At 37.5% G+C, this 247796-nt stretch overlaps 1 protein-coding gene across 6 annotated transcripts; it reads left to right on the top strand.

Moving 5' to 3' along the window:
• The first annotated feature begins 14179 nt into the window (after positions 1–14179).
• LOC150080432 (alanine aminotransferase 1-like) lies at positions 14180–193727 on the top strand. 6 transcript variants are annotated; one of them, XM_090382132.1, is made up of 14 exons: positions 14180–14388; positions 28753–28917; positions 32896–32985; positions 44649–44757; positions 51557–51687; positions 69594–69707; positions 81425–81554; positions 83547–83626; positions 95450–95580; positions 113524–113632; positions 119920–119985; positions 141419–141574; positions 165766–165878; positions 193061–193727. In XM_090382132.1, the coding sequence occupies exons 2-14, from the start codon at positions 28804–28806 to the stop codon at positions 193149–193151; spliced, it is 1434 nt and encodes a 477-aa protein (XP_090238258.1). In that variant the 5' UTR covers positions 14180–14388; positions 28753–28803; the 3' UTR covers positions 193152–193727. The 6 variants fall into 6 exon arrangements, with proteins under 6 accessions (XP_090238258.1, XP_090238259.1, XP_090238257.1 ...); XM_090382133.1 differs by having other exon boundaries at positions 28748–28917; XM_090382131.1 differs by having other exon boundaries at positions 14180–14465.
• Positions 193728–247796: the final 54069 nt, after the last annotated feature.

Below are 247796 nucleotides of genomic sequence, written 5' to 3'. Positions count from 1 at the left end.
CATCTCTAATGTATACTGCCCTATAGTAATAATTTTTTTATATAATTTAACACCGATTACATTTTGGCTATCACCCAACACAGAAGAAAATCCTTCAAAATGACATCACAAGAACTTATTTTATCTAGCAAAGCTTTGAAGTTCCCCCCCCCCTTGACAAAGGAGAAATCCTTTAAATTTCTCTACAGATGCGGTGGGCCTCCTACCAAGTATGACCTGTTATTATTATAATTATATTAGCCAACGTTGCAAGGAAGCCTGCACCAACCATAACAAAAAAATTTCTGAACTACCCTGAGAGAGAGAGAGAGAGAGAGAGAGAGAGAGAGAGAGAGAGAGAGAGAGAGAGAGAGAGAGAGAGAGAGAAGTAGATAGGAATCACCAAGAAAGAGAAGAATGATGATATCCAGCTCAGGACCCTGGGTTTGCAAAGCCCATTCTCACCAAATGTGAGCCCCTGGGATTGGTTAGCATGCTCCATCATAATAACAAGCACGCCAGTTCTCACTCTGAAAACGAGCATCATCCTTCTCCAGACTTCACCAAACTGGTAAAATATATATATATATATATATACCAATATTAATTCCCATACTACCTAAAGACAATGGTATCTGCAAATATCCCACACACCTGGACGTGGACATGTATTGTAGCTTACATAGGGCGACTCCTAAACGTCAGTTCAATTCCACTGTGATATTTTGATAATACAGAACATTGTAAACGGCCATAATGAATGTAGTTCTATGTTTGTGCAGGCTGTGTTGTTTAGTTGTTGCTGACCACTTTACTACTAGGAAGTAGGAAATACTCAAGGATGCTTCCCAGTACCCGTCCATTCCAGAGGAGCAGACCACAACTATGTATGAACCACAGATTAATACAGATAGTCTACTACTACAGAGAACCATGGTAGTACTAAAATGATAGCAGCATCGCCACCAGTTATCTAGGTAAATGGGTTACTATAGGATATATTTCGGCTAAGTACTGTAGCCACCACAGACATTGCCACAGTGCAGTTTGTGATGACTACGTGGTGGAAGTATCGTTGTGCAACATGGTAAACTAAACGTATTTAGCCAAATTCCGTTTATTTTCATTTCATACTTTAGCCAATTTCTGCAACATAACAGTATCAAGTGTTATTACATTAACGTTAGGTTACCGAAATTTGCATAAGGAGAAACCAGTAATTCAGAAAGTCACCATGCAGTCATCGCAGTGCTCCACAGACAATGCCACAAGGCTGTTTTCAGTGGCTGCACATAGAATGCATCGAGAGTGAACTGCAGACTGCCGTGGCGCAGTTTGTTTTTCTTCTTGTTGTACTTAGCCGATCTTTCACTCCCACCACATCAGTTGGCCAGCTATTCCAGAAATATCACTCCCTTGAACTGTACGAAGGACAATTCTAGACTACTCCCAGACAAACCTGCTGAAATTGACAACTACTGATTTGGACATCGCCAACTACACTGAGAACATCATCAGCAAGAATACTGATAATGTCCTGACTGGACATTATCAGCAAGAATACCGCAGCTAAGAGTTCTTGGCAAACTCGCACTAGGCTCCCTTGGCTAGTGTCCTTTAATCACCCCACCGTCACCTTTTCTTATTATATTTTTTTTATTTCTATTTATTTTTTAAAATTTTTATGTTATTTCTATTTATTTTTTTATTTTTATGTTATTTCTATTTATTTTTTAAAATTTTTATGTTATTTCTATTTATTTTTTTATTTTTATGTTATTTCTATTTATTTTTTAAAATTTTTATGTTATTTCTATTTATTTTTTTATTTTTATGTTATTTCTATTTTTTTATTTTATTTCTATTTATTATTTTTATTTTTATGTTATTTCTATTTATTTATTTTTATTTTATTATTTTATTTCTATTTATTTATTTTTTATTTTTATTTTTAAAATTTTTGATCTCTGTCAAGAAACTCATGCCACAGAGTAGTGGCTCTGGCGACCCTGGCAGAGATCAGCCAGATTATGACGGGCAGCCTGGCTCAGCTCCCTGTGGTGGTGGCGGGCAACGTAGGTTTCCACTAGGCAGGGTCGCTGTGACCCTATGTACCGCCAGTAAGCAAAATCAAATTTGCCATTTGGATTAAAAAATAAGAATGAGGCATAAATAATAATTATTAATATATTGAAAAATAAAAGAATTACAACATATCTCACATGTAACAACAAACAAAAATAACAAAATCATTAAATTCTAAATCACAGTAATCGTACCCACAATAATAAAATAAAAGGAAAATTATGTTAAAAAAATTGTGCAAATTTATGTTTCCTTGCTTTAAGAGATGTGCGAATTTATTAATTACTGTATTTCATTAATGTTTATTTGTTTCAAACGATCACTTTGCATTGAAATTATTACCAAATTAGAGAGTCGTTGTTGACACATTGACAATCGTAAATAATTTTGATTCATTTTAAAAAACTCCGTTCACCTGAGGCAATGAAACTGGTAAAGTTAGAAAAATTCTTAATACAACCGCTATATTTGGAAAAGTATCTGTAAAATCGAATTTAAAAATATATTGTAAAAATTCAAATGCCATGATATTGTCTTTAATATAAATTTCAGGTACTCAAGTTCACATAATGCTAAACCAATATCGGATTCATTACGATCAACGTCACTTAACTTTATATATATGTGATTTAATAAATCGTCATCTGGCCATTTTTTAAAATTCTGAAATGTTATAAAATATTTTAAATATTTCTTTCATATTTGTAAATCGTTCAGTTAACGAGAAAATTGTTGTGTCCATATTTTGAAAGAAAAAAATTATTTTGAAATTTCGTTGCGGATCCAAAATGTCCAAGTTTGCAGATGATACAAAGGTTCGCAGGGTTGTTAATGGCAGTATGCTACTGCAACAGGTTTTAGAAAAGTTACGTAGATAGGCTGAGAAGTGGCAACTGAAGTTTAACATTGACCAAATGCAGGGTACTGCATACGGTTAGAAGTAACCCCAGAGAAACGTACCAACTGTGAAAGAATCTGCAGATAAAGGAACCACTAGGTGGCAGTGATCACAGTGCATTGAAGTGGGATTTACTCAAAGAGGTAACTACCATCAGTGGTAAAGGGAGGGTTTTTGCTTTCGTAAAGGCGACTACGATGTAGTCGCCTTTACCATCAGGGGTAAAGGGAAGGGTTTTTGCTTTCGTAAAGGCGACTACGATGTAGTCGCCAGTATTTAAATTCTATACAGTGGGACCAACTGATGATGTTACCAACAGCAAATTCAAAATGGGAAGTATTCAAAGAATTTATCTTGGAAGCTACTAGGCTTTACATACCAACTAAGAAATATTGTTCGAGGTTTAGGCTTAATGGATGTCATATGAACTAATGAGACATATGGCAGAGAAGAAAAATGCATGGGATACATATAAATTAATGGGTGACATGGAAGCCTATGATAGATATAAGCTGGTCTGTAATCAAGTCACAACGGAGATTAAGCAGATTATGGGAAATCCTTGGCAAAGGATGCAAAGAAAAACAGAAAAAAGTTCTTTACCTATGCAAACTCTAGATAGAAAGGGATGAATCAGATTGATCCACTGGATATTGAAGGTTCAACTGTTGATGATCCTGCTCAGGTGGCTAACAAACTAAATGAGTATTTTGCATCGACATTCACACACGAGGAGTTATTCAGGAAGGGGAATGCCAGGGGTGAAGTAAATTTTGGCAGTAAGCTAGATGATTTTGTAATAACTGAGAGGAAAGTGGAGGAGAAATTTTTGAGGATAAACATAAAAAAGGCATCCCGGGGAGGATGGGATTTTTCCAGTTATATTTAAGGAGGCAGCAAAGGAAGTAAGCAAACACTTAGCCATAATTATGAGAGCTTCTTTGGACTCAGGGGAGGTACCCCTAGACTGGAGATGTGCAAATGCGACCCAAATTCACAAAGGACGATCAAAAGCTGACAAGCAATTATAGACCTGTGAGTTTAACTTCTGTTCGAGGAAAATTAATGGAGGCACTGGTTAAAGAAGCACTGCAGGATCATCTAGACAAGACATCAGTTACAGCTCGGACACAGCATGATTTTGTTAAGGGAAAGTTTTGGCTGACCAATTTGACTGGATACTATAATGCAGTCACAAAAGAACGGGATGCAGGGAATAACTTTGATATTATATATTTGGATTTTAGAAAGGCTTTTAATACTGTTGCACATGGAAGACTGCTGCACAAATTGGAGCAGTGTGGCATTGGAAGTAAATTGCTGCTATGGATAAAGGGATGGTTGAGGGGGACAAGACAGAGAGTGGTAATCAATGGACACTGCTCATTGTGGATTAATGTTATTAATTAAGTCTCTCAGGGTTCAATGTTGGGTCGATTGTTGTTTTCTGTATTTATAAATGATATTGATGATGGTGTATTAAGCTTAATGTCCAAGTTTGCAGATGATACAAAGGTTGGCAGGGTTGTTAAGGACACTACTGACGCTATGCTGCTGCAACAGGATCTGTAAAGGTTGAGCATTTTCCACCTCTCAGCCACTGATGGGCTGAGAGGTGGAAAATGAAGTTTAACATTGACAAATGTAAAGTACTATATATGGAAAACAGTAACCCCAGAGCAACGTATCAACTCTGTGGTACTACACTGACAGTGGTAGAGAATGAAAAGGACTTGGGAGTAATTTTGCAGGTAGATATGACGTTTTCTGAGCAGTGCAGACGGGCTGTAAATGTAGCTCATGGTGTCTTGTCAATGATATACAAGAATTTTTCTAGCAGGGATAAGGAGGTGATTATTCCCTTTTATAAGGCAATGATCAAGCCACACCTTGAGTACTGTATACAGGTCTGGAGGCCTCATATCAATAAGGATGTAAAGCTGCTGGAACGAGTACAGAGAAGGGGAACAAGATTAGTGAATGGAACAAAGGGTTGTTCTTACCAAGAAAGGCTTAAATTTTGCAAATTACAGTGTCTGGAGACTAGGCACCGGCGTGGTGATCTGATAAAGGTGTATAAAGCCTTGAATGGTTTTAGCATGCTCAATACTGATGGGATTCTTCCTCTTGGTGAGAATAATCCCCTGAGAGGGCTTAAATTCAAATTGAGGAAAGACAGATGTGCGGAAATTTGCCTTTAGCCAGTAGGTAGTTGGTTGGTGGAACAGACTTCCATCCTTTGTTGTGGAAGTTGATAGCCTAAATAAATTTAAAGCTCAGCTGGACGGGTATTTCGAACGAACGGAGGGGTGAAATGGGAGTGTTTTTTTTGGCTGATGCTGCCTAAGCTTGCTTTCTTGTATCATATGCCTCTACTAATGCTAACGCTATCTCTGCAGTACTACACTCAAAATAGTAGAGAATGAAAAACAGTTGGGAGTAATTGTGCATTCAGACATGAAGTTTTCTGAGCAGTGTAGACAGGCTGCCAGACCAGCTCATGTGGTTTTGTCAATGATATACAGGAATTTTGCTAGTAGAGAGAAGGAGCTGATTAGTACTTTGAATAAGGCAATGGTCAGGCCACGCCGTGAGTTCTGCGCACAGGTCTAGAGAACAAGTACAAAGAAGGGCAACAAGATTGGTGAGGAGAATGAAGGGATGCTCTTACTAAGAAAGCTTAAATTCTGCAAATTGCGGTATCTGGAGACTAGACACCTGTGAAGTGATCTGATTGAGGTGTATATGGCTTTGAACGGGTTGAGCACGCTGAATTCAGATGGGATTCTTCCTCTTGCTTAGATTACAAACCCCAGTGGGCATAAATTCATATTGAGGAAGGACAGTTGTAGAATGGATCCTCGGAAATTTGCCTTTAGTATTGCTGGAGTAAACTTCCATCTGTCGTTGTGGAGTTGATGGCACAAATCAATAATATAGCAATGGCGTAATTTATCAGTACTCGTCTCTTCTCATGTGGTGAGTACTGATAAATTAAGCCACTGATATATTATTGATTTGAGTGATTAATACGGTACGTTAAAGGTTTACTATAAATTTTTCATTGGAAGTTGATATTTTAAATAAATTCAAGGAAGAACCGAACAAACTTTTAGAGCAAATGATTTTGTTAAATTGAAAAAAGTTTTTTTTGGCGGATGCTGTGTAAGCTTTCTTACATCATGTGCCTCTACTAATGCAGATGCTTCATCTCTACTTTCACTATTGAAATGACTTTTTTTGTATCTTTTTCCTTACAGATCTTACTTCTGGAAACGAAGCTTCTTCAATGCCAGTGACAGCAGCGATATTATTAGCCGAATCGAGAAATTTTTGGACTGCTTTCTTTAAAATATTCCGTGATATTTTGCAGCCATCCAAGAGCTTTGTGTATATCAGAATCTTTTTTTTTTTTTTTTTTTTGTAGCATTTTACTTACTGGATTAATTTTATTTTCGTCTTCAGTTATTTTATCAAAATATTTAGCTTCTCTAGTCATTTCTAGTATTTTATCTGCATTATTTTGTGAAAATATTTCAATAATCTAATTGTGTTTGGTCACCCAAATAATGCACGATATTTTTTGATTCGGATTTCTGAATACGGCGAATACTTTGGTTTGGGGGTAGCAGTCCCCAGAACACACAAAAAAAAAAAAAAAAAAAAAGAAGCGTTTCTGTTGAGGTGCAATTCTCATTGTTATTGAACATGAAATCGCCTGTACGGGCTAGAAGAATCAGTGGTTGTATGTGGTGCTAATTTTTGTTAGCTATTTAAAAAAAAAATTGCCGTTTTGCTGTATTTAATTCATTTCAGCTGCGACATATTGTGATGTCATGTGACATTCCCCAGTACCCTGCAGGAGAAGGGATAAATCACTGAGTGGGAGGTGCCTTCATGTCCTGTCACTGCCTTCTTCTTCTCTTTCCGGCCGAAGTACGGGGGGGGGGGGGTTATACCCAAGTTCTGGAGTATAACACTGCGAAATATAGATAGGAAACTCAGATCCAGATAATCAGCAAATTAATGCAAGTCTTCAATTTCGTGTACTGTATTTATTTCAAATGAATTATTTGCTTTCCACGGTAAACGTTAACCATTCAAAAGACCAGTGCGACTAATGAGTATGTGGGACAGGCGGTTGGATAGGTTTTATGAGTACCTGAGTTGCAGGATGGTAAGCCCTTTGACTCTTAATTCGTGCTTAGTAGCAGGCACTAATTGCCTTGGTGAGAACAGTGCGTTCCCAGTTGTCTCTCGTAATCCGTTCGTTATATGGAAATTTTCTTCGATCTACGGAAGCTATATTAAATGTATTACCAAGGGGAATTCAAAAATTATTGCTAAATAGAAAGTTTCGCTATAAAAAAGTTTCTTAAACAGAGGTTCGACTTGTATGTCAAAAAGTTTTTTGGCGCCCTCCTGAACTGCCGCCCGTAAGCGACGCTTACCTCGCCTACCCATTTGCGGCGGCCCTGCTACTAGGGGCCCTGTGGCTAAACAGCCAGAGACATAGCAACAGAACAAAACACAATACTACATAAACCAGACACGACACTTTTTCTTGCTTTTCCAGTAGTTCTGCATACCATCGGAGAGCACATACGGCTCAGAAATGGGACACCACCATGAGCCCTGACGGTAAATACTATGCCTTCTTTCGAAAATACTCGATATAACTTATTCATATTCGGAAAATGTACGACCGTCCTTTAAGTACACAGAAGCAATGAGCATTTTGTCAAGTTGTCGAGCGAAGCGCTGCAAGCACTTTGTGGAAGTCCACTATCTGTATTTGCTGTTCTGTGGTATGAACCCACCCCACGGGAAGGCAGAGGTCGGACATACACAATATCGCATTTCCGAAGTGGTGGGCCATATACAAATGTTCTCACAGAATTTTACGCTTACTACTTAAATAAAAAAAAAAAAAATAAACTTTGCTGTACGCTGGCATTAGCATTAGCATTAGCATTAGGAGAGGCATTTGATGCAAGAAAGCAAGCTTATGCAGCATCAGCCAAAAAATAAAAATATATAAATAAAAAATAACCACTTCTATTTCACCCCTCTGTCCAGCTGAGCCTTAAACTTATTTAGGCTATCAACTTCCACGACAAGGGATGGAAGTCTGTTCCACCAACCAACCACCCGCTGGCTAAAGGCAAATTTCCTCACGTCTATCTTACATCTGTCTTTTCTCAATTTGAATTTATACCCTCTCAGGTGATTATTCTGAGCAAGAGGAAGAATCCCATCAGCACTGAGCATGCTAAAACCATTCAAGGCTTTATACACCTCTATCAGATCACCTTGCCGGTTCCTAGTCTCCAGACACTGTAATTTGCAAAAATTAAGCCTTTCTTCGTAAGAGCACCCCTTTGTTCCATTCACCAATCTTGTTGCCCTTCTCTGTACTCGTTCCAGCATCTCTACATCCTTCTTGAAATGAGGCCTCCAGACCTGTATACAGTACTCTAGGTGTGGCTTGACCATTGCCTTATACAAGGGAATAATCACCTCCTTATCCCTGCTAGAAAAATTCCTATATATCATCGACAATACACCATGAGATACTCTTGCAGCCCGTCTGCACTGTCAGCAAACTTCATATCTGCCTGCACAACCGCTCCCAGGTCCCTTTCATTCTGTACCACTGTCAGTGTAGTACCACAGAGTTGATACGTTGCTCTGGGGTTTCTGTTTCCCATATGTAGTACTTTACATTTGTCAATGTTAAACTTCATTTGCCACCTCTCAGCCCATCTGCTCAACCTTTCCAGATTCTTTTGCAGCAGCATAGTGTCAGTAGTGTCTTTGACAACCCTGCCATCCTTCGTATCGTCTGTAAACTTGGACATTAAGCTTGATATACCATCATCAATATCATTTATAAATACAGAAAACAATAATGGACCCAATACTGAACCCTGAGGGACTCCACTAATAACATTAGTCCACGATGAGCAGTATCCATTGATTACCACTCTCTGTCTTCCCCCCGTCAACCACCCCTTTATCCAAAGCAGCAGTTTGCCTCCAATGCCACACTGCTCCAATTTGTGCAGCAGTCTTCCATGTGCAACAGTATCAAAAGCCTTTCTAAGATCCAAGTATATAATATCAAAGTTATTCCCTGCATCCAGTTCTTTTGTGACTGCATCATAGTATCCAATCAAATTGGTCAGGCAAGACTTCCCCTTAACAAAACTATGCTGTGTCTGAGCTATAACTGAAGTCTTGTCTAGATGATCCTGCAGTGCGTCTTTAACCAGTGCCTCCATTAATTTTCCGGGAACAGAAGTTAAACTAACAGGTTTATAATTACTTGTGTCGCCCTTTGATCCTCCTTTGTGAATTGGGGTCACATTTGCACATCTCCAGTCCATTCCATGGGTACTTCCCCTGAGTCCAAGGAAGCTCTCATAATTATGGCTAAGGGTTTGTTAATTTCCTTTGCTGCCTCCTTTAATATAACTGGATAGATCCCATCCACCACAGGTGCCTTTCTTGTATTTATCTTCAACAATTTTCTCCTCCACTTTACTCTCCGTTATTACAAGATTCTCTAGCTTACTGCCAGAGTTGAATACACTTCTGGCATTCGTCTCGCTGAATAACTGCTCGTGTGTGAATGTCGATGCTCCTGAGCAGGATCATCAACAGTTGAACCATCAATATCAAGTGGACCAATCTGATTCATCCCCTTCCTTCTAGAGTTTACATAAGTAAAGAACTCTTTGCTGTTTTTCTTTGCATCCCTTGCCAAAGTTTTCTCGTAATCTGCCTTCGCCTGCCTAACCTCCTTTGTAACTTGGTTACAGATCAACTTGTATCTATCATAGACTTCTGTGTCACGTTTTAATATTTATGTATCCCATGCATTTTTCTTCTCTGCCATATGTCTCATTAGTTCATCTGACATCAACTTAGGCCTAAACCTTGAACAATATTTCTTAGTTGGTATATAAAGCCTAGTAGCTTCTAAGATAAGTTCTTTGAATGCTTCCCATTTTGAATTTGCTGTTGGTAACATCATCAGTTGGTCCCACTGTATAGAATTTAAATACTGTCTTAGTCCATCGTAGTCGCCTTTACGAAAGCAATAATCCTTCCCTTTACCCCTAATGGTAGTTACCTCTTTGAGTAAATCCCACTTCAGCACACTTTGATCACTGCCACCTAGTGGTTCATTTACCTGCAGATTCTTAATGCATGAAGAATCACTACAGATAATCAAATCAAGAGTATTACTCCCTCTAGTTGCCTCCCGAACATGCTGATGTAGAAAACAATCATCCAATAAATCCACAAAAGCCTTGCTAGTGTGTGAGTGACCAGCCCCCAAATTCCAGTCAATATCTGGGAAATTAAAATCCCCCATTATAAGACTCTCTGATTTACTGGCCCACTCTATTTCCCTGTACATTTTCTTATTATACTCATCAGAGTCATTAAGCCTATAGCACACTCCTACTCTTAATTTTGATCTCCCAATGCTTATATCACACCAAACTGACTCGACACTGCTCTGTCCAGCAATGTCTACTGGCTTCACTTCCTTGGATTGTATGTATTTCTTAACTAATAGCATAACCCCTCCTCCCTTCCTATCCTGTCTATCCCTTCTGTAGACATTGTACTCCCCAAATTCCAGTTCTGCATTCCTTATATCTATGTGACACCACGTCTCTGAAATCACCACAATATCTGCCTTTGATATTTTGCGGAATACCTCAAATTCATCAAATTTATTTACTAAACTCCTAGCATTGGTGTACACGCAAGTATACATGCACCTGTTCTTTTTCTTTTTCTTAGCTACCCTAACTATAAAAAGACTATAAAAATGCTAGACTATAAAAAGTCTTACAACCATCAGTGGTTGTACAATATCAGTGAGTACCTGCATATCTCGGGGCAATGGTGACCTCCTCCATTGGCGCTGTAAGCAAGTAGGGCTTGTAGCAACACAAAGCTAGCTGGAGTTGGCATAAAAGTCAGATAAAGGAATTCCATGACGAAGAAGAAACAGAAGCGGCAAAATATTTTTACTGATTATAAGACCAGTTTCGTTTTCAGGAAAAACAGTTAGTGACTTGAGGGGATAAAGCATGTCGATATTCAAGGTATAGCAGACAGGTGTATACTTATATAAAGAAGTAAGAAAACAAGACAGTAAGCCAATGCTAAACCTGAGCAATGCACGGATGTTAAAAATGAGAGAGAGAAAGATAAACTGTGAAAAAGAGAGAGAAAAATATGGCATACACGGTGATTCACTACCAGTGCGACAAACTTGCAGGAGGTGTAGGGGGCACAAAGACGAATCGGAATCACATAACATTGCAGGGTCAGAAATGCCTTCGGCATGCGGTAGAGAACGTTGAACGGGAGGTCGCGTGAACAGCGATCCCGCTGGAAGTCAGCATTTGTGAACCGTTTCTGTTGAAGAAACCAAGTAGCAAAAGTCCCCCAGAGTGGATAATCCGCAGGCTCCAATGATTGGACGCGTTGCAGATGGTATGAACTCATTTGGTTTGTTGACAGTATCCTTCATACAGTGGATTTGGAAATACCCAATCGTTGGCCTATCGCTCGAGTACTCGTACTCGGATTGCCTTCTGCAAGACATAGGACATTCTACTCATTGTCTGGCGTCCTCGTCGTTCGCTCTCGATTCATGGTACCTCTCGTGAAACAACCAGTCTCACGTAACCTTCTGTGCACACGTGCGAAAATCGTATGATGAGGAGCACGCCTGTGCTGGAAACGTTCCTGGTACAAGCGCAGAGCAGCGCGCCCGTTACAGTCCGCAGCTCCATACTCGAGGTGCATGTTGGCCAGTTCAATGTTTGAATACACGTCCATCCTACTGCCTCGGGAACCGGTTCGCAAATGCTGAGTTCCAGCGGGATCGCAGTTCACGCGACCTCCCGTTAAACGTCCTCTACCGCATGACGAAGACATTTAGGACCCTGCAATGCTATGTGATGCAGATTCGTCTTTGTGCCCCGTACGCCTGCTGCAAGTTTGTCGCACTGGTAGTGAATCACCATGTAGATAAAGTTACCCTAGAGACATTCGGAATATTAATTCAACTACCCTAAAAAAAAAAAAAAAAAAAAAATTTATACATATATATATATATATATATATACAGGGTGTCTCAAAAATATTGGTACAAACGTTTAGGGGAGGTAGGTAACATCTAAAGGAATGTGAATCGCATAGGAACCCATAACCGGAAACGTCACGGGAAAGTAGTAGCAAAGGCACAAGAAGCAGAAATGACACAAGACAGTAATTAGCGGCAAATATTTATTTGACATAATATTAACAATGGAGTACGAGATGGATGCATTGAATGATGTTCCACCATGAGACGCGATGCATGCGTGACACCTACGCAGCGTGGATTGGCGGACACGGTCGAACACACCCGGAGTTTCTTTGACAGTAGCAGCAGCGCAGACGAGTCTCGCCACGAGATCCATTTCCGTCTCCACAGGCGATTTATACACGATAGATTCGAGGGCCCCCCACAGAAAGAAATCAAGGCTCCATAAATCAGGTGATCGTGGGGGGGGCGAGGCAACGGGTCCACCACGGCCAATCCATCGACGCCCAAAACTCCTGTTCAAATGGTCACGAACACACCTTCCATAATGGGCAGGCGCCCTGTCATGTTGAAACCAAATGTTGCGTCTCACATTTGCTGGAACATCGTCAAGTAACTCTGGTAGAACTTGTTCAAGAAAGATCCGATATTTAGCGGAGTTCATGCGGGATGGTAACCGGTATGGGACAACTAAGCAGTCACCGACCATACCTGCCCACACATTTATTGGGAAGCGATGTTGTGCCGCATAAGGGCGCACACCGTGTGGGTTGGTCGTGAGCCCACACATGAGCATTGTGCTGATTGAATAAGCCTTCCTGAGTGAAATAAACCTCATCCATGAACAAAACATAGGCTGGAAAATTCAAGTCTTGAACACTTTCTTGGAGAAGCCACTGCGCAAAACCACACGTGCAGGATGATCTTGGGGAAGCAGTAACTGAACCCTTTGGTGGAGATGAAAGAGGTGTAAGGAATCGTCGTTCGAGACGCGCTGTACACTGCAACGAGACACTCCTAAGGCAGAGGCAACGGCACGTGTGCTGGTAGTAGGACTATTCTGGACGGCATTCAACACACTTTCTTCCATGGCGGGAGTTCGCGTCGAACGGGGTCTACCCGCACTACTCCTGTTACCTCTAAATGACCCATAATCGCACAAATTGTGATGCACACGCGCAAACAAACGTTGGTCCGGTACATGTCTGTCTGGGAAGCGTTCTCCATAAATTCGTTGAGCGCCTCGTCCATTGCCCTCTGCTAATCCATACACTAGGTGCATGTCTGCCAGCTCACAGTTCGTATATCGATGCACGCTCTTCGTGCGGCGACTATTGCTTGAATGAGTAAACTAGAAATTTTCCCTCTGTGGAACTGATGAACAGCTCCGTGTACCGACTTATGGTGACGTTTCCGGTTATGGGATCCTATGCGATTCACATTCTTTTAGATGTTACCTACCTCCCCTAAACCTTTGTATGTACCAATATTTTTGAGACACCCTGTATATATATATATATATTTATTTTTTTTGTATGAAAATATATAGTATTCCTTTTTCTTACGATTGTCTTTATTTAATGACAAAAACAACACAATATTTGTATTTAAAGTCTTTTTCGAGAAAAATCACAACCTCGACCTATACGAAACAGTAAGCCTTAATTGGCTAAGGAGAACAATTGGTGTACTTTGGATCACAGGTATTTCTTTTTTTTTTCTTTCTTTTTTTTTGCAATAATCCTTATTAATTTGCTTTTGCTTAAATATTGGCTGTGGAATGAAAGGTTTTTCGTGATTCACACATTGGCATCACTTAATAAAATATTGCATGGGACGTTACTTCTCTTGAAATCGCTTCCTTACGATTACATTTTTCATAGCTTCTGCTCTTAATTCGTAAAGTTGAAATTTTTATTATATTTTATTAAGTTATATTAATATATATTATAATACATTAATGTCATATGATATATTAATTAATATAATGTACATTATACTGAATTAAATTTTATTAAATTCTTTTTTTTTTTTTTTTGTATATTTTTACTTCAGTTGGCTGCAACGGTGTGGCTCTCAAATAGTGCGACGTTGGGATGATGCTGTAACAAGCACAGAGAAGCTAGATATGTGAATACAAGGATGTCACTATTACGACTCCACCTAACGGTGACACTTTCTTCCGAATAAACAACGTAAATAGCAAAATGTTTTGTAAATATTTACGTCGTTCCAGAGCAATGGCACGAGCGTAAAGTTTGGTACGTGAACCACCAACAGATGTAATAGATCTCGCCACACAGAGGTATGTTTTTGAGAACTTTTTAATTTGGAGGAAGGGTTGTCGGTAAAGCTAGGAGTAACCCCAGGAGCTCACATCTGGTGAGTATGGGCTTGGCACACCCAGGGTCCTAAGCTGGATATCATCATTCTTCTTTCTTGGTGATTCCCTTCTACTTCTCTCTCTCTCTCTCTCTCTCTCTCTCTCTCTCTCTCTCTGTCTGGGTAAATTATTATTTTTTTTTTTTTTTTGCTTGTGCAGCAAAAGCTTCGGCTTCCTTGCGTCATATAGCTAATAAAATAATAAGGGGTACGTGGGTGGTAAGTTTACCTGACAATGCCCTTGAGTTATCGAATTAGTAGCGATTACATAGGGCTGAACTTTAAAAAAGGGTGCCCCTTGCGAAAATTTTGTAATTGGTAGTAGAGTTTTTCTCTAGCTGTCTTAATTGAAGAAATGTAGTGTGTTTGATCGAGAGCAGGTAAGCCAGTACGCGTCGAACCCTTTATTTCTGTAAAAATAAAATTTTTTCTTTTAAGGTAGGTAGCGCTATAGAGAAAATTTGCCCGTTCTGTAAAATAAAACAATTCGGAATTTTTATATTTTCCCATGTTTCTGCACACCTAGGAAGAAATATCTTTAATTTGAGACCAAACCAGTAGGCCTGTTGTACGTAATGGCTACAGCTAGCTGTACCAGTTGCGAAAACTTCACAATTGGTAGCAGAGTTTTATTATTATTATTCTTTTTTCGGAACAAAGGACACGATTGGGAATTTTTGGTAACTAGGGAATTTTTTTTTTGCTGTGTAGCATAAGCCTCAGGCTTCCTTGCACCATATGGCTAATAATAATAATAATAATAAACTGTTTAACCACAGAGTAATTAGATACAGTGTCAACTTCTATAGACGATAATGTTAATTCCGGTTACACGTTAAAACGCATAGAAAGTGGCGCCACCAAAATCGGACCTAAACAACAAGCCGAAACATTGCGAAGAGTTCGTGGAATAATTGCAATGGACAATATATCGATTCACCGAATATTAATATAGAATATTCATAATTAATTATTGTAGCTGTAGAAAAAAAGGGCACTATGAAAGTCCGGAAGAATAATGAAATATAAACATAAATAGAGATATCGAATAATCTAAAATAAGTAGTTGATAGCCTGTGGTAACGTTAAAAGAAGCCGTTTTCTTCTTCCTGTGCTCAAATCCCTCTGTTTTTTTTTTTTTTTTTTTTTTCTACACTCCCCCTTCCAATTTTTTATATATTCTTATACTTCAATTTATGAAGTATACACATGGTAATTTTGTTATTTTTTCACATATATATTTTTAAATATATAATTATTATGATATATAATATTTTAATAACTGTTTCTAAATATTTTGAATGGTTTTAATAATATAATGGCTAAAATGCAGCATAAGAGGAGATTAATATGAGTCATTTGTGCCCATTGCAATAAAAAATTAATAAATAAGGAATTTTACTTAAACACTGCTGAGTTCAGGTGAGTAGTAATAATAGGTTTCACTACAGTAAGACCAGTGCACCTGTTGCACTGTACTGAAACCCATCATTGTGTATATAAAATTCTTTATTTATTAATGTTTATTGCAACTGGGACATGACTCATATTAATTTCCTTCTCACCTGCTAATGTCTGCATTATTTTAAATTATTACTTATTTGATCTTATTTAACTCCATAATTCTACATCTGGTCACTTGAACTAATGAACACTATTGTAGTAGTAGTAGTAGTAGTAGTAGTAGTGGCACATGATGCAAGAAAGCAAGTGTAGGAGCTTATGCAGCATCAGCAAAAAAAAAAAAAAAATCATCACACCATTCCCTCCAAATGCCTGTCCAGTTCCTCCTTAAATTTATTTAACCTATCAACTTCCACAACGACAGATGGAAGTTTGTTCCAGCAATTAACCACCCGCTGGCTAAAGGCAAATTTCCGCACATCTATTCTACATCTGTCCTTTCTTAATTTGAACTTATGTCCCCGTAGGTTCGTAATCTGAACAAGTGGAAGGATCCCATCAGAATTCAGCGTGCTCAACCCATTCAAGGCCTTATAGACCTCAATCAGATCACCGCGCAGGTGCCTAGTCTCCAGCCACTGCAATTTGCAGAACTTAAGCCTCTCTTGGTAAGAGAATCCCTTCATTCCCCTGACCAATCGTGTTGCTCTTCTCTGTACACGCTCAAGCAAATCTACATCCTTCCTAAAATGAGGCCTCCAGACCTGTACGCAGTACTCAAGGCGTGGCCTGACCATTGCCTTATACAGAGGGACAATCACCTCCTTTTCCCTGCTAGCAAAATTCCTATATATCATTGACAAAACCCCATGACCTGCCCTAGCAGCCTGTCTGCATTGCTCAGAAAACTTCATATCTGACTGCACAATTACTCCCAGGTCTTTTTCATTTTCTACCACCTTAAGTGTAGTACCACACAGTTGGTACGTTTCTCTGGGGTTACTTCTACCCATATGCAGTACTTTGCATTTGTCAAGGTTGAACTTCAGTTGCCACTTCTTAGCCCATCTGCCCAAATTATCTAGATCCTGTTGCAGTAGCACACTGCCATTACTGTCATTAACAACCCTGCCAACCTTTGTGTCATCTGCAAACTTCGACATTAAGCCTGATATACCTTCATCAATATCATTGATAAATACACAAAACAACAGTGGACCCAACACCGAACCCTGTGGGACTCCACTAATAACATTAGTCCACGAAGAGCAGCACCCATTGATTACCTCCCTCTGTCTTCTCCCACTTAACCATCCTTTTATCCATTGTAGCAACTTACCCTTAATACCATTCTGCTCCAATTTGTACAGTAGTCTTCCATGCGCAACAGTGTCAAAAGCTTTCCTGAAATCCAAGTATATGATATCAAAATTATTTTTCGCATCCAGTTCCTTTGTGACCACATCATAATAACCAATCAAATTTGTCAGACAAGACTTCCCCTTAACAAACCCATGCTGTGTTTGAATTATTGCTGCAGTCTTGTCTAGATGATCCTGCAATGCATCTTTAACCAGTGACTCCATTATTTTACCCGGAACAGAAGTTAAACTAACTGGTCTGTAATTACTCGTGTCACCCTTCGATCCACCTTTGTGAATTGGGGACACATTTGCACATCTCCAGTCCGTGGGAACCTCCCCTGAGTCCAAGGATGCTCTCATAATTATGGCTAAGGGTTTGCTTAGTTGCTTTGCCGCCTCCTTTAAAATAACTGGATAGATCCCATCCGCCCCAGGTGCCTTTCTTATGTTTAACTTCAACAATTTCTCCTCCACTTTGCTCTCAGTTATTACAAAATCATTAAGCACACTGCTACAATTTGATAATCTTCTTCCATTTTCAAACTGTAATAATTCCTCACGTGTGAATGTAGATGCAAAATACTCATTCAGTTTGTTTGCTATCTGAGCAGGATCATCAACAGTCGAACCATCGATGTCAAGTGGACCAATCATATTCATCCCCTTCCTTTTAGAGTTTATATAAGTAAAGAAATCCTTGCTGTTTTTCTTAGCATCCTTTGCCAAAGATTTCTCGTAATCCGCCTTCGCCTGCCGAACCTCCTTTGTGACCTGATTACAGACTAGCTTATATCTGCCACAGGCTTCTGCGTCACCTGATAATTTATATGCATCCCATGCATTTTTCTTCTCTGTCACGAGTCTCATTAGTTCATTTGATAACCATTTAGGCCTAAACCTTGAACGATATTTCTTAATCGGTATATAAAGTCTAGTAGCTTCCACGATTAATTCCTTGAATGCTTCCCACTTAGAATTTACTGTTGGTAACATCGTCAGTTGATCCCACTGTACAGAATTTAAAAACTGTCTGAGACCACTGTACTCCCCTTTACGGAAGCAAAAACCCTTTCCTTTACCCCTGACGGTAGTTACCTCTTTGAGTAAATCCCACTTCAGCACACTGTGATCACTGCCACCTAGTGGTTCCTTTATCTGCAAATTCTTAATGCACGAATGATCACTGCTGATAACCAGATCAAGAGTATTACTTTCTCTGGTTGCCTCTCGAACATGCTGCTGCAGAAAACAATCATCCAATAAATCCACAAAAGTCTGACTGGTGTGTGAGTGACCAACCCACAAGTTCCAGTCAATATCTGGGAAGTTAAAATCCCCCATTATAAGACATTCAGATTTACTGGCCCACTCTATTTCTCTGTACAATTGTTCATTGTACTCATTCAAGTCATTAGGCCTATAACACACTCCTACCCTTATTTTTCCTTTCGCAGTGCTTATCTCGCACCAAACTGACTCAACAGAGCACTGTTCATCTATATTAACTGGGTGCACTTCCTTTGATTTTATGTTTTTCTTAATTTCTTAGTAGTGGCATGTAATGCAAGAAAGCAAGTGTATGAGCGTACGGAGCATCGGCCAAAAAAAAAAAAAAAAAAAAATGCTGGAACGAGTACAGAGATGGACAACAAGATTAGTGAATGGAACAAAGGGGTGCTCTTACGAAGAAAGGCTTAAATTTTGCAAATTACAGTGTCTGGAGACTAGGCACTAGCGAGGTGATCTGGTAGAGGTGTATAAAGCCTCGAATGGTTTGAGCATGCTCAATGCTGATGGGATTCTTCCTCTTGCTCAGAATAATCACCGACCTGAGAGGGCATAAATTCAAATTGAGGAAAGACAGATGTAGGATAGATGTGAGGAAATTTGCCTTTAGCCAGCGGGTAGTTGGTTGGTGGAACAGACTTCCATCCCTTGTTGTGGAAGTTGATAGCTTAAATAAGTTTAAGGCTCAGCTGGACAGGTATTTCGAACGAACAGAGGGGTGAAGTGGAAGTGGTTATTTTTTATTTATTTATTATTATTTTTTTTTGGCTGATGCTGCATAAGCTTGCTTTCTTGCATCAAATGCCTCTACTAATGCTAATGCTAATTCTCTGGTTGTTTTCAGTTACATTTGATTCATTGTGATTGTGGAACATGAGTTTATCTATCAAAGATTATTCTCAAGTCTGTGTACATGTCAGTTTATGGAAATTGCATTCATCAACTTGTTGGATCAAACTATGGTAGTGGTATCTGCTTCAGGGAAAAGACTAACTGTGATGATTCATTTGTATTGATCTGGATGTCAGACTGGCCTAGATATTCATTGCGGAGGTCTCGGATGTCATTAAGATTAGTAGTATTGATTCCCATGATTGAAAATAAAATGCAATAAAGCATACATATTTTATTTGATTTATTTTGATGTTGATTCAACATTCAGCACATTCTGATCATTTTCAGTTGCATTGCTTCAGTGTGATGGTGGCATGTGAGTTTTACTATCAAAGATTATTCCCAAGTGTGTATCATGGCAGTTGTGGGAATTTGTGTTCCTCAACTTACTGGATCAGTCTGTGGTACTGTCTGCTTCAAATTGAAAACTAATTTCTATTTTAATTATTCTATAAGGGCTGGAAGCGCCGCTAAGATGAGTGGTTAATGGCTTTCTGACAATGTGTATTCTTTACCCGAGTCATTCCTTTTTAAACATCAGTATAGCACCTCAGAAGAGTGCTGCCTTCAACAAGAGGTTGCAAGAGTGATGGAAACAGTAGCCCTGAGATGAAACCACCATGCAGAAAGCCTTGTATCAAAAGGCTTTTGATGATCAAAATAATAGGGCAACTTAAACATTGGACAGTGTTTATTTAAGGCTTGACAGTTGCTTTACTCCAGATCTGTATCCCCTTTAACCTTATATTAAGAAAAAAGTATTTTGTGATGATTGTGATGCTACATGGCTACAATCCCCTGGCTTGTAGCCGTGAAGGGTATTGTGTACAAAGTGTGCCTTTTGTATGCAATAAAGAGTTCTTATTCTATTTCTAAAATTAAAAAAATAAAAAAATTGTCATGTCCAGCAAGTCTGGTCTCCCTTGATTATTGCACAAGTCGAGGACTTTGAATTTCCTCTGAAAAGGGTTATGTTACATAAACCTGTGTTCTGCGTTTTCTTGTACTCGTAAAGTTGACCTTTACAAAATTTAAAGTAAGAGGTATTTCTGTACATAATATTATTCACAAGGTAAGATTTTTAAAACAGTGCATGCAAAGTATATAGACATTATAGTTTATAAAGAAACTATCTTTCTGGACTTAATTGGTGGTCATCTTAAAATGAAATGCGAAGTTTATAATAAACTTTCTTACAAGCATTTTGAAAATCACTTAAAACATTTTTATTTCCAAGTTTGAAAGCTGAGTTAGTTTTTCATTTAAATAGTTCCTTCATAGGTTGCAATATTATTTGTTGGTTCAAATTGTGGTAGTTGTATCTGCTTCAGGGAAAAGAATAACTGTGATGACTAACTTCATCTGAAAGAAACTGTCAGTTTCTTTCAGATGAAGAAAAGATTTTGTTTCCCTTCTACATGCTTTGTCTTCGGTGAATGCTAAAGAAATTTATCTTATCTGAGATACTAACATTATGACAGAGAATTTCTCTTTTGATGTGTTCCATTTTTATTTTGCTAGTATCAAAGAGAATTGAATTTACCTTTAAAGGATGCTAGTTTCTTTTTCTGCTTGTCTTAACAGTACGTATTCAGCCTTGAGTGCCAAGAAATTTTCTTGAGTGATATGGAAAGTCATCTTTCTGAGTGATTTAGTTCCGTTTTATTTCTAGTGCCTTTCTCTCTTTGGTATTAATAGAAAGGGTGCAAGAATATTTGCTGATGCTATCGAGGCACTGTTAGGTGGGTCGGAAAACTGCTAGCTTGGGGGGATTCGCAGACTAAAAGATTAACAGTAGCCACAGGTAGAGGCAAAAGCAATTCTTGCACTGCTTCTATTGTAATTAGCAGCAGCCTAGAGAGTAAGTTGCTACGGATTTCAAGAGCTGCTCGGAGTCATCATGGAACAAGTAAATACATGCACTCTGTTAGGGTAACTAAGAGTAAGAACAGATGCATGTATGCTTGTATGTACACCAATGCTAGAAGTATAGCAAATAAATTTGATGAATTTGAAGTGCTGGTCAAGGCATCAAAGGCAGATATTGTTGGGATATCAGAGACATGGTGTCACACAGATATAAGCAGTGCAGAATTGAAATTTGGGGAGTAAAATGTGTACAGAAAGGATAGACAGGGTAGGAAGGGAGGAGGGGTTATGCTGTTAGTTAAGATACACATAAAATCTAAGGAAGTGCATCCAGTTGATGTGGGTGGGCAGCGCAATGTTGAGTCAGTTTGGTGTGACATAAACACTGGCAAAGGGAAATTGAGAGTAGGAATGTGTTATAGGTCTAATGACTCTGTTGAGTACAACGAACAGTTGTGCAGAGAGATAGTTGGTCAGTAAATCTGAATGTCTTGTAATGGTGGATTTTAACTTTCCAGATATTAATTGGAACTTTTGGGTTGGTCACTCACATGCTAGCAAGACTTTTGTGGATTTATTAGAGGACTGTTTTCTACATTGTTGTAGAGCGGATATCATCTTTTAAGGGCACAAAAGGTGATATAGTTGTACACGTTGGCACTAATGATATTAAGAGTAGGAGACCGGCGGAATTACTTAACAAGTACAGGTCACTGATGAAAAAAAGCCGTGAATTAGGGTTGAATTTGAAAGTGTCTGCAATTCTGCCCAGACACGATAGGAGGGAGTATATGATGAGAGCCCTGTCGATCAATTCGGCCCTGGAAAGATTGTGCAGGGCTGAAGGGGTAGAATTTTTTTCAGCCTGGTCTGTACTTGTTAACAGGAGAGACTGCTTCTACAGGGATGGGATACACTAAATAGAAAGGGTGCAAGAATGTTTGCTGATGCTATCGAGGCAGTGTTAGGTGGGTCGGAAAACTGCTAGATTGGGGGGATACAAGGACTAATAGATTAACAGTAGCCACTGGCAGAGGAGAAAGTGATTCTTGCACTGCTTCTATTGGAATGAGCAGCAGCCTGGAAAATAAGATGCAGGATATTATAGAGACTGCTGGGAATCATGGGGGTACAAGTAAACACATGGGTTGTGTTAGGGTGGCTAAGAGGAAGAGCAGGTGCATGTATACTTGCATGTACACCAATGCTAGGAGTTTAGTAAATAAATTTGATGAATTTGAGTTATTGCTCAAAAAAATCAAAGGCAGATATTGTTGGGATTTCAGAGACGTGGTGTCACACAGATATAAGGAATGCAGAACTGGAATTTGGAGAGTACAATGTCTACAGAAAGGATAGACAGGATAGGAAGGGAGGAGGGGTTATGCTATTAGTTAAGAAACATAAAATCCAAGGAAGTGAAGCCAGTCGACATCACTGGACAGTGCAGTGTCGAGTCAGTTTGGTGTGACATAAGCATTGGGAGATCAAAATTGAGAGTAGGAGTGTGCTATAGGCCTAATGACTCTGATGAGTATAATAAGAAACTGTACAGAGAAATAGAGTGGGTCAGTAAATCAGAGAGTCTTATAATGGGGGATTTTAATTTCCCAGATATTGACTGGAATTTGGCCGCTGGTCACTCACACACTAGCAAGGCTTTTGTGGATTTATTGGATGATTGTTTTCTACATCAGCATGTTCGGGAGGCAATTAGAGGGAGTAATACTCTTGATTTGATTATCAGTAGTGATTCTTCATGCATTAAGAATCTGCAGATAAATGAACCACTAGGTGGCAGTGATCACAGTGTTCTGAAGTGGGAGTTACTCAAAGAGGTAACTACCATTAGGGGTAAAGGGAAGGGGTATTGCTTTTGTAAAGGCGACTACGATGGACTGAGACAGTATTTAAATTCTATACAGTGGGATCAACTGATGATGTTACCAACAGCAAATTCAAAATGGGAAGCATTCAAAGAACTTATCTTGGAAGCTACTAGGCTTTACATACCAACTAAGAAATATTGTTCAAGGTTTAGGCCTAAATGGATGTCAGATGAACTAATGAGGCATATGGCAGAGAAGAAAAATGCATGGGATACATACAAATTAACCCGTGACACAGAAGCCTATGATAGATACAAGTTGATCTGTAACCAAGTTACAAAGGAGGTTAGGCAGGCGAAGGCAGATTACGAGAGATCCTTTGCAAGGGATGCGAAGAAAAACAGCAAAGAGTTCTTTACTTATGTAAACTCTAGAAGGAAGGGGATGAATCAGATTGGTCCACTTGATATCGATGGGTCAACTGTTGATGACCCTGCTCAGGTAGCTGACAAACTAAATGAATATTTTGCATCGACATTCACACATGAGGAGTTATTCAGCAAGGGGAATACCAGAGGTGTATTCAACTCTAGCAGTAAGCTAGAGAATCTTGTAATAACTGAGAGTAAAGTGGAGGAGAAATTGTTGAAGATAAACACAAGAAAGGCACCTGGGGTGGATGGGATCTATCCAGTTATATTAAAGGAGGCAGCAAAGGAAGTAAGCAAACTCTTAGCCATAATTAGGAGAGCTTCCTTGGACTCAGGGGAGGTACCCATGGACTGGAGATGTGCAAATGTGACCCCAATTCACAAGGGAGGATCAAAGGCTGACACAAGTAATTATAGACCTGTGAGTTTAACTTCTGTTCCCGGAAAATTAATGGAGGCACTGGTTAAAGAAGCACTGCAGGATCATCTAGACAAGACTTCAGTTATAGCTCGGACACAGCATGGTTTTGTTAAGGGGAAGTCTTGCCTGACCAATTTGATTGGATACTATGATGCAGTCACAAAAGAACTGGATGCAGGGAATAACTTTGATATTATATACTTGGATCTTAGAAAGGCTTTTGATACTGTTGCACATGGAAGACTGCTGCACAAATTGGAGCAGTGTGGCATTGGAGGCAAATTGCTGCTATGGATAAAGAGGTGGTTGAGGGGGAGAAGACAGAGAGTGGTAATCAATGGACACTGCTCATCGTGGACTAATGTTATTAGTGGTGTCCCTCAGGGTTCAGTATTGGGTCCTTTATTGTTCTCTGTATTTATAAATGATATTGATGATGGTGTATCAAGCTTAATGTCCAAGTTTGCAGATGATACGAAGGTTGGCAGGGTTGTCAAGGACACTACTGACACTATGCTGCTGCAACAGGATCTGGAAAGGTTGAGCAGATGGGCTGAGAGGTGGCAAATGAAGTTTAACATTGACAAATGTAAAGTACTACATATGGGAAACAGCAACCCCAGAGCAACGTATCAACTCTGTGGTACTACACTGACAGTGGTAGAGAATGAAAGGGACCTGGGGGTGGTTGTGCAGGCAGATATGAAGTTCTCTGAGCAGTGCAGATGGGCTGCAAGAGTAGCTCATGGTGTATTGTCAATGATATATAGGAATTTTTCTAGCAGGGATAAGGAGGTGATTATTCCCTTGTATAAGGCAATGGTCAGGCCACACCTAGAGTACTGTATACAGGCCTGGAGGCCTCATTTCAAGAAGGATGTAGAGCTGCTGGAACGAGTACAGAGAAGATTAACAAGATTAGTGAATGGAACAAAGGGGTGCTCTTACGAAGAAAGGCTTAAGTTTTGCGAATTACAGTGTCTGGAGACTAGGCACCAGCGAGGTGATCTGATAGAGTTGTACAAAGCCTTGAATGGTTTGAGCATGCTCAATGCTGATGGGATTCTTCGTCTTGCTCAGAATAATCACCTGAGAGGGCATAAGTTCAAATTGAGGAAAGACAGATGTAGGATAGATGTGCGGAAATTTGCCTTTAGCCAGCGGGTGGTTGGTAGGTGGAACAGACTTCCATCCCTTGTCGTGGAAGTTGATAGCCTAAATAAGTTTAAGGCTCAGCTGGACAGGTATTTCGAACAAACAGCTGGGTGAAGTGGAAGTGGTTATTTTTTATTTATTTATTTTACTTTATTTTTTTTTTGGCTGATGCTGCATAAGCTTGCTTTCTTGCATCAAATGCCTCTACTAATGCTAATGCTAATTGCTGGAACAAACTTCCATCTGTCATTGTGGAAGTTGATAGGTTAAATAAATTTAAGGAGGAACTGGACAAACATTTAGAGGGAACTGTTGTGTAATTTTTTTTTTTTTTTTTTGGCTGATGCTGCATAAGCTCATATGTTTGCTTCCTTGCATCACATGCCACCATTACTACTACTACAGCAACATGTTCGAGGGGCAACCAGAGTGGGTAATACTCCTTTATCTGATTATCAGCAGTAATGACTCATACGTTAGGAATTTGCAGGTAAAGGAATCACTAGGTGACAGTGATCACAGTCTACTGATGTGGGATTTACTTAAAGATGTAACTACCATCAAGGGTTAAGGGAAGGGTTTTTTGTTTTTTTAAAGCTGACTACAGTTTTTGAATTCTATACAGTGGGATCAACTGATAATGTTAAAAACAGTGAATTCTAAACGGGAGGCCTTCAGGGAATTAATCTTGGAAGCTATTAGGCTTATCATGCCAACTAAGAAATACTGTTCAAGATTTAGGCCTAAATGGATGCCAGATGAACTAATGAGGCTTGTGGTGGAGAAGAAAAATGTGTGGGATGCATATAAATTAGTAAGTGACACAGACGTCTACGGCAGATATAAGCTAGGCTGTAATCAAGTCACAAAGTAGGTTAGGCAAGTGACGTCTGATTACAAGAAGTCCTTGGCAAAGGATGCAAAGAAAAACAACAAAGACTTCTTTGCTTATGTAAATTCTAGAAGGAAAGGTATGAATCAGATTGGTCCACTTGATGTTCTTGGTTCGACTTTTGATGATCATGCTCAGATAGCTGACAAACTGAATGAGTATTTTGCATCTATATTCACACATGAGGAATTCTGTAAATATTTTTGCAGACAATGGAAATTACATACAGATCTTGAACTTCAGATATCAAACCTTACCATCCCAATCGCCAACATCAGATTTTTGGGATTAATCCTTGAAAGTAAGTTATTAAACTTTGAGCATATTAAATTTGCATTTTTCTACTTGGCTCAAAAAGCTGAACATACTAAGAGTTTTATTTGTCCTGTCTTGGGGATCAGATCATACCTCCTTGCTGCTCTTATATAGAGCATTAATTAGATTCTATTTGTACAGTGCTGTAATGTATGATTTTGCCCAGAGGAGTGTATTATGCTAGTTCTATACAGCACAGTGCTTTGCAGATTGCCCTTGGTGCTTTCAGAACATCTCTGACTCATAGTCTATATATTGAAGCTCACGAGTCCTCTCTATATCTCCAAAGAAAACACTATTACTTAAGTAAGCAGCCAAAATACAAAGTTGCTGTCTGCATCCTATTCAGCAATACCTCTTCAATTCGTCACTACAGAATCTCTATGGAAATAAACCTAGTAGAAGTTGGCTCTCTTGAACAAACACAGAATTGGAGTTTTCCTGTTCTCAGGGTGTTTGAGAGTAATAAATTACTCTCATATACTTGGACTCCCCTCTCTTCCCCAACTGACCTGTGATACTCATTTTCATCAGTGGGAAAATAATCGTCTACCAGCATTCAGTGTGAAACAACTCCATGCAAACCATATTCAGAACTGTTTTGATTTCTTGTCAATATATACCCATGGCTCCAAATCACTAGCGTAGCTACCCTTTTTCAAGCCCGTAGGCAAAGAACATGTTCGGGCCCCCTACTTAATTAATGAAGATTGCAAAAACAGGAGACAGCCAATGATGCTGGGCCCCTAAAGGGCCCGGGCCCGGAGGCAATTGCCTTGCCTGCCTACATGGTAGCTACGCCACTGCTCCAAATGACATTCAACCACTGGAGCAGCAGCAGTGTTTCCCTCTACTATCATTTTGGCTTCCCTTCTGTGTAGGTATAGCAGTTTTTCAGCAGAACAAGAAGTGAATTAAATTAGCTTTAGAAAAGCTGAATCTATACTAATCTTCAAAATATATAGTGTACACCGACTCTCCCAGCTCAATTATGGCAATGCAATCTCTCCAAAAGGTTCACCGTGTTTTAAACCAAATAAGGAGACTGCTATTGCAAATTGAAGAGCATCATCAGTTAGTGACCTTTTGCTGAATCCCAGTATGAACTGGCTGATAAAGCTGCTAAAAATCAGTGAACTTTAGATTTAACTTTTGTCCCTATTCCAGCCTCTTACTATAATCTTATCATACAAGCAGCATTTCTTGTACAGTAGAAAGAGCTATGGCACACACAAACCAATAAGAAACTTTATCAGTTGAAACAGGAACCAAAATTTTGGCACTCTAACATTCAGATGGTGTGACGAGAAGTGGTACTTGCATGGGCAAGAATAAGGCATACTTATCTGCCTTACCTGCATCTGTCCACAGGTGATGGACCTCCTGAATGTCCACACAGTTCAGCACATCTAGCAGTCAAACATATTCTGATTGTTTTTTTAATAACATACACGTATAAGTTATAAATCCAGTTTAATGTAAGAATACAAATATATACTAACAGTAGCTTTCGAGACACGCGTCTCGAAAGCTACTGTTAGTATATATTTGTATTCTTACATTAAACTGTATTTATAATTTATACGTGTATGTTATTAAAAAAACCATGGGCCCCAGTACACCAGGCCCATTCGTTAATATTCTGATTGACTGTCCTCAGTATCAACAGGACAGAACTTCAATCCCTCGTTCTCTGGCTAATCTCCAAGAACTGATGACAAAACAGCATATTATTGGTGACAGGCAACCATTAACCAATTTTTCTGTTTTCTAAAACATATTGGAGTGTATCATCATTTCTGAACACGTTTCTGTAATGAAAATGAAGTGGTTACACTTAGTTATTTTTTAGGACATTCCAGTGAATAGGTGCACTATAGCCACTGCAACTGATGTGCCACTAAACACTCATAGCACATGCACGCACACACACACACTAGTTTCCTTGAATATGGTACAGATATGCTAATTCATTATATAAATTGTTTTCAGAAGTGTATAATTGCAATGTGGTATGGTAGGTCTGATTCATTGTATCACTTTCATTCAGTTTTTTGATAGTTGTTGTTGATGTTTATTTTATGGTAGTTATGATTATTGTCCCATTTGTTGATTATTGAATTAAATTAGTTAATCATTCTAAGTTTTCAAGGTTTATCTAGTCTCTCATTGAGTTATACCTTGGAAATCGGGTACACAGTTATTATGAAGATTACACAATTGTATTAAATCATAATTTTTTATCTTTAATATGGAAAACAAAGTCTTTGCAAAAAAAAAAAAAATTATTCTGTTCTCTTCTTTTGAACGAGAACAGTATGTAAAAGGTGTAACAGATTTTTATATTGAGGAAAATATATTTTTTAAGGTAATGTTTGTACATTCATAGTGTCCTGTTTTTTTTTTTTTTTTTTCTCCAAGTTTAGTTAAAAGAGGTCATTTCAAACATTGAAGGTTCTCATCATTAACAATAAAAAATGACTTCAAAACTGCTAAATGTGGATAATATTAATCAGAACTTTAAAAATGTGACTAGCTTGCCTTCACCTTCTATATTAACAAGATTTCGAATTCTGCAGGATGAATTCAAAGTAAGTATGAGATAATTTTTTTTCTTTTTTATAAGCTCTTCTTGATAACTTTATTTTTGATTCAGATTTTTATGTACTTTTTGTGTGTACTATTGACTATTTCAGAGTAACAAACCAAGGTGAACTAAAACATCCTTACTGAACTATTTTACATGGAAACAAAATCTTATAGAAAATTCTAATTATATTTGGAAAAGACAATTATTGTAAATTTCTCAGCATATGTGGAAGTAAGGTTATTCTTGTGTACAGTGTGTGTGCCTTATGTAGGGCAGCTCCTAAATGTTAGTTCAACTTTGCCCTGGTTCTCTGCGATAATATACAAAACTCAGTAAAGTGTCCAGAAAGCAGTGATCACCAGGAAAGCTGCTTCCCAGTACCTATCCACACCACGAGGAGGCGGGATATATGCAACGATATGCATATATCCTAAATGGACTATATCCAGCACCCATTAGAAGTAGTGCAAGTCCTGTGGGTGTCAACAATCTCCTATCACATACATTGGTCACAATGAATCTCACAACAAGGAAGCTTAAGTCTCGGTATCAGCAGGTGGATAATCCCATCTCTACTAAACTAGAGACCAGCGAATCCTGCCCAGAAGGGGCCATCATATAAAAAAATTAACTTTTAAATTAAAATAAAATTAGAAAAAAAAATAGATTATAATAAAGGGTTAAAACTACCCTATGGAAAAATAAATGAAACCCACGTAAATAAAACTGAACTTCAAGTTAGGTTGTAAAAATATGGAGTCCAGAAGTTGATTTTGTTGTCAGTTGAACAGAACAGCCCAGGAGTGAGTGTAGGTTAGGTCACTAGATACAGATTAGAAGTCATTAATTTCTGCCCAAGTTAGCAATTATGTTAACAGAATAAATTTGATTAGTCCAAGCAAAATAAATGTTAGTAAAAGGGTTTACGTTAGAACTCTAATTTGTAGGTATTTCAGAAAAGGCAGTGTCTAGTAATCCACATAATCTATTAAAAACCTGTATAGAAAATTCCTATAGAGCTGAGAAGGTATTTTGATTTGTAGTGAGTTATTTTCATTTCCAGGAGAAAAATTATGCACGGTAGGTAATATTTGTCTTACATCTTAGCAAACTGGGCAAAAAGAGATTATTTTTTTTTTTTTTTTTTTTTTAGCTGATGTTGTGTAAGCTTGCATCATTTGCCAATACTAATACTAAAAAAACAGGTATATGACATGATTGGCTAGATTGAATTTAAGAAAATGAGCCTTCAAAGAACTATGGCCACTTAAAATGTATACTGTAAGAAGGTTTGGGTAAAGCCAAAGCTGATTATTTTTTGAGGTAGTGAATTTAATATCAGGTATAAAACTCTTAGTCCCTACTCTTTTGGGCAAGGAATTCCATCTCACTTTCCATCTTGTTTGTGGTTCAGTCAAACATTTTGCTTTTTTATTCTTTGGATTGGCAGTGGCATCATAGGACAAATCAGAAAAAGTTAGAGGATACAGTTAGGCCTCACATAATGCAAGTTTGATTAACACATTTTACAGTTACTGCTATTTGAAAAAATTATACTGTTTTTCACTTTACACGATGCAAATTTCCAGTTAATGCGATCTTTTTTATGTGATAGTTGAAAAAGATTTGAATTACTCACTAAGCTTACCGTGCATCAGATGGGCAATAAACAAGCATTTGCCTGCTGTGCTGCCCGCCTCAGTGTGTTCTATTGGAAGCAGATGTGTTACTTGTTTGTCTCCTGCTAATAAAGTCACATGCAGACTTGCATTTAAAAATTCTAATTTTTAAATTCAAAAAAAAAAAAAATTTAATTTTTAAATGAGCTAGATGAAAATGTTACTGCAAAGGAGATAACGGTAAAAGAACTATATGGAATCTTTTGTATCGCAGAGAACCTAAAAAAAAAGGTTTGAGGTTCTCTGCAATATTTATTTTTCCAGGACCTAGAGAAGATTGTTGTCGGTTATTGGAAATTGATTGATGAAAAAAAGAAAGCCAACACTGTTCAAATGACTCTGTTCAAATATTTCCATAACAAATAGTTTTTACGTTGTGTATTTTATGCAATAAACATTTAATTCTATAATTATTTTCATTATCTTTTACATGGTGGTGTACAGTTAAAAAGTTATTTAAAAGGTATTTTTAATATTCTTTATTATAATTTTTATAATATTATAATATTATAATTATAATATTATAATTATAATTTTTCCTATTGATTATTATATTTGATTAACACGTTTCCTTTTTGCACAATGCGCTTGCGGGATGAATTAATGACATTAATCGAGGCCAGCCTGTATTCTTTACAAAGATAATAAACAAAACTTTTGTACATGAGATGCAGATCTAGAGGTAGTAAACCTGAAACTTGTAAATATGTGGTTGAAATTGTTTTACAAGTTCTCTGAAGAGCTAGCAAAAAGGTCCGTTGGACAATGTCTAGTTTGGTTTGAACTATGATAAGCTTGATTTTATGAAACCACATGCTTGCTGCATATGTAATGATTGGAATAAAAACTGTGTACTGTAGAATTCTGAGAGTTCCCTTTTTAAAAGTTTTAACTTTTTTTGGAAAGGTTCTGGATATGTGGTAAGAATAACAGTTTTTCATCCAGAATAATCCCAAGATGAAATTATAATTATTAAGTAAATATTGTGAGACCTGGAATTACCATGTATACTAAGATGGAGAGATTGTTGGCAAAGGAAATCATTTGAACATCAGCAATGTCAGACATAGAAGACAGCCAGTCACCAAGAACAAGGATCTGCACCACGGTACCAAAAATTGAACCTTGGGGATACCCTCTGTTATTTTTTACCATTGTAAACAATGGAAAAAGTTGATATAAACATGTTACCTAGTATGAATAAACAAACACAAACCTCATAAAATTAACATTTTATGAGGTTTGTGTTTGTTTATTTTATTTATTATTTTTTACCATTGAAAACTACATGGCCATATTTTAAAATTCGAAAAGCTATAACTCCATAACCATTTAGAATTTGATAGATGTTTATATACATTTTATTTATTTTTTGCTGTTTTCAGATTGTGAATTGATCCTGAAAGCACAGCTTATGTGGCATTAAACACTTTGTATAGACATCTTGAACACTGAAAAGGTAGTATTATTGCAGAAGATTATTGCTTTTCTGCAATAATTGCTGCTGCTATCATCGTCATACTCTTTCTTTTAGTATTAGTTGATGATGATGCCATCATCATACTCTTCATTTTGGCATTATATAATATCTGCAGTATGTTCACCACATTGTCCCCAAGTGGCAAGCATGCTAAAAGAACAGCTCAGCTGCTCAGTGTCATTCTTGGCAATGCAGGAGGTATATAAAGTAGTAAATAATTGTTACAATGTGTTGTAGCAATAAGTTTTTTATATTTATCTGATTTATCTATGTGCTGTGGTGTAAATATTTATTCTTTTATATTTACACCACAGCACATATTGAATTATAAACTTATATATTATTGAAAAAAAATTGAAAATAAGGTAATTATTAGGTACGTTAATTTTTTATAGATATGTTATCAAAGAGTGCATATAAATGATATACATAAATAAAAATATATTTGTTTTAAGAGTTTTGAGCACTATGTAAGAAAATAATGAATGGATGCTCACTGGCTCACATGTTCGATTCAGATCTATACTTTTCTGCAATAATTGTAGAACCATTGTTATTGGACACCATTGTATTAGCTATTGTAACAATGAAGCTGTATAAAAATTCAAATTATAAATTTTGCATGGTGCAGTGTAGTTGATCAATGAGATGGCATGAAATCTATCCATACCACTACATAAATAAAAAAATAAATTAAAAAAAAATTTGAAAATACGAGATATGTTATATAAATTCATTGTTACAGGAGCTTCATCTCTCCTTTTTATTTCTTAGTGTGTGAATTTTATATTTTTGATTGTTTCTCTCTTTAAATTTAAAGGAAAATAACAAGCCATTTCCACATTTTATTGATGCAAGTGTTGCAGATCCACAACAGATGGAACAAAAGCCAATTACATTTTTTCGTCAGGTTAGTTAGAAAAATTTAAAAGTTATTTTACATCAATATTCTCTTTTTAGTTTTATTAAATCATTAATGTTACATTGAATTAATCACTATAATATACAGTGGTACCTTGGTTTGCGAGCATAATTCGTTCCGGAAACGTGCTCGTAATCCAAAGCACTCGTATATCAAAGCGAATTTCCCCATAAGAAATAATGGAAACTCAGATGATTTGTTCCAAAACTCAAAAATATTCACATACTGTAAAAATGATTAATACAAAATACATACATACCTTTTTATATTTTTAAAAGCAATCGAATTTATTAATTATTGGGTAGAACGACTTTCACTGTCACTAACGGAATCATTACTATCTGTTGACTTTTTCTTTTTGTGCGACTTTAACAAAGAACCTCTCCAATGACACTTGCTTTTGTCTCCTTTTGAGGATTTCGCGGAAATATGACATTGCATTGTCCTTAAACAGATTCATCGCTTGCACTGCCACAGTCTTATTCGGGTGGTGTTTTTCTACAAAATTTTGCACTGTTTCCCACATTTTACACACCTCCCTAATCTCATTTGAAGAGAGGGATGTCTCCATTTTTTCTCCTCCTCCTCAGACGAGATCTCCTCCATCACCCCTTGCTGTTGCTCGCGATGCAGATCCATCAGTTCGTCGGTGGTAAACTCCTGGTCATATTCCTCCACCAGCTCTTGAATGTCGTCCTTATTCACCTCCAGTCCCATGGTCGTCCCCAAGGACACAATTTCATCGACAACTGGCAGCTCCTGTTCATGAGCAAACCCCTCAACGCAATCAGACCACAGTTTTTTCCAAGCAGAATTGAGGGTTCTCTTGGTGACCCCATCCCAGGCTTTATCGATGATTTTGAGGCAGTTTACGATGTGGAAATGATTTTTCCAAAACTCTCGGAGGGTAAGGTTAGTTTCTTCGGTCACCTCGAAGCATCGCTGAAATAGTGCCTTGATGTAAAGCTTTTTAAAGTTCGAAATGACCTGCTGATCCATGGGCTGGAGTAATGGAGTGGTGTTGGGAGGAAGGAACTGGACCTTAATGAATTCAAATTCTTCCAGTAAGTCGTTCTCAAGGTCTGGAGGATGAGCAGGAGCATTATCCATAACCAGCAAGACTTTGAGTGGCAGTTTTTTTTCTAAAAGGTATTTCTTCACTGCAGGACCGAAGACCTCATTGATCCACTCAACGAACAAGATACGGGTGACCCAAGCCTTGCTGTTGGACCTCCACATAACATTTAACTGGCTCTTCTGCACCTTGCATTTCTTGAAGGCTCGTGGATTCTCAGAATGATACACGAGCAGGGGCTTGACTTTGAAATCACCGCTTGCATTAGCGCACAGCAAGAGGGTGAGACGGTCTTTCATGGGCTTGTGACCGAGCATTGCATTCTCTTCTGCTGTAATGTAGGTCCTCTTTGGCATCTTTTTCCAAAAAAGCCCCGTTTCATCGCAATTAAAAACTTGCTGCGGCAGGTAACACTCGGAAACCATGAGCTTCTGGAACTCGGCAACGAACGCCTCAGCTGCCTCAGCGTCCGAACTCGCAGCCTCTCCGTGCCTCACAACACTATGGTTGCCACTTCTCCTCTTAAAGTTATCAAACCATCCCCTGCTCGCCTTGAAGCCTTCTTCGTTTTCTGTAGACGTACCTGGCTGTTTACTGACGAGGTCGGCGTACAAGGCCTTTCCCTTCTCACAGATCAAGTTCTCGGTCACAGTATCACCTGCTAGTTGCTTCTCATTTATCCACACCAAAAGCAACTTTTCAACATCTTCCAGAATACGTGGCCGTTGCTTTGATATTCTCGTGACTCCTTTTGCTACATCTAGTCCCCTTAGTTCTTCTTTCTTCTTTAATATTGTGCAAATTGTTGACGTAGACTTCTTATAAAATCTTGCGATGGCGGCTACTTTCATACCTTGTTCGTGCTTCTCGATGATTTCCTTCTTAATTTCTACCGTAATCATCTCCTTCTTCTTACCGCCTTCCTTTTCAACCCTCTTCTTCATTGGGGCCATTTTCGTAGTGTACAGTTAATAAATAACAGTCACTAAATTTGAACACAAAAAAAAAAAAAATTGCTTTACGCACATACACGTGGTCACAACTCTAGCACGAATGTTCACTACAATGTTGACTGTATACGAATGAGGTATGCCGACTGAGACCGAACATGCGAGACGATTAACCACAATCCCGAGCAGCACGTGATCACGTGACGCTCGGTAGGCAATTTTTAGGAAATAAAGCACAATTACAAAATGAGGAGGCACCTTTGATACACACAAACAAAGCTGCGCCCGTGTAGCAACTGAATAAACAACACCATAAAGGCAGAGATACACTATTAACACCTCACATTTTCCTAAAGCACATTTCAAGGGGTTACTACAATAAAACAATAAAAACAATTTCCAGTTGCGTTTCTGCTAGTGGAATCTGTTATAAACTGGTAATAAACTCTGTCTAATTGCATTTGCGATTACTGTATACCGATAGCTGGAATTGTGTTGGTTTTTACGTTATTATGGTGAAATGTGTTTCCCCTTCACTGATATAAAACACATAAATACAATTTCGGAATCTTCTCTTCATTCCCATCGTGTTGCGTTCATTTGGGGTGATTCTGCGTTCGACTGCCATTTCTTGTAAACACAAAGGCGAATCGTGCATAAGCGAATTCGGTTCGTGTTATATAAGATATCGTTCCCCTATTTATAAATCGTGTATGATCGAATTCGTGTAGTGTAAACACGTGTTATACGAGGACTGACTGTACTCGTATTGCAAGACCTCGCTCGTTTATCAAGTTAAAATTTATTAAAAATTTTTGCTCGTCTTGCAAAACACTCGCAGACCAAGTTACTCGTAATCCAAGGTACCACTGTACTGTAATTTATAATAAATGTATTATAGGAATGTTCTTCTGCAGATAAATAAAGGAATTTATCTGTAGAAGAACATGAAATATGATGACTAAACATCTGTATTATAATTAAATTATATCTGAATTCTCTATCATAATATAAAATACAGACTTACCCAAATTTTTATAATCCAGATGGATTAAATTATTCTTCTTTGTGTAGCATACTTTCAATGTACAAGATGACCTTAAATTTGTATTACTCCAACTTCCTTCCCAATGATAAAATTAATAATGAAAATGAAATTAATATCAAGTTTTTATGTGAGAAAGAATATTCTTCTGATGCAATATATGAAATAGTTGTACAATCTGAGAGGCTTGTTATGCTTACTTTTGCTTTACCCTTTATTGATGGTCTAGTCTAATTTTGCTTAGTATATTCTTTATTTGTGTAAAACTGTGTAGTAATGTCTCTTTTTTGTATTTGTATGAAAGTAATTTATTGATTTAGTGTTTTTTTTTTTTAATGGTCACTTTATGCTGTTTTCTTTTTATTTCTCTGTATGCCCCTTGGGTACATGCTATTCACGACTAGCTATCTTGCTTAGGTATCTTTTTTTCTAAAGCTATTTGCATTCAAGCAGTTTTTTGACCTGTGTACGAGGTGTAACAATAAAGTTTCAAGAATAATTCATTTAAAATTTTTATTTTGAAAATTATACAGATGTGAGGCCATCGCCTTCAAAGTAGTCCCCTTCAGACTATACACACGCATTCCAGTGTAGGATCCATTGATCGTAACATTTCTGGTGCTCACTTTCTGGTATCTGTTTTAATACCCGTGTTACATTACTCTGAATTTCAGAAACTGACTGAAAATGCAAGGAAATAAAAAAAAAAAAAAAAAGTCATAAGGAGACAAATCAAGCAAATATGGAGGGTTCTGCAACATTGTGATCAAGTTTGAAGTTAAAAACTCTTTCACTACAATGGCGGAATGTGTGAGAGCATTGTCATGATGCAAAATCCACGACGAAGCAATTTCAGGTCGAACTTGCTTGCGAAGCCTTTCCAAAACTTCAAGGTAAAATTGTTGATTGACAGTTTCATTAGGTGGAACAAACTCTTTGTGGACGATTCCTTTTCGATCAAAAAAGCAAATTAACATGGTTTTCGTTTTTGACTTTGACATTCTCGCTTTTTTGGGTCTTGGCAAGGAAGTTCCCTCCCATTGTTGACTTTGCCTTTTTGTTTCAGGGTCATAAGCAAATACCCAGCTTTCATCCCCTGTAATCACATGAGAAAGCAAATTTGGAACATCTTCAATGCTCTCCAACTGAATGTCGCAACCAAATTTCTGCTCACGAGAGAGATTTTTCAGTACAAGCTTTGCACACACTTTCCTCATCAACAAATTTTCAGTCAAAATTAATCTAACACTTTCCTGATTAATGTTTAGTTTTTTGAAAATCATTCTTATGGTTAACCGCCTATCACCTCGAACAAGATCACGCACACGAACAATGTTTTCATCATGTTGAGTTGTGGAAGGACTCGACACGAATGCTCAGCATCTTCGACGGATTCACGTCCTTCTCAAAACTGTTTTGCCCAATTGAAAATGCGTGATTTTGACATGGTATCATTTCGATAAACTCTGGTCAACTTTTCATAAATATCTGTTGACGATTCGCCACTTTTCACCAAAAATTTTATCACAACTCTTTGCTCTAAGTTGCGTTCCATTTTTCACAGAACTGAAACATGTCTTTACACGAACCAACCTGTACAATGACTTAAACGACTGACGATGTTTACCCTTTCCATGCAGGTAGAGGGGGGTTCAGGCAACAGTGGGAGGACATAATGGTTTACAGTGTGACCACTTTGATGGAAACAAAATTATTCTCGAAACTTAATTGTCACACCTCGTATGTATCTTTTTGTGTATGTAAACATAAGCAGCTGACCAACCTTGCCCTCATGGGCAGCACAGTTGGCCATCATCTGCCAAAGGACTGGGTGGAAAAGACCAGAGTTCGAGTCCTGTCAATGACGTGAGGAATTTTTATGGGCCTTTTTCAAAATATTGCTTAGTTAGTCATGTTTTTTTTCTCCTGGAAACTCGAGTTTTTTGTTCAGCAAACAGAAAATTGAACCACAGAATACATGCAATTTACAAATATGCATGGAACAATATGATGCTAGTTGCTGATGCTCCTAAAACACTATAACAACAACAATTGATCACCCTTCGACACCTGCTAAATGTATGTATTGAAAGGTGCTAACTGCTCTGTCATGCCATTTCCACTTATTAATTCCTGCATTGATTATTCAATGTTGCACATGCCACAGTGGGGAGGCAGAGAGAGAGAGAGAGAGAGAGATTTACTGTTTACATCCACCCTTTATTGGTGAAGTATTCACAGCAACCTATTGAGGGCCTTTGATATGCTGAAACTGCACTTAGCATTCTTCACTTTTCCAACTGAATTTCAGAATGGAATTTGCTTTAGCAAATTCCAGTCTGCAATTCTGAAGAAAGGAATAGTAGAAGCAACAGGCTATCCTAGAAGAAAAGGACTAACAAACATCTGAAAACTCAGCAGTAGAATATAGCCTGGCCATTTTATTAGAACCACGAAGGTTTAAACTGGATGCAAAAATATATAACTCAAAGATGTGACATGGTGTGTAATGTGATGTGTGCAGGAAAGTGCTCTAAAGCTGTTTGAACCAACTAGTGCCCAAATCAGTCACTAGAAGTGGCGGGGGAGAACAAATGATCTCATGGACTTCTAAAGAGGTATGATTGTGCACATTTAGCAAGTGCTGCAGCAAACAAGATGGCTGCATGCTTTGAATGTTCAAAGAGTATCATTCAAGTCTTTAATGAATGTGAGAATTCCCAAATAGCATCAACGAAGAGATTTAGTTGCAGCCAAAACTTTAAGGTGACTGCATGAGACACTTGAAATCTTGAGTGGATGTCCAAAACAATTAAATGGAGATGTTGAGGAACATGAGGAAGACTTTGAGCATCTGCTGTGACCAACCCAATCCTCAATCTCAATCCCATTGAGTATCTGTGGAGTTAACAGATGTCTATTGATCATCTTTGGAGTAAAGGAAAGGCATATTCTTTAGCACAATCCTTTGCCTGTGTCAATCCAAGAATTAAGACAGTTTTATTACATGAATGGTTCAGTATTCCTCCTATCACTTTTCAATACCTTGTTGACTCTATGTCATGTTACGTTGGAGCAGTGATTTTGACCAATGGCAGTCCAGCATGCTATTAGCTCATGTTTTTAATAAAGTGACCAGGCAGTGTATATGCAATCAAATACTGAAGGCAATGGACTTAGAAACCCCAAAACACTCCACAAAATGTTAACATGCCTGAAGATGTAGTGAAATAATAAATGCAATAAAGAGCATGGTATGTCTTCAGGAAGTTCACAGAAGTGAATCTCATGCTTTAAACAGTCTTAGGCCAAAAAATGTATTATGCAGAACAGCAAGGGTCACACGGAAGTGCACCAACTGGGCTAGCTGGGTGGGTAAAGTGCCTGTCTGGCAACCCAAAGGTCGAGGGTTCGAATCCCACCTCGGGCTTGGATCAGAGTAGAAAATGCAAAAATCTTGGGAGGTGCAATATCGCCACAGAAGCCGATGTGCCAACAACTAACAAAAAAAAAAAAAAAAAACGGAAGTGTTTTGCTTCTATATAAGAACCACAAGAATGCAATGATATATGGACTAAAATTAAAATCAGCGATTTCAAGCACCCATGAATGGCTGTGATGTTAAAAAAACTGAGAAGATAAATACTTTTAACTAAATGTCTATGGAAGTAAAACTTCTGATAAAACTTGCAACAAAAGTTATGTATATATTTAATTTACGTGTATATATTTAATTCCTAATTATAGGGCATTATTGGTGCTACACAGCAAAGTAGTAAAGATAACAGAGTTAACCCCACTACCATTCCCATCTCTTCCGTAATTGCCTTTATTTAGCAATATCATAGTAAAACCGAAATATGGATTTCTGTTTTTTTTTTTTTAAACAAATGCAAATGCTTCTCATATACAGTAAGTCATGTTGTAGTCTGCTGTTATATTGTTATTCATTAATTATGGTGTGAGTAAGTATTTGTTGACTTCTCGAATTTTTATTTAACAAAATCATGTAGAAATTTTTTTTTTTTTTTTTTTTATGAATTTCTGCTTGGTGAAAATCATGTATAGGATGAGAAATTTTGTTCAGGATATTCAAATACATTACTGAAAACAAATTTTGAAAACGTTTTTTACAGTAATATATTTAATATCAGTAACAACAATAGTTATGTTTATATTATTTGGATCTTTTTAACCCCTTCCCAGAACATTTTTTTCCGGAAAATGTTCCGTAACCGATCGACTTTTTTTATTTTACAGATTAAAAGTATGCATCATACAAATACTCATTGTATAGTTTTTTGTGTTTTTTTATTAAACCTCCCGCCACAAGCAGTAATCGCGAACTAACTACATTCTGACACACGGCCGCCACAAGTGGACAGGCGAGGTAAGCATCGCTTATGGGTGGCAGTTCAAGAGGGCGCCGAAATATTTTTCGATATTGTTTTTGTGAATTATTTTCATGGGTTCAGTATTCTGCATTTAGGACGGCAAATTATATTTTGCTTATTGGTGGCACAGGAACGTGCGCTACTGTTCTGACATTGCTGTACAATATAAGTAAAACGAAAGCCAGGCATAAGAAAATCCTGAGAAAATTTTGGATTTACCTGCCTAATGCAAAATTAGCCAGATAAATGCCAGAGAAAATATGTTTCAGTCCTAAATTTGGAGGTATTATTGTTTGCTTCGGGTATTATTGTATCCCGAGATATTTCGTGTAGTTTCAGATAACTTTTAAAACTAAAAACGAGATATCTCGGGATAATCCATGAAGCAGTTGAAGAACTGAAATATTAAATATCCTTTAAACTAAATCTCAAAATAATGAATCTAAATAATATATACACAGTAGAACTTCTATTACTCAAGGTGAAGAGATCCAAGACTATTTCAGACAATGGAAACCTCAGATCGTATTTTCCTCCTTTTTAATAGGGCTTGGGATCTGTTTATTATTGTACAGTATTTATTATTACATAACCACAATAAAAATACATATGTACAAAGCAATTTTAATAAGCTTTTATTAAACAAAATACAGTACCAGTACAGATGTAGTAGGCACTAAATTATAAGTTGTAATTTTACAGTGTCTATAGAATTTAATAAAACTGTTTAAAAGCAAAGTCCTAAATGCATTGTTTGATAAGTTTAATTTTTTAAAATTAAGCAAAAAGGGGAAGAAGGATCCCATCAGTATTGAGCTTGCTCAAACCATTCAAAGCTTTATACACCTCAATCAGATCACCTCACAGGTACATAGTCTCCAGACACTGTAATTTTCTGAACTTGAGCCTTTCTTGATAAGAGCAACCCTTTTTTTCCCAATCTCGTTGCTCTTCTCTGTACTTGTTCCAGCAGCTCTACATCCTTCCTAAAATGAGGCTTCCGGACTGTATGCAGTACTCAAGGTGTGGCCTGACCATTGCCTTACAAAGGGATAATCACCTCCTTGTCCCTGCAAGCAAAATTCCTGTATATCATTGATAAGACACCATGAGCTGATCTGGCAGCTTGTCTGCACTGCTCAGAAAACTTCATATCTGTCTGCAGAATTGCCCCCAGGTCCTTTTTCATTTCCCACTACCCTGAGTGTAGTACCGCATGGTTGGTACATTACTCTGGGAGTTACTGCTATCCATATGCAGTACTTTGCATTTATCAATGTTAAATTTCAACTGCCATTTCTCAGCCCATTGACCAAATTTTTCTAGACCTTGTAGCAGTAGCTCACTCTGATGACAGTCATTAACAACCCTACCAACCTTCGTATTGTCTGAAAACTTGGACATTGGCCTGATATACCTTCATCAATGTCATTGATAAATACAGAAAACAACGAGCCCAACTGAGTCCTCTGGGGGACACCACTAATAACATTAGTCCACGAAGAGTAGTGTCCATTGGTTACCACTCTCTGTCTTCTCTCACTTAACCATCCCTTTATCTGTAGCAGAAACTTGCCCTTAATGCCATACTGCTCCAATTTGTATAGCAGTCTTCCATGTGCAACCGTATCAAAAGCTTTCTTAAAATCTAAGGTATGATATCAAAATTATTTTTTGCATCCAGTTCATTTTTGACCACATTGTTGTATCCAATCAAATCGGTTAAACAAGACTTCCCCTTAACAAACCCATGCAGTGACTTAACTATAACTGCAGTCTTGTCTAGATGATTCTACAGTGGCGCTTTAACCAGTGACTCTATTATTTTCTCCGGAACGGAAGTTAAACTAACAGGTCTGTAATTACTCGTGTCTCCCTTTGATCCCCCTTTGTGAATTGGAGATACTTTTGCACATCTCCAGTCCATAGGTACCTCCCCTGAGTCCAAGGATGTTCCCATAATTATGGCTAAGGGTTTGCTTATTTCCTTTGCTGCCTCGTTTAATATAACTGGATAGATCCCATCCACCCCAGATGCATTTCTTATGTTTAACTTCAACAATTTCTCCTCCACTTTGCTCTCAATTATTACAAAATCATTTAGCTATATTAATATTTATCAGTTAAAATTCTGGTTGAGAGTGACATGTCTCAGACTGTTATTGAATAAACAATTCAGCAGTCAATAAACCATTATTTACCGATGCAAAGTTTTTGCATCAGTCATTATTGATGCAACATCTTTGGATTGGACTTTCAAAATCTTTCATTTCTGGATTAGTCATGCATCCTTTTAACTTCTAATGTTCTTTGTTGTTATTTATTTTTTGGTTTTGGTCAGCTGACTTGGTTGCAGAAACCTTGGTCAATAGAAGTTTGGATAATCAATTTAGATCCTTGATTAAATATGCCAATTAAATATACTTAGTGAAGTTCCTGTGGGATCAGGAGACTGAGCCCTAATATTTTTCTCACCGTCTTCCTAGTCCAGTGGCTCTGGATTATGCTGATAAATGAAATTTTTTTCTGAAAGCTACGCAAATTTTTAGTAGTTGTATTTATAATTTTTTTATGTTATTTTATCATTTCACATTGTCTTTAGCTGCACTTGTATAAAACATCAGTGAAGTCGGTTTTCCTTAATTTCAAATATTTAGCTAGTGAGTATCCCAATAAATATACCTAACAGGAACTATAAAGTATTTAAGGGCAAAGGCCTCATGCTACGAGGTAGAATGACTAATATGTAGGTTAGAGCAAATGCATCATTTTAACATAGCTATCTACCAAAGTAGTTAAATTAATTAATTAAATTGGCATCGTTTTGGTTATATCTCACATTGTGGCTGCATTCACGAGTTGCCATGGTATTGTACTACCTTGAATAAATAACACTTCACCAGTGGAGAAGACTATTGTTATTTATTCTCAGTGGATACCACCACCCAGATGGCACCGTTTCAAAGCTTGTTGGCGTCTCTTCGGTGGGTGGGCAGGTACCCTGGTGTTGCAATAGTGACCACCCACTGAAGAGAAACCAACAAGCTTTGAAATGGTGCCGTCTGGGTGGTGGTATCCGTTGAGAATAAATAACAATAGCCTTCTCCACTAGTGAAGTGTTATTTATTGAGGTAGTACAATACCATGGCTACTCGTTGTGAAGGCAATCACAATATGAGATATAACCAAAACGATGCCAATTTAATTAATTAATTTAACTACTTTGGTAGATAGCTATGTTAAAATGATGCATTTACGTTAACCTACATATTGGTCATTCTACCTCGTAGCATGAGGCCTTTGCCCTTAAATACTTTATAGTCTGTATCACTATGCGCCATCAGGCATCTCTCATATTGTGAAGTTATACTTCATAACTGGGTTGTCACTATTGCAACAACAGGGTACCTGCCCACCCACTGAAGAGAAGCCAACAAGCTTTGAAACGGTGCCGTCTGGGTGGTAGTATCCGCTGAGAATAAATAACAATAGTCTTCTCCACTGGTGAAGTGTTATTTATTCGAGGTAGTACAATACCATGGCAACTCGTTGTGAAGGCAATCACAATATGAGATATAACCAAAACAATGCCAATTTAATTAATTAATTTAATTAAATTGGCATTGTTTTGATTAAATTAAATTAATTAATTAATTTAACTACTTTGGTAGATAGCTATGTTAAAATGATGTATTTGCACTGACCTACCCAGGAACTAAAGTGTAAAGCTTGATTTTTTACCCCAGGATGACCACATAAGATCCTAACAGATACAGTTACTAAAGGACATATGTGGGAGTTGGAGAATTTTCTAAAAAAATGAGGGAAGCATTTTAGCCACATTTAGTGAATATTTAGTTTGTTAATAGTTACAAGATATATGTTTTTAAACTTCTGCCAAGTACTCCAAGCTGCCACAACTTTAGTTGTGGCAGCTTGGATTATAGATGCCACAACTGATGTGGCATCTTGCATTCACAATTATATTACTGTCTTCTCAAAGACCTATGAGCATATTTATATTTGTCTCATGGTGCTTGGGTAGGTCGTACCAACTATCAACAGTGTGGTGTCCGGATATTAATGATAGGGCAGTTTACATGCTTATGAGAAAAAAAAAAATGACTACCAGAAGAACAGTATTATTGATTTAGCAGCATTTCCATTTTTTTCCCCCTTCATCATAGGTCCTTGCACTCACGCTTTATCCAGAATTGTTTAATGATGATAGTTTTCCTTCTGATGCAAAAGAAAGAGCTGCAGCGATTTTGGCAGGATGTAAAGACCATAGTATAGGTATATTTATTTGTTATTTTCGTGCATTTAATTGGTGTGTGTGTGTGATTATTTTTAGTATTTTCATGGCTCTCATCTGACTGTAGAAGATTACTTCAGATATCAAAGCAGCTTGCAAATCTTGCTTTAAGACAAGGTTTGTAAGGTACTTGCCTGCAGCAAACTTTAGAATAGAAATCAACCCCTGTGTGTTTTGAACCTTTTATTCCAAAGGATTTTTTTTTTCCCTGAACCACTGAGTTCTTCTTTTCCCTCCAAGAACATTTCAAAATTTGGTTTAGCAGTAAAAAAAATATTTTTACTTACAGTGAGAATTTGACAAGCTTAATTAAAAGTTGTATTTTAGTTTCTTTTAGAGAAACTACTGATTTACTTTATTGGCAACCTGTGACATAAGAAATTGATGTAAAGTGCCCATCAAGCCTTGCCTGCATATTTGTTTATTTTAAATTGCATGCTCTGGCTGAACACATCTGGAAGAAGTGGTAACTATTTATCTTGTCATATGACACTCTTCCACTAATGTGAATGTGAAACTCAACTCATGGATCAATAGTGGGATCTTGAGCTTGGAGCACACTACTGCATGATCCTTTCGAGAACCATTCTTCCTTATTTGCCTTTTTATTCCATTATAAAAATGTACTGGAGAAGTTTTCATTGGGGAGTGTTATTAAATATTGATGATATTATTTTATAATTTTTTTTTTTAGAAAATAACTACTGCAATTACAAACATGATATTTTAGTTTTACAATGTTTATAATACTCTAGATCAGTGAAATAAAAAATTAAGGGGAAATATTCAGGAGTAGCCAAGTTATAAGCGTTATGAGAGCTATTAGTTTTGTTTAATAAAAACCAACTACTGTTGCTATAAGTATATTTCAAGAATATAAAGTGCATAGAACAATTGACTTTTGAAAATATATTCATAGAAAGATAACATTGCAAAATATATTAACATATTGATAACATGTTATAGGCTTGTAAACATTGTGATGTAAAAATCACTTGAGTCTAAAAATATTTTTTAAAAACATTGCTATTCAAGATATCAAAATTATCAGTTAGATTTAAACTGAATATTGTATTTTTGATGAAAGAAAAATTGTAGAAAATATTCATATTCAGCTGCACTGTGAGCATTTCAATTTTGAATAGAAAACAATCATACATGAGTAATTACGTTAGTATTAGCATTAGCCATAGTGCAACAAAGCCGGACTTCTGCCGCACTGGCTTTTGGACTTGTGTCCAAACTTTTGGATACATAAAAAATAACAATAAAATAAATAATAATGACTAAAAAATAATAAAATAAAATTAAAAAGAATAATAATTAACAATAATAAAAATATAAAGGAAGATATAAAATATATGAAAAGTAGATAAGAAAATAGACTAATTATATGCTTCTCTCTTCATATAGGTAGCATATTCAATTGGCCTTTGATCTTCCAGCTGTCAGCCTCAACTACCCGTGGAGGCAACTTCCCAGCTGAAAGAAAAGTAATAACAATCTAGTCATGCAGTCCTTTATAACAGTGAAAATCCCATCTACATTCATTTTACTCTTCCCTCTCGAAGCCTTATGGACCTCATTCAGGTTCCCTGTAAAATGTCTGGTTGCCACTCTAGCTAGCCCATGTATTCGAAGTCCTTCCTTATATGGTTGTCCTTTTGCTGTTCCTATCATGCAGGTTGCTCATCTTTGAAAAAAAAAAAAAAAAACAAAAAAGACAGAGCTTCTTTTCAAGAAGCTCAGTGTCTTTTTTTAGATCAGATCTCCGTACTTAGACACACTACTCAAAGTGCAGTCCCACAGTTGCCTTACACAGTGGGATTATGATCTCCCTATCTCTACAGTCTATTGTTTGATAAATCACACATAGTATGCTTTGTTTGATAAATCCTATTGATTTATCAAACAAAGTATATTGTTTAATAAATCAATAGGATGCTCTGGTTGCCTGTTTATCTACTCAGAGAACTTCATAACTGACATCGCAATGCTCAGATCCTTTTTTCCTCTACTGGTTTTAATTAAATCTCACCAAGTGTATAAGTTATTTTGTGGTTGCTTGTTTTATGGTTTCCAAGTGTAAGACCCTGCATTTTTTTGTATTAAAACATAACTACCACTTTTTGATGATCATTCTTAAAGCCTGTTCAAATCATCCTGAAGGAGCGCTATTGGCAGTAATTATTAACGACTTTCGTAATCATTACATCATCTGCAAATTTTGACCTCACACCTTCTTTCCCTTCGTCAATGTTATTTATGAAAATGAGAAACAACAGTGGGCCAAGAACCAATCCTTGGGACTCCACTTCTGATGTTACCAATCTGAAAAATATTCATTAATCACAACCTGCAGCCACCCTGTGATTTATCTTGGAACCTTGCCAGTAATCCCAACATGTTGCGGCTTATAACTTCTAACATTTACCTTGTTCAGGATGATAACATCGTTCACAATATATCTTCTATTAGTGAGGATGAAGTCAATTTCATTAGTTGTTAATTCATTTGGGCTCTTCCATTTCCACTTTCTGTTCACCCTTTTCTTGGAAAAAAGTGTTCATTACTGACATTCCTCGAGATTCTGCAAATTCCAGAAGTCTTTCATTTCTTTCCATTCCAAAATTTCCTATAGTTTCCATTTCTGTGCTATTTTGTCTCCTTCCAACCTTAGCATTAAAGTCCCCCATAATGATGGGGTAGTGAGTTTTCTGTTCATCTAGAAGTCTCTCAATTTTGATGTACATTTCTTCAACATTTTCATCATTGTGGCTCGATGTTGGTGCATATATCATTAGATGAAGACCTATAAAGCTTAATGTCTAAGCTTGCAGATGATACAAAGTTTGGCAGGTTGGTTAATGGCAGGAATTAGTATGCAATGTGGCAGAAAAATTAGACAGATGTGCTGAGAAGTATGTTGAGGTTTAACAGTGATAAATACAAGGTACTGCATACTGGTAGCAGTAATTGCAGAATAACATAGCAATTTGGTGGTTACAATATGCAAGGTAGTAGAGAGTAAAGTAGACCTGGGGATATTTTTACAGTCCAATATGAAGTTCTCTAAGCAATGCTGACAGTTGGGTATGGGGTTTTGTTAATGTTTGTTAATGTTTGTTAAAATTTGAAATTTTTCCCTTAGGGATGAAGAAGTGATTATTCCATTATAGAAGGCAGTGGTTAAGCTACATTTGAGTACTGCATACAGATCTGGAAGCCTCATTTTAGAAAAGATGTGAATCTGTTGGAATGGGTTCAGGGAAGTGCAACAAGTTTATTAGGTCACAAGAAAGACTTCAGTTCTGTAAATTGCACAGTCTTAAGTAAACTAAATACCAGCACGCTTACTCTTCCTAGATGAAATACATAAGGGGGACATCAGTTTTAATTGAAAACGGTCAGTTGCAGGATAGGTGTGTGAATATTTGTTTTCAGCCACAGTAATTGATTGTTGGAATAAACTTCCATCTGGTGATGTATTGAATAAATTTAAGGAACAATTTAGATAAATTATTAGGGAGGATGGATAGAAGATGGAGGAAGTGTTTTTTTTTTTTTTTTGCTGTATTTGTGTATGAGCCTTCTTCAAATCATTACTTATTTTCTGTTACTTAATACTAATATTGTGGGTGTATAGAAGATTGCTGAGGATCCCCTGGACGAAGTGGATGACAAATGAACAAGTGTTACATATTATAGAAAATAAGTAAACGGTAAATGATGAACATTGTGAAAAGACGGAAGGCAAAATACTTGGGATACATCGTGAGAGGAAGGAAGTACTAGTTCTTGCAGGTGGCCCTAGAGGGAAGGATGGAGAGGGAAGAGAGAGTTGGACAACAAAAAACCTTGTGGATGGATAACATCAAGAGATGGGTGGGACTGGGATTTGAAGAACTTGTCAGACGGGCTGAAGATACAAAAGAGTTTAAAAAAGTGATCGCCGACCTCTGAACTCAGAGATAGCACTGAAAGAAGAAAATGCTAATAGTGAATCTTTGTTGGTTAATTGTTCTCTGTGTATTGGCACATCCAAGAACTTTGTTTGGGGGTTCATACATTTCATATTCATGGCTTTTACAAGCATTAGCATTAGTAGATGCATACAATGCAAGAAAGCAAGCTTATGCAGCATCAACCAAAAAAAAAAAAAAAAAAAACTTTCCCATTTCATTCCTCCATTTGTTTCAAATGCCTGTCCAGCTCAGCCTTAAATTTATTTAGGCTATTAGCTTCCACAACAAAAAATGGAAGCCTGTTCCACCAATCAACTACCCGCTGGCTAAAGACAAATTTCCACACATCTATTCTTCTACAACTATCTTTCCTCAATTTGAAACTGTTCCCCCTTGGGTTCTTAATCTGAGCAAAAGGAAGAATCCCATCAGCATTCAGCTTGCTTAACCCATTCAAGGCCTTATACACCTCAATCAGATCACCTCGCAGGTGCCTACTCTCCAGATGCTGCAATTTGCAGAACTTAAGCCTTTCTTGGTAAGAGCACCCCTTTGTTCCCCTCACCAACCTTGTTGCCCTTCTTTGTACTCGTTCCAACAACTCTACATCCTTCCTAAAATGAGGCCTCCAGACCTGTACACAGTACTCTAGGTGCGACCTGACCATTGCCTTGTATAACGGGATTATCACCTGCCTGTCCCTGCTAGCAAAATTCCTATATATCATTGACAAGACTCCATGACCTGCCCTGGCAGCCCATCTGCACTGCTCAGCGAACTTCATATTTGACTGCACAATTACTCCCAGGTCTTTTTCACTTTCCACTTCTCTGAATATTCAGAGAAGTGGAAAGTGAAACTTTCCACTTCTTACCATCCAGTTGGTCCAGTTGGTATGTTTCTCTTCGGTTATTGCTACCCATATGCAGTACTTCGCATTTGTCAATGTTAAACTCCAGTTTCCACTTCTCAGCCCATTTTCCCACTTATCTAGATCCAGTTGGAGTAGCATACTGTCATTACTGTCCTTAACAACTCTGCCAACCTTTCTATCATCTGCAAACTTGGATATTAAACCTGATATACTTTCATCAATATCATTGATAAATATACAAAACAACAATGGGCCCAACACCAAACCCTGGGAAACTCCACTAATAACATTTGTCCACGAAAAGCAATGTCCATTGATTACCACTCTCTGTTGTCTCCCACTCAACCATCCCTTTATCCATTGTAGCAGCTTACCCTTAATGCCATACCTCTCCAATTTGTACAGCAGTCTTCCATGTGCAACAGTATTAAAAGCTTTCCTGAAATCCAAGTATATGATATCAAAATTATTTTTGGCATTCAGTTCCTTTATGACCACATCATAGTAAGCAATGAAATTGGTCAGACAAGACTTCCCTTTGACAAACCCATTCTGTGTCTTAACTATTACTGCCATCTTGTCTAGATGATCCTGAAATGCTTCTTTAACCAGTGATTCCATTATTTTCCCCAGAACACAAGTTAAACTAACAGGTCTTTAGTTACTTGTGTCACCTTTTGAATCTCCTTTGTGAATTGGTGATACATTTGCACACCTCTAGTCCATGGGGACCTCCCCTGAGTCCAAGAAAGCTCTCATAATTGTGGCTAAGGGTTTCCTTACTTCCTTTGCTGCCTCCTTTAATATAACTGGATAGATCCATTCCACCCCAGGTACCTTCCTTTTGTTTCTCCTCCACTTTGCTCTCAGTTAGCATTTGATAAACTTCTGGCACTCCCCTCATTGAATAACTCCTTATGTGTGAATGTTGATGCAAAATACTCATTCAGTTTATCAGCTACCTGAGCATGATCATCAATAGTCAACCCATCAATGTTAAGTGGTTCTATCTGATTCATCCTTTTCCTTCTAGAGTTTACATAAGTAAAGAACTCCTTGCTGTTTTCTTTGCATCCTTTGCCAAAGAGTTCTCATAATCTGCCTTCGCCTGCCTAGCCTCCTTTGTGACTTGATTACAGACTAGTTTGTACCTGCCATAGGCTTCTGTATCGCCTGATACTTTATATGCATCCTATACATTCTTCTTCTCTGCCACTAGTCTCATTAATTTGTCTGACATCCATTTAGGCCTAAACAATATTTGTTTAGACCTTGAACAATATTTCTTAGTTGGAATGAAAAGCCTAATAGCCTACAAAATTAAGTCCCTGAAGTGTCAGCATATCACACTACAATTATATATACATAAAACAAAATGTTTGTTGGGGGTGGAACATTATCTCACTTCTATCTCTGATATTCATTTACAAGACACCGTGTTGCAAGTTGTCGTTGGTTCCTGGTTATTTGATAGATGGAGGTTAGAATTGAATATATAATGACTTTCTCAATTTTTTTTTTCTGCATTTGTATACTTTAAAAAAATTAATTTGTCTATAACTGTAATCAGCAATAACAAGTGTGTGTATCTTTATAGCCGAATATGTGTTTGTAATATTTGAAACTCAGAATTATTCATTGTGTGCTAGCCTGTGAAATGTTTCTCACTTCTGTAACATTCATGTTTCATACAAAACACCTTAGACCCCATGAAATAAAGACTCCATTCTAACATGCTGGCATGTTAGAATGGAGCCTTTGTTTCATTTACCTCTTTAATTGATTTAATGTATAAATTTACAATTTTCATGCAGAATGTATGTATCAGGAGCACTGTGGTTTGGTGTTTTTTGTAGCATATTAGAAATACATTTTTTTGCTGTACTCTCAAAAAACAAGGTTCTTAATTAGAATACACGTGAAAAAACTCTTGTTTTTTAGGATCTTATACAGATAGTACTGGGATTGAAGCTGTTAGGAAACAAGTTGCTCATTTTATTGAACAACGTGATGGTGTGCCCTGTAAATATCAAGACATCTTTATTTCAACAGGTTCTACCAATGCAATTAAAGTAAGCCTAATATAAATAAAAGAAGTATCTCATTCACCTTTTTAAAATTTCAGAGAAATTATATATTTTTTTATTTTAGATTTTTTTAACAAATTCCTTTGCAGAATTATAATAGTTGTTCATGTGAAATGTTAGAGCTATTTAAAAGAGAGAAATTAGTTTGGAATAGAAATATTCCCAGTACAAAAGCTGGATATTTTAGTTGGTTGGTTTTAGAGTTTTTTTAGTTCAATTACTTTGGTTATAGTGTGCAAGTTCATATTGCTTGTCATGTATTATGTCTGTACAGGTTGTGTAGTATAGATTGGCTTTCTAGTGAAACTGAACAGTGTTTTTATGTACAAATCACCTCATCCGCATAGTGTAATTTCCATAAGGATTAGTCGGTCATTTAAAGCCATATCTTGTTTCAAAATGTGAACTGGTCATCATTATTGAAAACACTTTAGCATTCGCATTAGTAGAGGCATTTGATGCAAGAAAGCAAGCTTATGCAGCATCAGCCAAAAAAAAAAAAAAAAAATAAAATAAAATAAATAAATAAATAAAAAAAAAAAATAACCACTTCCACTTCACCCCTCTGTTCGTTCGAAATACCTGTCCAGCTGAGCCTTAAACTTATTTAGGCTATCAACTTCCACAACAAGGGATGGAAGTCTGTTCCACCAACCAACCACCCGCTGGCTAAAGGCAAATTTCCTCACATCTATCCTACATCTGTCTTTCCTCAATTTGAATTTATGCCCTCTCAGGTCGGTGATTATTCTGAGCAAGAGGAACAATCCCATCAGCATTGAGCATGCTCAAACCATTCAAGGCTTTATACACCTCTATCAGATCACCTCGCTGGTGCCTAGTCCCCAGACACTGTAATTTGCAAAACTTAAGCCTTTCTTCATAAGAGCACCCCTTTGTTCCATTCACTAATCTTGTTTCCCTTCTCTGTACTCGTTCCAGCATCTCTACATCCTTCTTGAAATGAGGCCTCCAGACCTGTATACAGTACTCTAGGTGTGGCCTGACCACTGCCTTATACAAGGGAATAATCACCTCCTTATCCCCGCTAGAAAAATTCCTATATATCATCGACAATACACCATGAGCTACTCTTGCAGCCCGTCTGTACTGCTCAGAAAACTTCATATCTGCCTGCACAACCACCCCCAGGTCACTGTCATTCTCTACCACTGTCAGTGTAGTACCACAGAGTTGATACGTTGCTCTGGGGTTGCTGTTTCCCATATGTAGTACTTTACATTTGTCAATGTTAAACTTCATTTGCCACCTCTCAGCCCATCTGCTCAACCTTTCCAGATCCTGTTGCAGCAGCATAGTGTCAGTAGTGTCCTTGACAACCCTGCCAACCTTCGTATCGTCTGCAAACTTGGACATTAAACTTGATATACCATCATCAATATCATTTATAAATACAGAAAACAATAATGGACCCAATACTGAACCCTGAGGGACTCCACTAATAACATTAGTGGAGTCCCTCAGGGTTCAGTATTGGGTCCATTAACATTAGGGTTCATTAACATTAGTCAACGATGAGCAGTGTCCATTGATTACCACTCTCTGTCTCCTCCCCCTCAACCACCTCTTTATTCATAGCAGCAATTTGCCTCCAATGCTACTCTGCTTCAATTTGTTCAGCAGTCCTCCATGTGCAACAGTATCAAAAGCCTTTCTAAGATCCAAGTATATAATATCAAAGTTATTCCCTGCATCCAGTTCTTTTGTGACTGCATCATAGTATCCAATCAAATTGGTCAGGCAAGACTTCCCCTTAACAAAACCATGCTGTGTCCGAGCTATAACTGAAGTCTTGTCTAGATGATCCTGCAGTGCTTCTTTAACCAGTGCCTCCATTAATTTTCCGGGAACAGAAGTTAAACTCACAGGTCTATAATTACTTGTGTCAGCCTCTGATCTTTCTTGTGAATTGGGGTCACATTTGCACATCTCCAGTCCATGGGTACCTTCCCTGAGTCCAAGGAAGCTCTCATAATTGTGGCTAAGGGTTTGCTTACTTCCTTTGCTGCCTCCTTTAATATAACTGGATAGATCCCATCCACCCCAGGTGCCTTTCTTGTGTTTATCTTCAACAATTTTTCCTCCACTTTACTCTCAGAGATTACAAGATTCTCTAGCTTACTGCTAGAGTTGAATACACCTCTGGCATTCCCCTCGCTGAATAACTCCTCATGTGTGAATGTCGATGACAAATATTCATTTAGTTTGTTAGCTACCTGAGCAGGATCATCAACAGTTGACCCATCAATATCAAGTCGACCAATCTGATTCATCCCCTTCCTTATAGAGTTTACATTAGTAAAGAACTCTTTGCTGTTTTTCTTTGCATCCCTTGCCAAAGATATCTCGTAATCTGCCTTCGCCTGCCTAACCTCCTTTGTAACTTGGTTACAGATCAACTTGTATCTATCATAGGCTTCTGTGTTATATGTTAATTTGTATGTATCCCATGCATTTTTCTTCTCTGCCATATGTCTCATTAGTTCATCTGACATCCATTTAGGCCTAAAACTTAAACAATATTTCTTAGTTGGTATGTAAAGCCTAGTAACTTCCAAGATAAGTTCTTTGAATGCTTCCCATTTTGAATTTGCTGTTGGTAACATCATCAGTTGGTCCCACTGTATAGAATTTAAATACTGTCTCAGTCCATCGTAGTCGCCTTTACGAAAGAAATAACCCTTCCCTTTACCCCTAATGGTAGTTACATCTTTGAGTAAATCTCACTTCAGCACACTGTGATCACTGCCACCTAGTGGTTCATTTATCTGCAGATTCTTAATGCATGATGAATCACTACTGATAATCAAATCAAGAGTATTACTTCCTCTAGTTGCCTCCCGAACATGCTGATGTAGAAAACAATCATCCAATAAATCCACAAAAGCCTTGCTAGTGTGTGAGTGACCAGTCCCCAAATTCCAGTCAATATCTGGGAAATTAAAATTTACTGGCCCACTCTATTTGCCTGTATAGTTTCTTATTATACTCATCAGAGTCATTAGGCCTATAGCACACTCCTACTCTCAATTTTGATCTCCCAATGCTTATGTCACACCAGACTGACTCGACACTGCACTGTCCAGCGATGTCGACTGGCTTCACTTCCTTGGATTTTATGTATTTCTTAACTAATAGCATAACCCCTCCTCCCTTCCTATCCTGTCTATCCTTTCTGTAGACATTGTACTCCCCAAATTCCAGTTCTGCATTCCTTATATCTGTGTGACACCCCATCTCTGAAATTCCAACAATATCTGCCTTTGATGTTTTGAGCAATACCTCAAATTCATCAAATTTATTTACTAAACTCCTAGCATTGGTGTACACGCAAGTATACATGCACCTGTTCTTTTTCTTAGCTACCCTAACACAACCCATGTGTTTACTTGTACCCCAATGATTCCCAGCAGTCTCTGAAATATCCTGCATCTTATTTTCCAGGCTGCTGCTGCTTATTCCAATAGAAGCAGAAGAAGAATCACTTTCACCTCTGCCAGTGGCTACTGTTAATCTATTAGTCCTTGTATCCCCCCAATCTAGTAGTTTTCCGACCCACCTAACACTGCCTCGATAGCATCAGCGAACATTCTTGCACCCTTTCTATTTAACTGTATCCCATCCCTGTAGAAGCAGTCTCTCCTGTTAACAAGTACAGACCAGGCTGAAAAAAATTCTACCCCTTGAGTCTTGCACAATCTTTCCAGGGCCGAATTGATCGACAGGGCTGTCATCATATACTTCTTCCTATCGTGTCTGGGCAGAATTGCAGACACTTTCAAATTCAACCGTAATTCACGGCTTTTTTTTCAACAGTGACCTGTACTTGTTAAGTAATTCCGCCGGTCTCCTACTCTTAATATCATTAGTGCCAACGTGCACAACTATATCAGCTTTTGTGCTCTTAAAAGATGATATCCGCTCTACAACGTCATCAACCTTTGCCCCTGGCAGACATACCCTGGTCCTGTTCCACCTATCCTTTTTACAAAGCATGTTTTCCGTTTCCCTGACAATTGAGTCACCAACAACTACTAGTTCCTTTGGCACCAGCGCATTCTGCCTTGGGGGCTGCCGCTGTGTTGCGCGATGACCAAGTGCAAACTCTGGCTCAGCTGAGAGCTTGATGGGCCCCTCACTTTTAATCCTTCGAGGGCATCCACCCTGTCCTTCAAGCTCTCATATAGGCCCATAACAATGCTGAGTTGTCGCCTGATTTCCTTACACTTCTTGCATCGCTCACACACAAAGACATCTCCCATGGCAGTATCTTGTCCCGTGCCCGACTGCTCCACAAACATCAAGCAAGTAATGCATTTTAAAAGGCTGTGATTCAGAGGGCAACTGCCCCCCTCAGTTCTCCTCTGAGCCACAGCACTCCCATTAGCTTGAGCCTTTTGCTTTGCTGCTCTGGTTTGAGTCATGATTTTGATTTAATTTCAACAAAATTTCAATTTCAGTACAAAATTAAAACCCTAAACTTGTATCCCAACATAGTTATAATGCTATATTTATGTTTCAGTATCGAGTGTTATCTACGAAATCCCTTTATATAACTTTCGTATCAAGTTAAGTTTTAATTATTTATTTTTCTAATTATTTATGTTACGTAACTTAAGTCGTTATATGTATAGTTAAAAGTACAATTTAATTGACAATGAAGTTCAACAAGATTAATAGATTTTACTGGTTAATTGACAATATTATGTACTATACTATACTGTATTAAGCTTATGCTATCTAGTTCGAGATATTTTGTATCGCGTTACAATTGCGGCAATTTACGAATGGTGAACACGTGGATTTGATACCCTTACCGATACTAAGTAATACCTACAAAATCTCTATCTAAGTTACTTTAAACTAAGTATCGTAAATAAGAATATAAAGCTACTCTAGAAAATAAGTTAATATGCCAATTTAAGCTAATAAAATAGAAAATAAATCAGAAAAAACTTCTCTGTTCCAGGAGCGGCAAAAAGCTACGTCTGCACAGGCTAATCTCGTTCTCAAACTCTGAAACAAACTCCGAAACAAACACTTAAGTTAATAAGAGTAAGTTATTGCTGATTTGTGTATGTTATTTGTTGCTTCATTTGTGACAACTTGGAAAAGTAGTGACATTTGTAGGCCTATGTAATTAGTGGGCATGTTTCATCATTTAAGTCAGTACTGAAGTATAAAAGAATAAACACCTGAATTTGATATCATTGTGAGTTATATTCCTGTGTTTATTGGCCAATCACATAACTGCTGTTATTAATTATATTCAGTTGTAGCATACAATAAGTTTTTAGTGTGACTGATATGTCTCAGTGGTTAGCATACAACTGAGGTTATTTCTGGAAGTATGATGGGAAGCAGCATGATGAGTAAAAGATGATTAGTTTAAAATGTCCCCTCTGAGTAACAGAATGGAGGATCTATAAAACAATAAGAAGTAGAAGAGATTAGAACTGTTATGATTAAATTTTAACAGGTTAATTTTTAAAGTTGATGAATCAATTAGCGCATACAGCAGTTAATGGAGATAATTTTTTTTATGCCATATTTGTTCACATTTAATGCATGATTTTATCTTGAAGTGCAAGTTTTTAAATAGTGTTAATAAAAAGAGATGTATTTGAGTTTTAAAAGCAATTCACATATCTGGTGCTAACATCTATCTATTCAGTAAGGCTCACAGTTTTCCACCTCAGAGTGTTACAGTATTGTATTAAATTCCACCCTTGTCCGGCGCGAGGGCACATGCTTGAAGACGACAGTCTATCGTAAACCTATATGTGCTGGCCAATTTACCAACTTCCGGTCAGCACACGCACGTAGTCATCTTCTTGCCACTGCGCAAACCTTGCTAACTCGCGCCTGGACACACTCTAGCTCTGTAAGTGAGAGGCGCACAGAAATCGCTAGCGTCAAAGCGGACCTTGCGAGGTGTGGCTATCACATCAATACCCTTGACAGGTGTGACCTACAGGCACTCGACCACGTAGCGACCAACAGAAACATCCAAAGTGGTGACTCAACCACGAGCGCCTTTATCCCATACTACCCAAACATATCACTACAGGTCTGTAGGATTTTAAAATCGCATGGGATAAAGTGCCTCCAACTCCCAGGGAGAAAACTACGATCCCTCATTTCCAACGTAAAAACACCTGTCCCCACCCTACTGCAAAGCGGGTTGGTCTACCGCATCTCTTGCCGTGACTGCACTAGCTGCTACTTCGGGGAAACCGGAAGGCGGCTCGAAAAACGCCTTTCCGAACACAAGAGGGCGATCCGTTTGGCAGATGTGGAGCACTCAGCTATTGCTGAGCACGTCTGGGCAATCCACCTTGACATTGACCCACACCGCGATGTCGTGATTGTGGATAAGTCCCGCCATTATCTGCGCCACGTCTGGTTGGAATCGTTAAACATCAAATGCTCCAATACCTTAATGAACAGGAACAGTGGTTGTCAAGTCCACCCTATCACCGAAGCAATAGTCTTGTCCATTGAAAAGCGCTGGCCATGTCCACATACGTCACAGCCACAGACTTCAACCTCAAACAATTAGCCACGCGCTTCACGTACCAGATTGGCAGTACACGCCTCCATTCTAACTGTCATTTTATGTTTTGTTTCAACTGAAGAAGGTTGTCTAACCAACCGAAAGCTTTGTATGTTTATATGTTTATATGTATATTATTAAACCTGTTACAATTCGCTCTGAGAAAGCCGTAATTTTATTTTACCAATATGAATCCAGAGCGCATAGGCCTTTTTAACCAAACTTTATTTTTTTACTTATGCTACTTGCACAGGTAAAAAAAAAGAAAAAAGCAATTTCCTGCATTATTTTGTAGATATTCAAACACCTGTTTTCTATTTCAAAGTTATTAGTCATAATTGCAATTATGACATGAGTTCTCCAGCCTTTGATGGTATTTTAATACACTAAAGGTTTTTTAGGCTGAGGCAACGAAAACATAGCTTCCTTGTATCTTTTGGTCTTTACTAATTCCAAATAGCCTAATTATCATTTTTTAAACATTCTTTTTCAAAGCAAGTTGTCAAAACACTTCCACCTGAAAAATATAGTTCTGTGTGTGTGTTTTAACAGATTTGGCAGAATTGACTGTGCAAGCAATGTAAAGAACTCTATACTGCTAAGTAAAGATAACTTTTGCAGCCAAATCTGCCACAGAATTGCCCGACATTGCTATAAGTATAGTAAAACCTTGTTAACTCAAAGTTCAAGGGATCAAAATGCATCTGCTTTGATTTAAATGTGTTTGAAGTATCTGTGAAAGATCCATGCCGATATTAATAATCACAACAAATCTTTAATAAGATACTCTTATTAATATAATAGTAAATTTGCCTTTAGCCAGCATGTGGTTAATTGCTGGAACAAACTTTCATCTGTCGTTGTGGAAGTTAATAGCTTAAATAAATTCAAGGAGGAACTGGACAAATTTTTAGAAGGAATGGTTGTGTAAAAATTTATTTTTGGCTGATGCTACATAAGCTCATACACTTTCTTTCTTGCATCACATGCCTCTATTACTACTACTACTACTACTACTGCATTGTGCAGAATATTCATAATTTCCATTTAAAATATTAATCATTTAGTTTCATTGTGGCAGACGTTCTTGAATGGAGGTTAATGCATTAATTTGGTCAATATGAAAAAGATCCCAAATGTACTGCAGAGAAATTCAATCAATTTCTTTCACATGATAACATGCTTGCAAAATTTTGTTTTTGCTGTCATTACTATTCATACAGGTTGATGTATACAAGCTGTATATTAATATGTTAAAAATAAGCATCATGTTGTTTCTTATGTACAATTTTATATACCTCTTAAAAGATTATCCACATCTTAGGCTATTATCTGATGTTTAATACTTGTAATCTATGCAAAAAAAAAAAAAAAAAAGTGTTAACATTTCTGTTTTGTGTGATCACTTTCAGTAAACTTGTAACTAAGCTCAAATTGCTCTTGCTAAGTATACTATCATCTAATTACACTACTATGTGAGCAACCATCATAGTATGACTTCACTTTAGAATAGCTGAGAGTGGTAGAGAAAAGAACCCAGTGTCTGAGTACATACAGCTGAAAAACATGAATCTGGAAGGGGGCTGACAATTAAATGGTGCTTCCGTAGCCAGGTGGGCAGAAGCAGCACGCTTCTTGATTAAACCGGGGTTCCAGCCCGTGACCACCAAATACGGAGGCTGCTGAAAGGTCAGGAAATGACCACCGCCTATCCCTGGAGCAATATGGCCTTAGTTGCTAATGCTCCTAAAACCCAAATAACAACAACTGACAATTAAAAAAAAAAAAAAAAAAAAAGTTGCACCAGCTTTTTTTTTTTTTTTTTTTTCAGATTACCAAAATATATGTTAGATTACATTTGCAAAATTTTACCTTAGTTGTATGGAATTTAAGTTGCTGTATACAGAAAAGATTAACCATGAACATGAACAGTTCAATTCAAATGTGGAGTTGTGATAAAATTTTTATATCTTTTGACATGGCTCTGCAAAGTAGTATATATATTGAGTTCCTGAAGTAGCTTCCATTAGTTAATCTCTTCCGTAAATAGTGACCTAATGCACACAAAAAATAAATTTAATTTTACACAACAGAATTTTAAAAATTTAATGAAACATATTTTTTCAGCTTTCCTCTTAGCTGCTATAATTAATACCAAATGATTTCCAGTTCACACATGCTCTCTGACCAGCTTACATAGCTATAATTTACAAGGGTGGTTTGTACTAAATTATGAAGTTCGGTAAATAACTGATAGTGCTAAAAGAGAGAGATATAACCTTTTTTTTAATGTGAATTACAAGTATTAGACAGAAAATAATATCCCAAATTATGGAAATTCTCTCTTTAGAAGGCATGTAAAATTATACATAATAAACAACACAGTGTTTATTTTAATATGCAGCTCATATAGAATTGAAAAGAATTTTGCATACAGTACAGGATGGAATTCCTTGAGAAGAATAGTTTTTTTAAATCATTCAATATGAATGTATATTTTTCTCTGAAGAACATTCATTGTCATTCTCTCTCTCAGATTGAGTGCATATATGTGGTGACTTGAAGTTGGGAAATTATGGGTTTTGTGCCATTAACAATCGGTGTTATTGTAAGAGAGTAATACCGCACATCCAGTGGAAACAGTAACTAAGTGAGTTAAGTTAAGATAATACAAGTGTCTTTCAGGGTTACTTCAGCAAGTAAAAATAAACGCATACAGAATACTAACAAAATATAGATGTTAGAGATAGAATAAAATAAATACTAAATGAGCTGTGCGTGCTAAGATTATGTTGAGAGTGTGCACATGACCGGGAAATTGTGCAAACATTCATTCACTAAATTGCCACTCATTGTTGGTGCACAGACATGTATGGGATTGCCGCCAGCATTCGTCAAGTTTCAAAACTGTTGATTCTAAGATAGAGTGTACCTTGTACCCTTGCAGCGATTTAAGGCTTTTGGACAGCTTGATATATTTAACAATTCTAACCAAAGGCAATGATGGTAGTGTCGGGATTGATCAATCACCTCACAATCGCGTCTGGGGTTATGGTCATGATGAGTTGACAAGAAATGTTCCCCGATTGCGGAGTGTTCAGTGTCACCCAGGCGAATCAATCTATCATGTTCTGCGAGGCGATCCTGAAGGCGTCATGAGCTCCCCCCCCTATATAGCAACTGCTGCAATCATGGCATGTTACGTGGTATACTATTCCACTACGTAAGAGAGGGGCGATGGAAGTTTTTACATTCGAGACCAGAGAACATAAGCTCCTACCAGGGAGTTGTACACATTTCATGCGGTACTCACATAGGATCTTAGAAATCTGGTCTGACATGCCCGGATAGTAAGGGATATAGGTAGTGGGTACACTGTCATGGTGGGGTGATGGCCTTGGGTGAGTCGCAAGTTCTTGTGCTTGTAGCAAGCACCTGTCTAATACAAGGTTTGGGTACCCACAATTGACTAGGTTAGCTTTTACTCTGGAAATCTTGGTGCACCTGGCTTCCTCTGAGCTGGAATGGCTCCAAGCTCTGTGTTATTATTATTTTTTTTTACATCTGCGTAAAAAAAAAATAGACTATTTTCACTGTTAATGTGCATTACAATTACATTAGTATGCAATTCTTGAGGAATTGAATAGAAATTTAAAGGTGCCATATATTGTATGCAGTATTTTGGTAAATTTTTTTTTATAGCTACATTCAGTTCATTTTAATGTTGTTTGCCATTAGTTAGTTTTTGGCAGTATTTTTGAATGATATAAGCATGGGACTCAATTAAGGCTTCAAATTTAATTGTAGCTTTATTTTGAATAATCCTTACTAAAATGCATTTGAAACTCTATATTATTTGTCAGGGAACCGTGGGAACTAGGAACTTCACAGTATATTTGAATTTTAAATACAGGTGACCCATGCTTAATGCTGATAATTTGTTCCGGAAAAACAGAGCGCTAAGTGAATCCGTGCTAAGCGAGCGCCACATTTCCATAAGGTAACATATGTATTTGTGAGTTGCGGTCGGTGCCATAGGATATTTCCTAGTCAATAATAAACGGTAGTGAAAAGATGCACAAATGTCGGTCAAAATATTTAACATTCAAATATTTGTACATATAAAATATTCTGCATTACATACGTATATAATTGTGGTAACTACTTACGTATCAAAATTAAACTTAAAATTCCAGTAAAACCATGAATTTAATTGATCTAAATCGATTTAATTTAATTGATGAATTTAATCATGAAAAATGTGTCAATTTTGGGTTGAGCTTTGGCCTTCTTCCAAATAAACTAAAAGGGGTATTAATTTTAAATCCCCCACATCATTACCACTCAACAATAAAGTCAACCGATCCTTTGCCGCTTTGAAATCGGGCATGTTTTTTTCTTCTTTAAATATGAAACTTCTTTTAGGCATTCATTTCCATAAAAGTCCTGCTTCATCTATGTTAAAAACTTGTTGAGAAGTATAACACATAATACCCTGCTTCGATAATTTTAACAAGTTCTTTTTGGAAAGTTTCGGCTCCTTGATCTGCACTTGTGGCTTCTCCCTGGATTTTAAATCTATTCAAGCAGCCCTTACTAGTTTTAAATGGTTCCAAATTTTTTTTTTTTTTTTTAGGTGAGTTTTCTTCAGATCATCATATCTTTCTCTCTTTTTTTTATTATTATTTTTTTTATAATATTTAACTTAACTGAATTCTGCATTGGATATTATCTTCAATAAAATTAGTTAAAGTCTTTCCATTTCAATCCTAATAGCCGGCGTAGCCCTAGTTTCTTGCAGTGGAACAGCTGTCTTTCCAGCTGCTAAAATTAATTCTTTATTTTTTTATAATTTTTCTTACAGTTAAACTTGCAAGCCCTAAATTATGGCACACATCTGCTTATCTTTGACCGGAATCAATTCGCTTCAAAATGTCTAATTTAATTTTCAAATTCAGTCTTTTTCTTACATTTATAGTCTTTGTACTGTGCCCAGACATTGTTGCTTTTTCATTCTTATCGGCCATTATTAACTCTTCGAAAATGTAACTGCGTTGGTTGCATTAATTATGATACAATGTTCAAGTAAACTGTCCATTATGCACGATGTCTAATATTGTACTGAGTGATGACTAGACTTCGGATAAATGCATATACTTGATCATTTTTTAAAATGTTGATCTCGGAACTACGTAACAAGACACTGTACTGCAATTAAATTAGTGTGCGAGAAATTTCACTGAGTGTGGGAAAATTTCTCAAGTCGGCGTGGGAAACATTTTAACCATATTTTCATATTCATTTTCAAGCTATCGACTCCATCAAATGAAACGATTTCATTAAATATGCCAAAAATGCAACCTGTAAAAGAGCATCATAGTGATCTGTGACAGCGTTATAGTCAGATACGGGTTATAATATAAGAACAGCGTTATAGCGAATCAGCGTAAAGCGAACTGCGTAATCTGATATTGAATTAACAAGGATATACTGTTTAGCATAAGTCAAAACTTATGCAATATATCAAGTGCCATATATCTTGAAGTGTGAACTTGAAGATGGTTTATAAAAGCTGTCTGATGTATTACATGTAATTTTCTGAACATCTTGAAAAATGAGGCTATTTGTTATGTTATATGTTATCAGTAAATTAATAAGAGGAGTTTACCTCAATATAGTACGTAGAACACTTCCGTATGATACCCTCCAGAAATTAAAACGGAAAAAACGAAAAAATCGACAACTTACCGGTACATTAAAGTAAAATATAAATAATTAAATAATCAATTTAACACAATTCAAAATCAATTTAAAACAATTAAAATTCAAATTAACGCAATTAAAAGAATCTAACGAAAATATTCAAAACGATTTTCCTTCCTGAAGCTGACAATGCTTTTCGACCGACTGTCGTGATCACAGGAATGAAAATTACCGAATCAGGCTAAACCTGCAACTTAAATAGTGATTATATGTCTTCGCGCATGCGCGTAAAGGTCCATGCATCGGAGATCAAATATGGCCGCCGAACATTAACAGAATTCTCGTGTAATTTAATTTCAACGGTTTCTGCAATTAATAGTCGCGTATAATTAGTAGTAGTAGTAGTAGTAGTAGTGGCATGTGATGCAAGAAAGCAAATGTATGAGCTTATGCAGCATCAGCCAAAAAAAAAAAAAAAAAAAAAATCACACCATTCCCTCCAAATGCCTGTCCAGTTCCTCCTTAAATTTATTCAACCTATCAACTTCCACAACGACAGATGGAAGTTTGTTCCAGCAATTAACCACCCGCTGGCTAAAGGAAAATTTCCGCACATCTATTCTACGTCTGTCTTTTCTTAATTTGAATTTATGCCCCCTTAGATTCGTAATCTGAACAAGTGGAAGGATCCCTTTAATGGCATGAAAGGCTAATTCTGACGCTGCTGAACGAGAAGCACGAACTGAGGCTTCGTGTTGATTTACATGAATATTAAGAGAAAACCGCGTCGAACCTTGGTAAGACGAGTCGCAATCACCGCAAGAAATGTTGTATACCAGATCATTAATTTGAGTTGCGAACACGGAAAGAACCAAGCGATTGTTCAGTATAGTGTGTAACTTTCGTATAGGCCTAGCTATAATTTTAAATTCGGTATCTTTAAAGAATCTGTTAAGCTGTTTGTGCCACTGTTCAACATTTGGGACAGAAATAAAGTATTTTTTGATATTACTATTGTTGATTGGTGTAGTATTTTGTATCCTATCCTTAGCTTGTACCCTAATTCGATTTATTGTGTTAATGGGATAACCCCTGTTTAAGAATCTGCTAGTTAATATTTGTATTTCTGAGTCCAAAGCAGAATCCGTCGTTGAATATTTATAGGCATTTAGAAATTGATTAAAGATAATCGATCTTTTGTAGGTGAACGGGTGATAGCTATTATAATGTAGAAGCATACCGGTGTCTGTGGGTTTTCGATAGATGCTAAATTGTATTTTGTTCGAGTCCCGGGTAAGCGTGAAATTTAGAAAGTTTAATGACTTTGTATCCGTATCTTCCCTTTCCAATGTAAATTTGAGTCTAGAATGAATATTATTAAACAAATGTAAAATGTCTTGGATAGTACTACTATCGATAATAACTAGAACATCGTCTAAATACCTCCCATAGTATGTGATACGGGGACGAAAAGGTGTCAAATGTATCTGCTCAATTGTTGAGAGATAGATCTCTGACATTAAGCCACTCAGGCTCAAACCCATTGGTAATCCAAAAATTTGTTTGTACACCTTGTCTCGAAAGGTGATGTTTTTTTTTTTTTTTTGTAGTTGTTGGCGCATAGGCTTCTGTGGCCATAATGCACCTCCCAAGGTTTTTGCAGTACTTTGATCCAAGCCCGAGGCGGGAATCGAACCCGCGACCTTTGGGTTGCCAGGCAGGCACTTTACCCACCTGGCTAGCCCGGTTGGTGAAAGGTGATGTAGTTAGCCTCAACTAACAGTTTAATTAAGTGAAAAATTTCCTTAATAGGCAGCTTCGTATAATTAATCGGTATCGAGTTTTTATTTAACATATCCCAAATAATATCTAATGTGTATTCAACGTTTACATTCGTATATATTGAGGTAACATCTAGTGAGAGTAAATTGTCATTGTCGCCGAGTCTACAGTCTTTAAGATTATTAAATAATGTATCGTAATTCTTAATCCCAAATTGTATAATCTGTCTAAAAGGTTTTATAATGTTATATACATGTGTGGCTAAGGCTGAAAATGCAGAGTTCCTGTAGGAAACAATAGGTCGAATAGGAAATCCAGTCTTGTGTAATTTTACCTGACCGAAAAGTGCAGGAATATTGTATGTTCTGGACTTCAATTCCTTCAACTGAACCATAGTAATGTAGTCGTTTTTACGATATGTGGTTAACGTTTTATTGTATTGATTTACCAAATTGGTAAACAGTGCCGGGTCTACCTCACGATAAGTGGAGGTATCAGACACAACTGAATCTAACTTATTAATATAATCATGTTTATCTAGTATTACCACTGTATCTCCTTTATCTGCCCTCATATGATAATGTCCTTATTTTCTCGAAGTTTAAAAATTAATTAGATAGTATGAATCAGAGCTGTAATACTCAATATGTTCTACGTTTCTTTTATGTTATGGTGAATAACATAAAAGAAACGCGACTTCCTAAATTGAATACACATGACAGTTCAGCTTTACGAGAACTTCGAGAAAATAAGGACATTATTATACAGAGGGCAGATAAAGGAGATACAGTGGTAATACTAGATAAACATGATTATATTAATAAGTTAGATTCAGTTGTGTCTGATACCTCCACTTATCGTGAAGTAGACCCGGCACTGTTTACCAATTTGGTAAATCAATACAATAAAACGTTAACTACATATCGTAAAAACGACTACATTACTATGGTTCAGTTGAAGGAATTGAAGTCCAGAACATACAATATTCCTGCACTTTTCGGTCAGGTAAAATTACACAAGACTGGATTTCCTATTCGACCTATTGTTTCCTACAGGAACTCGGCATTTTCAGCCTTAGCCACACATGTATATAACATTATAAAACCTTTTAGACAGATTATACAATTTGGGATTAAGAATTACGATACATTATTTAATAATCTTAAAGACTGTAGACTTGGCGACAATGACAATTTATTCTCACTAGATGTTACCTCATTATATACGAATGTAAACGTTAAATACACATTAGATATTATTTGGGATATGTTAAATAAAAACTCGACACCGATTAATTATACGAAGCTGCCTATTAAGGAAATTTTTCACTTAATTAAACTGTTAGTTGAGGCTAACTACATCACCTTTCGAGACAAGGCGTACAAACAAATTTTTGGATTACCAATGGGTTTGAGCCTGAGTGGCTTAATGTCAGAGATCTATCTCTCAACGATTGAGCAGATACATTTGACACCTTTTCGTCTCCGTATCACATACTATGGGAGGTATTTAGACGATGTTCTAGTTATTACCGATAGTAGTACTATCCAAGACATTTTACATTTGTTTAATAATATTCATTCTAGACTCAAATTTACATTGGAAAGGGAAGATACGGATACAAAGTCATTAAACTTTCTAAATTTCACGCTTACCCGGGACTCGAACAAAATACAATTTAGCATCTATCGAAAACCCACAGACACCGGTATGCTTCTACATTATAATAGCTATCACCCGTTCACCTACAAAAGATCGATTATCTTTAATCAATTTCTAAATGCCTATAAATATTCAACGACGGATTCTGCTTTGGACTCAGAAATACAAATATTAACTAGCAGATTCTTAAACAGGGGTTATCCCATTAACACAATAAATCGAATTAGGGTACAAGCTAAGGATAGGATACAAAATACTACACCAATCAACAATAGTAATATCAAAAAATACTTTATTTCTGTCCCAAATGTTGAACAGTGGCACAAAGAGCTTAACAGATTCTTTAAAGATACCGAATTTAAAATTATAGCTAGGCCTATACGGAAGTTACACACTATACTGAACAATCGCTCGGTTCTTTCCGCATTCGCAACTCAAATTAATGATCTGGTATACAACATTTCTTGCGGTGATTGCGACTCGTCTTACCAAGGTTCGACGCGGTTTTCTCTTAATATTCGTGTAAATCAACACGAAGCCTCAGTTTGTGCTTCTCTTTCAGCAGCGTCAGAATTAGCCTTTCATGCCAGTAACGAAAAACATACTTTTTTATTTAACGAGGCCAAAATACTTAACGTTCAACGTAATTATACGCGACTATTAATTGCAGAAACCGTTGAAATTAAATTACACGAGAATTCTGTTAATGTTCGGCGGCCATATTTGATCTCCGATGCGTGGACCTTTACGCGCATGCGCGAAGACATATAATCACTATTTAAGTTGCAGGTTTAGCCTGATTCGGTAATTTTCATTCCTGTGATCACGACAGTCGGTCGAAAAGCATTGTCAGCTTCAGGAAGGAAAATCGTTTTGAATATTTTCGTTAGATTCTTTTAATTGCGTTAATTTGAATTTTAATTGTTTTAAATTGATTTTGAATTGTGTTAAATTGATTATTTAATTATTTATATTTTACTTTAATGTACCGGTAAGTTGTCGATTTTTTTCGTTTTTTCCGTTTTAATTTCTGGAGGGTATCATACGGAAGTGTTCTACGTACTATATTGAGGTAAACTCCTCTTATTAATTTACTAATATTATTATCAACGTAGAACATATTGAGTATTACAGCTCTGATTCATACTATCTAGTGCCGACCGGGCTAGCCGAGTGGGTAAAGTACCTGCCCGGCAACCCAAAGGTCGCGGGTTCGATTCCCGCCTCGGGCTTGGATCAAAGTACTGCAAAAACCTTGGGAGGTGCAATATGGCCACAGAAGCCGATGCGCCAACAACTACCAAATCAATCAAATCAATCATACTATCTAGTTATATGTTATCAGACTATACAACATCAAAAATTAGAACAGGGTAGTATCTTGTGTGTGTTTTGGAACAGTCTTTAATGAAAGCAGAAGAGTAGACATGGAAGTAAATAATACAATAAATTAAGCAGGAGTGTAGGAATCCAGTTAAATTTGTTTGAAGCAAAAGAGAAATTAGCCAAAGGACAAAATTAGCTGTTTGTAACATACTGTTTTTTTTTTTCTTTTCTTTATAAGGCCTATTTTAACTTGGGAAGTTTGAGAACTGGATAAAAAATAAAAGCATTGATCAAAAATTAGAATCTTCTGAATTTAGAATTTTAAAGAAACTAAATGGAACAGGTGGAAGAAGCAAGAATAGTATTAAAAATGAGGAAATAATATTAAAACTGGATAACAAATTGTATGATTTATCAAACCTAAATGAAGAAAACTTAAGGTGGTATGGACATGTGGATTGGATGGGGGAAGAGAGATTAGGTATGCACATATTTGAAGCAAAAGTGAATGGTAATAGGCTCAGAAGCAGACTAAGAGGAAGGTGAATTAATGGTGTGAAGCAAGCAAAGAGGCAGATGAGGGCTTACTCTGGCTTGAGTTTAAAGGTCTAACAGAAAATAGGTTAGAATAGAAGATAATAGTGAATGGAAAGTTGATAGTACAGGAGGACTGACCTTGTGTTTTATACATTCACTACCACGGTTTCCATGAGTGCTTCTTCCACTCTGTTTTTTTTTTTTTTTTTTTTTTTTAATTTGCAGATTTAAAGAAAACGTACTTGTGCTTATAGTTTTGTAAACAAAGTAACTTGATTTTAATGTTGGTATTTTTCTTTTTCAGTCAATTTTAAGTATCCTGAATTGTCCAGTTGGTGAGAAACTTCCAGGGATTTTGGTACCAGTTCCTCGGAGTACAATTTATACAAACCTTCTGGCTGAATTTAATATGGAACAGGTATGGTTCACTTATTTTATTAATCTTTAATTAATAAATTTTTGTCACAACAAATTTTTATTTATTTATTTGATCTCTCTCTCTCTCTCTCTCTGGGGTGGGGACAACCTAATTGTTACACTATTTGCCTGAAAGTACAGTAGTATACATGCATTTGAGTTGGCAGTGGTTCAAACCTCTCTGACCACCAAATACAGTTAATGATGATATTTTTGTTAAAATCTGCTCTGCTGTTTCCTTTGTGATTGTGGCCAGAGAGGACACTGATTGTCCAACTGAAAAAGTCATAAGGCAGACCTTGTGCCAGCTGCTATCCAATGCCTTTGAAATCTCTACACAAACAGCTTGAGAAAAATCCTTGTCCAAAGATGAATAAGTCAGGAGATTTTGTATACATCAACAAGAATGGTATTAAAGGTAAGTTGCTACAATGGATAAAAGGATGGTTAAGTGCTAGAAGACAGAGGGTGGTAATCAATGGGTGCTGCTTTTTGTGGACTAATGTTATTAGTGGAGTCCCACAGGGTTCGGTGTTGGGTCCACTGCTGTTTTGTATATTTATCAATGATATTGATATATCAGGCTTAATGTCGAAGTTTGCAAATGATACAAAGGTTGGCAGGGTTATTAATGACAGTAATGGCAGTGTGCTACTGCAACAGGATCTAGATAATTTGGGCAGATGGGCTAAGAAGTGGCAACTGAAGTTTAACCTTGACAAATGCAAAGTACTGCATATGGGTAGAAGTAACCCCAGAGAAATGTATCAACTATGTGGTACTACACTTAAGGTGGTAGAAAATGAAAAAGACCTGGGAGTAATTGTGCAGTCAGATATGAAGTTTTCTGAGCAATGCAGACAGGCTGCAAGGGCAGATCATGGGGTTTTGTCAATGATATATAGGAATTTTGCTAGCAGGGAAAAGGAGGTGATTGTCCCTCTGTATAAGGCAATGGTCAGGCCACGCCTTGAGTATTGCGTACAGGTCTGGAGGCCTCATTTTAGGAAGGATGTAGATTTACAGAGAAGGGCAACAAGATTCGTGAGGGGAATGAAGGGATCCTCTTACCAAGAGAGGCTTAAGTTCTGCAAATTGCAGTGGCTGGAGACGAGGCACCTGCATGGTGATCTGATTGAGGTGTATAAGGCCTTGAATGGGTTGAGCACACTGAATTCTGATGGGATCCTTCCACTTGTTCAGATTACGAATCTAAGGAGGCATAAATTCAAATTAAGAAAAGACAGATGTAGAATAGATGTGTGGAAATTTGCCTTTAGCCAGCGGGCGGTTAATTGCTGGAACAAACTTCCATCTGTCATTGTGGAAGTTGATAGGTTGAATAAATTTAAGGAGGAACTGGACAGGCATTTGGAGGTGTGATTTTTTTTTTTTTTGGCTGATGCTGCATAAGCTCATACACTTGCTTTCTTGCATCACATGCCACTACTGCTACTACTACTACTTCTTTTTTTTTTTTTTTTCTTGTTAGTTGTTGGCGCATCAGCTTCTATGGCCATAATGCACCTCCCAAAGTTTTTGCATTTTATTGTGATCCAAGCCCGAGGCGGGAATCGAACCCGCGACCTTTGGGTTGCCAGGCATTCACTTTACCTACCTGGCTAGCCCGGTCAGCACTACCACTACTACTACAATGATTAATTTGTTCTGGTAGTTAACCAGACAGTTTCAAATGGCGATTTTTTTTCATTACTTTTGAGTTCTTGTGGACATGTTTGCTCTGATATTCCTTGTTAGAGAATTTCCTAATTTGGAATCTCTTTTTTATTTATTTCCTCTGGCTTAAAATCTTTGTACCTTATTCTGTCAGTTTTATCTGTTGCTTCTATCGTTCTCCCAACTCCACTACTTACTCTGAACTCTTTGAAACACTACTATCTCGAGTCTAAATTTGCTAACTGTAAGGTAATTTTAGTGATTTTAATGTTTACAACTCCACTTGCTTCACTTTTCTAGTTATGCATACCCAGCTGGTCAAGAGGCTGACTTTTGCAATTTATAATTACCTCAGTCAGCTTGTACATTTACCTACCACAATACCTGACAATCCTAACCCCCCCCCCCACACACACACATACACACACACACACACATGATCTTTTTCTCACAAATAACCCTTAAAAGTACACAGTCAGTTTAGTTGGTACTCTAGATCACAATTTGGTGACAGTCCCTTTTCCAGTAGAGTCTCTTTTTCTTATGGCCATTCTCAGCCTTGTATTTGGCATTACAAGAATGCAAAATGGGATGATTTGTAAGATTTCTATTCTTTTCCTTGGTTGGATTACTGTTTAAATCTTTTGATCACAGTGTTTACTCATACCATGTCAGTGAAGTTATTTTTGTAGGAATGAAATCCTTTATTCCACGCTCCACATCAGAACCTTGTCCTTTATCTAAACCTTGGTTTTTCAGTAAATGTGCATCCTTGGCTAAAGATAAAGCTGACCTACTATCATTCTACTTTTCTTTTAACTCTTATATTAATGATCTTGGTAAACCTTTTCTTACCATACTCTGTACACTCCACTCAATGTCTCCTACGGTTTTCTGACAGAAGGATGTTAGAAGAGTTCTGAACAATCTTGATGCCAAGGAAGCTGCAGAACCTGATGGCATTTCTCCATTTATTTTCAAAATCTGTGCTTCTGTTCTGTGTCATCTTCTTATTTTCTTATTTAAATGGTGATTTTCCTTCTGCTTGGAAATTTGCTCAATATCCAGCCAATTCCTAAAAAGGGCAGCAGATTTCTCCCATCCAGTTATTGCCCTGTTGCATTTAACTCCACTCTTTCCAAAGTAATGGAGAAATCCCATTAACTGCCAACTCTTAGAAAGTGTCTTGAAACCTTCCATCTAATCAGCAATTGTAATTGTAGGTTCCATCTGTGTCAATCAACTGGTTATATATTTTCTTATATGTCCATGTTTTGGACAAATTCAGTGGAACAGTTTGACAAAACTCAAGAAGTTGCTTTTGTCATTTCTAAGGCTTTTGATTATGTTTGGAATAAAGGTCTTCTAAACAAGCTCCCATCTTATGCATTTCCAGCTGTTTTTTTTTTTTTTTTTTTTTTTTAATTGGGTTTCCAGTTTTCTCTCTCTGACTACTTACTGCGAGGGATGGTAGATGTCTCTCTGCCTTCTGACTTCTTCACTAATGCTGGTGTTCTCCAAGGTTTAGTTCTTACTCCCACTCTCTAGTAATAATTATACTATCTTCTAATCTCTCATCAGCAGTGCTTACCCTATCTAGTAAATACACTGTCTTCTAATCTCTCTCTCTTGGCATAAGCACATCACAAATATTGCATCTTCTACATGCAAGAAAACTGGGTTTCCTTTTTTGCTCTTAGAATTACTTTTTCCTAACTACTCACTATGTACAAATTTCAAGTTTGCCCTACCATGGAATATTATTCTCACATCTGGGGTGGTGCCCCCAAAACCTCTCTCAAGCCTCTAAACTCCATTCAAAAGAGCACTCAGGTTAATTAAAACCAATCTCTTGCAAAGTCCATTCACTCTTTGTCTCACAGATATTAAGTTTCAGCTGCGTATCTTTTCTATAGATACTCCAATGAGCACTGTTCTTCTCATTTGGCATCTGTAATTTTCTCATTCTCTTCAAACCAGTCAGAACACATTCTGCAACCATTCAGCATCTATTCACTGCTCAACTCCAAACTCACAGAACCAGCTTTTTCTCTTCCTCATTTATTCCTTCTAATTCTGTTTTCTACAACTTTCCCTCATGTGCATTTTCTAAAAATTACAATCTACAAAAATTGAAGTCTAATGTCATCAGTATCTTTCTGTCAATACAAACCACACAGCACTAAGTACTATAGGTTCTCATACCTTTTGTGTTTGGGGATTTCATTAAAAAAAAGAATAATAAAGGACAGTAAATTGATAATTAGATGATAGATACTTGTATAAAAGAACATGAAACTGAGTTAACTGTGGAGCTAAGGTTTTAAGAACAGTTGTAGAAATGAAGTTATGATTACAGATATTAGAATTAGCATTAGCAGTGGTGAATGATGCAAGAAACTAAGCTTATACAGTATCAGCCAAAAAAAAAAAAAGATACCTCCCTCTTCATCTATTCATTTGCTCCAATAGTTGGTTTAGTTCTTCCTTGAATTTGTTAAGCTATAAGCTTCTACAACAACAGATGGAAGATTTTTCCAGCAATCAACTAAAGGAAAATATCCACACATCTCTTCTGCAACCGTCCTTCCTCAAGTTGAATTTGTGCCCCATCATTATGTTGTCTGAGCAAGAGGCAGAATCCCATCAGCATTGTGCTTACTCACTCCATTCAAAGACTAAACATCTCAATCAGATCACCTTGCAAGTGCCTAGTCTCCAGATGCTGCAATTTACAGAAGTGGTGCCTTTCCTGTATGCAGTACTCAGGATGTGGCCTGACCATTGCCATATACAATGGGATAATCGCCACCTTAAACCTGTTAAAAAAATTCCTGTATATCATTCACAAAACCCCAAGCTGTCCTGGCAGCCTGTCTGCATTCGTCAGAGAACTTCATATCTGACTGACAATCACCCCCCCCCCATATCTTTTTCATTTTCCACTACTCTGAGTGTAGTACTAAACACACACACACACACACACACACACACACACACACACACACACACACACACACACACACACACACACACACACCAAATACGGAGGATGTGGAAAGGTCAGAGAATGACCACCGCATATCCCGGAGCAATATGGCCTTAGTTGCTAATGCTCCTAATAACCAACCAACCAATCGAACACACACACACACACACACACACACACACACACACACACACACACACACACACACACACACACACACACACACACACACACACGAGTTGTTGTGTTACTATAAGGTTACTGCTACCCATATGCAGAACTTTGCATTTATCAATGTTTAACTTCAATTTCCATTTCTCAGCCCATATGCCTAACTTTTCTAGAACCTGTTGCAGTAGCATACTGTCATTCACCACCCTGCCAACCTTTGTATCATCTGCAAACTTGGACATTAAACCTGATATGCTTTCATTAATATCATTGATAATATAGAAAACAACAAGGCCCCCAACTCTGAACCCTGAGGGACTCCACTAATAACATTAGTCCACAAAGAGCAGTGTTCACTGATTACCACTCAACCATCCCTTTATCCATAGCAGCAACTTGCCCTTAATGTCATAATGCTCCAATTTGTACAGCAGTCTTCCCTGTGTAATGTATCAACAGCTTTCCTAAAATCCAAGTATCTTCTTCTTCTTCTTCTGGCATTATAACCCAGGGTGGGTCTTAGCCCTCTCAACGATGTTCCACCAGTAAGCCCTCCCAGAAGTCAAACTTCTCCAACTTCTTATTCTCATGGTCTTTAAGTCCTCTTTTACGTCATCCATCCATCATTTCTGCAGTTTTCCTCTTGCCCTCCTACCGGTAGGTTTCCATTTCGTTACCCTCTTTTCAAAATCCAAGTACAGTAGGCCCTCGATTTAATGGACCCCGATTTAACGGACTTCAGATTTAATGGACAAAAAATTTCTTTTCTAAAGGAAATATTTAGAACCTTTTTTATAAGCCTATGGTAGTTGGTAAGGGAAAAAACCTTGTGCTTTAAAGAATTTAATGAACCAGTTACCAGCGATATATTCCCACTCAAAAAATGCCTGTCTGGTTTACAATGGATGTTTTCTGTGACTGGTTCTTTAACCATTTTATTTCTGATGTATGACGTTATTAGACAGATGTCTGATAACGTCTAAAAATTCCTTCTCATGAAATAAAGACTGTTTTACTGCTAGATAATGCACCTGCTCACCCTAATGCTGAGAGGTTAGTTATCAGGGATGGGAGAATTAAATGTGTTTTTCTGCCTCCTAACACTACTTGACTGATACAGCCTTCACTAATACTTCACTGATCAGGGTGTAATTGTTACATGTAAGAGGTTGTATAAGAAGAAGTTTTTGGAAGAGGTGATGGTTGTTTTGGAAGAAACAGAAGACGATACAAGAGGTACCAGGACACTGCAAAATTTCCATGCATACAACATAAAATCTGCTATCTTCAACTTAGCAGCTGCGTGGAAATATATGAAGATTACTTACTACTTTGGCCAATCCTTGGAAGGCGTTGTATGATGTAGAACCTGAAATGGACTTTGAGGGAGTTGAGGCATCTAATTTTTGGGACCCTCTTCTGAGGGCCAGCAACAAAAAATGCAACTAAGAATGATGTGGAACAGTGGCTCAAAAATGATGAAGGTGGTCCGGGCTATCAAATTTTTTCTGAGGTAGAGATTATGGAAAATGTCCTTCATGGAGAGCAAGAGGACAATGATGACAAAGATGAAGAATCAGTTGCACCTCATCCTAAATTGCCTGTTATAAGACAACATATGGATGACATCATACATTATATTGAATCATCATCAGACCCTGATGTGCTTCCTTATTATGAACATTTTAGAGAATTTCGATCTACAGTAATAAGGAAGCAGCACCACCAAGGTGTAAGGCAACTGAAGCTTGATGATTTCTTCAAGCCCACTTCATCAACTGGACCTGTTTCACAAGAACCCTCTACCAGCAAGGAATTAGTACCTCTTCCTTCATATGACAGTTGTTTCTGACTGAAAATTGTAATTCTTTCAATTAAGTTAATATTAATATTGAATATTATGTATCTTTTTTTAAAGTTTTATTTTGTACGTTTTTTATTCAATGTAGTTTAAGATATTTAAAATATTTTTCCCCTCTAAAATGGATTTAAATGAAAAAATTAATGTTCACATTGAAAACTACTTTGTACGAGCTTTAAGAAAAAAATAAATAAAACGCCATTAGTTACATTGTATAGTTTTACGTGTTTAATTAAAATAAAGTTTGGTTCCTGTCGTAAATTTATTTTTATGTTTTTAACAGATGTTTTAGTGGTGTGTATAAATTACTCAATGTACATTATAATAGTGGAGATGGGAGAAATCCCAGGTGCTGTCCGACACGAACATACCTTATGTACATTATAATAATATTTTATAATTACTTATACGTTATAATAACATTTTAATATATCCTGTACACTGTAAGTTCGTTATTAATATATTTTTTTAAAATACATTCGATTTAATGGACTTTCGGCAATGGTGGACACCCCTTCTCCTCAATTAGTCCGTTAAATTGAGGGCCTACTGTATATGATATCAAAATTATTTTTTGCATCCAGTTCCTTTGTGACCACTCTGTAGTATCTAATCAAATTGGCCAAACAAGAGTTCCCCTTAACAAGCCCATGCTGCTTCTGAAGTATAATTGTGGCTTTGTCTAGATCAGTGGTTCCCAAACTACTGAGATCTATGGAACCCTTCAAAAATGAAAAAAAGTTCACTGACCCCTTGTATATACAAAAAAAAAAAAAAAAAAATATATATATATATATATGCATCTGTTTCTGTGTGTGTGTATATATGTATGAACATTGGGTTTTCTGAAAAGAAAATTCAGTTTTATGTTTAAAATAACTGAACTCTATTCTTATTTTTATATAAATATATAATAGTAACTTTATTTATCATCAGTTTGTTATACATAGAATGAATAATTTGACCAGTTCCAGAGGGTCGTTTCGTGGACCCCTGGAACTGGCATATATGGACCAAGAGAGGTCTGCAGACCCCATTTTGGGAACCACTGGTCTCAATAACCCTGCATTACTTCTTTTATTAGTGATTCCATTATTTTCCTCTGGAACAGAAGTTAAATTAAAGGTCTGTAATTACTTGTGTCAGACTTTGTGAACTGGGGGTGCATTCACACATCCCAGGCAATAGGGACCTCTCCTAAATCCAGATATGCTCTGATAATTATGGCTAAGATTTTGCTTACTTCCTTTGTTGCTTCCCTTAATATAATTTGATAGATCCCATCCACCCCAGTTGCCTTTCTTATGTTAACTTCAACAATTTCTTTTCCACTTTCTCTAAGTTATTACAAAATCATTTAGCTACCTGTTAGAGTTTGAAACTTCTGGCATTCCTTTCCCTAAAGAGTTCCTATGTATGAATGCAGATGCAAAATACTCAGTCAGTTTGTTAAAAACCTGAGCAGGATCATCAACAGTCAAACCATCAATATCGAGTTGACCAATTTGATTCATCAGCTTCTTTCTAATGTTTATATACATAAAGAACTCTTTGCTGTTTTACTTTGTATCCTAGGCCAAAGATTTCTTGTAATTTTTCTTTCACTTGCATAACCTCCTTTGTGACTTGATTACAGACCAGCTTATATCTATCATAGGCTTCCATGTCACCTGTTAATTTATATGTATCCCATGCATTTTTCTTCTGTGCCACCTGTCTCATTAGTTCATCTGACCTCCGTTCAGGCCTAAACCCTGAACAATATTTCTTAGTTGGTTTGAAAAGCCTGGTTGCTTCCAAGATTAATTCTTTGAATGCTTACCATTTAGTATTGGCTGATGATAACAGCACTAGTTTGTTCACTGTATAGAATTTGTAGAATGTATAGAAAAGCCTAGTAGCTTCCAAGATTAATTCTTTGAATGCTTACCATTTAGTATTGGCTGATGGTAACAGCACCAGTTTGTTCCACTGTATAGAATTTTAAAACTGTCTGAGACCACTGGTCACCTTTACAAAAGCAAAAACCCTTCCCTTTACCCCTGATGGTAGTTACATATTTAAGTAAATTCCACATCAGTGCACTGTGATCACTGCCAGTTAGTGGTTCTGTTATCTGCAGATTCTTAATGCATGAATAATCACTGATAATCAGATTAAGAGTATTACTCCCTCTGGTTGCCTCTCGAACATGCTACTGTAGAAAACAGTCATCCAATAAATCCACAAAAGTCTTTCTATTATGTTATTAAGTTAATTTGAGGATCTTTCAACCACTTTCTCTTGAAAAATCAACAGAGGTATTTAATGTGATGTGGTATAGTAAAAGGAGGAGGAAGAGATTTACCAAGATGACAGTTTGGCTGTGCTAGCAAAAAAAAAAAAAGAAAAGCCACCCCCTACTTGTGTGTTTCTCTCTGCCCTTAACTAATCTAGTTAAACTTTTAATTTCTATAGGCCATCAGCTTTGTGGAATATAAAGCTTTTTCCATTGGAATTGTTTCATCTATCCCTGGCACAACATATTACAGTGATTAATAACTTGCTGACTGAAGAAAAGCTCCCTGCATTCCAATTTATAACTCTTCCCATTTAGAATTTAGCCCCTCTAGCCTCATTTAATACCTTGATATTTTGCTATCCCTTCTCTGAGGCTTACAAACCTCAATCAGATCTCCCTTTAAGGTAGCCTAGTTAGAGGCGTGCAGCGCTCGTGTGCACACACACACACACAATGAGAAATTAAATAACACTTGGCTCCTAGATAAATGTAGAAAACCTGACTGAATGAATGTTTTGTGCATTGTCGGATGAGAATAAATTGTTACAAATAAAGCAGATAAATTAAAAAAATGTTAAATGTGAAGGGCTATTTGAAACTTTGGAAAACTTGACAGGAATCCTAGCTGCAAACCAGTGGGCTTTTGATCTGAGAAAGAGTTGCATGTGAGAGTATAAGAATGTTGACTAATATTTACAGTATATTCTTGGTGACTTGTATTTGTTATTTATACAAATGTAGAGTTTATTTTTTTTAAAAGTCTGTGTGTCTTACGGAGATCAGACATTCAGAATATCAGGATTAATTAGAAATATAATTTCATATGTACACACTTTCTAGAGAGCATGTGTTGCCTCTAGACCTTTGTTACTGGGTGGAAAACTAAATTCTTGTTGCTATGACATATGACAATTTCCTAATAGTGCCTATCAGATACCAGTATGATCAGTTTTAAGCAACCAAAATATATAGAATAAGTATAATCTCAATTTAGTCTAATGTACCCCAAAAGATAACTATCAAATACCACTCCTAGAAATTTGACAGACTACAAAATTAGTAGGAACGTAATCAATGTCTGTACTTACTCAAAAGGTGAAGGCATTAAACAAAATGGAAACAAAATAATGAAAAAAATAGATCGGGTAAAGCTCGGCCCATAAGCCAAACCTTACCCAATTTGTTACTGGATATGTGAATGATTTTATTTCCAAATTAAAACACTAACTTCTGTCCTTTCCCTCCTTCCCAATGTTTTCACACCTTCAAATTTTGACATTGTGCCCAAATAATCTTTAGGTGTCATTTAATAAAATCAGAAATGGGAGTGATCCTTGTACTGATCCCCGGAGAACGCCACTTCTAGCCCTCACTCATTATGAAGTAGCCATCCCATAATTCCACATGTTCTAATTTATATAGTAAAATCTTGTACGAGACTGAGTCAGATTTTTTTTCTGAAGTCCAAATAAAGAACAAACAAATATCAAATTTTGCTTTAAACTGGGAAAATCTGCAGCAGAAGCGTACAAAATGTTAAAAACTGTTTATGGTGATGAAATGTTAAGCTGTACAAGTGTGTTTGAATAGTATGAATGGTTCAAGGCCGATATGAGGATTTTCGCGATGACCCAAGAAGTGGGTGTCCATCAACCTCTTGAAATGAGGACAGAGTTGCAAAAGTTCAGGAAATTTTGGAAAAAGATCATTGTTTGACCCTCAGATTGATGGCTGATGAGTTGGATATGAATAAAGAGACGATTAGTCAAATTCTGTATGAAGATTTAGGGAAAAGATTTAGATCTGTGCAAAATTTTTCACAATAAGTGCAGAGTGAGCAGGGCATTGTCACTGGAGATGAGTGTTGGGTGTTTTGAGTACAGAGATGAAGTGTCAGTGCATGCACAAAAGACGATCAGTATCATCAGGGTGCAATTCACAAGGAAAGAGCCAATGCTGCATTCTACATACAGGTTCTTCAAAGACTTTTCAAGTGAATTTCCCTAGTAAAGCTGTAATTTCGAGAGAAAGGCAGCTAGTCCTTGTGCAGAATGACAATGCCCTGCTCATTCTGCACTTATTGTGAAGACATTTCTGACGAAATGTGGTATTGTACAGATCCAACACCCACCCTACTCTCCTGATCTAGCACGCAGACTTCTTCCTCTTTCCCAAGGTGAAAACTATCTTCAAAGGAAAGAGATTTTAGGATGTTGAGAATATAAAGAAAAACATAACTGCTGAACTGAACTGTTCAGTTCAGTTGTTATGAAACTTTTAGAATGGTGTTAAGTTTTTTTCAGAAACTTGTAGAACAGTGTAATAAGTGCATTCAGTCAGGTGGTGATTCCTTTGAATAAAAATAAAACTATTTTTGTGCTCCTTCACTTTGTTCTTTTTTATTGCACCAGTCCAGGAACTTTATTGCCACACCTCATATAGGATTAATTTAAGGTTATGTTCCTCACATATTTATAGTTAGAGTGAGAAAGGATGTTTGACCAATAAAATGTCATCCTAGAAATTGTTATTAGACCCCTCCCATAAGCAATTTCCAGTGTGATTTCCAGAATGACAGGAATAATGTAGGATGCGAAATGTTAGAAATGAAATAATGCTGTGTACTTGTAGGACCATACTATTTTCAAACAAAAAGAAAAACTAATAATCAAAATAAAATAGTTCACTCATTATAAAAATTGTGTGCGAGTAAGTAACCCATTTTGTTTGTTATTATAGGTTAATTATTTCTTGGATGAAGAAAGTAATTGGTCTGTGAGCATTCCAGAACTCAAACTAGCAGTGGTACAAGCAAAAAGTTATTGTAAAGTGCAAGGAATAATTATTTGTAACCCTGGATCCCCAACTGGTTAGTTTCATTAAATATAACCTTAATATTAAATTCTTTAATCAAAATTAGAATTTTTATATGAAGTTTTTATCGACAGGCTGCAGTTTTAAAATATTATTATTATTATTATTATTAGCCATATGGTGCAAGGAAGCCTGAGGCTTATGCTGCACCAGCCAAAAAAAATTTGAGTTACCCTGTGTGTGTGTGTGTGTGTGTGTGTGTGTGTGTGTGTGTGTGTGTGTGTGTGTGTGTGTGTGTGTGTGTGTGTGTGAGAGAGAGAGAGAGAGAGAGAGAGAGAGAGAGAGAGAGAGAGAGAGAGAGAAGTAGAAGGAAATCACCAAGAAAGAGAAGAATGATGATATCCAGCTGGGTACACCCTGGGTGTGCCAAGCCCATACTCACAAAATGTGAGCCCCTGGGGTTATAATTAAAATTTATTGCTGTGTCTATTATTATACAGGGTTAACCAATGAAAACACCCTAGTTTTCAATACAACAAAATTTTAATTAAAAGCAATGACAGAATTTAATTAAAACTCTTACAGAATGTGTTGGAAGTGGTACATCACATTTGTACCACTTATAAATATGTTTATAAGTGGTACAAATGTGATGAATAGTTGTCTTATTTGGTACATGCATTTTGGATATTTATTACTGAATATCTCTTGAAAATAAAAATTATTTAGTGAGTTCTGCTATAACGTGGTACATGTGTTCCTAAAAATCTCCACGTTATGGCATTTCGCATATTAAAAACAACAGGGCTTATGGGAAAAATAGGGATAGGGGCAGAGCACTAAATAAATAAATATTTCAGTAAATATAGCACTGTAATATATACATACTAATTAATATTTCTGTTCACTGACATTTTTTTTTTATTGTAAAATTTAAAACAGTAAAAAAGATAAGCAATGAAGAGAAGATTCTGAAAATTTATTTATTTTTTTTATATGATTGAAGATTTCTTGGAAAGGGAAACATATTTCACTACAATAAAGTAAAAACCCACAGAATTCCAGGTATTGGTATTATCGCAAATGCAATAAGATTGAGTTTACTACCTGATTGCACTAACAGAAAATCCCAGTAAACCGGGAACTGCAAATTGTTTTTATTGTTTTATGGTTGTGACCTCCAGAAGTGTATCCTCTGCTCATGCTATCACGGCTCACGAAATTTCTGTTCAAACTTAAAAATGTGAGCTCCTGAAAACGTGAGTCGGCCTATTCACAATATCTTGTGAATACAATGAATGACAACTATACAACTATAGTAAATGGGAAATATAGCTCTCACACACATTTGGCATTTTTTAAGCTTCGTAAACTTGTATGTATTGCTGTGCAGGTAGGTATGTTCAGCTTGGTGCCAGGTTTTGGATTCACCTGATGTTACTCGCAGACGAAATCATGCATGAGCCAATGCAAAAATCGTGTTATACTCTCATTGTTTCCTAATATAGCAGTCACACTGGAGCAAATTCGCTTTGCCAAAACGAGCGTTATAGCAGAACTGACTGTATTTCAAAATAAATTGTTTCTTTTCAGGTAAAACTTATATTACATAGTATCCTAATTAATGCTATACTGCTCTTTAAATATCACCCAAGTCTGAAACTGCTTTCTTCCTGCCTGTTTCAAAATACCTTTGCATATATCCAATGACATAATGTGCTCTTTTGCCTTGGTTACCTCAGTATGCAGTGTTGAATAATGGACTGTATGATAATGGATTTAATTAGGTGCATTAGCATATATGCATAAAGCGGATATAGTTTAGTTCAAGTTGATTGTAGACAAGTGGTCAGCATCCAAGTTATGTATGCCACTTGTTTGAATCCATAGTATAAATTTGACCTTTATGCACAGTATATTCAATTATTCAGGTCTTTGATAATAATTATTTTGAAAGTATAGTTAAATAAAAAGCAAATTCATTTATCATAATCCTTTGAAATGAAACAAGTTGATATTATTAAAATATGGAGTTTTATTCTTACAGGTTCACTTCTGGGTCTAAATGATATTAAAGATATAATCAGATTTGCGTATGATGAAGGTTTGTTCTTACTTGCAGATGAGGTAATTTTTTCATTTACATATAAATCTTAATTTGCTAAATAAAAATCAATTATCCAACCTGTATGAACAGTTCGACTTGGGAATAAACAACACATTTTTCCAACACAAAGATATCCATAAATATATTTGGTTGCAGGAGACAAGATAAATTAGATCAGTTATAGATTACATTATTTCAAAACAATCAGGGACAAACGTATTGAAAGATGTCAGAGTTTATAGAGGAGCCGAATGCCGGTCTGACCATTTTCTTGTTAAAACAACACTGAGGTGGAATTGGATTAAGAAAATAAGAGTGGACAACCAACTATGCAGGGAAGGAGAAATTCTACAAACAAATCAATTTGACATTGAACTACTTCAGGATGACAGCATTAGAAACAACTTCACCCAGAGATTGGATGCTGCAATTAACATAGAGATATGAATGTAATGCTGAAGACATTACATTCATATCTCTATGAATTTACGAATTTTTACGAATTTACGAATATTTAAAAAATATTGTAAAAAAAAATAGCTCATAAAATTCTAGGTGAAAAGAAGAACCAAGGATTAAAAAAGACCTGGAGTAAGAGCTGCTGTAGAGGAAAATAAACTTGCACATCAGAAAAAAACTGAGTGAAAGAAATGATGCATACAGGAGCATTTATATTGAAAAGAAGAAAATAGCCAATCAGTTGGTAGTAGAAGTGAAAACTGAAGAATGGGAAAGGAAGTGCGTGGCTATTAATAGCTAATTGGTCTTCAAGCGATCAGCAGAATCATGGAAAGGTCCTTAAAGACTTCAGAAAGCAGAATAAACACAATGCTGGTTTGCAATTAATACCTTTGAAAGATTGGATGAAGGACTTTTGAAATAAAACCGGAAAGAGTTCAAGACAGTGGAGGATTTTGCTATGGAAGACTCAGGCTTAAAAGTATCTGTTAGGGAAGTGTAACTCTTACTAAAGGTGGGAAGGAATGGCAAATCACCTGGACCTGGAGGATTTTATATGGAACTTCTGAAATATGGAGGAAGAGGAGTGGCTGTTTTGATACACAAACTGTTAAATGGTATATTGAGAGGAAAAGAAATACCATCATCAGTTTATAAGAAGGGCGATCGGAAAAGCTGTTCAAATTACAGCGGAATATGCATCCTGAACCCACTTTTAAAGGTTCTTGGAAAATGAATCAGGAACCATTTAGAAGCTTGAATCGAGGTGTCAGAAGAACAAAGTGGTTTTTCAGCTGGGAGGTCATGTATAGACCATATCTCAAGATTACGACAGATCCTTGAAAAATATCAATCGAAAGGAAAAGAAATCTTTATGATTTTCATTGATCTTGAAAAGGCATATGACAGTGTTCCAAGAAAACTTATGGGAAGCACTGAAAGAGGTAAGTATTGGTGGAGAATTGCTTAACATTATTAAGACAATTTACAGGAATAATAGATGCAGAATTAAAGTGGATCACCTGAATTCCACACTTCAAAAGGCTTATTACGAGGTGGCTGCATGTCACCAACACTTTTCAAAATTTATATTGACATCTGCCTGAGATCCTGGTCAAAAAAATGCAATAAAATGGGATTGCCAATCAGTAAGAACATCTATATTCACAATTTGCTTTTTTGCAGATGATCAGATGGTGATAGTACAAGACATAGAAGATGCAGACAATGCATGTTGTAAATTGTTTGAGGAATATAAACAATGGGGGGGGGTCTGAATATCAATTTTAGCAAGACTGAAATGTTGTCTTCAGGATCAAGACACATTCTAAATTTTGAAGGTTTTCAAATCAAACAATTTGATAAATTCAAATATTCAGGATGAGTCTTACAAAGTGATGGATCATTCCAAGCAAAGATCAATTAGAGAATTGCAGACAGCAGAAAGGCTATCGGCATGCTGAATTCTGTTCTATGGAGCAGAAATATTCTAAATCAGACAGATAAACTTATATTTCAAACGATTTTACAAAGTTATTGTATGGATCAGAAAAATCTGGACTTTAAATAGGCAAGGGGAAAACAAATTGCTCTCCACAGAAATGGATTTTTGGAGACATTCAGCAAGAACTTCTAGAAGAGACAGAAAACAGAATGAAGACATGAGAGAAAATGGAAGTAAAAAGAATATTATTGCTGCTATCTAAGAAAAGTGTTTAACATGGTATGGAAATGTAAAACGGATGCAAGAAACCAGATATCCAAAGGCTATCTTGGAATGGATACTTCCAGGGAAAAGGGAAAGACCTAGAAGGACATGGATGGATGGATGGAGTTTGGGAGTGCATGACAGCCCGAGATTTAACTGACCACTGCACATTGTGCCGGGTAAAAATTTTAGAGATATTTTATGGTAAAATAAAAGTTGGAACCTGTAGTACTACAGTATTAAGTATGTATCAAAGAGATGGAATATATTTGTTGATATAGGACTTTAATTTTTACAGACATTAATATTAGTATTTAATGTTTAAATGGCTAAATGGAATCAAGACTCTCTTGCGTTTGCTTTAAAAAAAAAGTATAAGCAGAAAAATTATTTTTGCCAATCATTCGTACTACCCTATTACTAAAGTGACAGCACCGAAAAGCTCTTGCCGCTAGTACCAATGAAAAATATTACCTCTTGTGTTAATTTTACTGATTTCCTTCAGGGCCTTATGTACATTAATCAGGCTCCCTTACAATGTCTAGTTGCCAAGCTTTGTATTTCTGCACATTCTAAGCCATTCTTCTTATGGATATTGATTAGCACCTCTAACAAATTTGGTTGCCTTTCTTGAGCCCCACCACCACCACTCTGGGTGTGTATGTCTTGAAGTGTGGCCTCCAGACCTGAACACAATATTATAAATGTGGTCTTACACAATATTATAAATGTGGTCTCACCATTATCTCATATAAAGGAACAACGCCCTCCTATAAATCAAAGGTAGGACTCCATCAGCCTTCTTACCTACATGTTTATTTACAGTGCATCATAAATTTAATATTGTTCCATAACTTCTAAATCATTTTCATCTTTATTAGTAACTTATAAGTAAATCCTATATTTCTGTTCCACAGCTGCAAAACCTTACAAATGAAAGCATTAGATTTCAGACCCACTTTTAAATTGTCAGCAGACTTTGACAATTCACCTTGTACTTTCTTGTCACTGTCACTAAGAGAGGTTAGAAACAGGAGGGACCCCAATACTGATCCCTGAGGAATTTCCATTTAATGCTACTCTTTGTCTCTTGTTTTTTAGCCAGCTCCTCTTATAGCACTAGTAATCCCAGTTTGTTCCAGTTTACATAATAGCATTTTCACAGAGAACAGTATCAAGGGCCTTATTGAAGTAGATAAATAATTCTGATGTTTTTCTTGTATCCAACTATTCTGTGACTTTGTCATAATAATTAACTAGATTGGTCAAGCAAGACTTCCCCTTTACTAACTCATGCTTTATGAACTCATGTGATCCATTAAGGATACCATTCCTATAGAGATGGTCTTGTAATTATCCTTAACTACAGACGCCGTGATCATACTCACCAACTGAAGTTAAACTCATTGGTCTATAGTTGCCCATCGTGTCTTTAACACCTTCTTTTTGGACTAGGATGACATTAGAGCATTTCCGGTTCAAAGGGGTTGTCCTGGAGTCTTAATGGTGATTTCATTAACATCCCCAGTGGACTGATGCACCCTCACACAGATGTTTTTAGTATATCTGGATGTTTAGCATTTAACCCCAGGGGGCTCACATCTTGTGAGTATGGGCTTGGTACACCCAGGATCCTGAGCTGGATATCATCATTCTTCTCTTTCTTGGTGAATCCCTTCTAACTCTGACACACACACACACACACTCTCTCTCTCTCTCTCTCTCTCTCTCTCTCTCTCTCTCTCTCTCTCTCTCTCAGAGTAACTCAGAAATGTTTTTTTTGGCTGGTGCAGCAAAAGCCTCAGGAATCCTTGCACCATATGGCTAATAATAATAATAACTGTCCATGCCTAGAGCTTTACCTTCCCCAAGCCTCTAGCTTTCTGATAGACTCGTCTCTGAGATTGCTGTATCACTCATTTTATAGTAGTTTGACTCCTTGTCACCATTTTCCTATAATTAAAATGGGCTGTCAACAATAAATATTGTTGCAAAGAGTCTATTCAACCTGTCTGAATACTCTTTGCAACAGTACTATGATTCTCTCACTTTGATCAAGTAATGAGCTGATAAGTGCCAAATCGTTCAAAAAGTCATTTTTGAGCTCCTGCAAATGGATAAGTTTTTTGGAAATTTTTACTGTATTCTTGATTAATCAACATATTAAATTGTGTTTTTCAAATAGATCAGATAGCCTTAGTCATTTTCGTAAGCTTATTTTTTAAATTTACTAGTGATTTTGTTACGACTCTATGCGTACTGCTATTTTATCAGTGTTTTGGCACTAATATTATAGCACATAACCAGTAGTGCAGAAGAATAGTAGGGTTTTAATTGTGATAAATAAGTACTTTGAAGGTTCTAATCACTTGTTGGATCTTTTTTGTATTTAGCTAAAGATATAATTAATTTAACATTGTGATCATTATGGTATAGCATAATGTATATCTTGAACTTGATAGCATAAGCTATAACGTAAAACAAGATAGGATAATACATATCACTGCATTAGGTGCAGTATTGTCTATTAATCAATTAAATTTATTAACCTTATTAATTTTAATTGTTAATCAATTAAATTGTATTTAAACAGAAATCATTCCCCAGACAAGAGCAGCAAAGCAACAGACACAAAGTAGAGGGAGTGGCTTGGGGGAGAAGCAAAGGGGGCAATTCTACAATGCATCACAGCCTTAAAAAAAATGTGCAACTTGTGAAATGTTTGCAGACTTTCTGGAACAGGACATGATCTGGCCAAGGAGGATGTCTTTGTGTGTGCTAGGTGCAGAAAGTGTGAGGATGTTAGGTGGCAACTCAGCATTCTGATCGGCATCTATAAAAGTTTGAAGAGGTAGGGTAGATTCCCTTGAACAAATTAAAATGGGGGCTCATCAAGCTCTCAGCTGCCCAGCTCAATGCCAGAGCTCACTCTTGTGCATCAGGCAACACGGCAGCAGTCTTCAAGGCAGAATGTGCTAGTCCCACAGGAGCTAGTTATTGTTGGTAAATCTATTGTCAGGGAAATGGGAAATATATTGTGCAAAAAGGATAGGTGGATTAGGACCAGGGGCAAAAGTTGATGAAGTTGTAGAGCAGATATCATCTTTTAAGGGCACAAAAGATGATATTTTTATACACATTGGCACTAATGACATTAAGAGTAGGAAATATGCAAAATTACTTAATATATACAGGTGAACATTGAAAAAGTCACAAGTTAGAATTAAATTTGAAAGTGTGTGCAATTCTGCCAGACATGATAGGAAGGAGTATGTGATGAGAGCCTTTGTGATGAGAATTTTTCTCAGCTTGGTCTGTGTTTGCTAACGGGAGAGATTGCTAACAGGGATGAGATACACTAAAATAGAAAGGGTGCAAGAATATTTGCTGATGCTATTGAGGTAATGTTAGGTGGGTCAGAAAATAGCTAGCTTGGAGGGATTCACAGACTAATAGATTAACAGTAGCCACAGCAGAGCTGAAAGTGATTCTTGCACCACTTCTATTGGAATGAGCAGCAGCCTGGAAAGCAAGGTTCTGGGGATTTCAAGGACTGCTGGGAGTCATCATGGATCAAGTATAACAAGGCTGGGTTAGGGTAACTAAGAGTAAGAACAGGTGCATGTATACTTGCATGTACACTAATGCTAGGAGTTTAGTGAATAAATTTAATGAATTTGAGTTGCTGGTCAAGACATCAAATGCAGATATTTTTGGGATATCAGAGACATGATGTCACACAGATATAAGGAATGCAGAATTGGAATTTGGGGAGTACAATGTGTACAGAAAGGACAGATGGTATAGGAAGGGAGGAGGGGGTTATGCTGTTAGTTAAGAAACACATAAAATCTAAGGAAGTGCATCCAGTTGACATGGGTGGACAGTGCAATGTTGAGTCAATTTGGTGTGACATAAGCACCGGGAAAGCAAAATTGAGAGTAGAAATGTGTTTTATGCCTAATGACTGATGAATAGAATGAACAATTGTACAGAGCAATAAAGTGAGCCAGTAAATTAGATTGCCTTATAACAAGGGATTTTAACTTCCCAGATATTGAATAGAACTTGTGGGTTAGTCACTTGCACACCAGCAGGGCTTTTGTGGATTTATTGTATGATTCTTTTCTACAGTAGCAGGTTCGAGAGGCAACCAGAGGGAGTAATATGTTTGATCTGATTATCAGCAGTGACTCTTCATGCCTTAAGAATCTGCAGATAAAGGAACTACTAGATGGCAGTGGTCTCAGTGTGCTGACATGGGATTTACTCAAAGAAGTAATGAATGTATGTAACATTGTCTTAAATGTAAAGGAACATGTATATCTAATATTCACAAGGTAGTTTGTAAATCACAAATGTAAGGCTATATGCTGTTGTTGTGATTAATAATAAAAAAAAAAAAGTAACTACCATCAGAGGTAAAGGGAAGGGTTTTGCTTTCGTAAAGGTGGCTACAGTGGTTTTAGACAGTTTTGATGTGAAAACATCTATGGCAGCACTAGAGTAAAATCAATTGGTAACAAAATTTTCTTACGGTAATGGAAATGATGTAATTGATTGTTAAAAAAAATTTTTTACGGAAAAGACAATTGATATCATTTCCTATTAGGTGGCTGTTAGATTTTAAATGATGCAAATGATATCACTTCCTAAATGGTGCTAACGATGCTAACTCAGTCACTAATGTTGATTCAGTAGATAAGTTCACATTAAGATATGGAAATGACGTCACTTCCTAAATGACGCCAACTCATTCACTAACGTTTATTCGGTAGATTAAGCAGTGGGTAGTAATATTATGCAAGAATAAAAATCAGACTTTAATAAAATCTGCTTCTCAAGATTTTGATCGACATCAACCTTCTAAGTAGTGTAAGTTTCGATCAAACCGTTTAAAATTTAAACAGTTTTACTCTAGTGCCACCATAGATATTTTCACATAAAATAAAACATCTTTCATGTGTACAAGGGTACCCACGCTCTATTTTTTAAATTCTGTACAATGGGACCAACTGATGATGTTACCAACAGCAAATTCTAAATGGGAAGCATTCAAGGAAGTAACCTTGGAAGCTACTAGGCTTTTTGTCCCAACTAAAAAATATTAAGAATTAATGAGACTCGTGGCAGAGAAGAAAAATGCATGGGATACATATAAATTATCATGTTACACAGAAGACTATGGTAAATATAAGCTAGTTTGCATTCAAGTCACAAAGGAGGTTAGGCAGGCGAAGGCAGATTATGAGAAATCTTTGGCAAAGGATGCAAAGAGCAACAGCAAAGACTTCTTTATTTATGTAAACTCTAGAAGTAAGGGGATGAATCAGATTGGTCCTCTTGATATCGATGGTTCGACTGTTGGTGATCCAGCTGCGGTGGCTAACAAACTGAATGAGTATTTTGCATTTATATTCAAATGAACAATTCTGAAGGGAAGCAGAGGACAGACGCTTATCAAAATCTAACGGAGCTAAATGATTTTGTAATAACTGAGAGCAAAGTGGAAGAGAAATTGGTGAAGTTAAACATAACAAAGTCACCACTACCACTGGTAGATGGGATCTATCCAGTTATATTAGAGGAGGCAGCAAAGGAAGTAAGAAAACCCCTAGCCATAATTATGAGAGCTTCCTTGGACTCAGGGAAGGTACTCATGGACTGCAGATGTGCAGATGTGACCCCCTATTCACAAAGGAGGATCAAAGAGTGACACGAGTAATTATAGACCTGTTAGTGTAACTTCTGTTCCGGAGAAAATATTGGAATCACAGATTAAAGAAGCATTGCAGGATCATCTAGACAAGACTGCAGTTGTAGTTCAGACACAGTATGTTAAGGAGAAATTCAAATTGGCCTAGTGTGGCCAATTTGATTAGATACTATGATGTGGTCACAAAGGAACATGGATGCAAAAAATAATTTTGATATCATATACAGTCAGTCCTCGTATAACCCGTGTTTACGCTACAAGAATTCGATCATACACGATTTATAAATAGGGGAACGATATTGTATATAACACGAACCGAATTCGCTTATGCATGATTCGCCTTTGTGTTTACAAGAAATGGCAGTCGAACGTAGAATAACCCCAACTGAACGCAACACGATAGGAATGAAGAGAAGATTCTGAAAATGTATTTGTTTTTTATATCAGTGAAGGGGAAACACATTTCACCATAATAACATAAAATTCCAGCTATCGGTATTATCGCAAATGCATTAGATTGAGTTTACTACCCGTTTATAACAGATTCCACTAGCAGGAACGCAACCGGAAATTGTTTTTATTGTTTTATGGTAGTAATCCGCAGAAATGTGTTTTAGTAAAATGTGAGCTAGTTAATAGAGTTGTCTCTGCCTTTACGGTGTTGGTTATTCGGTTTCTACATGCACACAGCTTTGTTTATGTGTATCAAGCATCCCTTTTTGTAATTGAGCTTTATTTCCTAAAAATGAGTAAAATATTTAAAAAGGAAGCATCCTGGTGAAGACACTACAGATTCAGAGAGAAAAAGAAAAGCAATATCGATAAACAGAGGCAGACTGGGTCAAAATTTCTTACCCAGGAAAATTTGTAGTGGTCTCATACTAGCATTTATGGCCAAAATCACACCAGCCTCCGACCCACCGTGGTTTCCCTGATAAGGCTTATGGCCAGTCCGCCTCTGTCGATAGAGAAAAAAATATGAAATTGTGAAACACTTTGAGTGAAATGAAAGACCATGTGATATTGCACATGCTACAGGCCTAAATGAGGCAACACCGAGAATTACAAAGAATGCAGAGAAAATAAAAACTTTCATAGCAGGAACAACTCAAAGTGTAATTAAAATCCATTAGATTAAGACAAAGAATTGGAAGAGATGGAACGGCTGTCATCTGTTTGGATAGAAAATCAAACAAAAAACAAGTTTGCTTACGATAGAAGCAAAAGCATTAGCAATATTTTGTTATGTAACGACTTTTATTACATAAGTATTTTATTATGATTATTTATTGTGCTTGGTAATGTTTTGGTTACATATGTGTGTTCAACCTTGGGTGGTCAGCACCTAACCCTATTTTTCCCATAGGGCCTATTGTTTATATTGCACGATTTTGCATTGCACGAGGGTTTCTAGGAACACAACTAACGTGCTATATGAGGACTGACTGTACTTTGATTTTAGGAAAGCTTTTGATACTGTTGCACATGGAAGACTACTGTACAAATTGGAGTAGTATGGCGTTAAGGGCAAGTTGCTGCTATGGATAAAGGAATGGTTGAGTAGGAGAAGACAGAGAGTGGTAATTAATGGACACTACACTTCGTGGACTAATGTTATTAGTGGAATCCCACAGGGTTCAGTGTTGGGCCCACTGTTGTTTTGTATATTTATCAATGATATTAATGAAGGTATATCAGGCTTAGTGTCGAATTTTTCAGATGATACAAAGGTTGGCAGGGTTGTTAATGACAGTAATGGCAGTGTGCTACTGTAACAGGATCTAGAAATTTTGGCAGATAGGCTGAGAAGGGGAAATTGAAGTTTAACATTGACAAATGCATAGTATTGCATACGATTAGAAGTAACCCCAGAGGAATGTACCAACTGTGCGGTACTTCACTTAGGGTGGTAGAAAATGAAAAAGACCTGGGAGTAATTGTCCAGTCAGATATGAAGTTTTCTGAGCAATGCAGACAGGCTGCAAGAGCAGGTCATGGGGTTTTGTTAATGATATACAGGAATTTTGCTAGCAGGGAAAAGGAAGTGATTGTCCCTTTGTATAAGGCAATAGTCAGGCCTCACCTTGAATACTGCATACAGGTCTGGAGGCCTCATTTTAGGAAGGATGTAGATTTGCTTGAGCGTGTACAGAGAAGGGCAACAAGATTGGTGAGGGGAATGGAGGGATCCTCTTACCAAGAGAGGCTTACGTTCTGCAAATTGCAGCGACTGGAGACTAGGCACCTGTGAGGTGATCTGATTGAGGTGTATTAAGGCCTTGAATGAATTGAGCAGGCTCAGTTCTGATGGGATTCTTCCACTTGCTCAGATTACAAACGTGAGGGGCCATAAATTCAAATTGAAGAAAGACAGTTGTAGAATAGATGTGCAGAAATTTGCCTTTAGCCAGCGGGTGGTTAATTGCTGGAACAAACTTCCGTCTGTCGTTATGGAAGTTGATAGGTTAAATAAATTCAAGGAGGAATTGGACAAACATTTAGAGGGAATGGTCGTGTAAATTTTTTTTTTTTTTTTTTTTGACTGATGCTACATAAGCCAATACGCTTGCTTTCCTTTATCACATGCCACTATTATTATTACAATTACAAGTAGTCTCTGGAAAATAATGTAAAGAATAGCAGAGAAGACTTCTTTACTTATGTTAACAGTGGAAGGAAGTGGTTGTATCATGTTGGTTCACTTTATGTCAGTAATTTAACTCTTGATGATCTTTCCCCAGTTGCTGACAAACTGAATAGGTATTTTGTATCTACATTCACACATGAGGAGTTCTTTATTGAGGGGAATTCCAGTTCATCAGAATTTAACAGGGAGCTATATGATTTTGAGATAACCGAGGACAGTGGAATAGAAATTATTGAAGCTAAACATGAAAGAAAAAAAAAAGGTGCCTGCACTAAGTGATTTACTTACAGAATAAATTAATACTGATAAACTAAATGCTACAAGGTGTAATATGTTATGGATTGGCAAGCAATACACATTAAAAATAACACTGAAATCAGCATAATTTATCTGTAATAAAACTGTGAAAGTAGTATGAATGGCATCAAGAAATAGTCACAATATGAGATACAATTAAATCAGTGCCATTCATTACTACTTTCGTAGTTTTATTACGGATGAATTGTGGTGATTTCATTGCTATTTTTATTGAGAATAAATTAATGTATAATTGCAGTTTCTGCTATTCTTTCTCTTGATTTCTGTGATATCCACTATTCTGATATCATATTGACCTAGTTTAATTCCACTTTGCTATTTAAGTTTCTGACATTGATGATTCACGAGTTTGGTTGCATTATGAGTTTGACACTCCAATTTCTGCATAGTTTAACTAATCTATTTGGAAATCTTGGTAGTTTGCAAAGAGCAGGGTGAAAGGTTTCACCAAGACATCGAGAACATGAAAAAATGTGTTAGGGTAGATAAAATGAGGCAGTCATGGTTGACTGCTCTTGGTGTTTAAAGATGGGTTTGTTTTATGCTTAAAAAAAAAGTGTGAAAGAAGTACATATTTACCAGTATGATGTATTGGAAATATTGATATTTTGTCATATTTTAGTGTTGCTAAATTTAAAAGTTTACTGATTTTTAATAAAAGAGAAAAATTTCTTATGTCATATCAGTGTCTGTTAGACAAGCCAGTTAACTTATTTTTAAATTTAATTAGTTTCTTGCTTTATATGCAAACGTTGGTTTTTTTTTTTTTTTTTTTTTTCAGAATTTTAATATATAAATTTTGGTAGTCTAAAAACAGAAATAGGCTTATTTCTGCCTATTTCAGCATCCAAAAATTAAGAACTGTAATAAATAAATTTATGATTTTTAAAAATAATTAAAACCTTCATTTTTTTTTAATTATAACAATGAAAAATTAAAAATAATAAAAAACTGATTACTGAACTTGAATTTGAATGTGCTTTTTTTTTTTTTAGGTTTACCAATTCAATGTCATTGAGGAGAAAGAATTTATATCTTTTAAAAAGGTTTTAAAAACTATGGGATCTCCATATGACAGAATGGAATTGGCTTCATTTATGTCATCTTCTAAGGGATATCTTGCTGAGTATGTGTATGACTCCTGAGTCTATTTTTATTTATTATTATTTTTTTTTTTTTACTGTGGATACAAAAGTGATGTCAAATGAAGCATTTCTCTGTATAATATGTATTAGGGATGGGGAGCCAAAAGTATATCAAATTAAAGGGAGCAAAATTATTTTGTGATAACTGAGAGGAAGGTGGAAGAGAAATTATTGAAGTCAAATGTAAATAAGACACCTGTGGCAAATGGAATCTGTCCAAATATATTAAGAGAAGCAGCAAAAGAGGTCAGCAAATCTTTAGCCATAATTATGACAGCATTCTTGGACTCATTGGAGGTTCCTATGAAAAGGGTGAAGTGAGTAATTGCAGACCCGTAAGCTTGACTCCTGCTCCAGAAAAAATAATGGAGTCATTGGTGAAAGAAGTAATGCAAGACCATCTAGTGAAGAATGCAGTTATGTGGCAATCACAGTATGGATTAGTTAAGGGGACAATCTTGCTCACCAGTTTGATTGGATACTGTGGCACAGTAACGAGGAACTGGATACAAAAAATAATTTTGACATTGTATACTTAAATTTCAGAAAAAAGTTTAGATACTGTTTCACAAGAAATACTGCTGTACAAATTGGAGCCATGTGGCATTAGGGGGCTAGTTATGATATTGATAAAGGGTTAGCTGAATGAGAAGAGAGAAAGCGTTTTCAGTGGACACCACTTGTCTTTGACTAATTATTAATGGAGCTCCTTGGGGTTCAGTGCTCTGCTCATCGTTCTTTTCAGTATTCATTAATGATACTGATGAAGGCATATAAGGATTAATGTCTAAGTTTCCAGATGATACAAATATTGGCAGGGTAGTTAATGATATTAATTTAGATCTTGCATGTTTCAGGATACCCTGCAACAAGATCTATAAAATTAGACAGATAGGTTCAGAGGTGGCAGTTGAAGCTTAACATTGACAAATGTGAAGTGCTGCATATGGGAAAAACCATACAGTTGGTATGTTATTTGCATAACATACCATCTGTGTGGTACCATGCTGAGGGTAATTGTGCAATGAGACATGAAGTTCTCTGATCATTGGAGACAGGCTGTTTGGACAGCTCATAGAGTTTTGCCACTGATATACAGGAAAATTTCCAGCAGGGATGAGGTGATTATCCTGTCATATAAGGTAATGGTTAGGCCACATCTTGAGTACTGTATACAGTCCTGGAAGCCTCATATTAGGAAAGATGTGGATCTGTTGGAACAGTCATAGAGAAGGGCATTGAGATTAGTAAGGGAAACAAATAGGTATGTTTATGAAGTAAGGCTTCCTTTCTGGAAATTAGCTACTTGCGTGGCGATCTGATTGAGATGATTAAAGCTTTAAACGGATTGAGTAAGCTAATTGCTGATGGCATCCTTCCTCATGCCTCGACAACAAGCACAAAGGGGCATAATTTTAAATGAGGAATGATAGTTATAAGATAGATGTGAAGAAATTTGCTTTCAGCCAGTAGGTAGTTGATTGTTGGAGCAAACTGCCATCTAATATTGTGGAAGTGGGTAGTTTGAATAAATTTAAGAACGGACTGGTAATATTACACTGGCGAACATAATTTTTACCTCCACTAATGTGTCAGCTGCTTCCACTCAGTTTTTATGCATAGATTTAAAAATAATTTCAAAATTATTATGTAAAATTGCACATTACATCAATTTCTACACACATATACAGTTTTTGTATTATTACCCTTAATACATACACTGAGTGATCACTGAATTATGACTACCCCTATGAAAACTAAATGCGACCCATTGACTATGTGAAGTAATAAAGTGCAGAGTTAGTCGACCTACATAGCGTAGATAAGGTGTCAGTGGTTTTGTAGGTAGTAAAATTCCGAGCATGGTGGGTAAAAGGAAGGATTTATCGGACTTTGATAAAGGACAGATTGTTGATGCTCGACGAGCTGATGCCTCTATTTCCCAAACAGCTGAACTGGTGGGATGTTTGAGAGCCGCTGTAGTTAAAGTGTACCAGGACTGGCGTCAAAATGGTCAAACAACAACCTGACGGCAAAACTGCAAAGGTCAGCAAAAGGTTGATGTTAGAGGTGAGTGCCGGGTCCGACGACTCATACAGATACAGCACTATTGAAGAGTTGACTACCCAATGCAACATGGGTCAACCCAGAACAATATCTGGCATGACCATGCGTCACACGCTCGCACGTATGGGCTATACCAGCAGACGACCCCTATGGCATCCTCTCCTAACCAAGGTTCATTGGCGTAAAAGACTCGCCTGGTGCGAAGGGCATGCAAGTTGGACGTTAGAAGACTGGAAGAAGGTGTGCTGGCCAGATGAGTCACGTTTATTCACTCCACACCTTGGATGGACGCGTACGGGTTTGGCCTCAACAACATGAGGCTCTTAATCCATCATGCATGGTATCAAAAGTGCAGGCCAGTGGAGTGGTTGTATGGTATGGGGCTTGTTTCACTGGCAACTTTGACCCTTGGTACATGTGGAACAACATATCAGTGGTCTCTGCTATCATCAATTGCTTGCTGATTGTGTACACCCCACTATGTTACACTTTTTCCCTAATGACGATGATGTCTTCCAAGATGATAATGCGCCGACTCATCGGGCACTTGATGTGCAGAAATGGTTTGAGAAACACAATTCTGGCTTCCAGCATGTCGATTGGCCTCCGAACTCCCTCCTAATATCAATTCCATAGAGCACTTGTTAGACACTATGGAAAGGCAAATCAATCTGGATGCACCAATCACCTCCATACCTGCATTGCCTGCTAACTGCATTACACACAGCTTGGTTGGCCATACCTCCTGAATGTTTCCAACATCTTGTTGAATCAATGCCACGTCGGATAGGTGCTGTACTGAGGGCAAAAGGAGGACCTACAAAGTATTCAGTAGGTTGTCATAATTCAGTGATCACTCAGTGTATACTAACGCAAAGGAAAGAAAGGCTAGCAGTTGTAAATTAATTACATATAAAATTGCAATAAGTACAAAAAAGAATGGAAAAATGTAAACAGCAATCATTTTTCCATTAATGGCTAGACAGTCTAAAGCAGTGGCACACAAACTGTGGTCTGCTGATCAGGGTGTGTATAAAAGTTAATTACTATTCCAGTATGCATATCAGGAAATATGGAAAGGCAATATCAGGCATCTGGTATGCGCCTTTCCATATTTCACCTCCATACCTGCATTGCTGACCGCATTACACACAGCTTGGTTGGCCATACCTCCCAAATGCTTCCAACATCTTGTTGAATCAATGCCACGTCGGATAGCTGCTGTACTGAGGGCAAAAGGAGGACCTATGAATTATTAGGTAGGTGGTCATAATTCAGTGATCACTTGTGTATATCTGACTACAATTTAGGGAAATAGATATGACACTGATTTGTGTCATACCTACTTCCTAAATTTGCTTGTATTACAAGCAAATAATAATGTTTGCATCTGCTCATAGATGGTAGTAATATTGTGGAGGGGTAACATGTTTAGTCTTGTTTGTCTGCATCCAACCTCTCTTTCAGTAGTGAAAAGACAGTTGTAATGTGAGTATGTGTACAGTTTATCTGAATATTTATCTGCTGCATATTGTTTGTTTCTTCTGTATTTTGCTTAGTATTGTGTTGTTAAATTATTTAACCAGAAGCAAAAGAAGTGGCTGAATCACACTGGCAATTTCTGCTACTTCTGTGGATAATTCATAACAAAAACTCAGAGGGAGATGTGCATATTCTTTGTACTTTGGTTGCAAGATTGGTGATCAGGGCAAAACTTGACTCTGCATATGAGGTGTGGCAATGAAGTTCCCAGACTGGTTTAATAAAAATAACACAAAGTGAAGGAGCTCAAAAATGGTTTTATTTTTATTTAAAGTGAACGCCACCTGATTTGAGACAATTATTACACTGTTCTAAAAGTTTCTGAAAGAATCAGCAAAGGCATCCAAAGTGATGATCAGTTAATTGGTTGTGTTTTTCTTTATGTCCTCGACATCCTGAAATCTTTCCTTCGAGGGCAGTTCTCACTTTGGGAAAGAAGTCTGCTGGTGCTAGATGGGACAGTAGTGTGGATGGTTGATCTGTACAATGCCATGTTTCATCAGAAATGTCTTCACAACAAGTGTGGAATGGGCCGGGGGGGGGGGGCTTTGTCGTACAACAAGAACTAGTTGTTTTTCTCTTGAAATTGTGGCTTCACCTGGGAAATGTACATTTTTGAAGCACCTGTATATTGAACACAACATTGATTCTCTCCCTTTCAGATACAAATTCCTCATGTTTTTCAACAAATAGGGTGTGAATCACACCCTGTTTGTTGAAAAATATGATTACCATCTTCTTGACCCTGAATTTCTGTAAATGGAACTTTTTTGGTTTGGTGATAATTTTGCAGTCCACTGCATGATCTGATGCTTCGTCTTTGGGTTGTACTGAAACACCCAATACTCATCTCCAGGGATAATACAGTCGAGGAAATCAGGATTGTCTTGACAAGTCTAGATGAAATCTTCACACGATGAAACTTTGTTGCATTTGCTCATTCCATGAGGCTGTGTGGCACAAATTTTGCATAGACCTTCCTTTTCCCTAAATCTTTGTGCAGAATTTGATGAATCATCGTCTCTTGCCACAATTTCCTGAACTTTTGCAACTCTGTCCTCATTTTGGGAGGTTAATGGATGCCCACTTCTTGGGTCATGTCATCATGAACATCCTCATGTTCATCTTTGAACTACTTATACCATTCAAACATGACTTAATGTTTAATCACCACACTGGTTTTAACATTTCATCTGCTTCTGTTGCAGATCTTCCCAGTTTAAAGCAAAATTTGATATTCGTTTGATGTTCCACTGAAAAATCATGACACAGAAGTTTAATGCTACTAAGAAAACCCTGTTGTTACTTAGATTGTCCCACTGGACAGTCTTTGTACCACAATCTGTTGGAGGAAGTTTGAACTAAACAATACCACCTTCGTGAATTTTAAAACTTTATTTCAAACATTTATTTTCAAATTGAACATGAACACAACAGCATAATTCTGAGAACTTTATTTTTATACCTCGTATGTGCTGTATTACCAGCATCACAAATCTGAAGATGTGGCTAACTGAGAAAATGAAAAGTATGATTTGTTGTTCCTGTGGTGTGGGGAGAACTGCACAACCACATTGAGAGTTGCTATTTCTGCGCAACAAAAATATCAGGATGTCCAGAAAAGCAAGCACAGCATAAAATATCCTAACATGTCATCTGCAGCAAGGCTTGTTCCACATAATGAAGAACTACTGATAATATATCTCTTTAAATTAGTATTAGCAGTGGCAAATGATGCAAGAAAGCAAGGTTATACAGCATCAACAACAAAAAAAAAAAAAAAACGAAACTTCCCATTTCACTCCCTCCAGTAGTTTGTCTGGTTCTTCCATGAATTTATTTTATTTAAGCTATCAACTTCCAAAACAACAGATGGAAGTTTGTGTCAGCAATCAAACACTCACTGGCTAAAGGCAGTCTTCTTCACATCTGTTCTGCAGTCATCCTCAATTTAAATTTATGACTCCCTCACATGTGTAGGCTGAGCAAGGGGAAGAATCCCTTGAGCACTGAGCTTGCTTGGTCCATTCAAAGCCTTAAACAACTCAATCAGATCACCTCGCAGGTGCCCCCTCACTGATAAATGCAAAGTACTACCATATGCAGTACTTTGCATTTTTCAATGTTAAAACTTCAATTGCCATTTCTCAGTACCCATCTGCCTAACTTTTCTAGATCCTGTTGCAGTAGCATACCGTCATTAACCACTCTGCCAACCTTTGTATCATCTGCAAACTTGGACATTAAACCTTGATATTCCTTCATCAATATTACTGATAATTATACAAAACAACTATGGGCCCAACATTGAATTCTGGAGGACTTCATTAATAACATAGTCCACAAAGAGCCAATTAGTCCATTGGTTACCACTCTCTATCTTTTCCCACTTAACTATCTCTTTATCCATAGCAGCAACTTGCCCTTAATACTACACTGCTACAATTTGTACAGCAGTCTTTTATGTGCAACTGTATCAGGAGCTTTCCTAAAATCCAAGTATATATCAAAATTATTTTTTGCATCTAGTTCCTTTGTGACCACATCACTGCACATCAAATTGGTCAGACAAGATTTCCCCTTAACAAACCCATGATTGGTCTGTATATTTGCAGCCTTGTCTAAATGATCCTGCATTACTTATTTTACCCACATTACGTTTTTCTTGTAAATACAAATGGGCCTGTTGTACTAGATTCCATTGATTAAGGAGATTAATATTATATATATCCAGTAATATATTTAATAACAAAATGTAGCTTTCAGGGTAAAATGGACCCCTTCATCATCAGTATACAGATTCTAATGGAATAATGACATTAGAGACAAAATTTAATAGATACAGAGTTGTGCACACTGATGCGTGCATGGGCGCCAGATTGATCATTCAACTACTAGATTGGCGCTCATTGTTGGTGCACGAACTTCTGTGGATCTGCTACCAACGTTTATCCAACTTCAAGATAGTTGTTTCCAAGATAGTCTAGCCTCGTGCCCTTGCAGCAATTCATTGTTCTTGAATTGCATGATACGTTGAGCGACTCTAGTCAGAAGCGGTGGCGGAAGTGCCAGGATTGATCAATCACTTCACAATCATGTTTAGTTCTTGCACCAACAATGAGTGCAAATCTAATAGTTGAATGATCAATCTTGTGTCCATGCATGCATCACAGTGTGCATAACTCTGTATCTATTTAAATTTTATCTCTAACATCATTATTCCATTAGAATCTGTATATTGCTGATGAAGGGGTTCATTTTAGGGGTCCATGTATAGTTAATAAATTCTATAAGCTTGAAGTGCTAGTCAAGACATCAAAGGCAGATATTGTTGCGATATCACAGACGTGGTGTCACACAAATATAAGCAGTGCAGAATTGGAATTTGGGGAGTACAATGTGTACACAAAGGATAGACAGGACAGGAAGGGAGGAGGGGCTATGCTATTAGTTAAGAAACGCATAAAATCTAAGGATGTGCATCCAATTGATGTTGGAGGACAATGCAATGTTGAGTCTGTTTGGTGTGACAAGCACTGGGAAAGGAAAAATGAGAGTAGGGGTTGTGTTATAGGCCTAATGAATCTGATGAGTATAATGAGCAATTGTGCAGAGAAATAGAGTGGGCCAGTAAATTAGAATGTCGTATAATGGAGGTTGGTCACTCACACACTAGCAAGATTTTGTGGATTTATTGGATGACTGTTTTCTACAGCAACATGTTTGAGAGGCAACCAGAGGGAGTAATACTCTTGATCTGATTATCAGCAGTGATTATTCATGCATTAAGAATTTGCAGATAAAGGAACCACTGGGTGAGAGTGATCACAATGTAGTGATGTGGGATTTACTTAAAGATGTTAGTACGTTCAAGGCTAAAGGGAAAGGCTTTTGCTTTTGTAAAGGCGACTACAGGTATCTCAGACAGTTTTAAATTCTGTAGAGTGGGATCAACTGATGATGTTGTCAACGTTAAATTTTAAATGGGAAGCCTTTAGGGACTTAATTTTGGAGGCTACTAGGCTTTTCATTCCAACTAAGAAATACTGTTCAAGGTTTAGGATTAAATGGATGTCAGATGAATTAATGAGGCTCGTGGTAGAGAAGAAAAATGTATGGGATGCATATAAAGTATCAGGTGCCACAGAAGCCTATGGCAGATATAAACTAGTCTGTAATCAAGTCACAAAGGAGGTTAAGCAGGCGAAGGCAGATTACAAGAAATCTTTGGCAAAGGATGCAAAGAAAAACAGCAGAGAGTTCTTTACTTATGTAAACTCTAGAAGGAAAGGGTTGAATCAGATTGGACCACTTAACATAGATGGGTTGACTATTGATGATCATGCTCAAGTAGCTGATAAACTGAATGAGTATTTTGCATCTACATTCACACATGAGGAGTTATTCAATGACAGGAGTTACAGAGGTTTTTCAAACTCTGTAACAGGGAGCTAAGTGATTTTGTCATAACTGAGAGCAAAGTGGAGGAGAAATTGTTGAAGTAAAACATAAAAAAGGCACCTGGGGTGGACGGGACCTATCCAGTTATATTAAAGGAGGTAGCAAAGCAAGTAAGCAAACCCTTAGCCATAATTATGAGAGCTCCTTGGACTCAGGGGAGGTCCCCATGTACTGGAGGTGTGCAAATGTATCACCAATTCACAAAGGGGGTTCAAAAGGTGACATAAGTAACTATAGACCTGTTTAACTTGTGTTCCAGGGAAAATAATGGAATCACTTGTTAAAGAAGCATTGCAGGATCATCTAGACAAGACTGCAGTAATAGTTAAGACACAGCATGAGTTTGTTAAAGGGAGGCCTTGTCTGACCAATTTGATTGGATACTATGATGTGGTCACAAAGGAACTGAATGCCAAAAATAATTTTGATATCATATACTTGAATTTCAGGAAAGCTTATGATACTGTTGCACATGGAAGACTGCTGTACAAATTGGAGAGGTATGGCATTAAGGGTAAGTTGTTACAGTGGATAAAGGGATGGTTGAGTGGGAGACAACAGAGAGTGATAATCAATGGACATTGCTTTTCGTGGACAAATGTTATTAGTGGAGTTCCTCAGGGTTTGGTGTTGGGCCCATTATAGTTTTGTATATTTATCAATGATATTGATGAAGGTATATCAGGTTTAATGTTCAAGTTTGCAGCTGATACAAAAGTTGGCAGGGTTGTTAACGACAGTAAAGACAGTATGCTACTCCAACTGGATCTAGGTAAGTTGGGCAAATGAGCGAGACGTGGCAACTAAAGTTTAACATTGACAAATGTAAAGTACTGCGTATGGGTAGCAATAACCGAAGAGAAATGTACCTACTGTGTGGTGTTACACTCAGGGTACTGGAGAATGAAAAAGATCTGGGAGTAACTGTGCTGTCAGATATGAAGTTTTCTGAGCAGTGCAGACAGGCTGCCAGAGCAGGTCATGGGGTCTTGTCAATGATTTACAGGAATTTTGCTAGCAGGGATAAGGAGGTGATTATTCCTTTGTATAAAGCAATGGTCAGGCCATACCTCAAGTACTGCATACAGGTCTGGAAGCCTCATTTTAGGAAGGATGTCGAGTCTAGAATGAGTACACAGAAGGGCAACAAGGCTGGTGAAGGAAAACAAAGGTGTGCTCTTACAAAGAAAGGTGTCAGTTCTGCAAATTGCAGCATCTGGAGACTAGGCATCTGCGATTGAGGTGTATATGGCCTTGAATGAATTGAGTAGGCTCAATGCTGATTTGATTCTTCCTCTTGTTCAGGTTACAAACCTGAGGGGGAATAAACTGAAATTGAGGAATGACAGTTGTCAAATAAATGTGCAGAAATTTGCCTTTAGCCAGTGGGTAGTTGATTGATGGAACAGACTTCCATCTTTTGTTGTGTAAGTTGATAGCTAAATAAATTTAAAGGCTGAGCTGGATAGGCATTTCGAATGAATAGAGGGGTGAAATGGGAAGGGTTTTTTTTTTTTTTTTGGCTAATGCTGCATAAGCTTGCTTTCTTGCATCGTATGCCTCTATTAATGCTAAATTTTACCCTGAAAGCTACATTTTGTTATTAAATATATTACTGGATATATACAATATTAATCTTCTTTTTTCTGATGTTTTCCTGGAACACAAATTAAACTAAGAAGTCTTTAATTACTTGTTACCCTTTTTGAATTAGGGATATATTTGCACATCTCCAGGGACATTTCCTGAATCCAAGGATGCTCTTGTAATTATGGCTAAGGGTTTGCTTACTTCCTTCGCTGCCTCCCTTAATATAATTGGATAGATCCCATCCACCCCAGGTGCCTTTCTTATATTTAACTTCAAGAATTTCTCTTCAACTTTCCTCTCAGTTATTAGAAAACCATTTAGCTTTGTGTTAGAGTTTGATAAACTTCTGTCATCCCCTTTCATAAAGAATACCTCGTGTGTGAATGTAGATGCAAAGTGCTCATTCAGTTTGTCAGCAACCTGAGCAGGATCATCAACAGTCAAACCATCAATATCAACTGGACCAATCTGATTCATCCCCTTCCTTCTAGAGTTTACATAAGTAAAAAGTCTTTGCATCCTTAGCCAAAGATTTCTCATAATCTGACTTCGCTTGCCTAACCTCCACTGTGACTTGATTAAAGACTACTTTATATCTGCTATGGGCTTCTGTGTGGCCTGATAATTTATATTCATCCTATGCATTTTTATTCTCTGCCAATGGTCTCATCAGTTCATCTGACAACCATTTCAGCCTATACCTTGAAGAGTATTTCTTAGTTGGTGTGAAAAGTCTTAGTAGCATCTATGTTTAATTCCTTGAATGCTTTCATTTAGAATTTGCTGTTGGTAATATCAATTGGTACCATTGTATAGAATGTAAAAATTGTCTTAAACTACTGTAGTCACCTTTATGAAAGAGAAATCCTTTACCTTTGATGGTACTTATATCTCTAAGTAAATCCCAAATCAATATTTTGACTACTTTCACCTTGTGGTTCTTTTATCTGCCGATTCTTAATGCGTGAATAATCACTGCTGATAATCAGATCAAGAGTATTACTCCCTTTTGTTGCCTCTCTAACAGGCTGCTGTAGTAAACAGTCATCCAATAAACCCACAAATGTCTTGCTAGTGTGTGTGTGTGACCAACCACAAGTTCTAGCCAATATCTGGAAAGTTAAAATCCCCCATTATAAGACATTCTGATTTACTGATCCTCTCTATTTTTTTGTACAGCTCTTGTTTTGTACTCATCAGAGTCATTAGGCCTGTAACACACTTCTCTCATTTTTGCTTTCCCAGTGCTTATGTCACACCAGACTGGCTCAACATTGTCTGGCCACTCATATTAACTGAATGTACTGTCTTAGATTTTATCTTCTTCTTGACAAAGAGCATAAACTACCCCTCCTATCCTCTCTGTGTATGTCTCCCATTCTTCTCCTCCCTCTCTGATTCTTCTCTCTTCACCTTCTAAGTGGATGCCTCTTGCTCTCATCCACATCTTTCTCTCTTAGTCCTCCTGTCCACTTTCAAACCCCCATCTTCACCCACTATCTTCTCTCTCTCTCCTTTTCCACAACTTGGGACTTTGTCCCAAATGTCCCAGACAGATCTACAGAACTTGGCATACCTCCACGTGGCATAAGATGGGAGGCAGGAAGCAGCTGTCCTGGTGTTAGCTGTTCCTTACCTGCTAAGATGCCAGACACCAGTCACACAACATACCAACACAACACAACACACCAACACAACACAACTCTTATGCACTTGACACTACATACACATGACTGGCTGAACTCAAGCTACGATTGATGACTCAGTGGCAAATGAGGGGGGGGGACCCTGGATCTGCCACAAGTACAGAAATGATACGTGTCCTCTCTGTATATACTGTGCTCTCCATCAAATTCTGCATCCCTTCTGTCTGAGTGACACCAATTTGCTGATATCTGAATAATATTTGCATTTGATGTCTTGACCTCCACTTCAAATTCATCAAATTTATTTACTATACTCCTGGAATTTGTGTACAGTAATACCCCGAAGTTACGCGATAGGTGGGTCCGACGAAAATCGCGTAAGTCGAATTCGCGTAAGTCGGGGTACAACTTTGCATATAAATACATATAAATTTTGCTTAATTGGGACCAAGGACTAACAAAAACACTAGTTTAGAAGAAAAATATTAATAAAATTGCAGTTCTTTATACATATTAATACAAAATATGTATTAAAAAAACAAATGACTTAAGTTAAAAAGTTATTTCGATGTCGATGGCTTCATAAAATCTAACAAATTCGGCTGACGACACAGCGCGTTCTTTTTTTCACGCAGAATTTCTTCGTAGCAAGCTAATAATTTTTTTTATTCCTTGCTTTGTAGCTATAACGCGTTCTTCGTTCCATGTGCTTTTCGCCGTTGCTTCATTTAGGCCTGTAGCACGTGCAATATCACATGGTCTTTCATTTTGCTCAAAGCGTTTCACAATTTCATACTTTTTCTCTATCGACAGAGGCGGACTGGCCATAAGCCTTACCGGGGAAACCCCGGTGGGCCAGTGTGATTTTGGCCATAAACCATAGTATGAGGCCACTATAAATTTTCCTGGGTAAGAATTTTTGACCCAGTCCGCCTCTGTTTATCGATAATTGCTTTTCTTTTTCTCTCTGAATCTGCAGTGTCTTCACCAGGACGCTTCCTTTTCACACCTTTTAATTAAGTATTTTACTCATTTTTAGGGAATAAAGCACAATTACAAAACGAGGAGGCACGCTTGATACGCATAAACAAAGCTGCGCACATGTAGCAACTGAATAAACAACACCATAAAGGCAGAGATACGCTATTAACACCTCACATTTCTAGGGGTTACTACCATAAAACAATAAAAATCCAGTTGTGTTTCTGCTAGTGAAATCTGTTATAAACTGGTAGTAAACTCGATCTAATTGCATTTGCGATTATACCGATAGCTGGAATTGTGTTGGTTTTTACGTTATTATGGTGAAATGTGTTTCCCCTTCACTGATATAAAAAACATAAAAGCAGCAAAGTTGAATTTTGTTCATCTTTCGCTCTCATTCTCCGCCGTCGCACCGTATATCGATAACATATGAAAAACGACCTTGAAGATAGTGGGCGGCAGCGTTGCCAAACGAAAAAATCAAGAACCGCGTAACTCCGAGTTCGCGTAAGTCAGGGTATTACTGTACATGCAAGTATACATACACTTATTCTCACTCTTAGTTATCCTAACACAGTCCATGTATTTATTTGTTTCATGATGACTTCCAGCAGTCCTTGAAATTCCTGGAACCTTGCTTTCAAGGCTGCTGCTCATTCCAATAGAAGCAGTGCAAGACTCACTTTCACCTCTGCTTGCAGCTATTTTTAATCTATTAGTCTGCATATACCCCCACTCGACTTTAACAAATTTTGACTACCAACCAGAAAATTTAATGTGCCACACTTAAATAAGTAAAAAGAATTGAATGACTTTGTGATTTAAATCTATGTAATAAGCAAACCCTTAGCCATAATTCAATGATTTAGTGTTAAACAACATTAACTACAAAATCATTTTGTAGTTCATGTTTTTGTAATTAACCAAAAAAAAAGTCATTTGACATTTTCTTGGTTTAACAGAAATGTACTTACAGCCTAAGCTAACTTTTAAATTACTAGAGAGATACAGTTCTATGATGCCAAATTGTGCAGGCAGATATGAAGTTTTCTGAGCAATGCAGACAGGCTGCCAGGGCAGGTCATGGGGTTTTGTCAATGATATATAGGAATTTTGCTAGCAGGGAAAAGGAGGTGATTATCCCTCTGTATAAGGCAATGGTCAGGCCACGCCTTGAGTACTGCGTACAGGTCTGGAGGCCTCATTTTAGGAAGGATGTAGATTTACTTGAGCGTGTACAGAGAAGGGCAACAAGATTGGTGAGGGGAATGAAGGGATCCTCTTATCAAGAGAGGCTTAAGTTCTGCAAATTGCAGTGGCTGGAGACTAGGCATCTGTGCGGTGATCTGATTGAGGTGTATAAGGCCTTGAATGGGTTCAGCACGCTGAATTCTGATGGGATCCTTCCACTTGTTCAGATTACGAACCTAAGGGGGCATAAATTCAAATTAAGAAAGCACAGATGTAGAATAGATGTGCGGAAATTTGCCTTTAGCCAGCGGGTGGTTAATTGCTGGAACAAACTTCCATCTGTCGTTGTGGAAGTTGATAGGTTGAATAAATTTAAGGAGGAATTTAAGGAAACTGGACAGGCATTTGGAGGGAATGGTGTGATTTTTTTTTTTTTTTTTGGCTGATGCTGCATAAGCTCATACATTTGCTTTCTTGCATCACATGCCACTACTACTACTACATAATATCATTGTTATTTGTATAAAGTAAAACTACAGTTATCGCAAAAAGAAAATGCAATTTTGTAGTTGTTTGACACTAAACCCTTGAATTATGAGAGCATATTCGGATTCAGGAGAGGTCCCTTTGGTCTGGAGATGTTCAAATGTATCCCCAATTCATAAAGGGAAATCAAAGAGTGACATGAGTAATTACAGACCTGTTAGCTTAACTTCTGTTTTGGAGAAAATAATGGAGTCTCTGATTAAAGAATTAATGCGGGATCATCGAGACAGTAATGCACTTGTACTGCAGTCACAGCATGGATTTGTTAAGGGGTGATCTTGTCAGATCAGTTTTATTCGATATTATAATCACTAATGAAGGAACTGGATGCCAAAAATAATTTTGATATCATACACTATGATTTCAGAAAGCTTTTGATACTGTTTCACCTAAATTGCTCATTACACAGATCATTACATTTTGCATTCCTGTAATGCCAAGTTACAGGAATGTGAAATTTTAGGACTGCATGAAGTTGTGATTTAAGGTACTTAGAGGTACCTTAAATCAAACTAGAGGTACCACAAACATTCACCATGTATTTTGAAAGGTTGTTCGTGAGAAAAAGATCAAGTGGCTTTGTGTTTGGTTAGGATTATCTGGTATTCTGATGTTGACTATGCATGTGCTGGTTTGTGGTAGGAGCAGTGAGTAAGTAGATTAACATGTTCAGAAATTTTCAGGGTGAAACTATTTGTTTAAGTCTCCACACCTGGGCAGAGGCATAAGGATACAATGGTGATAATAGTTATTCCAGACTCTATGAATGGATCAAGTTTTTAAGATGCAGTTGATAGCATTTAGCAATTGGTCGAGGAATATCTAAACTATATATCTTTACAATGATTTAAGACAGTAAGAATTTCCTAAAATTTTTATACAAGGAGCGTTTTTAATACTCTAATTACTAGTTGAAAAGAGAAAAGGAAATATCATCATGTTATTGAATCTGTATTTGCCCTAATATTGTAACAAGTAAATGAGGATAATGCAATCATTTTGTATATTATTTTTAGTTTGATCCTTTTGCAGTATCAAATAACTTGAAATGAGAGAACTTCACCTGTATAGGGTTTAGACTATTTTTACTGATACAGTCTAATCATATGTTTTGCGGATGTTTTCTCTTTCACTTCCAGTGACTGCAAAATTAAAAGTAAGATGATTTACCTATTATTCTTTACTTAAATTATTAATTTTGGTTTTCAGTTACCAAGATACATAAAAATCATCACAAACAGAGTTTTACACTACCCCTCCAGTCATCCAGAATGAAATAAAATATACTTCTCAAACCGTCAGGAACAGTGGGTATTCTAGAAACTTCATAAACAGGACCATCATAATTACAGATGGAAACATTTTTTGTCAACGTCAATACCCGACAACATCAATCACCCCCCTCCCCAAGTAGGAACAACCCAATTTATATACAAGGTGACTTTTTTATTGATAATACTATTTCTTTTCTTTGCTTCAATTTTTTAGGGGTAGGGCATGCTGATTAGGGAGGTACTTATATATTTATAATCTCTTACAATTACAACATTTTCTTATTTTGAGTTTATTTTTCATCCTTTTGAGTTTGTGAACGCATTATGTAGGTGGAATTTTTGAAATCAGAAAAAGGAAAACTGAAATTGTGCTTTAGTGTACATTTGTTTTATAAAGACAGGCAAAATAAAACAAAATTCATTGGAAGTGTCGAAATTACCGAAAAACCAAATGTGCTGCTCGAGTTACTACGGTAGATAACACCATCATTAAAACATGGAAGGAGCACAATCATTGTAGAGATGCAGCAGGAGTTGAGGCAGCACAATTTCTTGATACCATTCGAACTTATGCAGAAACAACAAATAATACGCCTCATAGTATTATTTCAAATGTTTCGAGAATCTGTAGCCAAGCAGCAGCCCCTAAGCTTCCAAGTGTAGATACAATGAAACGAACGATCCGAAATATGAGAAATCGAAATTTTGATGGCTCAATTCTTCCAACGCATCGTAGAGACATAGTTTTTACAGAAGAATATAAAACATCGTGCAATGGAGAATTGTTTCTACAATTTGATTCTGGACCCGAGGACAATCGTACGTTAATTTTCAGTACGAAAAGAAATTTGCAGTTGTTAGCACGAAGTGAACACTGGTATGCCAATGGGACTTTCGAAACTGTTCCCTTACTTTTTTATCAGTTGTATACGGTACATGGATTCAAGGACAAAATATCGCTTTCATTAGTTTATGCATTGTTGCCTAACAAGTCTGAGGAAACGTATGTATCTCTACAACAGCAGCTGAAAATATTGGAACCGGCTACGTCCCCGCAATCAATAACTATAGATTTTGAGAGGGCGATGATGGCCAGAAGAGTTTTTCCTGACGCTTCGCAACGGGGTTGTTTTTTTCCACTTTTCACATTGTATTTTCTGTTCCATTCAGAATACTGGATTCAAACATTATGAAACTGATGCTAATTTTGCTTTAAATATGCGAATTTTGGCAGCAATTGCATTTGTGCCCACTCCAATTGTGATGGTTGTTTTTGAACATTTGTGTGAAAATGGTGTTTTTCCTCCAGAATTGCGAGAAGTTGTTGATTATTTTGAGGATACATGGATTGGACACCCAACCAGACGACATCTTCGTCGACCATCAAAGTATTTCCCATGAAATGTGGAACGTATGCCAGCTTGTTCTTGAAGGATTACCAAGAACGAATAATTCTGTTGAAGGGTAGCATAGAGGATTTGAGGAACAAGTTGCCGCTTATCATCCAACATTTGGAAATTTATCGATTTCATTAAAAAAGAAAGCATTAACGAAATGCGCATTGAACAATATTTAAGTGGAAGTGACCGGGGCAACAAAAAAAAGAAGTATCGCGATTGTGATGAACGAATTAAAAGGCTTGTTAGTGCATACGATGAACGGGGGTGATATTGTTGATTATCAAAGAGGTATAGCGCATAATATTTCTTATTAATAATTTACATACTGTGTTGTAAATATTACAGTTTCTTAGTAATTAATTATCCCAACGTGACTGATTCTGAAGATTGCATAAACATTCATTTTGAATTTTTGCAGTGTACTATGACATACATAATGTTATAATTAGTTTATTTTAAAATTAACCAATTGTGATATTGTTCAAATAATGGATTTTTTACTATTTTTGTGATACATGTAACTATTAAAATACATAATCTACCTATTAAATTACATATTTCCATACATGTGTTTTTTTAATTTCCGTACTATTCCCTCATAGTGCATAGAATTCCAAAAATATGCTAATCATAGCTTAAGGCAGAAACTTAAATAAAAAATAACTTTTTATGATTTGACTAAACACATCTCGTTGCTTCTAGACGGTAAAATGCGATAAACTGATGTGGAGGTAAATTGCTGGCGGTAAATTGTTTATGCGATAAACTGACACGGTGGTAAATTTCTGGCAGTAAATTTTCCGGACCCCATTTCAAATGGTGATTATGTTCCTTATAAGACATTACTTGAAGTTTTTATAAGTCTTTGTGTTTCACTTTCAGATTTTCAGTGATAAACTTTGAATATTTTGGAACCTAACCCTAATTTCAATTATGTAATAGCCTTTCCAAATGTGGATTCCCCATTTATCATGATACTGAGAAATATAACCACTCAACTGGGGAGATTAACCTAATTATAATTTTAGGAACAGATGTACTGTTCTGAATAGTTCTTAATTAATTTCAGTGTTAAAAAATGAAGCTATGGATGTGTTATTTAGATTTCAAATAATAAATAATTTGATAATTTTCTTCATCATGTGAAAGATGTTTTAAAATATATTGTACTTTCTTTTTTCCTGGATTTTAATGATTAATCGATTTGAATCATGCTTAAACAGGAGTGGGCTGCGAGGTGGATGCTGTGAAGTGGTAAATTTGGACCCCGATGTCAAGAAAATGCTTCTGAAATCTCTCACTGCTCAGTTGTGTTCAAATACTTTTGGCCAAGTATGTAATAGTAACCTTTTTTTTAAATGTGCGCAAAGTTTGTTTTCCAGAAGATCTATGTGCCAACTAAATTTACACTAAACAAATGGTTTATAATATGTACATAACATGGATTAGTTCTAGGTACAAATTTCAAAAATTTTAAAACAAATAATTATGTAGAAATATACATAGATTGATGAAAATAATGTTATTTAATTTTTTTTTTTTTTTATGAAAATCCCAAACGAGAGATATTAGAACCTATAGTACTTAGTACCGTGCTTGGGTTGAAGGTTGAGAAGATGAGAGAAGATATTTGTTGATATTAGACTTGAACTTCTGTAGACTGTAATTTTCAGGAAGGTTGTTCCAGAAACCGGGTGTTGAATGAATAAATGAGGAAGATGGAAAGTTGGTTTTGTTAGTATGATGTTGGATGGTAAATGGATATTGGCTGGTGGTGGCGCGTGTTTGGACTGTTTTGAAAGAGAGAGTGGGAATTATAGAAGCCAATTCAGAAGAACAGTGCCCATGGAAGTATCTGTAGAAAAGGCATGCAGCAGAAAGAGTACGTCTATGAGACAGCGAGTGGAGAGAGACTGTTATAGATGAGTCATCAATTAACCTAACTGTCCTCTTCTGAATGGAATCTAGAAGCCTGAGAGAGATTTTGGAGGCACCGCTCCAGATGTGGGAACAATATTCCATAGTAGGGCAGATTTGTGATTTGTACAGAGTGAACAGCTGTTTGTTCACTCTGTACGCTGAGAGTGAAAGAGAAAACCAAGTTTTTTAGATGCAGAGGAAGCAATATTTGTGACATGCTTTTGCCAAGAGAGAGAGATTAGAAGTCAGGGTAATCCCCAAAAGAGATGTATTAACTTGCCTAGAAATTGGAGTGTCACCAAAGATAAGCATAGGAGCAGTACAATCCTTTTTGCGAGAAATAAGACAGGACTGAGTTTTAGAAGGATTTAAACCAACTAAGTTGTCTTTGCCCCACTAGAGAATTACCTGGAGATCGGCATTTAAGAATTGGTAGTGGATATTCAAGAAGTTGAAGCTGATTGATCAAGGCAAGGCTTCTCAAAGTGGAAAGTGGAATGCAATGTGCGATCATCGGCAAAACTATGGATAGGATTTCCAGTCAATGGAAGAAGGTCATTAATATACAACAGAAAAAAAGAGTGGGGGAAAGAACTGAACCTTGGGGGACACCAGCATTAGCAGAAAAGTTAGAGGACAGAGTGCCATCTACCATCAGAGAGAAAAATTGGATAACCAATTACAAAAAAAACAATTGGGAAACCATAAGATGGAAGCTTGTTTAAAAGACCTTTATGCCAAACACGATTGAAAGCCTTTGAGCTGTCAAGAGCAACTGCTTGTGCTTCACTGAACTTCAGTTGCCACTTCTCAGCCCATCTGCCTAATTTTTGTAGATCCTGTTGCAGTAGCATACTGTCTTTACTGTCATTAACAACCCTGCCAACCTTTGTATCATCTTCAAACTTGGACATTAAGCCTGATATACCTTCATCAATATCATTGATAAATACAGAAAACAACGGGCCCATCACCCTGGAGTTTGGTGCTGGGCCCATTGTTGTCTTGTTTATTTAGCAGTGGACTCTACTAATAGCATTAATCCATGTATAGCAGTGTCCATTATTTAACACTCTGCCATCTCCCACTCAACCATTCCTTTATCCATTTCAGTAACTTGCCCTTAATGCCATACTGCTCCAATTTTTGCAGCAATTTTCCATGTGCAACAGTATCAAAAGCTTTACTAAAATCCAAGTATATGATGTCAAAATTATTTTTTTGCATCCAGTTCCTTTGTGACCACATCGTAGTATCCAATCAGATTGGTCAGACAAGACTTCCCCTTAACAAACCCATGCTGTTTGAACTATTACTACAGTCTTGTCTAGGTGATCACCTCTTTAACTAGTGACCCCATTATTTTTCCCAGAACAGAAGTTAAACTAACAGGGCTATAATTATTTTTGATTGTGTCATTCTTTGAGCACCCTTTGTGAATTGGGGATACATTTGCACATCTCCAGTCCATGGGGACCTCCCCGACTCTAAGGATGCTCTCATAATTAGGCTAAGGGTTTGCTTACTTCCCTTGTTGCCTCCTTCATTATAACTGGATAGATTCTATCTGCCCCAGGTGCCTTTTTTTATGTTTAACTTCAACAATTTCTCTCCTCCATTTTGCTCTCAGTTATTACAAAATCACTTAGCTCCCTGTTAGAGTTTGATAAACATCTGACATTCCCCTCCTTGAATAATTCCTCATGTGTGAATGTAGATGCAAAATACTCATTCAGTTTATCAGCTACTTGAGCAGGATCATCAATAGTCAAACCATCTATGTCAAGTGGATTAATCTGATTCATCCCCTTCCTTCTAGAGTTTACATAAGTAAAGAACTTTTTGCTGTTTTTCTTTGCGTCCTTTGCCAAAGATTTCTCATAATCTGCCTTTGCCTGCCAAACCTCCTTTGTGACTTCATTACAGACTAACTTATATCTACGGTAAGCTTCTGTATTGCCTGATAATTTGCATGCATTTTTCTTCTCTGCCACAAGCTTCATTAATTCATCTGACATCCATTTAGGCCTGAACCTTGAACAGTATTTCTTAGTTGGTATGAAAAGCCTAGTAGCCTTCAAGATTAAGACCCTGAAGGCTTCCCATTTAGAATTCACCGTTGGTAACATCATCAGTTGATCCCACTGTATAGAATTTAAAAACTGTCTAAGATCACCTTTACAAAAACCCTTCCCTTTACACTTGATGGTAGTTACATCTTTAAGTAAATCCCACATCACTGTCATCTAGTTGTTCCTCTATCTGCAAGTTCTTAATGCATGAATAATCACTGCTGATAATCAGATCGAGGATATTATTCTCTCTGGTTGCCCCTCAAGTATGTTGCTGTAGAAAACAGTCCTCTAATAAATCCACAAAAGTCCTTCTAGTGTACGTGTGACCAAACCACAAGTTCCAGTCAATATCTGGAAAGTCATAATCCCCCATTACAAGACATTCTGATTTTAGCATTAGCATTAGTAGAGACATATGATGCAAGATACCAAGCTTATGCAGCATCAGCCAAAAAAAAAAAAAAAAAAAAAAAACCACTTCCATTTCATCCCTCCGTTCATTTGAAATATACCTGTCCAGCTGAGCCTTAAATTTATTTAGGCTATCAACTTCTACAACAAGGGATGAAAGTCTGTTCCATCAACCAACTACCTGCTGTCCAAAGGCAAATTTCCACACATCTATCCTACATCTGTCTTTTCTCAATTTGAATTTATGCCCTCTCTGGTGATTATTCTGAGCAAGAGGCAGAATCCCATCAACATTGAGCATGCTCAAACCATTTAAGGCTTTATTCCCTTCTATCAGATCACGTCGCCGGTGCCTAGTCTCCAGACACTGTAATTTGCAAAACTTAAGCCTTTCTTCGTAAGAGCAACCCTTTGTTCCATTCACTAATCTTGTTGCCCTTCTTTGTACTCGTTCCAGCAGCTCTACATCCTTCTTCAAATGAGGCCTCCAGACCTGTATACAGTACTCAAGCTGTGGCCTGACCATTGCCTTATACAAGGGAATAATCACCTCCTTATCCCTGCTAGAAAAATTCCTGTATATGATTGACAAGATACCATGAGCTACTCTTGCAGCCCATCTGCACTGCTCAGAAAACTTCATATCTGCCTGCACAATTACCCACAGATCCTTTTCATTCTCTACCACTGTCAGTGTAGTACCACAGAGTTGATTCGTTGCTCTGGGGTTACTGTTTCCCATATGTAGTACTTTACATTTATCAATGTTAAACTTCATTTTCCACCTCTCAGCCCATCTGCTCAACCTTTCCAGATCCTGTTGCAGCAGCATACTGTCAGTAGTGTCCTTAACAACCCTGCCAACCTTTGTATCGTCTGCAAACTTGGACATTACGCTTGATATACCATCATCAATATCATTTATAAATACAGAAAACAACAATGGATCCAACACTGAACCCTGACGGACTCCACTAATAACATTAGTCCACGATGAGCAGTGTCCATTGATTACCACTCTCTGTCTTCTCCCCCTCAACCATCCCTTTATCCATAACAGCAATTTACCTCCACTGCCACACTGCTCCAATTTGTGCAGCAGTCTTCCATGTGCAACAGTATCAAAAGCCTTTCTAAGATCCAAATATATAATATCAAAGTTATTCCCTGCATCCAGTTCTTTTGTGACTGCATCATAGTATCCAATCAAATTGGTCTGGCGAGACTTTCCCTTAACAAAACCATGCTGTGTCCAAACTATAACTGAAGTCTTGTCTAGATGATCCTGCAGTGCTTCTTTAACCAGTGCTTCCATTAATTTTCCTGTAATAGAAGTTAAACTCACAGATCTAATTACTTGTGTCAGCCTTTGATCCTCCTTTGTGAATTGGGGTCACATTTGCACATCTCCAGTCTATGGGTACCTTCCCTAAGTCTAAAGAAGCTCTCATAATTATGGCTAAGGGTTTGCTTACTTCCTTTGCTGCCTCCTTTAATATAACTGGATAGATCCCATCCACCCTGGGTGGCTTTTTTATGTTTATCCTCAACAATTTCTCCTCCACTTTCCTCTCAGTTATTACAAAATCATCTAGCGCACTGCCAGAGTTTACTTCACCTGTGGCATTCCCCTTCCTGAATAACTCCTCATTTGTGAATGTAGATGAAAAATACTTGTTTAGTTTGTTAGCCACCTGAGCAGGATCATCAACAGTTGAACCATCAATATCCAGTGGGCTAATCTGATTCACCCCTTTCCTTCTAGATGGTTTTTTCTAGCAGTGGAGGTATGTTTATTTCTTATTATGGTATACACTTGTTTCCACTGAAAGTTGAAAAGAGAGATATGGTATCTCTCTTTTCATCTTTAAGTGGAAACAAGGTCCTTTTTGGTTCACTATTGGTATTAAAGACAAGTATTCAAATTTGAGACAAATCTGAGATGAATTTTTACAATAACTAAAATCTGGCACTTTGCAAAAAATCAGCATCTTACAATCCAGAACTTTTATCAGTGATTGCATTTGTCTTTAAGAAGCCATGCAAAAAAAAAAAAAAAAAAAAAAAAAAATGACATTTCGTCATAAGATGTTTGTAGGACAATATTGTCCTCTGGTCAGTTTTTGACCCAGCAGGACTTAAACTGCCTAAATGCAATGGTCTTAATTCTCGCAGCAAAACAAATTTTCCTTTGCAATGAGCTGTTCTGATATTGCACTACTGTCAAACAGATGGCTCATAAAAGTTAATTGGCCATTTGTTTAAGAGATGAGACACTGCTATGAAAGCTGGTTTTAGGATTAACTGGCCTCTAGTGACAGCACTGACAAAATAGTTAAAAAGAAGTGAATTGCCATGTGGTATATTAAATCAGAGTTTCAAAGTTGTAATACAGTTAAAACTATCTGTTTTGTCACTAGAAACCACCTGCTCCCTAATGAGGGGGTGCAGATAGTAGTGCTGCATCTTTTAAACAAATATCCAATTAACCTTTTGCAGAGGCCATCTGTAGTGTAGTACTGGGGCAATTTATTTGCAAAGGAAAGTTTGTTCTGCTGTTGAGAATCAGAACCATTGCATTATCTATGCTATGCAGTTTAAATTCTGTTAATCGCTAAAATCATATGAAGGATAAGCAGTCCTACAGACATCTTATTTCTCTTTTACTGCTCTCGATAGTAAACTTTATAACTTAGTGTGAACTGCATTTGCAAATTACAGCTATGTGACTGATGATAAAGATTGCACATGCCTCATCAAAAAGCGAGCCTGTTACCAATTTGGCATCATTTTAGAACAGCTAAAAAATGTATGCTTCATTAAATCTATGCTTAATCTCTTTCCATGAAAAGCAGTGAGCAGCTCAGGGTCACTTACTTGGCTCTCCTCTCTACTAATGCTGTGGAAGAGAAGGCTCTATGGCAGCAAAAATGTATTTCTCCAAACTGCTAAGTATTCCTCTCTAAAATCCGAAACGTTTTAAAATCTGGCATCTCATAATCTCCAAGGTGCTGGATTTTAAAAAGTTTACTGTATTATCTAATTAAAAATTTGTCTTGAGGTTCCATTTTTATTCTACTGAAATTTTGATTAAATAGTGATGCACTAAATAATCACTGACTATACATTCAGATTAAAAAAAACTTTTTTTTTAATTTTCAAAGTTAATGCATTTTATTCTTATCCGTATTTTTTTAAAATTTCGCCTGATAGGTAGCTGTTTACTGTATGACCAATCCTCCACAACTGAATGACGCATCTTATGATATGTATTTGCAGGTTTGTGTCAATCTTTTATAAGTTACTTTTTTTTTAAAAATTAATATCTGGTGTTACAGCTCTTTTGTTAATTGTCAGGAAAATATTATTTTTTTATGACATCACTTTGTTAATTGTCAGGAAAATATTATTTTTTTATGACATCACTATAGTTCTAATGATAAAGGACAGCATTGAAAAATTCCTCATATAAACAGTGCGGCAATTGAAAAATAAGACTGATGCTAGAAAAAAATAATGATCCCATCTGTGAGTAAACTAACCTGGTTGGCTAAGGTAAAGAAAGCCTGCATGAGAAGCATGCAAAACTTTGATAAAATTTACCAGTAAAAGTACTTTGCTGTAACGGCATTTTTATCGTTGCTTGCTTGCTAAACAGACTGTGGGTGTTATCAGTCTGGAGTAGAAGTTGAATCCCACGGGAGCTTGAAACCCTCCTGAAGTGGAGGGGGATAATCTGACCGTTTTTCTTTAGAATCACTGATTGAATTAACTAATTGAATCACGAACAGAGTCATATTGGAAGTTCTGGCGTCATAAAAAATGTTCATAACATAGTTTCACTGGTAAACGTTTTTGAAGTTTGCCGTGCTTCTCGTGTGGGCTTCCTATGCCTTTTTTTTTTTTTTTAATAAACAATTTATCCACTAGTCCACCAGTGATTCTAAAGAAAAAAGGTCAGGTTACCCCCTTCACTTCGGGAGGGTTTCAATCTCCTATGGGATTCAATTTCTACTCCTGACCGATAACACCCACTGTATGTTTACTGAGCAAGCAACAAATGCAGTTAAAAACTGGTATACAAAGTACTTTTACTGGTAAATTTGATTGAACTTTTGTGTGCTTCTCGTGCAGGCTTTCTTTACCTTTGCCACCTGGTTTATTCAAAGTAACTTCCTGTGTTCGCACACTGCATGCAATAATCGTGAAGTAATTGGAATGACTGGTATACTGTTCAATATTCTCATCACAGCTCTTTGAATGGTGTCAGCATCATGAAAATAACAGCCTTTCAGTGGTGCTTTGAGCTTTGGGCACAAAAGGAAGTCATACAGGGCTGTCTGGTGAATTCTGTGGGTGCAACAGTATGCTGACTTTTTTGCAAAAACTCCCGAACATTGTGGCTTGGTTCATTGTTGTGCAAGAGGAACCAACTGCCATCTTTTCTTATTAATGCACAGATCTGAAATCATTCGGAGCATTGCACATCAGTTGGTAATGATTTCCTGCACCTTTTCAATCAACTCTTGGAATTCAAACTGTTTTTGCTGGGCCCAGATGTTCGTTGTCCTCCAGTGATTCTCTTCCATGTTTGAAATGTTTATGCTACTCAAACACACTTGCATGAGTCAGACAATTATCTCCATACATTTGCTCACTTGCTTCATCATTTGAAATGGTTCCCTGTCACTTTTACCCAGTCGAACACAAAACTTTATGTTTTCTCTTTGTCCCCACACAACACAGATACAGGAGATTAGGATTGCAGTTCAGCTCACACTACATGCCTGCATTCTGAAATGGTGGCAATATACCCTGACCTTGACTGAAGTGCTCAAGGAACAATCACTCTTTCGTTTCATGTTTACTTTTAGTAGATGGCAACACTGGTACTCGTCTCATAACATCAGTCTCATTTTCCACTTGCCACTCTGTAGTGTGTCAGTTTGACATTCGTTGCAGCAAATCATCAGTAGATATATGAAAAAAAAAATTCCTTCAAATCTGTTTTATATATACAGAAAGGAAAGATGCAACAGTTTTGAATGCTTATATGTTTTAGTGTATTGCACTGCCACTGGTGAGTTGGTGTCATTAAACACAATAAGCCATGTGACTGTATTATTCAAACAAAAACATTCAATATGTGATCCCTGTGCATCAAAGACCTTTGCAGATATTGATTAAAGTTTGTCATAACTGCAGCCAGTGTTTCTTAGAGATGTCCTTCATAACAGCTCTGATTTTGTCTCTGACTTCTCAGTGGTATGTGAATTATTCATGTAGACAGGAATAATTCACATGCCACTAAAGAAGTGAGCGACAGGAATTATTTGTGTAGACAGAAATAATTCACATGCTATTGCTGTTCTTCAGGAATCTTACACAGGATATGATCATAGGGACAGTGGCCAAGGCTTTCTATCCCATATTTTTCAGGATTTTAATTAGAGATAACCCTATCATTAAAATTCCTCAGGAAATGAAGAACCACTTGCACCATAATGTGACTTTCCACCATCTTGGAGAAATACTTCTCCCATATTCACTCGTATGCCTTGTAAAGTCGGAACAAAGTGGCCTTGAAGGAATTTCAGTTAGCATTCCACATTAACTGGGTCATCCAGGAAAGCTGGTCCAGCAGTTCCAATTGATAAAATTGTGCACCATATTGCATATTTTTCAAGATTGAAAAGTCATTTCTGTGAAGTGTGGTGGAGGTTTTCACTTTCCCATAGATGCATACATATTCTGTTTATTGATGCTGATAAGGTTGAAGTCAAATTTGTCGACAAACCACACGTGGAAGATAATTGAGATTCTTTTGTAAACATTGGTGAGATGAATCACAAAAGACAAATTAACTTTCTTTGTCAACATTGGTCAGGAATTTTTGCATCTGCATTTTGTAAGAAAAAAGTTTTAAGTCTCATTGAACAATGCTTAAAGTGGATGTTTGTTTAAACCCAGCTATTGTGACAGTCATTTCACAGATCTCCTTGGCCTTTAGATAATCATTTCCTATTCATTTGCAATATTTTAAAGCATAATTGTGGAATTTATTTCCACCAACAACACACTTCTTATTGTTGATTACAGAACCATACTTTTCAAACTTCTTTATTAACTTCAAATTGTTAATGTTGTTGGAAAACTCTGAATACCAAATCTCACTTTATCATGTTATGCTGTAATAAATGCTGATCTTAAATGCTGCTTAAATGCCGATCTCTAGGTAATTCTCCAATGGGACAAAGATAACTTAGTTAAATCCTTCTAAAACTCAGTCCTCTCTTATACCTTGCAAAAATGATTCTTTTGCTCCTATGCTTATCTTTGACAACACTCAGATTTCTAGACAAGATTACATATATCTATTGGGGATTATCTTGATTTCTAATCTCTCTCTTGGCATAAGCACATCACAAATACATTGCTTCCTCTGCATCTAAATAACCGTTTTCTCTTTCAATCTCAGCATTACTTTTCATTTAAACAGTTACTCAATCTGTATAAATTTCACATCGCCTTACCATGGAATATTGTCCCCATGATCTCTTTCAGGTCTCTAGACTCCATCCAAAAGAGAGCAGTTAGATTAATTAGTAACCCATCTCCTACACAGTATCTCCATTCTCTATCTCATAGATGTTCTGTTTTTGCTGCAATGATTTTTTTTTATAGATACTTCCATGGGTACTGTTCTTCGGAATTGGCTTCTATAATTCCCCCCCATCTCTTCCAAACCAGTTGGCATCATTTTACTGTCCAACTTCAAACTCACAGAACTACTTAAGTGAGAATCACTCACTTATTCCTTCAACTTCCATTTTCTGATACAAACTTCCTTCACACATATTTCCTGAATATTAAAATGTGAGTATGGGCTTGGCACACCCAGGGTGCTGAGCTGGATATCATCATTCTTCTCTTTCTTGGTGATTCCTCTCTCTCTCCCTGTCAGGGTAACGTGGAAATTTTTTTGGCTGGTGCAACATAAGCCTCAGGCTTCCTTGCTCCATATGGCTGATAATAATAATAATAATCTACAAAAATTCAAGTCTAGTGTCAACAAGTATCTTCTTTCATCTTCTCAACCTTGAACACATGCACAGTACTTATAGGGTCTCATACTTATCATGGAGCTTTTGTAAGAAAAAATAAACTGTCAGTTTTATAAAATCTTTTTTATACAAAAAATGCCATGCAAAATAGTATACTTCATCTTGCTTACTGAATTTTCCTGCTATGGTGCATCACTGATTGGTTAAAAAAAAAACCCCATCTCTAATGTCTCATATATTTAATGACAACAAAATCACCAATGTCAGTCCATTATATTAAAAATATAGGTAGTTAAAACTGTTGCAGCTTTTTCTAAATACAGGATACAGGCTGTTTCTAAATTACTAGCAAAATTTTAAGGTTGGTTTTATGTACCACTAAAGTATAAAAGAAAAGTTTTTTACCCAAGTTTATAGGTTTTTTTTTTTTTTTTTAATTTGGAATGATGGGCAAAAGATCCCTTAAATGGGAAATTCTAACTGACAAAAATTGTGCGTAGGTTTTCTCTGTAGAATTCACTGAATTCTGTGAGCCATTCCTTGGATATTTTAATAACAGCAGTGTACAAAACTAAGAGATAAAGCATGGACTGCACATTAGCTGTTGCTTATTTGCTCATAGATAAAACCAGCACAGTACTACTATCCAACATGCAGTTTTATTCATGTCAGTTTATGACATGAATAAAATTTTATGTGCAAATTACTGTAATTTTCTCATTAGCTTTTTCCAGATTAATTTTTATACTTAGCTGGATTGCATTTAAAAAATATGAAAAAATTGACTAACCAAAAGATGACTTATTTCCAGTTGTTTCAGATAATTGGGAATCTCCTGTACTTGCTAGAGTCACAAAATTTCACAGAAAGATAAACTCTTGTAATCTATTTTTCCAGCAATAGGCTAGATTGAATTCCTGATACATAACATCCATGCAACCCTCCCTACAACATTTCATTGATTATTTTACTTATGGAACAAGAGATGCCAAAAAAGTGAGGTAAACAAACAAAATTTTTAGGGTATAAAAACCTCAGATCTGTTTCAAAAAGCTACTTATTTGCACTCAGTGATTACTGAATTCTGACCACCTTTTGCACAGATAACAGCCACTATTCACCTAGGTATTGACTCCACTGGATGTCTGAAGACATCCATAGGGATCTGCAGGCATGCTGCCTGAAACTCAGAGACTTTCCACAGTGTCGGAATAGATGACAGTTGTGTGTCTATATGACATCTCACAGAGCCGGAACTAGGCAATCCTATGCCTCGGGCAAAAGTGTTATAAGTACGCCCCCATTATATGCAGGTAGTCAATCTTTCAGTAGCGTAGCTAGGGTTGTCGACGCCTGGGGGCAACATGTCTTCCTGGCACCCCTGATTGTTATAGATAATTCCTTGAGTTTGTGCCCCAGGGGAAAGTTCTCCCTCCTGCAGCCCCTTGCTAATGCCTCTACAATCTTTATGAATTTATAAAAATTACTATTGCAACAGTCTAAGATTTGCATATATTTATTAATAAAATTATTTAAATAATACAATGAATACAACAAAACAAAAATATCAAAGAAAACGAAATTTACCAATACTTGTTTATATATAGAGAGAATTTAATTCTATATAAACTACAAAGAAAGTACATACACCAATGAGCCAAAACATTATGACCACCTACCTAATATGATGTTGGTCCTCCATGTGCAGCCAAAACAGCTTGTACCTGGTGAGGCATGGACACTACAAAATTTCTAAATGTGTTTTGTGGTATCTGGTACCAACACAACCAGCAGATCCTTTAACACCTGTAAGGTCTGTGGTTGAGACTCCACAGATCGGAGTTGCTGTTCCAACACAAACCACAGATGCTTGATGGGATTGATCTCTGGGGAATATGGAGACCAGAGCAATACCTGGAAGTCTTCCTCATGTTCCGTGAACCAGTCTCGAACAATCCAGGCAGTGTGGCATGGCGCATTATCCTGCTGATGTTTAGGTGTAAGGTGTATTTAGTATCAGACGGTACCAGGGGTTTCCCTCATCTCCGCGTAGTTTTCATTGTGGGTGTACCAGTTCACTGGAAATGCCAGAGATTTAAAAGTGTATGAATATTGTATGTGTAGTGTCGTGTACCATTGTTCATCTGGTCGTTTAACCACTGGACCCCTGCTGAGGCCCAACGTTGCCCCACCTTTGCCCCGTGGAGGCAGACCAGGAACCCAGTAGACTTAAGTTACTCCGGCAGGTCCTGCCACCTAATTTCCTGCGATTTCAGTAGCTAGGACCTAAAAAAAAGAAAAAGTAAATAAATAAATAAAAAAGAAATAAAAATAAAATAAAATAAAAATAAAATAAAAAAATTCTTATATTGTATTTATATTGCATGTATATATGTGTGTATACAAGTACATATATACACATACACAGTGTCATTCTTTTTCTTTCTTCTTCTTTCATCTGGAAATGTAACTGGTATATTCGTTTTTTCTGCTGTGGTGGCAGAATATCCGAAAATATCTTGACATTCACTTTCCTGTATTTCTTGGAGATTTTTTTAACAATCTGCTTATTAATTGGGAAGAGTTGTGTATGGAAAGCTTTGTAGCTTGTATTGCTTTATTTACACAGTCAATATTTTGAAGAATTTTATTCCATATAGCCAATCTTCATAAAAATGGATAGTCTGTTTTTAAAAGTAGACAGAGCAATACTGATAGTTCTGAATTTGCAGACATATCTTCAATATTAATTAAGACTTCATAAACTTTTGTTATTTTTAAGAATAAATATTTTATAGCTTGTTCTTTGGACACCCATCTTTCATCTGTATATCCTTTAAGTGAAATCTTCCAAGTATTCATTAAAATTTCCCAGCTAGTGGAACCAGAAAAAAAGAAAATATTCTTTGAACAATGCCAAAAAAAACTTATCATCCCTGACTTTATTGATGCTGCATGTACACCAGCTAAATTAAGACAATGTGCCAGAAATGACAAATTAATTTTTTTTTTTAAATTATTGCCTGTACGCCTTATATTTTCCCACCATATTCGCACCATTATCATATCCCTGTCCCCAATCCAATGGCAGCCTTTTCTTTACTTTTTATAAAATCGATGAAACTCTCTTCTAGTGATATTTTTCTGGCAATAATTTGCACATATCTAATTATTTGGGACATTTGTTTATGATGTGATAAATTGGGTGTGCAATCAATTAACAAGAAGAAGTACAGTACTTAGCTTTTTTAATTTTTGAAATAATACTGGTCTGAATTTTATTCGATAAATAATTCACAGTTCCTTTATGATAATTTGAAATTTAATAATATTCCAGTTCACTTATTTAATAATAAATTCAATAATATTCCAGCTTTCGGTTTACCAACTATCTCATGTGAACCTCTTAATACAAGACTGTTTTTTTCACAAAATAATATTGTGTCCAGAATAATCTTTAAAATTCTTCTCTATTTTTCTTTCTCTGTTAAAATTGCTTTTTATAGAGCATCATCAATAAGTCCAGAATTTTTTAGCCTCTTTTATATTGATTTCCATTTTAGAAAGTGTTCGTGGTGTTTTAACGAATTTTCGTGATTTGGAATACACCTATATAAGTGTTTCCAAGAGGAAAATAGGAAAATGCTTTCTGTGAAATAAGGCACATTGCCAGTATTTTTATTAGTTCCAAATAAAATGCATGGAAAACAATACAAAGATTTAGTTTCTTTGTGTAAATCAGTTAATTTCTGTCTAAAATTCATCATGAGCAATTTTTTTTTTTTTTTCCCCTTAAACCACTCAATACAAAATCGATGTCTGTCCTCGGATAAAGAATAACAAAATCCTCATCTTTGCCTTGATCTGTTCCATTTTCTATTAAAAAGCATCTTATTTTATTAGAAATGTTCGATGGCTAAGATGCGGGATTATTTAAGTTCAGCATGATATGATGATTATTTTATTTTTTACAATCTGAGGTCACTCATACTCTGACTCAGTTTTCTGGTCATTTTCAGCATTACTATTCTATTATAACTTCTGTTTCGCTACAATTTTCTTCAGCTTCAAGAATGACTGAATTGCGGCTAACAGGGTTTTCTTTATTTTGGTCAATGATCTCCACTGGCGCAAACCAATTTTGAAAATTATCTGACAATTTCTTTGTTTCTTCCACCCTCAACTTCGTCTTTCGAAATTTTGCTCCATTTGGTCATTTGGACATCTTATTCTTGCTTATAAATTTTTAAAGGTGGTTTATTTTAATTAAATTTGGAGCGAGGCCAAATAAATAACATTGTTTATTATCGACATGTAGACTAGAATGGAACAATTTTTAAAAATGTTGTTTTTTAAACTGCATTTTAAAAAATTGTTTCATTCTAGTCTACATAGCAGTTTGCTCACAATCTTCATTTTTGTATTATAAAAAAAAGTACAGTATTTTAACAAGGAAAATGTTCTGCTCAAAAATTAACAAGGGGAACTCTTTACTCAAAAAAATTTAATAAGGAGAACTATGCCCTCCCAATTTGATTACAATGTCTAAAACTCATTTTGGAAATGAGACAAAAATCGAATTCTAAAACATATATTTTAAATAACTAATAATTACATATGGTGTTATAACCTATAAAAATAAAATATATGGTTACAGGTCAACTAAAGGAAATAAGTTTGTTTTTAATAATTTATTAAATCTTACTTTTTTTAATGTGGAGACGAAACGACTGAATAACAAAATTTGAATTACACTTTTATTTCTTTTAACCTGCGGCTACTCACACTTGAGCATTTGTGCAATTCAAGCAAAATACAACTGCCAACTCGCCAACTGGCTAGCACTGGAGGATAAGCCAACTTAGCCAACTCCAGTTTAGCACTGGAGGACAAACCAAAAATCTCAGAGGTGTGATGTCACAAAATGGATCATACTTTATAGAAGTTTGTATTTGGAGTTTCTCCGTTATTTTTAAAATTTGTGAAACACTGTTCCTCCCTGATATTTTTTTCCATAAGTGATTATAAATTACAAATTTATAATTTTTTTCAGTCTCACAAAATCGCAAAAATTTCTGGAATCATAAGTAGCACGTACAAAGATAAAGATAATTCAGTATTTCTTTTAATAAAATTTTTATTTTTATTTTTATTTTAAACAAAGAACACAAGTTGACCAGAAGCTATTATCCGTGTCAGGAATACGCCTTAATCTTTTGACAGGCTATAGAAAGCAGTTGATTAACATAATTTCTCAGTATGTGGGATAGGTGGCTGCATACTTTTTACATTCCACTTACATTGTGGAATGGTAATCTCTTTAACCCTTAATTTGCACTTTCTAATTGCTTAAATTGCCTAAAGGACAAAGGTGGGAACAAAGCGTACAAAGATAAAGATAATTCAGTATTTCTTTTAATAAAATTTTTATTTTTATTTTTATTTTAAACAAAGAACACAAGTTGACCAGAAGCTATTATCCGTGTCAGGAATACACCTTAATCTTTTGACAGGCTATAGAAAGCAGTTGATTAACATAATTTCTCAGTATGTGGGATAGGTGGCTGCATACTTTTTACATTCCACTTACATTGTGGAATGGTAATCTCTTTAACCCTTAATTTGCACTTTCTAATTGCTTAAATTGCCTAAAGGACAAAGGTGGGAACAAAGCATACAAAATTAAGTCTCTTGTAATCCATTCGTTATATGGAAATTTTCTACAGAAACTTTTAAATGTAATTACCAAAAGGTGGCACCTCCGTAGCCATGTGGGCAGGAGCAGCAGTGCATAGCACACACTTCTTGATTAGACTGGGGTTCGAGCCCATGACTACCAAATACGGAGGATGCGGAAAGGTCAGGGAATGACCACCGCATATCCCCAAGCAATATGGCCTTAGTTGCTAATGCTCCTAAAAACCAAATAACAAACAAATAAACTTACCAAAAGGATTTCAAAAAATTCACTATAAAGAAGTTCGTTAAACATAGGTCCGACTGTACTGTAATTAAATCAAAAATGAAGCAATTTTAAAATATATAACTGGTTGAATGCGGCCTTAAAATGCTGCATTTGGGGCTGACGCCCCGCTTGCCGCACCCTAATTCCGGCTCTGACATCTCGCTTCCCATTGAAAAACATCCCACAGGTGTTCAGTTGGATTAAGATCAGGCGAATTTGGAATGCAGTCAAGATAGGAGATATTTTCAACATGTTCCTCATGCACATCCCAACTGTCATGTGGGCCCTATGACATGCTGCATTATCGTCTTGGAAGATCTTGTTTCTCTCCAGACAAAAATGCAACATGGCAGCGTGCACGTGGTCTCCTAAGAGCTTCTGAGAGACCTCACCAGTGAAACATTGGTCTATGGCCACCAGGAGGTCCTAATTCCTGCTAGCAAAACATGCTCAATATTAAGCAACTGCTACCACCTGCCTGGATAGTGGGCATTATACACAATGGGTCTACAGACTTGCATTGCCTGCACCATACATGAAGGCATCCATCAACATGTTGCACTAGGTATTTGGTCTCATCTGACCAGTGCACTTGTTTTCAGTCCTCCAGTGTCCAATCAGTGTGTTGTTAACATCACAGCATTCACCATTGATGATGGTCAGCAGTAAGGAGAATGTCGCTGGTTCATCTGCTGTGGAACCCCTTATGTCTGTGTGTGGTACATCATTAGTTAGGATAGCATCATTAGTTAGGATATTGTTCTTGGATTACCCATATTGTGTTGCGATGTCAACTGTTGCAGGGTGATCTGACATTGAGCCTGTACAATGCACTGCACCATTCACTCACCACGAACATCCACCTTGCATAATCCTTTACAGTTCTGTTGGTGAGAGGTGTTTTCACCTATTTGACACCATTCTTTGCACATTTTAACAGTAGTGGGCTGTGAGCAACCAACAAGATGTGCCATTTCCGATATGTAATCAACGATTCGTGAGCTACCACAATCTTTTGAAACTCTATGATAACGTTCAACTTTTAAGGGCACAAAGGGTGATGTTGTTATTAAGAGAAAGAGATCTGCAGATTTACTCAACAAGTACAGGTCAATGTTGAAAAAAATCACGAGTTAGGGTTGAATGTGAAAGTGTCTGCAATTCTGCCCAGACACGATAGGAGGTAGTGTATAATGAGAGTCTTGTCAATCAATTCGGCCCTGGAGAGATTGTGCAAGCCTCAAGGGGTAGAATTTTTCCAGCCTGGTCTGTGCTTGTTGACAAGAGAAAATGCTTCTACAGGGATGGGGTATACTTAAATAGAAAGAGTGCAAGAATATTTGCTTATGCTATCAAGGCAGTGTTAGGTGGGTCAGAAAACTGCGAGCTTGGGGGGGGATACACAGACTAAAAGGTTAACAGTAGCCGCAGGCAGAGGCATAAGTGATTCTTGCACTGCTTCTATTAGAATAAGCAGCAGCCTGGAAATCAAGGTGCTGGAGATTTCCAGGACTGCTGGGAGTCATAGTGGAACAAGTAAATACATAGACTGTGTTAGGGTAACTAAGAGTAGGAACAGGTGCATGTATACTTGCATGTACACCAATGCTAGGAGTATAGTTAATAAATTTGATGAGCTTGAATTGCTAGTCAAGACATCAAACGCAGATATTGTTGGGATATCAGAGACATGGTGTCACACAGATATAAGCAGTGCAGAATTGGAATTTGGGGAATACAATTTGTACAGAAAGGATAGACAGGACAGGAAGGTAGGAGGGTTATGCTTTTAGTTAAGAAACACATAAAATCTAAGAAAGTGCATTCAATTGATGTTGGTGGACAATGCAGTGTTGAGTCTGTTTGGTGTGAAATAAACACTGGGAAAGGAAAAATGAGAGTAGGTGTGTGTTATAGGCATAATGAATCTGATGAGTGTAATGAGCAATTGTGCAGAGAAATAGAGTGGGTCAGTAAATCAGAATGTCTTATAATGGGGAATTTTAACTTTCCAGATAATGACTGGAACTTGCGGTTGGTCACTCGCACACTAGCAAAACTTTTGTGGATTTATACAGCAACGTGTGGCGCCTCTGTAGCCAGGTGAGCAGGAGCAGCAGTGCGTAGCACATGCTTCTTGATTATACCGGGGTTCGAGCCCATGACCACCAAATACGGAGGATGCACAAAGGCCAGGGAATGACCACTGCATATCCCAGGAGCAATATGGCCTTAGTTGCTAATGCTCCTAAAAACCAAATAACAAACAAACAATACAAACAGCAACATGATCGAGAGGCAACCAGAGGGAGTAATACTCTTGATCTGATTATCAGCAGTGATTATTCATGCATTAACAATTTGCAGATAAAGGAACCACTGGGTGACAGTGATCACAGTGTACCGATGTGGGAATTACTTAAAGATGTAACTACCATCAAGGCTAAAGGGAAGGGCTTTTGCTTTCGTAAAGGTGACTACAGAGGTCTCAGACAGTTTTTAAATTCTGTACAGTGGGATCAACTGATGATGTTACCAACATTGAATTCTAAATGGGAGCCTTCCGGGACTTAATTTTGGAGGCTACTAAGAAATACTGTTCAAAGTTTAGGCTTAAATGGATGTCAGACGAATTAATGAGGCTAGTGGCAGAGAAGAAAAATGTATATGATGCATATAAAGTATCAGGTGACACAAAAGCCTATGGCAGGTATAAACTAGTCTGTAATCGAGTCACAAAGGAGGTTAGGCAGGCGAAGGCAGGTTGCAAGAAATCTTTGGCAAAGGATGCAAAGAAAAACAGCAAAGAGTTCTTTACTTATGTAAACTCTAGAAGGAAAAGGATGAATCAGATAGAACCACTTAACATTGATGGGTTGACTATTGATGATCATGCTCAGGTAGCTGATAAACTGAATGAGTATTTTGCATCTACATTCACACATGAGGAGTTATTCAATGAGGGGAGTGCCAAACGTTTATCAAACACTAACAAGGAGCTAAGTAATTTTGTAATAACTGAGAGCAAACTGGAGGAGAAATTGTTGAAGTTAAACCTAAGGAAGGTACCTGGGTTGGATGGGATCTATCCAGTTATATTAAAGGAGGGAGCAAAGGAAGTAAGCAAACCCTTAGCCATAATTATGAGAGCTTCCTTGGACTCAGCAGAGGTCCCCATGGGGAGGTGTGCAAATGTATTACCAATTCACAAAGGGATTGAATGCTGATGGGATTCTTCCTCTTGCTCAGAATAAGAACCTGAGGGGCACAGTTTCAAATTGAGGAAAGATAGTTGTAGAATAGATGTGTGGAAATTTTCCTTTAGCCAGCAGGTAGTTGATTGGTGGAACAGGCTTCCATCTTTTGTTGTGGAAGCTAATAGCCCAAATAAATTTAAGGCTTAGCTGGACAGGCATTTGGAACAAATGGAGGGATGAAATGGGAGGTTTTTTTTTTTTTTTTGGCTGATGCTGCATAAGCTTGCTTTCTTGCATCATATGCCTCTACTAATGCTAATGTTACTGTGTTCCATAACTGCTACTTTATCACTTTGATTTGCATGAGCAGATGCAAATTGCCACTGTTTTAGCATATGAAGTTGCTTTGTTTTTTATACTGTGAGCTGTATGACAGTGCATTATGGATGAGGTGGTCATAATTCAGTGATCACTGAGTGCCGATAGCAGATGTCTTGGGCACTTTCTCAGAATACAAAAGCAAACTAAATAAAAACCAGTCAATGAAAAGGAATTAAATAGAAAAGGATAAAAGAGGCTGTCCCATTTTTTTCATTAGAAACTTGCTTTCATCTCTTATAAGAAATGATGTTCTGTTGTTTGTGACAGAACTGAAATTTTCATCTTAAAAGCTTCCGAGTTTGCAACGTGAAAGTAATTTACGACAAGAAATTATCTGGCTAAAGAGTGAAGAAATGCAAGAAATGCCCTTGATTATTATCATAACTGTATTATAATTTTATAACTTTTTTTCTTTTTGCTTATACTACAAAGGGAATCTTGGAGTCGTATATTTATTTGAATGTAACTCTGTAGTATGCACAGTAGTAAGATTTACATGGTTTTTTGAATCTGCAATAACAGATTCAAAATACATGCATAAATATAATATGCCGCTAGGGGGATGATTGTGTCCGGCTGTCTGTATGATATGCTCCGTAAACTTTTCTTGTTTTGTGTGTTTTTTATTTAAAGTATTAAGTTCCTATTAGTGCCACCACATAAGGATAGGCCCTTGGATTGCCAGGTGCAAGTACTGTATTATTTGAACGGACAACAGATAAGTATTAAATGAATTTCTGCATGTTCATTCCGCTACTCCATACAAGCGCTTTCAGCCATTATCTTGTAGTTCAACTTATACATGTGTCCAACAGACACTTGACCTTGACCAGGCATTAGAGTTTTGCCTAGCCGCTCTGTTCTTCCCTCTCTACTTAGTCCCCTGCTCCCTGTGGATTTCACTGCAGGGCAACTAAGGCGACCGGCTGGTCACAGTGCCTATTGCTTGCTAAACCACAACTGTGGTGATATTAAATTATCTAGTAAAACTACAGTAACTGAATTCAATATGACAAATACTACCTCCTGTCAAAATTCTAACGTCTGCACCATCTGTGGGACCAGCTCTGACCCCATTGTCCAATGTATTGAGTGCAAACAATTAATATGCAATGACTGTACACATTCTGACCTGAAAAAATTAAATAAAAGTCGGCGGAAATCATTCTGTTGTGATAGATGTCGACTCAGAAATTCTCAGAAAAGCCCTATAACTGTTGCAACGCCAAACAGTACGGAACCTGAGTCACTTTCCTCCTCTTCGGCTAACAAGGTTGAAATGCCGTACTCTAGTACATTTGAGACAAATATCATGCCAATAACTAGAAATACCGACTCTGAATCGTACATGGATGAAGCCTCTAATCCTTCTTTGTTGTCGCATCAAATCTCAGATGCATCAACTCAAACACATATATCTGTGCTGTCAGAAGATCTCAGCGCTAACTCCTTCCCTACGGAAACTCTGAATCCAACCTTTGGTATTCTGCAATCAACTGAATTCCAGGAACTACTCTTTAACACTATGCAGAAAATCCTCATTCAAACTCATCTAATCAGCGCACCTCATACTGCAAACTCTGAAATTCTCCTGGATTCTAATACACTCAATGAAGGAAACAGCGAGCTATACACGGAGATTTGTGGTATAAAAACAATATTAGCTAATCAACAGGCTGAAATTTCTGACATTAACGCCCAAATTAAAAATCTCACATCAGTTATGTCTTGCCACTTAAGGGAAGCTAGGAAGAATTCTGAACCTACTCTCGACACCAATGGGCTCAAAGTGAATACGAATTCTTCATTAACTGACGATGCCCTCAGTACTGAGACCAGATCTTCACCTTCCACCGGCCTCAATACTTCTACTGCTGCAAATATTAATTTGCCCAAGCCTGCTAACATTCATGATTCAAGTCATTCAACTGAGCAATTTATTGCCAAACAGACTCTGTTAGATGATTCTTCTGATGTAAACAGAACCACTCCTCCCACCTACTCTCCTCTGCGGAACAGTTCTGTCTGTACTTCTATTTCACAAGCTCAGAGTCACCAAGCGGAATCCTCTTCAACATCAGTTAAGGCAACATATGCAAAAATAACTGCTGCCACATCTAATGAGGTCTGCAAACCTGTCTGTAGATCTGCCGCCACAGTGAGTAAACCTGTTTCTGATTGCCAGTCTCAAATATCGCACCAAAGATCAAAACAGAACAAACCGTCAGAAAATATTAAAGCATCTATATCGCAAGGTACTTTCTCCAAGCTTCCAGCCATAACTCATCAAACACAGAATGTAACTACTGCAGAAAAATCTCAGTTACTCAAACACAAGTATAATATCACAATTATTCCCACAAAAGACCGAATTTTTCTTTCTAGACTTGGACCCTCCACTAAATCTGAAGATCTTATCAACCTAATTAAAGAAGAATATGGTTTCGGAGTAGATGTCCGTTCTCTGAAGACACGATGTCCCGCCTACTCATCTTTTATAATAACATGCCTTCCATCACAAACAGAAAAAGTGTTGAATCTAAGATCCCTTTTATCAGGGGCTCTAGTAAAACGCTTCACGGACAGACCATCAAGGGAGTCCAAAATCTCCTCTCCACCGGCATAGCAATCAGATACCCTGCTATCTACACATACTACGTTCTCCTCTCGTCATAGAATCCCCAGATCCCAACTGTTCAGTGTTTACCTTCAGAATTGCAGGAGTATAATTAGCAACCTAAACCACTTCAGAGCAATCCAAGGCTCACATATTTACGACATTTACCTGCTCACTGAAACCTGGCTCTCCATTGATATTGATGATCAGGAGATTATAGATGGTCAATATACAATCCATAGAAAGGACAGAGGATCTCGTGGAGGCGGAGTAGCTATTATACATTCTAACCATATACTCTGTGAAACTGCATCAAATTTCACAAATATTGAATCAGTATACTGCCTTCTTCATCTTGGCAAGTTAAAGGTTTTAATAGTATTGCTTTATTTTCCACCTCCCTTAACTAATATAGACCTCCAGTACTTAGAAAGCTCACTGGAATCAATCTTCCCACTAATTCAATCTGCCGACATAGCAATGGTTTTGGGTGACTTCAACTGTCAAATGGCCAATTTAGAATCTTCTTCTCCATCACTGCAGACTAGGGCTCCCTTTAATATGCTTCACAGCTATGGTCTGGAACAAATTTGCAACTTTCCAACCAGAGAAAATGCCTACCTCGACCTAATATTTTCCTCTACTCATATAGATGTTCACACCGACAACCCCATATTTCACTCGGATCATTCACCAATTACTTTTGACATCACAGTGACTTCTCATAACTTCAAATGCAGCTCCCGTACTCCTCGATTCAATTTCAGAAAGGCTGACTGGCCTCTGCTCAACCTAGCTCTAAGAAACGTAGACAAGCAGCTCGCTGACGCTATGGATGACATCGATGTGCTCACCAACAACCTGATTAACTGTGTCCATTCAGTTATATCTGACATTGTTCCTCAATCCCATCTTACCACACGCTCTACCTACCCGCACTGGTATAATAGTGAACTAATACGTAAAATTAAATCCAAAGAATTCTACAGAAACAAATATAAGCAAACAGGTGACAGTCAATACTATGAAATATTCAGCCAACTCCGCAAAGAAGTGAAAACTCTCATATTAAACTCCTACAACATGTATACAGAGTCAGTTCAGGATAGTCTGCTTACTCACAGAGATATCAAACCATTCTGGAATTTCATGAAGCATAAGAATATAACCAGTAGAAAGTTACAACTCCGAAACGCAGATGGAATTCTCTTATCTGACGAATTCAGTATTGCTCAAGAGTTTGCCAAACACTTTTCTAGAATTCAAACAAATGATACATTGAGACCTGCCTCATTTCCTGACTTCACACCTGTTAAAGATGATATCCTCATTAATCTCTTTATCACTGATGAAGATTTAAATTCGGCATTAAAAAGCATGAAAAATGAATATACTAGAGGCCCAGATGACATTCCAGGCTTATTTTGGAAAAGGACTATCACTACATTGAAACCCCTCATACTGCGGATCTTCAACCTGTCTCTCAGGCTGGGGAAGTATCCTAAGCACTTTAAGCAGGTCAATATAGTTCCTATTTTCAAAAAAGGTGATAAAAATGACGTATGCGATTACAGACCCATAACCTTGCAAAACAGCCTGGCTAAACTCTTCGACACAGCAGTGCACAAACATCTCTTCGAATTCTTCAAGCCTTTCATCGATCAGAATCAACATGGTTTCTGCAGTGGCAAGTCAGTAGTCACAAATTTACTTCCTTTCTGGCAATACACCTCGGAAGCTCTTGATAACCACCTACAAGTTGATGCAGTCTACACAGACATATCTAAGGCATTTGATAAAGTCCCGCACGAACAACTTCTGGAAAAACTTAAGCTATATGGCATCCGTGACCCTTTGCTCTCATGGCTACGCAGCTATATTACGCATCGTTCCTTGAGCGTTATCATCGATCAAGTGAACTCAGACTGTTTTATACCACTAAGCGGAGTACCACAAGGCTCTCCCTTAGGTCCTCTTCTCTTCATTGTTTTCGTAAATGATCTTCCTTCTTTCATCTACACCTCCAATGTTCAAGTTGCTCTCTATGCAGATGATCTTAAGATCTACTCAGCAGTGAAGGAGACTACCGATTCTCAACAACTTCAACGTGCTCTCAATAAATTCTCTCTGTGGCTATCTCTGAATGGCTTGTCTGCTAACCCCTCGAAGTGCAAAGTTATCTCTTTCTCATCTTGCAGATCTGCACAACTAATGAATACGGAGTATAGTATTAACTCTGTGATCATCGAAAGGTGTGACCAAGTTAACGACTTAGGGATTCTCTTTTCCAGCAGTGCTAAATTCGATGCCCATGTCCTTAAAATCACCAGCAAAGCATTCAAAACATTGGGATTCATCAAACGGAACACATACAAGTTCAAAAACTACAGATATGCGGTTATCCTTTATAAAACTATTGTTCTGCCAATCCTTGAATTCAGTTCACCCATCTGGAATCCTCACACAAAGACTTTAACTAACAAAATTGAAGCAGTCCAAAAAAATTTTATCCGTTACCTTACGTACCGCAATCCTCTATTCTATCACTCAGTGTATTATGAATCGCTGTGTGATTACTTTCATCTGAGGCCTCTGTGCACTAGAAGAGTTACTGCTGACATTGCCCTCCTAGCCAAAGTAATTACTGGAATTTATGAAGCATCTGATATCCTGAGTAAAATAAACTTCAATGCTCCCTGTAGACAAGTCAGGAACCTTACACCGTTTCGCCTTGACTCTGCCAACACGGACTTAATGAAGTTCAGCCCACTGAACAGAATCAGCAAATCAGCAAATGACTCTCTCATTGACTTCTTTGACAACTCCCAATCACTGATGAACTCCATCCACAAGTTTGCCTCTTCACTTAAACTGCAAAGTGACTAGCTCACATCTAATTATTGTAGCTTATTATTTGTTATATTATTTTTCTATTCTCTAACGGATTAATTATTACTTGTTTTACCGGTAACTTAACTTAATACAATCCTCTTTTGTACATATGCTTTTATTGTTTGAATCTATATCAATGTTTATCGTCCTGTTAGATTTCATATTATTGTTATTATGTTTATTGATCTGATCTCAGATACACTGTTAATGGTTACCTGTTGTGTATCTTTTTATTAATAAAATAAAATAAAATAAAATAAAATAGAGATTGCAATAAATGTTGAAATTTCTGATTTGATATTGATTTTTAATTCTTTCAGTATATGAAGGTTGTTAGTGTGCCACGTTTAAGTAGCCTGAAAATACAGATCTGGGGATCATGGATATTCAATTATGAACATGTGCTGTACCTGGGAAAATGACATGCTGCTTTCATTGTAAACAAAACACTACTGATTATTGACTAAAAGCTAGCATATAATAACTGTTCTACATCTGGGAAAAACCATAGCAGTTTGAATCAAATTCCATCAAGTTGTAAACAACAAATTAATTCTTACAATTTAGGATGTGTGAATTTTTAATCACCCTCTGTTTTAACTATCAACATTAAAAAAAAAAAAGTTTAAATTAAAATGCCTATTATAATTGTTACTGTAAAAATTTTAGTATTTCTTTAGTGTGGTCTTCAGTTTTGATTGGAATAATTGATTATTTTTAATTGGGAAGCGAAGCTGTAAAAATTCTTTATGACCCCATGTTTGTGTAAGAAATATGTTGTGTCTGCTCCTGTGTTGATTTTCCATCTCTTTGGTTCCACATTGCCATGGGTGGAAAGTGAGGTGGTCAAAAAAAATATTTTTTTTTTTGGAGATAACAAGACTGTTGTTACTAAATATTATTTCTTCTTGTTATCCAGCATTGAGATTCTGATTCTATAAAATGAACAATTTTCAACTATTTCATGCTTTTTTCCCCCCTAAAAATATTTAATGGTATACACCCGTGCCTATTGTCATGATTTCTTTTTTAATGTTCTGCTTTAGTAGTAAAACAGGTTTTTTTTTCTTCTCTTTTCCATGTCTGCATTAATATTAGTAGTGACAAGCTTGTATAGCACCAACCAAAAAATAAAAAACAAAACTATCCCATCTGTAATAATTTGTTTGATTATTCCTTAAATTTATTCAAATCACCTAATTCCACAACACTAGAAGGAAGTTTGTTCCAATAATCAGTCACTTTATCTTTGAGAGTAAATTTTCACATATCTCTCCTACAACCATCCTTTTTCAGTTTAAATTCATATCTCCTTATTTGAGAAAGAGTAAGGGTGCCATCATACTTGGTTTACTCAATCCATTTAAAGATTTACACTTTAATCAGGTCTCCTTGCAGGTGTCTAGTTTCCAAGCACTGCAACAATTTGCAGAATTGAGCCCTTGTATGGTAAGAGTACCCTTTTGTGTTCTTGAATAATCTTCTTACTGTTCTTTGTACCCATTTTTTTAACTATCAACATTAAAAAAAAAAGTTTAAATTAAAATACCTATTATAATTGTTACTGTAAAAATTTTAGTATTTCTTTAGTGTGGTCTTCAGTTTTGAATAGAATAATTGATTATTTTTAATTGGAAAGTGAAGCTGTAAAAATTCAACAGATCCACATCTTTCTTTGAGGCTTCCATACCTGCATGCAGCCCTCAAGATGCCACCTTACCATTGCCTTTATACAAACATTTAAAGAGTTGCATTAGTATTATGGGCATTCTTATAAAGAATGATAGTTATTTTAAGAAACTTTATGAATACTTAAAAAGAGAAGGTTTCCTGTACACACCTTAGGTCTCCTACTGGTTCTCCTCCTTTTACAGCCAAGGTTGTGGGGAAAGATCATGCATAGGGGTTCTGGGACCGTAAATGGCTTGAGAGCTTATGTATTGGGGCAGCTAGCAATACTATTAATAGGGATAGGGGTGTACGTTTACATCCCCTCCTGGAAACCACGTTCTTGGACGTGATGAACTAGCATGCTCCCGAGCCATTTCCGGTTCCGGTGCGCAAATGGAAAATTCCAACTGTGGAACCATGTGACGTGTGCCGTGGATCTGCTATTTAAGGATGTGCCGCACAGTAGACATATGCTGCTGAGGAAGGAGACTGCTGCCTCCGAAAGCTACAGCAAATTTTATTGCTTTTAATTTCTAGTTTTTTAGTATATTTTATCAGTGCTATTTATTTTATTGTAAATATATATCTATTTTATATTTATTTTATTGTAAATAAAGTGTTTTTAGTTACAGTATTGAAAATTTATTTATCTACCGGCTGGTGTGAAGTTTAATCATCAACATGAATTGTCCCAGCCTTGTAGGCCTATTTAGAGATATTGTGGGGAAAGAAGAGTTTTTTTCTATAACGCTGTTCTAAAAATGTCCTTTTCAATATCAGTTATTAAGAAAGATTTATATAGCTGTTATTTATTTATTTATTTGTAATTGATTTTATTGTAAAATTCAGAAAATTTTGATTAAATCTATGCTAGATTGTCTTACTCAAAGAAATCCATGTTTTTTTTTGTTTTTTTTTATTTCAGGAAACAGCATATTTATTAAGTCTAAATAAAGAACGAGCATTATTAATGCATAAAGGACTGAACAGTATCAAGGGCATGAAATGCAGCAAGATCAGTTCTGGTTATTATGCCTTTCCTAAGATTCTGCTTCCAGAAAACATAGTTTTAAAAGCATACGTAAGTATATACATTTAATATTTAGTTTTGCATACAATAAGGACAAATGAGAAATACCATTAAGTGTAATTATTAGTGGGTAGTAAACTCTATTTATTTGCCATAATTTACAAATGAATTGAAATAATCCCATTAGGAGCATGCACGCATGCGTGCGTGTGTGTGTGTGTGTGTATTTAGAGGCCGAATTATTATTATGCACTTTGGCATTCTTTTTCTAAGGAATTCTTTCATGTTTAATTGTAATTGTACTTGGCTTGCTTTAGCTCTGACTAATTTTCTTTTTTTGTTATTCTTATTGATATACCAGAATCCCACTTTAGAAACAGATAGCTACAACTAATTATTGTGTCGATATATTGAATAGTGTGATTGATAAGTACCATTCAGTGCATTCTGTTAATAATTGGCCTTTTATGTATGTAATTTATTTACTTTATTATGCAAGGTTTAAGGTGTTCAATTAAAAAAAAAAAAAAAAAAAAAATCTCAGCAGAGATTTTTTGAGTCACGATACAGTCTTAGCATTAGCATTAGTAGAGGCATATGATGCAAGAAAGCAAGCTTATTCAGCATCAGCCAAAAAAAAAAAAAAAAAAACCCTCTCCCATTTCACCCCTCCGTTCGTTCGAAATACCTGTCCAGTTGAGCTTTAAATTTGTTTAGGCTATCAACTTCAACAACAAGTGATGGAAGTCGGTTCCACCAACCAACCACCCGCTGGCCAAAGGCAAATTTCCGCACATCTATCCGACATCCGTCCTTCCTCAATTTGAATTTATGCCCTCTGAGCTGATTATTCTGAGAAAGATGAAGAATCCCATTGGCATTGAGCATGCTCAAACCATTCAAAGCCTTATACACCTCTATCAGATCACCTCGCCGGTGCCTAGTCTCCAGACTCTGTGATTTGCAAAACTTAAGCCTTTCTTCGTAAGAGCAACCCTTTGTTCCATTTACTAATCTTGTTGCCCTTCTCTGTACCCGTTCCAGCAGCTCTACATCCTTCTTGAAATGAGGCCTCCAGACCTGTATACAGTACTCAAGATGTGGCCTAACCATTGCCTTATACAAGGGAATAATCACCTCCTTATCCCTGCTAGAAACATTCCTGTATATCATTGACAAGACACCATGAGCTACTCTTGCAGCTCGTCTGCACTGCTCAGATAACTTCATATCTGCCTGCACAATTACCCCCAGGTCCTTTTCATTCTCCACCACTGTCAGTGTAGTACCGCAGAGTTGATACATTGCTCTGGGGTTACTGTTACCCATATGTAGTACTTTACATTTGTCAATGTTAAACTTCATTTGCCACCTCTCAGTACATCTGTTCAACCTTTCCAGATCCTGTTGCAGCAGCATAGCGTCAGTAGTGTCCTTAACGACCCTGCCAACCTTTGTATCATCTGCAAACTTAGACATTAAACTTGATATCCCATCATCAATATCATTCATAAACACCAAAAACAACAATGGACCCAACACTGAACCTTGAGGAACTCCACTAATAACATTAGTCCACGTTGAGCAGTGTCCATTGATTACCACTCTCTGTCTTCTGCCACTCAACCATCCCCTTATCCATAGCAGCAATTTGCCTCCAATGCCACACTGCTCCAATTTGTGCAGCAGTCTTCCATGTGCAACAGTATCAAAAGCCTTTCTAAGATCCAAATATATAATATCAAAGTTATTCCCTGCATCCAGTTCTTTTGTGACTACATCATAGTATCCAATCAAATTGGTCAGGCAAGGCCTGCCGTTAACAAAACCATGCTGCATCTGAGCTATAACTGAATTCTTGTCTAGATGATCCTGCAGTGCTTCTTTAACCAGTGCCTCCATTAATTTACCTGGAACAGAAGTTAAACTAACAGGTCTATAATTACTTGTGTCAGCCTTTGATCCTCCTTTGTGAATTGGGGTTACATTTGCACATCTCCAGTCTATGGGTACCTCCCCTGAGTCCAAAGAAGCTCTCATAATTATGGCTAGGGGTTTGCTTACTTCCTTTGCTGCCTCCTTTAATATAACTGGATAGATCCCATCCACCCCAGGTGCCTTTTTTATGTTTATCCTCAACAATCTCTCCTCCACTTTCCTCTCAGTTATTACAAAATCATCCAGCTCACTGCCAATGTTTACTTTACCTACATCATTCTTCTTCCTGAATAACTCCTCATGCGTGAATGTAGATGCAAAATACTCGTTTAGATTGTTAGCCACCTGAGCAGGATCCTCAACTGTTGAACCATCAATATCCAGTGGACCAATCTGATTCATCCCTTTCCTTCTCGAGTTCAAGTATGTAAAGAACTCCTTTCTGTTTTTCTTTGCATCCTTTGCCAAGGATTTTTCGTAGTCTGCCTTTGCCTGCCTAATCTCCTTTGTGACTTGGTTACAGACCAACTTATATCTATCATAGGCTTCCATGTCACCCATTAATTTGTATGTATCCCATGCATTTTTCTTCTCTGCCACATGTCTCATTAGTCCATCTGACAACCATTTACTCCTAAACCTTGAACAATATTTCTTAGTTGGTATGTAAAGCCTGGTAGCCACCAAGATTAGTTCCTTGAATGCTTCCCATTTTGAGTTTGCTGTTGGTAACATCATCAGTTGGTCCCACTGTATAGAATTTAAATACTGTCTCAGACCATCATAGTCGCCTTTACGAAAACAAAAACCCTTCCCTTTACCTCTGATGGTAGTTACCTCCTTGAGTAAATCCCACTTCAACACACTGTGATCACTGCCACCTAGTGGTTCATTTATCTGCAGGTTCTTAATGCATGAAGAATCACTACTGATAATCAGATCAAGAGTATTGCTCCCTCTTGTTGCCTCACGAACATGCTGATGTAGAAAACAATCATCCAATAAATCCACAAAAGCCTTGCTAGTGTGCGAGTGACCAACCCACAAATTCCAGTCAATATCTGGGAAATTAAAATCCCCCATTATAAGACTCTCTGATTTACTGGCCCACTCTATTTCCCTGTACAATATATTATTATACTCATCAGAGTCATTAGGCCTATAGCACACTCCTACTCTCAATTTTGATTTCCCTATGCTTATGTCACACCAAACTGACTCGACACTGCCCTGTCCATCGATGTCAACTGGCTTCACTTCCTTTGACTTTATGTGTTTCTTAATTAATAGCATAACCCCTCCTCCCCTCCTGTCCTGTCTATCCTTTCTATATACATTGTATTCCCCAAATTCCAGTTCCGCATTACTTTTATCTGTGTGACACCACGTCTCTGATATCCCAACAATATCTGCGTTTGATGTTTTGAGCAATACCTCAAATTCATCAAATTTATTTACCAAACTCCTAGCATTGGTGTACACGCAGGTATACATGCACCTCTTTCTATTCTTAGCTACCCTAACACAACCCATGTGTTTACTTGTAACGCAATGACTACCAGCAGTCTCTGAAATATCCTGCATCTTGTTTTTCAGACTTCTGCTCATTTGAATAGAAGCAGTGCAAGAATCACTTCCACCTCTGCCAGTGGCTACTGTTAATCTATTAGTCCTTGTATCCCCCCCCAACTAGCAGTTTTCCGACCCACCTAACACTGCCTCGACAGCATCAGCAAAAATTCTTGCACCCTTTCTATTTAAGTGTATCCCATCCCTGTAGAAGCAATCTCTCCTGTTAACAAGTACAGTCCAGGCTGAAAAAAATTCTACCCCTTGAGCCTTGCACAATCCCTCCAGAGCCGAATTGATCGACAAGGCTCTCATCATATACTCCCTCCTATCGTGTCTGGGCAGAATTGCAGACACTTTCAAGTTCAACCCTAATTCACGGCTTTTTTTCAACAGTGACCTGTACTTGCTAAGTAATTCCGCCGGTCTCCTACTCTTAATATCATTAGTGCCAACGTGTACAACTATATCACCTTTTGTGCCCTTAAAAGATGATATCCGCTCTACAACGTCATCAACCTTTGCCCCTGGCAGACATACCCTGGTCCTATTCCACCTATCCTTTTTACAAAGCATGTTTCCCGTTTCCCTGACAATAGAGTCACCAACAACTACTAGTTCCTGTGGGACCGGCGCATTCTGCCTAGGGGGCTGCCCCTGTGTTGCCTGATGACCAAGTGCAAGCTCTGGCGTTGATGTGGGCAGCTGAGAGCTTGATGGGCCCCTCAATTTATTTCCTTCGAGGGCATCCACCCTGTCCTTCAAGGTCTCATAAAGGCCCATAACAACGCTGAGTTGTCTCCTGATTTCCTTGCACTCCTTACATCGTCCACACACAAAGACATCCCCCTTGGCAGTATCATGTCCCGTACCCGACTGCTCCGCAAACATCAAGCAAACAGTGCATTTTAATAGACTGTGATTCAGAGGGCAACTGCCCCCCTCAGTTCTCCCCTGAACCACAGCACTCCCATTAGCTTGAGCCTTTTGCTTTGCTGCTCTGGTCAGAGTCATGATTCCAATTTAATTCAATAAAATTTAAAACAAAAATTAAATCCTTAAGTTATATCCCAAAACAGTTATGTTATATATATATATATATATATATATATATATTTTTTTTTTTTTTTTTTTTTTCGGTATCTAGTGTTCCCTTTATACAACTTCCGTATCACGTGTACCACTATAGTTATGTATTAATTATTTGTTACGATTAAGTCGTTATATATATTTATAGAGTTAAAAATACAATTTAATTGACAATAAAGTTTATCAAGATTAATAGATTTACTGATTAATTGACAATATTATATTATGTACTATACTACACTAAGGTTATGCTATCGTGTAAAAATGGCGGGAATTCACGAACGGTATTTCTACGGACTCGTAAGTATTGATTAGCTTCGAAATCTCGCTATCTCAATTTAGAATAAACTAAGGATCCTGACTAGGTCTATAATCTACTTATAGAAGATAATTTGATATAACAATTGGTTAATAAATCGACTAAATTTGGTTAAAAGACCTCTCGTTCAATTTGTGACACGTGGATTTGATACCGTTACCGATACTAAGTAATATCTACGAAATCTCTGTCTAAGTTAAACTTTAAACTAAGTATCGTAACTAGGAATATAAAGCTACTCTAGAAAATAAGTTAATATGACAATTTAAACTAATAAAGCAGAAAATAAATCAGGAAAAACTTCTCTGTTTGAAGAGCTTTAAGGAGCAATTCTGCACAGGCTATTCTCGCACCCAGATCTCGCACCCAGATTAGTTTGCATTTGGCCACATTTTGATACTAAGCAAAAGCAACTGCTCTGTGCCCATAATCAATTGTGATAAGCTACTGACAGTATAGCCTGATATACACTGAGTGATCACTGAATTATGACCACCCCCTATGAAAACTGAATGAGACCTATTGACCATGTGAGGTATGAGAGTGCACAGTTAGTCGACCTGCTTAGCATAGATAAGGTGTCAGTGGTTCAGTAGGTAGTAAAATTCCGAGTGTGATGGGTAAAAGGAAGGATTTATCGGACTTTCATAAAGAACAGATTGTGGGAGCTCGGCGAGCTGGTGCCTCGATTTCCCAAACGGCTGAACTGGTGGGGTGTTCGAGAGCCGCCGTTATTAAAATGTACCAGGACTGGTATCAAAATGGTAAAACAACGACACGGCAGCAAAGCTGCAAAGGTCAGCGAAAGGTTGATGTTAGAGATGGACGCTGGTACAGGTGAACAGGCGCAGCACTATTGAAGAGTTGACTACGCAATACAACATGAGCCAACCCAGAACAATATCTGGCATGACTGTGCATTGCATTCTTGCACGTATGGGCTATGCCAGCAGACGACCCCTACTGTATCCTCTCCTAACCAAGGTTCATTGGTGTAAAAGACTCGCCTGGTGCAAAGAGCATGTAAGTTGGACCTTAGAAGACTGGAAGAAGGTGTGCTGGTCAGATGAGTCATGTTATTTACTCCACACCATGGATGGTCACGTGAGGATTTGGCATCAGCAACATGAGGCTCTTCATCCATCATGCATGGTATCAAAAGTGCAGGCTTGTTGGTGTGAGGCGTGTTTCACTGGCAGGAACTTGGATCCCCGGTGCATGTGGAACAACGTATCACTGGTCTCCGCTATCGTCAACTGCTTGCTGACTGTGTACATCCCGCTATGTTACACTTTTTCCCGAATGGCAGTGGTGTCTTCCAAGATGACAATGTGCTGAGCCATCGGGCACTTGATGTGCAGGAATGGTTTGAGGAACACAGTTCTGACTTCCGGCATATCAGTTGGCCTCCGAAACCCCCCCCCCCCCCGATATCAACCCCATAGAGCACTTGTGGGACACTATGGAAAGGCATATCAGGCATCTGGATACACCAATCACCTCCATACCTGCATTGCTAGCTGCATTACACACAGCTTAGTTGGCCATACCTCCTGAATGCTTCCGACATCTTGTTGAATCAATGCCACATTGGATAGCTGCTGTACTGAGGGCAAAAGGAGGACCTACAAAGTATTCGGTAGGTGGTCATAATTCAGTGATCACTCAGTGTAAAGAGCATCTCCTACCTCAACTAACACAAAGGAAAGAAAGAAAGAAAGTAGTAAACTTAATTACATGTAAAATTACAATAAGTACAAAAAAAGAATGAAAAAATGTAAATAGCAATCATTTTTCCATTAATGGCAGATGGTTAGACAGTCTGAAGCAGTGGCACACAAACTGTGGTCTGCTGATCAGGGTGTTTTTTTTGTGTATAAAAGTTAATTACTATTCCAGTATGCATAATTAAAATTTATTTTGATACAGTATTTTGCTATTCACAATCTTAAAATTAGTTCTAAGTGTAGTCCAGTGAGGGATGGGGGGAATCCTTTGTGCTTTTAAGTGAAAAGGTGAATTTACTGTGCATTATATGCTTCATGAGTGAGTTACATAGTAAAAAAGATACATTCTTATCTGTGATTCTGAAAGATAAGTTGTTAAAGACCCCTACTATTTCTGGAAGCCAAGATATAAGTAATTATGTATGAAGTAGACTGTACACAGACAGACAGGTGGATAGATTTTTAATTTTATCTTTTTAGATCTGGATAATTTGAAACATTGAAGGAAAAATTTGATGGTTTTTTAGAAATATTTTTGTTTGTTGCCGAGCATAATGTATTTTTTTGAGAACAATAAAACAAAATGATATTTTATTTTGGGGATCTGCTGGTAAAGCTAGGAATCAAAAGAGGACTGAGTTGCAAAAAAGATTGCATGACACTGATCTAAAGGTAGGATGTAAGTAGCTAAAAAGAAGTAAAATTAATGATTAATAAAGTTTGGCTGTAAATTGAGAATGTTGAGCTGTATAGAAAGTTTAAAAATGACATGATAATAAGCAGTGGAACCACTGAGTTTCTTATTTTTATATGGATGATTCCACCAAAGGCAGTACTACCAAGCTATTTCTACCTAGCATCTCCTACCTCAACAAACAAAGACTTGGCTGGTTCTTCCCTAATTTACATGCTACCTTTCTTCTGGCAGGACATGGTCATTCAAAAAGTGACTTCAGGACTTTGAGCTTGTAAACTATACCCATTGTGTATGTGGAGAACTGGAGGACTGGCACCACATAATGCACTCGTGTAACATCTACCTGGATCTATGTAATCAACTGTTACTGGATTTAAATTTAACCACACTTAGTCCGGAAAGCAACCTGTTAAAATCAAAAGAAGCATTTTTAGCTTTTAGCAAATATGCCTCAGCAGTCTTCAAAAGTCGTTGGTATAATTTCTTCTCGTACCTGCTCTTCCCTCATCACCGGCCACTATCAGAACTGAATGAACACCCAACTGGATATCTTCCTTGTTGGAATGATGGCACTGAACTGATAGCAATCAAACTCAGACACTTTCCATTGCACCTACCCAACTTTGCAGACCCCTTGTTCTGCAACCTGCCTTCCTTTTCCTGGCCTTTGGTGGGCTCCCAGACCAGGAGTGATTCCTACTTTTCCCTTCCCACCTCTTCTTTCTGCTGGAGGATGCTTCTTTCCTCATCCTCCTCCTTTTACTTACTTTGACCCCACCACTTGTACTACTACTTTCCCACTCTCTTCCCTTTTTTTTTTTTTTTTTTTTTGTGCGTGTGTGTGTGTGTGTCTCTGTCCAGAAAGCTCAGGCGACCCTGGCAGAGATCAGCAAAGAGTATGAGGGCAGCCTGGCTCACCTCCCAGTGGTGGTGGTAGGCAACATAGGGTTCCACTAGGGGCCCTGCAGCCAAGTAGCCAGAGACACAATAACAGAACATAACACAATACTGCATAAACCAGACACTACACTTTTTTTCTGGTTTTCTGGCTTATGCAGTAGTTCTGCATTCCATCACAGAGTACATATGGTGCAGATGTGGGGAACCACAGATGGTGCCCCACATACAGCATCAGTGGCATGTCTGTGAATTTTGCATATTTTTAGACTGGTCTTATTGGGAAAAAAAAAAAAATGCTAATTTTTTCATCTGAGATCAGCTAACTCAGCCCTTCTTGAAAAGACAACATTATTTTTTCATGTCACTCAGAGTGAATCCTAACCTTTTCAAATGATTCAAATAACAGTCATTATTTTTCAATTAAAGCTATTTTATATAAGGCATTTCATAACATCTTGGCCGTAATTTCACGATGGATTCAGGACATGAAACAATGAAAAAAGTTTATATAAACATGCCCAAAATTGCTTTGTTTCTAAGTTATAAAGCATAGGTAGTTATAAAAGTTAATTACTATTCCAGTGTGCATAGTTGGAATTTATTTTTATCCAGTATTTTATTATTCATAATCATAAAAATTTGTTTTAAGTGCAGTTCAGTGAAGAATAAGAATGTTTGTTTCCAGTGGTGGGGAAGTCCTTAAAAGTTTTTGGGCTTTTAAGTGATAGCATGTATGCAATTGAAGTGAGAATGAAGGCTTATGGGTATTAAAAAAAAAAAAAAAAAATTATACATATATAAATTTTTTTAGGGGAACGGTGACAATTGCAAGATATAGGGGTAGAATTTTTTTCAGCCTGGTCTGTACTTGTTAACAGGAGAGACTGCTTCTACAGGGATGGGATACACTTAAATAGAAAGGGTGCAAGAATATTTGCTGATGCTATCGAGGCAGTGTTAGGTGGGTTGGAAAACTGCTAGCTTGGGGGGGATACAAGGACTAATAGATTAACAGTAGCCACTGGCAGAGGTGAAAGTGATTCTTGCACTGCTTCTATTGGAATGAGCAGCAGCCTGGAAAACAAGATGAAGGATATTTCAGAGACTGCTGGGAGTCATTGCGGTACAAGTAAACACATGGTTTGTGTTAGAGTACACCAATGCTAGGAGTTTGGTAAATAAATTTGATGAATTTGAGATATTGCTCAAAACATCAAAGGCAGATATTGTTGGGATATCAGAGACGTGGTGTCACACAGATATAAGGAATGCAGAAATGGAATTTGGGGAGTACAATGTGTACAGAAAGGATATGCACGATAGGAAGGGAGGAGGGGTTATGCTATTAGTTAAGAAACACGTAAAATCCAAGGAAGTGAAGCCATTCGACATCGCTGGACAGTGCAGTGTCGAGTCAGTTTGGTGTGACCTAAGCATTGGGAGATCAAAATTGAGAGTAGGAGTGTGCTATAGGCCTAAAGACTCTGATGAGTATAATAAGAAACTGTACAGGGAAATAGAGTGGACCAGTAACTCTACTGACTTGGTTGTCGTGCCGGAGTATAAACAGAAAATTTATTTATTTATTTATTATTATTAAATCAGAGAGTCTTATTATAATGGGGGATTTTAATTTCCCAGATATTGACTGGAATTTGTGGGTTGGTCACTCATACACTAGCAAAGCTTTTGTGGATTTATTGGATGAATGTTTTCTACATCAGCATGTTTGGGAGGCAACTAGAGGGAGTAATACTCTTGATCTGATTATCAGTAGTGATTCTTCATGCATTAAGAATCTGTAGATAAAGGAACCACTAGGTGGCAGTGATCACAGTGTGCTGAAGTGGGATTTACTCAAAGAGGTAACTACCATCAGGGGTGAAGGGAAGGGTTTTTGCTTTCGTAAAGGCGACTACGATGGTCTGAGACAGTATTTAAATTCTATACAGTGGGACTAACTGATGATGTTACCAACAGCAAATTCAAAATGGGAAGCATTCAAAGAATTTATCTTTGAAGCTACTAGGCTTTACATACCAACTAAGAAATATTGTTCAAGGTTTAGGCCTAAATGGATGTCAGATGAACTAATGAGACATATGGCAGAGAAGAAAATGCATGGGATACATAAATTAATGGGTGACATGGAAGCTTATGATAGATATAAGCTGGTCTGTAACCAAGTCACAAAGGAGATTAGGCAGGCAAAGGCAGATTATGAGAAATACTTGGCAAAGGATGCAAAGAAAAACAGAAAAGAGTTCTTTATCTATGTAAACTCTAGAAGGAAAGGGATGAATCAGATTGGTCCAATGGATATTGATGGTTCAACAGTTGAGGATCCTGCTCAGGTGGCTAACAATCTAAACGAGTATTTTGCATCTACATTCACGCATGAGGAGTTATTCAGGAAGGAGAATGACGTAGGTAAAGTAAACATTGGCAGTGAGCTAGATGATTTTGTAATAACTGAGAGGAAAGTGGAGGAGAGATTGTTGAGGATAAAAATTTAAAAAGGCACCTGGGGTGGATGGGATCTATCCAGTTATATTAAAGGAGGCAGCAAAGGAAGTAAGCAAACCCTTAGCCATAATTATGAGAGCTTCTTTGGACTCAAGGGAGGTATCCATAGAATGGAGATGTGCAAATGTGACCCCAATTCACAAAGGAGGATCAAAGGCTGACACAAGTAATTATATGGCAGGGTTGTTAAGAGCACTACTGACACTAAGCTGCTGCAACAGGATCTCAACAGTGAGAGGTGGCAAATGAAGTTTAACATTGACAAATGTAAAGTACTACATATGGGAAACAGCAACCCCAGAGCAACGTATCAACTCTGTGGTACTACACTGACAGTGGTAGAGAATGAAAAGGACCTGGAGATAATTGTGCAGGCAGATATGAATTTCTCTGAGCAGTGCAGATGGGCTGCATGGTGTCTTGTCAATGATATACGGGAATTTTTCTAGCATGGATAAGGAGGTGATTATTCCCTTATATAAGGCAATGGTCAGGCCACACCTTGAGTACTGTATACAGGTCTGGAGGCCTCATTTGAAGAAGGATGTAGAGCCGCTGGTACGAGTACAGAGAAGGGCAACAAGATTAGTGAATGGAACAAAGGGTTGCTCTTACGAAGAAAGGTTTAAGTTTTGCAAATTACAGTGTCTGGAGACTAGGCACCGGCGAGGTGATCTGATAGAGGTGTATAAAGCTTTGAATGGTGTGAGCATGCTCAATTCCGATGGGATTCTTCCTCTTGCTCAGAATAATCACCTGAGAGGGCATAAATTCAGATTGAGGAAAGACAGATGTAGGATAGATGTGCGGAAATTTGCCTTTAGCCAGCCGGTAGTTGGTTGGTGGAACAGACTTCCATCCCTTGTTGTGGAAGTTGATAGCCTAAATAAATTTAAGGCTCAGCTGGACAGGTATTTCGAATGAACGGAGGGGTGAAATGGAAGTGGATTTTTTTTTTTTTTTGTTTGTTTTTTTGGCTGATGCTGCATAAGCTTGCTTTCTTGCATCATATGCCTCTACTAATGCTAATAACAATAAGAATATTTGTTTCTAAATAAGACCTTTCAGAGAATAGACAAGCATCTTGGAGATACAAGATATTCAAAAAACAAGCTTTAGATGGTGATGGACCTATGAACACCAAGCTGTTAGTTTGCACGAGTGAATCCTGAATTGCACGGAGGAAAACCCTGATGACAGTGCTCAGAGGATAGCAACAGTAATTTTACAGAAATAGCAGCTTTATCTCTATTACATTAAGGCCTCATTAAAGCTTTCTCACAAGAAGCTTTTTTTGTACTTACTTCTACAACGAGCAGCTCACAAAAAAGAGAATCTACATAACATCATCCAGTCAAGACACTGGCAACAATTTAGTATTAATGTATGGACAGGAATCATTGTTGATTGCTTAATTAGCCCTTTTTTTTTTACATGGAAGGTTAACAGAGAATATTCTGATTTTTTTTTACTATTGCTGTTCAAAAAGTTATGCATGATGATGCTCTGGCTCATTGTAGTCAAGTTGCTAGACTGGATCAGTATTTTCTCATCGTTTCCTGATAATTGGATAGGCCATGGAGGCCATGAATTTCAGATGAAATTCATCTTTTAAAAATGCAGAGGGTTTTTTTCTGCAGAGGGTTTGCATCTAATATTGCTAAAAATAGATTTTGGTGGCATTTAAATTTTTATACATGCAGTAAAAATACAAGGCTTATGTTAAGGGTCGTATTGACAGTTACAGCTTCTAATTAGCAAGTTTAAACTTTAAAAGAAGTATAATTTCATTTCAGTGGAAACAGTAAACTCTCAAAATCCAGCACCCTTGGGTATTGAGAGATCTCATATTTTTGAGAAGTATACCTAGCATTTGGGCAGTTTTGAAGAACCATAATTCAATGAGTATTAAGCTCTATTATTATTATTATTATTATTATTATTATTATTATTATTGCTGCTCTTATATTATTTCTCCCTGATTGGGGGGTTCCACTTCGTGACGGGTATTGCTACCAAGTACACAGGATGGTTGTTGTTATGTCTGATGTTACTGTTGGTTGAGGAACTCTCTGACAATCCTACAGGTGTTCAGGAGTGCGACTTTCTGGAGTTCCTTGTAGGTGTTCACTGGGAATATTGCTGCTGGGCTGGTATGTAGGGTCTTTGGCACCATACCTGTGGTTGAAACGATGATCGGGATAGTTGTTACTTGTTGCATATGCCACATCTCTTTGATCTCCTGTCTTAGGTCGGTGTACTTCCTGATTTTTTCCCCCATGGGTTTTCTGCTGGTTGCCAGTGTTGGGTACCGCTATGTCAATCAGATAGGTAGCCTTTTCCTTCTTGTCCACAAGGGTTATATCCGGTCTGTTGTGCAGGATTGTACTATCTGTTATTATGGCACGGTCCCAGTACAGCTTTTTTTTTTTTTTTTTTATGTGAACTCCAAACACGAGAGGTATTAAAACCTGTAGTACTTAATACCATGCTTGGGTTGGAGGTTGAGAAGATGAAAGAAGATATTTGTTAACATTGGACTTGAACTTCTGTAGACTGTAATTTTCAGGAAATACGTATTAAGGAAATTTGTTCCAGAAAACAGCAGTTGAATGAATAAACGAGGAAGATGAAAAGTTGGTTCTGTGGGTTTGAAGTTGGACAGTAAATAATGTTGGCTGGTGGTGGCACGTGTTCGGACTGTTTTGAAAGAGAGAGCGGGAATTATAGAAGCCAATTCAGAAGAACAGTGCCCATGGAAGTATCTGTAGAAGAGGCATGCAGCAGAAACAGTACGTCTATGAGAAAGTGAGTGGAGAGACTCTGTTAGAGATGAATCATTAATTAACCTAACTGCCCTCTTCTGAATGGAATCAAGAAGCCTGAGAGAGGTTTTGGGGGCACCACCCCAGATGTGGAAACAATATTCCATGGCAGGGCGGTTTTGCGATTTATACAGAGTGAGCAGCTGTTTGGAAGGAAAGTAACGCCGAGAGCGAAAGAGAAAACCAATTTTTTTAGATGCATATGAAGCAATATTTGTAATGTGCTTGTACCAAGAGAAATTAGAAGTCAGGGTAATCCCCAAAAGAGATATATCATTTTGCCTAGAAATCGGAGTGTCACTAAAGATAAGCATAGAAGCAGAAGAATCCTTTTTGCGAGATATAAGACAAGACTGAATTTTAGAAGGGTTGAAATCAACTAAGTTGTCTTTGCCCCACTGGAGAATTACCTGAAGATCGGCATTCAAAGAATTGGTAGCAGATTTTCGAGAAGTTGAAGCTGATTGAGCAGGACAAGGTTTCTCAAAATGGAAAGTGGAATGCAATGTGCTATCATCGGCAAAACTATGGATAGGATTTCCAGTCAATGGAAGAAGGTCGTTAATATACAAGAGGAAAAGAACTGAACCTTGGGGGACACCGGCATTAGTAGTGAAGTTAGAAGACAGAGAGCCATCTATCATCACCCTCAGTGAGCGAACAGAGAGAAAACTGGATAACCAATTACTAAAAACAGTTGGCAAACCATAAAATGGAAGCTTGTTTAGAAGACCTTTATGCCAAACACGATCAAAAGCCTTTGAGATGTCAAGAGCAACTACTTGTGTTTCACCGAACCTTTCCATTGAATTAGTCCATAAATGGGTAACATAAGCCAGAATATCACCAGTGGATCGACACTGATGGAATCCATACTGGCGATCGTTGATCAGACGGAAGATTTCTAGGTAGTTTAAGAGTTGGCGGTTAATTGATTTCTCCATTACTTTAGAAAGAGTAGAAGTAATTGCAATGGGACGATAATTGGATGGGAGGGATTTGTCACCCTTTTTAGGAACTGGCTGGATATGAGCAAATTTCCAAGCAGAAGGAAAAACACCTTTGGAATAAGAAAGTGAAAAAAGGCGGCAAAGAATAGGAGTAAGTTCAGGAGCACAAGTTTTGAGAACAAGTGGAGAAATACCATCAGGACCTGAAGCTTTCTTAGCATCAAGATTCATCAAAATCCTTCTGATATCCTTTTGACGGAAGACCACAGGAGGCATTGAATGGAGCATGTTGGGAATGGTGGGAGGTGTTTTACCAAGATCATTAATACATGAGCTGGAAGAAAAATGGGATGCTAGCAGGTCAGCTTTATCTTTGGCTGAAGTGACAACAGAACCATCTTGTTTGGACAGAGGTGGGAGCAGAGATGGGCAAAAGTTGCGGCCAATAGCTTTGGCAAGAGACCAGAATGCTCGGCTACCAATAGGGCAAGGAGCAAGTTTTCTACTCTTAGCCTGTTCAAAATCTACGTTGGACTGATTAATAACTGCTTTACAATTGTTGTGAGCTTTGGTGTAGGCAGAAAATGAAACTGAAGAATTAGAAACAAGCCATTTATGATATGCAACCTTCTTCTCTTGAACAGCCTTAGCACATTTATTGGAAAACCAAGGTTTAGATAAAGGACGAGATTTTAAAGTGGAGTGTGGGATAAAGGATTCCATTCCTGCAAGAATAATTTCACTGACATGATCTGAGCAAACGTTGACATCAGAAGTTTTGAAACAGTAATCCGACTAAAGAAAAGAAGTCTCGCAGGTCATCCCATTTTGCACTCTTGTAATTCCAAAAAACACGAGGTTGGGAATAGCCATGAGATAAAGGTTCCATTGGAGAAGAGACAATCACCAAATTGTAGTTTTAAATGTTTTTCACCAACCTCGGTTGGTGAAAAAAAGAAAATGTTTTTAAATGTTTTTCACCAACCTAGGTTGGTGAAAAACATTTAAAACAACAATATGAATATACCCAACCTCAGAGGCATGTTTGAAGGACAATCACCAAGTTGTGATCTGAAGTGCCTAAAGGACCTCTCACTTTGACCGTGTACTTAGAAGGGTTGTTTGTGAGAAAAAGATCAAGCGTATTGGCTGTATGATTAGGATTGTCCGGTATTCTTGTAGGTAAATGAACAATCTGTGCTAAGTCATTAGTAATTGCAAAAGCCTCAGCATTTCGACCTACTGGGTCGGTGTGACTAGAAAACGGAAGCCAGCTGGAGTTGTGAACATTAAAATCACCAAGGAAAATTACCTCACTGTTAGGAAAGTTGGACTGGAGAAAGTGAAGTTGCAAAGAGAGGAAGTCAAACAGCTCCAAGTGATTAGTGGAGTTGGGAGAACGGTAGAGACAACAGATGAATTTGACACAATGAGGTAGAGAGATTTTAAGCCAGAGAAGATCAAAGAGAGGAGATTCCAAATTGCCAAGTCTCTGACAGGGAATATCAGAACGGACATATGCACAAGTACCACCTCTGAGGTGAAAGGAATCATACAGCGAATAATTTGGGCATCTGAGATGAGCAGTAGCTGAATCAACTGATAACTGAGATTCTGTCAGAAAAAGTACATGGGGTTTGGCAGACTGCAAGTGGAAATAGACATCGTTGAGATTAGAATTGAGACCACGTATATTTGTGAAAAGAATTGGGAAGTGCTTGGGAGGTTTAGATCTTTTCGCAGATAAGCTTGCTCTATTAGTTTGACAATTCATGGTGTAATCAATAGTAAGAAAAAGTGGGTGGGGTATGCTGTATGAATTAATGAAATTTTTGGATATGGCGTACACGTGGTAAGAATATACCCAGATCCTTGACATAACGTGGCCTCGACAATGCTCCCCGCATACACACTACTCGGACTCCCTCCAGTCACTATCTGGCAGAGTAGAGGTAGCAAGATTATACACTAGCTGATCTGGAAGCCTCCTAGAGAGTTACCAATAGGTTCGGTCCAGTGTACTAACTAGCGTCCGGCCTGCAAACACCATTTTAGAGCTGTACCCTCGAAATGTAAGGAATATTGGATCTTGCCACGACGTTCATAACCTCAAAAGTCATCAATCATACTGCATGATGGAAGAGATAGGGAAGGGTTGACTGGAACTTAGCTCTAGAGACTAAACATGGGTTCCACCACTTCAAGCCTCCAATAAGCAAAGTGGTTGTATTTCACCGGTTAATGAGAGTCATCTACTACCTAGTACTGCCTGGTAACAGAGGGGCGGCGTTCCTCCATGTAGTGTGGGTGCCACACCTCGACCCCTGCTTACGTTGGTTCACATCTGGGTGGTCACCCACCATGTACTTGTGCATGGAGATTATACCCAGGATTACTAACAGTCCCACCATCGTGAAGGTGCAAGCAGAGGATTTGGCTGTCACAGACCGTCCTGACTTCACCGAAATTGGGTCCACTTGACTTGAGTGTCACCCGAATATCAGTTCCATCAGCGTTTTAGATTCCCAGGTAGCAAGTACAGCTTGTCTGTCCTATCTGAGAGAATGTCTGTGACAATCTCAAGAACCAGGTTGTGGGTTGAGGTCTCTAGTACTGCCTGGGGGTTCGTACTTGTAGTATGGTACACTTTCTTCGACCAACTGGTATTTCTTTGCTAGCTTCTGATGTATTATCCTGGCTATGTCTACGAGTGTACTCAGTCTGGGTGATCACCTTGCATCCTGCGGTGATGTGTTAGATCGTTTCTGAGGCCAGGTGGTATCGTTAACATGTGTCATCTAACACTCTGGGCTCCTTGGCGATGTATTTCCTATAGTTCCTGGTGTTGATTACCTGGTCTTGGATGGCGAGTATGAATCCTTCAGTCTTGGGGAAGAGCGTCCCGCTTGCGAGCCATGCATTGGAAGCAATTTTATCTATGTGATCCTGATGGAGATCATTGTAGTGTCTGCCCTGGAGTGTCTTCCCTGCCCATCCTTCTAGCTTCGTTTGTACCTCCTGGTTGGAGGGAACTCCTTGCTTAGGTTCAGTGGGGTATACCGCTTGTGTATCTTCATTGTGGCCTGGTGGAGTGCTGCTGTGTGTTTCTGGAAGTAATCCTTCAGGTTAACTATCGCTGCCTTCTGTTGCTCAGTGAGATCTATCAGGCCCCTTCCTCCTTCTTCCCGGGCAATTGTCAGTCTCTCCACTGCAACTCTCGGGTGGTGTTGGTGGCTCTTGGTCATCATTGTCCTTGTCTTTCTCATGATATCCTCCAGCTCGATGTTAGTCAAATCTATGACCCCGAAGGAGTATGTTAGCACTGGGACTGCATAGGTGTTTATGGCTTTAACTGTGTTCCTTCCGTTCAGCTTTGCTTTCAGCAGGCTTCTGTCTCTGATGGTATTTTTCAGTCAGGCAGGCCTTAATTTCCTTGTGCTGTAACTGCTGAGCCTGCATCATCCCCAAGTATTTGTAGGCCTCTCCCTCTGCCATGGCTTCGATCTCTACCACTCTGCAGCTGGTAGTTTTGGTTGACTAATTTTTCCTGACGCAATTCGTGGGTCTTGCATTTATTCTTATTATTATTAGTCATATAGTGCAAGGAAGCCTGAGGCTTATGCTGCACCAGCTAAAAAAAAAAAAAAAAATTCCAAGTTACCCTGAGAGAGAGAGAGAGAGAGAGAGAGAGAGAGAGAGAGTCAGAAGTAGAATGGAATCACCAAGAAAGACAAGAATGATGACATCAGAGACTCAGAAGCCTGCTGAAAGCAAAGTTGAACGGAAGGAACACAGTTAAAGCCATAAACACCTATGCAGTCCCAGTGCTAACATACTCCTTCGGGGACCCTGGGTGTGCCAAGCCCATACTCACCAGATGTGAAAAGTGATATTCTCTTTATTTTCTGCACAAACATGAGAAATTTATAATTAATTGTATTGACAAAAATACAATCTTAACCATATTTAGTAGTTGCGTAGGCTGAAACCACAGTCAAATCAAATGCATGCATTACTGCACTCCTTGCATGTTATTTTATTATTTTTTTTATACTTTTACTGTCTACCTATCCTTTAGTATCTCTCTGCACACCTGTTATCTTAGTACTGTTCTAAGACAACTATTGTCACCCTTTATGACAAACAGTTATCCACAAAGCAGATTATAATTCTCACTATAATCCAGGAAAGATGCTATTCCAGACTTCTTCAGAAATATTGATTAAAAGTTTTGTTTATAATAATGGAACTGCTGTTTAAACTTGGTTGTCAAGTGCATTTCTAAAGCTTCACAGAAAGAGAAGATGGTAATTAAGTTTTTGTTTTTCTCACTTGGATATTCTTTCACATTGCTATGAGGAATTGATAAAATTCCAAGCTTGACTTGGGATAATTTGTTATATTTCAAGTTTCCTTGTGCACTTGTCCATATCCCAGCCAAGAACTGACACCAAAAGTACATGCCTTTATCTTTAATGATTTTGATAGATACTGATGTTTTTTACAAAATTAGTTCAGTTTGGTTAAAAAAAAAATTTGTTCTCTGAATAGTGTTATTAGATGGCAAATTGTTTCTCCAACAAATGTGATTATATTTAAGATAACATCAAATAATATTTAACTTAATGCTTCCAAAAACTCAGTTGGCAACTTGCTATCGATGAATTCTTTTTGGAGCCAGTACACTTTTGATTGCCATAAGGAAACACACAGTTGTAAACATTCATTGGATTATATTGGCAAACAAATCACCTCACTGGCACCATATTTATAGAACTACACCAATGCTTTTTTTTACCCTTGTATAAAATATTTTTGACTGATCAATTTGTAATCCATCAGCCTCTTTTGACATTCTTGATGCATTGTCTCTCATTGGTATTTTTATAATTGTAATGGACAAGGAAGGTGGCGTTTTAGCACATATTTCCAGACTATGACAAGTTAGTTAAAGGAATTACTGCCCTGTACATTTATTTTCATTGAAATACATCTTTCATAATATTAGTTTTAATAAATTCTGTCTTCTATTAATTTTTATTACTTTTTGAATTGAAATAGAGTATCATTCCTGGACCATATTATATGTATTATACTGGAAATGAAAAACTGGCAGACTGAAATTTGTTCTTTTTTTATATATATATTCTAACTGAACAGTTATGACAAACTATTCTCAGTTGTTTGTAATGGCTGTATTTGTTAATAAGAAATTTGAAAATAAGAAAAATTCACAGATTTTTAAATAAAATTCTCATTATGACAAATTTTGGACTAGCGCCTCACCTGTCTGGGCGGTTGTATCTGCCTAGAATAAGTAACATTAGTCTTCTCCATTGGTGAAGTGTTACTTATTTGAGGTAGTTTAATATCATGGCAACTTGTTTGTGAAGGTTGAAGGTTTTCACAGTATGAGATATAACTAAAACGATGCCAATTTACCTACTTCAGGATTCACTATGTACAAAAATGATGCATTTGCACTAACTTGTACATTCAGAAATTCTCATTTTAATGCAGTTCTACAATTTTTTCTGTGAAAGGGAAAACAAACCTGAAAAAACTATGTTATTACAAAATAAAACCTAAGAAACTGTGTTATGAACTGCTTTAATGATTAGACAGGGGTGTAAAAGTCAGTATTGGAAATTAATTTATACAACTCCTTGGTTAATTTTTCAAAGCATATTTTGGCAGTAATTGTTATTTTATTTATTTTTTTTGATATAATGTTTTGTATAAGGCAAATAATTTTGTGTTAATGTTAATTATTCAGGTAAAGATGACATACAGTACAGGTAACCCTCGTATAACACCGTAGTTAGGTTCTCATAAAATGGGAACCTAACTATGGTGTTATACGAGGTAGTTAGGTTACAACATGTTAGTAACAACTACATGTTGTGCGAAACCGTGTTATACGCGACTAAGAAAAAGTACAAAAATGGGAGTAACATTCCAAAAGCTAACAAAAATACACTATTTCGTTAACAAAATGTTAACAGAAATTAACAAAAAACACCATTCTGGATTTCATGTATCTTCTGCTCTCTTTAAAAGATCAGTGATCTGGGTTTGTTTGCTTTTGTTTGATAGATCTTTGTGAATTTCATTGTATGGAATTAAGCATTTTTGAAGCTCCCTTTTGAACTTTGGGGTCCTTTCATTCAAGAATCTGCATTCAAAAAATAAGATTCTAATTGCTCAGCTAACTTTATTCCTTCCCATGTGTTTCTTAGTGTAAAATTTGGAAGGTTAGAAATTTCATCTGCGCTGTCATCATCTGAATTGATTTGGTTTTACCTCTGATGCCTTTGCCAGCCTCTTTTTCTACCAGTAATTCTTGAATGCCTTCAGTAATCATATATATTTTTTATTTTTTTAGGAGCATTGGCAACTAAGGCCATGTTACTCTGTGTTTATTGCTATAAATTGCAAGTGTCCTGAGATCAGTTTTCTGTTTTGCTGGATGAAAAACCCCGAGTTTCCAGGAGAAAAAACCATGCAACCCTCGCCTGACTAACTCAGCCATGTTGTTAAAAATGCCCATAAAAATTCCTCCCATCATCAACGGGATTCGAAATCGGGTCTTGAGTGGAGTGGCGGGCAATTCTGTCAACTGTGCTACCCATGAGATACCTACTGGCATAGCAAGTTCTGGTATTGCACCGATTCTGTTTTCTACCCTTCCAACCATATTTCCTGAATGAACTGACTCTGACCATACATATTTCCACAAGCAGTTAACGTTGACGGTTTTACTTCTTTCAGTGATAAAGCTATGATTCTGATATAGACCACAATTGAGAAATGTTTCCATGCCTCCATTACTTCAATAGATTCAGAATAAATTTTTTCCAAAATCCATTGTAACGATTTTCTGTTGTAATGAGCTTTAAAGGTAGCTGATAAACTGAATGAGTATTTTGCATCTACATGAGTATTTTGCATCTACACATGAGGAGTTATTCAATGAGGGGAGTGCCAGAAGTTTATCAAACTCTAACAGGGAGCTAAGTAATTTTGTAATAACTGAGAGCAAAGTTGAGGAGAAATTGTTGAAGTTAAACATAAATGAGGCACCTGGGATGGAATGGGATCTATCCAGTTATATTAAAGGAGGCAGCAAAGGAAGTAAGCAAACCCTTAGCCATAATTATGAGAGCTTCCATGGACTGGAGGTGTGCAAATGTATCACCAATTCACAAAGGGAGTTCAAAAGGTGCCACAAGTAACTATAGACTTGTTAGTTTAACTTGTGTTCCGGGGAAAATAATGGAATCACTGGTTAAGAAGCATTGCAAGATCATCTAGACAAGACTGCAGTAATAATTCAGACAGCATGAGTTTGTTAAGGGAAGGTCTTGTCTAACCAATTTGATAGGATACTATGATGTGTTCACAAAGGAACTGAATGGAAAAATTAATTTTGATATCATATACTTGTATTTCATAAAAGCTTTTGATACTGTTGCACATTGGAGACTACTGTACAAATTGAAGCAGTATGGCATTAAGGGCAAGTTGCTATAATGGGTAAAGGATGGTCGAGTGGGAGAAGACAGAGAGTGGTAATCAATGGACACTGCTGCTCATGGACTAATGTTATTAGTGGAGTCCCTCAGGGTTCGGTATTGCGCCCATTGCTGTTTTGTATATTTATCAGTGATATTGATGAAGGTATATCAGGCTTAATGTCCAAGTTTGCAGATGATACAAAGGTTGGCAGGGTTGTTAACGACAGTAAAGACAGTACCCAACTAGATCTAGATAAGTTGGGCAAATAGGCTGAGAAGTTGCAACTGAAGTTTAACATTGACAAATGCAAAGTACTGCATATGGGTAGCAATAACCGAAGAGAAACATACCAACTGTGTGGTACTACACTCAGAGAAGTGGGAAGTGAAAAAGACCTGGGGGTAATTGTGCAGTCAAATATGAAGTTCGCCAAGCAATGGAGACGGGCTGCCCGGGCAGGTCATGGATCTTGTCAATGATATATAGGAATTTTGCTAGCAGAGACAGGGAGGTGATTATCCCATTATACAAAGGCAATGGTCAGGCCACACCTAGAGTACTATGTACAGGTCTGGAGGCCTCATTTTAGGAAGGATGTAGTGTTGCTAGAACAAGTACAAAGAAGGGCAACAAGATTGGTGAGGGGAACAAAGTGGTGCTCTTACCAAGAAAGGCTTAAGTTCTGCAAATTGCAGTGCGTGGAGAGTAGGCACCTATGAGGTGATCTGACTAAGGTGTATAAGGCCTTGAATGGCTTGAGCAAGCTGAATGCTGATGGGATTAAGAACCTGAGGGGGCACAGATTCAAATTGAGGAAAGACATAGATGTGCGGAAATTTGCCTTTAGCCAGCGGGTAGTTGATTTGTGGAACAGACTTCCATCTTTTGTTGTGGAAGTTGATAGCCTAAATAAATTTAAGGCTGAGCTGAATGGGATTTGGAATGAATGGAGGGGTGAGATTTTTTTGGCTGATGCTGCATAAGCTTGCTTTCTTGCATCGTATGTCTCTCTACTAATGCTAAAGGTGGATATAATGCCTTGATCTTATGGTTGAATGAAAGAAGTATTAACCTAGTACAACTGTGGTGGTGTTGGGAACATAACTTCAACATTTGAATGACTTAAATCTTTTGGATGGCTTGGTGTGCTATCCTATAGTAATAAAACTTTGAAACCTAGATTTTGCCACAGGTTCAACAAGCACAAGTTCAATAGCACAGAACATAACACGGGAATTTCCCTGCATAAAAGCTCAAAAATACCCTGTTATGTGAGGTTTACTGAAATTATCTAACTGTATTAGAGCGAAACCTTGTCATATAAATACTGTGTTGTGCTTGGATTGCCACAATTCTCAAACTGTGTTAGAGCAAAACCGTGTTGTAGAAGTACCGTGTTATACGGGAGTTGTCTGTAATTTCATTTAATAAAATTTTAGTATTAAATTGTGGGAGTACAAGGATTGTTATCACTGAAAATTAACATATTATAATAAAAAGAATTATCAAACTTGCTGGCTCTTAAACAATCCCCTCCCCCCACCATCACCACCTTCTTCAAGTATGTTTCCTTAAGAACGAGACAGTATCTTCAAACACTGTTTATGTTGCATATCATTAAATTGGTTATCATGAATATTGATTGCCATGTGTAATTTTGGTGGTTTATATTAAATATTGTTAATTGGTTTAGCTTATTTTTATTTAATTTTTAATGATAATTTTTATTCTTTGTGTAATTTTACTACTTAATTTATTGGTTTGTGATACCAGTGCAATAGGTTATCCTTACCAGTGAAAAAAAAAAAAAAAAAAAATTAAGTTAGTATGTGTTGTGCCATGGACTTTCCTGTTCTCAAATAATGTGGATTCTCAGAGGTCTATATTCAGCAGTTATTCCTGAACAGAATCACTAACCTGGAACATGGCCTTATCTGAAAAGGAAAAGTTTAAGAGGCTGCAGAAATTTTTTTGTGTGCTTTGTAACAAAACTCTAGGGTACAAGGCATACAAAGAGAGTTGCACTTCATTCTGATTAAAGCCACAAGCTACAAGATAAACAGTTTTAAAACTGTTTATGTTGTAGCTTGTGATGAAGATGATGCTTTTTTTATGCAATCTGTATAAATTGAACTTAATATTTTCTTGTATGTTTTTATTATTCTTTTTCTTATTATTATTTAGTCTTTGGGAATGAAACCAGATGCCTTTTATTGTGAAGTATTGTTGAAAGAAACTGGGATTTGTTGTCTTCCTGGCTCAGAATTTGGAGAAAAAGAAGGAACATATCATATAAGGTATAATTAATAGTGTAATTGAAATTTTCTAAAATTTTGGATTACGCTTCAAGAACAGGGGAAAAAATAAATTAGTTTTTGTTTTCCATTTATCTCCTCACTTTAATTCAGTTGTATTGAACTGAACTTGTAGTAAAGTTTTTTAAATAAACTACACATAAATTGATAAATTTAAGAGGCTGCAGAAATTTTGTTGTACTTTGTAATGAAACTCTAGGTTTTGCTCTGATATAAAATAAAACTCATTTAGTGATATATCATTGATTGTTTTCCATTCAATTTTTTGGTTCTCTTGCAAATCAGGTAGGTGCAGTATGCTTCTTATCACCTTTTTTAGTTATCTGTAGTGGAACGTGAAAGGAGTTGGCTTTCTGGTCCATAAAGATATTAAAAACAATATTTTGGAATTCAAATGTACATCACCAAGGGTGTCAAGGCTACTACTCAGTATTTCTAAGAGGCACAAACTAAAGATTATAATGATCTGCGCACCAACATCGAGCCATGATGATGAAGAGGTTGAAGAAATGTACACAAAAATTGAGAGACTTCTAGATGAACAGAAAACTCACTACACCATTATGGACTCCATGCCGCGAATCAGTATGGCTTCAAGCCAGGGACCTCGACAGTGGACGCACTGGGAAACCTACTCAGGACGGTGCAAGAATGTAGAAACAAGTACCTGCTTCTCATCTCGGTTGACTTTTCTGGGGCGTTTGACTCACTTTGGTGGCCAAGCATCCTGGCGAAGTTGAGGGAGGCATGGGTGCCAACAAACCTATTCAAGGTCATGGAAAACTATTTATCACATAGAAGAGTGGAGATCAATGTAGAATACCATAAGGTCACAAGAGAAGTGCACAGAGGCTGTCCACAGGGGTCAGTGCTGGGACCACTCCTGTGGAATATGGTGTTAGATGAGTTCTTAGTGATGGATCTGGGACCTGTCAGGACACAAGCATTCGCTGATGACCTGATATTGACCGTGGGAGCGGATTCCCGGGCCCAGTTGGAAACCCAAGCAAACCAAGCACTGCAGCAACTCCAGCAATGGGCCGCAAAACACCAGCTAACAATTTCACCCATAAAGACCTCTTCAATCCTGCTTAAAGGAACCCAGCAATTGCGACGGCCACCGCAAATAAAAATTGACAATGTCACCATTAAGTTTGTAAACCAACTTAAGTACCTAGGCATGGTACTGGACAACAACCTCTTGTTCCAGCTGCACCTAAAGTACATAAGAAAAAAAATCAGGAGCTATTCTGCACTGGTAGCCAGAGTTACTAGGAAAGAGTGGGGACTCAAAAAAAGAGCCCTGACGCTATATTACAGGACAACGTTTCTCCCAGCAATTACTTACGCCTCAGCAATTTGGTTCCCAAAAACTGCACTGGCAGTGAATAGAAGAATTCTGGACATGATCCAAAGGACCATACTCTTAACTACGACGCGTGCGTGTAGTACAGTGAGTACTCCAGCACTACAGGTACTCGCTGGAGCGCTTCCTTTGGACCTGGAGGTCGTTCGCACAGATCTGCTATACTTGCTATCCAGGGGAGTGGCGGCCACACATCTGGACTACACAACTGACCCAGCGAACAACCTAAAAACGGAAAAAACTAGATTACAGAACCACCTGCTAAAATTATGGCAGAGAAAATGGACGGAGACTATCAAGGGCGAGATAACCAGAAGTTATCTACCAGACCTCCAGAAAATCTACCCAAAACAGCCGACCTGGTACTTCCCAGGGAACCATTTGACTAATAACAGGACACGGACCCTACAATGAGAAGCTGCACGGATTCGGACTCACTGAGGACCCCAACTGTACATGCGGGGAGACAGAAAGCTGGAATCACATAGTATACGAGTGCCCACAATATGAAGACCTCAGAGGGGTACTTATAACAAAAATAAGATACCTACCAAAAGGATTGGAATCCCATTTCATAGATACTGAGGATGAATATAGAGCATTATCCCAGTTCGCACAAGACCTCTTCGTCAGGAGAAGGACATTAATAACCATCTACAATGACTGACATCAAGTACCACTATTGAGACACCAGCCAGCACAATGTAAAGGCTGCAACTAAAGATGAGGGACACAAGCACAAGGACGGAGCTTGCCCCATGAGTAAAGAAACTTGAAACAATAGCTGCCAATAGCCATATGGCGATCTGAAGAGGGCACTCTTGTCCTCTTCACCTTTATACCTACTTCCTTGGGGGGAGGGGGGGACATTTTCATCCTCCCCTCCTCTCCACCCTATATCTTCTACTCTGGTGGGACATGGGCATGTCCCACTGAAAACTGGGGCTACCTACTCTATTGGCACCATATTTCTGTCTTTCTCCCCCCCAGCCTTCTGCCTCCCCCCCTCTCTATCTATACGCTAGCGAAAGCCCTACATACCAAAAACTTAACATATCTAAATTACCTTACGCCCATAACTTGGCCTAGCAAAACTAAGCGATTCTACCCCTACGTCGACGCGTTTCTTTCTTTCTTTCTTTCTTTTTTTTTTTTTTTTTAAGGTCCTAGCCGCCGAAATCTCAGGAAATTAAGTGGCAGGACCTGCCAGAGTGAAACAGACTACGGGGTTCCTGGTCTGCCTCCACGGGGCGTAAGTGGGGCCCAGCAGCTAAATGACCAGATGAACAATGGTACAAGGCATCACACATATACAAAGTCCATACACTTTTAAATCTCTGGCTTTTCCAGTCAACTGGTTCACCCATAATGTAAACTACGTGGAGATGGGGGGAACCCCTGGTGCCGTTTGACCCTAAACACACTTTACACTTTACACCATTATGGGAATATGACAATGCCAATATTGAACTTCTGTTCACTATACAAGACTTAGAAATAGCACTATCTAAAACCAAAAACAATAAATGCCCAGGTTTTGACCTCTTAGAGGTTGAGATTATCAAAAAATTAGCAGAAATAGCACCACATAAATTAATAGCACTATATAATAACTGTATGACAGAAGGTATATTCCCAAAAATATGGAAACAAGCTGTGCTAAGATTAATCCTCAAAAACCCTGAAAAACTCCCTACTGATCCCAAATCATATAGACCAATAGCCCTACTCCCTGTACTAGGGAAAATATATGAAAGACTAATATATAGCAGATTAGCTCAATATTACACAGAAGCAGGTTTGCATTCCAACAATCAGTACGGTTTTAAGCAGGGCAATTCTACGGAGGATGCCATGCACCACCTACTGACAACAGTTAAAAACACAGAGGAGAAATATATGCTGGCAATCTCCATTGACTTTTCTGGGGCATTTGACTCACTCTGGTGGCCTAGTGTCCTTAGGAGACTTCGCCAGGCAAATGCCCCTAAAAACCTCTATAAGGTAATAAACAGCTACCTTACAGACAGAAGTGTCTCAGTACACACAAGGTTCCAGGAATTGACACGCCCTGTTAATAAAGGCTGCCCACAGGGTTCAATCCTTGGCCCTTTCTTTTGGAACATTGTTCTGGACGAATTTCTGGCCTTGGATCTGGACCCCGTGGAAAGCCTGGCCTTTGCAGATGACATGATTTTCCTTGTAAAAGATAACTCACGAGTGGTTGTAGAGAAAAGATCAAATGCCACCCTCTTGCAGCTGCAGGAGTGGGCACAAATGCACATGCTCAAAATATCGCCTGAAAAAACCAAATACTTCTAAAAGGCAATTTGGGCATAAGAAGATGTCCACAAATCAAAATTAACACAACCACTATAAAAATGGTAACAGAACTAAAATATCTTGGAGTGGTCTTTGATTCAAAATTAACTTTTTACCCCCATTTGATCTACTTGGCGAAGAAAGTGAGAAATTATGCAGGTATGATTGCCAGGATCAGTTGAGCAGACTGGGGACTCAAAAGAAAGACCCTGGCAATCACATACCGTGCAATGTTCCTACCAGTTATCACCTATGGAGCCGGTGTGTGGTTCATCCGCTCGGCCATAGTAAGAAATAGGAATAAATTAGAATCGATACAAAGGACAATACTACTTACTATTACCAGAGCATATCGCACAGTAAGCACACCTACACTATAGTTGCTGGCCGAAACTCTCCCACTTTACCTGGAAGTAGCCAAAAGAGGCTTATATTATAGATTTAAAAAGGGCATACCCACAGAATTTCTGGGGATAGCCCTTGACACAGCCAACACCTTCAATGATGAAAGAAAAAGAATAGCCACAAAGCTCCACGAGCTATGGCAAACAAAGTGGGAGCAGGAAACCAGAGGTCTGGTTACCAAACGGTTTCTGCCACAGGTGTCAATGGTTAGCCCAAAGCCACCTAAGTGGTATGCCCCTGGACTTTTTACAACATTTATATTGACAGGTCACGGCTCCCTAAAGGCGAAACTAACCTCCTTAGGCCTGACCGATGACCCAAACTGCACCTGTGACGAAAGTGAAGACTGGGCACATATTCTGTATGAATGTGTAATATATGACATCCCCAGAACAGAGCTAATAGCACAGATTGATCCCCTTCCCAGGGGAGAAGAACATCTGTTCATCATAGAAGAGCAAAATTATAAAGCTTTTACATCTTTCACACAGAAAGTATTCGAAATGCGCAGAGCAATGCAAAGAATGGCAATTCAGCCCTCCCAGCAATTAAACAATAATCAATAGTAAAATTGCCAAAGTTTCCCACCACGCCCAGACGATGACTTAAAAACTGTCAGGATAGCAGTATTCTGCACCCTGACAGAAACCTGACATGACAAACCTCCCCAGGACTACCCTGCCATGGGTAGGAACCTGGGGCCCCATGCCAAATAAGTAACCACGTAGGGGAGGGAGATGTACAGGTAGCCAGGGAAGCAGATTAGCTGAAAAATATCAGTAGGCTAGTAGCAAAGGGATGCAATGTAGAATGAATGAATGAGAATGAAAGACAATGAATAGGCTGGGAACTGAGTGAACTAGGAATTATGGTAAAAGGGAATAAATGGCAGTTTTGGTGAAAGAAAGAGTGACCTAGCATGAGGGAAAGAGAGAGTGAATGGAAATGAGTGGAAGAGCAAATGTAATTGACCGAAAGAATACAAAGTAAAAAATAACTGACATCACTTTGTATATACTGTACTAACAAACATTTACTAACCACATAAACACTATCACTGCATTCTTCCCTGGCCTGCAAAAAAAAAAAAAAAAAACTTGTGGCTAGGCCTGCACCACAACTGAAGAATAACAGTAAGTTTGAGGTGCCCAGAGAGAGCAGTGCAGAAAGTAAGAGTTGAATAAATGAGATGAGAGCTAGAAGAATGAATAAAACTGTAAGCGTGTGAGAAAAAGAACACAAACCATAAATGCTACAGTTAAGTACACACTAACCCTAGTTTTAATTAGTATTTAAATTTACACTACACATCATTGCATCTCCTCCTGGTGTGTGAGAAAAAGATGAATGAGTTGAGTGAAAAAAAAAAAAAAATATATATATATAAAAACTTGGAAAAAAATTATAAAATAGGAAAAAAGTATTAAAAAAAATAATAAATAAATTAAAAAAAATAATAATAAAAAAAAAAAGAATGCAAGTAGAGTGAGAATGCAGATTATGAATGAAGTAAATGTGTGTCTCTCCCACCCCCTTGCCTGGTGGATTCCCCACTGCCAGTTAACATATCCCACCCCCCCGGAGCGGGATGGGCAGCTAAACCCTTCATACCGGATTTGACACTCCTTGGACATGACACCGACGAAGACACTCTGTGGCTTTGCTGCCAGTGGCGATCTGAACTGGGTACTGTAACCTGGTTCCCTTTAAAACCCCATCCCCCAGGCAGGGGAGGAAGGAGACGGATCTCCGTCTCCTCTCTCCTCCCTGCCTACCCCCATACTTTGCCTGTGGGGCTCGTCTCCACTGACCTCTTTGGGGATGCCTACTCTATCGTCCCTATTCTTCTATCTGTTTTCCCCCCAGTCTTCAGTCTCCCTCCCTCTCTCACTAAATCAACCGAGTACACCCTTAACAATGCCGCCAAATTCTGATCAATGTCTAAATTCTACCGGTTTCCTGTAAATCTCTAAGGCAACTAACACTATTAGCTAGCATATAGCCTCACATGTCTAAATTTAATAACATCAAAATTTTGCCCGACCTATCTGGCCTTTAACACATCTCTTTAGCGTTCAACCCCAAACAGCAATTTCCTAACAGCAATCCCATTAAGCATTAATGTCAAACGCAATTTCTTTTTTTTTTTTAAATAGGTCCTAGCCACTGAAATCCCAGGAAACTAGGTGGCAGGACCTCCCAGAGCGATTTGTTGTGATACTGGATACACCCGGCTAGCCTCCACATGGCAGGGTATGGGCAACGTCGGGCCCCACTAGGGGCCTGGCGGCCAATAAACCGGATAAACAATGGGCACAACATATCACACTGCACAGACACGGCCCACATACTTTCAAGTCTCTGGCTTGACAGTGAACTGTCCTCGATACAGCGAAACACACTCGGAGATGAGAGAAATCCCAGGTGCCATCCGACACGAACATACCTTATACCTTATACACCATTATGGGGGACTTCAATGCTAAGGTTGGAAAGAGACAAAACAGCACAGAAATGGAAACTATAAGAAATTTTGAAAGTGGTGAAAGAAATGAAAGAGGTGAAAGACTTGTGGAATTTGCAGAATCTCGAGGAATGTCAGTAATGAACATTTTTTTTCAAGACAAGGATGATCAGAAAGTGGACAAGGAAGAACCCAAATGGATTAACAACTAATGAAATTGACTTCATCCTCACTAACCAAAGATATATTGTAAACGATATTACCATCCCGAACAAGGTAAACGTTGTGGAAGTGATCACATAATGGTAAGATTCACACTTGATATAGATGTAAGAAAAGGAAGGAAAAAACTGATGAGTAAACAATATGGTCTTTGAGATAACAGAATAGGGAAAAAAGCAGTATGTACTGGAACTTAGGAACAAGTTTGAGCTTCTGCAGACCTCTCAGGACCAAGATACCGACGAGAAATGCAACTTTCTGAAAGTGATAAAGACCAAGAAACCTATAGGTAAAAAGAAATCCGAAGAAAGAAAAAATTTGTCAAGAAACACTTGTCATGATGAACCGAAGATAACAAATGAAGTGCAAGATAAACTCTGACAAGGAAAAAATTGAGTATACTGCTTATGCAAAGCCGTAAAGAGACTCAGAGAGACATAAGAAGATTTGAAAAGTAGAATAAGCATTAAGGGAAAACAAAAGACTTAAATCAGCATTCATGAGCAGTAATACAGAAAGACAAATGATACTGAATCTGAAGAATAGTGATGGTGTACTTATGAATAGCAGAGAAGGCATAATTCAAATAACAAAAGACTACTATAAAGTATCATTACTATAGAGTTGTTAAAATTATGAGAAAGAGACATGACACAGAAACTGGCAAGACTCTTCACAAAATGCATTAAGGCATGCATTTTGTGAAGAAAGGCATGACAGCTAAGGAGTGGAATAATGCCATCATAATTAAGCTGCATAATGTTGAGCCAGATTGGTGTGACATTAGCACAGGAAATGCAAAAATGAGAGTAGGAGTGTGGTATAGGTCTAATGACTCTGATGAGTACAATGAAAAATAATACAGAGAAATAGAGTGGGCCAGTAATTGAAATGTCTTATAATGGGAGATTTTAACTTCCCAGATATTAACTGGAACTTGTGCATTGGTCACTCGCACATTGGCAAGACGTTTCTGGATTTATTGGTTGGTTGTTTTCTACAGCAGCAGCATGTTCGAGAGGCAACCAGAGGGGGTAATATTCTTGATCTGATTATCAGCAGTGATTATTCATGCATTAAGAATTGTGGATAATACACTAGGTGGCAGTGATGACAGTGTACTGATGTATGTGGGACAAACTAATCATTTTACCAACAGCAAATTCTAAATGGGAAGCATTCAAGGAATTAATCTTGGAAGATACTAGGCTTTTCATACCAACTAAGAAATACTGTTCAAGGTTTAGGCCTAAATGGATCTCAGATGAACTAATGAGAAGAAAAATGCATGGAACGCATTTAAATTATCAGGCGACACCAGTGGCGTAGCTAAGTTTTTTGGGCCCTTAGGCAAGAAATCATTTTGGGCTCCTTATTTTTATTAAAATAAATTTTAATTGGATATAATATAAAAAAAAATGTTAGCATTAGCATTAGTAGAGGCATTTGATGCAAGAAAGCAAGCTTATGCAGCATCAGCCAAAAAAAAAAAACCCCACTTCCACTTCACCCCTCTGTTCGTTCAAAATACCTGTCCAGCTGAGCCTTAAACTTATTTAGGCTATCAACCTCCACCACAAGGGATGGGAGTCTGTTCCACCAACCAACCACCCGCTGGCTAAAGGCAAATTTCCGCACGTCTATCCTACATATGTCTTTCCTCAATTTGAATTTATGCCCTCTCAGGTGATTTTTCTGAGCTAGAGGAAGAATCCCATCAGCATTGAGCATGCTTAAACCATTCAAGGCTTTATTTACGATTTCTTTATAATTTTACAAACATCAAAAACATGAAAATTAATATTACAATATGATACTACTTATTAAATACAATTTGACAAACATAAAAAAATTATACTATAGCTAATAAATTTACGAAAAAAATGTTAAAATGTTACTTTTAGCACTTTTACATTTGCGAAATCATTAATAAAATCCATTTTACTGGCATATTTATGCTCAATAGCCAACATTGCAAGATTGCACAGGCTACTTTGACCAATAGCATTTCTTTTATAATCTTTTACTATTCGTAATTTACTAAATGATCTTCTTTCAGCAGAGGCAGCTGGCAGGATAAAAAATAACATAAAGTAAAAATTTCTGAAAAGTCAAATAAAAAATTTGTCTGATAGACATGTCTGCTGATAAATCTTGTTTAATAAGTGTGATTAAATTACAATATTGAATCGGCAGTTGGGGAGGGAGAGTACAGATGAATACTTTTTATGAGATTTTCACACTCACTTAATATATCAGCATTTGACATATTAATTCTTTTTTTCAGTTCTAGTATTGTAAAATAATTTTTTACTAACTTCATACTTTCAAAACGATTTTTAATTTATATTATAATTTTGTCTAAAACAGTAAAAAACGCTGATTTTATGAAAAAATCTGTATTTTTTCATAAAATCCCATATTCCAATACCATATAATACCATAATTATATGGTATTATATGGTATTATACCATATAATACCATATTCCAAAATGAGGATCTGTATCTTACCTTTTCCTCGAAATCTTTATCAATCATTGCATTCTTTGCCACATTTCATGTATAGAACATGCCTCAATATGATGTTGAGAAACACTGTGAGTTTTTATCTGAAAAGATAGATTTTTCCAATCTTGTAGTCCAGAGGAGCACAGCCGCAAATGAGGAACTGGACCATACGTTGAAGTAGAATAGTGGTACGTGTCACTAAAACTTCTATTTTGTTGTTCAGGATCCCTTGGAAATGGTCCTTTACGTCTCTGAGGTGACAAACTCATAATATTTCTTTTTGTTTCATCGGAAATGTTGATGTCCACGTATTCTCCAAGATCGCTTGAGGGAATAAAGGGTGCAGTGCGTTCAACACTAATTTCCGACGAAGGTATATCTATGATTATGATTGTTGAATTGTTTTCGTTTGATGACCCTGCTTAATTTAAATGATCTGCAGATATATTTACACCAGCAGCATTCTTTTCTGCATTTTCCGATTCAATACTGGTCTTTTCTTTATCTTCTTCTGGACATAATTCATTACTGTGTTTTGTAAAGAAATGATCTAATTTAGTTAATTTATTGACTGCTTTTGGGCTTCACTCTTTCCCTTTTTCTTTTCGTCAATTTTTAACTAAAAATTTTATTAATTTAATTTTAAACTTTATAATTTAAATACAAATAGCAATAATAAACAAATACATTTTTGTATGTCAATTGCTGTTTTGATAATGACTTTAACTTGAACTAACTTGAATTGAAATTAATTAACTAACAACTTTTGATCACCGTATATGGCTAAATGTTCATATACAGTGAGGCTATCCCCCCCCCCGTCCTCCTGTCAAGTTGAGGGATCCTGAACACCATACGATATGACGCATACACATACAGTAACCAAACAGTTGTCTGATCACTATACAAAGTTGCATTTGTAAAAGCAAAATAGACTGCTGCCTCCTGGGTTTGTTATGTTTTGGCGATAAGATATAAGAATTCCTTCCATATTCTAGATGTATAACATTGTTGAGGAGCTCAGTGAGAAAAATATTTTCATTACATATTGTCTGTCTATAGGCTCTAGCATAGTAGGGGCAGCCCCTACTTGCATCTGTTTATGGGCCCTAGTGAAGTAGGGCCCTAGATTTTGCCTACTTTTGCTATATGGTAGCTACGCCCCTGGGCAGCACGTAAGCCTATGGTAGATATAAGCTCGTCTGTAATCAAGTCACAAAGGAAGTTATGCAAGCGAAGGCAGATCATGAGAAATCTTTGTCCAAGAATGCAAAGAAAAACAGCAAAGAGTTCTTTACTTATATAAACTCTAGAAGTAAGGGTATGAATCAGGTTGGTCCACTTGATATCGATGGTTCGACTGTTGATGATCCCACTCAGATAGCTGACAAACTGAATGAATATTTTGCTTCTACATTCGCACATAAGGAATCCTGTAGGGGAGCGGAGGACAGATGCTAATTAAACTCTAACAGGAATCTAAATGATTTTGGAATAACTTAGAACAAATTGGAGGAGAAATTGTTGAAGTTAAACATAAGAAAGGCACCTGGGATGTATGGCATCTATCCAGTTATATTCAAGGAGGTGGCAAAGGAAGCACAGCCTTAGCCATATTTATGAGAGCATCCTTGGACTCGGGAAGTCCTCACGGACTGGAGATGTGCCTATGTATCTGCAATTCACAAATGGGATTCAAAGAGTGACACGAGAAATTACAGCCCTATTAGATCAACTTCTGTTATGAAGAAAATAATGGAGTCACTGGTTAAAAAAGCATTACAGGATCATGTAGACAAGACTGCAGTAATAATTCAAACAGTATGAGTTTGTCAAGGGAAGATCTTGTCAGACCAATTTGATAGGATACTATGACGTGTTCACAAAGGAACTGGATGGAAAAATTAATTTTGATATCATTTACTTGTATTTCATGAAAGCTTTTGATACTGTTGCACGTAGGAGACAACTGTACAAATTGAAGAAGTATGGCATTAAGGGCAAGTTGCTATAATGGGTAAAGGATGGTTGAGTGGGAGAAGACAGTGTGGTAATCAATGGACACTGGCTGCTCATGGACTAATGTTATTAGTGGAGTCCCTCAGGGTTCGGTATTGCGCCCATTGCTGTTTTGTATATTTATCAGTGATATTGATGAAGGTATATCAGGCTTAATGTCCAAGTTTGCAGATGATACTTAGGTTGGCAGGGTTGTTAATGGCAGTAATGACAGTATGCTACTGCAACAGGATCTAGAAAAGTTGGACAGATGGGCTGAGAGGTGGCAACTGAAGGTTAACATTGACAAATGCAAAGTACAGCATATGGGCTGAGTAACCTCAGAGAAATGTACCAACTATGTGGTACTACTCTAGGGATAGTAGAGAATGAAAAAGACCTGGGGGGTAATTGGGCAGTCAGATATGAAGTATTCTGAGCACTGCAGACAGGCTATCAGAGCAGGTCATGGGGTGTTGTCAATGATATAAAGGAGTTTTGCTAGTAAGGATAAGGAGGTGATTATCCAGACTGCAGTGATTATCCAGACGTTATTATGAGGCCTCCAGACTGCGTTCCAGTCTGGAGGCCTCATTTTAGGATGAATGTAGATCTGCTGGAATGGGAGCAGAGGAGGGCAACAAGATTGGTGAGGGGAATGAAGTGGTGCTCTTACCAAGAAAGGCTTAAGTTCTGCACATTGCTGCATCTGGAGACTAGGCACCTGCGAGGTGATCTAATTGGGATGTATAACAGCATTAGCATTAGCATTAGTAGAGGCATATGATGCAAGAAAGCAAGCTTATTCAGCATCAGCCAAAAAAAAAAAAAAAAAACACACCACTCCCATTTCACCCCTCCGTTTGCTCGAAATACCTGTCCAGTTGAGCCTTAAATTTGTTTAGGCTATCAACTTCAACAACAAGTGATGGAAGTCGGTTCCACCAACCAACCACCCGCTGGCCAAAGGCAAATTTCCGCACATCTATCCGACATCCGTCCTTCCTCAATTTCAATTTATGCCCTCTGAGCTGATTATTCTGAGCAAGATGAAGAATCCCATTGGCATTGAGCATGCTCAAACCATTCAAAGCCTTATACACCTCTATCAGATCACCTCGCCGGTGCCTAGTCTCCAGACTCTGTAATTTGCAAAACTTAAGCCTTTCTTCGTAAGAGCAACCCTTTGTTCCATTTACTAATCTTGTTGCCCTTCTCTGTACCCGTTCCAGCAGCTCTACATCCTTCCTGAAATGAGGTCTCCAGACCTGTATACAGTACTCAAGATGTGGCCTAACCATTGCCTTATACAAGGGAATAATCACCTCCTTATCCCTGCTAGAAACATTCCTGTATATCATTGACAAGACACCATGAGCTACTCTTGCAGCTCGTCTGCACTGCTCAGAGAACTTCATATCTGCCTGCACAATTACCCCCAGGTCCTTTTCATTCTCCACCACTGTCAGTGTAGTACCGCAGAGTTGATACATTGCTCTGGGGTTACTGTTACCCATATGTAGTACTTTACATTTGTCAATGTTAAACTTCATTTGCCACCTCTCAGCCCATCTGTTCAACCTTTCCAGATCCTGTTGCAGCAGCATAGCGTCAGTAGTGTCCTTAACGACCCTGCCAACCTTTGTATCATCTGCAAACTTAGACATTAAACTTGATATCCCATCATCAATATCATTCATAAACACCAAAAACAACAATGGACCCAACACTGAACCTTGAGGAACTCCACTAATAACATTAGTCCACGTTGAGCAGTGTCCATTGATTACCACTCTCTGTCTTCTGCCACTCAACCATCCCCTTATCCATAGCAGCAATTTGCCTCCAATGCCACACTGCTCCAATTTGTGCAGCAGTCTTCCATGTGCAACAGTATCAAAAGCCTTTCTAAGATCCAAATATATAATATCAAAGTTATTCCCTGCATCCAGTTCTTTTGTGACTACATCATAGTATCCAATCAAATTGGTCAGGCAAGGCCTGCCGTTAACAAAACCATGCTGCATCTGAGCTATAACTGAATTCTTGTCTAGATGATCCTGCAGTGCTTCTTTAACCAGTGCCTCCATTAATTTACCTGGAACAGAAGTTAAACTAACAGGTCTATAATTACTTGTGTCAGCCTTTGATCCTCCTTTGTGAATTGGGGTTACATTTGCACATCTCCAGTCTTTGGGTACCTCCCCTGAGTCCAAAGAAGCTCTCAACTATTATGGCTAGGGGTTTGCTTACTTCCTTTGCTGCCTCCTTTAATATAACTGGATAGATCCCATCCACCCCAGGTGCCTTTTTTATGTTTATCCTCAACAATCTCTCCTCCACTTTCCTCTCAGTTATTACAAAATCATCCAGCTCACTGCCAATGTTTACTTTACCTACATCATTCTCCTTCCTGAATAACTCCTCATGCGTGAATGTAGATGCAAAATACTCGTTTAGATTGTTAGCCACCTGAGCAGGATCCTCAACTGTTGAACCATCAATATCCAGTGGACCAATCTGATTCATCCCTTTCCTTCTTGAGTTTAAATAGGTAAAGAACTCTTTTCTGTTTTTCTTTGCATCCTTTGCCAAGGATTTTTCGTAGTCTGCCTTTGCCTGCCTAATCTCCTTTGTGACTTGGTTACAGACCAACTTATATCTATCATAGGCTTCCATGTCACCCATTAATTTGTATGTATCCCATGCATTTTTCTTCTCTGCCACATGTCTCATTAGTTCATCTGACAACCATTTAGGCCTAAACCTTGAACAATATTTCTTAGTTGGTATGTAAAGCCTGGTAGCCTCCAAGATTAGTTCCTTGAATGCTTCCCATTTTGAGTTTGCTGTTGGTAGCATCATCAGTTGGTCCCACTGTATAGAATTTAAATACTCTCTCAGACCATCATAGTCCCCTTTACAAAAACAAAAACCCTTCCCTTTACCTCTGATGGTAGTTACCTCCTTGAGTAAATCCCACTTCAACACACTGTGATCACTGCCACCTAGTGGTTCATTTATATGCAGATTCTTAATGCATGAAGAATCACTACTGATAATCAGATCAAGAGTATTGCTCCCTCTTGTTGCCTCACGAACATGCTGATGTAGAAAACAATCATCCAATAAATTCACAAAAGCCTTGCTAGTGTGCGAGTGACCAACCCAAAAATTCCAGTCAATATCTGGGAAATTAAAATCCCCCATTATACGACTCTCTGATTTACTGGCCCACTCTATTTCCCTGTACAATATCTTATTATACTCATCAGAGTAATGAGGCCTATAGCACACTCCTACTCTCAATTTTGATCTCCCAATGCTGAAGTCACACCAAACTGACTCGACACTGCCCTGTCCATCGATGTCGACTGGCTTCACTTCCTTGGACTTTGTGTTTCTTAACTAATAGCATAACCCCTCCTCCCCTCCTGTCCTGTCTATCCTTTCTATACACATTGTATTCCCCAAATTCCAGTTCTGCATTCCTTATATCTGTGTGACACCACGTCTCTGATATCCCAACAATATCTGCCTTTGATGTTTTGAGCAATACCTCGAATCCATCAAATTTATTTACCAAACTCCTAGCATTGGTGTACACGCAGGTATACATGCACCTGTTTCTATTCTTAGCTACCCTAACACAACCCATGTGTTTACATGTACCGCAATGACTCCCAGCAGTCTCTGAAATATCCTGCATCTTGTTTTTCAGGCTTCTGCTCATTTCAATAGAAGCAGTGCAAGAATCACTTCCACCTTTGCCAGTGGCTACTGTTAATCTATTAGTCCTTGTATCCCCCCAACTAGCAGTTTTCCGACCCACCTAACTCTGCCTCGACAGCATCAGCAAAAATTCTTGCACCCTTTCTATTTAAGTGTATCCCATCCCTGTAGAAGCAATCTCTCCTGTTAACAAGTACAGTCCAGGCTGAAAAAAATTCTACCCCTTGAGCCTTGCACAATCCCTCCAGGGCCGAATTGATCGACAAGGCTCTCATCATATACTCCCTCCTATCGTGTCTGGGCAGAATCGCAGACACTTTCAAATTCAACCCTAATTCACGGCTTTTTTTCAACAGTGACCTGTACTTGCTAATTAATTCTGCGGGTCTCCTACTCTTAATATCATTAGTGCCAACGTGTACAACTATATCACCTTTTGTGCCCTTAAAAGATGATATCCGCTCTACAACGTCGTCAACCTTTGCCCCTGGCAGACATACCCTGATCCTATTCCACCTATCCTTTTTGCAAAGCATGTTCCCCGATTCCCTGACAATAGAGTCACCAACAACTACTAGTTCCTGTGGGACCAGCGCATTCTGCCTAGGGGGCTGCCTCTGTGTTGCCTGATGACCAAGTGCAAGCTCTGGCGTTGATGTGGGCGGCTGAGAGCTTGATGGGCCCCTCAATTTATTTCCTTCGAGGGCATCCACCCTCCTTCAAGCTCTCATAAAGGCCCATAACAACGCTGAGTTGTTGCCTGATTTCCTTGCACTCCTTACATCGTGCACACACAAAGACATCCCCCTTGACAGTATCATGTCCCGTACCCGACTGCTCCGCAAACATCAAGCAAACAGTGCATTTTAAAAGATTGTAATTCAGAGGGCAACTGCCCCCCTCAGTTCTCCCCTGAACCACAGCACTCCCATTAGCTTGAGCCTTTTGCTTTGCTGCTCTGGTCTGAGTCATGTTTCCGATTTAATTCCATAAAATTTCAAAACAAAATTAAATCCTTAAGTTATATTCCAAAACAGTTATAACGCTATATTTATTTTTTCGGTAGTAGTAGTAGTAGTGGCATGTGATGCAAGAAAGCAAATGTATGAGCTTATGCAGCATCAGCCAAAAAAAAAAAAAATCACACCATTCCCTCCAAATGCCTGTCCAGTTCCTCCTTAAATTTATTCAACTTATCAACTTCCACAACGACAGATGGAAGTTTGTTCCAGCAATTAACCACCCGCTGGCTAAAGGAAAATTTCCGCACATCTATTCTACATCTGTCTTTTCTTAATTTGAATTTATGCCCCCTTAAATTCATAATCTGAACAAGTGGAAGGATCCCATCAGAATTCAGCGTGCTCAACCCATTCAAGGCCTTATATACCTCAATCAGATCACCGCGCAGGTGCCTAGTCTCCAGCCACTGCAATTTGCAGAACTTAGCCTCTCTTGGTAAGAGGATCCCTTCATTCCCCTCACCAGTCTTGTTGCCCTTCTCTGTACACACTCAAGTAAATCTACATCCTTCCTAAAATGAGGCCTCCAGACCTGTACGCAGTACACAAGCCGTGGCCTGACCATTGCCTTATACAGAGGGATAATCACCTCCTTTTCCCTGCTAGCAAAATTCCTATATATCATTGACAAAACCCCATGACCTGCCCTGGCAGCCTGTCTGCATTGCTCAGAAAACTTCATATTTGTCTGCACAATTACTCCCAGGTCTTTTTCATTTTCTACCACCTTAAGTGTAGTACCACATAGTTGGTACGTTTCTCAGGGGTTACTTCTACCCGTATGTAGTACTTTGCATTTGTCAAAGTTAAACTTCAGTTGCCACTTCTTAGCCCATCTGCCCAAATTATCTAGATCCTGTTGCAGTAGCACACTGCCATTACTATCATTAACAACCCTGCCAACCTTTGTATCATCTGCAAACTTCGACATTAAGCCTGATATACCTTCATCAATATCATTGATAAATATACAAAACAACAGTGGACCCAACACCGAACCCTGTGGGACTCCACTAATAACATTAGTCCAAGAAGAGCAGCACCCATTGATTACCACCCTCTGTCTTCTAGCACCTAACCATCCTTTTATCCATTGTAGCAACTTACCCTTAATACCATTCTGCTCCAATTTGTACAATAGTCTTCCATGCACAACAGTGTCAAAAGCTTTCCTGAAATCCAAATATATGATATCAAAATTATTTTTCGCATCCAGTTCCTTTGTAACCACATCATAATATCCTATCAAATTTGTCAGACAAGACTTTCCCTTAACAAATCCATGCTGTGTCTGAATTATTGCTGCAGTCTTGTCTAGATGATCCTGCAATGCATCCTTAACCAGCGACTCCATTATTTTACCCGGAACAGAAGTTAAACTAACTGGTCTGTAGTTACTCGTGTCACCCTTCGATCCCCCTTTGTGAATTGGGGATACATTTGCACATCTCCAGTCTGTGGGAACCTCCCCTGAGTCCAAGGATGCTCTCATAATTATGGCTAAGGGTTTGCTTAGTTGCCTTGCCGCCTCCTTTAATATAACTGGATAGATCCCATCCACCCCAGGTGCTTTTCTTACGTTTAACTTCAACAATTTCTCTTCCACTTTGCTCTCGGTTATTACAAAATCATTAAGTATCTTGCTACAATTTGATAACCTGCTGCCATTTTCAAACCTTAATACCTCACATGTGAATGTAGATGCAAAATACTCATTCAGTTTGTTTGCTATCTGAGCAGGATCATCAACAGTCGAACCATCGATGTCAAGTGGACCGATCAGATTCATCCCCTCCCTTTTAGAGTTTATATAAGTAAAGAAACCCTTGCTGTTTATTTTAGCATCTTTTGCCAAGGATTTCTCGTAATCTGCCTTCGCCTGCCGAACCTCCTTTGTGACCTGATTACAGATTATCTTATATCTGCCATATGCTTCTGAGTCGCTTGATAATTTATATGCATCCCATGCATTTTTCTTCTCTGTTACGAGTCTCATTAGTTCATTTGACAACCATTTAGGCCTAAACCTTGAACAATATTTCTTAATAGGTATGAACCTTTTAGTAGCTTCCACGATTAATTCCTTGAATGCTTCCCACTTAGAATTTACTGTTGGTAACAGAGTCAGTTGATCCCACTGTACAGAAACTAAAAACTGTCGGAGACCACTGTACTCGCCTTTACGGAAGCAAAAACCCTTTCCTTTACCCCTGATAGTAGTTAAATCTTTAAGTAAATCCCACGTCAGTACACTGTGATCACTGCCACCTAGTGGTTCTTTTATCTGCAAATTCCTAATACATGAATGATCACTGCTGATAACCAGATCAAGAGTATTACTTTCTCTGGTTGCCTCTCGAACATGCTGCTGCAGAAAACAGTCATCCAATAAATCCACAAAAGTCTGACTAGTGTGTGAGTGCCCAACCCACAAATTCCAGTCAATATCTGGGAAGTTAAAATCCCCCATTATAAGACATTCCGATTTACTAGCCCACTCTATTTCTCTGTACAATTGTTCATTGTACTCATTCAAGTCATTAGGCCTATAACACACTCCTACTCTTATTTTTGCTTTCGCTGTGCTTATGTCACACCAAACTGACTCAACAGAGCACTGTTCATCTATATCAACTGGATGCACTTCTTTTGATTTTATGTTTTTCTTTATTAACAGCATAACACCTCCTCCCTTCCTATCCTGTCTATCCTTTCTGTACACATTGTACTCCCCAAATTCCAGTTCGGCATTCCTTATATCTGTGTGACACCACGTCTCTGATAGCCCAACAATATCCGCCTTTGATGTCTTGACCAACACTTCAAATTCATCAAATTTATTTACTATACTTCTAGCATTGGTATACATGCAAGTATACATGCACCTATTCTTATCTAGTGTTTTCTACGAGTTCCCTTTATATAACTTCCGTATCACGTGTACCACTATAGTTATGTATTAATTATTTGTTATGTATATATTATAACTCTATATATAGAGTTAAAAGTACAATTTAATTGACAATAAAGTTTATCAAGATTATTAGATTTACTGATTAATTGACAATATTATATTATGTACTATACTACACTAAGGTTATGCTATCGTGTAAAAATGGCGGGAATTGACGAACGGTACTTCTACTGACTCGTAAGTATTGATTAGCTTCCAAATCTCGCTATCTCAATTTAGAATAAACTAAGGATCCTGACTAGGTCTATAATCTACTTATAGAAGATAATTTAATATAACAATTGGTTAATAAATCGACTAAATTTGGTTAAAAAAAAAAAGACCTCTCGTTCAATTTGTAACACGTGGATTTGATACCGTTACTGATACTAAGTAATACCTACAAAATCTCTGTCTAAGTTAAACTTTAAACTAAGTATCGTAACTAGTAATATAAAGCTACTCTAGAAATACGTTAATATGACAGTTTAAGCTAATAAATCAGAAAATAAATCAGGAAAAACTTCTCTGTTCCAAGAGCATCAAAGAGCTACGCCCGCACAGGCTACACTCGTACCCAGACTCGTACCCAGTTCTACAACAACACCAGAAATATCCATTTGACTCTGTGGCAGATCCATAAATCAATTTATTTATATATAAGGCCTTGAATGGTTTGAGCAGTTGCAATGCTGATGAGATTCTTCCTCTTGCTCAGATTACAAACCTGAGGGGCATAAATTGAAATTGAGAAAAGATAGTTGTAGAATAGATGTGCAGAAATTTGCCTTTAGCCAGTGGATAGTTGATTGCTGGAACAAACTTCCATCTGTTGTTGTGGAAGTTGATAGTTTAAATAAATTCAAGGAAGAACTAGACAAACTATTAGAGGGAATGGATAGGTGAAATGGAATTTTTTTTTTTTTTTGGCGAATGTTCTATAAGCTTGCTTTCTTGCATTGTTTGCTGATACTAATAAATTTTCTTTACTTAATATTTTTGGCATTTTTAGATTCCTATATCGAATGGATTTATAGAGCACAAAATAACAATGCATGTTCAGTGAGTGTCCATGCAATTTGAAAACAGTGTGAGTTCAATAGTGCTTAAACACATTTTTTTCACATTTAAGTTTGTTTCATTTGATAGTTAAAGTCAAAAAAATTGTTGCTTATAAATTCAAAATAGTATTATAATAGTATTATTACGATGTTACAATGTATACAATATAATACAATTACAATATATATATATATAGACGCGCACGATACATACAATACAAATATATATATATATATATATATATACAGTAACTTACAATATATAAACCTTAAATCCCTTTGTGTTATAATATATAAACCCTGTACTAATGACTGTAGAAGTTTAAGTACTTAAACTGTTTAATTATATTAAAATATAAATGCACAAGGCATAATATGATATGAGCTTAAAATATACTATAAAATATTGGTGTAAATACACCATATCATGAAAGAAAAAAACTACAATCATAGTGTTATAAGTTACCCCTTCATTATGAACACAAATTGTCCATAAACTTTAATGGTATATCTTCTCTCCTTTATCCAGTAATACTTAGGTAGTTACCTGTAAATGCTGCTATATACGAGTATTGTGGCATGTTTCCTTAATTCATTAAATTGGCTCTAAATGACACTAGATGTAGGCTTCCAGACTTCCTGTTACTGAATGGTGGGGTGTGTGTGTAAAGAAACTGGACTAACATTAATAACTTCCGTCCTAAGTATATATAACTCCCTCAGTGTGAATGAAAGATGGTATTACATCTCAATTCATGACCAGTGTGGACATTCGGTAACCTAGGCGGGGTTCTCTTAATCATCAGCATTTCCTTGCCCCGAATACCGCAAAGGTATTGATCCCTGTGGATTAATAGATAATTCGAGACTTAATTTTACACCTCTCTTAACCTCCAGTCCGTAAACAATTCATAATAGTTATGGACTGGAGTCAGCTCAATGCTGAATCCTCATCATTGGCAGTTTTGGTTTGAAAGAGAAAAATCAAGAGATCATATTGGGTGAATAAGAGAAAGTTAACCTAACATCTTGGTTAATTAATTGCACAAATCCAACATGTGGAGGCATCGATTTAATTGTATCTCATATTGTGACTACCTTCATGACTTACTACATATTGCTCTACCTCGAATAAGTAATGCTCCCCTAATAGAGAAGCCTATTGTTACTTATTCTCAGTGGGCACCACTACCCAGACGTCCACCCAGGCTTGTTGGACTATCATTGGTGGGTGGGCAGGTACCCTGGTGTTGCAATCATGCTAACCAAGTTGTGAAGTCAATTCCACAATATGAGAGATGCCAGAAGGTGTACAAAATAATACTACAGCTGGCCCTTGTTATAACGCGGTTCACTTTACACTGATTCGCTATAACGCTGTTCTTATATTATAACCCGTATCTGATTATAACGCTGTCACAAATCACTATAATGCTCTTTTACAGATTACATTTTTGGCATATTTAACGAAATCGTTTCATTTGATGGAGTAGATAGCTTGAAAATGAATAGCAAAGCAGCATTAAAATGTTTCCCATGCCAACTTGAGAAATTTTCCCACACTCAGTGAAATTTTCTCTCATGCTAATTTAATTGCAGTACAGTGACTTGTTACATAGTTCCGAGATCAACATTTTAAAAAATTATCAAGTATATTGCTTGTAATATTTGCGTTATATGCATTTATCTGAAGTCAAGTCATCACTCAGTAGAGTATTAGACATCATTCATAACGGACAGTTTACTCGAACATTGTATCATAATTAATGCAACCAATGCAGTTACATTTTCGAAGAGTTAATAATGGCAGATAAGAATGAAAAAGCAATGTTTGGATGCAGTATGAAGACTACAAATGTAAGAAAAAGACTGAATTTGAAAATTAAATTAGACGTTTTGAAGTGAATCGATTCCTGCCAACGACAAGTGGATGTGTGTCATAATTTAGGACTGGCAGGTTTAACTGTAAGAACAATTATAAAAAATAAAAAATTAAATTTAGCAGTGGGAAAGACAGCTATTCCACTGCAAGCAACTAGAGCTGGGCCAGCTATTAGGATTGAAATGGAGAGACTTTAACTAATTTTATCGAAGATAATATCCAGTGCAGAATTCAGTTAAGTTAAATATTATAAAAAAAAGAGAGAGAGAGAGAGAGAGAGAGAGAGAGAGAGAGAGAGAGAGAGAGAGAGAGAGAGAGAGAGAGAGAGATTAGCCAAATGAGGATCTGAAGAAAACTCACCTAAAAAAAAAATGTGGAACCATTTAAAACTAGTAAGGGCTGGTTGAATAATAGATGTAAAATCCAGGGAGAAGCCGCGAATGCAGATCAAGGAGCTGAAACTTTCAAAAAAGAACTTGTTAAAATTATTGATGAGGGGTGTTATGGTTCTCAGCAAGTTTTTTACATAGATGAAGTAGGACTTAATGCCTAAAAGAAGTTTCATATTGAACGAAGAACAAAACATTCCAGGTTTCAAAGCAGTGAAGGATCGGTTGACTTTATTGTTGGATGGTAACGCTGTGGGGGATTTAAAATTAAAACCCCTTTTAGTTTACCAGCAAGAGGGCCAAAGTACAGCCTAAAATCAACATTTTTCATGATTAAATTAATTAATTAAATTAAATCAATTTAGATCAATTAAATTCATGGTTTTTAATTGGAATTTTAAGTTTAATTTTGATACATAAGTAGTTACCACATAATTATATACGTATGTAATGCAGAATATTTTACATGTACAAATATTTGAATATTAATTATTATTTTGACCGACATTTGTGCATCTTTTCACTACCGTTTATTATTGATTAGGCAATATCCTATGGCACTGACTGCAACTCACAAATACATATGTTATCTTATGGGAAAGCGCCGCTTGCTTAGTGTGGATTCACTTAGCGCTCTGTTTTTCCGGAACAAATTACTGTATCAGTGTTAAGCGGGGGTCACCTCTATATTAAAATATAAATGCACAAGGCATAATACAATATGAGCTTAAAATATACTATAAAATATCAGCATAAATACACCATAGATAGCTCATAAAAGAAAAACTAAAATCGTAGTGTAAAGGCATCGATGTAATTGTATCTCATATTGTCACTACCTTCACAATGAGTTAGTGCAATACACGGTAACTTGTTGTGAAGGTGGTCACAATATCGAGATACAATTAAATCGATGCCTTTACACTACGATTGTAGTTTTTCTTTTATGAGCTATCTATATTTACACTGATATTACATATTAAACTGTTTAAATAAATAAATAAAAAAAACAGTAACTTTTGTGTATCTGTGGATCCAGATAACTCAAACTCATCAGGCACTTATTGTCCTAAAATTTCAAATTAAAATTTCACAAGGTTTTAAAAAGTTCCTATTTTAAACTATTTAACTTGCATACCATGGAAAATATTAATGTTATTGGGAATTCCGAGGCAAACTATTACTTGCTAATGTTAATTTAAATATAAAAAGCATTATCATACTCAAATAACTAGTTACACACATTGATAGGTCACTGTAACTAGCTGCTTTGACTAAAAGCATGTGACATTCCTATTGCCAGCCAATGAATTGTAATGCCCAGTGCATAATACTCATTTATATATATATATATACAGCAGGCCCTTGTTATAATGCAGTTTGCTGTATGCTGATTCGCTATAATGCTGTTCTTATATTATAACCCATATCTCACCCTAACACTGTCACAACTCGCTATAATGCTCTTTTACCAATGTACAGATTGAATTTTTGGCATGTTTAACGAAAATGTTTCATCTGATGTAGTCGATAGCTTGAAAACGAATAGCAAATTTTCCCATGCTCAGTGAAATTTTCTCCCACGCTAATTTAATTGCACTATGGTGATTTGTTACGTAGTTCTGAGATCAACATTTTAAAAAATGATCCAAGTATATTGCTTGTAATATTTGCGATCATCTGTAACGGACAGTTTACTTAAATGTATCATAATTAATGCAGTGCAGTTACATTTTCGAAGATTAATAATAGTGGATAAGAATTAAAAAGGAACAATGTCCTGGACGTGGTACAAAGCCTACTAAGATAAGAAAAATTTGAAAATTAGTTTGAAGAATTTGAAAATTAAATTATACGTTTTTAAGCGAATCGATTCCATTCAACAACAAGGGAATGTGTGCAATAATTTAGGACTGGCAGGTTCAGCTGTGTAAGAACAATTATAAAAAATAAAGAATTAATTTTAGCAGCGGGAAAGACAGCTGTTCCACTGCAAGCAACTAGGCCGGCTATTATAATTGAAATGGAGAGACTTCTAAATAATTTTATTGGAGATAATATCCAACACACAATTCCGTTTAGTTAAATATTATTAAAGAAAAAGCGATTAGCCTATATGATGATCTGAAGAAAGCTCACCTTAAAAAAAAAAAAAAAAAAAAAAAAAAAAAATGTGGAATCATTCAAAGCTAGTAAAGGCTGGTAAGATAGATTTAAAATTAAAGGGAGAAGCCACAAGTGCAGATCAAGAAGGAGCCGAAACTTTCAAAAAAGAACTAAAAATTATTGAAGGGTGGTGTTAAACTTCTCAACAAGTTTTTAACATAGATGAAACAGGACATTTTTTGGAAACGAATGCCTAAAACAAGTTTCATATCGAAAGAAGAAAAAAAAAAACATGCCATGCTTCAAAGTGGCGAAGGATTGGTTGACTTTATTGTTGGGTGGTATAACGCTGCAAGGATTTTAAAGTAAAACCCCTTTTAGTTTACTAGGAAGACGGCCAAAGTATAACCCAAAAATTGACCAAAGTTATGAAAACTTGACAGCCCAGGGCCATCAGATTAATAAATTCATGATTATAAATTATTTAAGGGTAAAGGCCTCATGCCACGAGGTAGAATGGCTAACATGTAGGTTAGTGCAAAGTAAAAAAAAAAACAAAACAAGTAAACTGCAGCCATTATCAACCCACTGCAGGATGGAAGTCTCCTCAACAATTCATGCTGAGGGAAATGGACCATAATCTACCAAACTGGTCCAGTGCAGGTTGGCAGATCTACCGTATTTAGCAGTCAGGGGCTTGAACCCCGGTCTACTCAAAGAGCGTGTGCTACTGCACTCCTGTTCCTGACCACTCGGCCAAAAGCATCATTTTAACGTAGCCACCTACCAAAGTAGTTAAATTAATTAATTAAATTGGCATCGTTTTGGTTATATCTCATATTTTGAATGCCTTCAAGAGTTGCCATGGTATTGTACTACCTCGAATAAATAACACTTCACCGGTGGAGAAAACTATTGTTATTTATTCTCAGCGGATACCACCACCCAGATGGCACCGTTTCAAAGCTTGTTGGCTTCTCTTCGGTGGGTGGGCAGGTACCCTGGTGTTGCAATAGTGACAACCCGGTTATGAAGTTATACTTCATAACCGGGTTGTACAATATGTGAAGTTATACAATATGAGAGATGCCTGATAGTGTGCAGTGATGTAGACTATAAATTATTTAAGGGCAAAGGCCTCATGCTATGAGGTAGAATGACTAACATGTAGGTTAGTGCAAAAGCATCATTTTTAGCATAGCCACCTACCAAAGTAGTTATATTAATTAATTAAATTGGCATCATTTTGGTCATATCTCATATTGTGATTGCTTTCACAACGAGTTGGCATATTATTGTACTACCTCGAATAAATAACACTTTACCAGTGGGGAAGACTGCTGTTATTTATTCTCGGCAGATACCACCACCACTGTGAATAACAGTAGTCTTCTCCACTGGTAGTGTTATTTATTCGAGGTAGTACAATACCATGCCAACTCGTGAAGGCATTCACAATATGAGATATGACCAAAACGATGCCAATTTAATTAATTAATATAACTACTTTGGTAGGTGGCTACGTTGAAAATGATGCTTTTGCACTAACCTACATGTTAGTCATTCTACCTCATAGCATAAGGCCTTTGCCCTTAAATAATTTATAGTCTACATCACTGCACACCATCAGGCATCTCTCATATTGTGAAGTTATACTTCATAACTGGGTTGTCACTATTGCAACACCAGGGTACCTGCCCACCCACCCACCAAAGAGAAGCCAACAAGCTTTGAAACAGTGCCGTCTGGATGGTGCTATTCGCTGAGAATAAATAACAATAGTCTTCTCCACTGGTGAAGTGTTATTTATTCGAGGTAGTACAATACCATGCCAACTCGTTTTGAAGGCATTCACAATATGAGATATAACCAAAATTGATGCCAATTAATTAATTTAACTACTTTGGTAGGTGGCTACGTTAAAATGATGCTTTTGGACTAACCTATATGTTAAATTCATGATTTTAATTGGCATTTTAAGTTTAATTTTGATATGTAACGTAGTTACTTACCACATAATTATATACGTATGTAATGGAGAATATTTTATATGTACAAATTTTTAATATTAAACATTTTGACTGACATTTGTGCATCTTTTTGCTACCATTTATTATTGATTAAGAAATATCCTATGGAATAGACCATGACTCACAAATACATATCGCTTCTTGATTAGACCGGGGTTCGAGCCTGTCACCACCAAATACAGAGGATGTGGAAAGGTCAGGGAATGACCACCGCATATCCCGGAGCAATATGGCCTTAGTTGCTAATGCTCCTAAAAATCAAATAACTAACTAACTAACTAACAAATACATATGTTACATTACGGGAATAGCACTCACTTAGCGCTCTGTTTTTCGGGAAAGAATTATCACCGTTAAGCGGGAGTCACCTGTATATATATATATATATATATAGATAGATTGATACTCACTACATTCGGCATTTAGAATGCTATTGATACTTGTTATGTTAATTGTTATGATTTGAAACAAGTCATTCATTTGTATACTTAAAATAGGCAAGAGTTTTGAAAAGTTACTGGTGTTATATGAACAAAATGAACAATGGCAAAACAGTAGATTTTGACAATTTTTTTTGTAAATTAGCAAGTAGTTTCTTGCTAATTTACAGGAAAATGTTGCTTTTACCATTGTTCTTTTTTTTTTTTTTTTTTTTTAAGAAATAAATTTTTTTTCTGAAATTTATGAATTTATTCTTTTTCAGAATTACATTTTTGGAGTCATTGGAAGTATTAGAAGAGCTAATTCAGAGGATGAAAACTTTTCAGGAAAAATTTCTAGCACAGTATATGTAACTACAGTTACATAATTGTTAATTTTAGTAACTTTAAATAAACATTTTTAAATGTTTATTTAAAAAACTCTGCAATTTTAAAATTATGAGATATTCAACTATAAGATAAACAAGAAATGCATGTTTTGTGTTTTAAAATATCTATCCGAGTGATATGGCTATTTAACGGTAATAATAGGCATAGCCCTGTATAATATGTTAAATAGAAATGAATAACATTTTATTTATGCTTGTTTTGTAAAAAAATAATATTTTGTTTTATACTATTTTGTGAAATATACTTGTTTTTGTTGTATTTAGAAGAACCATGGTTCTGAATTGATGGAGCACATCTCCCCCCCCCCAGAGGTCTCAAAGAATATTCTGGGTTGGAGAGGGTAGGTCACAGTTTACCATAATAAATTTAAAAGACAAAGAACTGACTTATGACAGTAAGGGGGTTATAGAGCAGTTGTCAGTTTCAGTTTTGCTCAAAAAGGGATTGCCAGAGATAGAAATTGGGTAATTGAAACTGTAGTAGAAGGCATCTTAACTTTTACTACTAGTTCAAATCTAGTCACCTTCTATTGATTTTTATAAAAAATATATATATATATACATATTTATATATATATATATATATATGTACGCAGGATGTTTCATGACATGTGGGCTTTGGATGGATTCAGAACCTGAAAATAATGAAGAAAGAGTGCTTGGATGCAATTCTGAAAAGTTATGGAGTTTTAAAGGTTAAAAAAAATATAAGATTTAGTAAAAGTTTTATTCATTAAAGGTATATTTACTTTTTTATTATTGTTATTTCTACCATTAAGAAATAATTAAAAACCAGCCATAGTTTTGTAATTATTGAGAATTGAACACGTTTATAGAAATCGTTTTCATTGTTTTCAGATCCTGCAGGTATGGTCCATATGTTATGAAGCACCCTATTTTTGTGTATATACATGTACACATGCATTAATAATATAAAAATGTATTAGGTGCTGTTTTAGTTTTGATAATTATGTTGGGACTGTTATTGATTGATTTTTCTCTGAACAGCACGACTCTTTAGAAATAGTTTTAATGATCTGTTATGTCTGTTAAATTTTAATGATACTTTGCCATAATAATTCAGAGGCATTAATTCATGCACTAAATTGGCACATTATTCTTATTCATTCGTTACCGTTAAATAATATGAGTTAATGAGAAATGACATATGTGCCATTTCTCCCATCATTTCCAGTTTTGGCAGTATGTAAAAATTAAAAACATATTTTTAATCTAATACATGAAGACTTTTATTTTACATTTTTGGCACTTAATTATATAGGTGTGAATAATCAGTCATTTGCACTTGCCTTATCATAAAAGCTGAGGCAGTTGTAAATTTTGGTAGTTATTTTCCCAGTAATTTTAAGATCAGGCCAGTCTCCTGAGGACATTATTGTTTTTGTTGATAATTCTAGCCCATGAACCTTTGGGACGAAGGTTCATTGATCTAATTATCAGTTATTGCCAGCTTCATATTGCATTTTTATGTATTACTGCAAAGAGCAATGTTCAAATAAATGATTTCACTATTGGAAAAATTGACTTTATATTTTGAACTGTGTATACAAAGGTTTTAAAGTAGACAATTTTATCCCCATATTATTAGTATCATTATCAAAGCCATCCTTGAATATATTCTTTCCCACGATCTTGCCCTCAAGTTTTGCATCTCTATAAACATCATAATATCATTTGAAATATCTTAATGAGGAATCCGATTTATGATAACCTGAATTATTTATAAAATTATATAATTGAATATACTAAAAACTCAGATTCAGATTGGCTTCTTTTCTTTTTGTTTATGCAGAATACTGATTTTTCCTAAATGAGATTTAGGAAAAAATTAATACAATTAATTTTTTCCTAAACTTTTTTCAGAGTAGTTTCAAAATTACTCTGTAAAAGAAGGAAACTCATTCCAAGGGAAAAATTAAATGTAAATGAAACACATAAAGGCATTGTTATTGCTGGATAATGCATGTATATATCCATCCTTCCACTGAAATTTTATTAAGCACAATGGCAATAGCAAGTGCCTTTTCTTATTTACAATTGCTACAGCTCTCAACCTATCTCCAGAAGGTGTGAGGGCTGTGGTATGTGGCCGAGTGATACTCAGCTGCATATGTTTATATCGAAGGAAACGAAGAGTATCTGGTTTATTTATATCAGATGGGATTTATCCAGTTATATTAAAGGAGGCAGACTTTTAGCCATAATTATGAGAGCTTCTTTGGACTCAGGGAAGGCCTATGGACTGGAGATGGGCAAATGTGACCCCAATTCACAAAGGAGGATCAAAGGCTGACACAACTAATTATAGACCTGTGAGTTTAACTTCTGTTCCAGGAAAATTAATGGAGGCACTGGTTAAAGAAGCACTGCAGGATCATCTAGATAAGACTTCAGTTATAGCTCGGACACAGCATGGTTTTGTTAAGGGAAAGTCTCGCCTGACCAATTTGATTGTATACTATGATGTAGTCACAAAAGAACTGGATGCAGGGAATAACTTTGATATTATATATTTGGATCTTAGAAAGGCTTTTGATACTGTTGCACATGGAAGACTGCTGCACAAATTGGAGCAGTGTGACATTGGAGGCAAATTGCTGCTATGGATAAAGGGATGGTTGAGGGGGAGAAGATAGAGGGTGGTAATCAATGTACACTGCTCATCGTGGACTAATGTTATTAGTGGAGTCCCTCAGGGTTCAGTGTTGGGTCCATTATTGTTTTCTGTATTTATAAATGATATTGATATCAAGCTTAATGTCCAGGTTTGCAGATGATACAAAGGTTGGCAGGGTTGTTAAGGACACTACTGACGCTATGCTGCTGCAACAGGATCTGGAAAGGTTGAGCAGATGGGCTGAGAGGTGGCAAATGAAATTTAACGTTGACAAGTACTACATATGGGAAACAGTAACCCCAGAGCAACGTATCAACTCTGTGTATCTACACTGACAGTGGTAGAGAATGAAAAGGACCTGGGGTTAATTGTGCTGGCAGATATGAAGTTCTCTGAGCAGTGCAGACGGGCTGCAAGAGTAGCTCATGGTGTCTTGTCAATGATATATACAGGAATTTTTCTAGCAGGGATAAGGAGGTGATTATTCCCTTGTATAAGGCAATGGTCATTCCACACCTTGAGTACCGTATACAGGTCTGGAGACCTCATTTGAAGAAGGATGTAGAGCTGCTAGAACGAGTACAGAGAAGGGCAACAAGATTAGTGAATGGAACAAAGGGTTGCTCTTACGAAGAAAGGCTTAAGTTTTGCAAATTACAGTGTCTGGAGACTAGGCACCGGCGAGGTGATCTGATAGAGGTGAATAAAGCCTTGAATGGTTTGAGCATGCTCAATGCCGATGGGATTCTGCCTCTTGCTCAGAATAATCACTGAGAGGGCATAAATTCAAATTGAGGAAAGACAGATGTAGGATAGATGTGTGGAAATTTGCCTTTAGCCAGCGGGTAGTTGGTTTGTGGAACAAACTTCCATCCCTTGTTGTGGAAGCTGATAGCCTAAATAAATTTAAGGTTCAGCTGGACAGGTATATTTCAAACGAACGGAGGAATGAAATGGGAGTGTTTTTTTTTTTTGGCTGATGCTGTATAAGCTTGCTTTCTTGCATCATATGTCTCTGCTAATGCTAATGCTAATTTCATAATTGACAGTGAGTGCACAAATTATCTAAGTGTCTGAAGTAGAGTGAATTGAATAGGTGTTTTGTTTCATGCATTTTAAAACAAACATCCAGTTTTAATCAAATTTTGTTTCAAATTAGGGAAATGAGCTACAGAAACTTGCAACATGTTAAAAAAACAGCTTTAATAAAAGATGCTTTGGTTGCATTGCAACTTCAAAAATTAATTACAATATGGGCTCCATATTCAGAATCTGAATGTGGAAGATTTTGTCACCTTCCTAAATCCGGAAGGTTGAGATAATCCATTTTTCCCCCCTAAATCCAATAATGTGATGCAACTGTAGCATTACACCACCCACCTCTCTACCAGAACATCGCAGAACAAAATTCATTTTTCATGAAATTTTAAGGGCTGCTATGCTTGTTCAGTAAATGACGTTTCTTTTTATTTACTGAAGGAGAAACTGTGTTCAATAAACATGTACAATATTGAATTTTATCTGCTACCCTGCTCATTCTCCACCCCATCCATGGCCTTTCAACGATAACCAACAGTAGTGTACTAGTGCAGATTATGGAGTTACTTCCACCGTATTCACCTTCCTCACATGTTATGGTTGTGTTTCCACAGAAATTTTTTTGCAGCCCACTGCACTCGGTAATGGCAAAGTGATGTGTCCAATTTTTACCACCAGAAAGAGGAAACTTTCAACTTCTGTTCTATGCAGCATATCATCACTTCGGGCAGTTTAAAAAATTTCCAAACCGGTATGTGACGTTTTAATCAATATCGATAGGAGTTTTTTGCATATAAAAAAGTCACTGCACTTTCCTGTGACTGATAATACTGCATTGTCAAGGCGAATTATGAATTTTGACCAATGATCCAAAGGATAACCATATATTAAAATAATAAATGAATAAAATAAACAAAAAGGGTGAGTGAAAATCAAAAAATACAAATTTATTGGATAATCCATGTATAGTATTTTTATACCTTGATGAACAGTTAAAAATTATTAGTTAAAAAATTCTTTTCTGGTGATTACTGGAAAATGTAAGACATTTTATGATAACATCCTTACAGTGCAACCGTGATATATATTGTGTGCATCGTTATAGCACAATTTTGGATATAATGGCAGTGGGTCATGTTCTGTAAGAAGAATATAAAAATAATGACGTTTATGGCAGACACAATTTTCAGTTGACAACAGCAAACTCCATACCTCATGGAGGAAAATCCAATTAATGCAGTAATGGGTGCCGGCAGTATACAGAGTGTTTCAAAAGTGATGGTCAATAATTTAAAGGTGAACTGTACAGACTACAAAAAGACTAGTAAACATGAGTCCTTAAGTTTTGGAGATATTGCACATTTCTAGTTGGGATCCACCACTGACTTGTTTGTTTAGATTAGGTTATGCTCATTCTCTCCCTTTCCCCTCTTTCAATTCTCTGAGAAGTTGCAGGCATACTAGTACTTGTCAAAGGACAGTCAACATGGAAAGAGGTTACAGCAATGAAGATTATGCAGACATGCACTTCATGTATGGTAAAGCCAATAGCAGTGCACCAAGGCTGCATGTTTGTACCAAGAAGCATTTCCCTGCTGAAGGCAGCCCAACCGGCTCACATTCATCAGGGTACATCAACGCCTTTTAGAACATGGGTGCTTCGCACATGGAGTACGAGGAGGTAGGCCCAAATGCATAACACCTGATGTTGAGGAAAGGGTGTTAGAAAGAATAGAACAAAATCCAGGAATTTCAACAAGGAGGGTTGCTCTGCAAGAGCGTGTACTGTGTCATAGCAGTGTGTGGCAAATTTTACATCACCAATACTGTACCCCTACCATATATAGCGTATACAAGGTCTCGGCAATACAGACTACTCTCCCAGAGTGAACTGCCAGTGAATGCAACAACAGTGTCCTGAACCCCTAATTTTTAAACATTTTGTTCACTGATGAAGTTGGGTTTACTCATGGTATTTTTAATTTTCACAACTGTCACATTTGGTCCGACGAAAATCCTAATGCAATTCACGAGTCACGACATCAGCAACATATCTTGTTGAATATCTGGGCAGGACTACTAGGATACTATCTAATTGGACCACACTTTCTGCTAAATGGAGAGCTGTACCTTCAGTTCCTGCAGAATGGTCTTCCAGACCTTGATGTTGCACTTCAGGAATGCCAGAACATGTGGTTTATACATGATGGTGCACCGGCTCATTTTGCTAGAGTTGTGATTCAGTATCTAATTAGAAGGTAGAGTCAATGGTGGATAGGTAGAGGTGGGCCTGTAATGTGGCCTCCCAGATCACCAGACTTAAATCCTATGGATTTTTGTATCTGGGGTCATGTGAAAAGCTTGGTGTACCCTTCTGACATTAACACAGCTGAAGAATTGCAGTGTTGGGTTGAAGGAGAAGCCTTTCAGCAAATCAGAAATGACCCAGGAATGCCTGAGAGGATTCGCAACTCAATGCAGAGAAGACTACGAAGCTGCATACGGATGCAAGGACAGCATTTTGAACACCTTTTGTAACATCTGTAAAATCCTGTAGTGTTGAAACCAAAAATTAAAACTGTATTATCTTATATTTAATAAAACCACTCTTAGCAAAGGATTCATAGCTTTTTGCTAAATGGGTGCTCCCATAGTGGTGGATCCTAACAGAAAATGTGCATTATCTCAAAAACAGTTCATTTGCGGCCTGCTGTTCACTGTGACTTTTTTGCTTATTTTAGTTTGTACTTTTCACCCTTAAATTATTGACCATCATTTTTGAAACACCCTGTATTTTGAAAGGGGATGCAAAAAAAATAGTAGAATGTTGATTAGCCGAACCATCAATTATCCAAACCGCTACCCCATCAAAAAATTGCAGTATCTGCTTTTTGTGCACTGGTTATGCTGAAATATTACTCCTGCCACTGGATGCATTCGTTTCCGATTATTTATACAAAGATATATACCATATAGCATAGAAATAGTCAATTTGTCATTAGAGTTAAAAATCCAATGTTCGCTTTAACTACTGTTGACCAAGGATAGTCTCCCATGCCCTAGTTGCATCATTATCTGTTGTACTGTTGTGAGCACGGGAGTGCGTTTTGTTTCTAATCACTCAGTGTTCAAGTTTTTGTTAATGGCTATTTAAAAGTGAAATGTGTCATTTTTCTTTTTAATTTTATACTGCTGCCCCTTTGTATTAATATGGCATCTACAGGCAAAAAAAAAAACTGCAATGTGTTGTCAATAGAAGACAAGATAACAATTATTATTAGACTGGAAAAAGGCGAAACTGGTGTATCTCTTGCTAAGATTTTTAACGGTAAAGCAACCATACTTGACATAAAGAACAGAAAAAAATTAAATTTTGAAGTTTACTTCACTTAAGACAATGAACATAGCTCTACAAAAAGGAAAACTATGAAAAAAGCTAGTGATGAGAAAGAAGATGCTGTTTATTTATGGTTTCTACAAAAGAAACCATCTGGACTTCTGTTATGTGAAAAAAGTTACAATTGAATCAAAATTTTAAAGGCCCATCTGAATTTAAAGCCAGTACAGGATGGCTGAAAAAATTTCAAACCTCACCTCAGTCAATATAAGGGAGCTTGAAATTCAAAGAGAAGCTTTATCAGGTATTGTCCCAGAAGCAGGAACTTTTAAAGAGTTTTCCAAAAATGGCAGAAGAAGAAAGTTTTCCAAGGATGACATTTACAATGCAGATGAAAATGGTCTTAATTGGAAGTCACTCACTTGTAAATCACGCATCATGACGTGAAATGGCTGCTCCTTGTTTCAAAGCTAACAAACTGTGTTACAGTTATGGTGTGTGTGCAAGTGCAAAAACAAAGGGGTGCTCTTTTCAAGAAAGGCTTAAGTTCTGCAAATTGCAGTGCCTGGAGAGTAGGCACCCACCTGCGAGTTGATCTGACTGAGATGTATAAGGCCTTGAATGGCTTGAGCAAGCTGAATGCTGATGGGATTCTTCCTCTTGCTGAGATTAAGAACCTGAGGGGGTACATTCAAATTGAGGAAAGACAGTTGTAGAATAGATGTGTGGAAATTTGCTTTTAGCCAGTGGGTAGTTGATTGGTGGAACAGTGAACATCTTTTGTGGAAGTTGATACACAAAATAAATTTAAGGCTGAGCTGGACAGGCATTTGGAACGAATGGAAAGGTGAAATGGGAGGGTTTTCTTTGGCTGATGTTGCATAAGTTTGCTTTCTTGCATCATATGCCTCTGCTAATGCTATAGTGAACAGCATGTTTTACCATTGTTGGTGATTGGAAAATGTAAAGGACAGTATGATATAAAGAACGGAAATATGTTTGGATGAATTCCAACGTTTTTTTGGATTGGTTTAGCCAAAATTTTATTCCAAGTGTGAAGAAGTATTGACAAAATGAGGGTACAGTTTTGTTTATTATCAATAATGTACCATCCCACCCTCTTGAAAAAATGAATTCAATTGACAAGAACTTCATTGTTACAGCCCTCCTGCAGCCAATGGATTAAGGTATTTAAGAAAAACTAAAAAAGATGTACAAAAAATAAGTCTTGCATCTGTTGTTGCTACATGTTAGCAGATGCCTGGAACATGGCGAAGAGAAATCTGAAAAAGGCATGGCATAAACTTTGGGGTGCTGCTGAAGAGATGGTCACACATGTGCAAGATATAAATGAAGACGTAGGTGAGATTGTAACTTTATTTCCAGGGATTCCCGGGTTTTCTGAGTGTGGGCAAGGTGATGCAGAGGCATGGTTATGTAACGATACTGATGATTCTAGTTATCCATATTTTAACTGAAGAAGAAATTGTTGCATTAGTCCAGGATGAAAAACGAGCTGACTTTAACCAAATATGATTTTGATGATAAAGAAGAGGAAGCGGGCTCGTTCATGCAGAGGCCTTTGTTGGCTAAAAACTGCAATGGTATGGTGTGAGCAACTGCGAATGCAGTTTTTTAGAGATATTGCTATAAAGGAGGATGAGAGACCTTGCCACGAAAAAAAAAAAAAAAAAAAGATAATCTCGCATGGTTCAAGGCACAATTCAAGAATTCATATTTTAAAAAATATACCTTCCCAAGATTCATTATACTTTTATTTGTGTGCAATTGTGTTTGTTTATTTCTGTTTATGTAAAGAAAAAAATGTTTGATATATAGTTGAAACCATGTAAAACAATTAGGTAAGTTCAAAATAAATGTAATATACATTGTTCCTTCAAAATGTTTTGGTTATTATTTACAAACCATTTCTTATATCAATTTTTTTTTATACTTCATATTTCAAAATACAGTAGCAATAACCTGGCCTACAATAATTTAATTGTAGGCCTAATTACACTTTTGTATAAACTGGGTATTTTCATGTATGTTTGATTATCTGAACTATTTGATTAAACGAACCAACCTTGGTCTCAATTAGTTCGGATAATCGACGTTCTACTGGTAAGTTATTACATATATCACCCGGTAAGCTATTATATATATCCATATGTATTGTGTCTATAAATTGTGTGTGTCCTCTAGTCGATTTGCCTGTTTTGCTAGACAAAAAAAACCTTTCTATGTATGCCTGAGACCGACTAACTCAGCTACGGAGTGAAAAAAGCCCATAAAAGTTCCTCGTATCAATGACGGGATTTGGGCCTTTCCCACTCAGTGTGGGGCTGACTGTGACGATACCACTGTGCGCATAGACTGAAGGTGGTTTGTTTGTTATTTGGTTTTTAGGAGCATTAGCAACTAAGGCCATATTGCTCCGGGGATATGCGATGGTCATTCCCTGACCTTTCTGCATCCTCCGTATTTGGTGGTCATGGGCTCGAACCCCGGTCTAATCAAGAAGAGTGTGCTACGAACTGCTGCCCCTGCCCACCTAGCTATGGAGGTGCCGTGAAGGTGGTGTAAGTGAGAATAAATGGCTTGTTCAACAAATTTTCGAATACGTGATATAGCTTAAGTCCAGTTTGACTGATTCGTCTGTACAGCCGATCCAACGTTTCGTGATCGGTGGGTGTGAGCGCATTCGGACAGAGTGAAAAAGATAAGGCGCGAAATTTTGTCATTGGCAATGAAAGCTATATGAACTGTTTTTCAGGCTTCTGCTCATTCTAATAGAAGCAGGGCAAGATTCTTGCACTGCTTCTATTAGAAGCCATTGCTTCTGCTGGGAGCCATTGCGGTACAAGTAAACACATGGGTTGTGTTAGGGTAGCTAAGAATAGAAACAGGTGCAGGTGTACTTGCGTCTACACCAATGCTAGGAGATTAGTAAACAAATTTGATGAATTTGAGGTATTGCTCAAAACATCAAAGGCAGATATTGTTGGGATATCAGAGACGTGGTGTCACACAGAAATAAGGGATGCAGAACTGGAATTTGGGGAGTACAACGTCTATAGGAAGGGGGAGGGGTTATGCTATTAGTTAAGAAACACATAAAAACCAAGGAAGTGAAGCCAGTCGACATCGCTGGACAGTGCAGTGTTGAGTCAGTTTAGTGTGACATAAGCATTGGGAGATCAAAATTGAGAGTAGGAGTGTGCTATAGGCCTAATGACTCTGATGAGTATAATAAGAAACTGTACAGGGAAATAGAGTGGGCCAGTAAATCAGAGAGTCTTATAATGGGAGATTTTAATTTCCCAGATATTGATTGGAATTTGGGGGCTGGTCACTCACACACTAGCAAGGCTTTTGTGGATTTATTGGATGATTGTTTTCTACATCAGCATGTTCGGGAGGCAACTAGAGGGAGGAATACTCTTGATTTGATTATCAGCAGTGATTCTTCATGCATTAAGAATCTGCAGATAAATGAACCACTAGGTGGCAGTGATCACAGTGTGCTGAAGTGGGATTTACTGAAAGAGGTAACTACCATTAGGGGTAAAGGGAAGGGTTATTGCTTCCGTAAAGGCGACTACGATGGACTGAGACAGTATTTAAATTCTATACAGTGGGACCAACTGATGATGTTACCAACAGCAAATTCAAAATGGGAAGCATTCAAAGAACTTATCTTGGAAGCTACTAGGCTTTACATACCAACTAAGAAATATTGTTCAAGGTTTAGGCCAAAATGGATGTCAGATGAACTAATGAGGCATATGGCAGAGAAGAAAAATGCATGGGATACTTACAAATTAACACATGACACAGAAGCCTATGATAGATACAAGTTGATATGCAACCAAGTTACAAAGGAGGTTAGGCAGGCGAAGGCAGATTACAAGAAATCCTTGGCAAGGGATGCAAAGAAAAACAGCAAAGAGTTCTTTACTTATGTAAACTCTAGAAGGAAGGGGATGAATCAGATTGGTCCACTTGATATTGATGGGTCAACTGTTGATGATCCTGCTCAGGTAGCTAACAAACTAAATGAATATTTTGCATCGACATTCACACATGAGGAGTTATTCAGCGAGGGGAATGCCAGAGGTGTATTCAACTCTAGCAGTAAGCTACAGAATCTTGAAATAACTGGGAGTAAAGTAGAGGAGAAATTGTTGAAGATAAACACAAGAAAGGCACCCGGGGTGGATGGGATCTATCCAGTTATATTAAAGGAGGCAGCAAAGGAAGTAAGCAAACCCTTAGTCATAATTATGAGAGCTTCCTTGGACTGGACTCAGGGGAGGTACCCATAGACTGGAAATGTGCAAATGTGACCCCAATTCACAAAGGAGGATCAAAGGCTGACACAAGTAATTATAGACCTGTGAGTTTAACTTCTGTTCCAGGAAAATTAATGGAGGCACTGGTTAAAGAAGCACTGCAGGATCATTTAGACAAGACTTTAGTTATAGCTCGGACACAGCATGGTTTTGTTAAGGGGAAGTCTTGCCTGACCAATTTGATTGGATACTATGATGCAGTCACAAAAGAACTAGATGCAGGGAATAGCTTTGATATTATATACTTGGATCTTAGAAAGGCTTTTGATATTGTTGCACATGGAAGACTACTACACAAATTGGAGCAGTGTGACATTGGAGGCAAATTGCTGCTATGGATAAAGGGGTGGTTGAGGGGGAGAAGACAGAGAGTGGTAATCAATGGACACTGCTCATCGTGGACTAATGTTATTAGTGGAGTCCCTCAGGGCTGGGTCCATTATTGTTTTCTGTATTTATAAATGATATTGACGATGGTATATCAAGCTTAATGTCCAAGTTTGCAGACGATACAAAGGTTGGCAGAGTTGTCAAGGACACTACTGACACTATGCTGCTGCAACAGGATCTGGAAAGGTTGAGCAGATGGGCTGAGAGGTGGCAAATGAAGTTTAACATTGACAAATGTAAAGTACATGTACTACACATGGGAAACAGCAACCCCAGAGCAACGTATCAACTCTGTGGTACTACACTGACAGTGGTAGAGAATGAAAGGGACTTGGGGGTGGTTGTGCAGGCAGATATGAAGTTCTCTGAGCAGTGCAGACGGGCTGCAAGAGTAGCTCATGGAGTATTGTCAATGATATACAGGAATTTTTCCAGCAGGGATAAGGAGGTGATTATTCCATTGTATAAGGCAATGGTCAGGCCACACCTAGAGTACTGTATACAGGTCTGGAGGCCTGATTTCAAGAAGGATGTAGAGCTGCTGGAACGAGTACAGAGAAGGGCAACAAGATTAGTGAATGGAACAAAGGGGCGCTCTTACGAAGAAAGGCTTAAGTTTTGCAAATTACAGTGTCTGGAGACTAGGCACCAGCGAGGTGATCTGATAGAGGTGTATAAAGCCTTGAATGGTTTGAGCATGCTCAAAGCTGATGGGATTCTTCCTCTAGCTCAGAATAATCACCTGAGAGGGCATAAATTCAAATTGAGGAAAGACAGATGTAGGATAGACGTGCGGAAATTTGCCTTTAGCCAGCGGGTGGTTGGTTGGTGGAACAGACTTCCATCCCTTGTAGTGGAGGTTGATAGCCTAAATAAGTTTAAGGCTCAGTTGGACAGGTATTTTGAACGAACAGAGGGGTGAAGTGGAAGTGGGTTTTTTTTTTTTTTTTTGGCTGATGCTGCATAAGCTTGCTTTCTTGCATCAAATGCCTCTACTAACGCTAATGCTAATGCTAATGAACGCAACTATATCAAACTGTATTCGCAGAGAAGCCTAGAAGATTGCAATATTTATTTTAATTTTGTTCTTGTTTTAATGAATTAATATATATATATATATATATACACAAGATGTTATTAGGTACACAAGATGCTGAAAACGTGCAGGAATGGAGTACCATGCAGATATGAGTGCGTCACGCAGTTCCTTGAGATTCGACGGAGTTATAGGCCTGCAGCGAACAGCCCTTTCCAGCTCATCCCAAAGATGTTCAATAGGATTGAGATTCAGGGATTGAGCGGACCACTGCAGCAAAGAAAAGTCATTATCATATTCCTGGAACTATTCTGAACTATTCCTACATCCTGCTGGAAGTAGCAATCTGACTGAGGTTAAACTATCAACATGAACGGATGCAGGAACGTCGACTCGTCAGACCAAGCAACTGTTTTCCAATCCTAGATAGTCCAGTGCTGGTGTTCCTGTGCCCACAGGAGGCGTGCTGTCTTGTTCTTCTTTGATAACAAAGGTACGCGATGTGGCCGTCGGCTGTTGTAACTCATTTGCGACAAAGTGCGACTAGTGGTCTGTTGCGATATTTTGTTTTACGAACCAAGGTTGTATTATGACGTGATGTGTGACATTGTGGCCCATCTGTTTGCTTGCACAATTCTAGCCATCCTCTGACCCCTCTCATCAACAAGCGATTTTCTTCCACAGGAGTGCCGTTGAGAGGATGTTTTCTGTTCGTTGCACCATTCTCGATACACCCTAGAAACTTTTGCATGAAAAGTTCAAGAGAACTGCCGTTTCAGAGATGCTTTGTCCAGCATGTCTTGCACCTACTACCATGCCACGTTCGAAGTCCGTTAGATCACTCGTTTTCCCCAATCTTGCGGTTTGTACGCTTAACTGATACTAGAAAGGTTCTGCTTCATTTATATCCACAACTGGTCATATGACTTGCAACGTTGTGGGACAAACCATTTGTGTGCACAGCAGGGGTGTACCTAATAAAGTGGCAGCACAGTGTATATATATACACAGGGTGATTCACTACCAGTGCAACAAACTTGCAGGAGGTGTAGGGGGTACAAAGACGAATCAGAATCACATAGCATTGCAGGGTCCGAAATACCTTCGTCATGCGGTAGAGGACGTTGAACTTGAGGTCGCGTGAACAGCGATCCCGCTGGAAGTCAGCATTTGCGAACCGGTTCCCGAGGCAGTAGGATGGACGAGTATTCAAACGTTGAACTGGCCAACATGCACCTCGCGTATGGAGCTGCGGACTGTAACGGGCGCGCCGCTCTGCGCTTGCACCAGGAACGTTTCCCTCACAGATGTGCTCTTCATCATACGATTTTCGCACGTGTGCACAGAAGGTTACGTGAGACTGGTTGTTTCACGAGAGGTACCATGAATCGAGAGCGAACGACGAGGACGCCAGACAATGAGGAGAATGTCCTACGTGAGTAGGAGTGATGGCACTTTGAACCAAACTGACCAGGGGGGGCGGTCTGTTAAGCCTCCCTTCCCCCACCCCGCCAACCCTCCCCTCTCCGAGCTCGCGGGCTGCCTCCCCCCTCCCTCCCCTACCCCCGAAACACTTTGAACAGAATTGCACAGCGGGTGGTCTGGAACTTCCCCCTCCCTCCCCCACCCCAAAACACTTTGAACAGATTTTGTCAGCGGGTGGTCCGTCGACCCAACCCCGCCACTAGGTGGCGCCGTCATCGAAACACTTTGAACAGAATTTCACAGCGGGTGGTCTGTCGACCCACTCCCGAAACACTTTGAACCGATTTTGGTTGCGACGGTCGCCGCTAGGTGGCACTGCCATAGAAACACTTTTAAGCTAGCTGACCAAGGGCAGTATTCCACCCTCCCCACCCCCACACACAGATGTTGAATCTTTGATTGTGATGACATCACCAATCACGTGAATCCTTCCCATGATAATGTTATTTTTAGACAATAAATTAATTAGTGCTATTTTGAATTGTTTTTACTTTAAAGTATTCATGAACAAATCAATGGTATTTTTAAAGTATTCATGACCAATATTTTTAACCAATGGTATCTTTTAAAGTATTCATGAACAAATCAATGGTATTATTTGAACATAATTAAAGTATTTATGAAGAAATCAATGGTATTTTGTGATTTGAAAGTGATTTTCAATATAATTTTTAATGAAGACAGATTTTAACGGATGACCTTTTTTGTTTGGAATACTGAACTACAGTTGCTTTCGAATAGATTTGAATAAATTTGTACATGAACATCCTCGTGAATATTGTTGTTTGCCGTATAACGAACAGTCAGACTCATTCATGGCAAGATTTCACTGGTTCTCTTTATTTCGAACACAGTTATAATTTGATTAGTGTTATTACTTGAATGCAATTAATGTGTTTTTCATAATTATAAAGTTCGAAATTAATTTAAAATGGTTGAAGTTTAAGGGGAAATTTAAAAAGTTAAAATAAATTAAGGGGAAATTAATTTAAAATGGTTGAAGTTTAAGGGGAAATTTAAAAAGTTAAAATAAATTTACCACAGGTTGTGTGAAAATTTCAAGGTAAACATCGTAACTCCCAAGCTGTATAACATTCTTACTATTCTGGTTAAAATTCTAAAATCTTCATTGCAGACACGGTTTAAACGAGCTTTTATCGGAATTCTAAAGAGACCGCACAGGTCTTTACTAATAATAAAATCTCAATTCAGATTGCATACTGTTATGAGAACAATCCATTTTTTGTTTTCCCGTATGAAGTTTTCAAGCATAGTTCCAGAAAGTGTTCAGCATTTACAGTATGGAAAAAATTTTGAGCTCCACAAAAATAGACCGGTGATGCTAAGTTTAAGTACTTAGCAATTAAATTTAACTTATTTACATAGTTTTCCACTCATCTAGTTTTATTAGAGTTCAGATTTTGTCTTTCCAGTGAGCGAAATTTTTACCCACACATAGCTGAACGAGAATGGTTTACATTAGAAATTGTATGTTACCCAGTGCCACAATCCTTGACACGTTGTCTTCCTTTTGCTGCGAATATTTTATCAATTCAGGACGTTTCTTCTCCACTTTAATAACAACAACACAAGAATCTGAATGGAGGGTTGAAAAATTCACAAAACCAACACGAGCTTCAATCCATTTGAAGATACAGAAATTGTAATGATATCAACCCCACGGCTAAAGGCAACTGAAATGCTATAATTATCGCGTGGGAGTTTAACCAATCATAAACCAGCTTTGCACGATAACAAGCAAAAAATTAAGTGACATCCACAACATTTTTTCAAAAATGTTTCCAACATTTGTGCGAAACGTAATCTGTATACTGATATGTCCATAAGCCTGGAAAACGCAAAATAGGTAGAACTCTGAGAAAAAACCCCAAAACAGCAGTGCCATAAACCTCCGTTTACGTCATAATCCTTTGGTTTAATTCCAGGAACACAATTCCCAATTAAACAACATAGTTTTTACATAATTGTAACATGTCTCTGTAGCCAACAGAAAATACTGTAATTGCATGTCTATATGAACGCAATAATATTTATTGTGATCCTGCGATTGTGTTTTTCCCAAAACACTAAGACTAGTTAGTATGAACTTATTTTCTCTCTCAATAATAGTACTAAGACACAGATAAAATGATGGTAGGAATATTCGCACCATCGAACCTCTTAAAGTTGTGGGCTAGAACCCTGACATTAGTATATTTTGGTTCGATGGTGCGAATATTCCTACCATCACGTTTCCTTGACAGCAAATAATTCGTTCATAAATTGTGTGACACAATCTTCTCCCCAGAAGACATGTTTAATTGTTATTTTTCCGTTTTAAGTTTGTTCCTTATGCACCCTATCTTTTCACTAAATCAAACGTTTTGATTTAGTGAAATCTTTGACTTAGGTTGGTGTTGTTCAGTCTTAGCGTGTGTAAAATAGCCGGTGATCTGCAGCTGTTTTTTTATTTTTCAGGTTTATTTTGGTTCAATGTGAATGTGAAAATAGCATGCACACTGTGTGTTAGCCTAATTGCCTTCGGCAGAAATCGGCTATTTTCAGTCGAAATAATGAAATTAAAAGTGTGACGATTCAAATGTATACGCTTCCGGTTAAAATTATCTTAAATTTTCATGTGTTTGCTTCGAATTTTTCCTTTTTCAAATATAAACTAAGGCGTTACATTGGTAAATGACGAATTATATAATAAACACGGTATCTGCTGGTACATCAATAAGGATATGATTGTAACAGCGGTGATTATTACTGCTATTACCATGGTTTCAGAACTCTTGTTTGCTTTGAGATTCAAAATTACTTAATGTTTCTGGAAAATTGTGGTGAGTTTTCCTATTGTAACACACTGCTGGTTTTTCTTATTGTAACATGCACTTTAAATATGGTAGTTTAGAATTGTATGAACACATGTGTGGTGTTTTTCCCTCATCTGTTATGTTGTTTTTGTGTTAAATCAAGATTTTTGTCTCAAATTACCTTTGCTCATCTTTTGTATGAGTGTGTGCATATGAAAATTCATCAGTTGTTATGCCGATATATTCATAAAAGTATAGTTTCTGTTGTCATTTTTAATTTTACAGTGTGTTGTGTGTATTTTCATGTTTCTGCTGCAACAACAGATCCAAAAATTGTTAACATTTCAACTGTTCAGAGTACTTTGAAAAGTTTTTTTTATTATTAAAAATATCATCTTTTTACTGTTTTCCTAGGTAAAAACCAGCAAAGTTATTTGTCTATATGTCGCACACATACAAATTTTAAACTTTTGATTGTAAATAAGACAAAAAAAACGCTTTTTTATTTGAAAAAACCCTATTATTTTTCACTAATTCTAATATGTTCCCTTGATTCCAAATGTGTAATTTCTGAAATTTTGAGGGATGACGGAATTCCTGGAAACACAAAAGATCTAAAATGTGGTTATTTCAATGATAACGGTTAATATTTTTTTTAAACTTAGGCGTGTCTTAACACCATAATCGTTTTGAGGGGGGTTTTTAAGAACCTGTGAAGTTGTGGCTGGGGTCTGAGGGTTGAATAAATGTTGAAGCTGTATTTTTAAGATATTTTTACTTAATTTTCTTATATTTCTGTCTCTTGACAGTGTTTTGCGTGTTTCCACCCTGATTTTTACTGTGATGAATGAATTTCATGTTTTGACAGCACAAAAATGTTGTGATGTGTAAGCAAATTTTAATTAAAAATCTCACAAACACATTCCTTGGGTACATGGGGGAAAAAGCCGATTATTTTCTCTCTTTCTGATCATTTTCTCTAATTTTAAAGGGTCCATTAATTACTTGTACACAGTTTCCGTTGTTTTTTCATGTTAATTTGTAAGCTTATTGGAATTCTGAGAAAAAACCCAAGAACGTTATAATCATTATTAATCCCCTCGAGTTGGTGATGACGCTCTATATATTTTTGAATCATGAGGCTTTAATCTGCTGTGACACCGTAACCCTCTTGTGTGGGTGGGGGTCTCAATCTTAAATAAATGTTGAAAAACATGTTATTAAGATTTTTTGCATAACTTTTCTTAGATTTTCCGAGGTTTGGCTGTATTTGTTGGAGTTTTATGCTATTTGGGGATGTTTTTTATGATTTGAATGAGCTGTTCAGGTTCAAATTTATCTTATAGTACACGGAAAATGCTTAAAATTAAGAATTTTAAGTTGATTTTTTCACGTTTGTTTTGAAAAGGTTACAAAGTGTTGATGGATAACTGAAAATTTATTAAAAATCTCAGCTTTTAACTGTTTTGGATCCATTCGCAGTTGCTAAGATTGAATGCTATTTTTTCCTCTCCATCAGCTTGTCAACAAGTGTTGATTTTAAACTACCAGTCAATGTAGCTTTACGATATTTATTTTTCATAATTTCAATAATTCCAACGATTCGGTTGCGAACCGTTTTACAGTCGTTTTGCGTGATTTTTTTGAGTTGGAATGCATAAAAAACCTGAGGGTTGGATTGAAAGGTGGGCGAAATCGTTTAAGGACAATTTCTCTATCTCGAAAGAGAAACTGCCACAAAAAGTTCGATTTCGTACAAATTCTAGCAATTGAAAATAATATAACGGGACAAATTTTTTCCGGTTGGACACGCAAAATATCTAAAGGTGACATGTGATTTTCTCAAACTTCCCCATTTTCAGTGAAGATCTTATGGACAAACAAAGGCTATCTTTCGTAAACTTTGTGGAGTTCCAAGCTGTGCTATCCCCTAACGGCTAAAATATACATTTGACACCTACAAATAGGTTGTGAAAATTAGAAAATCTGTTAATTTTTAGGTGTATATATCTGTATTTTCTCATTTCTATTACCATAACAGAACGTTCATTTATGAAGTTTTAAATTATATCAGAAAAATATGTTCTAAATCTTTGCAGTTCACAGATCCAACAAAATGTGTGTTAACAAATTATGTAAAAAGGAGCACGTTAACTAAGTTGTTTTTAGCAACAGTATTTTTCAGCTTTCCCCACCAATCTGATTGGTTGTATTGGGTTAACATTTGAATCTGCTTGAGTTTAAAAGGGCTAGTTTTGTGTTTATTTCTTCATGCTACTCTCACGTTTTTTCCGTCCTTACAATGTTGTGTAGGTACAGTTTGTGCATGTGTTCAGGGTCAGGTGTCTGTTATGATAAAAGTTCAGAGTGTTGTGACCCGTGGGTTTCCTGCAACGACGTAGACCTTTTGGAAGTTGCTGACTGTTGTGAGACCTTTGACTGGAACACCTTGACATATTTTCCGAAAATACGGAGTTCAACTCCCTTGGATTCCTGCGAAGACCTTTCGGACGTTGCTAACCGTTATGAGGTCTTTGACTGGAATGCCTCGACATATTTTCCAAAAACACGGAGCTCAACTCCCATTAGTACGGGGCAGTCCTGTATCGATTACACCAATTTTCATCTCTATCGCTGAATAATAGCCTCTGTTCATGGGAAGTGTCTATGAAATTTTCAACCTCTGCAAGTTTGCATCTTTCATACGATGGTGATATATCCGCATCCAACTCCTCACGGTCGGCATCGGAAGTGTCAATAGGATCGGCATACGTTGATCGTGAGGTTCATTCACCGGACATAATTATTGTCAGGGAGTATGAAGAAGAAGAAGTAAATGTTGGTGGTCCTCGGAATCCCTATGCCGTTGACGAGAGCGGTTTTTCCACGTCCGGTGCTTCCACCGTGCCCATCATCTGGCACGATCGAAGTAACGATGCTTTAACAACAGATGGTGGTTACAGTAGCTTAATTTATTTAGATTAGGGAATCTTTAGTTGTAAGTATTTTGTATCTTTCTTTAGTTTTTTTAAGAATAAAATAGAATATTCTTTTGTAACTTTTATCTGTGTCTTTGTGGTTCCTTAACATTATTATTGATAGAGAAATAAGTTTTTATTCTTTTGCGAATTTTATCTGTGTCTTAGTACTATTATTGAGAGAGAAAATAAGTTCATACTAACTAGTCTTAGTGTTTTGGGAAAAACACAATCGCAGGATCACAATAAATATTATTGCGTTCATATAGACATGCAATTACAGTATTTTCTGTTGGCTACAGAGACATGTTACAATTATGTAAAAACTATGTTGTTTAATTGGGAATTGTGTTCCTGGAATTAAACCAAAGGATTATGACGTAAACGGAGGTTTATGGCACTGCTGTTTTGGGGTTTTTTCTCAGAGTTCTACCTATTTTGCGTTTTCCAGGCTTATGGACATATCAGTATACAGATTACGTTTCGCACAAATGTTGGAAACATTTTTGAAAAAATGTTGTGGATGTCACTTAATTTTTTGCTTGTTATCGTGCAAAGCTGGTTTATGATTGGTTAAACTCCCACGCGATAATTATAGCATTTCAGTTGCCTTTAGCCGTGGGGTTGATATCATTACAATTTCTGTATCTTCAAATGGATTGAAGCTCGTGTTGGTTTTGTGAATTTTTCAACCCTCCATTCAGATTCTTGTGTTGTTGTTATTAAAGTGGAGAAGAAACGTCCTGAATTGATAAAATATTCGCAGCAAAAGGAAGACAACGTGTCAAGGATTGTGGCACTGGGTAACATACAATTTCTAATGTAAACCATTCTCGTTCAGCTATGTGTGGGTAAAAATTTCGCTCACTGGAAAGACAAAATCTGAACTCTAATAAAACTAGATGAGTGGAAAACTATGTAAATAAGTTAAATTTAATTGCTAAGTACTTAAACTTAGCATCACCGGTCTATTTTTGTGGAGCTCAAAATTTTTTCCATACTGTAAATGCTGAACACTTTCTGGAACTATGCTTGAAAACTTCATACGGGAAAACAAAAAATGGATTGTTCTCATAACAGTATGCAATCTGAATTGAGATTTTATTATTAGTAAAGACCTGTGCGGTCTCTTTAGAATTCCGATAAAAGCTCGTTTAAACCGTGTCTGCAATGAAGATTTTAGAATTTTAACCAGAATAGTAAGAATGTTATACAGCTTGGGAGTTACGATGTTTACCTTGAAATTTTCACACAACCTGTGGTAAATTTATTTTAACTTTTTAAATTTCCCCTTAAACTTCAACCATTTTAAATTAATTTCCCCTTAATTTATTTTAACTTTTTAAATTTCCCCTTAAACTTCAACCATTTTAAATTAATTTCGAACTTTATAATTATGAAAAACACATTAATTGCATTCAAGTAATAACACTAATCAAATTATAACTGTGTTCGAAATAAAGAGAACCAGTGAAATCTTGCCATGAATGAGTCTGACTGTTCGTTATACGGCAAACAACAATATTCACGAGGATGTTCATGTACAAATTTATTCAAATCTATTCGAAAGCAACTGTAGTTCAGTATTCCAAACAAAAAAGGTCATCCGTTAAAATCTGTCTTCATTAAAAATTATATTGAAAATCACTTTCAAATCACAAAATACCATTGATTTCTTCATAAATACTTTAATTATGTTCAAATAATACCATTGATTTGTTCATGAATACTTTAAAAGATACCATTGGTTAAAAATATTGGTCATGAATACTTTAAAAATACCATTGATTTGTTCATGAATACTTTAAAGTAAAAACAATTCAAAATAGCACTAATTAATTTATTGTCTAAAAATAACATTATCATGGGAAGGATTCACGTGATTGGTGATGTCATCACAATCAAAGATTCAACATCTGTGTGTGGGGGTGGGGAGGGTGGAATACTGCCCTTGGTCAGCTAGCTTAAAAGTGTTTCTATGGCAGTGCCACCTAGCGGCGACCGTCGCAACCAAAATCGGTTCAAAGTGTTTCGGGAGTGGGTCGACAGACCACCCGCTGTGAAATTCTGTTCAAAGTGTTTCGATGACGGCGCCACCTAGTGGCGGGGTTGGGTCGACGGACCACCCGCTGACAAAATCTGTTCAAAGTGTTTTGGGGTGGGGGAGGGAGGGGGAAGTTCCAGACCACCCGCTGTGCAATTCTGTTCAAAGTGTTTCGGGGGTAGGGGAGGGAGGGGGGAGGCATACCGCGAGCTCGGAGAGGGGAGGGTTGGCGGGGTGGGGGAAGGGAGGCTTGACAGACCGTCCCCCCTGGTCAGTTTGGTTCAAAGTGTTTCGGGGGTAGGGGAGGGAGGGGGAGGCAGACCGCGAGCTCGGAGAGGGGAGGGTTGGCGGGGTGGGGGAAGGGAGGCTTGACAGACCGCCCCCTCCTGGTCAGTTTGGTTCAAAGTGCCATCACTCCTACTTACGTCTTGCAGAAGGCAATCCGAGTACGAGTACTCGAGCGATAGGCCAACGATTGGGTATTTCCCAATCCACTGTATGGAGGATATTGTCAACAAACCAAATGAGTTCATACCATCTGCAACGCGTCCAATCATTGGAGCCTGCGGATTATCCACTCCGGAGGACTTTTGCTACTTGGTTTCTTCAACAGAAACGGTTCGCAAATGCTGACTTCCAGCGGGATCGCTGTTCACGCGACCTCCCGTTCAACGTCCTCTACCGCATGACGAAGGCATTTCGGACCCTGCAATGCTATGTGATCCCGATTCGTATTTGTGACCCCTACACCTCCTGCAAGTTTGTCGCATTGGTAGTGAATCACCCTGTGTATATTTATATATATATATATATATATATATATTTTTTTTTTTTTTTTGTAGAATTTGAATGTTTCAGTAAATTAATGAGAATATTAAAAATTGTTTATTACTTCGACATCCAAAGGTGGTGCACTTGCACCATCATGCTGCCGGCGCCGCGTGAATGCAGTAGTTTTATCCGATCAAATACAACCATTGAACTACTGTGTTCGGCGTATTATTATTATTATTTTTTTGTTGTTATTTGGTTTTTTGGAGCATTAGCAACTAAGACCATATTGCTCTGGGATATGCGGTGGTCATTCCCTGACCTTTCCGCATCCTCCGTATTTGGTGGTGACGGGCTCGAACCCCGGTGTAATCAAGAAGCGTGTGATACGCACTGCTGCTCCTTCCCACCTGGCTACGGAGGCGAGCTGCCTGTTGCAATATATTCAGTTCTAAATTTTTGTAAACAACATGAGACACTCTTTCAGAGCTGTGAAATCATGTAGAATGGCAAGAACTGCTAAAAAGGCGTAATCCAAAGTGTGCCATGGAATTTGAGTAAGGATGAGGTACGTGTTTTTTTTTTTAAAGCCTTTTTTTCTCTAATATAATGGGAATGTGGGAATGCAGTAAAGGGTACGTTTTAAAATTAATATAGAGTAGTTGTGGCAGTGGTTTTTTGGAGCATCAGCGACTAAGAACATATTGCTCCGTGCACGTGGGAATAAATTTTTTGTTCACAAAATTCTCGAATACATGCAATATAGAATTGTTATTATTAGCCATATGGCGCAAGGAAACCTGAGGCTTATGCTGCACCAGCCAAAAAAAAAAAAAAAAAAAATTGAGTTACCCTAAGAGAGAGAGAGGGAAGTAGAAGGGAATCACCAAGAAAGAGAAGAATGATGATATCCAGCTCAGAACCATGGGTGTGCCAATCCCATACTCACCAGATGTGAGCCCTGGGGTTACATTTCAATAAATTAATGAAAATATTTAAAATTTTGTATTATTTCGAACTGTGGTGCACTTGCACAATACTGCTGGCGCCCATGGCTCCGTGTATACTGTTTGTAAATTGTGTGTATTCTGTGGTCGATTTTCTATTTGATGGACGAAATACCCGAGTTTCGGGAGGAAAAACCAGGCTGTCCTATCATGTGACTCAGCCACATTGTGAAAAGGGCCCGGTAAATTTCCTCATGTCATTGACGGGACTCAAACTCAGGTCTTTTCCATCCGGTGTGGGGGAGGACGGCGATTCTACCAACCGTGTTACCTACGAGAGCAATATAGAGTAGATACTGTAAAGTGACTGAGGATATAACCAGGGCTCCCACTCAAATTTTAAAAAAACTTAGATTGCAACTTAAATAAACCCAAAAAAAACCTAGTTTTCATCATATAGTATAGCAACACAAATAAGATAAAACTTACCGTGCATGAATATCTTTTATTTAATTGTAATCAGAATTTTCAGCCCATTCAGTTCTCTCCACATTTATTTTTTGAAGTTCTTTAATTTTTTTAAACATTCTTCGTATCTTTTATGACAAGTTCCTTGTATGACTTCTTTTACCAATTGTGATTTAGGTTTCCATGTATAGCAGTTTTGATTAGATCTATTTATCGCCTGTTTTGCCATTAGTCGATCTTTCACAGTTTCTGGTTTAAGGGAGTTTGTCGCTTTTGTTTTTATATGGTTTACTTGGGAGAAGATTCTTTCTACGCTTGCCGAAGAGTGAGGTAAAATAGTTAGACTGGTTATAAAGTTAGATAAAATCTCATATTTAGAATTATTAAAGCCATCTTTTACATTACGTAACAGATACCAAAACTCAGGGATGGTTTTGTAAGAGAGATCTAAATCTTGATTTAAACGAAATGATCTCCATTCATCATCTAGAAGATCTATTTTGTCTTCAGAAACAAGATGAGGGAACTGCATTGCTAAATGGAAAATTGAGGATGGCGATTTGGCACGATCATGTATCACTGCTGGGTCAAGAACATTAAGACTGGCGATAATTCCATCGTCATTTACAGGAAATCTTTTTTCTGATTTCCATACAAAGTTCACCAAGAAATTTTAAAACAATCATTTTTAAACCTGCTTTCACTGTCACCAAGTGGTGTTGAATTTAATAAGGCCATACAACGGCCTCCCAAATATATTTTATTCAGAGGCTTATGATTTATTGCATTGCTTTGATCAATTTCAACAAGCTTGCATAAGTAATGACTTCTTCTTTTATGAAAAAACTAAGAATATTTTTATACTCAATTGAAACCATTGAATAAAATAAGTGCAATCTGAAATGCTCAGATTGAAATTCAATATTCAGGCAATTTATTTTCTCCAGTACATATATCGTAAAAACAGCAACATATGTTTAGTTCCTTTGGTGATCATACTATTGTAAATATTCCCTCCACCATCGATTTTGTCAATTTTTGATTGAGACTGAAAATAAAGAACTAACGCATCCCACGGCTCAATAATAATTTTTATTACATTGCCACGGGATAACCAACGTGTTTGTGCTAATTTGGGGATTTTATGCTTAGCAGTATCTACAACATCTTGAACTCGTTTAATCTTTTACTACTACGGGAAAAATAACAAGAGATATCTTTTATAAATATTTCTAGATATGATGGTAGTACCTTGACTGAATGACTAGCACATGATGCAAAAGAATGGCAAACACATCCCATTATAAATACTGATGGTACATCCTTTTTTAGCAATGACTGGAACCCACTCTTAGTACCCGTCATAGTGGCACAATTATCACTTCCAAAGCCAACGAGATTACTTATTTGAATGTTTTTTTTTTCGATGAAAAGATCTTTTACAGCTTGATAAATCCCTTCTGAAGTACCATTTTCGACACAAACAGTGTCAAGTAACACATCTACAACATCAAGTTTTTGAATATCAAAATATCTAACAACAGCTAGAACTTGCGATAAAGATAAATCTGTACTTTCATCTATTATCATTGAAAACTTGTTGTTTCTGCATATATTAGAAATATTTTTTCATGATAGGCTATGCCATCTTGTATAAGATAAGACTTTAGTCACCTTCATCTGAACTTGTTTTGCAATATTGCTATCATAAAATGCTTAAGGTGATTGCATTGAGAAAATGGATTATTATGCTCAGAAATGAGTGCAGCAATTGTTAACTCTGCCTTTGCTAATTCTTCATTCTCCGTAGGTTTACTTTTTGTGAAGAATGTGTCTAACGTTGAACTTGTCTTAGCACTATTTGCACTTTTTTTTATGTTTAACTGTATTTTTATGCGCTAATAACATCGATTTATTGGCATTCTTTAATTTCATTTCACAACAAATACAGTAAGACGCACCTTTTTCATTACTGTCTTCATTCAACCAATCCAAAGAGAAAGATGAGTATACTCATCTTTCTCTGTGGGGAACAAGTTTCAGACATTGTGGGCAATTTGTGGGTATGGCTAGTTAGCAGTTATCTTATTTAAAAATGTTCTATAAAATAAAAAATAAAGCACTAATCCATTAACATAAAATAGAAATGGTCACTACAATTTAGACTATGTATATAAAGTGCTTAGCATCATAATGCGCCTTAGTCACTACAATTTATAAAACCCCAGGGGCTCACATCTGGTGAGTATGGGCTTGGCACACCCAGGGTCCTTAGCTGGATATCATCATTCTTCTCTCTCTCTCTCAGGGTAACTCAGAATCTTTTTTTGGCTGGTGCCAAAATATGCACCAGCATATTTTGGCACCAGCGCCTTATTGGCACCTCATGCTGGTGCCAGCATAAGCCTCAGGCTTCCTTGCACCATTTGGCTAATAATAATAATAAATGTAAAAATCACACCAAATAATGCAATAAGACCGCCTTCCGCCTGCTCAATAGGTTGCACATACATGTTAGTTAACACGAACGAAAACCATAGTGTAGAACCCTGCGAAAACTTTGAAATCCTTTTACATTTGTAGTATTTTGTGCAAGCACTTAACATATTACAAATTATGATCAGCATTGTTAGAATATACAATTAAAGAAATGGTAAACTGTTATTAAATGTATTAAATTTTATTGTATTTACAATAAATAAAAATAAATTTTGACTTAAAATTAAAAATTACCAAAAAACCGAGATAATGAGATATTTTTGTGAAAAAAAACCTATCAGCCCAGATGACAATCAGAAAACCCAGATCTGGGTGGAAAAACCCAGGCGTGGGAGCCCTGGATATAACCAAAACTGCGATAGTGCTGCCATCTTATAGACGAAAAGAAGAAGTAGATTATTCAAATACGACTATCATTGATTGGAACAATTTCTTTGAGTTCATGCTTTTCAAATACTTCCCGATTTAGACATTGAAGTTCATCAGTAGGTAGAGAGTCACCATGGAGGGTTATTAAATAGATAGATGTGAACATCAATCATCTTGTAGGTATAGTGAGAGGAGGCAATAATTTTCTTTTATTATTATTATTATTATTATTATTAGCCATATGGTACAAGGAAGCCTGAGGCTTATGCTGCACCAGCCAAAAAAAAAAAAAAAAATTCCCCGAGTTACCCCCGAGAGAGAGAGAGAGAGAGAGAGAGGGGGGGGTATAAGGGAATCACCAAGAAAGAGAAGAATGATGATATCCAGCTCAGGACCCTGGGTTTACCAAGCCCATACTCACCAGATGTGAGCCCCCGGGGTTCAATAGGCTTTTGTCTGTGAGTGTAGTAGTCAGTGGCTCGTCACTGTCCCTTCTCACACCATGTAAAAAAGCCATGGGTTTGAATCATCAGCGCCACATGAAGCTTTTATGCTTTTTTCACTCCCTTGCCGAGTTAATTCGTCTCAGGCGTAGCAAGGTCCCCCCACCCCCCCCAGAAAACTCGGATTTTTCGTCCAACAAACAGACAAATCGCTCAGAGAACACACGCAGTTCACGAACACAATACTTGGTCAAATGAATGCATATTCCGGGTGGCCCTAGTGTGACAAAAATTTTATTAATAGAGAATTGTTGTAGGGCTTGAAAATATGCAGTGGTTTTGATAAAAACTGATTCAATAACTTTAGAAAACCCGATTACCATATTCTGTAAAGTATTTCTTAAATCAGTATAATTCTTTTTTATGAAAACCACAACCACGAGAGATATTAGAACTCATACAGTACTCAGTACCGTGCGTGGATTGAAGGTTGAGATGATGAGAGAAAATACTCAATATCTCGAATTAGAATTGAATTTCTGTGCTTTGTAATTTTTAGGAAATCCGTATGAAGGGAGGTTGTTCTAGAAATAGAAAGTTGCAGAAATAAATGGGGAAGAAGAAAAGTTGGTTCTGTGAGTTTGAAGTGAACAGCAACAGGATGCTGACTGAATTGGCAGGGAGAGAATTATAGAAGCCATTTAAGAACAACAGTGCCAAGGGAAGTACAAATTTACAGAAAAACAGAAAAGACATGCAGCAGAAATGGACTTTGTAAGAGATGTCATAAATTAACTTAACTGCAGTCTTTTGAATGGAGTCTAGAAACATGAGATGGATTATGGAGATACCGCTTCAGATGTGGGAACAATATTCCACTGTAGGGCAGATTTGCGTTTTGTACAGGGTGAGTAGCTGTTTAGAAGAAAAAAGTAACGAGAGAGCAAAACTGAAAACCCACGTTTTTAGATGCCGAGGAAGTAATATTTCTGATGAGCTTATGCCCAGAAAAAGAGAGTTTAGAAGTCAGGGTAATCTTTAATAGAGGTAAGTGATCGTCTAGAAATCAGTGGCGTCGAAGGTAAGCATAGGATCAGAAGAATCCTGGCCCTCATGGGTAGCACAGTTGGTAGAATCGTCGTCTTCCTTACACGAACATAATACACTTAATTTACCGGATAGAAAAGCCTGGAGTTCGAATCCCATCAATGACAGGAAGAACTTATATGGGTATTTTTCACAACGTGGCTGAGTTAGTCAGTCTCAGGAGAGGGTAGCATGTTTTTTCCCGGAAACTGGGGGTTTTCGTCCAGCAAACAGAAAACCGACCTCAAAAAAACATGCAATTTACAGACAATATAAAAGAAGCAATATGGTATTAGTTGCCGATGCTCCTAAACCCTACAGCTATAAAAGAATCTTTTGTGAGATATAAGACTACACTGAGTTTTAGGATTGAACTAACTTTGTTTGAAGAATTGAATTAAATTAACGAATAAGTTATACCTGCACCGCTGGAGAATTACCAGGAGATCAGCATTTAAGGAATATCTATTTGTGACTATTAGAGAAGTTAAAACGGTTTGTGCGGGGCAAGGTTTCTCAAACTAGAAGGGGAAATGCAATGTGCTATCAACAGCAAAGCTATAGATAGAATATCTAGTAAATGGAAGAAGGTCAGTATATAAGAGGGATAGAATAGGAGAAATTACTGACCCCCTTTGGTTACAGAAAAGAAGATGCCAGATGGTGAGGTATGTACAAGAGTACAATGGTCGGTATGTGTTCGATGTGTTTGTCGATTTTCACGGTGCGTTCGATAGGCTGTAGGATTCTGTCTAGGCTAAGAGTTACAGAATTCCTCAACAAAAATGTTTTCTGTCTTTAGACAGTATTTTGAGAAAAGGAAAGTAATTGTAAGAACTGTGTATACAGAGATAGAAAGAGAGGTTGTAAGAAGATGTCCTCAGGGCTTTGTGTTCGGTCCTCAGGCCTGGTGCATGGCCATTGATGAGTTTTTGGTGCTGAACTATGTTGGGATTGATGTTCTGGCATATTCTGATGACCTTCTCTTCTTGATATATGGTAATGCTTGGTCACGCCTAGAAAAAGAGGCTGCAAGAATTATGTGAGATGATCTAATGGAATGGTGAAGAAGACAGTGCAGTTACTATTTAAAGGACAACTCAATATGAGTAGACACCCTCTTGTGAGGACTCCTAATTCATTTCACAAATATACGTGGTCTCAATTCTGATCTCAACGATGTCCATTTCCACTTTCAGTCAGCCAAACCCCCATGTACTTTTTCTGACAGAATCTCAGTTATCGGTTGATTCAACTACTGCTCATCTCAGATACCCAAATTATTCGCTGTATGATTTCTTTCACCTCAAAGGTAGTACTTGTGCATATGTCGGTTCTGATATTCCCTATCAGAGACTTGGCAATTTGGAATCTCCTCACTTTGATCTTCTCTGGCTTAAAATCTCTCTCTACTTCACCGTCCAAGCCTAGGCTTGGACGGTGGTACTTAATGGCACTTTGAATGAATGATCCCTGGGGACTCTAGCATTAGTGGAGAAATTACAAGAAAGAGAGAGGCTACCATCACCTGCAGTCAGGAGAAAACTGGATACAGAATTCTAAAAAAAAAAAAAAAAAAAATTGGCAAACCACAAGATGGCAGGTTATTTACAAAGACATCTATGCCAAACGCAATTAAAAGACTCTTAAATGTGAACAGAAATTGCATGAGTTTCACCAAGTTTTTCCACTGATATTGTCCATAGATTCGTAACATAAGCAAGAATATCACTAGTCGACCAACACTGATGGAATCCATATTAGCGATCATTGATCAGATTGAAGGTTTCTAGATAGGTTATAAGTTGGAGGTTGTTTTGAGTTTTATTGGCACATCAGCGACTAAGGCTATAATGTGCAAAAACCAGATAAGAGTTGGCGGTTAATGAATTTTCTCCATTACTTTAGAAAGACTAGAAGTGTAATGGGAAGAAACTTGGATATGAGGGATTTGTTACCGTTTTTAGGAACTAGTTGGATATAAGCAACTTTCCAAGATGGAAAAACACCGTGAAATTAGGTGGCACGGCCTGCCAGAGTACTTAAGCGATCCCTCTACTGCGTGACCTGCCTCCTCGGGGTTAAGTGTTGGCAACGGGGGACCCTACTACGGGCCCAACGGCTAAAATGTCAGAAGAACAACATAACACGACACTACACAACACAAACACACACATTACACTTTTTAAACCTCTGGTATTCACAGAGTTCTGTCATATATGCAAACAGAGTACACAATGAGGAGATGGGGGATTCACTGAGGCCTTTAGACATTGAACACTTAACACTTTATTTTGTTCTGAGGAAAATAATGAAGTCACCAATTAAAGATGCATTGCAGGACTATCTAGCCAAGATGCAGTAATAATTCAGAGACAGCAGGGGTTTGTTAAGGGAAAGTCTTGTCTGACAAATTTGATTGGATATTATGATGTGGTTACAAAGGAACTGGATGCAAAAAAATAATTTTCATATTATACAATTGGATTTCAGGAAAGCTTTTGACGCTGTTGCGCATGACTACTGTACAAATTGGAGCAGTATTGCATTAAGGGTAAATTGTTACATTGGATAAAAAGGTGGATGAGGGGAGAAGACAGAGTGGTAAACAATGGACTCTGCTCTTCATGGACTAATGCTATTAGTGGAATCCCCCAGGGTTCGCCGTTGGGCACACTGTTGTTTTGTATATTTATCAATGATACTTTAAGTTTGCAGAGGATACAACGGTTGGCAAGGTTGTTAAGGACTGTAATGTCAGTGTGCTACTGCAACAGGATCAAGAAAATTTGGGCAGATGGGCTGAGAAGTGCAACTGAAGTTTAACAGTGACAAATGCGAAGTACTGCATATGAGTAGGAGTAACCCCAGAGAAACATACCAACTGTGTGGTACGTTTCTCTTAAGATGGTAGAATATGAAAAAGATCTTGGTGTAATTGTGCAGTAAAATATGAAGTTTTCTGGGCAATGCAGACAGGCTGCCAAAGCAGGTCATGGGGTTTTGTCATTGATATACAGGAATGTTTCTAGTAGGGAAAAGCAGTTGATTATCCGTTTGTATCAGGCAATGGTCAGGGCCGGATTTGAGTACTGTGTATAGGTCTCGAGGCCTTATTTTAGGAAGGCTGTAGAGTTGCTTGAGTGTATACAGAGAAGGGCAACAAGATTGGTAAGAGGAACAGAGGGGTCCTCTTACGAAGAAAGGCTTAAGTTCTGCAAATGCGGCTGGAGACCGGTGAGGTAATCTGATTGAGGTGTATAAAGCCTTCAATGGGTTGAGCACGATGTATTCTGATGGGATTCTTTTGCTTGCTCAGATTACGAACCTGAGGGGTATAAATTCAAATTAAGGAAAGACAGTTGTAGAATAGATTTGCGGAAATTTTGCTTTCAGCATTGCATTTAGCTAGTATTAGTTGAGGCATATGATGCAAAAAAGCAAGCTTATACAGCATCAGTCAAAAAAAAAACTTTCCCATTTCACCCATTTACTCACTTCAAATGTTTGTCTAGTTCAGCCTTAAATTTATTTAAGCTATCAACTTCCACAACAACATACGAAAGTCTTCCAGCAATCAACTAATCGCTGACAAAATTCAAATTCCGCACATCTATTAGACAACTGTCTTTCCTCAATTTCAAGCTATGCCCCCTCAGGTTCTTAATCTGAGAAAGCGGAAGTATGCCGTAAGCATTGAGCCTGCTCAAACCATTCAATTCCTTATACACCTCGATCAGATCACCTCGCAGGTGCCTACTCTCCAAATGCTGCAACTTTCAAAATTTAAGCCTTTCTTCGTAAGCTACCCCCCCCCCTTTTCACCAATCTTGTTGCCCTTCTCTGTTTTCGTTCTAGCAACTCTACATTATTCCTAAAATGAAGCCTCCAGACTTGTATACAGTTCTCAAAAGGTGTGGCCTAACAATTGCCTTATACATAGAAATAATCACTTTATTGTCTCTGCTAGCAAAATTCCTATATATTATTGCCAAACTCAGAGAACTTCATATCTCTGTTCCAAAGTCTTTTCTGTAATAATGTAGGGCGCCTGCTGGGCAGCGTTTAATACGGATATCAAGACTCCCAGGCAGGTTTCCAGCACTAAAATGAGAAACCAGAAAGACTAGGATTTTATATGAGCGTCTAGCGTTAAATTAGGACAAGATTCTGTGCTCTAAAACTCACCCAGATGGACGTTGGGCAAGAATGCAGCAACGAGAATTGCGTTGTGATGATTAACTCTAAGGCCCTTTGTGTATTGGCCTTTGAGCCCGCCTTTAATGATAGTCTATTTAAATATATATATATATGCTATCAAAAGTGTGTATTTCGGAATAGTCCTGAAGAAAGATAGATCAACAAACAAGGTATAGTTTATTATACATACATGGACTTGTGTATTTATTTACAGTAAAAGAATTAATAAGTAAAACAGGGAATTAGAATTACATTATGTTGTAAGTGTTAGCTTTACTCAGGATAGCTTTACATTTTCTAGTTAATGGATAGTAGTAACATGGCACCTTTCTGCCATTCTGTCGACATTCTTCATGTAGTTTCGGTAAACAATCGTTGTTAATATACAATAAGTAGAAGAGCATCCAGCTATTCGAATTTATAGGTGAATGTGTAAGATTGACATATAGTTATGTTTACCGTTACTGGAAACGCAGTATCCAGTAGTTGGTACAATAGATGACACATTCTGGCCTTAATATAGAAAATACATATGTGAATTTAGCTGGGAGGAGAGAGGTTAGTATGTGATATTAGGTGGGGAATATAATAGTAGCTGTGGTCGTTCAGTAATTCCAGATAACCGGTCGCTAAACTAAAGGACGAACTTACCCAAAACGCTCCATGGCGACTTGCCAGGTACTACTTCTTCTTCTCCGCTATTTCTCGTCATCGACGTTTTTAACTCTGTTTCCATCTTTATCCCCAAAAAGCCCCTCGGTTTTCCCATATTCCCAATATATACATCCCTTACCCCTTTGGATGGCCCCGTTTTTGATTGGTTAGGAGCTTATTTCTGTGGGGATAAGCAAATCTAGGATCACCTGTCCTAGTAATTAGACACGTTTAATTTGAGAAATCTACCGTGAGAAAGGAGTAAATTATTAATTGATATACGATGATACTTCCGGGTTATACCAAGGTATTCTCTTCATACAAAGTCTATTTACCTCTGTCCATCATTTTCCGACAAGAGTCAATTCGCAGTAATCAGTTCGAATTTCTCTCAAGAATACCTTCCTCATTCCGATTTACTCACTGGCCCCCACAGATTTTGCCACTGTATATCTGAGTAATGCAAGCGCAGCACTACTTAGCTGATCCTATCGAATGTCGGCTTCATGTAGTGGATTGACCGAACTATGGGAGTGAGATGGAAATTCGATTACTGCTTTCCTAAGAATAGAATCGGACAAAACAACTTTCAACACGGCCTTATTACTCTACACATATAGTGACTGGCAAAAGTAATGTGTGGCTATTTATGAGAATATTTTACGATATAAAAATGTTCACATTTTAATATCTCACTACACAATTACTTCCAGGTCTTTTTCATTCTCCACCTCCCTGAGTGTAGTATCACACAGTTGGTACTTTCTCTTGGGTAACTGCTACCCATATGGAGTACTTTATATTTGTTAATGTTAAACTTCAGTTGCCACTTCTCAGCCCATCTGCCTAACTTTTCCAGATCCTGTTGCAGTAGCATACTGTCATTAATAATTCTACCACCATTTGTGTATCATTTACAAAGTTGGACGTTAAGCCCGATATACCTTTATCGATATCATTTATAAATACACAAAACAACAAAGGGCCCAACACCGAACCCTCGGGGACTCTGCTAATAACATTAGTCCACGTAGAGCAGTGTCCATTTATTACCCCTGTCTGCCGTCGCCCATTCAACCATCCCTTTATCCATTGCAGTAACTTGCCCTTAATACTATACCGCTCGAATTTGTGTAGCCGTCTTCTTTGTGGAACAGTATCAAAAGCTTTCCTGAAATCCAAGTATATGATATCAAAATTATCCTATCAAAGTATTATCCTATCAAATTGGTCAGAAAAGACTTGCCCTTAACAAACCCATGCTGTCTTTGAACTATTACTGCTGTCTTGTATAGGAGATCCTGTGTTTCCTCTTCAACCAGTGACTCCGTTATTGCTTGACAACCCAATGGTCGCGGGTTCGAATCTCGACTCGGGCTTGGATCAGATTACTGCAAAAAAACCTTGGGAGGTGCATTATGGCCACAGAAGCCGATGCGCCAACAACTACCAAAAAAGACTCCATTATTTTCCCCAGAACAGAAGTTATAAACTAACAGATCTGTAATTATTTGTGTCACCCTTTTAACCCCCTTTGTGAATTAGGGATACATTTGCACAACTCCAGTCCATGGGGACCTTCTCTGACTCTAAGGGTTCTCTCATAATTATAGCTAAGGGTTTGCTTACTTCCATTGTTGCCTCCTTCATTATAACTGGATAGGTTCCATCTATCCCAGGTGCATTTTTTATGTTTAACTTCAACAATTTCTCCTATATTTTGCTCTCAGTTATTACAAAATCACCTAGCTCCCTGTTAGAGTTTGAAAAACTTCTGACATTTTCCTCTCCTTGAATAACTCCTCAAGTGTGATTGTAGATGCAAAATACTCATTCAGTTTGTCAGCTACTCGAGGAGTATCATCAATAGTAAAACCATCTATGTTAAGTGGTCCAATCTGATTCAACCCTTTCCTTCTAGAATTTACATAAATAAAGAACTCTTTGCTGTTTTTCTTTGCCTCCTTTGCCAAAGATTTCTCGTAATCTGCTTAACCTCCTTTGTGACTTGATTACAGACTAGCTTTATCTGCAGTAGGCTTCTATATCGCCTGATAATTTATAAAATGTGCATCCCATGCATTTTTCTTTTCTGCCGCGAGCCTCACTAATTCATTCGACATTCATTTAGGTCTGAACCTTGAACAGTATTTCTTAGTTGGTATAAAAAGCCTTGTAGCCTTCAAGATTAAATCCCTGAAGGCTTCCCAGTTAGAATTCACCGTTGTTAACGTCATCAGTTGATCCTACTGTATAGAATTTAAAAACTGTCTGAGACCACTGTAGTCACCTTTACGAAAACAAAAACCCTTCCCTTTACTCCTGATGGTAATTACATCTTTAATTAAATCCCACATCAGTAGACTGTGATCATTGTCACCCAGTGGTTCCTTTATCTGCAGATTCTTAATGCATGAATAATCACTGCTGATAATCAGATCAAAAGTATTACTACCTGTGGTTGCCCCTAGAACTTGTTACTGTAGAAAACAATTCTTCAATAAATCCCCAAAATTCTTGCTAGCGTGCGAGTGAACAATCCACAAGTTCCAGTCAATATCTGGATAGTTAGAATCGGCCATTGGAAGACATTTTGATTTACTAGCCCATTCGATTTCTCTGCACAACTGTTCATTGTATTCATCAGCGTCATTAGGCCTATAACATATTCCTACTCTCATTTTCCCTTTCCCAGTGTTGTTACACCAGACTCAACATTGCACTGTCCACCCGTGTCAACTGGATGCAATTCGTTAGATTTTGTGTTCCTTAACTAACAGCATAACTCCTCCTTCCTTCCTACCCTGTCTGTCCTTTCTGTACACATTGTACCCCCCCAAATTTGAGTTCTACATTGCTTATATCTGTGTGACACCATGTCTCTGATATCCCAACAATATCTGCGTTTGATGTCTTGATCACCACTTCCAATTCAGTAATTTTATTTACTATACTTGCAGCAAGTATAGTAAATGCAAGTTTTCATGCAAGTATACATGCACTTGTTCTTACTCTTAGTTACCCTAACACAGCCAATTTATTTACCTGTTCCATTATGACTCCCAGCAGCTCTTGAAGTCTCCAGCAACTTGCTCTCTAGGCTGCTGCTCATTACAACAGAAGCATTGCAAGAATCACTTTCGCCTCTGCCTTTGGCTACCGTTAATTTTTAGTCTGTGAATCACCCAGTCCAGCAGTTTTCCAACCCACCTAACACTGCCTAGATGGCATCAGCATTTAGCCAGCGTTTGGTTAATTGCTGGAACAAACTTCCACCTGTCGTTGTGGAAGTTGATAACTTAAAAAAAATTCAAGGAGCTGGGCAAAAGTTTAGAGGAAATGGATGTGTGAAATTGTTTTTTTTTTTTTTTTCTCTCTTTTTTGGCTGATGCAACCTAAACTCATATGCCTGCTTTTTTACTTCACATGCCTCCATTACTACTACTACTACTACCTTTGAAGCAAAAGGAACAGTACAGCAAACAATTGAGGTAAATCACTGAGATCATGCATATTTGTGAAATGAACTAGGAAGCGCTTTGGAGGTTTAGAGACAAGTTTTTGCCATTAGTCTGTCACTATTCATGATGTATTCAATAGCAAGAAAAGGTGAGGAAGACATGTAAAGAAATGAAATTTTTGGATGTGGCATACACATAGCAAGAATATATTCAACTCCTTGACATAACATAGCCTCGACAATACCTCTGAATGCACACTACTTGGATTCCCTCCAGTCACTATTAGACGTCAGATTATACAGTTGTTGATCTAGATACTTCCTAGTTACCAATAGGTTCTGTCCAGTGGATATTTTAGCAGCTAGCCTGCAAAGGCTGTACCCTCGAAATTTAAAGCTTCCACCAAGCAAAGTAAAGTGTGTTAGTTGTCAGATGGTACCAGAGGTTTCCCCCATCTCTGCATTGTATACAGTCACGTGAAACAGAACACTGATGAGGCCACAGATTTAAAACTGTGCGGATATTATATTGTGTATCGTTATTCATCTGGCAATTTAGTCGTTGGACCCCTGTTGGGGACCACAGCTGCCCACACTTAGCCTCGTGGAGGCAGACCAGATACACCAGTATTTTTATTTTATTTCATTCTGGCAAGCCCTGCCACCTAGATTCCTGAGATTTCAGTGGCTGGGCAGAAGCTAGAATCTAATTAGGCTGAAAAAGTCTATATGTGCTGTTTGAATCTGGATATTTTAAATTTTACATTGTGTGGGGCATTCGCTACCAATACAGGTAGAATGTGTGAGGGGGGATGAAGACTGGGGACGAAAGGGAAGGCGACCCCAATGAAGGTCAGTGGAGCAAGCCCATGCCACACCAGAAGGAAAAAAGGGGATGGCGGGGAGGGAACGGAAACCATCCTCTCCCCACAGGGAAAGTGCCTAGATCAGATCGCCAACATAGCTTTTTGGCAAGTGTCTAATCTGTGGAGTCCAGTTCAATGTCGGCAAGGCCGACATTGAACTGAATCTGTAGAGTCGAGTTCGGCAGGGCACCAAGTCCGCTGTCTGTCACAGGCAAAAAGAATCCAGGTGATCAGGGAGACAACTAATGCCAATTCGTCGTCTCTTGTCTAGGGTTCTCTCTCTCTATTTTTTTTTTCGAGGTATTTGAGACAGTAAGTCAGTTTCTGGTGTCCAGCTCTGAGTCACTACTGGGACCAGTGTCCCGTCCTCCACTGTTTATTTCAGTGTGGTCTTATATCAGTTTCTAGTGTCCACTTTTCTCAGTCACTGTTGGGATGCAGTGTCCCCGATCTGTTGTCTATTTCAGTGTGATTGAGTATGTCTGTTTCTGGCATCCAGCTTTGTCAATCGCTCCTGGGACTCAGGGGCGATTCTTTATATCTTCTTTCTTCTTCTTAACCTCCAACCTAAGCATGATACTAAGTACTATAGGTTCTAATACCTCTCGTGTTTGGGGTTTTCATAAAAAAAAAAAAAAAGGGTCCCATCAGTTCTTTTTCTGTTTCAGTGTGGCCAACTCAGATGTTGGCACTGTTCAGTGGTAGTCAGTCTGAGAAGGCTGCCACTTTGCTGCTCCTCTGTGAATATCTTGTTTCCTGGGTTAAGGCAGGATGGAGTACTGAATCAGGTGAAAGTCAGGGTCTGTTTTCCAAGGGACTATGTCGGTTGTAGATATGCCCTTCGGATAAAGAGGTCCTGTGCATTTTGTGTTAAGGCTTTGAAGTCGTTCTCTTTCCAGGAGGTAATATTGTTGGTTGTGTGGTATAAAGAGAAGTCTAGTTATGAGGCAGCATCGTAGATCCTTTGTTCGCTGTGGTGCACAAGATGCTCCAAAGTCTCTGGCTGACCACAATGGCAGAGAGGGCTATCACTTAGTCCAAGTGTTGGGAGTTTTCCTATTATTGCTCTGTGTCCTGTTAGTAAGTAGGATATCAGGAGTCCCGGAGAAAACCAGATTGGGCTTTTGGGTCATTTTGGATATCCGGAATAAATCTTCTGGTGGCCTCTCCTTTCGTTGACACTGCCCAATGAGTCTGCCAAACCCTCTGCAGGTGGGCGTTTCTTTTCGAGTTTAATGTCATTCGCCGGATAAGTCGTAGTCAAGGCAGGTCGATTCTCTGCCCTTGGACAGTTGATAGAGCAGCCCACAGCAGATGATCTCCAGGTCAAGGGGGGGGGGTTCCCATAAGAACTTGGAGGGCATGGGTGCTTACAGTGCAGCATGCTCTAGAGATTGTCAGGATAGATCATTGGATGGATTTTAGCTTTCTTTTGTTGACAGCAGTCACTGCCTTGCAGAACCAGACACCCGATCCATGTGATTGCGACTAGGAAAATGGTTTTGTAGAAGATAGCGAGGATTCTCTTCTTCAGTTCCCAGTCGCGGAGGATCTTGATCTTACTTTGCAGGTGTATGAGATGGGATGTGAATGAGATTGTCGTTATGCTAAGGTATTGAGCTCCTTGGTGAGTTTCACTGTAGTTCCCTGTACTTTTATCTAGGGGAGGGGATCTTCTGTAGAATCGAGCAGGTTTTTCCTGGTGATATTTTTAGGTGGGGCTGGTTGGCCGATTCCTGTAGTGTTTAGGGCACGATTTGCAGACTTCTAATTGAGTTCTCAAATCTGCCTCCATCATCAGGTTGTCTGCATAGGCTTACAACCTTATGTCCCCAAGGTCAAGGTTCAGGCTGTCCAGGACTACATTCCAAAATAGCAGGCCAAGTACTGAGCCTTGTGGGCACCCTCTGTGTACTGGTTGTGTAACTGAGCAGTATGGGGCACAAACGGTTACTTTCCTATTGGAGAAAGTATGTTTTGATAGTTGTATAGTCCTACACCTCCGTCGAATCTCAAAGAACTGCGTGACACACTTATGTCTGCATGGTTCTCCAATCCTGCACAATGTTTTCAGCATCTTGTTCAATCCATGCCTAGACGAATTCAGGTTGTTTTGAAGGTTAAAGGAAGCTCAGCACACTATTAGGTAGGTGTACCTAATAAAGTGGCAGCACAGTGTATGTTTTGTCACAAGAGCATATATTAGTGTTGGTAAGGCCTAATTGGAATTAGAATTTATGATGCCAGATATTTAAGTTTATTCCAGATGCAGCATTTTTCTCTAAATATCTGTTAAATCACTGATGCCCAGAATTCCTGTTGGAATTGCATGCTTTATTCTGTAGGAAAGGCCTTTATAACAGGGTTTTACCTATTGACCTCACATGGAAGTCAATAGGTAAAACCCTGCTTAGAACCTGCAGAGCAGATACTGTTCTTCAGGTCCAAAGCATGGCAGAAGCATCACTCACACTGCATGATGGAAGTGACAGGGTTCCCCAGAACTTTGCTCTGTAGAATAAACAGGTTTCACAATCTGAAGCTTCCAATAAGCAAGTAGTAATACCTGCGCCTTACCACATCATTGCATGATGACAGAGCAGTGGCGTTCCTCTGTGTAATGTGGATGCTACCCAACAGCCACTATAAGGTCAGTTTAGCTTGTATTTTTACTTAGAGTAGCTCTGAAAACAAGCTCAATACTCAAAGGAGACAATTGCAATGAATATTGCATTATAATAAAAAGCAATATTTTCCTGTTCAGGACCACTTGGTATGGGCAATTCTCATTATAGCTGTAATTGATCTTTATAATAAGATTAATACGTGTAGTAAAATTTAGTCAATCACCCTTGAGGATGTCTGCATAACTAATGGAATTTGTTTACCTTTAATTTTGATATTTGGTCTTCCGTTGTTGAGTTTACATAAAAATATTTTTGTTTTGAATGGGGATATATGTAGTTTGACTTGCCCAATTTACCAAATTAAGAAGTTCTGGCTCTTTGCTTAAGAACAAGGAGAGACTGAGCAGGAAAGATAAGAATCAGGTTGTCAGAATAGGTGATGGCAATAGGTCAACAAAGCTATCAACAAATAAAAATTACAGCTATAATGAGAATTGCTCATACCAAGTGGTCCTGAACATGAAAATATTGCTTTTTATTATAATGCAATATTCATTGCACTATAAAAAATTGCGTCTAAAAAATATTCCAGAATAAGGACCCAGTATTTTGCTCTAGGACATCTTCTAGAGACAGATCTTGAAAGATATTTAAGCAAAAGGCATCCCAGTGAGGAGCTCCACCACATCAGAAGAGTAGATGACCCTCTGTGCAGTCACCAAATACCACATTACAAGAGGAGTAGTGTCTGATATAGTTGCTACAACAGGAGGTTGAATTCTGCTATGGAAAGGCGAGGCATTATCAGCATATCCCACCAAGGCTCAGGGTGCATCCTAGTCAGCAAGAGGGAGTGAGGATCAAGGAGCATAGGTGAAGTCCATGGCAAGGGGAGCAGATGTGGTCAGCAAATCTCTCCTGGATGCAAGAAACATCCAGATGAGCAAGAGTAAGCCAGACAGGCAAGAGAGCCACGCCTAGCCATCATTCCATGATGATATGCATTGGGTTGCCATTAGCACATCCACCTGGGCCCTGAGAAGTGCAGTTTAGCATTAACAATTGTGTTTGAAGAGGTTACAGTATTGATGAGTTCTGTTTAGTCTGAGCCCTTGGTGAATCTTGAGTCAGCAGAGAAATGCAGCAGTGAGGGAAGTTACCTGTGACTTATTACCTGCCACCATGTAATGAGGATGTTCCGCTAAGCAGGGGTTGCTAGGTCGTAGAGTTTGAGGTGATAAGTGTCAAAGGACTAGGCAGCTGTAGTGGTGGTCACCAGGGATTGCTGTTTCCATCTGATCAGATTAGTGTGAAATTTTAACAAATTGGTGGCAAAGGTGAAGAAGGTTGTGTTGGCTTTTTTGGAGGTGATGAGGTTATGTGCTTCTGGAGTGATGTGGTATTCAGGTCCATCTAAAGGTTGATGTAAATAAGATACTCATAAATGACATGGTGCCAGCTTTCTTCTTCGCAGTTAGAGTGCCTTTGCCTTGCACTGAGGTCCTGTAACTTGCCATTGAAATGACTGTGGCCCATTAGGAGGGTGAACTTAAGGTTTGGAGTAAACCAAGTTCAAGACATGTCAACAAAGGATACTGTGGGGATAAATTTTCTGGCTGCTTCATTTTCATGCAGGCTGTACACCACTCATCATCAAGTTATGAGGATGTTCAACTTCCACATTTTCTTCTGGTGGAGATTTGCGTACAAATTCTGAAGTGGTCAGCTACTTGGTTGGGCATGAATTAAGCAAATCCAGATACTCAAAGGAAAGCTTCCCCTGGACCTTCTTGTGGCAACCTATGGATTTGCTCACTACATGCTCAGTAGTTGGTTTGCTATGGGTGTTGCATGTACATTGTAACCCTGCAGCCCCATAGGAGATGAGAATAAACACAGCATTGTAGATTAGTTGCAGAGTGCCCTTGGGATCCCAATACCACCAGGTACTCCTGACCAGCAAGAAGGTACACGTCTTAATCTCCATGAGGTGTTGAAAATGTAGGAGGAACAATTGCTTGTGGTTCAGGAGTACACAAAATGTGTGGTAGACAGGTGGTTGGTGAGGGAATTATCCTGGAAATGGATTGTAGCATTAGCATTAGTAGAGGCATTTGATGCAAGAAAGCAAGCTTATGCAGCATCAGCCAAAAAAAAAAAAAAAAAAAAAACCACTTCCACTTCACCCCTCTGTTCGTTCAAAATACCTGTCCAGCTGAGCCTTAAACTTATTTAGGCTATCAACTCCCACGACAAGGGATGGAAGTCTGTTCCACCAACCAACCACTCGCTGGCTAAAGGCAAATTTCCGCACGTCTATCCTACATCTGTCTTTCCTCAATTTGAATTTATGCCCTCTCAGGTGATTATTCTGAGCGAGAGGAAGAATCCCATCAGCATTGAGCATGCTCAAACCATTCAATGCTTTATATACCTCTATCAGATCACCTCGCTGGTGCCTAGTCTCCAGACACTGTAATTTGCAAAACTTAAGCCTTTCTTCGTAAGAGCACCCCTTTGTTCCATTCACTAATCTTGTTGCCCTTCTCTGTACTCGTTCCAGCAGCTCTACATCCTTCTTGAAATGAGGCCTCCAGACCTGTATACAGTACTCTAGGTGTGGCCTGACCATTGCCTTATGCAAGGGAATAATCACCTCCTTATCCCTGCTAGAAAAATTCCTATATATCATTGACAATACACCATGAGCTACTCTTGCAGCCCGTCTGCACTGCTCAGAGAACTTCATATCTGCCTGCACAACCACCCCCAGGTCCCTTTCATTCTCCACCACTGTCAGTGTAGTACCACAGAGTTGATACGTTGCTCTGGGGTTGCTGTTTCCCATGTGTAGTACTTTACATTTGTCAATGTTAAACTTCATTTGTCACCTCTCAGCCCATCTGCTCAACCTTTCCAGATCCTGTTGCAGCAGCATAGTGTCAGTAGTGTCCTTGACAACCCTGCCAATCTTTGAATCGTCTGCAAACTTGGACATTAAGCTTGATATACCATCATCAATATCATTTATGAATACAGAAAACAATAATGAACCCAACACTGAGCCCTGAGGGACTCCACTAATAACATTAGTCCACGACGAGCAGTGTCCATTGATTACCACTCTCTGTCTTCTCCCCCTCAGCCACCCCTTTATCCACAGCAGCAATTTGCCTCCAATGTCACACTGCTCCAATTTGTGCAGCAGTCTTCCATGTGCAACAGTATCAAAAGCCTTTCTAAGTTCCAAGTATATAATATCAAAGTTATTCCCTGTAGGATGTCAGCAAATGTCATTTTCCTTTTATAAGAGTGCAGCTTTTCTAGAAATAGCTAACATATGCAGGACAACTCAGACAGATCAAGGAGGACTGAGGTACAGTCTAGGGCAGCTCTAATGGGACCATATATGACAACACTCAAGTCACCTGTGTTAAGAGGTCACAGCTGCATTGCCGAAGGAGCATGTCAGCCACTTATCCAGAACCATGTTCCAGACTATAGGGCTGATAATCGAGCCCAGAGGCCATCCTCTAGTTACAGGCTTGGAGACAAGTTGGAATTTGGTGAACATGGTGAGCTTCCTGGAAGTCATTTTGAATGCATCTGTAGACTTCTGCTGAATAATCTGCAGTACAAGCCCTCTGGATAACCCATGATCAACAGGGTCAAATGCACTTTGGAAATCAATAAATATGACACAAGCATATTTCATGACATTCACCTGCTGGAGAATGGCATCCTTTTTTGAAGCTATACTGGTCTGGGCTTGTGAATCTTTAGTAACAGTCATTGTTAAGCAGGTTTACAAGCAGTCATTCAAACACCTTGTCCAGGATCAGGAGCAACACAATTGGTCACTAAGACTTGCAGATGTCACCTGGGCACACAGAATATTTCATGACTGGTAGCAGATTTGCATGTTTCATCTGGAAGGGAAGGAGCTGCCACCAAAGCAGATGTTTTATGAATCAATCAAGTAGAACAAGGGGCCAGTCTTTTCACTGCCTCTCTCACTGTTTATATCTAGTGTGCTGCCATTCCTAATGGAATCTTCAACTTCTCTGGAGAATGGGGTTGTTCCAAATGATCACACTGGTGTGCTTCATGGTTGGTAATAATTTGCCACTGAGGTGCTAAGTCAATCTGTGGGTCATCTTGTAGCAGGTGCCCAGTAGTGTAACCATAGTTCCACTCGTTTGTTTCCCCGACTGTGTTGACTTGTAAGCTGATGGTATCTGTTGTGAGAATTTTATCTCTGATAATCTTAAGTATCACTCTCCATGGTAGGACTTGTCCTCCATACAGACAAGGTGCTACCACTGTTTTTCATAGTAGATGGCATTAGTGTATTATCATGGTATGGTTCTGAACTGGAGCTGGAGGGAGCTGATGAGATTTGGTTGGCCTATTTGTTGTTTACACTGGAATTCCCTTTGCATCCCTTTTATTTCTCAGTGGAATGAGCCTGGGTATTCATTAATGTGACACTTGATTTTTCAAGTTTTCTTCATATATGCTTTCAATGCCTAGAGCATAAGTTTTGGACAAAATACACTTTCCTTGATCCGTTGAGGTCATTGAAGTAATGGTTCAGAAGATGGCTAAGCTTGTAATTCACCATTTAATCAAATGGCATGTTTGGTAACAAATGTATTGAGGCCATAGAAGTTGAGGAGACAGTGGTGAAGGTTTCTGCTCTGATATCAAATGTTATAATCCTGTGATCACTCGTAGTGAGTAATTCATACATGATCCAATTGTGAATTTTTCTGGTGGCCACTGGTGCAGAGAGTCTAATGTCAATGTTAGTTGCCTCATTACTAAAGCTGAATGTGGTAGGTATACCTGATGCATCAACAGTAAGCTGGTGGATGTGATGAAATCCTTTAAAACAAAGTATCCTCTTGATGGTTGATTGCATTGTGCCACAAGGTTGAGAGTGAATTGGCATCTGCTGCAAAACACACTGGAATGAGAGTTCTTAGTTTTCAGAATTAGAAATTATTTTCTGACGTTCTTCAACTAATTAGTAATAAATGTGGGGAATTTTGTTAATTATTTTTAAATACACCACCAAAATTGACTCTCTTTACATACATAACATAGTATGCAACTAGCATTCATGCACCCTGAGCAAAGATTTTCTTTTGTGTGCTGACATTTTCATGAAAATAAAGCAGTGGACAAATTAGATATCAAACCATTTTATTAACATTTCAAAAAAAATTACTATATATATATATATATTTTTTTTTTTTGTAATTTTGGTATTTTTTTTAATCATCAAACATTTTTTATGGAATTTCGCTCCTCTGCACACCTAACTAGTTTCAGCACTGACATGGTGTATATATGATGAAAAACACTAACATTTATTTATATAAATGAATTTCAAAGTTTTGCTAAGTGTTGAAATTTTTTATATCGAGTGTTTTGATGAATGATGAAGTCTAAATGAAATATCAAAAAGCCTACCACCACTATGTGAATCTGCACCTCATCACAAAAATGTGGCTCACTACCACTAACTGCGTGTTAAATTCATGTTAACAATGAATTTAACATACAACTTGCCATAGGCTGTTTAGGATTATTATATATATATTTTGTTTTTTTAGAATACACTTCCAATTAACAATACTGCATTGTTATGTTATGAATTACCATGCCAAGGATCCATTTTAATGTAGCAACAGTGATTGCATATAAGATTTGTGGTAAAAAAAGGCATTACTACCTAAACCATAATAAACATGACTAAAATGAAGGCATCATTTGCCTTTAAGTTATAATATGAAATTCCATGTTGAACCTCCTACTTCTAATAATTTTAATTTTAGAGGTTAAGTTGTCAGACACATTAATAAAGAATATCTTAAACAGTAATGAAAAATTTTATTACTGTAGTTCTCCATTTAAACAAATATATATTTAAAAAAGCTGCATTCAATTTACAACAAAAGTGTCAAAATCACACCATTTATGTGTTACACAAAGAAGTAAAAGAAAATACCAAACATCACAGCATTAAGGTTACACAAATACAGAGGTTAACAAAGGAATAAGCAGTTTCAAAAGTACTTGATTTATCCATCTGATAAATCACATCATAAACCAATGCCAAAATCCGAATGGCAATTAGCCCATGCAGGTTGTGTACAAATAAACGATTAGAAATAATAACAAACTTTCATTTTTTCCCTCCTTTATCACTATAAATTAATGAAAATCTTAAGCAAATACAAACTTCAACTATTCTGAGTTTATATCAAATGATGGTTGTAGAATGAGGGTTCTAACAAACAAACAAAGGGCAAATGGGTGTACTTTTGGCACAATATACACATTTGTACACTTACACATGTGTATGCACCGGGATGTTGAGTATTTCATGGCAGTTTCTATGTGGTTAATACATGAATTATGAGCTGAGTTATTTTTCCCTTCCCTCAAATGAACACAAACGATTTCTTTGCATTCCTACTCAAGTAAATAAATCTGCTTTTGAAAATGTTTTATAAATTATTTTAGCATGCATAGATACACAAATTAACTAAACAAACAGTTTAGCAGCCCATGAAGCTTTCAAGCACATATGAATGTGCAACTACATTATATATTACTTTGTGAGCAGTATTTAGCATAATTATTAAGCTAAACCTCATATCAATTCTTTTAAGCTTCCACACAATATAAAATTTTATATTTATTTATTTATATATATATATATATATATATATATATATATATATATATACACACACCTACACAAATATTTACAAATAACAGAGATGAGAGTTCATTATGATGTAAAATGTAACAGTTTGTAACAAATGTACAAGTACATGCACAACACAGTATCAGCAACAGGGCAAATATGATATATGTTATACTGAGTACGAAGTTTTTTGGTATAAAAAAAAAAAAAAAAAAATATTAGTAAATGCATATCACAAACTGTCAGAAGATAGTTTCCTTCCCCAAATAGGAAAGGAACTACTATAAAAAAAAATTAAAAAAAAAAAAATATACACACACATATATATATATATAAAAAAAAACAAAAAAACAAAAAAAAAAAAACACTACTTTGGTTTTTTAAATTTATGACTATCCTTACATTTAATTATCTTTGTGCACAAATGCTGTCATTAAGAGCAATATTACTAATAATTAGTACATATGTTATTTCAAGGGACAGATTTCAACAAATTAACAATCGCATGCTAATATGCAGTTAGTGACAATAAACATGTTAAAAGTTATAACGATAAATGAAATCTAAGAAGGCAGTGCACATGTGTGCACACATACTAGAACTGGATGATTTTATCAACATAACACTAATTATTAAATTGAATTTTATATAAACTGCAAGTAGCAAGGGTGGTCCAAGGTGTTTTCAGTACCCCAAACAAGACGCTGAATAATGCCCCCTAGACCCGAGTTTTTATTTGTGAAAGCATAACATTTACTGGCAACATATCTTTCATTTCATGTGAAACTGAAGCCTTTTGGGCCTACATTTTCTAATAAACTTTATCATTATACAGTAAAATCTCAAATTTCGTAATCAACAATATGGTACTTTCTGAAAATTTTGTTGTAAATTATATCAAATCAATTAAATTTATTTATTATTTTTTTAAAAAATTAAAATCAAATCAGATGTTAATTAGATAGCTTATAATCAATATAACAACTCAGGATTGTGTTTCTTGGTGTGAATAAAATGCGCGATGTTTCAATTCCGACTTAATTAAACCCTGTATGTTATGAAAACTTGAAAATGCATAATTTTTATATAGACAGTATTTTTTAATTTTGGAATGCTGTGCTGGAAATTGTTTGGTAGCTTTGTTATGTGATAATTTCTCTACTGAGTTTGGCAATTTAGTGTATTACTTACCTAGGGAACCCACACACAATGTATGCTTTAGTGTAGACAATTATACTAAAGCCTATTTATCTGGGTTCAGATTCCACATTAATCCAGGGAAGTCAAAGCAGTTAACATAATAAGCAAAAAATGCAATTTTTTCATGGTGCAACCCAGGTTAAAAGGTTCTGCAACCTCTGCTCTACAACAAAATTTCAAATAGTTTTTTAAACAGAAGCTACTTCTTTCTTCCATACAGATTACCTGCAAATAAATTCTGCCAACTCCAGTGGATGCTCAAGCAATAACCTTCATACAACTAAGACAAAATTACTATATAACAACTTATTATAAAACACACAATACTTGTTACAATTTACTCAGGCTCTGGGAGGGATGGGAGGAATCACTATACAACATATATTTACTAGTCACACTTATTGTTGCCAAAGTCTGGACAGACTACTGCAACATATTTCCACTAGTTTTTTGTAGTACATTGTGTTTAATGAAGTTGGCCATTTGGAAATGTCATCTTCCACCTCTGCTAAGGACCATGCAGATAGTGATAACTCTTAATGTCTTAAGAAATGTCTTCCAGACATTAAAACACAAAGAGAAGGCTCATCTTTGTCATTAATATAATGGTCGGGATCATTTATAAACTCCACTTGTGGCCTGCTCAGTACAGCAGATGGATGATCCCAGTCCCATTCCTTAGAACTAACAAAAACCCAGATTGGTTGCTACTCACAAATGCTGGTGCACACTTGCTGGAGACAATGACCTCTACAAGTTCGCCTTGTATGAAAAATGTAAGTGGACCCACTCCAAGAGTCTTCCTCCTAGACCTCAAGTGTTCCTCTCAGAGGTGCTATGGAATGTGGAAGTCTGGAATCTCAGAATTTACTATTTTTATGATGAATATTTATTATGAATGTTGACATTTATGATTATGGCTATTTATTTGACAATTAATGTTTCTGTACAAAATAGTGAAATATTACATTTTTAATTATATATATTTATTTAATCATTTGATAATTTTCTTTGTATAATGCCTAAACATATATGTAAATGTTCATGTTATTATTGTATCTTGTTTAATTCCTTTACCTTATTATCATAAGATTTATTTTACAGTTTCTCAAATGTAAATTTTGTTGCTAATTGTTTGTAGTCATGAAAGGACTTCTACAGAACCATAACAAAGTTTTCTGAGCATCAATATTATACAATGTGTAGTTTGAATAACCGGCAATCAATCCCGATGTTTAGAAAACATTAAGATACAGCAACAGTGGCATTTATTTTATCAACAAACTGTCCAATCATGTAGCCTGAATCTGGCTAATACTGGGGAACAGAGTGTTCTTTTTTAAATGCAACCCATAATTGTCAGTTTCTGTACATTATTTGTGTGAGATTTTACTGGTTGTTGGTGGAGCGAGTTGACTAAGTTTAACCAGTGAGACATAATTTAACCAAATGAGCTGCTAGGAATGTGAAAAATTGACGTGTGTTAGTGTATTGAGCCAGAGAAAAATGCAGATTTTTGATCAAGAAAGATGGTGCTGACTCTTGAACAAGGAATTTTTGTAGTGAAGCATTATTTTGATAATAAATCATATGTTGTGCCAAGTGTTCCCAGAAGTGGTGGTACCAAAGCCACAAAAAAAAAAAAATGTACTGCTTTGTTAGAAAGTTTGAAGAGACAGAGTCTGTGTGTGATTGAAAGCATAATAACAGGTGCATGGTCCTAAACAATGACACGTCAGAAGATGTGAGGCTCAATTTTTTGCAGTCCCCCTCTAAGTCATTACAAAAACTGTCCCAACAGAAGAACATGTCTTTTGGTAGTACATACAAAGCTACAGGTTTGCTGCATTTGAGAGTGTATCACATCCATGCCATGAATGAATTACTACATACCAATCATGCTACTATGCTCCATTATTGTAATTGGTTGAGGGGCCTTTGTTCATAACAATATTCACGTTTAGACAAAACTTTTTTTTTTTTTTTCTGATGAAGTATGGATTCATCAGAGTGGTTATGTTAATAGTCAGAATGATGGATTATGGAAGTCAGATGATCTCCAAGCATATCATGAAAGTCCATTGCATTCGACTAAAAGTGGCATTTGGTGTGTGTTCTTACAGTGCAGGATTATCCGTCCAATATTCTCTGAGAACACTGTGACATCAGACTCAGGGGAGGTACCCATAGACTGGAAATGTGCAAATGTGACCCCAATTCACAAAGGAGGATCAAAGGCTGACACAAGTAATTATAGACCTGTTAGTTTAACTTCTGTTCCAGGTAAATTAATGGAGGCACTGGTTAAAGAAGCACTGCAGGATCATCTAGACAAGAATTCAGTTATAGCTCAGACGCAGCATGGTTTTGTTAAGGGCAGGTCTTGCCTGACCAATTTGATTGGATACTATGATGTAGTCACAAAAGAACTGGATGCAGGGAATAACTTTGATATTATATATTTGGATCTTAGAAAGGCTTTTGATACTGTTGCACATGGAAGACTGCTGCACAAATTGGAGCAGTGTGGCATTGGAGGCAAATTGCTGGTATGGATAAGGGGATGGTTGAGTGGCAGAAGACAGAGAGTGGTAATCAATGGACACTGCTCAACGTGGACTAATGTTATTAGTGGAGTTCCTCAGGGTTCAGTGTTGGGTCCATTGTTGTTTTCGGTGTTTATGAATGATATTGATGATGGGATATCAAGTTTAATGTCCAAGTTTGCAGATGATACAAAGGTTGGCAGGGTTGGTAAGGACACCACTGACGCTATGCTGCTGCAACAGGATCTGGAAAGGTTGAACAGATGGGCTGAGAGGTGGCAAATGAAGTTTAACATTGACAAATGTAAAGTACTACATATGGGAAACAGTAACCCCAGAGCAACGTATCAACTCTGCGGTACTACACTGACAGTGGTGGAGAATGAAAAGGACCTGGGGGTAATTGTGCAGGCAGATATGAAGTTCTCTGAGCAGTGCAGACGAGCTGCAAGAGTAGCTCATGGTGTCTTGTCAATGATATACAGGAATTTTTCTAGCAGGGATAAGGAGGTGATTATTCCCTTGTATAAGGCAATGGTTAGGCCACATCTTGAGTACTGTATACAGGTCTGGAGGCCTCATTTCAAGAAGGATGTAGAGCTGCTGGAACAAGTACAGAGAAGGGCAACAAGATTAGTGATCTGGAGGCCTCATTTCAAGAAGGATGTAGAGCTGCTGGAACAAGTACAGAGAAGGGCAACAAGATTAGTGAATGGAACAAAGGGGTGCTCTTACGAAGAAAGGCTTAAGTTTTGCAAATTACAGTGTCTGGAGACTAGGCACCGGCGAGGTGATCTGATAGAGGTGTATAAGGCTTTGAATGGTTTGAGCATGCTCAATGCCAATGGGATTCTTCATCTTGCTCAGAATAATCAGCTCAGAGGGCATAAATTCAAATTGAGGATGGACGGATGTCGGACAGATGTGCGGAAATTTGCCTTTGGCCAGCGGGTGGTTGGTTGGTGGAACCGACTTCCATCACTTGTTGAAGTTGATAGCCTAAACAAATTTAAGGCTCAACTGGACAGGTATTTCGAGCGAACGGAGGGGTGAAATGGGAGTGGTGTGTTTTTTTTTTTTTTTGGCTGATGCTGAATAAGCTTGCTTTCTTGCATCCTATGCCTCTACTAATGCTAATTGCATTATCAATGTACTATCTGTACTACTCAATGAACTGCATTATCAATGTACTATCTGTATTACTCAATGTGGCACAGAATATAATGAAACAAGTAAATGCTTGCAATCTGCAGAATGGTGAGCACTTCCAGCAGCTTTTATGAACTGTATTTAAGTAATTATTTCATTGTGTTTTATATATTTGGTTGTTATTATAATAAATATTATGAGACGAAACTAATTGCATTTTAAAATGAACACCCTGTTATTCACGGAACCATGCTATGGAGTTGTCAGGGACACAGCTTTAAAGCAATTCCCAATGCAATTTGCGCATGCAAGGATTCTGCTAAATGTTTTAACAGTTCAACAAGGATTGATGAGGCCACATAAATTGTTCCTATTTGTAATTAAATATTGAGTTTAATCATACATGACTCCAAACTGTGATTAGTGCTACAGTTTTTCTAGTGACATTTTTAATTTCTTTAGTTACACACTGTATCATATTGTAAATAAAAAATTATGCATCACGAGACACCACTACATGATTGAAAATGAACTATGATGAATTTTGGCAGAAAAGTTAAATCCTGACAGTGACAAAAGTGACTCAGAAGTAGATATGAATGAGAATATGGAATTATTGATAATCATGATGATGATGAATTTGATGACAATTCTAAAACAGAAATAAAATAATAGGCACCCAGTAAAGAGGGGGTAATCTGTGGAAAAAAAAATGGCCATAACTGACATAAGCAGAACCAAAAACACAAGAAAATAAACATGCCAGGTCCTAAAAGCAAAGCAGGAAATTCTAAAAATGAAAAATTATTAGTTGGAACTGTTAGTCACAGTGGAGTTATTAGATAAAATCATTAACTACTCAAATGATGAAATTCTCACTGTTCAGAACAGGTAGTCAATAACTTTAGGGCCTCTAGCATTTAGAGCTATAATGGGCAAAAATATTTGAATTTTTAACTGAGATTTAATAGACTAGGAGTGAAAGAAGAATTGCTGATAAATTTGCAGACATTAGTGAAATATGAAATACTGTATTTCAAATCAGCAGTGCAAGAAAAAAAAACAAAACCAAAAAAAAAAAAAACACCAAAAAAACCCCACACTCCATCTAAATATCTTGATGAGTAGCGGCTCAGTTTCAGACTCTTATTCAAAAATAACATTCTTTTCCTATATGGGGAATATATTTCCCTATATTCCTCATAGGGAAAGATCTAAAACAACTCAATACCAATTCAGTACTCTCTGTAATTTACAAGCAACATCCAGAGTATCAATAAGAATGTCACTGTGGATAATTGGATTCCTGCAAATTGGCAAATGAACTGACTTGAAAGAAACCAAACACGGTTAGAAATATGAAAAATTAAAAACAGATATACGTTCACAACTTATGGATATAAAAAGAAAAACAGTTTTATCTTTGGTGAAACATCAACAGTGGTGTGATATGAATGAAGGAAACACAAAAGGCATGTCTTTTCTATAATGCACCACCATGAAAAACAATCAAAGGGGCAGAAAATAGTTTTATAATATGAAAGGTAGCATTAAATTTTTTTTTTTTTTTTTTGTTTGTTTGCTTTACACTGCAGAAATCAATGCTTTTGTTATTAATAATTCCAACTTTTCAAGCTACAAGACAATTAGACTGCATCAGGAGGCTATCATTTTCTTTAGTGGACAAGAATAGGCTCTCAATAAATTTCCATAGAACTACATAGTTGCACTTAGAGAATTCTTGGCTGTGATAAAGACCAACAATTCAAGGATCAATTGGTACACAATGCCCAAGAGAGGAGGAGAGGGAGCAGAGAAGGACAAACATCCTGTGTGATTTATTCAAGAAGCCTCTGTGCTGAACACAGATATTCAAATTTGGAGTGCAGTCATGAAAGAACTTTAAATGCCTTCTGCTTTTGGCTATGTTTAAATTTAATTATTTTATTTATTATTACTGAAAAAATGGTTACTTCTAACTTCACTGATTATAACTAATATTTGATTCTGTTATAATTTTTGAGCAATTTTCAATCATCTTATTTAAAAACATGATTTAATCAATACTTTGCATTACAATATTAAAAATATTAATCTGTATACAATGATATGGATAATTATGATTCTATAGATTTCTGCTTTAAATAACTACAGTAAAATAATCCATAGGTCATACCCAATCCTACAGCTTGAGTTAGATCATAATGATTTCATCACGTGTGGTTCTGAGTTAATGACTGATTATATTAATGCAAGTACCACTAAAAGCTTTCCCCCCATTCTTTTGGAATATTACAATCTTTGTTATAGTAGCTGATGGGCAATTTATTAAGCAGTAGGAAATAGAATTAGGTTTACAAAATCTGGTAAGGGTTAAGTTGCAAAGTTGCTGGATCTCTGAAGTTATAATGCATACACTGTACTTATTTTAAAATTACTTTACTGCTGTAATTACTATTCCCTTTAAATACATTTTTCAGAGAACAG

Source organism: Mastigoproctus giganteus, chromosome 9 (assembly GCF_048544385.1).
Source record: "Mastigoproctus giganteus isolate SK-2022 chromosome 9, ASM4854438v1, whole genome shotgun sequence".
NCBI lineage: Eukaryota > Metazoa > Arthropoda > Arachnida > Uropygi > Thelyphonidae > Mastigoproctus > Mastigoproctus giganteus.
This window is presented reverse-complemented; position numbering and strand designations above follow the sequence as displayed.

What these genes read in the sequence shown, in the direction of transcription:
- LOC150080432 (XM_090382132.1), top strand. Translation starts at nt 28,804, where the DNA reads ATGACTTCAAAACTGCTAAATGTGGATAATATTAATCAGAACTTTAAA. An exon ending in TAACCCTGGATCCCCAACTG is followed by an intron (nt 81,555 to 83,546) that starts GTTAGTTTCATT and finishes TTATTCTTACAG; the next exon opens with GTTCACTTCTGGGTCTAAAT. An exon ending in CTTATGATATGTATTTGCAG is followed by an intron (nt 119,986 to 141,418) that starts GTTTGTGTCAAT and finishes TTTTTATTTCAG; the next exon opens with GAAACAGCATATTTATTAAG.